This window comes from Adiantum capillus-veneris, chromosome 5 (genome assembly GCF_014529385.1).
Source record: "Adiantum capillus-veneris isolate H3 chromosome 5, ASM1452938v2, whole genome shotgun sequence".
Taxonomy (NCBI): Eukaryota; Viridiplantae; Streptophyta; class Polypodiopsida; order Polypodiales; family Pteridaceae; genus Adiantum; species Adiantum capillus-veneris.
The window spans coordinates 101,436,304-101,724,661 of record NC_140935.1 but is presented as its reverse complement, the minus strand read 5'-3'; the positions used below and the strand labels follow the sequence as shown (position 1 = coordinate 101,724,661).

General features: G+C 42.7%; 4 protein-coding genes and 3 pseudogenes across 7 annotated transcripts; 4 read left to right on the top strand and 3 right to left on the bottom strand.

Annotated features, from left to right (window-relative positions):
- Window positions 1–17,733: 17,733 nt before the first annotated feature.
- Window positions 17,734–50,115, bottom strand: LOC147457835 (uncharacterized). Of its 3 annotated transcripts, none has more exons than XM_086512617.1 (12): window positions 49,851–50,115; window positions 49,457–49,648; window positions 48,792–48,909; window positions 48,684–48,723; window positions 27,898–27,932; window positions 23,128–23,177; window positions 22,857–23,009; window positions 22,321–22,754; window positions 20,396–22,212; window positions 18,675–20,241; window positions 18,483–18,569; window positions 17,734–18,206 (listed from the first exon to the last, which is right to left on the bottom strand). In XM_086512617.1, exons 1-12 carry the CDS (start codon window positions 49,907–49,909, stop codon window positions 18,142–18,144), a joined length of 4,617 nt encoding a protein of 1,538 aa, XP_086368743.1. In that variant the 5' UTR covers window positions 49,910–50,115; the 3' UTR covers window positions 17,734–18,141. The 3 variants fall into 3 exon arrangements, with proteins under 3 accessions (XP_086368743.1, XP_086368744.1, XP_086368745.1); XM_086512618.1 differs by having other exon boundaries at window positions 48,798–48,909; XM_086512619.1 differs by lacking the exon at window positions 17,734–18,206 and having other exon boundaries at window positions 18,483–18,605.
- LOC147457836 (uncharacterized) lies at window positions 38,809–39,327 on the top strand. Its single transcript, XM_086512620.1, has one exon. The coding sequence runs from the start codon at window positions 38,809–38,811 to the stop codon at window positions 39,325–39,327; it is 519 nt and encodes a 172-aa protein (XP_086368746.1).
- Window positions 50,116–75,768: 25,653 nt separating the features above from the next.
- LOC147457834 (large ribosomal subunit protein eL43z pseudogene) lies at window positions 75,769–76,039 on the bottom strand (annotated as a pseudogene).
- A 1,761-nt stretch (window positions 76,040–77,800) lies between these two features.
- Window positions 77,801–78,387, top strand: LOC147457833 (uncharacterized; annotated as a pseudogene).
- Window positions 78,388–86,773: 8,386 nt separating this feature from the next.
- LOC147457832 (calmodulin-2 pseudogene) lies at window positions 86,774–87,073 on the top strand (annotated as a pseudogene).
- Window positions 87,074–105,985: 18,912 nt separating this feature from the next.
- LOC147457831 (putative glucomannan 4-beta-mannosyltransferase 9) lies at window positions 105,986–108,738 on the bottom strand. The gene is made up of 2 exons (XM_086511705.1): window positions 107,902–108,738; window positions 105,986–107,525 (listed from the first exon to the last, which is right to left on the bottom strand). Exons 1-2 carry the CDS (start codon window positions 108,562–108,564, stop codon window positions 106,167–106,169), a joined length of 2,022 nt encoding a protein of 673 aa, XP_086367831.1. The 5' UTR covers window positions 108,565–108,738; the 3' UTR covers window positions 105,986–106,166.
- A 55,107-nt stretch (window positions 108,739–163,845) lies between these two features.
- On the top strand, window positions 163,846–286,093 carry LOC147457830 (uncharacterized). 2 transcript variants are annotated; one of them, XM_086512615.1, is made up of 19 exons: window positions 163,846–164,393; window positions 191,387–191,473; window positions 191,620–191,745; window positions 191,829–192,182; window positions 232,581–232,670; window positions 233,572–233,628; window positions 251,919–251,990; window positions 279,785–279,868; window positions 279,938–280,060; window positions 280,157–280,303; window positions 280,407–280,487; window positions 280,567–280,657; window positions 280,736–280,821; window positions 282,889–282,944; window positions 283,044–283,139; window positions 284,577–284,661; window positions 284,798–284,920; window positions 285,009–285,169; window positions 285,252–286,093. In XM_086512615.1, the coding sequence occupies exons 1-19, from the start codon at window positions 163,977–163,979 to the stop codon at window positions 285,418–285,420; spliced, it is 2,505 nt and encodes an 834-aa protein (XP_086368741.1). In that variant the 5' UTR covers window positions 163,846–163,976; the 3' UTR covers window positions 285,421–286,093. The 2 variants fall into 2 exon arrangements, with proteins under 2 accessions (XP_086368741.1, XP_086368742.1); XM_086512616.1 differs by having other exon boundaries at window positions 163,849–164,393; window positions 280,736–280,812.
- The last annotated feature ends 2,265 nt before the right edge of the window (window positions 286,094–288,358 follow it).

Below are 288,358 nucleotides of genomic sequence, written 5' to 3'. Positions count from 1 at the left end.
CTAGTTAAATTTGTGCACAATTAAAAAGAGGACTAGTCTTATAAGACAAAAACATGAGTCATTTAAAAGAAATTTGTACATTTGCTTACTCTAATGTAGCATTGTAAGCATTGACAAGGTTCATACTATCCTTAAGCTGTATTCCTTGCATCCATCTAGCATCTTCAAAAGGATAATTTTTGAACTTAATAAGATACCGTCGGATAATCTTACCATGTTGTAGTACCTTGTCTTCATGCCGAAGGATAGCTTTGGGTTGTAGCACCTCTTCTTGGTCTTCAACTTCGGGAGGGTCTTCAATAATTGGTTCAGTTGGTGGCTCTCCTTTGTAGGGCTTAAGTAGGCTTACATAAAAAGCATTGTGTATGAGCCAATGGTTGGGCAACTTGAGTTGATAAGCCGTCTCATTGATGGGCTTCAACATTTGGAAAGGACCATAGTATCTTTTTGCTAGTTTAGCATAATACTTTTGATGGCCCGTGGGATTTTTGCCCATCATTTGCCTTAATGGAGCCTTGGGAAACTTGAGTAAGACCCGATCATTTTCTTTGAACATTAAGGCTCTTTTGTGCTTATCAGCAGCAGCAGCTTTTTGCCTTTGTTGAGAGATGGATATAGCCTCCCTAATCTTTTGAAAAGATTCTTGTAGGTCACGGCTATACTCATCGGCGGCGAAGATCTTCCCATGTACTTTGAGTAGCAAGGGACTTTTAGGCCTTCCCTCAATGATCTCAAAAGGTGCTTTTCCCGTAGAAGTATGTACAGTATTATTGTAGGCATACTCTACAAAAGGTAAGTACTTTTCCCATTGTGACCGTTGATCTACTTCGGTAACATAAGTCTTGAGTAGATCGAGTATCGTAAGATTGGCTATCTCACTTTGGCCATCCGTTTGTGGGTGATAGGCCGAAGAGAAATTCAATCTTGTTCCTAGATTTTCAAAGAGACCTTTCTAGAAATTAGTGGTCATTCTAGGATCTCTATCTCACACGATGGATGTGGGTAATCCATGGTGCTTGAAAATCTGAGAATGAAGAGAGTTGCCATTTGATGTGCCTGAATAGTCTTTTTGACAGGAATAAAATATGTAGAACAGCTAAAAGCTCTTTCTCATAAATGCCCAAGACTCATTCATCAATACTGAGCCTTCCGCTCTCATATGCTATGGCATGCCCTTCTTGAAGCAAAACTGCTCCAAGGCAATCACCACAAGCATCACATTGGACCTCAAATGGCTTTTAGAGATCCGGAAGCACAAGGACTGGTTGGGAAGTAAGCTTCTCTTTGAGCTTTTCAAAAGAATTTTGCTCCTTAGCAGTCCATACAAACTTAATGTTCTTCTTAGTTAAGTCGTGTAGTAGTCCTACTACTTGAGAGAATTTTGCTATGAAGCGTCTATAGTATGCGCACATACCAACAAAGCTTCTTAGCTCATGTAGATTTATTGGGTTAGGCCATGCTTTTATTACCTCCAACTTTGATGGATCCATTTGGACACCATCTTTAGAGATAATATGACCTAGGTATTGAATCTCTTGAAGGAAGAATTCGCTTTTCTTTTAGTTGAAAAAAAGCTTGTTCTCCCTCAATGCTTGAAAAATCACTTGGAGATGTTGCTTATGTTCCTCCAAAGACTTGGAGTAGATGATGATATCATCAAAGAACACTCCAGTGAATTTGCGTAATGGTCTAAAAATTTTCTCCATCAAACGATTGAACGTAGCTGGTGCATTAGTCAAGCCAAAAGGCATGACTAGATATTCATAAAGACCAAACGTTGTGCGAAATGCGGTCTTTAAGATATCTTCATCCACTATCCTTATTTGATGATAGCCACTCTTAAGGTCAATCCTACTGAAGTAGGTAGAGCCTTATAGCTTATCAAACAGATCTTCTACCCGAGGTACGGGAAATCTTTTTTTGATAGTGATATGGTTTAGTGCTCGATAGTCCACACACATACGGTATGTACCATCTTTCTTTTGCACTAAAAGGACTGGAGAACAAAAGGGAGAGGAGCTAGGCCTCACCATCCCTTTGTCTACCAGCTCTTGTACTTGCCTCATGATCTCCTCTTGTTGAGCTTGTGAGACTCGATAAGGAGGCTTGTTAGGTGGTGAGCTTCCAGGAAGGAGCTCAATGCGATGGTCATCATCCCCTCATTTTGGAGGTAAGTCCATAGGGATATCATCGATGAACACATCTTGGAATCCCTTTAGAAAATTAGACAAGTCTAACTCTTCTTGATTCCTACCATTTACATTTGAAGAAACATTAGTATCTTTTAGAGACTCTTTGACAAAAATCATGTACGCAGAAACTGAGCTCTTCACTGACTTATCAAAAGCAAGAGGATTTACAAGTGGAATAGTGCGACCACGCGCACTAGAATCTATATACATGTTCTTTCCCCTGTAGGTGAAGTAGATTCTCCTTTCAGGGAACTTCATGTTGGCAGCCATGCGATCAAACCATGGTGCCCCTAGGATAACATCCTCATGTTGGAGAGGAGAGATGAAGAAGTCTTCTTTGTCGACATAGCTTTGGACATGAAACCTCAACTTCCCAATCAAGGGAGTAACGGAGGCTTGTGTCCCTTGAAAGCTGCATCAACCACTACTATATCTCCCATGTCAAAAGCTTGAATGCCCAACTTGGTGGCCAACTCCGTTGATATGAAGTTGAGAGTAGAGCCAGGGTCAAACAAGATGAAGGCATCATGCTCTCTTACCTTTCCCCAAGCATAGGAAAGTGATGATCCTTTGCAATGAGCATCCTCTTTTGGAGCTTCGATGGTGGAAGCCCTAGGAGTCTCATTGCGAGTATTCTTCTTGGGGCAAGAACGATAGCCATGTCCTTGCTCCCCACACTTGAAACACTTATGGTCCTTGCAAAAAGCTTCAAGCTCTTCAGGATAGAGTTTGTTTTTACCTTTGTAGACTCCCTTCTCCTTGGACCGATTGTTGTTGTTGCTGGAAGTGACTTGGGAAGTATTTTGAACATTGGTTTTCCCCTTAGCATCATTTTTGTCTTTGTTTTCCATGGGCTTGACATTACGTCTAGCCCCTTGATGGAAATTGATGCATGAAGCAACCATGGTGTAATGGATTACTTCGCTAATAGTACCAGTCCGTTGAGAGTTGATGTATTCGGCCATCTCTTCAGGTAATCCCGCACAGAATTGATGTCTTTGCTCAGCAAAGTCTATCTTTGAAAGCAGTAGCCTTGAGATGTAAATCCCAAAACTTGTCTACGTACTTGTGGATAGACTCATGATAGAGAAGCTTCAAGCTGCGCCATTCAGTAAGCACTTTGTCTTTTGCATCGCTTGCAAGGAATTGCTTCATGATGGAAATCGTAGAGTTTTCCACGTCTTTGGGGCTTCACCATTGCCACGAAGGCTAGCCCACCATTGACGAGATGATTTTTGGAAGTGCATAGCTACATGGCGTAGCTTGGAGGACTCTGTGAAGCCCTCGTCTCCAAAGGCCGCATCAAATTGCTGGATGAAGGCCAACACTTTGTCGGTAGCACCAAAGGTGCCGTCATAGGTGAGAAAAGAGATACTCTTTCCTCCCTCCTTGAACTTCTTTAGCTTTTGTGACCTTCGCCATGCAGGAAATGATTTGCAATGTCCTCCCCTCTTGTATTCTCTAGAAGAATAGCCATAAATTTCGTCGGAAGAGGAGGAAGGTGAACAAGAAGGAGAAGAGGGTGACCTCTTCCTAGCCCTTTTCTTCATTTGTTTCCTCTCTTGCCTTTCAGAGTGATGAGGAGAAGGACTATGTGTTGATCTTTTCCTCTTGGGAGGAGTGGGCGATCGTCTAGACCGTCGTCTTCGTGGAGCCACATCTTCAGAGGAACTTAAACTTTCATTGCTTTCTTGCTCTTTGGATTCCTCCTCTCGAATGGGAGAGAGTCTTCTTTTGGGGGTCTCTTCAAGAGGCCTCCTAAGCTCTCTCTCCTCTTGGAGAGGAAGGGAAATTCCATAAGCACGAAGTTGTTGAGTAACTTCCGCTTGCAAAGCAAGGTTGCCCATAGCTTGCTGCAACCTACTGACGAGATAATTCACAAACATGGGAGCATCATCATTAGCACCTTCATGTGCAAAATCAAATCTATCAATGTTCATTCTACTCTCTTGATTATTGTCATCCATGTTAACAAAATTTATGTATGTACTTAGTGTATGCTTTGGCAATTCAAAACCTTAGTTGCCACTCCTCTTAGCCTTTGAAAATCGGCTCTTAAGTATCTACACCCACGGCTCGAAGTGGTCAATTATAGAGAGTAGAGGAGTAGGTCTAACATAGTAGAGTGCTAGCTCCTTTCGGACTTCTTATGGCTCAATAATGGTAAAGCCGTAGGCAAGTCTAAAAAGACTCCATTATTAAGTCCAAAGCTCCCGAGGTGTGCACCATCCTCCACATAGTGGGCTCAAAAAAACCGATAATAGATCCGAGTTCCACTTACCCTAATATAATTAACAACATCAACCATTTATAGGCTACTTAAGGACCTCTGTTCTTAAGCAAGAAAAGAGAAACCAAATGCTTTGATACCAATGTAATGGAATTGGCCTATTTAATTTGAGAGTAGCGAAAATTAATGAGAGTACTTTTGAGAAATGACTTTGTGAGCATAGCGGGTGAACATAATTGAAGATAGCAACATAATCATAGCAATTAGCTAACTTGGAATGAACAATACTTTTGCAAGAGAGAGAATTTAGAGAACATGACAACAGTTGAGGACCGGATTTATGTGGAGCCGATCCCCCCTCCAATAGGCATTTGTATTATGATTTCTCCCATTAAGAGGGACTTGTTACAATACAATCTTTGTGTTCCTTGTGACCTAGGTGATGCAATGAAGATGGAAAGCTTAATGCATCACAAACATAACATAAACTTGAAGAAAGCTTTAACTATCCCAAGACCTCAAACACGTTCGAAGGTGGAGAGAGCTAGCAGGGAATGAGGGTAGGGAAGAGGAAGAAGAAACATTTTGTAGGAGAAAGAATTAGTTCCTCACTTATCATAACTCTTGTTGCTAGCATACATAATAGCATAGTAATGAAGAAGAAGGAGATGGCAAGCTTAAGCATTGAAGCATGGCTCTTGGTTGGATTTGCACTCCATATCCAAGAGTGTTGGTGTAGGCTCTCAACCTCTACTTGCTTGGAGAAGGAGAGGGAGCTCTTGCACTTTGCATAGCACACAATGAGAGTGTTTGTGAGTGTGTGTGGGTGAGTATACCCCCTAAGCAACACCCTATCTTGCTTGGGTCGACCCCCCCTAGTAGCTCATGCTTGAAGCTCATTGGACCCTTCCAGGCCTAGCCAATCACAAGCAGGAGGCATTACAAGCAGCAAGGGTAGCCTTGAGACAAGTGTCCCCCTTTCCCCTTTGAGAGAGAGGTCTAGATAAATGCTAAATCATTTAATTAAATCTCCTAAATTATTATTGGACCCCTTGCGTGGCCAACCGATAGGCTTCAGGCACACCATGAGGGCAACATGAGGAGGAACTTGACAAGTGTCCCTTTTGCTTTATTTGTATCATGCATGCCTTGTGTGAGTGTGTGGGTGTTCTGTCTCATCCCCCCTCATGTAGGGCTCACCCCCTCCTTGTAGGGATTGAATCTTTGACTTTTTGACACCTCAAGCCCCTCATGCATAGGCCCAGTTCCCACCACAAGCTTGGCTCATAAGCACTTTAAGCTTGGGCTGGGTTCTCACCTCAAGTGCAACCCTAGCATCTCAAGCATGTCAAGCATCTCAATAATTAAGCACCTCAAGAATCTCAAGCACCTCAATCATCAAGCACCTCAAGCACCTTAGTCATCAAGCATGACAAGCAGGACAAGCACCTCGAGCTGGGTCGGGTTCCCGCGCCTCAAGCTCAGCCCTAGCTTACCTAAGGTCAAAGGCCTTTTACACACATTATTGAGGTCTTCAATGAAGCTAACCCTAAGGTCTTATGCTCCATTTGTTAGCCTTGCTCTTTGATAGACCATCTCTCATTTGGGCCCCTTTACCATTGGCCCCGTGTTGAGATAGATCTATAAGCACATGTCTATATCTTAACACTTGTTCCCATTTATTCTCCCACATTAAGTGATCAATTTAATATGATAAAATCATTTGGGTTGGTTAGATATTAGATATTAGATTTTATGACAAAACCCTTCCCCCTAAGCAACGACGATGTTGTCGTTGCTAGGTGGGAAACGAAGAGATGATGTGGCATGTTGAACAACAAGCTCCACCAAATTGCAAGTTGCTAGGACTGAGCAGGGGTGCCGTGTCATCCTCATTAGCTTTCGCTTCATGCCAGTGCTCATCCGAGCCTTGCATGGCCCAACGTGAGTCCTCTTCTCTCTTCCATTGCTGCTCGTCACCTTGTCGACTTCCTCCGTGATTATTTTCCCCCCCTTCCACACGCATGGTGTGTCTTGTTTTTCAAATGGGTGGCCAATAACATGGTGGGCGGGTGGCCTTTGTAGTGCACCACATTTAGTTTACATGTCCACCAAGGTAGTGCCACATGCCCTCAAGATGCAAGTATAGGTGAATGCATTTGGAGAAAGGCCTTTCCTTCGCATTCTGTAAAATTAGCTCAAAATTTCCGTGTCATAGCTATGTTGAATGTATCGCAAGAGACGACATTAAAACAATATCCACTCAAGCACTTATTGTGCTGTCTGAAGTGCATCACATTCCGCATACATATCAACTAATCCATTGCTAGACATATTATGCTCTAAAGGCGTTTTGAGTGATGACATTTTGGATGGGAATTCCATCAAGCACTTATCGTTGAGCCTAATTTTGGCAGCATACCTTGCTTTTGATGTGTTGCATGAGGTGGCATTTTGGACGAGATACTCCTTGAGCATTTTTTGCCCTATTAAGTGCAGCGCTCTGTAGAACTCGGTCAATATCCAAAAAACTCCAAGTTGGCACACTCTCTAAGGCGACCAGGCTAGTACGAAATCGACCCCCAGTGAAACTTAAATTGCTAATTTCTTGGCAACCAGAGCTTTGCTTGCCAATCTGAAAGACCAACGTGCTCCACAAGATGAGCACTTTAGGACCATGCATTCACTTCATCCTTGATCCCTCATCTCAATTGTCCAATCCGGTAGAGATCTGCAATCAATCCCAACTTCAAACTGATATAACTTCTTCACCGTAGCTCCGATTGATGAGTCGTAAAGACAGGCCCATAGAGTACCTTGAGCAATATAGTTCTAGCACATAAACTTCCAATGACCTCAAACATACCCACTTTTAGCATAAAAAACATAGGTTCCGACCCTTTAAAGCCGGATCTGGCATACATTTAACATCAAAGCTTGAATGTTATCAAGCCTTGGTCACTCCTCAATAAACATATAGTCGTTAAAGAATATTAACTTGCATTCCTGTGCTCTTTTTTCCATCATGGAAGTGGAGCGACATGACACCGTTAACCTATTTGGATCCACATTGAAAAGTATTTGCTATATGTTAATAGCTATGGGTTGAGGCTCAAGACTATGTACTACCCTCAAAGGAATGAGGGTCCAAGGATCTGCCCACTCCATTATGTGGAAATCTTCAAACTCATCCACCACACAACTAGCACAAAAGCACAATCACACACGAGTAAAGATGGTAGTGTCTCTAACACATGTGTTGCAAATGCTATGAAGCTAAAGAGCACCAATCCCAATTGGAATTGTCTATGTCCCCACTCTCCACATGCTAAAAAAATATAGTGGAACTTCCTACGCAATCACGGTTAATGCCGATCTTTATCCAAAGAATGAAACATGCAGATCTTCAAAAGGATCTGCATATGATAAGAAGCCTAACGTTGAATGATCTAATCAAAGAAGCTCTTTATCTGATGGATAACTATGAGAAATATAAAGAAAATCATTGTAAGAGTCAAGAAAACGACATGTTCTCTCAGCACAGTGATTCACAGATGAGCGAGTCCTTTGAGAAACCATCGGCACCTAATTATCAAGAGAAGTTCATCGACGAAATGGTCAAGAGGTTAGCTCCTCTTGTAAATGTTGATCCAAGGGAGCCTAAGTGGTGCGAAATCGAGAGAAATGGACAAACCATACGAGGTAAGAGTGTTACTATGGCATGGAATATGCTGGGGATAGGTATCTACAACCTATTCTAGTAGCACCTTCTCAACCTAGATACGCTATGGGGAATGGGCCAGGACCAGTAGGAGTTTCAAGCCACAGCTTTTTGTCTTAGGACAACAACCTCCACTCTCAAGTGCTAGAATGCATGTAGACATGAGCGCTGATGATGGAAGCATCTAATAAACAAGCACTAGTACCATCTACAATGTATTATAACAACCAGAGCGGTTATTGTCCTTCGATGAGAGAAATGAAATGCTACGGATTATGGTTAAAACATCATTTGTAATGAGTGTTAGTCTAGTTGGAGAAGCCAGGGTGCAATGGCACTTCCAAATTGTACATACAAAGCCATTTTACCCCTTGAACTCTATTTTAGGTTTAACCTATGGTAGCCTTAGTATATAAGGTACCTAGTTCATTTTGTAAGGAGAACTTTATCATGATCAAGTTTTAAGTTGTCATTGACTGTGTGTGAGAGAGGAAGAGAGAGAGCGAGAGCTTCATCCTGATGCTACTCCTCGCTCATTCATCACATTGGAAATTCGATTGCACCATCGCGATAGGCTCGGTGAGAGCTATGCGACAACCCCAAGCATTCCACGCGAGACAGAGCACGTGCGTTGACGTATCTATGAGCCACTTGTGGCCATAAGTGTATCAAACGATGTCTGTTTTCTGCTTGCAAGTAGTCATTAGAATCATGGCGACATGAGCTATGCATAGGTACTCATAGATTTCAGTTTTGGGCACTTTCAAAATACTGCTCTATCTTCATACGTGTTTTTGCAGATAGGTCTAGAGTGAGGGTTTTGAGTGTAGAGGCTTTGGAACAGGTGTATCCTAGTGAGGGGATAGTGTTCCTTAAATTTCATACTATTCTGGTATGATTTAGTGAGTTTCCTTCTGTTTGTGTGCATGTGGGTTGGTGGTGTAGTTGAGAGCAGTGGATTCTAAATTATCGTTTAGTTAGCCTTCCAGAGTGTACTCTAATCACTAATCAATTAACTCTTACACACACCAAGTCCACCAAAGTCCAACTTGTCAATCTTATCAAGTCATGAGAGCACAATCAAGTACACAAGCATCCATGACCAAAGCACACACTAATTGCATTGAAGTTGGTCTCCCCAATTATCACATGTCAACCAAGGTACTCTAAATGTATCACACACAAGTGGCATTAAGCTCAAGTGTCATTAAGCTCAAGGGTCTTAAACCTCCACACACATAAGCACACGATTAAGCACAAACTCTAATCACATGACCAAGAGTGCACACACACTACACAAATCACAAGAATTAGAGAAATCATCAACTAATTGAAATGCTCATAGTAGAAGAGAGTTAGATCAAAGCAAAACTACTTTATGACATTAAGGAAATGTAGAGAGAAGGCAAGATTAATGAGAAAAATAGAGATTAGATTAATCAAGAAGAGATACTCTAATTACAAAGGATTGACACTAACCTTCTAAGCATGGGCATTAAGCTCAAGGCTAGGCCATCCATAGAGTGAGCACTCAAGAATGGATACTCAAGAATGAAGCCTCTTTGCATAAAAGGGTTTCTTATAAAGGCATGGACTCCAAGCCTTTCTACTATGGTATTAAGTTGAGCCCTCTACCTTATACAATTTGGAACTCTTAAATGAGTCCAATACCTTATACAATGTGAATAGGAAATATTAGGCACATCCATAGCAAATCCCTAGCTGGGTGCTTCATAATCAGTGTAGCATGTGTCAGCCGCTGCTAACAATTTCACAAACATGCTCATCGTACCACAATCACAGATGAAATGAAAGAGCTAGTTTACACATTAAGGATGAGACATGTGTATCCCCTAACAAAAAGGATGTTTGTCGAAAGAGAATGGGGAGAAAAAGTTACATAATGCACCATGTGTACACTTCCTTGATGACCCTCAGGTAATTGATCTAGCCAAAGCCCCATTATTTTAGTACACTAAAATAAGCATGCAAAACTTAATAGTTAGCATATTGGTTGTTGTTTAATATTATGCTAATTTGCATACTGAATAAGATAGTTAAAGTCCAAAATATGTTGATTTCCTCGATAGTATATAAAATATGCGAATGAGAATATGGGTTATTCTAGCTAGCACATGTCATATATATAATGGTAGTTAGTATATTATATATGCTATTTGAAATCTTAATTATGTTAATTAGCTTATTGAGTGTGTTAGTTATCATACTAGTAATGTTGAATAGTATACATGCCATACATGGAGGCATACTTTTGAGTGCTATTAGCATACTATATGTGATAATTAGCTTATTGTATGCGCTATCTACGCTCAGAAAAGGAGACAAAAGAAATTTTTCAATAAGCATGTACGCTCAAAAGAGTTTAAAACAGGAGACTATGTCCTGGTTTGTACATTGAAACAACATGCTAAGAAACTTAAAAAGCAAGGGATGGGACCCTTGGTGATCACCAATATATCACCTAGTGGGGCCTTTAATCTTGCTATATTTGATGGTGAAGAAATGCCTAAGTGGATTAAATGGTTGTTGGCTTAAAAAGTATCATATGCCACTAAACCGAGCATGCTTCAACAAATTTTGCAAAAAAGAAACGATCGTAGGAAAATAGACGGTAGTCAAAAAAGCTCAAGAAGTATCTAGGGAGCGCATGGTAGAATGGAAGCTTTTACGAAAATAGTAGCAGTTTCAGCAAGGACCACCACTATGGATCAATGTGATCAAAGTGACAAATTTTGAAGAGGAGCATATGGTGGATCCAACCATACAAGTCAAGCTTGGAGGTAGAGCTTAGAGGTAGTTCTATGGAGGCCAGGGCAATCCTAGATCTTGGAGCTCAAGGAATTCTTGTTTCCTACAACCTATACAACCAGCTAACACTTGAGGGGCATCTTTAACCAACACAATGGTACACTCAAAGTTATTCAAAGCAGTTAATAAAGGCATTGGCTTGGACAGTGACCATGTGTAGATTAATCAATACCTCTATCCACATAAGCTTTATGTGATAGAAGATAAGTCAGTGCAGCATCCATTCTTGCTTGGTCAGCCATGGCAGGGAAACTACAACATACAGATTGATTGGAGCTCCAATATAGTCAATATTCAACATGTGCAAGAAAATAAAGTGGTTCCATTTGCAATATAACCAAAACACAAACTAGTGATAATGGACTGAGAAGTTGAGGGAAAAAAACCCTTCCCTACACCAAATCAGCAATGGATTCCAAAGAACAAAACAAAGGAGGTTACTACTATAGATCCAAGCCCTGATAGCCGTTTTTCGGCTCTCCGTAATTGCCATAGTGAGTTACGTCACCCTACCAAAATCACCTAAACATTGTGGCTGTTCTTACCTTTCATTATACATAGGTGTGCGTGAGTTAGGGGAGGGGGATTTTCCCATATCTTCTTAAAACCCTCAGTTAGCTAGTCATTGGGCTAGTTGAGCCAAAAAAATAAAAAAAATAAGATATATTATGGCCCATTTGTGTGTAAATATTTCATTGTATATAGGGCCTAAATATAAGGAATTTTCATAATTATTTTGGTATTTATTTAAATATTTCTACTTAGGTGTGTGTTATTTGCATATGTATGCTATGTACATTGACTCACCATTACCACAATTTTCTTACCATTTTGCATGCTCTTTATTCCTTATAAAAATATCTTCACACAAGCTTCTCTTTTTTTTTTGTGAATCCACTCCTAAGAAAAAACCTCAAAAATACTTTCCACCATCAGTCATTGCCTTTCACTAAATTCCTATTTCTTACAGGTATTATTTCTTACCTCTTGTAAAAAAATATACATCAATAAAACAAATGAGGGCCCTCCTCATTTGATTCTCTATATTTTCATATATTTATTTTTTATATATTTATAGCCCACACTATTCTAGATTCCATAAATTGTTTATATATACTAGCCTGTCCTTTTTCATCATATCCATGTATTATAATTTTTATATTGTGTGTGCTAGTTAAAATCTTGACTATGTTAATTAACTTAATGAGTGTGCTATTTATCATACTAGTAATGCTAATCAGTATAAAAGTCATACATGGAAGCATATTATATGTGCTAGTTAGCATACTAGTAATGCTAATCAGTATAAAATTCATACATGGAAGCATACTAGTTAGCATATTGTAAGTTATAGTTGGTATTGTATGTGCCAATCAGCATATTGTATGTGCTAGTTAGCATACTTTGTATGCACTTTTGCACTGAATCCTCATGCTACAACCAATCATGAGAATGTAGAGTTTTACTTCGTAAAGCGCATTGCAGTAAAAGAAAAGGCAAAACAGGGTTACATTTTCTAATGGAACAATGTGAGTGACAAAGTCTCTTATGTTGTGCTTTCATATCTTGTATGTGATTCCCATGGAACACATGCAAAAGAGAAGGCAAATGTACACAATCACTCAAGAAGATTATAAAGCAATCCATAACAGCATGCCCTTTGGTATTTGACATGTATCTCATGGTCTTTGTCTCTTTGACATATAGCTTGTGGCCTTTTTTTTTTTGTGGCTAATAAAGTTTCAATAAAATTTTTGTCGTAGCTAATAAAGTTCACTCAAAACGATACATGTGTTGATAAGTGCAAGTATGCATACAATATAAGATTACTAGCTTTTAGTATATGCTAATTCGCATATTGTACAAGCTACTAGTAGTTTGTATATGTTAACTAGCACAAAATATAATATAACGAGCACACAGTATATGCTTACTAACATACAATATATGCTAACTACTGCATATTATGTGCAAACTATTATATAGTCTATACTTACTAGCATACGATATATGCTTAATAGCACACAGTATATGCCTACTAGTACATTGTATATGATGCTAACTATTATATAGTGTGTACTTAGTAGCATATAAGTACACAGTATTTGATGCTAACTACTATATAGTGTGTGTTATGTAGCATATAGTGTATACTAACTAGCATATAGCATATAGTGTATAGTAACTAGCATACATTATATGCTTACTAGCACATAGTATATATTAACTACTAGACAATGTGTGCTAACTACTATATACGGTATACTAACTAACATGCATTATTAAATAAACTAGCTTTCTCTCTGCAAAGTAGTTGATTGATTAACTTTGAATAGCGTTTGAGCCACTTTTCAATCTCCAAATTTTGTCTTCTTAACTACCTAGCTTTGGCAACTCGCCATTTTTTGTATTTTTTGCCATTGCATGGCCGCATTTTTATCAAGCAAGGCAATTAATGCATGTTTCTCTTCCTCTGCAGCAAAAAAACGATACCAACTGGAGAAGTTATAAAGGAGCAACAAAATTATTGGATTATTGCTCAACATTATATTTACGCAAAAAGACGTTTATTCAAAAATCAAAAAAATTACATGCTAGCTACAAGAGGCCCTAAGCAAAATAGGTTTTCAAAATGGCATAGCCAAAATAGTGAAGGGCACAACACGTATGGGAATATTAAGTAAAGGCATAACAATTGCACAACAACACTTGCTTACTTACAGTATAGAATTTGGGCAAAATATAAAAGGTTTAACATAGTTTTTTACAAGTTCTTGAGCGGGTGGCTTTCTTTTCACCTTTGGTGCTATGGGCTTTGGCATCCATCTTCTTTGGGGAACCACAAATGTTGCTTGTAGTTTCTTCACGTATCTCTTCCAAGCGAACTTTCCTCTTTAGCTTAGCTTTTTGCAAAAAACACTCAAGTGCGCAGAAATCACTAACTTCTTGCGTGTCCTCTATGCTATCAATCTTCAATGGTTCCCTGAGGCACTAGTCACTGTCTGTTGAGGAGTTTTTACTGCTTCAATTGCAGCAGATATGGCATGCATACGTAATTATCATATCCAATAAGCTAATTAGCACACCTAATATTCTAATAAGTGGATCTAGTGCATGAACTAGCCAACCTAGTATACTAACTAGCTTACCAAATATGCTAATAAGTGGATCTAGTGCATGAACTAGCCAACCTAGTATACTAACTAGCTTACCAAATATGCTAACTTGCAGTTCGTATATACTAGCTCGCCAACCCAGTATGCTAATTGGCATACCTAGTATGTGAATTGGCATAGTCAATATGCTAGTTAGCATACCCAATATGCTAGCTTACAAACCGTATGTACTTGCTAGCAACCCAAAATGGTAGCTAGCATTCCTTGTATACTAACTAGCGCTAACTAGAAAGCATACATTCAAGTTTGACTATCTTACCAGTTTTTTATGTGATTGGATGTCCTTGCGTGCAAGGCTACACAGCCATTCAGTAGGTATGCTTTTCTTGCAGGTGGGAGCCTTACCTTAGGTCCCAAGGGAGCATGTAACAGCAAAGTAGAGAAAGTGTAGCTATGCTCACAGGGCTTGACCATTGCAAGAATTTGTTGTACTTCAAGGGGCAGACCACAACCAATACACAGTTTTGTTCTGACGTTGTCTTGTACCTCTCTATCCTTCAAAAATTGGCAAGGGCTATATTAATGAGGACAATCTAAAAAAATGATCCCTGGAGCTTGGACTTCATGTGCATCAAAAGTTCAAGTCGACTATCAGAGGTTTGCATTTTGGATTTTGCAATGTCCACCTCATCCTACAAAACAGACAAAAAGAGCAAGTACATGAGTTACTTGAACACATGTACCAAACATAAAGTGTAGATATGGAAATTACAGACACTTACTAATTAACAAGTTATGTCTATGTCACTATCAATGGCCTCGTTTTCACTAAGAGAAAACCCAAAAGCCTCTATGGTGTCTTTAATTGTGTCTATTTTGGCTTCAAGCTCTACTTTTTGTTGTGCATCCACATCATTACTCGGCAATAGAGTCTTCAAGTCCATCTCAGCAGCTTGCAGCCTTTGTCTCATGCACGTGGCAATGAAGTGACCTTTGCATTTTTTGCATTCAAAGCCCTTGCAAATTCCACGCCCTCTTGCACATTTTTTTAATTCTATGCATCACACTATACTTATGTTTTCAAATGAAGGACAAATGCCTTCATGCACTACCATTCCTCTGACCCATCAAATGAAGAAGTTTCCATATCTTGTTGACTATTTTGATAAGGCAAAGGTGTTGCCTTGGTATATTTTGTAGTATTCGTACATGCGAAGCCCATGTTCTCCTTAACAACACACATAACAATGGGTATCTACTTACATTCAAAAAGACACAGAGAAAATGGGCTCCTTTTTCCACAAGGACATGTGCATGAAGCTTCTTCTGGTACTGAAGCCGAAAAGTAGAAGTGAAACAACACAGAACACTCGCAAGGGAGAGGAGAGAGAGAGAGAGAGAGAGAGAGAGAGAGAGAGAGAGAGTACCCCCAAGTCATGCTTCTCTTTGGCTAGCTGCTTGAAATGGGACATTGGGATCCCTAAGATGAAGAGAACTCTGCACTTTTACAGGGACAAGGAAAAGCAGTATGTGATTTGGCCCTACTGCGTTTTTTTCTTAGAGGATGGTCAGGAAGCTCCTTGGAGCTCCTTTTTCTGTAGTCCGAGTTGGTGTCCTACCTATGTCCTATTGTTGACTATTGGAAGAACATAAATGCCTTCCATGCGTTGGCTTGTCTACGAGCTCCACACTCCCCCTGTCTTTTTGCTTCATCACCTTATCTCTGTTTGGAGACTTGTGCAACCACAACATCCATGCCAAATAGCCTCAAAATCTAACAAACGAACCTCGTTGTTCAATATGCCACTACATTCAATATACTAGCATGTGGGTACTCGATGCCTTCCCCCATGCGACCTCGAATGTAGAACTCTTGAGAAAACTAATACCATTTGGCATGTCACATTCGATATGCATACCAAGAAAGTGACTTAACTTCTCCCAAATGCATCATGGAAAAAGTGACTCTAACATTTGCTTTAAATGTATAATCTCATGAGAACAATTAGCATATCATCAACATATAACACAAGAAGCATAATTGATCCATCATTGAGCTTCTTTATGTATAAGTAGTGATCTTTGTGGTACCATTCATATCCATGAGATTGCATGAAAGGATAAGTTTTTATACCATTAGGTGGAACCTTGCCTTAATTCATAAAGTGCTTTTCTAAGTCTTCACACAAGCTCTTCTCTACTTAGCTTTAGCACTCTTACACCTTTCTTATATATCCCATCATTCTTGCACACATGGTAAGCACCTATTCCTCAAAATGTTAGTCATCTCTATTATCTCATGGAAAATAAAGAGGCCCTCACTATTCTCTTCCTAATGCCCGAGCAAAAGGGGAAGTAAAAGAACAAGGTCAAGGAAGAGAGTCAAGGGCGGAGAATTGTAAGGGGGAAGTGGTACGTCACAACAACGGGCTATAAGGGGCAATAGGGTACCCATGTTGGGTACATGCTGGGATAGAAGCTCACAAACCAATGGAGAAGGAAATGGGGGAAGGAAGACCAACGGAGTGAAATATAAGCTAGGAGGTTGAAGTCAAGAAGCTATGAGAGAAGGAGAGTTGAAGAGGGCTTGGAGAAGGGTCTTCATGATAGAAATTGAGGGAGGTTGCCTTAAATGAAGGGTGATTGACTTGCAACCTTGAAGAGCACGGCACTACAAATAGTTGTCTAGAAGGAGAAAGCACAAAAATGATGAGCTCGCCAGAGTTGAGAGAGAGGGAGTTGGTCAATGAAAGGAGGTGTCTCCCTCTTAAGAGAGGACTTCAAGAAGCAAGTTTTATGTTGTCCGGTGTAAAGACCCATACAAATGTCTCTATTCTCATCGATATGAGACATATTCCACAAGTTGTCATGGATTAATACATTGGCACATATTTAATTATGTGTTGCTTCACCGGTGCTAGTCACTTTCCATTTGAGAGGACCAGCTCATAAGCACTAGTTATTTGAAATGTTATATGGACATTTGCACAAGGCCGAACGACCCAAAATTTACAACCTTATGTCAGGTGATACAATTGTCTGGTTGATGCGGGGGGGGGGGGGGGGGGGGAGAGAGAGGGAGAGACTTTTTTCTTCAACGAATATATAAAATAATTTTGGTTTTTTCACAGAACTAATATTTATTTCAACGTCCTCCGGCGCAGGACCTATATATCCAAGAGAAGCACAAAGCACAAGCGCATTCACACCCCACATTTTGCAGGGAGGCTTATTGACTCGCCTTGTGAACTTTTGTTGCAGAATGAAATAACAGTGTAAAACAGATTTGGCAGAAATTTTTCTCCTCTCTCATGCTTCGACTGTCCCATTTTTTCTATTCGGGCATTGATGTCACAAATGTCCTTGTTCTTCAAAGACGTTCCCCACCTCCTGCAGCTCTAGAAAGTCTCACGACTCCTGAAGCATCTGAATCCAGGGGCTGTAGAAAGAAGACACCAACTTGCCCAAAGCTTTTATGAAAAATAGAGTATGAGAGGGGGCTAGCAGGTTTTAGTGAGCTGAACCCCAGAAAGCCATCTGCGACACTATGAAGTCCTGCCCTTAAATCATTAGTGAAACAAAATTTGTCTCCTGCAAAGAGGAGTGCATTATGTGTCACAGAATTGACTTCATTTCATCAGCTACTGCACGAACTGAGCACTCTTGGTCTTTCAAATTATTGAGCATATTTTGCGAATACACCGGGAAAAGCGTTTTACAGGCCTCAAGCAGCAGAGTTTTCATATCTCCATCTTATTGTCTAGCCATTTAGAACTTGAGGCTTTGGCAAATTGCAGCAATTTGCACAATGCATAGACTCTGGAGGAAACATGCTGTACTCCGTAATATTGCCAACTCATACCCCTGGCACAAATTTGAGCAACTTGGAACAATCAGACTGCAATTTCAAGCATAATTTGCAGATCATAAAAACGTGTTGACTTGTTGAGCATGAAAGCGTTGTTCTGCTCTCCACGTTTGAGGCACTCTGTGACCTGAGAAACATGTAGTGAACCACTGTGGCAATTGCCATAGCTGGGAGTATTACCAACCTCATCGTGACTTTCCTTCGCCACCTCTATTTCGAAAGCTAGATAACGAGAAGAAGGAACGAGAAGCTGAAATTGAGAACATGTTGAGGTTAATTGGCAAGCTTTGCAAAAAACTTTATAAAGAAGTCTTGCGCCATAATAAAAAACCAGCAGACCTGAACCTCTCAACCTATATAACAAATTAGGCATGTAACAACAATAAGAAAATTTTGAAAAACTGAGCTGATATAAAGGCCCTCCAGAAATATTACTGATTCGTATACTTCATACAGCTATAATACTAATCATGCAGAACCAAAACTCCCTGGATGATAAAAATCTCTTCACCCACAAAAATGATACCTTTCAAGGAAGAGCCTCCCAGAAAATGGTCATCCCGTAGCTTGAAATTTGATGGTGGGATTGGGATGTTACTTTGAAGTGAATGAGCTGGAGTTTACAAGAATTGAAAAGAGTCAACAATGGCTGCAAAAAGAGACCTCACATCATCAATCAATGTTTTTCATACAAACAGAAGGCTAGAATGTTCCTTACTTGTCTCCTGGTCCTGGAAACTAGAATAATCTTTAGTACTGCCCACATGCCACCCCTTCTCTTTTGATACGACTCTTTGAAAGCGTTCATTGGGTGACTGCCTCATTGGTTCTCTGATTTCTTCAGTCTCATCATCTCCCTCAGATGCTGTTGATACGGAGACACCATCTGAAGAGATAGCTTCAGACGTGCGATTCTTCCGCCCAAAGTGTAGGAGTCTTTTAAAGCCTCTTGGCGGTTCCTTACTTGATTGAGGTACATTAGAGTTCCTCTCATGTTCCGAAGGATGCTTTGCTTTTGAATAAGTCCATGAAGGACTACGTGATGGGGAATAAAGTGATTTTGACAGTTTTGGGTTGTATGGACCTCGTACAGTTCCAGAACTTTCTTCTAAAACCGGTGAGGAAACTCCATCAGAGTAAGTGGTACTAGTACATTCCTGCTGTAGTGATGGTGAACAAACGGAATCACTTTGTGAAAGTTCAATTGACTTTTCAACTGACATCCATGCGGCACCCTCCTCATAAACATTTAGTATCTGCATCCGATCTCTCTGTGAGTTGCTTTCGGTCTTTTCTTGACCCACCTGGTCAACAAATGAAACTTTATCCTTATTAGATGCTTCTTCAACCATGTGTGCAACAGATTCCCCCTTCAAGAACTCGAGGGGATTTTGAACCGAGGACGTTGATATTTCAGCATTTGGCCTGGGCTTCTCAAGGTGCATCAGAGAAGAATCCTTCACAGCATGATTTACAATGCTAGGTTCAAGGGACTTTCCAATGCCCAGATCTTCAGCTTCGCAAGAAACGAACATAGTGCCATCCTCAGCACCATCGAAACTTGAACAAGATTGTTCATTGAGGCTTGCTGAGGAATGCATATGGTCAAAAAACTCATGCTTCGTCAGCCCAGTTCCTGGTGTAGAAAAATTGTCATGACCCTGGTGCAGAACCAGCTTGCCATTCTGTGCTGGAGACAACGCTTCTTCTTCCATAAATGCAATAGCATCAGATTTTACATTTCCTTTCGAAGTTGTGATAGAAATCCTATGATGTGCTTGTCCACATAAAGGCCCTCCATCAGAAGAAAAGCTCCGGTCTTTCCCTGTATCTGAAGGCTGGCAGGGCAAACCGGCATTTGCTGTTCTGGAAAGCACATTCTCAAACAACAAGGAAACAGCACTGTCTGCAAATTGAGAGTACCCACTCGTCGTTCCATGAGGTTTGTCAGACGGTTCAACACAAACTGAGGTGGAATTTCTTGAATCCCGTGTAAGATCTACTGGTGGATTCTTACTATCTACTGCCATATTACAGCTTGAAGTTGCCCCTTTGCATTGGTTGTTGACACTCACACCTGTTGCTGATGTGCTTGTCGGCATGGTCCTTGGAAACGACACAGGCGTAGTTATCAGCAGGCTGCGAGAAGTTGATGCACTCTTCTGCAACTTTGGTGTACCTTCCCTTGCAGGTTGTACCTTGGTTTTTGACGTTGCCCGTGTGTGTGGCAATGCCAAAACCAGGTCGTCTTGTTGACCTTCTACTTCATCCTCTCCCATTTCTTTCTGACAAGTAAGACATGGAGGAGATTAAAAAGACGCCAATATATTTCCATATTGGTAAGTACCTAGTTCGAAAGGGGCCCTTCTAAACGTAATGAATATAGAGATCTCATTAATCAGCTAAAAGAAGCACACGGTTGCGTGCAAGTTCACATACCTCCTTCTGTGGAATTAACAGTGGGACTGACATTTTCACATACTGGACTACCCCCTCCTGCTCTTTGACCGAACGACTGTTTTTCATTTGTCTGAAAACACCTGCTTCCATCTCAGCCTTTCTTCTTTCAAGAATTTCCTGCATTGACTTCAACTTGGCTTCTCTCTCTGCTCTCTTTGCAGGATTTTCTCCCTTTTGTCTGGCGTTCCGAAGCTGCCGATAACGGTCATAAAATCTTCCTCTTTGATCCTTAAAAGACTCCTCGTCACCCAGTCCACTTTGATGATGTTTGTCAATTATCATAACCAAAGCTTGCATGTACAAGTCAACAGGAGTCTCATGAAGAATCAAAGAAGGTTCTTTGTCAGGTTCAGGAGTATTTTTCAACTGTAAATTACGTTCAGCTAGCCTGCTTTTGCCAATTTTATGTTTGAGGCTGTTAACTTCTAGATTTTCACCAGAAATGAGATTGACCTCAGCTTCCTTATAACTAGGGGACCTTTTTGGTGCTGTTTCATGTATACTCAAACTGCCTGGCATCTTTGGCTCTTTAGAATTCTGAGTTGGTTGGACTTCAAAGTTTGATTGTGTATCTACCACCTCTTTGCGCACAAAAGCCCTCCTTACGTCTTTGTTGCCTGTCTCAGGAACCATGGTGCTCCTACTGGTTACCTCAGAAGGTTTCAAGATGTCAGCAGGTGGTTCAGATGGGCAGGAGCAAACGGCATTTTCCCTAAGATTGTTTGAAGAACCTCTTGACACAAAAAATTTCTCTAACTCTTGGTTGGCCTGCTTTGGCAGAACCTCTGATGGTGCTTCAGATGAAATTTCCTTCTGTTGTGTGGAAGGCTTTTTCTTCAGCAATGAAGGTTCACCAGGAACTGCCTGTACGGCTGAAAGAGCAGCATGAGTTGAGCTCATGTCAATTGCTGACATAGGCATCCTGGTGGAGCTTAGGCTTTCAGCTTTCTGTGCTGCATTCTCAGTTACGGCAGCCTTTTCTAGCCAGTTCTCACCTACCTCAGTAGCAGTATCCTGCTTGCCACTGGTGCCATCACTACCTAGTCCACTCCATCTGCGCAACACCGACTTTTCGGTTGCAGAACTCCCACTTTGAAACGCTGCTTTTTGGCTGTCTTGTCTAACTAGATTTCTCGTAGGGGGCTCACCAACAGTTGCTTTCTTACCTTCAAAGAGACTTATGGCAGCTTTTACACTCAACCTTCTCGCAGAAGTGCTTGAGCGTTCCTCTTGACTTTCCCTGACTTCACTGCTCTCACCTGTTGCTGATTGTGGTTTACCTGACTTTTCCAGATTGTCACCATCTTTAGTGGCAACATGATCTACAACAGACTTGGTTTCAGAGTCTCCCACCACTTTCGGGGCCTCTTCCAACACCGACGTTCTTCCTTCGGAAAATTGTCCTGCCACCAATGTGTTCTCTTGTTTGTGCTGGCCAGCAGCAAATGCATCTGACACTACAGATAAGGGGGAATCGCCAGAAGAATCAACACCAGAAGCATTCAAAGAAGATGAATAGCCATATCCAGACAGCTGAGACCCTGATAATTCTGCACTTCGTTCTACAGAAGTAAAAGGTACACCCAGATCTTCACTCGATCGTCTTGCCTCCACTTGCAGTGCCATCTTGTGTAATCTGCTATAGAACATCCCTGCTCTGATATTACCTTCGCCTTGCTGCATTCTATTTCCTGCAGAGCTACTCATGGAAGGGACCAGACAGTCAGTCGATGATGACTTTTGGGGCTGCTCTTTTGTTGCCTGAAATTCTTCACCAGCTTCAAAAGCTGGCAGTCCTACGAAAAGAAACTCGCATATCACTCTATGTGATTCCTGAAGAATATCAAACTTATTTCCAGTAAAACAAGCATTAATCCTTCAAAAACTTAGTTTAATTTTCTCACCCCTGACGCTATCTCTGATATCATCCTGCCGATTGTAGTTTCCAAGTTGGAGTTTTGCCTCTTCCTTTTTCCTAAAAATCTCACAATCCGGCAGTTCAGGATCCACATGATTTATATGTAATCTCTCAGGAGGGCCCCACCTACTTCTGGTTCTAACAGAAGATTTGCTTCCAAGAATTTTCCTCTCTTCTTTCATTTCCAACTTTCCCGCATTATCGAGAGCACGGTTCTTTACTGTCTTTGGCCATTCTCCTTCACTGCCCACCAAACCATATTTTCCTGTGTGATCTGCTAGCAGCTCAACATCTGTGCAACTTTCCAAGGACATATCAGAATCACTAGAGGCAGCATCAACTGAAGGAAACTCTACTCCAGAAATTTCCTGAGCTATGTTTCTCCTCCGAAACAGACCAATGAACTGAATGCATGCTTCTCTGCAGTCATAAAATTGATACGCTTGCTTCAACAAAACCATAAATATTTAAAGCAAACCAAAATCGCAACATCAAAGATACAAAACACACAAAGTTCTATACCGAAGGCGCTCTGCACCAAAGTGCTCAGAAAAGTCCAGCAAATCAGCCATATTACTGCTATCAAACCCAGCAGCCATTGCTCGAGAAAAAGCATCACTCTGTTCCTGTTTTAGTGCAACCAGGCGGACATCCATAGCTCTCAGAAGGTCTATTCTGCAAAACCAACAGAAGGAACTCTGAAGTGACTCCCAGTACAAATGGAGGTGTAAAAGCAAGTAAATTAAGCTGGCTTTAGCTGCAAAGAAATAGAGGATGTTTGAACAGAACTTACTTGGAACCATCAGCTCCATTATCACCAGTGGTCATTGACAATTTTCTGTTCTGCACAAAATAGAAGAGCAAAGAGCAAGGCAAGGTTGGTATACAGCCTAGCTGGTCTCTCTAATCAGAACTTATACTTCTTCCTACACAAGGTTCAACATATTAGCATAGACTTCACTAACAAGCAGAAGTTTTTCGCTTGCCTTATGTGATCTGTCAAAACATTATCACATAGATTGGACTTTAATCACAGGCAAAACAACATGGGAACTTCCAAGGGGATAGCATATGGGACTTCCAAGGGGATCAGGTTGTATTGCAGTGCTTTTCAGGAGGCAATGTCAGAGAAAACAGGGAGGCCTAAATATGGTAAGTATATTATCTCAAAGATATAAGTTGTGCTCTTAAAGCAAAACAATATGAGTGCCAAATGACCCAAAATTAACGGCTAGCCTTCATGCCTAGCTCCAGGACTTATCATAAGAATTTTTGCTGGCAACATTCTAGAAGGGCTTGTTCATGGAGTTGTAGTGACGAAACAACTAATTAAAGTTTTATAGAAAACTTTTGGGTCTAGAAAGAAGATGAGATTTGACATTCTAAAACTACGTTAGAGAAATGACATTTTGTTTCCTTCCATATCCGCATGTGGGAGAGCTGCAATACAAAGGCATCAAGACTCATGAGAACTCTCTCTTACTAGTAGAGTAGGCTTTGTAACACACTTTTTTGTAAATCGATTTGATTTATCTATCTGTGGGAAACCTCAAAGAGAGGAAAACCCACCAAAAAGATGTACAAGAAAAGGAACACAAAAGTGTTCGGCTGTACAAAATAGCTAAAAGCATTCATAAGAAAGCTGATGTATCTCTGCCGTGATATCACCAACTTCCAAGGCGAACCGCAAACACTGCCTAAGGGAAAGCTTGAAGAAAGGCAGGGGATCTGTATGAATGCGATGGAACATATAGCCATTACGCTGTCGCCACAGGCTCCAGTACGCCCAAAACCTGACCCACATGAAGAAGGCCGCAAATCTCTGCAACGCCGGTGAGAAGATACCAAAAACCCAAAACCGCTTATGGAAGACCGTCGTGGGAAAACGTAGCCGCATACACGCAGATACCCGACGAAGGAAATCTCGAGCAACACAGCAATCCCACAAGAGGTGACAAACATCCTCCTCGGCAGATAAGCAACGGACACATGATCAAGGGTGGATACGGCACATCCTAAAAAAGGTACCCACTGGGAGCACACCAAGTAAACACCGCCAAAGAAACAAACGCTCCTTCAACAGCAAATGGCTTTCCCATAATGCAGATATAAGCCTTCGCCACCAAATATCTGATTTATGCATGTGCCAACTTTGTAACACACACACACACACACATTTAATGTTAGCAAGGACTTCTAGATTCGTGGCATCGCTCATTGTCCATACAACGGATGTTACCTACAGCTTACTATTGACCTACATGATTCAAACTCTGGCCATGCACACACGTAACTACTATCACAATACTCTGCTCTAGGCATTTCATACCCTACAACTTCATGAAACCTATTTCTTTCTTCTTGGCATCTTTGAAATCAAACGAAACAAAACATGTCGAATCAACCACACGACAAAACACACAAAGCATTGTGATTGTGCATGGATCAAATGGTATTTTTAGATCCTTCACACAAAACCCCCAAAAAACAACATTTTGAATGCAAGTTGGGAGCAGTAAGAGAGGTCGATCAGCCCGAAATGATCACAGACAAGTGTATAGTCCATCAATAGAAATTATTTGTGAGTGGAAAAAAGGAAAGAACTAAATGTTAATACAAAAACACAATTTCCCCCTCAATTTGCAACCACAAAAACAATTCATTGAGCTCAAGGGCTAACATTGAACACCTTAAGTGTTTAACTTACCAACAAGATCCCATATACTATACTCTCACGCACCTGTGGCCCATCTACCCTCTACCTCCTTCCATCTCCTCATGTGGGAGCTACAATACAAAGGCATCAAGACTCATGAGAACTATCTATTCCTAGAAGAGAAGGCTTTGTAAATACACACACACACACACATATTCAATGTTAGTGAGGACTTCTAGACTTGTGCATCACTCATTATGCATACACCGGATGTTACCTGTGGCTTACTATTGACATACATGGTTCAAACTCTCGCAGATCTTTTATGCAATGACTTTGATACTAATTTGACTAGAATATATGTAACTACTATCACAATGCCCAGCTCTAGGTATTACGTACCCTACAACTTCGAAACCTATTTCTATCGTCTCAGCATCTTTGAAATCAGACGAAACAAAACGTGTCGAAACGACAACACGAAAAAACACACAAAACATTGTGATCGTGCATGGGGCAAATGACATTTTAAGGTGCTTCACACAAAACCCCAAAAACAACATATTGGGTGTAATTTGGGAGCACTAATAACGAACGACCAGCCCTAAATGAGTATAGACAAGTGTATAGTCCATCAATAGACACACTTTGGACACCAATAGAGGCAATTGCTTGAGAGTGGCAAAAACGAATGTTATTACAAAAATAGAATTCCCCCCTCAACTTGCTAGGACGGGATGGGAGTATAGTGTTTACATCACAGAGACCCTCCCCACTGTCGAGGCATGGAACCCTATCTCCACTGTACATCGGCAAACACCACAAATATCTCCTCTTGTAACTGGCAAGCACACGACTTGTACCTAGCCTGCAGACATAGCATCCCACTTTCAACTTCACCCAGGGGTTAGCAGATATGTACAATCAGCATGTCTATGATGAATTACTCCAAATCAACCCCCCGATGCCCCTAGATTCCATTACTACTCAACTACTATTTCTACTTCATTAGTTGCCACTGGGAACTTTCCCTCGCTATGCACACAATACACAAGCAGATGTTGTTGGAGATATGTCATCATGAGATGGTGGCATCCTTCGTTGCGTGTCATGGTTTGTATGCCCAAATTGGCCTTGCATATGCATTATAATCCAATTCTGGACCCCTTATTAGTCATTTGACCCGTCTTTGGTCAGTCTGTCCCATTCTAAAATGAGGAGGCACAATTGTTAGCTTTTATGTCACTTGGCCATTATTTGATGAAGTTACAACACTATTAGCCTATGAGTTAGCCCTAAACTTGACACCCCATTTTACATGCTCCTAGGTCACTTATTTCAAGTATATAAGTGCCCCTCCCCCCCCCCCCCCCCCCCCCCCCCCCAAGTTCTCATTCATCCAACCATGAGAGCACACTCTTGAGTTATTGAGTTATTGCTATTAAATCATCCTCTCCCTCTCCCCCTCTCTCTTAATCTGAGAACTGCTTGAAGACCCTCAGCACGATTCAAAAGACTTCTACGAAAGATTTCATTGCCGTAACTTCTTTTAGTTTGCCGTATTTTTTGACTTTTGAGGAATTCTATTGCCTTGGTTTTTGCACCTATCTTCGCAAGCTACTGCAGGCAACCATGTTTTTTGCAACCTTCGTCGCAAGATCTCACCTCTATTTGCAGCCCTCTTCAACCAAGCCGCATTTTGTGGAGTTCTATCGAGTCAAATCGCGTCAAATCTGCATTTTTTTCACAGCCGCTGTGCGGCTGCTTTTTTCAGCCCAATGGATCCTTGTTTAGACGAAAACTACGCTCCCTCATTGCTGAATTTTCTGGCAGCATGCAGATCAGCCCTCCCTCTTGCAAAGCAACTCAGATCTGGAGCGTTTTCACATCTACAGAGAGGTGCCCCTGACGGTATTTCTTTGATATAGTAAAATTCAAAAGTAATACAGTGTTCTTAGAGAGAGATGTCGCCTAAAAAGTGATGAAAAGGCCCCATGCAACTAGCTTTTCAGCCCATTAAATAAGTATGTGCAAAGCTGAGATATTTGTGCCCCTTGCCTTCTCCTGCTATGCAAGCACTGCCTGCGTGCTCCTGCTATGCTAGGAGTGCCTGTGTGTGCACTTTCCATACAAGAACTGCTTGTGTGTGGGTTGCCTGGTTCCTGCAATGTTGGGATTGCACAGTCTGTGTACACTTTCCATGCATGCACGGCCTGTATCCACTTTCCATGCATGCACTGCCTCTGTGTCCTCCTACTGCTATGTTTTGATCGCCCCTTCAGCCACTTGCTATTTTTGAATCGTCCAGTCAACCACCTACCATTTTTGGCTCACATGACACACGCACACCCCATAAAACATTCATCACCATGTGTATCAGTTCAACATTCAATGACCTTTACAAGCTAGTCCAACAATTCACATTGGTCTTGATCCAACATTTCAAAATTGGATTTCACCTCCTAGCCAACATTTCACATTAGACTCATCAAGAGGTCAATCACTAGCCATCACAACATGATTTGACATTTCACAAAACTCATCCAGATGTACCGATGGACTAGTACTTGTGTATGTGCATGTATGGATTTAATCCTTAGAAAGAGTAACAGTAGGAGTTAGCTTGCAAACAGCATCAGCATTAAAGCTGAAGTGATCTTTAAAACATCGAACTAGCTTATTAGCCACAGCTGCTATTCAGTGAGCTGGGAAGCTGTTATATATAATCATGAACAACCTTTGTTGTGAAACAGAAGTGGCCATATCCCGATGCCTGGTCTTGGCACTCATACATATGCAACTTTTATGAAATGAGAAGGCGTACAAGCTAACAGCACATGGTAGTACAAAGAAATTTAATCTTATAAACATGATAACAGAAAAGAGCTTACACTAAAAGAACAATACCTTCATAGGACCATTGCCTTTCGCTTGATGGATGCCTGTCAAAAGTTATTCAAGAATGCCAGCTTTAGCATACACGATCAAGACACACAGAAGTCCAGTAAAACATAAGCTAACCTCAAAGTCATGGTTTACAAAAACAAAAAGAATAATATAAGAGTTTTAGTTCAATGTATCCTAATTATCATAAAAAGGCTAAGTGAATCTGTTAGTCATCTTTGTCAAGAAACAATGAAAATAAACTTAATACATTGCATAGATGAAAAAACGGTTTTCATGATTCTTTTGAAGGAGTATCCTTTCTCAACAAGTAAAGAAATACGACAGCAAGACTGAACAACAAAAGAAAATCTACTGGAAAAAAGACGGGAGGATAGCACAGACTCTCGGATTTCAGCCCTCAGGCTCCTTGTACGAGAAGAGTTCTAATCAATAAAGACGTACCCGAACAGGTGTCGGCTCAAGGCCACCAACTCTATAAAGAGGTGTCCCACTCCAACATCTTCTCTCTCCTCTTTCATGCTCTGTTCCAGTTCAATCGTTTCAAGTTGTTTAAGGTGAAAATGTTCCAAAGCATTGTAGATTGTAGTTGTCTCTGTGTTTCAATCCGATCCCTTGCCGAAAGTGATTACAATAATATCATAACTTGAGCTACTTCTTTGCCCTGTACAAATTAAAGCACAGTCCTAACAACATGGACGCGGGACATGGAGATTATCAAAGCAAACATGGCAAAAATCAACAGACGTTCTACCCAGAAACCTCCGGAGGAGACCCATGTTCAGTGCGTGGTGCAAAAATTGGCTTATCCGGCCGCGCAACAAAAGCAGAACCTGACGGATGATCAGATTGATTTGGAGGCTTTGCACAGTTATTTGGAATTCTCTATATCCTCTTGTACCCCTTCTATCCCTTGGCAAAATTCTCAAATTCCCTACTCTCTCCCTTGTCCCTTCTCAAAATCCCTTGGTTACCTCGTCACGACAGAGTTAGGGAGATGTTTCCTAATTTTTGGGAGGTGCTTTCAAGCGTATGGCTCCAGGAGCACATTCACATGTTACTCCCAAATTGCATCCATTGTTGCCGTTTGAACCTCCACCGCCACCTCCTTATCCTCCCACCTTCATTTTCCTTCGATGGAAAACATCATCATTATTATTATTATTTGGCACCTCCTATAGATTCCGGTCCCAAACCTTTCAAGGATAGTAGTGGTGCTACAGTCAAGTTCTTCACTTTTTCTAGTGTCCAAGATTCCCATAATGCCCTAAAATTTCATCAACAATTCAATGTTCTCTTCCGAAAAAACGAAAACTTCAAAGAGGACTCCAAATTGATTCGAGTTACCTCTTTTCTCAAAAACAGTGCAATGACATGGTGGGTGACGTGACAGCCCCAAAACTTGGCATAATTTCAAACTTGCCTTCTACCCCAAGTTTTCTTTATGAAACCTTTGAAGTGGATATAATCACAACTTGGTCTCCACCTTGAAGATGCATTCCTTCGATACCATCGAGTCATAAAACCAAAGATTCTAGGATACTTACCTACTCTATTCTTCAAGACATTACTTTCTCACACCATATTAAAAAGTACACAATGAGCTAGCCTTTCCCTTTACACGATCATGGCAAAGTGGTTTCCAATATACCTCAACTCATGTCACACGGAAGAGTGAGTTATCACATCATAAAGAGCGAGCTAGGTTTTGAAAGACATTACTACAACTTCCCTGAAAAGAATCCAAAGTTCGCAATCTCCCATTGAGCATATCTCGCAACAATGAACTAGCACATACTCAGACACTTTCTACCTGACGGCTAACTTCTGAAGAAATGGCACAGTACCGATCCAAAAGAAGGTGTTTCAATTGTGGCATTCATGACTATATTTTCATGTCTGACAACTTGTCAGGTGCAACAAAAACAAAATGGTGAAGATCTAGACTTTACACTTCCACAATCTTTACTTCTTTCCTTGCTTGATTGTGTGCTACTAGGCGCGAGAGATGGGTTCCTGAGAGAAAAGGAGAATGACACTCGATGGGGTATTAACCAACCCTCTCAAGGGCCCCCCACACAACATTGTTGATGTGGTATTTTCTTTAGATTGAAGTAAGTAAAATATACACACATGCAATACCTCGATGCAAACTCTACTGACTCGAATAGGGAATGTCGCCACGGTAACTCTTCAAAATGAAGCACCTCCGGTGTCGAGGGATAAGGGGTTCGAAAGACGAGCCGGGTCAACGTCGGGCTACTAACTGTGGGAAAAGAAAGAGTGAAAAGATGCACCACACCACACAATTGACTAGTGACCTCTTTGAAATAGAAACAAAGCACAAGAACAACTGAATTTGATAACACTGACAAGAATCGATGCACGATTGCCAACGCGGTTTCGTTAACGACACCATTAACTCAATTGATTGTAGATTAAAGATTTTAAGCTCCCTTACAAAAGCTAAGCCAAATTAAATTAGCTTGCACTGAAATAGAGCGTTCGTCGATGCTTGGCATTGATGAATGTAAAGTATCCTATAATGATGAAGAAGAAGGCGATGGCGAAGCACCGTTTGTGCTCTCCACCCGCCGCACACCTTTCTTGCTTTTCAAAAGAGCTCTCCCCGATTGAGGGTGCCCTCCTCTTTCTCCTGCTTCTTCCCTTGCTGTGAGGAAACTCCAATCAAGTCGCACAAGGAAGCTGATGGAGTGGCAAGCTACAGAATAAGTCGTTGAAGAGGATTTATATGAGGAAGTAACCTAAGATGAGCGTCCAATAGCGCATCGGTGATGATCACCACTGGGATGGAGGGACCCAGTGTAGCAGCAGGAGACAAGACATGGGGACCCCCCCTGAAGAGGAGCACTCTGACCAAGAGGAGAGGAAAACTGCCGAGGTGGAAAACCAGTAGCATATCCAAGTCAAAGAAACTCTAGCGGAAGAGGGAGGAAGAGCAGGAAGAAGAGGCTCAATAGGGAAGGCATCGTCCACCATAGTAGACAAGATGACAGGATAAGCAATACATCCCTGTGTAGAGACCGCAATATCTACAATCTTCCGAGAGAAGAGTCGTCTCAAGGGTATATAAGCTGCAATACGATCTGTCATTCCATGGCAAACACACAATATCGGACAAAAGAGTCAGAGGAGATCCTCGGGAAAGTCAACTTGTGGGAGCACATCCACCACCGGGGTCTAGACAAAATATCCAAGAGAGAGTCAGCAAGTGCAAGTCGTGAAGACACGCGACATAGGAGAACTCCCCCCCTGGGAAAGTAATGGAATGTGGTGATGTTAAGGACGGCTAAGAGGATGCATCGCAAAGAATGACCGATGTTTGTAGAAGTCATAGCCTCGGAGTAGACCAGCAAAGCAAGAATCATCCAGGAGGTCTTCACCGTGTGTAAGTAGTGCATAGGTACATCCAAACTACAAGTGGAGGAGCCACAGAACCAAGCAAAAGCAAGGAAGAAGCTCTACCAAGTAGAGGCAAGGCAAAAGAGCCACCATGGAGCAGTGTGCCGGAAGAGACCATGCAGGCATCCAGATGCCAAAGGATACTCACATCCAGGAGTACATGTCCAAAAGAAGTGTCTGACGTGCCAAGAGGCATGGGTCTATCATACAGAGAACCAATGAAGGAGGTGGATAGGGCAATCCAAATAGAGAGACAATAGTTGAGGGAGAGGGAGGTAGGGTTACTGAGGTAGAAGTAGCATTGGAAAACACAAGCCACGTCCACACAGGAATGGCACGTCATTGCACCCCATTAACCAACGAAATCACAGAGTGGCCGGCCGCCGCCAACGGGCTCCACCTTTGATTGCTCTCCTTCTTCACAAGACAACGCCAATTCTTGAAGAGGCCAAATGCTGCGTGCTTGTGCTGTAGCAAGTATACCCAAGTAAAGCGATTGAAATCATCTACCAATAACATGATATAAAGAGCCTTGTCGAGGGAAGGGGTCTGCATAGGTCCACAAAGGTCGGTGTGAACCAACTCCAAAACGGCAATGGCTCGACGTGTAGGAGGCCTTTGAATAGATTCTCGATGTTGCTTCCCACGAATGCAAGCAATGCATTTCCCATGCTTACTCCCAACATCTAATAAGCCTATAAGCATATGCTCGCGAAAAGCAAGCCTAAGAGCATCATTGTTCAAATAACCAAATTTGTAATGCCAAAGATCGCCTCGGGTCTTAGGAGAGAGTACAGTCGGCCACTCGTAATCAAGGAAGAATAGAAGTCGGTGTGCCAAGGAGGCAATTGGGCCAAAAGCTGGATGACCATGTCCTCTGAACTGGTAAGCTTTCCCATATGAAGTATCTCTTGTTGAAGCTCCTCTCTTGTTGATATGATCCCGCATGGAAGAGTGCTTTGCATCCAAGGTCCTCAACTGCACCTCGAGCGTTATATGCTTCATTGCGATCCTAAATCAACTTTGTATCTTTCATCGATCCTATGTGGCTAATAGCTGATGGTTTGAAAATAATGAAAGATCGGATTCGAGCATTGACACGCTCCCATAGCTTCGCTCCCGCACGGTCCTTTGGCTTTTGAAAGTTGCTCAAGACAAAACCTCCAAGCTCGTAAGAGTCAGAGACCGCCATCATGGTGGCTTTCCAAATGCCATAGTTGTCTCCGTTCAATTGCCGATCTGAGGGAAAGATAGGGAGTGTAGGTATCTTGATTGGTTTAGCACCTACGCCGGAATAGAAGTGGGACCAATCTCCCCATTCCTCGTTGACGATGGTTTCACCGTCGCCGGTCTCCTCATGATGTACTTCATCATCACAGGCTAAACTTGTTTCAGAATCATCACTCTTCTCCATGGTGTTGGAGAATTTAGGCATGTGATAAGGCTAGGTCGAGGTAGTAGATAAAATCTGAAAATCTTCCCACTACAGCCGAAATCAGCCCTAAGAGAGTGAAAAACGCACAAAAACGAGCCAACTGTCTCTTTTTGTGTGGGAGTTGAATACGACTTGGTGAGGACATAGGGTGAAGCCTAAAGTGGCGGAGCTTGAGGGGCTGCAGCCCTAGGTAACTCGCCTGGTAGGCCTTTAGAGAAGCAGTCGACATGTGTGTAGAAATTCTTGTTCTTTATCCAATTCAGACATATTGGTTCTTTGTTCATCATTCAATTCTTTCAAGTACATCGAGAAGTGTGTAGAAATTCTTGTTCTTTATCCAATTCAGACATATTGGTTCTTTGTTCATCATTCAATTCTTTCAAGTAGATCGAGAAAACAATGAGACTGGATTTCATTAATTTTGAAATGGCCGAATCCAATAAAATAGGGACGGACTCGCCCTTCAATTTTACATCAAGCACAATTTTCTTGCCCTTCTCATTCGTCAAAGTCACTTTCTTGGCCCGATAGTCAACCACGGCATTGTTCTTCTGGTACCAAGGGATTCCTAGGAGGACGTCACACCCTTCCAAAGGCATGATGTCAAAGTGTTCTTGCCCTAAATACCCCTGACAATGCAAACGAAGTTTGCCAATGACAAGTGTAATGGCAACATTCCGTCCGGGTGCCACTAGAACTGTCTTCGCCTATGGCCGCAACCTGTCAGGCATAATTCCAAGTCGAGCCGCCAATTCAAGTGAAATGAAGTTGCCTTGACTTCGCCATCACAGAACGTGAGGGCTTCTTGATCTCTTACTTTGCCCCATGCATGGCAAAGTTATGTGCTTTCATCCATCTGACTCGAGTCGGTCCCCATGCAATCTGGTACCAGTCCTGCTTTCATCTTCCTTTTCTGCCACGTTCTTCCGCAGCTCTTGAGCTCTATGGCCTATCTTCTGGTTGTCCTCGTTGTGCTTTTTTGGGGCACCTTGTAGAGATGTGTCCTTGTTCCCCATAATCAAAGCACTTCCCCTCTTTGAGATAATCTATCCTCTATTCTTGGGTCAATTGGGGTCGTGCATCCTTCTTTTTTTGGAACTTCCTCTTTCTTCTATTATCATTTGTTGAGTTTTGTCCGGTCCTTGGGGTCGAAACTTGATTAGTGGGGTAAGTCAAGTACCCAAATCATAGTCACAAGGGACGCATTCCGGGACGGGGGAACGGGAGACTAGGGACGGGACTGAAATGGATTTTTAGTGTAAAAAAGAGAGCGGGACGGCAAGTGGGGACGGAAAAGTGGGGACGGGAAGCCCGAAAAAGGGCGTCCCCTGTTACTATGACCCAAATGCATAGCGAAACCCCGTTTAGCATGTCCCATCAATTGTTGTATGGACTCGGACATCTGCTCAAGGAAGTAATCTTTGATCTCTTTGGAAAGTCCATAGCAAAACCGCTTGATTTGCTGCTTAAAAGTGAAAAAGAGGCCGGTAGAAAAGCATCCCAAAACCTCTCACAATAAGCATCCAAAGTGTCAGCCTTGGTCATCCGTAGATGGTTCCAAGCGGTCATCACATCTTGTTCGTACTCCTTATTAGCCAAGAAGAAATAAAGAGCCGTTCGAATTCAAACACGTGGTAGGGGCTTCTTTCCGTAAAAGAAGAGTGGACCACCATGTTCGTGCATTTCCTTTCAAAAATGATGCTGTCCTCCTCATCTTGGAGTGCTCTGAGTAGTGCCCTCCTGATAATGCTATATCAAACTGCTGAATAAAGACTAAAGCCTTGGCCCTTGGGAGCATCTCGGAATCCTAAAAAGGATTCAAAATTTACTGATTGTCCACCTTCCTTAAATTCCTTTGTCCTTTTGCCCTTGTCCTCGAGAAAATCATATTGATTGACTCCATAGAAGTGTTTCTTCTTTGCATAGAACAAGTGATCATCGGAGTCGAAACTGTTAAAGAAGAATGAATCCTCAGTAGAACTGTCAGAAACGAGTCGGGATCTGCTCTTCTTTGCCTTCTTGCTCTTTCCAAAACTTTGATTCTTGCTTCGCTTTTGCCCTTTCTGTCCTCCTCGCTCAAATCGGAAGACGAAGAGCTATAGGAACTGTCAGAAGAAGAAGAAGAAGAAGATGAACTGGGTGGTCCTTCGAAACGTACAGGCTTCTTTTGCAAAAAAAGATTGACGGCCAAAGTAACCGGGGTAGTCAGTCCCCTTGTTGCGCTTCTTCAATTTTTCTTCGATGGCTTCTTCGCTTCCAGAAGTTGATTGATTCGTTTTTTGACGTCGTCATTAAGTTGTTCTTCAGTAAACATCCTTGGGGTAGAAGGTTTCTTGAGAGCCGGTTTTATGGGTGAATAAATGGCTTTCTACCAAAGTGTATGCACTTCATCAATCGGGTGTCGGGTCAAATTTTGGCATACTATGGATCCTTTCCGAGCTGGAGCATCTGCTTTGCACACTCGTCAACCTACTGTTGACGTTGCATCTCCATAAGCTGATACTGTGTAGTCCGAGGTGGCCCGTACTCGTGATCTACTAATCACTCGAATTCTCCGTACTGCCTCCCATTCCCGAGGTGGCAGGAGGAGTCGTTTGATCCTTGCCTGAATCCATGCATGCGGCGAGAAAAGGGATCGGATTTCAGGTGCCCTTGGGTCGTCTCAGCTCACCGGCTCGTCAGCACACACTAAGCCAGAGAAGACCCAAAGGACTTATTTAAAGGCTCTAGGCTTGGAAAAGCAATTACACAAAAAGCTTTCAAACTCAAAAGCATTATGTCCCAAAAGCTGACGCTTAGCGTAAATTACAGAGATCCGTACGGCTAGCCACGTCAACAGCCCAACGCGTTTTACGAAAATTTCGTACAACTTTGACGGTCGGCCACGTCAACAGCCTCAACGCGTTTTGTGGAAAAATCCGTACAACCAACCGCTTTGGTTTTGGTTATTTTCCCTAGTGGTCCTTGAAGCCCCGTCGGCAAGATGCCCATAAAGTTGGACAACTTTATTAGTTGGTCATGCCACGTCATCAATTAGTGACATCATCACATGTCATTGTCCAATATACTATGAGATACAAGGCTACTTTCATTGTCTATTCAGAGAGGGCTTTGGACCACTGGCTAGAGTCATGAGATATCAAGATCAAAGATGCCTCGGGTTGTTTTTGTTGAGATGCACAGACACGGGGAAAGTCTCTTGAGGAGATTAGACACTGGGAGACATTCACACACAGAGATCACTGACTTTAGAGTAAAGACTCGGCAGTCAGATGAGCAAGCTTCACAATAAACTTCAGAGTCCACCTGTACTAGAGGTAAATTGAATAACAGAGTCATTGAGCTAGGGAGAGCTAGTAGACGTCCACGGCTACAAGGGCCCTCTCACATTTCATTTCATTTCGTCAGTGTGTGTGTGTGTGTGCGCGGACCAGTGTGTGTGTGTGTGTGTGTGGACCTTCAACAGATCATCATAGTTGTCAACATCAAGGTTGTACCAATACGTACGTGTGGAACCGTACTGTACGGTACGTCTGTACTGATCCATACAGTACGTGTACGGATCGTACAGTACGGTGATTTTTTTATTAAAAAAATTTAAAGCCCTTTTAGGCTACTGGACTCTGGATATCGATTTGCATGAGTTTTCGCTGCCGAGCGTTACAGAAAGGCTTTTGCAGACTGTGCAGAACCAGGTACCTACTACCCCCCCCCCCCCCCCCGACTCTCTCTCTCCCCCCCTCTCCCTCTCTCTCTCTCTCGAGTCTCTCTCTGCGAGAGAATACACCAGTCAAAGCATCCACTAAATCCTCGATTCCTCTGAGCTCTCTGAGTCTCGACTTTCGCCTGTGACCTTATTATTTACATGTTTTCAGCAGGCTGTTTTCATCATGCCGAAACCTACGAACCCTTTGTGGAAAGAGCACACCAATGTAATTGAAGTTGTGAATACTCCTAGGAAGGCTGGATCAGGTTGTCGCAAGTGGTCATGCAAGTACTGTGGTTTCACGTTGTCGAGTACAATCACTCGAGTTGTGATGCATCTAACTGGCATCAATTGCACGAAAAATTGTGGCAAGTGCAAGATGGTACCTCCAGGTGTGCGAGAAGCATTGATTGCTGAGAAATTCCATGCATTTGCAACAACAGACAAAGGAAAAGTGGCACAACAAACACAAGACCGTTTGCAAGATGCACTTCTTGGACAGCTTGGTGACTCTTCTACACAGGTGGAGGAGAGCTTAGGGTCTCAGCAAATTGCAAACAAGAAGAGGGCTCGTATCATGCAGGAAGAGGAGGATGAGGAGGTTGGTGATGTGCATGTGCGTAGGCAAACCACCTTGCCTTCACGTGTGCATTCTGTGTCTTGGATAAAAGAGCGTCAGAAAGTGGCTGAGATGGAGATTGCTCGCACTCTCATTGAGTGCAACATCAGTTTCAATGTCTTGAAGACTGAACAATGAAAGAGGATGGTGAGGTCCATTGCCCTAGTAGGTGCTGGTGCCACAGATACATGGTATGGCCTCGATTACAAAAAGATGCGCACCACAGCTCTGGAGGAGCAGAAGGCCTTGATAGATAAGGCGTTGGTGCCTGTTAAGGCTGGATGGCAGCAATTTGGATGCACCATCATCTCTGATGGATGGAGTGATGTACGCAAGCAACACATCATTAACATACTTGTGTCTTCTTGTCTTGGTACATATTTCTTGCGTGTTGTGGATGCAGGAAAGGCAGGAGATAAGATCACAGGTGAATTCATTTTTGAGCATATTTCAAGGGCCATCAATGACGTTGGTAAAGAGAATGTGGTTCAAGTTGTCACAGATAATGCAGCCAACTGCAAAGCTCTGGGAGAAATGGTAACGGCACAGTTTCCTCACATTTTTTGGACTCCATGTGCAGCCCATTGTTCAGATTTATTGATGGAGGACATAAGCAGACTGCCTTGGGTGCAGCCAACAATTTCAGAGGCTACCAGACTGACCACGTTCTTCCGAAAGAAGCATCAGACCTTAGCCATCTTTCGTAGCCATAGTACCCTTGATATGGTGCGGCCCTCCAAGACCAGGTTTGCATATATGTATTTGGTGTTGCAAAGACTCTCCAAGGTGAGGGATCCACTGTTGCAGACAGTTGTGGACCCAAAGTGGAGAAACATGGCTCGTGCAAACAGTGAGAACACCAAAGCCATTCAGAGGCATGTGTTGGATGAGTCTTTTTGGACAGAGGTCCGTACCTTGATAGTGGCTTTGCAGCCAATGTCTGTCTTGCTACGAGTCACGGACATGGAGGGCTCGACATTAGGCCTTGTCTACCATCTCTTCATGCAGACGAAGAGCCACATCACGACATGCCAAGCCTCGACTCAGGAGCGGTGAGTGTCAGATTTTTGCACGCCATTCTTTTTACATCTAGGCCATGTATCCATTGCTAATTTGAGTGTGATCATTGCTGATTTTTTTGCAGGCGAGATGATATCCTATTCTTTATAGAGAGTAGGTGGAAGTTTATGAACCGTCCTATTCATGGGATGGCTGCTTTACTCCATCCTTTTTACAAGACCCCAGAGTTGTTTCATGAGAGTGATCTCCTCACACTAAAGGACGAGATGCAGAGATGTGCAAGTACATGAACAACTTGGGGCCATCGTTTTCACGTCAGGTAGCATTGCGTCCAGAGGCAACCAGTTGTCCTCTCACTTGGTGGCAGAGTTATGGTCACCAAGGTCTTCCATGACCTGACTACTATGGCTCTACGTGTGCTCTCGCAGGTATCTTTTAAATCTCACTTTTATTTCTCTATCTTGGGTCTTGCACAATGCGTTTAAATCTTCCCAACGACACCGGCAAATGCTTTAATGCAGGATTGCTCAGCGAGTGCTTGTGAGCGCAACTGGAGCGCTTACTCTTTGATCCATACCAAGATACGGAATCGCCTTAGCACTTCTCAGTTGGAGAAGCTAGTGTATTGCAGGGCCAACATGAGGCTTGTGCGCTCTTACCACGCTTTGGGGACACCCAAGCAGGTAGTATGACGATGTAGTATGACATCCTATGTATATGTTTCTAATTTACACTATTGTTAACAAAATGTACATTGTACAACAGGTTGATCCCTCACGTATCAAGCTGGTAGTTGATCCTATTGTGGAGGAGGCGGACCAGCACATCAGAGATGAGCAGGAGGAGATAGTACGCATGCTTCATAGAGAGCTAGAGGATGTCGATCGGCGTGTGACAAGGTCTCGTGCACGTGCTTACAACATTCCATTACGCCTCCAGGATACAGGTGAGGGGAGTGCACGACGGAAGAGCATTCGCAAAGGCAAGCTACCCATACGTACTCCTCGGCGGCATGCGAATGAGGCAATCCGTCTCATTCACACTCCAGAGGGAGAGGAGGATAGTGATCCAGACCCAGTTGGTGCAGACGAGGCCACATATGCTATGGTGATAGAGCTAGAGTTTGATGACGAGGGCAATGTCGTGGTAGATGGCGACATGCTCTTTTCACCATCATCTTCTTCTTCTTGTGACGATGAGTTTCACTGGGCACTAGTGACTGGTTACTAGTCTAGAGTCTAGACATTTTCACATGTTTCAGCATGATGTTTTTTATGTACGCTCTATCAGGAGCCATTTTGGCTTGACATTTGTCATTATTTTGGTTCCATCCTTATTAGCAGTTTGTGCCATGTGGGCTACTTGAGTCTTGAAGCAATGTTTGTACAGTTCTGAGTTTATTGTCAGCAACTTACCTTTTGTTCAATTACTTCATGCTTGAAGGTTTGTCATTGTTTTCAGTTCTCTTGTCAACAGGTAGAAATGTTTTTACGTTGTTCAATGTACATTGTTTCTTGAAGGTTGGTACTTGTTTTGAAGTTAAGTGAATCTCTAGTGGATAATGTGTGTAGTAATGTGTCCCCAAGTACTTTGCATGATATAGATTGGTTAACCCTCTAACGAGGAAAATAAAATTTTCTTAAATTTCCTCTCATTTATTGTTTTTTTACAAAGGTACGTATTTTTACGTACCTAAAAAATTTATTCATACGGCACGACGTATAGTACGTACAATCACGACCCGTACAGTACGTATGGTACAACCTTGTTCTCAACATGGACGTACAACCACCCTCTGCATCATACTCAAAGTGCATCTGCTTCAAGAATTCTCGATGGATGAAGTTCTCCATAGCTCAGGGGTCAAAGAAAATAAGGGCTTTCAAGCCGTTGACTTTTCCATAAGCTCTGCATAATTCATTAAAACTCTCTAGCTGTATAATATACATATCGGGTACTAGTCCAATAGAAAGTCTAGCCTTCTTGGCCGGAGGTGGCCCCGTGGATCTGTCTGACGTGGGAGAAGAAGGTTGCACTGAAGACGTTGAGGTTCGCTCAAGACATGTATTGAACGTATGCCCTCTTTGGAAACATTCGAAGCATTGGCCTTCTTGTAACAAGGCGTCTCATTGACGTTGTGTCAGACGAGGCCTTTGAGGTTGGTTTTCACGGGATTCTCGAGAATTTTTTCGTTGTTGTCGGGAGTTCTGGTTAGTGGCCGGAGGTTCTTCTGTAGTAAACTCCAACTTTCTTTTCATGAGCTTGTAGCCGATCGTGGCTTGGTCCATAAGCTCTTGCATGGTAGAGACTTGCTTGGAGAGACAATATTCCTGCAATGGTGATGGTAGTCCCATGGTGTAGCGCTCGCACTTGTCCTCCAAGGGAATGAACTTAAAGAGGGACACCAGAAGGTACGCGTCGAGAAACCTTTGGTTATAGTCGTCCATGGTTTCAGTGGCAAGCATTTTCAAGTTGCCCCTCTCTGCCAAAATCCGGACTTCAAACATTGAAGTCACGTAACTACGTGCAAAAACTGTCTTGAAAGCTTGCCAGGTCCTTGGAACATGCGGTTGTATCGCGATTGAACTCCACCATTGCATAGCATTATCTTTAAGAAATTCCGCTGCTCGAGAAATCTTGCATTCTTCTGTATAGTTCCCCAAAGCATAGATGTTGTCGAATTGCTGTAGGAACTGCAATGCTTTCTTGCGATCTTTCACCCCGGAAAAAGTGACAAATTTGATTGTCGTGCCACCATCTTTGAAATCTTTGGGTTGGTTAGGCGCATGTCCCGGGTATGGATAATAAGGGTATCCATATGGGCTCCAAACATTGTAGCCTGGTGGCGGTGGTGGTGGAGGTGGGGGCAATGGCGGTGGCAAAGGCGGTTGCACTGGATCAGGGCCAGATGCCTGCACCATATTCCTGAAGACTCCCCGATCGGAACAGATGGCTGAGAAGGTTGCCGGTTGGAAGCTCTCGTACTTTCTCGTGCCGGAGGAGGAGGTACCACCTGGGGCATCAGTGGAGGTAACATGTAGCTCAAAAATTGTTGAAAACTTTGCAACATCGGAAGATTCTTCCGAGGATGCCGCGAAAGAATGTCGTGAAGCTCGTTGAGCAGAAACTACAAATATTATGTTGAATCCATGAATTCCAAGTCTTGGGTTCTTTATGGCTTATGCCCTGTAAGACGCAGCGCTGAAGACAGGAGCGCGCCCGATGCGCGATGAAGTAAGGGTGGGAGTGGCTATTAAGTCCATGTTGGAGGACGAAGATACCTCGAATAAAAATTATGTCTGTTTTTTGGTAGGACCAGTATGCTTTCAAAAAAGCACACGCTTGATGCTCTGTGTTAGGTGCAGCGGAATGATTGTTGGCGCTTTGCTCAAGATGAGTGCTCCGAACTGTGCTCAAGGTTCCTTTTGTTCTTATGCAAGGTAGGGCCTGATGCTCTGTGTTAGGTGCAGCGGAATGATTGTTTGCGCTTTGCTCAAGATGAGTGCTCCGAACTGTGCTCAAGGTTCCTTTTGTTCTTAATGAGAGAATGCTATGATCACAAACAAAGTGAATGGACACTGAGCGTGCAAGTGTATGAGACTGAGAGATAGAGAGAGAAGAGAGATACGACACCAGAGACGTAAAACCCTCCTCCGAAGGTCCCACTCTCGTCGGCGAGAGTGGTCTACTTATTGATTGCACAAAGTGGTACAATGACGATGCATGGAAACAGATGCAACTTGGGACTATGTCGACGACGGGGACGACGACGTCGACATAAGGGCTTGAATCTGCAATCTTTCTACTGCTGTCCAAAAACACTATGGGCTGAAATCTGCAAATCTTGTATCTGCTGAATTCTGACTCTACGTCTATGACGATGTCGATGGCGACGATGCGACGATGACGCGCTGAAAACGCAGATGCTGAAATCTGCGTTTTCCGGGCTGAAACTGTAAACCTTGCAGAAATTGACCATGCGGCGAGGAGCTACTGCGAGAATGTGAGATCTGCGAGGTTCGGGACTTGATATGCGGGTACTAACTACTGAAAACTGAAAACGCTGATGTTCCTTCACATTCCGTCACGATGATCTGCAAAAACGTTGAGGTTGTGCTGCAAATCAAAAACGCTAGGGGCTGAAATTGGTGTTTCTGTCGCCGTGGTTCTGCAAATGCAAAAACGCTAACGCTAGGCTGATCTGCTGTGGTCTTGTCGCCAGGGATCTGCAAGAGCTAAACCCAGGCTGATCTGCGGTGGTCTTGTCCAAAAACGCTAGCCAAGCTGTTGTGAAGCCAAAACGCTAGAAGTCCTTGGGTTCTGTTGAGAAGTTGCATGTTGAGCATGTGCTCCTGTTGCCTCTTCTGCCATTGAGTGCTAACTTGGGTTTACTTATATATTTTCTTACCAAAATTGCCCTACCTACTTTTGTTGGAAAGTTACTTAAATTAATAAGTGAAAAATGTCAAAAATAGGGAAAATAGACTAAATGCACTGGAAAAATCCTCTAACTGATTCTAATGGATTCTGATGGGAATACTGATGATCATGTTGTGTGCAACCAGAGGATATGCATCTATACTAAGTGAATGGGCATGCACGATCTACGAATAGACTGACAAAAGTGCCAAATCACTTCTAAATCTAGACCGGTTGGACTGACTGAACCCTGATCATGTTGTAGCTTGTCCACGGACACATAGGGTTGGATGTGTCACGTCACATCCCCTCCTTTTCAAAGTGAGATACTAGTACCGAATTGTATGACGTCGAGGGAGATCGCCAATAGTATCCGGAATCCTGGAAGGGACTCTTCGCCGGCCCACTCTGATATGTGGATCGTGCGGTACTTGAACTTCATAAAGGTCTGCAACACTTGCTTCTTTGGGCCGCGCCAAAAGCAACTAGTCCTCTGTGGCTCCTTCGATGCTTCAACTTCGTCGAGAGTCGTGCTTCTTTGATCTTCAAGAATCTCCATGGCTGAAAATTCCTGAAACCATTTCCAACACAAAACCATGAACATACCTATTCCATGTAAAGTGAGTGGAAAAAATCTTGTCTTCGCTAAAGACTGTGTATGCAATGTAGATGAACATAGAGACGGAGTGACAAACCGTTCATCAAACATACACAAACAATGAGATCGAATCTTTCTCTTATGATCTAAAGCCATCAACTGTGGCAAAACACAATGGAAATGCCCACGCTTGGTGCTCATACTTTCATGTGCTCGTTCGGAAACTATGTCATGCCAAGGAAGAGACATGGAATGTGACTTCCTTACATACATACTTTTCAACTTTTCATGTGAAATCCACATACATTCGTGCTCATCCATGAGAGAAACGTGCTGAACATACAATATGTCATGCCTAGGAAAAGGGATCACATAAAGACGCTGACTAAAATACAGGAAACGACCACGAATGAAACACTCGAACAATGCGTGCGTATCAATCATGCGAACACATAATACTTCCTGTGAGGGTTCTTTGAACCTAGGCTCGAGAGCCAAGATCGATCCTTCGTGATTGATCGAATCTGCAATGAGGTTAGCTTCGCTAGAAAAAGCATCAACTAACACACCATCCTTGTGAACAATCACAGCTTCTTCATGCAAATCATCATGCTTGTGAGAAATCACATCTTGATCATGCAAATCATCATGCTTATCTTTATCATCCAAATCATCATGCTGATCATTGTCAATCAAATCATCATGCTTTTCACAATCATGCAAATCCTGTGTGTCATGCTTTAGAGAAAAAGAGACTAAGAGAGTCTCCTTCTCCTGAATCCTTTCCATCTTGTCCTGCATATTAGCAATGAGAGATGGAGAATGAACAATGTCCTCTCCATGAATGACAATGGGAGAATCACTTTTGACATTGAGAGTGAAAGTGTTAGCCTCCCAATCAATGAGAGGGTTATTATAACGAAACCATCGAATGCCCAAAATCATATCACATCCTGAGAGAGGAGAAACAACAAATCTTCTAGTAAAGGCATCTTTTTGAATTCCAAACAACACATCAAGGCACTCCTCCTTGATGAGAGCGTCCATACCGAGGATAAAACCAGAGACCTCGATAGGAGATCTCTGACTAACTTCGAAGCGGACTCTCTCAACAAGAGAGGGACTGATCACATCATACATACTACCTGGGTCAAACAATATGACAAAACGTTGCCCCGACGTACGACCATAACATTTAATGAGAGAGTCATCAATGGAAGGGTCATGAGAAAGTTGGGGCACACTCGTGTTATCAGTAATTGCATTAACAGAGGAAGTGGGTTCTGTGGATTCTTTAGATTCATTCGATTCAAGCTTAGGACATGTTCTTTTTATGTGACCCTTAATGTGACAATGAAAACAACGACCTTCCTTAGAATAAGTGCTTTGCTCTTCCGATGTGATGTATTCTCCTACGTCTACTTCTTGATTGCACATAGTGGTACAATGACAATGCATGGAAACTGATGCAACTTGGGACTATGTCGGTGACGACGACGGGGACGACGTCGTCGACCTAAGGGCTGGAATCTGCAATCTTTCTACTGCTATCCAAAAACGCTATGGGCTAAAATCTGCAAATCTTGTATCTGCTGAATTCTGACTCTATGTCGATGACGATGTCGATGGCGACGATGCGACGATGATGCGCTGAAAACGCAGATGCTGAAATCTGCGTTTTCCGGGCTGAAACTGTAAACCTTGCGAAAACTGACCGTGTGGTGAGGAACTGTTGCAGGAATGTGAGATCTGCGAGGTTCGGGACTTGATCTGCGGTACTAACTGCTGAAAACTGAAAACGCTGATGTTCCTTGACATTCTGTCGCGATGATGTACAAAAACGCTGAGGTGGTGCTGCAAATCAAAAACGCTAGGGGCTGAAATTGGTGTTCTGTCACCGTGGTTCTGCAAATGCAAAAACGCTGGGCTGATCTGCTGTGGTCTTGTCGCCAGGGATCTGCAAGAGCAAAACGCTCGCTGATCTGCGGTGGTCTTGTCCAAAAATGCTAGCCAAGCTGTTGTGAAGCAAAAACGCTAGAAGTCCTTGGGTTCTGTTGAGAAGTTGCCTGTTGAGCATGTGCTCATGCTGCCTCTTCAACCATTGAGTGCTAACTTGGGTTTATTTATATATTTTCTTACCAAAATTGCCCTATCTACTTTTGTTGGAAAGTCACTTAAATTAATAAGTGAAAAATGTCAAAAATAGGAAAAATAGACTAAATGCACTAGAAAAATCCCCTAACTGATTCTAATGGATTCTGATGGGAATACTGATGATCCTGCTATGTGCAACCAGAGGATATGCATCTATACTAAGTGACTGGGCATGCACAGTCTACGAATAGACTCACAAAAGTGCCAGATCACTTCTAAATCTAGACTGACTGGACTGACTCAACCCTGATCATGTTGTAGCTTGTCCACGGACACAGGGCTGGATGTGTCACGTGACACTCTGATACCACTGTCACAAGACGGGCACCATGTGCCAATAAAAAAGTACAGACTGAACAAACTTTTAGCACTTCAATAACAATTGAATTGAAAGAGAGAGACGATACGCGACACAGAGTGGCCGAATTCCACCCCAGAGAGTATTGACCCCAAACCTTGGCGTCCCTCTCGGTATTTCTTTATATTGCGTCAACACGGTACAAGCCGGTACTCCAGACTCTGCACCCTCTCCAAGAAGCATGCCAAAGAATGAGCCCTAACCTCATATTTTAAAGGCCCTTTGTCTAAAAAGCAATTTACATGAAAAGCCTTCAAACTCAAAAGCTTCTAGTACAAAAAGCAATGACAAAAGCTGCCAGCGTAAATCACAGAAATCCGTACAGCCTGCCACGTCATCAGCCAACGCAAAACACGAAAATCCGTACAGCCTGCCTCGTCATCATGTCAACACAATTTCGGAATTCTGCCACGTCATCAGGTTGTTTGTGTGAGTAGGTCCTGCTTTATTTTAATCCTTTGTCACTTGGGGCCCCACTGGATGGGGTCCCCATAAGTTGGTAGGACTTCTTCTTCTGTTACTTGTTCTTCTTAGGGTTTAGGCCCTTCGGCCGACATCTGTAAGTTGGCTCCCTTCTTCAGGGCTTTGACACGTCAGCAGTTTGTGGTAGAGGGGGAGGGAAACGCATTGTAGCAATGTGGGAGGGGGAGCTACTCAGGCGAGGTATCACCTCTTGTACACAAATTGTGTCCGTGCAAGCTTGTCCCATCTCTCTTTTTTTTACAAGGAAAACTCTTCTTATCAAAATAAACATCTCAAGGGCATAGCCACAAGATACAGTTGACAAGACAAAGAACAAAGAGACCCCTGGGCCATATATAGTGAGTCAGGGCAAGGCCAAGCAAATATCTCCATCAAATACCACGACCAATCTCATCCCAAAATAATACAAGACAAAGAACAAAGAGACCCCTGGGCCATATATAGTGAGTCAGGGCAAGGCCAAGCAAATATCTCCGTCAAATACCACGACCAATCTCATCCCAAAATAATACAATGGCCAAAACAGGCCTAAGACACACAACATGCCACTGCAAACCCTCAAAGAGTGTCTGAGATCCTTGTTCGACAAGTATACGGGTGACCAACCCATAACCAATGGCCAATGCACGTGTCATGAGAAGCATATCAAAAGGAAGCAAAGCATTTGGAAGGTGAACATAATGCTCAACACCCCCCCCCCCACCCCAAGGGGCCAAATCAACAAATGTTGAAGCTACCGAGGAAATGATAAGAATCCTAACAAATCTGGAGGAGAAGAAATCCTATACAAATGAGCGTCAAGCCAACAAAACGACACCCCATATAGCACCAATGTGATGATGGCAAAGGCAAAGATGACACCAATCAAGTTGCAGAAGGAAGCTAAAGGAGTGGCCAACTATGAAACAAGTCATTGAAGAATTACATAGGAAGTTACCAAAAACGAGCATTGAATAGCTTATCAGTGACAATCACCTATCTCAATGTAGCAATAAGAGGCAAGGCAAGGAGTATAATATGGGAACCCCCCACAAAAAAAGACTTTAAGAAGATTTGTCCATTATGCCAAAACCAAAGTCTAGAATCTCGAGTCTCATGTCAAAGACGAAGCAAGGCTAGAATGCGATCAAAAAATTGTGCCGGATAAGTACCACACCTATGTTAATAGGGGGGTAGAGACCTCCGGAGTAAGAAGGGAATCCGAAAGGACATTGACGAGGTAAAGTCTTGATGATATCCACACCCAAAAACACGGCAAAAGAGGGCTTGGAAAATCTGCTGAAAACAGAAATTTCAGCAATCCATTAAGCGTCGAAGGCTTTAGAGCGTGCTGCAAAAGGTGACAGCAAAGAGAGTGGCACATGAGAGATATAGAGAGAGACAAATGAACAAAAATCTGACAAGCCCAATACTCCAAAGTCTAGATGGAAAGCTTTGCGAATGATACAAGACAAAGGACAAAGAGTCCCCTAGGCCACATGTATAGTGAGACAGGGTCAGAGAATATCTTTGTCAAATACCAAACCAAAAATAAAGCGCTCGTCCTAAAATAATAAAATGGCCAGAACCTGTCTGAGACACGCAAAGTGCCGGTGCAAACCCTAAGTGTGTCTAAGATTCCTGTCCAACAGGCATGTGTGATGAGAAGCCTGTAAGCAGGAGGAAAAGCATCTAGAAGGTGAACAAATAATGCTCTAACAATAGACACTAGACATAAAATGGGCGATCAGCTTGAAGTTCATTAAGCCACAGTACAAGCCATTATGAGTAATCTTCGGAACCTTGACAGTGCTCGTGGAAGGAGATCCATTAAAAGAGAAGCTTCGGCACAAGAATATTCCAAAGACATCTTGCCCTTTGTTGGGCAATTGAGACAACATTCACTCTCCGTGAAACTTAAGAACCTCAAACAATGAAATAGCTCCTACATAATGGCATCTAGGAACCACATCCAGCTTCCAGCCCTACTCACAAAGATTGCAGCTTGCTTAAAAAGGCCAGTTGTTAAAACCCTGGAAGAGCATGGAAATGATAATCGAGGACCAAAATCCAGCTTCTCTCTTTATCCTTTAACCATGCTTATATACTGTCATCTTCAGTTTGCGCACGCCATAAGTCAGCATGACACTTCTTGGAATCACCTTTAGCATATGCTGTGAAATTCTATAATGTCAAGGACCCTTGCACTCAATGTTCTTGTTTGAACCATCAGCTTGGCAATAGAGGGTTTTTCTAAGTGATGGAAATCAAAGCTGCAACTTCATTCACAAAAGAAAGGGTTCATCCCTTCCAGTTGCTTCTGTTAATCCAACATATTAATTTCCTGTACCTAACAATCTGATAAATACTACCTCAGCTAAAGTTGTTATAAAGACCTACCATGCAATACTAACACGCTAAGTAGCTGATTACGAATACCTACCAGTTCATGGAAAAAATATGCAGACATTTACAAAAGTATTCATAGCCTCTCAATCAATGATCCTGCCAATGGGAAAGCTCTGATATTGTTGCAAAATGAGAGTGTTAAATGTAAGACAAACTGAAAGTAACTGCCAAATAAAAACTGCGTACCTCGACAAGTGGTTTCCATGGAGTAAAATGGGTCCTCAGACTGCAGATGCAAAAAACATAACTAAAAAGATTTGGAGAAACAACCCGACAAAGGAGATAGTGTCTAACCTTTACCTGTGGGGAAGTCATAGACAGGGCAACACGAACATGCTCCAATTGGGAAAGCTCATCATCAATGTTCTTGACCCGTTCAAGTACCTCAGGTGTGCTTACAAACCGTACAAATCTTCTCAACAAGAACCAATCGTCAAACTTGCAGTTTTCAACTATCAATCTACCAAATTTTACGAAGGGCTGGAATATAGAGCATACATACTCCTATCAAAACACGATCTACAAAATTAAACACATAATGCATGCTGCAAGCAAGATCAATGAGCATTAACGCATCTATGGATGAAATAAGAACTTCACATATGCAAGAACACACACCACCCTGTTGAGCATACCACATGCCATAATTGTGACTGTACAGAGACATATAGATCAAGGTGAAAAGTATGATACCACATTTTAGCAGCCTTGTTCTAAACCCTTTTGAAAACTCATCAAAGAGGTAAATACATCCATGATCGGAGGAAAAAAAAAGTGTGGCATCAGCACGTAAGATAGATAAACTGAAAGAGAAAACTTCTTTCTTGCATATGTTCTAACCGTGTGCCTAACAAATGGCTTAGCACCATCGGTAGATATGGCACCACCAATAAGATAACCAAACAACATGCCCGTGCAAAAGAAGAAGATTAAACTCAGGATAAAGCATATGATTTTACCTCTCCAAGGTGCCTTTGGTAAACCACGTAACCTTGTTTTTCTTCAGAAAGTTTGAAGGACGCTCTAGCCTTATGACCTGGTTTCCATTAGCGACTTGTGCTTCTGCCTCTCGCAAATGTGCGACAAAAGGTTTTAGATATCCGGATGCAAGCTTCTCTTTCACACCATTGGAGTAGATGTGAAGCTCGCACCTAGAGGAGGTCAACCAGGAAATGAAACAGCTTGTCAGATAAAAGTTTACGAGAGTTTCCCGATCAAGTTATAAAGTAGAGGAGATCGGCAAAAATGGCATTTGTGTCGAAGTTTACATGTGCAGACGAGTCATTTTTGAAATGATAAGCAGTAACGTTTTTTATGAACAAGAAGGATAAGGTCAATGAAACGTGATCCAACCTGGTCCGAGAGTGCGTGAGCAAAAATTCTGCGTAATCGAGAGGCGTGTTCTTCTTCATTTTCCTTCTCTCCGCTTTAACGGAGCTGGTGGAGATCGATGAAGCTCAACATTTGCAGAAATAAAGCTTAGAGGTAGCGACAGGCAGAGAGCTTCTGATGATTCACTCCATAGAGCGAGTGCGGGGCGTTGTGTGTGTGTGTGTGTGTGTGTGTGTGTGTGTGTGTGTGTGTGAGAGAGAGAGAGAGAGAGAGAGGGGGGCGGGGGGGGGGGGGGCCGGGGCACAGGCGATGGCACAACTGGAGAGCGCAGGGAGGGGGGATTTTGTGAGGCGGGGACTGCGTGCCAGCAAAGTCCAGAAAGACGTATGAAGAATGAAAGGCATGCTAGCATGTACATTGTATGCTGGTTCACTTTCTCTGCATCCAGACAAAAATTTACTTGCTCAATGGAAAAGTGCATTGAGCACTCTAAAGTGCTCCATCATCCATGAGTCCATCCATACAATGCTGCAATGGGCCAGTCGTATTCCAAGTGTCAAATTGACCAGCTCCCAAGGACAAACCCACTAAGGGGAGCTTCCCACGTGGTGGAGTTTGCACCAAACTGCATCGCTCCTGCCGCTTAAAGCATTCACACTTAGGCAAAGGATAAACGGGGGATAAACGCAACATCCATGCTAGAAAAAACGGCAGAGGTTTTGGAAGAGATTATTAATGGAAAAAGCCTTTACAATCTAGAAGTCGAGGTTTTGAATGCGTTGTGTGTAGCTCCACTTTCTCACAAGAACAAGCAGAAATAGTCAATTGGGCAAATTTAGAGAGAATATGTGATGTTGCAATTCAGGCCAAAGCCACATGCCTCGTTTTTTCAAGCTTATTGAACTATGGCTGATGGTAGTGCACACAAAGGAGAACCAAGTAAGTTCTACTCTTTGATGTAAACGCATGGATGGAGAGGTGGTTGCACATATGATATTGCTATGTGTCCTTCTTAAGGCCTTTGACTCTCCCAATGCAGTGCAACTAACAAAAATTCTTCTAGCACATCATAGCCACATATGTCAAATGTTATGCTTCCGGTTGCTCGTTTGTGCAATGTTTCAACATACCTAGGAGGCTCATGGTAGGTCTCCCAATGTTTGGGAAAACTGTGTCACTACTTACCACTTGCTCAAAAGGCTCGCTTAAGAGAGCAAAGAGAGTCTTCACAGTAGAGTAGCATCTGAAAGACATCCACCAATATGAAGGCTTTAGACCTATGACCCGATTGGCAAGAGGTTATTGTCCTAGTAATGATAGAGTGAAATTTTTCCAATTCAATGGGAATGGAAAAAGTTCAAAGTGATGTAGCATGAATGGCATTCGAGTGATTTTCCCATCCCAAACAATTTTGAATTTTGGTTACTATTGTTGTTAAAGTTATGGCATCTCAAGTCAAATGCATGATGTGAACACGTTATTTATTTTGGCTTTTAGGTAGTTATTTTACTTATATGTCAAAGTCTAGGTACGGCAATTTACTTAGATGGGTATATATGTAACCTATTGGCCCCATTGTATAGTCATCAGTTATTCATTGCCAAGGTTGGTTGGTTCAAGAGACTCTCTCTCTCTCTCTCTCGTACATACTCTCCTTGGGTATTTATGTAACCCATTGTCCCCCATTGTATAGTCATTAGTAATTCATTGCCAAGGTTGGTTGGTTCAAGAGACTCTCTCTCTCTCTCGTAACATACTCTCCTTGGGTATTTATGTAACCTATTGCCCCCATTGTATAGTCATCAGTAATTCATTGCCAAGGTTGGTTGGTTCAAAAGACCTCTCTCTCTCTCTCTCTCTCTCTCTCTCTCTCTCTCTCTCTCTCTCTCTCTCTCTCTCTCTCTCTCTCTCTCTCTATGCTTCCACATCATTGTCTTTGACATGGTATCAGAGCCTTGGTGGAATTGAAGCCTGCGTTGAGAAGAGATCCCCCACTACCTCATCACAGGCACCATCATCCCCCCCACTCCCTTCCTTGCTGGTGGTGCCTTCTCTCCCTTCCGCCGCTTGCATTTGCTTGTGTTTTGAAACATTGGCCCTTTGGACGCTCCCTTCTCCTTTATCGCATCCTTTTTGGCGAGCAACCTTTCCTGTGTAGCATGCTTGTGGAGGGCGGCCCCCCTTCATGTCCCTGTTGGATGTGCTATCGCTAGTGTTTTGAAAGGCCAGTGTTTGTGCTAATGCTAACGGTGGCAATGCCACCTGTCAACAACGACGGTCCTCCCCCCAACCTCTGCATTTTAAAACATTGTCTTAAAATATCAATGGCACGACGCATCACACCCACCCCCCATTTGTAACACCCTACGATGCCCCTTTTTTCTCATGGTGAGCCAATGTTTTAAAACGGTGTGAGCATAGAGTGGTGGGCACACTACGGCAGCATAGCAAGCAACGGTCGACAAAGTCTTGGAAATTTTGGAACATGGGATTTTCAAGACTCTTTTGCAAAAGTTTCGAGAGCTTTTAGAGCGGCTTGGAAGAAGTGGAGATTGGAGCTCAAGAGAGGACATCAGAAGGAGTTCTTTAGTAGACGACTTGGATTGTGCAGCTTTTGGAGTGCAAGAAGGTATTATTTTCCAGATCTAGTAACTTAAACATGGCCCCCCTTCCTCTAGCACCAATCAATGACAAATTGAACGGCGACAACTACGACCATTGGGACTTAATTATGCAACTTTGGTTCACGCAAAAAGGCTTATGGGACATAGTTGCCTGCTCGAAGCCCCGTCCTATGAGGGATCTCAAATAACATGTACACCCACCTTCAAGATGGCTCATATCAAAAATCATGTGTCGATTGGGATGCGAGTAATGCGAAGGCAATGTCAGCCATTGCGGGATCTCTTACAAAGGAAGTTTCTCCATCCATTCAGACTTTGAAGACTGCCAACGGTATGTGGTTCAAGCTCATTGGAATGTTTGATCAAGATTCTACAATGCGAGCTATCACCCTTCTTGGACAGTTATTTGCCATCAGTTTTCCACCCGAAAGTTCCATGCAATCGTTTCTTATGAAGGCTAAGGTTATTCATGATCCGCTATCGACTATGAAAAGTGCACTAACTAGTACTATGTTAGCTACTTTGGGTACTCACCAAGTTGCCTGAGGTGTATGGAATGGTGTCTAGGACACTTCGGATACAAATCACCAAGGAAAATCTAGAATTTAATGATCTTAGTTCTTTTCTTATTAAGGAGGAGGCCATGTTAATAACTCAAGGAAAAAATTCAGATTTCTGAGAAAGGTGTGGAAGCACTTGCTACTTTCAATTCCAAAAACAAGACCAAGAGCTGTTGTTACAACTGTGGTCATTTGTCTAAAGATTGCAAATCCAAAGGCAAAGACAAAGGGTAAAGTCAAAGGCAAGCATCATGAGGAAAGCAGTGATAGTGACTCAGGGAAGGACAATAAGGAATTTGCTAGTGTGGTGGAGACTACACTCACAAGGACTCTCGCTTTCTAGTCAAGTGGAGACCATTGCCGCCACTAGCTTCAACAAGAGAGAGTTTTGTGAACGGCAGAGAGGGGCAAGCACGTGTTGGAGTTCAAGTTATTGGTGTTAAAACGTGTGGGTGTAGTTCAAGGCACATGCATCGGGCAGGGAACAAATCAGACGTATCAAGAACACTATGGCTGTGTGTGCCAACCCCATTCTTGTTGGCTTGATTATGGACAAGATGTATTTCAAAGTTCATTATCTTGGAGTATTTTGGACGTGATGTGTTCACAGTTCATGAATGGGGATTCTTGGACATAGTTTGGTCAACAGTTCAATTTTCTAAAAGGCAACAGATGTTGAAGATGACATTCTTCTACGAAACAAAGTTGAAGGTAGCAAATTCGAGGTGTTCCAGCATGACAATAGTTGTTGGGGTATCCATGGTAGCTTCTTCATCGACTTGATCTCACCATTTATGTCCACTATGAGCTGTAGAGAGATATGGCATCTCAAGTGAACTACCCAATGTGATGCCATTATTTATTTTGGCTTTTAGGTATTTATTTTACTCATTTGTCAAAGTTTGGGTAGGGCAATTTACTTAAATGGGTATACATGTAACCCATTGCCCCCATTGTATAGTCATCAATTATTCATTGCCAAGGTTGGTTGGTTTAGGAATCTCTCTCTCTCTCTCTCTCTCTCTCTCTCTCCCCCCCCTTGGTCTCTACAATTCCACATTGTCAATTTTGATAGTGTGATCTACATCATCCTTCACTTTTAAGATTAAACGGAAGTAAGGCATTGATGTATTCAATTTTTGAAGGCTTTTTTTGTAAAAGCTATGTGTTTCATCATACAATGTGAGTCTCAGGCAATGAAACTTGAGGCAAAATGAACCCAAAGGTGGTTTTGGATACAATGTATCCATCACGTGGAATCCATGCGATTGTGCTAGCAAATGAAACTTTGAAGCTTAAAAGAGATATTTTCATTTGCTTGCTAACATTAACCTAACCTAAGAGCTAGTGAGCCTTAAATTCCAAAAAGTGAGACCTAAGAATTGACTCAAGAGAGAGTTTGTGTCAGTATGTGTAGTCACAAGGGTTTAAGATGCGGTAATAGTAACATAGACGACTAAGGGTTTATGGAATGATAAAGCCAAATTTGTGTGCCTAGGGGTTGGCAATCCAAATTTGAATGTCCTTCAAAATTTAATATTGCTTGTCAAATCCTAATGCTCCGGTTGAATTTCATGTTAGATGGCTATTCACGATGGCAAAAACACAAGTTTTGTGGCTTATTCTAGATATATTGTTAAGAATATATTGAAAGACCTATGTTTGTTTAAGAAAACCATAGTTTACAAGAAGGGTGGATTCCATTTTGCTTTGAATAATAGTGAGGTTTTTGGTCTTCCGAAGGAAGAAGTATGTGTTTGGGTGACAATTTTTACCCCAATCGGAAGTAATAAGGAGTTTTTGATGCAAGTTTGTTCTCAACTCAAAACAATGATTAATTTCACAACAATTATATTTACGCCAATTATTCTTTCTCTTTCTTCTTGTTTCTCTAAAAGACAACATATCACTTGTCAAATCTTAACATTGTAGTTGAAGTTCACAGTAGATGGCTATTCATTAAAAAAATGGCAAAAACATGAAAATTTGTATCTTACTTTTAGATAGGTTGTTAAGAACACATTAAAAGCTCTATGTTTGTTCAAGAAAACCATAGTTTATGAAAAGGTGTATCCCATTCCATTGTCAATAACGGTGAGGTTTTTTGGCTTGCTGAAGGAAGTAGCATGTGGTTGGGTGACAACTTTTACCCCAATTAGAAGTGATAACGAGCTTTTGATGTGAGATTGTTCTCAAATCAAAACAATGATTAGTTTCACAATAATTATTTTTATATGTGCTAACTCTTTCTCTTTCTTCTTGTTTTTCTAAAAAAAAGCATGATGGGATTTCTTATGAGGTTCTTTTCTTTGGGCTTTGTACTCTTTTTATATCGGAGATTAGCTAGAGAAGCTTCGTGATCTTCACTTGCAACAGTTGTATGTGATTTGATTTACATCCTTTTTATGCGATTTGATATATTTCCTTTGCTCACTATGTATCATGCATTGTTTCGTTGCATAATTTTATTGATTAATTTAATTTACATGGACTTTATTTTATTTATTTCCTTTCACTCAACATGTATCATGCACCATTTCATTGCATAATTTTCTTGGTTGATTTATTTCAAATGGACTTGATGACAATTTGGCCTAAACTTTCACAAATATTTTAAGCTCTCTCATTTCTCACGAGGCCCTTCATCCGTGCGTGCGTGTGTGTGTGTGTGTGTGTGTGTGTGTGTGTGTGTGTGTGTGTGTGTGTGTGTGTGTGTGAGAGAGAGAGAGAGAGAGAGAGAGAGAGAGAGAGAGTTGTTGTTTTTAGACTTATACTTACACACAAAAGAACATAACGTTCAAAAGACAACTCGTTTTAAACAAAGGACAACGATTAACACAAAAACAACTCAGTCTTTGATTCATTTTTGTACATTATAGCGAGAATGAGAAATCATTCCATTTTTTCGTACATAAGATATTCAAGAAGAACTTATTTTGAAGTGAAAGAGGCGAGGTTCGACAGTGATGGACAACAGCTTAGCCAAAAAAATCCTAAGTAAAGATAGAGTCTCACTTGCATCCATATAAATAAGACAACAGATTTGTTAGCCTTGAATATGTATTACAAGCGGTAACGAACCTGTCAATTGTTATCCATGTCCTACTTAAAACCTTTTTAACTTATACCTACCATCCATGTAGTGCTAAACATCAGCAAGTATCCATTCTCAGAACAGTAAACCACAGATGAAAGTGGCATGTGTGTGTGTGTGTGTGTGTGTGTGTGTGTGTGTGAGAGAGAGAGAGAGAGAGAGAGAGAGAGAGAGAGAGAGAGACTATACATAGTGTACCCTCCTGCAATAGCAACCCTTAGCCACCGTTCCCAAAGACTCATAATCTTTTAGGCTAAGACCTTAGTTGTGAGATTAAACCTCTCTTAAAGACGAGTTCTCAAAGACATCAATGAAAAATATTTTCCTAAAAGCACCAATGTCTTACCAATAAACCAATATTTGATATCAATATATGCTCATAACAAAGGTTGAATACCATAAAACTATTTTGATTGCAGACATACTTTCAACTAAAAACTTGAAAGAGACTATACCTTTGGCCAAAAGGGATCGTGAACAATAGAAAAGCTTACCTCAAATGAGATGTCCTAATTGCGAAAATTTTATTGCTCCAACTCCTAAAACAATTCTTTCTAGTAACATGGAATGCTTACATACTAGTATAGATTAGTCATATGGAAGCAATTCTTTTTTATAACATGAAATGCGTACATACTACTGCGAATGATCAACATTTGGACTCACGTGTGACACATAAAAAAGTTTGGCACCATGTGTTTAAGTCCACAGGTACATTTACTCTCCATATGCAGAGTAAATGTACTTTTCTCTTGAAAAGAAGAAGAACCTAGTGTGGAGTGCCTATAATGAATCGAACGATAAAATTTATTTGTTTATAGCTTTGACTCCTAAAACACTTCTTTCTGATGACATGGAATGCTCACATACTAGCTCATATTAGTATCATTAGCACTTGGACTTGCTTGTGATACATTAAAAAGTTTGGCGCCCTGTGTTTAAGTCCACGGGTACATTTACTCTCCACACGTGGAGTAAATCCCAAAACTAATGTTGTTCTCCTGAAAAGAAGTAGAGCTTAGTGTGGAATGCCTCTATTGAACTGAAGGGGATTAAAAAAAATAAATGAACACAATCTAATGGATCGACATCTCTACTCTTAAACAATCAAAGCCCTTATTGTTGTACAATACTTTATATTTGAGAACAAAAAATGAGCTCTTTCATGATTAAACTAACCCAAATTGTACATTCTTAGTGTAAAACTATTGACCTACATATTGACAAAAAAGCATCTATTTTATTTGCGGCTAGTAACATCTAAGATGAATGAATTAAAGATGTTCAAAACATGGAAGGCATCATATAGTTATGAAGACTATGGTTGTTGAATTGGGCTCCAATTTTGATCCTTCTATGTGGCCTTGAGGAAAGGGTAATCTCTCTTTCTATGTGAATCGAATAAGCAACAAAAACACAAATTCTCTCTCTTAGCTCATTTGATATGAGTAGCAATGAGAGAATCCCTAGAGCCCGTTGCCCGTGTGACAAGCTCTATATCCAAGATCAAAAGTGTCTAGTGAAAATCTTTCTCATCTACACATGGCAAGGTAGTGTGTTGGATGATAGAGAGAAAAAGAGAAAGGAAGTTGTGTCGGTTGTAGAAGCCAATTTGAGCAAAGCTCCATAAGCGAAATTTGATGCCAAGCTGGGGCAATCCCTTTTAATGTTTCTCACATTGCATTTGGTCGTGGTGGTCGACTCCATCTTCTTGTGCCCACATGTGGGGACTCACGTCGGGTGAGGGTAGCCGGTACAACACCAGTGCTCAAATATGGCATCGAGGCATGTCCCATAAAGGAGCAAAGCAAGGAAGAAGAATCATATTGCTTTGATATCGCTGTAAGCTCCACAACCTAGAACTCTGGAAAAGCACACCTCACTCCATTCGACAACTTTCTCTTATAGAGTTCCTAGCCTCTACTTTAGGAAATCCCTACACATAGTGTGCCCTTCTAGAATAGAAACCCTTATCCACCATTTCCACAGAAGTATAGTCATAGTTTCTAGCCTAGAACCTTGCTCCTGACTGTGTGTGTGTGTGTGTGTGTGTGTGTGTGTGTGTGTGTGTGTGAGAGAGAGAGAGAGAGAGAGAGAGAGAGAGAGAGAGAGAGCTTAGAGATGAGTGTTTTTTATTTTTCATTTGCAATCATGTCGTGAACCGTTTGCCCCATGCAATATGGGCATTGTAAACTGTATACTTGAAAAGTAAGAGAGGTTTCCAAATTCCAAAAAATTGTGGACCCTTATAACTCTTCTGGCATTTGTGCCTTAAGTAAATCCTATTGTTTGTTCATGAGTACAATGCATTATTGAGAAAGCCATTGGTTTCGATTAGAATTATCATTATTATTGGAGTAAAGCTTAATGAATTGTCAGGAAAGCCTTTTCTTTGAATAACAAGCTAATCAAATCTTAAAATGGCCCGCCTTTTGTGTACTAGAAAATGAATGTATCGAGAGAATGAGATGTAAAAATATATAAATGTTGAAAATCATATGCTCTCTAAATATAGAGGCTAGGAGATCCATAAGAGGAAGTGGTTAGGTGGAGTGAGGTGTGCTTTTCTAGAGTTCGAGGTCACACACACACACACACACACACACACACACACACACACACACAAACGCACACACACATGCATACACAATAGGCCATGAATTAAAGACATGTCTAAAAGATCTTTAACGTCTCTTGGAATTGCTACAACTAAATAAAAGCTCTCTTCTTATTCTTCGTTGTTTCCCTTACATACACAAGTAGCAAGGCATTGTTGAAAAACTATTGAGACCTTCTTAGAGGTGTCGTGGTGGTGGCTTGAGTGGCTATGTAGCAATGCTCAGCTATGTGGCTTGTCATAGGCAAGCACTTGTAGTTGAAAGACAATGGCTTTGTATTGATTGGCATATTGTACATAATTGAGGAACGAGTACAAGTGTAGCAAGCAATATGTACACAAAGGCTCATGATGGATATAGAGATGAAAACGAGTGATATTCCTTCAACAAGCTATTAGACCAAAGGTCCTTGTTTTGCAAAAATCAACTTTTCAATAAAACATCCCTTGTTGGAGCCCAATTTTCCCTAGTAAGCTTAATTTTTTTTGGCATATTATAGTGTGTAAACCTTAGTTGTTGCTACTCAGTGGGCATGGCCTTGGGTGTAGGGTTGAGAGTCTTTGGTGGCCCATGCAAGGATTGAAAATGGAAAGCTATTAGCTATTGTGTATAACCATCTCAAAGAGGGCTCATCAAGAATCTAGGAGACATGTAGGTTGGCCTAAACTATCTCGGATGCATCACGGCAAACTTACTAAGGATAGTTCTTTAGTGTGTGTCAAAGTTAGAGTTTTGTCAAATTTAGGCATTTGTAGCTTCCAAAAATGTTCATTACATAATTGAAGCTAACAAAGTTTAAAAAGTCACCTGAAAAGTTATGTGATGCTAGTGTCACTCCATCCAAACTTTGTTGGCGTATTGAGAAGGACTAAGAGCATCTTCAATCTAAACACTTAGCTTCCTTATACAATGGGGTATTGACCTCATACATCATGTCATTGTAGGCAACCTCTCTTAGTTCATGATTGTGGAAATCATATCTTTAACTTTGACTCAAACATCTCCAAATCAGGGTGGTGTTGATCACCTTCATCACCCTCTGAGCTTGAAGGCGATTCAAACATGGGTGTCATATTCCCTATTTGGGCGAATGCCTGTGAATGTGACTTGCTGATTACAAAATCGTTGTCTGAAATTTCACTATTGGAGTCCTAAACAAATTGAAAGTATGTAAAGATTTAGTACACAAAATGCACATCGATTGCATTTATTACATGGACATGACACATTGGCCAAGAGATAGGCATCTCAATTAGACGGACCCATGTTCTCATCGCTACTCATAATGCTTGTGTGTATAAACTTAGATTCACTAAACTTGATCATGTTCACTGTCTGAGATTAGATCTACTATTGAATAAGGTTAAAGTGCTTTTTGATTTAACCAAACCATAAACTTAAACGTTTGTTAGGCTAACTTAAATTAAAACACAAACATTCAACCTAAAGCACAAATCCTAAACCTAAAATGTAAAGTTAAATCCAAACCTTAAACTTAAAATGAAAACCTAAAGTAAAACACTATACTTACATTGCAAACCTTAAACGTAAAATGCAAACCTAAACTAAAACACTATACTTACAATGCAAACCATAAACTTAAACCGCAATGTAAGCCTAACACGTAAACTTAAACTCTAAATTAAGAAGAACTATATTAAAACCTAGAACTGATATCAAAATTGAATCACATTTAAAGAAACATGAAAGCTCAAAATTAGATTAAGATTTTAAGCAAAATCTAAACTCAAACACCTAATCTCCATGACCCAAGCAACTTAGAAGCTTCCTTGATAATCATCTATGATTCTCCAATGAGCATCCAAGAGCCCAATGGCTTGCCTGATTCCTATTGGCCAGAAGACTAAGAGGTCCAATGAGAGTTTAATTGATTATTTAATTACCAAAAGCTCTCACAAAAGGGGAAAGGGGGACACTTGTCAAAAGGCTATCAATTATGCTTCTAATTTGTGATTGGCTAAGCTTTACAAGAGCCAATGGGAGGCCAGCATGAGCAAATAGCAAGAGGGGTCGACAAGATAAGAGAGAGGGCTGCATTTTACTCTAACACAATGCTACACACACACACAACTCATGTGTGCAAGAAGAACTCCATCTCCTTCTCCAAGCATTGAGAAGTACACGCCTACACCAACAACTCTTGGCTATGGAATGCAAATCCAACCAAGAGCCAAGCTTCAATGGCATGCTTATCTCCTCTACCGTGCTAATTACTAAGCTAAGCTATGCTATTAGAGTGATTATGTGAGGAGAATAGTTCTTTCTTGTAAGAAGATGTGTCTTGATGGGGTTGAACCTTAGGTCTTTTAAGCCCCATTGAAGCACATTGCTCTTTTGCAGACTGTCCCCTTTGGATCCCTGTTTTCCCTCCTTTGGATTCCTGACAGAGACTGGTCTGGCAGCCTTACCAATATTCTAGCTTTTACTCCCCTGGTACTTCCCCATATTAAATGATCCGTTTAACGTGACAAAATCATTTGGGAGTATTAGATATTAGTTTTTATGACATTACCTCTATCTTGAAATCATAGTCGTTCTCGACTATGAGGTAGAGAAGATAAAGCTTAGTCATTGGTCCATTTAGAGGATCCCTATTTTACCCTATGCCACCGTTCCAAAATGGATGACTAGTCCATTTGGTGCTTGAGAGCGTTAGTTGCCGTAAGCATGTCTGCACATTAGTCCGTATCAAAAGGCTGCTGCTGATAAGCACAGAAGATCTCTAACCTTTAAACAAAATGCTTGGGTCTTGCTTAAGTTTTCCAAGGCTTGATTAAGGCACACAACGGGCAAGAATCCTACAGGACACCAAAAGTACTATGCTAAGTTAGCAAAAGGGTACTATGGTCCCTTTTAGATTCTTAGGCCAATCAATGAGATGACCTATCAACTTAAGTTGCCCAACCATTGGCTCATACACAATGCTTTTCATGCTTGCGGCGGCAGCTAACCCTCTGAAGCACCAAAGGGACTAGTCATCCAATCTGGAACGATGTCGTAGGGTAAAATAGGGATCCTCTACCCGCTAGCAAACGAACTAATGACTAAGCTTTATCTTCTCTACCTCATAGTCAAGAACGACTATGAATTCAAGATAGAGGTAATGTCATAAAAAAATAATATCTAATACTCCCAAATGATTTTCTCATGTTAAATTGATCATTTAATATGGGGAAGTATTAGGGGAGAAAAAGCTAGAATATTGGTAAGGTTGCCAGACCGGTCTCTATCGGGGATCCAAAGGAGGGAAAATAGGGATCCAAAGGGGGACAGTTTGCAAAAGAGCAATGTGCTTCAATGGGGCTTAAAAGACCTAAGGTTCAACCCCATTAAGATACATCTTCTTATGAGAAAGAAGTATTCTCCTCACATGATCACTCTAATAGCATAGCTTAGCTTAGTAATTAGCATGGTAGAGGAGGTGAGCATGTCATTGAAGCTTGGCTCTTGGTTGGATTTTCATTCCATAGCCAAGAGTTGTTGGTGTAGGCCTCTACTTCTCAATGCTTGGAGAAGGAGATAGAGTTCTTCTTGCATAGATGAGTTGTGTGTGTGTGTAGCATTGTGTTAGACAAAAATGCAGCCCCCTCTCTCATCTTGGTTCACCCCTCTTGCTATTTGCTCATGTTGGCCTCCCGTTGGCTCCTGTAAAGCTTAGCCAATCACAAATTAGAAGCATAATTGATAGCCCTTTGACAAGCGTCCCCCTTTCCCCTTTTGTGAGAGCTTTAGGTAAGCATTTTGTTAATTGACTAGACTAACTTTACTCTAGCCTAATTCTCATTGGTCCACCTCTATGGCCATCCAATAGGATTTGAGGGGAGCTTGGGGGCAACTGGCCTAGCAGCCTGACATGTGTCCAGTATCCCCTTTGTGTAAAGGGGGAGCTTTGGAGTGTGTGTGTGTGTGTGTGTGTGTTTCTCTCTCATCCCCTACAATAAGGGCTCGCCCCCTCCTTCGATGTGAGAAGACTTTTTAGTCTTCCCATGACCATATTTCCCCTACTTTGGCCTTTGGACTATACAATTAAAATTAGGAACTTTAGCCTATGGAAGTCTTAATGGGGTTGAACCTTAGGTCTTTAAAGCCCCATTGAAGCACATTGCTCTTTTGCAGACTGTCCCCTTTGGATCCCTATTCTCCCTCCTTTGGATCCCTGACAGAGACCGGTTTGCCAACCTTACCAATATTCTAGCTTTTACTCCCCCTGGTACTTCCCCATATTAAATGATCAATTTAACATGAGAAAATCATTTGGGAGTATTAGATATTAGTTTTTAAGGCAACCTGTGTGAAGTAGCAGAGTGGTGTAAAATTAACACTTGAGAAGATCTTATCACTTTTGTTTTTGAAGACAAAAACGCTTCTCCAAGGGGGGAGCAATGTCCTGCCAAGGGTAGGACTAGGAGGGCACAACCCTAGCAAAGTGCCAGATACACTTGCAATATAGGGGTCTATATATAGCTAAGAGCCTGAGGGCCAAGGGCCTCTATATAGGATGGTGGGGTGGTTATTTGCAAGTCTGTCTCCCCTCTATCTTACACTATACATGGTGTGATTGCACCAGGATCAATGTTGAACCAACCCTCCACCCCAAAGAAGAAGACACAGAGACAAAGACTGTTGAATCTTCCAGAGTTTCAACTAGAGAAGGAGTCTATCCGAGAAGCCAATAAGTCATTTGTTGGGGATTCGTTAGAAAAGAACCATGTTGCAATCTTCCACCAAGGAATATTTTGGACTGCAGATAACTAGGTAGTAGAGCTCCAAATGATCCCAAAAGAAATCCAGAATGTGGCTCGAGCACAAGATCTATAGGAATCACACAAAAATCTTGGACTTTAAAGAATTTTACCAGATGGAGCCGTGTGAATTTGAGATCATATGAGCTACTCAACTTAATAAAGGAGGATGGCACATCCCGAATTGTAGATGCAGCTGGACATCCCACTGAGCTGAATATCTCTAAGGAGATAATAACAAAATCATTGAAGCTACCCACAGAAGGTGAGTCGATGCGCTCAAAGGAGAAGAAGAGAACATTAGTATTCACCAATAGTACTTCTACCGCCACATTCGAAGACGTGATGCAAAAATTGGCAGAGCAGCCTACTAGGCTATTTCACCAACACTTCCACTTTTCCACGAAGAGGCCACCCTGCTATACCTGCCCAAGCCATGTCGTGGCATACGCTTTTACAACTGCACTAAAGATTAGGCTACCAATGCCCATCGACCATGCATCCTATGTGTCAAATGCACTCAAAGGCACAATGAAGGCCAAAGGGATTAAATATGTTGGAGACTCGAAAGTCCTGACCATAATTTCTTATCATGCGGTGGGGATGGCAGGCAATTTTTCACCAGCTCCAAAACAAAATTTATGGTTAGTAGTAATCTTGAAAAATGAAGAAAGAGATAAGGAGGTGTGCGCATCTATCGCATGTGTCAAAGAAAGGGACTTGCCGTACACTGTGTGCGAGCCACAAATGGCTGCAAGCACACAACCAGACTAATCTAGCAAGCACAAGAGAGCAAGGGTGTGTCACTCACCGCCCTATGCTCGCTTTCGTGGAGGATTCCTCGCCGCGAAGAAGAGGGAGCTACCACCGTGCCGCGCTCAACCGCCTCGCCGCCACCTTGCCGTCACAATGCTCGATCACACACACTCTCTCTCTCTCTCTCTCTCTCTCTCTCTCTCTCTCTCTCTCTCTCTCTCTCTCTCTCTCACGCAGAGGCGCGCGCACACACACGCACACACACAAAAGGAGATGAAGAAGAAGATGGAGATGGAGCAAGAGCACTCTTCAATTGCACAAATGAGAGAATGAATGATTTTTAGGTTTAGGTGACTTTTATATGAGCTCTCCCATTCACACTTGGGCGCCCATGCTTAGGCAACTAACCATTGAATGTTTTAGTTAGAGTGCGCCTCTCATCAGCAATCACTCTTACCCTTTTCCTATTGGATCGACAAGCCCGGCCCATGACTACTAGAAGCGGACCCGATGGTTAACATGCCTTCCTTCCTGATGTAGATTCTGCCCTCGGAATATAACAATGCAACATTGGGATCTACAATAGGAGTACATGTAGCTGAAGAAAAACAACATTGTGAAAGCTCAAAGGCAGCATGTGCAGACATGCAATAAGTGAGATGCATACATGATTATCTAGGAAATGCAAAAAAGATTCATGAATTGTAACATTGCCAACTAGAACAAGCGTAGTACCCGAATGAAATACAATTGAGTTAAGGTCTATTAGATTGACTCTAAGAGACGTACATAAGAGCTAGGGCTAAAGTAAGTACTAGATTGACCAACATTAATTAAAATATGTCGACTCAAGAGTAGTTAACCCTAGGAATGCTCGTCGAGGTCTAAAGACTAGTGATCTTGTCACTTATACCACTTAAGTGTGATCAACATAAAATAAAAGGAAGTTTGTGCTATTTGCTTTCTCTTTTCTCCCTTTTTGTTGTTGTTGTTGTCATAGTTGCTACAATAACTGTGGAAAGCATAGATAAAAAGAAGTAGTACACCTGATATAATGAAGAACATCCGTTGTAACATCGAAACATCCATTGTCGTTGTCCTTCAAAGGCATCCTTATGTAGTCACAAACTGTGCAATAGTCACCACCAAACATCTACCTTCCAGGGGCACACCAGTGGGAAAAAAGAACTTTGTTAATCACTAAACTCTAAAACAGAAACACTCCTATCGCACTAATACTACCTACCCTCCATCTCTCAAGTGATGAGGATCAAAGTAAGTGGAGGTTGGAGAGCTCGGTCGGTAGCTCTAAGGCTAAACCGCCATCCTCATCATCAAGGTAGGTGTAATCCTCTTCAATAAGGCTGTGTGTCTCGTCTGTCCAATCACCATTATCGTCCTTGTCCTCTTCCATGCAGAATAGTATTAGGAATGTCACGAGGCTTGCATACTTAGCCTGGGTAAAAGGGTAAACTTGTGCAATTGGGCAAACTTCTAGGATAGAATAGGGATCCGTTGTAGTCAAGAGACGGACCAACCACTCTAACTCCTCAAGATTTCTCTCACAAGCGAGTGTTTCAATCGGATCCCATTCAGAGGAAATATGAGGATAACATAAATACATTACTTGGGACATGTAAAAAGAATACTCGCAAAAATAAGCCATATCTGTGATGAACACACATAGAGGATGGATAGGTGTTTGATGACATAGGGTTCTGTTTTAGTGTACTTGATGTGACATGTGTCCGTCTCGGTCAATGATTTTGACTAGTATTGTGCACACTCGTTTGCCAATTGCTCTTGCTCTTTACTATTTTTAAAAAAAAACTAGGGTAGTTAGTTACTATATGTCTATATATATACAATCCCTAAAATCGGACAACTCAAGGGTCAGGGAAAGAAGGGTAAGAGGGAAATAATTCAATAGGCTGACGTGAAGGAAGACTCCCCCTTCCTTGGGTAGATCATACTTTAAAAGGATGTCATCACCTTTTGGAACCAGTTAACCAGTTATTCCAATTGGTAATAGGTGAGAATTTTAGCCAATAGTTCTCTATTACCTTGGGTGCCTCATCGAGTTCTCCAATAAACAAACTTGAAGTAGTGCATCAGGTAATAGTTGAACACCTTTTGTAGCTTCATGGAGGCTGCCTATGGTAGGTGGAGGTTGTGTAGAAGCTTTACCTCTATGGATGCATTACATGAGGAGCTAGAAGCTTCATGGTAGGTGGAGGTTGTGTAGAAGCTTTACCTCTATGGATGCATTACATGAGGAGCTAGAAGCTTCATGGAACTCCCCCTTTCCTGAGCTAAGCCGAATAGATTGGTTTTGCCTTGGAACCCAAACTAGCTCTGGAATAGGTGTGTAGCATTCTGTGATCTTTCCCTTCCCATGGTCTTCCATCGGCTTTGGAATCACAAGGTTTGACTCACATGGTTTTGTAGTGGATAGGGAAGAGTACAATTTATGTTTAGGTACCCAAATTCGATCATTTCCATCATAGTGGCCTTGGGATTCTAATAGTTGTTTGGGAATTCAACATGATTTTGTTTTCACCTTCTTAACCTGAGTGGACGCCTTCCTTTGAGGTTTCCTTTGTGAATTATCTTGAACCATAGGGGGATCCAATAACGATACCTTGGGGACCCATTAATATGTACCCTTGGTCAGATCACGTGGAGCCTTTGATGTAGCACTATTTGTCGTAGCCATGGAAGTTGAAGTCTTAAAGGGTTGTGCTACTGGCAAGGATGTTGTGACTTTTTGGATTGGCAATATTTTGTTGTTTTTTGTGTTATGAATAGGTGAGATTTTAGGTGATATTCTTTGAGCCGTAGGGCCATGAGTTGGTTTCTGCGTCATGATACTCCCGGTCTCCCAATTGATATTACATTTGACTGCAGATATCCATTTGCGCCCCAGGTTTATATTACCCTCCATAGTACCAACAGGCATGACCAAAAATCTTTGAACCACGGTTCCATTGTCATAAATAACAGGAGTGTGTAGTATTCCAAAAAAAGTGGTCTTCTTCTTATTGACACCAAACTCCATAGGATAACAAATTATGTTGAGCTCCTGTATCCAATAATGCGTTATATAGTACTCTCCCATAGAGGCTATTTAGTTCAATTGGATATCATAGAAGTGGCGTAGATTCCAATGAATCATCATCAGTGTCTTCAAAAAATGCTTCCATGATTCCCAGATTAGCCTCTCGTTGGCGTCTAAGATGTTGTTGTCTTTCTCGAGCCTCAACTCTTACTTTGATCTTTTTAAGCTCTTCCCCTATATAATTAAGCCATTCTGTGGTAGACTTCTTTTCATTTATTCTAGCACGCACATTTGCTCGATATCATCGCCTCTTATATCTCTTAATCTTCTTGTTTAATTTTCGATTACGGTTGATCTCTAGTGAAGAGTCACTAGATGAATCGCTACTTGTGTCTTCTACTCCCTTGGATAGATTGTATTACCACTGGGCCCTGAATGGTTTGTCCTCACATTTGCACTAAGATTCAACTAGGATTCTTTGTCCTCGGATTCAATTTCAATTGATGGTTCTAACCCCAAATCGTGTGGGCTATAGTCTTGGCTATAGTCTTGTGAGATGCTAATGGTTCCAATGCCAGTCAAACCTTCATCTTGTAGGTTGTCAGAAGCTATATGCATTGCTTCTAGCATATTTAAGGGTACGAGTGGTGGCATTTCATCTCCCTCATGTGTTACCCAGGTCGTCCCCCTGTTTCCCCAAGCCTCTATGGTTGTTGTTAGGTGGACCCTATCCACATTGTCAGACTTAGTCATCCTAGGTAGAACATCCATATAAGAAGAATCTTCCCCAACATCAGTGTCCACTTTACATGTGTAACATTACTACAATGGGGCCGAGTGAACTGTGGTGTTAAATCTATGATCAATTAAAAACCTGTTTCCTAGAGGATATGCTTTACCAGTTGCAAGATCCACTCGAATGACAAAATCTTGGAACTGCAAGTAGAATGTTTTTTAGACCAGTCATGCACCATTTTTGCTTCCCTCATGAAAGAACTTCCTAAGATCATCTCAGATGCCATAGTGTGCTCAGAGAAATTCACAACAATGAAGGTATTTCTTATTTTATGTCCAAAGACCTTGATCTTGAGATCTTCTAGCATCCCATAGGTTTAATAATAGACCCATTGGCCATCTTTACTACTATGGTTGTGGTCCCAAGGCGAGGTCTTCCCATAGTTTCCCAAGAAATTTTTAGTCACAATGCTAACCCTAGCACCACCATCAAGGATTCCCTTCACAGTTAATCCCTTGGTAGTGATTGGTATGGTTGCATTGGATTCATCGCCCTCAAAGTATTGTCTAACTTGTTAACATGTATTTCTATAACAAGGTTCTCATCTAGGTTGGGTTGTGGATCTAAGGGTTCCTCCTCTATTGGCATCTCCCTAGCTCCATCCATCTGTGCAAATTGTGGTAGCCCGACCTTCAGTTCTCCATTGAGGAAAGCTCAAAGAGCTAAGAATAGCTCAGGGTCTCCATATAGTTTGGACATGATGGTGGTTCTAACTTCTGAAGCCATGAAATCCATCAATTTGGCAATATTTAACAACACCTTTTGGGCTTTAGTCCCTTGACGTGAGGAAGATGGGATCTCCATTTTTTCTATAGTCAACAAGAACTGAGTACGCCCACTTTCCCATGACTTTAAGTCGCTTTCTTCTTGGATGACACTAGGTATGGCTAGGGGTCTATAGACTTTGTGAGGTTGTTGTTGCATAGAGAACAATGTGTCTGTAATCTGGATCTGCCTAGGTGTTGGCTCTAAATCCCTTTGGGTATCTTCTACCAAACTCCTTAATTGCTTGACTCGCTTGATCTCCTCTGTACGGTTTGGGTAGGTTCCTATCTTCTTCTTGGGTCCTGGCCATTGTGGCTCATGACGATCTTCCTCGTTGGTTTCTTTCTTAGTGGTTGTTTTGGTCTCCATGGTTTCACCTGAATCAGAATCCTCTTCAGTGTCGTTCATATATACGGGGTCGTCACTAGTCCTTATGTTGATATTTGAACTGGGGTCTGGCTTATCTTCTTTTTGCGATCTCTTCCTTCGTGTTTTCTTCTTCTTCTAAGATTGGATAATTGATGCCGTGTCTCTTTCTTCAAGAATATAATTTTGTTTTGGAGCATCAATCGTGTGAGTACATTTACTGGTATCACAATTGTACTTTGTGATGGCTTCTCGATAACATCAATCAAGTTTAATGGCATGATCTTCGGTGCATTTGGATTATTCAGACATTGGGCAATCAAATGATCTATGCCACATCAATTACACATGAGTATTGGCATTGTAGACGTGCTCGCTTGATTGGTTTGCATTAGTGTGGCATCCTTTTGTAGCCTAATAGGACACTCGGCCACACGATGTGGACCTCCATACTCATAGCATTGAAGAGGTGGCCTCTTGGCAGTGTAATTGATATTTTGGCTTCTTGCAGCAAGAGCACCTACTTGATAGACAGGTTTGACTTGTCCCCAATAGTCCTCCATGTAGTATTGTGGACTTTCTTCGAGCGCATCAATCCCATAGGCAATATTAGGGTCTATATCTTCCTCACAACCTTCCAAACAAGTAATAGATAAATCACAACCCACTTGATTCACAGAAGTGATTCTTGGATGTGGTGGTTGCGGTCCTAACACTGAAGGTGGTAAGGGTGTTGTTTGAATAACATTTTGGGTCCTAGGGACCATGTGTTGTGACGTTTGTTCAAGAGGTGGGACCGACATCAATGCAGGCACTCGAGGTGTGTCCGTCCCTTATAAGGTTAGTCTATTGGCCATGCGCGCTTAAATATTATGCAATCCTTAGCTTGATGACCATACCTCCCACAGGCATTGCAATTCCCATTGAATTTTACTCTAAAAGTAGGGCATTCACTGGTACTATGCGGACCATAGCATATTGAGCACCATTGTTGCTCCCTTCTTGGATACATATGATTGTTTTGCGGAGCATGGTTGTCTCTAAGACTCTCTTGAATGGCCTTGGCTAATGCCCTGACGCTTGCGAGCTAGTAGATTTAGGCTCAACAGACACTCTTTTTCCTTGAATCATTAAATTATCCTCCAGTTGAATCGCATTGGTGGTGACTGCTTCCCAAGTGGTGATACCTCTAATGACTAGGCCATTGTAGATATCCTCATGTCGTAATCCCCTAGTGAATCTATCAAGCAATTGATTATTATTGAAACGCTCATTTGGATTACAACGAGAATTCAAATGCTTCAAGCGACTAATAAATTCTCTCACCGACTCTCCTTCCTCTCGTTGGGCGTTCTGGAGCTGAGATGCTAAACCCCAAAGCACTCCCTCTCGTATGTATTCTTTCAAGAACAATCTCCTAAGAGTAGGGTAAATCGTTTTTTCTTCCACCCTTAGGGTTCTATACCAATCCCCAGCCTTCCCACTTAAGGTTAGGCTTAAATCATTACTCTTTTGCAGGTCATTGTATTCTCTTAGAGAATCACATATTTGTTCAAACACTTCAATATGCTTTCTCACATCCCCGTCTCCACTAATTTTTTGTGTGAGCTTGGGCTATTTGTACTACCTTACTTCTAGACTCCCTATCAGGTGTGTTACGCATATTCTCAGCAATAGATCGACCGATGGTTTGAGCAGATGCTGTCAAATCTCGTAAATAAGCAAGTATAGTGGCCGCCGCAGGTGCAGACGCTCCTGAAACTACACGTGGGATGAGAGTTGGCCTTCGCCTTGGCATACGCGCGGCCCTCGGGTCCCATACCTCGTATGGTGTGTACCACGTGGTGGTCCAAAGTTCATATGTGTGGCCCTACGCATAGCAGACGTCGGATGTGACATGGTAATGCTAGTCGGTATGGTCCCATTGAAATAAGAGCTTGGGTGTTGTGGTTGTGGACCATAGGTTGTTGAAACGATGGGAGGGGTAGGGGCTACATGAGTACGAGGATCCATAGGTATATACGATTGGTGCACACTTGTAGGTACTGTTTTGCAGGCATTGAGCTACCATGTAGTGGTGCTTTACTTACAAATGAGGTCCATGGCGCGTTTCTTGGCATGCCCATCATTGGGGTAGGCATGGTAGCCGTGGTGTCATCAAGGGAAAGATGAGCTAGATTTGGAAAAGTAAAGCTGCTACTTGTGGGTTCAAACTGTACCGAAACTCCAGGGCGACACAATACATGAAGGGTCCATTGGACTCACTACAGGAGTTTCCATCTGTGATAGTGTCGGTTGTCTGGCCTTGCCCGTATCCAAGTATCTCATAAGGCCCATTGAAGGAATGTTAATCCCTCAATTTTGCCTCTCCAATTGGATGATGCTATGGATGACATTGCAAACCATCTGTTGCCGCTCCTCTAGACTTGTGGTGCTAGAAGTAGATTGTACAACTTCTAACCAACCTATATGGTATGTGTAACCTATGTAGAAGTCAGTCAAGGTTTCAGTTTGTAGGTCATATTCCCAATTTTTGTTGAGAAATAACCCTTCTAGGCCCGACTACTAGAGGTTTCCCTTCAGGTGGAAGCATTGTTGTTCCCCACAATTTGACCCACATTGTCTACTGACTCAGGAGCACCCAATTGCTCGATTGCTATGCCTGTTGTCCCAAGGGTCTTTCCTTTATGGCTCCGCTTTGTTCTAGGAAAGTCTCCATTTCCCTCTCCCTAGCTGCTTGCATATAGCGCTCATCTTCTTGCACCTCCGCAAGACTCCTACCATCGGGTAGTAGAACTTCAGGGCGTGATTGCTTTGCAAGGTTTTCCATGAAAGCAGGGGGCAGGATATCGACGTGAATACTCTTGGGGAGTATAGGATCTCCCTCAGATACCAAAGGCGAATCTACCTCTCCCTCACCTTTGTTAACTTCACTAGCCGCAGGTCTAGAGGGAGGAGCTCTACTAAAGCTTTCTATAAAGTGACTAAACACATTAGATCCAGGCTCTGGGACCCAGACAGGTACGTTTTTGTTTACTTGCTTCGGGTTTGGTGTAGGATGTGCTTCCATAATATCGTAGTCAAATGAAGAGTCACTAGCCGCTATGTTTGGGTCTTGGGTTGTACTACCTTGGGTCTCGATGAGGGCCCGGAACCTAAGATAGGTGGGTATTGAGAACCCGTGTAAGTCGAAGTGCTTGCTAGTTGCTCGGCCTCTAGCACATGACCAGAGTGCAGATGCATGTGCCTCTGGCACCCTGCAAGGCATCGACGAATACCCTTGAGGGTTAACCATTTGATTTTTTGGGCGTTTTGCACCCCGTTTTCACTCATTTTTTGATGTTTTTTTAAATAAAATGTCTTTTTACGATTGTTTTTGGATTAGAGCGTGTGATAGCTCGAAATGAGCATATCACTCAGGGGGTCGTGGTGTGCTTTACAGCACAGCGTTCGGTCACCCAAAGCTTTGATGGTCCTCAAAAGGGTCGATTTTTTACTTAGGCGTGATGCTAAAATAAGTAAGTACAAAGGGTGACTGAGGCCTGAGCCTGGGCTTGGGCTTGGGCTTGGGCTTGGGAAATGTTGCCGATCTCGGTTCTCCCTTTTATATATATAAATATAAATAAATAAATAAATAAATCGGATAAGATCACCGCGGCCACGCCACACGCGCACGTACACACACACCTAACCTACCTGCTTACAACTAACAGAGCTACTGCTACACACTGTTTAACACAGTACTACAACAACTAATCAACTAACATATATACTTACTGCACCTTACAAATCTAAGATTATAGATCTAATACCTTAATTTTAACACCTTATCAATAGAAAACAATACATTATTGCAACACCTTATTAACAGAAAACAATACACTGCAACTAAAACAAACTTTACAAATCCTTCTCATCAACCACACACCTTCTTTCTCTACCTTTCCTACATCTCAAATTGCACCACAAAGCAGCATAGAGTGCTATTCGAGCTTAGTACAGGGCATCTCCCCAGCAACGACACCAAAAATATGCGCATCTGTCGAACGTGTCAAAGCAAGGGACTTGCCATACACTGTGTGCGAGCCACAAATGGCTGCAAGCACACAACCAGACTAATCTAGCAAGCTCAGGAGAGCAAGGGTGTGTCACTCACCGCCCTACGCTCGCCTTTGTGGAGGGTTCCTCGCCACGAAGAAGAGGGAGCTACCGCCGTGCCGTGCTCAACCGCCTCGCCGCCATCGTGCCGTCGCAATGCTCGATCACACACACACACTCACACACACACACACACACACACACACACACACACACACACACACACACAAGGAGATGAAGAAGAAGAAGGAGATGGAGCAAGAGCACTCTTCAATTGCACAAATGAGAGAATGAATTATTTTTAGGTTTAGGTGACTTTTATACGAGCTCGCCCATTCACACTTGGGCGCCCATGCTTGGCCAACTAACCCTTGAATGTTCCAGTTAGAGTGCACCTCTCATTGGTGATCACTCTTACCCTTTTTCTATTGGACCGACAAGCTCGGTCCATGACTACTAGAAGTGGACGCTGGTGGTTAACAAGAGGAAGAAGATGAAGAGGAGCCACCTCCACTCCTTTGAAGATAAAAAAGAAAACAACCACAAACCGCTCTAGTAGAAAGCGAGGAAGAGAGCAATGAAGGGCCGATGGAGGACCCAACAAATAAAGAATTTGAAGAGAGCTAAACAAATCCACAGCTGGAGGAAGAAAAGAGTTAGAGGGCCAAAGGTAAAGAGAAAGTGGAAGAAAGACCCTCAAAGGGAGCTCGCCGGCCGACACCAGCCATTATTGAGAGAGCGGTTAGGCTAGAGCACGAAAAGAAGCTTTTGAAAGGGAACGAGGCGTGCAAAGGGAATTTCAAGGAACTTTGGCAACCTAACCCTCCCACCAAGCTCCGAACCAAGAACCCACTTTATGGAAAAGATCCCCTATTAGAGCTCAAGAAGATATATGAAGAAGAAGAGATGGCTAGAGCTCAAGTGAAAGTTGGAATCTCTGACTTTCCCACAACACAATCAAAGGATGTACCACCGTCACCAGCCACTACTCACGTGTCTACTCCACCTCCCGCTAAAGAGGTTAAAGATTAGGAGTTCAAAACTGAAGAGACTATCCAAGTGGAAACCACTGAGTTTAAAGAAGAGCAAGTGCCATCATCTGTAGGCACCAATGCACCAAAAGTTGATGAAGATGCACGCATGGATGAGCTAGAGGATTAAAAGAATGAGGGGGCCCAACCCGAGCCTACATCTCAAGAGGGCACTCAGACATATGAAAGAAAAGACGTACCTATGGAAGACACACCTGCTATTGAAGAGCCATGAGCGCCAGAAAGTGAGAAGACATTGCAAGGTACATTAGAGAAAGAGCAACCGGAAGCCACGGATATCTCACAACCATCCACATCTCAACCGCTTAACCTACAAGACGTTGAAGAATACTCTCAATTTTCTCATCATATTGTTGAGAAAATGAAGGCTACAGTATATGCCAAGAAAGAGAAAGTTAAGCAAATTGAGATAGCCAGCAAACACCTTGTGTACATATCGACATGGTAGATGCTTTTGATGAAGAGTATTGCTCCCTACACAAGCAATCCTAGGCGAAGATGACTACTCTAAAGGAGACCAACAATTTGCAACTTGAGGAATTGAGAACCATGGCCGAGCTAGTGGATCAATTGACCACTGCCAGTGAAGCTCATGAGAATAAGTTCCAAGAGGCCCAAGCCACCATACTAGATACAAACGCACATGCTTAGTGGTTGCAGACTCAACTGGAAGTCACCAATCTTCAAGCCACCCAAGACGAGGCGAGGTTGAAAGTCCATAATGAACTCTTGGAAAAACTAAAACCTAATCTGCAAGTTTTGATAGAGTTTTACCATACACTGAGCAAACTTTACCGAACGAGTGATAAAACTGAGCAAGACCCACCACAAAGAGCATCAAATTCCACCTTATGAGCCACCTTATCGGATTCCTAACTTTGTAATCATGCCTCCTAGCATAAGGTGGAATCAGATTCCTAACTTTGTGATCACGTCTCCTGAGAGAGACTCCCCATCTTTACTCTCGTGTGAAGGTTTTGGATCGCCTCGTTGCCTGCCAGTATCTCTCTCTCTCTATCAAGAAATCAGTAAGACTCCTTTTAAGGAATTTTGTGAAATTCCAAAGTTTGGGTTGTTACCTAACAATTTACTTAGAAAGGAATCTCATCATTAATAGAGACTTTTGGTAGGGAAAAACAGGAGTATTATTTCTAATTCGGTTTGAAAAAAGAATAAATGACGTCCAATCTCGAAAGATCCCTTCTCTCTCACTCTCTCTAGCACTCACGTCTTTTGCTCTCTCTCTCTCTCTCTCTCTCTCTCTCTCTCTCTCTCTCTCTCTCTCTCTCTCTCTCTCTCTCTCGCTCACAACCAAAGATGTTCAAGTGGTTTTTATATAAACAAAGTTTGTTGTGGCTGCAGTTATAATTCCAATATGCCTACATGAACTCAAATTAGCAATGCTCCCTTAATCGTCCTGATGGTACTGCACACGGTACCATTACTGGTAGTATGCATTGTATTGGAACTACCGCTTGTTGCAGTCTTGGTAGGACCAGATTCCAATGGCTTTCCTCCTCACCGAAAACTTCCCAGAAAATTCACACAAGTACTTTGCATGTTGGCTGATCTGCATCTTCTTGATTTGCTTCCTCAAACTAGCACCATAACCGGTTCCATATTTGCTAGCAATTCCTGCAATATTTGTTCTCTTCATCATGGCTGCTACATATGTGAATCACAAGTGCAACACTCCTGTCAAACTAGGAGAAGAGATCTCTCTCTCTCTCTCTCTCTCTCTCTCTCTAAATCCTTGTGAGGCCTACCAATATTTATTTCTATCACGTTCTGACGGTCCTTCAAGGTGCGGTTTAGCACTTCAGCACTCTTGACATTTGCTTCCCAACGTGCAACATGTGCAGGAGAGAGAGGAGGATTTGGTTTGAGAGAGTGGAAGAGGGAGATGCTGAGGACCAGGGTCACAAAATGCTCCCTTCCTCAGTTTTTTAGTATGGGAAAGTATTGTTTTTTTCTAAAATCTTGAGTAAGTCACCACAAGTTTGAAATTTCTTAATTTTAGTGGAATCAAAAGAGATTCTTGCTAGGATACGTGATCACAAAGTTAGGAAAGGGTGTTGGATGCATGCATGCATCTCTCTCTCTCTCTCTCTCTCACTCTCAGACTCTCTCTCTCTATGCAAGCATCATCTCTTTCAAGTCTCCTCTCCGTAGCGTGTCTTGACACCTATCCTCTATATATATATATATGTGTGTGTGTGTGTGTGTGTATATATATATATCTATATATATATACACGTATATGTGTGTGTGTGTGTGTATATATATATATATATATATATTTGTAGGCGAGCATCCCATCTTTGACCTGCCCCCGTCACCTCTCATCGCCCTCAAACTCTTATAGCCCTCTCGTCTGTCACTATTTTCCATTGCAATTGCCAAGGGTTATACCATGATCGGTCAAAAATGTAGTCAACGGTTTAACTGACAAACTAGTATAGGCAAGGCAGGCCTAATTCGAATCTCTAGGGAAATTAATGGGTTTTATATAAAGAGAAGCTAGTAAGTATGTCTACACCGTGAGTATAATGTATAAGGGTTTTTGTGATCTGAGTCTCTAGTCATCGATCTGTTTCGAGACCCTTCACAATCACTTGGTACCATTACTCGCCTACTGGTCTTCGAGTCACAAAGCCTCGAGGGCCCTTGGCCACGTGGGAAGACCCGCTAGTGGAAACAAGACTGGGAATGGACGTGGTTAATTGAGGGAGGCCAAGTGTAAAGGAGATTCGGGGCTTAAGCCTCTTAAGCCTTAAGGGGTTAAAGACCCGTCACCCGCGGGTTCGAAGATGGCGAGCAGGTTTTGCGTAGGAAAAATAGAAGCAGCAAAAATGCACACTTAGACCAGAGCACGTCAGAGAGTCATAGCCGCCCCATTTGCGGACTGTATCTGAGCATTTGAAAACTCCTCAAAACAGTCCGCGGCATCGTGGACTGTTTCTAAGAGTTTTTGGAGCTCTTCAAGACACGAGAGAGAGAAGGAGTCATCTCAAGGCCGCCCACCTTGGTTCGCGTGGAGTCCTCTTCTGTAGGAGAGATTTTCGATAGTTTGGCAATGTTCCACGTGCGGTCATTGCCTTCAGCTGGGCCAACTAGAGAGAGAGAGAGAGAGAGAGAGAGAGAGAGAGAGAGAGAGAGAGTTGTAGGCAAAGAATAATTACGCTGCACAATGCATACTTGAAAATACGATTATTTAAGCATTTCAAAACTCTTGAAAATAGTCCGCGGCGACACAAACTGTTTTTAAGAGTTTTTGGACCTCCTTATAAGGGGGGGGGGGGGGGGGGGAGAGAGAGAGAGAGAGAGAGAGAGAGAGAGAGAGAGAGAGAGAGAGAGAGAGAGAGAGAGAGAGAGCGAGAGAGAGAGAGAGAGAGAGAGAGAGAGAGAGAGAGGCGCAGCCATGGCGTTTCTTCGTATGTTCTTTGCTATTCTGCTCTTTGCGATACCTCGGTTTCAACTCCAACAGCCAAGTTGTTTGCTTGTTCAGCAACAACCCCATGGTGGATTCCTTCACAAGAGCCTCTTACCCTGCTTTGGAGCTCGCTTCATGTGCTCTGCTCCTTCCACCAAGCTCTTGTTGGAGGTTTGGCATCCAGAATGGATGAAAATGCTCTAAGGGGTGCTTTTATTGAATATGGAGAAGTGGTTGAGGTCAATGTGGTTCTTGCTCTGGATTTTGGAAGAACCAAAGGGTTTGGATTTAACAACTTTATGTGTACAAACCATGCACAAGCAGCCGAGGAGAATATGGATGGAAAATTGCTCAATGGAAGGACATTGCGAGTGAATTTTGCCATTGAGAAACAACATGGCTTTGGGAATTTTGGAGGATATGGAGGTGGGGATGTTGGAGGCAAAGACTTTGGCTCATTGTTTGAAAACTCCAGTTTTAGCAGGCAACCTCTGAGTAATAGCACCTTTGGTGAATCTACCAACCAAGGAGATGACAACTATTTTACCAACAACACATTCAACCAGGAAAGATGATTTTTTTTTTGGCGATGATGCATTTGATGAGGTTGGGATTATGTGTTTGAAAAAGGTGGTGACAAGTGCTTACATGATAGGGGATATGAAACTAGGGTTGCTCTTACAAGTTCATTTGTAAGACCTTACCAAAGAAGCTCTTTAAGAGAGAGAGAGAGAGAGAGAGAGAGAGAGAGAGAGAGAGAGAGAGAGAGAGAGAGAGAGAGAGACTGTGCACATGCAAAAACGCCATTCTGAGAAGCCATTGGAGTGATCAATTGTCGAGCAGCCTGAGAAAACATGCACATGCACATTCCTATAGGAGAGAGAAAGTTATGACGATGTGTCAATCAGTGCAGAGTGTGCATGCGAATGACACATTCTCCCACCAGTGAAATGCCTATGGATGCAATTGAGCATCAAGGCGAGGTTGGTGCAGTTTCGATGCAGACGATGAGCCAAGCTGTGGATTTTGCCAGGGGCATGAGAGGATTTTGGTGGGCCAATTGTTTTTTTTAGCTGCTCGAAGCATTTGAAGGTGCACATGTGCGCGTGCGCGCGCGCACACACACACACACACACACACACACACACACACACACACACACACACAGAGAGAGAGAGAGAGAGAGAGAGAGAGAGAGAGAGAGAGAGAGAGAGAGAGAGAGAGAGAGAGAGAGAGAGAGAGAGAGAGAAGTCAAGGATCCTAATGTTTATAAGCAATGAGAGAGACCCACTTGCCATTTTTCATCATCCTTCTTGCTGCAGATCCCCATTCTTCATTTCATCTTCTTTTGCACCCTGTTTTGTGTGTGCCTTCTTTGGCACTATGACAAAGTAATTCAACAGAGAGCAGATGTTGGAGTTTTAAAAAAGCTTTTGGTCTAGGAGATGATCAATGGAGTGGATGCATGTGACAATGGAATGATCAATTTCTCATGGGTTCTTGAATCTCATGGCTCGCAAGATGAAGTATATAGTGACTTTGAGAAGGAGTCAAAAGAAGCATTCAAGGTTTTCAATAAGAACGAGAATAGGTTTCATTTTGTTGCAGAGTTTTGCCATGTGATGACAAGTTTGGGAGAGAAGTTAAGTATAAAGAGGTTGACAAAATGATTCAAAAGGCAAACATTGATGGTGATGGACATATGAATTACAAGGAATTTGTGAGGATGATGCTCGTAAAGTAGTGCTTTTGACATGTGTAAAAGTTAAACAATACTAAATTCAAACCTCGATGTTGCGTTGGAGTGGCACTATTCTGCTCGTTGTTATAATCCACCATCATATAGAGCAGTGGTGGCTTAATTGTTTGTACCCTTCAAATATGACATTTATTCATTGTTGCATCATGCATGGTTTTATTGAGAGAGAGAGAGAGAGAGAGAGAGAGAGAGAGAGAGAGAGAGAGAGAGAGAGAGAGAGAGTTGATGCAAAGTTAAAAAGAGCTTGCATACTGGTAGAGCATCTCTAGCTTCATAAGAAGACCTATGAGGCATATATTGAAGATTGTAGTACATCTTGTTCAAGGGGAAAGGAAGAACACCCTAGAATTTAGACGTATTGGATGGGTCTAAGTAAGAACTTGAGAGAGAGAGAGAGAGAGAGAGAGAGAGAGAGAGAGAGAGAGAGAGATAGATAGATAGATAGATAGATAGATTTTATTATCGTCCTCGGAGGTCAAATATGACCTGTGGGACCAAAGTTACATGTGATGTAGTATGTGTATGGCTGATGAGTGACTCTCGATGCTCCAAAATTGTAGTGATGAGAGTCGCAATGGAGAGCCCACACTTTGGCTGGGAGAGGAAAGTGTGTAGGTCTAAGTTATGGCTTAAAATGTGAGAGAAGCAAGTTCGGATGTGATCAAAAGCTGAGCACTCTAGTACTGTGTGGTACTCAGACTCTCGAACTTGCAGTAAGCATAATGTGCACAATCGATTTGACTCTTCTCCATTGCCCCAACGCCCTATCTCGCATCGAAGGAAATGGGAGCTAAGCCGAATTGCTGCGATAGTGCGTATCGTGGACAAGGGAATAGGCTCAAGCATGTAAGTGTGAGTACGGTTTCCTCTCTCAGCGAAGAACATGGTTTTGTAGTTGGGGGCAATATAGGTGGTGTAATGTATGAAGCGTGACCCACCGGATTTCTCCCAAGCCGTAATACATTGGCGTTGTAGAAAAGCTTCATTCACTTGAGAGTCAATTGAATCATCATGTAGCAAGTGTAATGCATCCCATCTCCCAAACCACTTCTTTATGTCTTGCATCCATCCCGTGCTCAAGATCTTGCTTTTATGCGTCTTTTGAACTTTTTTGCTTGCTTCCCATGCAATTGTAGGAAGTCGATGTGAGGGGTTTTGAGGCATCTTTATCATGTACTCCACAACCCTTTCCATGCCCATAACCTCAATTGGAAGAGATCCCGACTCAAGAAGTAGGAGCATATATGGTGTTTGTGTCTTAACTTGGAGAAAGTTTGTAAGAAAACGCTTTTGGACATTCTCAAACTCTTTCCAAGTAGGCTTTGAGATGCTCCCGCCCCACACTTCAACTCCATAAAGAAGAACCGGTGTCACCAATGCATCAAAAAGATACTTCTTGAGAACCCAACACTTGATGTTTCCCGCATTACACATGTTCTCAAATGCATAATATGCTCTCTTTCTCGCTTCCAAACGACGCATAGCACATTCATGCCACTTGTGATTGGATGGAACCTCAAGGCCAAGGTACTTAAAGCTCTCAACAACTTCAAGTGTCTCGTTGTTGTACACAATGCATGGCTTCTCCTTATGGTTGGTTTTCACAAGCATAACCTTTGTTTTGGATTCATTTACAATCAGCCCACTATGCAAGCAAAAGTTCTCAAGGACAACCATAAGCTTTTGTGCATCTTCTAAAGTGTGTGCTAGAAGCACTACATCATCCGCATACAACAAAAGCATGATTACCGCATTGCAAATAGTGACCTCTTCAATGCCTTCTTCTTGCATAAAGTCAAGTACCATTTGTTCCAATTGATCGATGCATAGACGAAAGAGAGTTGGTGACAATGGACATCCTTGTTTAACCCCAATAGTGCTTACAAAAATTTCTGAAATTTCTCTTCCCATGCGCAATTGACAAATCACCTTCTCATAGATTCGAGAAACCGCAAGCATAAACCCACTTGGCACTTGGAGTTCTTCCATCCTTCTCCACAAATTGTTACGTGGAATCATATCAAAGGCTTTCTTAAAGTCCACAAAACAACAATACAATCGCTTGCCTTTCAACCGACTTTCCTCCATGAGAACACGAAGAGTGACAAGATGATCAATGGTGCTATGGCATCGACGAAAACCCGCTTGTCCCTTTGCACGCTTGTCATTCTCTTCAGCCCAATCACTCAATTTCATCTCCATTATGCACCCAAACAACTTTTCCATAAGAGACCCAATCATTATAGTCCGGTAGTTGCTTACATTCTTTACATCCCCTCCTTTATACAAAGGCTTAACCCAATTAGTACTCCAATCATAAGGCATACCATGTTGAAGTGCAAGGTTGAACATATCACACATCCACTCATGGGTAAAATCTCCCGTCCATTTGATCATCTGCGGCTTGATACCTTGAAGATCTCCCGCTTTGCGAGTGGCCAACTTTTCAAGCCCACCGCATACATCCTCAATAGTAAAAAAAGACGGCATACATGGGAGTGAACCATAAAATGGCATTTTTTCAGTATTTGCTTGCTCATATAATTGCCTACAATGTGTGTACATATCCACTAGACTCAAGTTACCAAAATTCTCAACCCGCTTGCCTCTCAAGTTTCTCCAAAATCTTCCACATGCATGTGCCTTTTCTTGGACTTGAAATTCTTGTTGCTTTACTTCCCATCTTCTTCTCTTCTTTTGAATCAATGCCTTGTATGTATGCAAATGACTTTGATAGTTGTCTTTGTCCATAGTTGCATCAAGCTTTATCAAGGACTTTCGAGCATCTTGACATTCTTTATCAAACCACCTTTTGCGTGATCTATCTTTGTTGATACCATGGAGATGCTTTATGGCAAAGCATTCTTCCGCACAAGAACAAATAGCTTTCTTGAAAGCTTCCCATTTAGTTTCCAATGGTGCATCACATTGAAGCTTTGTCATCCATAATTTTTGCTCAACCATTTCAATGTACATTGGTGCCCGTTTGAAATCCATACATAGTGATAACTTCTCTTTCCTTTGGCTGAGATTATCATGCTTAGTTGCTTCTCCACATGAAAGGTTAATACATAAGGTGCGATGGTCGGATTCCGGGGTCCATTGACCAAACATAAAACTCTTTATGCGATACATGATGGCTTCAGAGAGTAGCATATAGTCAATCACACTATCCCCATTATGTCTCCTACATGTAAATCTATTGGTTCCACTCCACAAAGATACACCATTGGCAATGAGCATACCCGTGCTATTACACATGTGTAAAAGTAACTTTCCATAGTGATCCGGCTCTTTCTCATCCATTGAAGTACGATCATACAAGTGAACTTCCTCCAACTCCCTTGAAATGTATGGCATATCAAATTGTTGAGTATCATGTTGCAATGTTTTTGTGCGAGCATTCATATCCCCAAATACAATAACATCACCTTCACCTTTGAAATAAGCAATGTCCTCTTCCAAATCAGAAAATGGTTGATCTCTATCCATGCAAGCATAAAAGGGAGAATCATGATGAGGAATGTAGCAACCCGCTACAAAAATGGGTGCTCTTTTTGGTGTCATAATTTTTAGCCATACATAACGTTTGTAGTTGTCATCTTTCACAATTGATACAAAATCTTCCAATCCTTTCTTAACCATACATGCTAACCCTCCTTGTCCTCTTCGTTGCTTTAGATTCTTTGACCACATCAATGAATGTACATTGTAATCCTCCAAGCCGTTAATCCTTTGTGTATCATGCTCCCAAGTTTCAAAGAGAAGTACAACATTGGCTTTGCTTGTTAGTTCATCAATGCCAACCCCCGCATTCCATGGGTATCCATTACAATTCCAAAAGCATATTTTCAATTGTAACTCGGTCTCATAGGTCACGCATCCCTATTTGCTTGAGAGACTTGCCTCCTCCTTGGGCACATTTTCTTCATGAGAGATCTCCTTGTTTTTATTATTCTTTTCCTCATATGCCTTGCGACGCATATTTTGTTGCTTAATAGTGCGATCTTCACATACAAAACATTTTGTATCCCTCAAATAGATCCAACTATTATCAAGGATAATCTTTCGCTTGGTCTCATCCGGCATGGTGCATACAATTGGCCGTTCTCCCGAGCAAGGAGCTCCTTGCTTCCCCACTCTATGTGCTCCATAGACCATAACTCCGGACATGCCAAAGTGGGTTTTGAAGAAATCTTCAATAACAATGGCAAGAGAAGGAGGTGTCTTTAACTTCTCTTCGGGAATTCCACGAATAACAATGTTCTTGGAACGTCGCTCCCGTTCCTTCAACTCCTCCACATCCACATTCTCAACATTCTTTGTTTGAACCATAGCTTGCATGAGTGAGGAATTAGAAACCACATTGCTACCACATACATCAGCCCAAGACTTGTTTGTGCATACATTTTTCATGTCGCATACATCCCGGCTCATAGTGTCAAATTTCTCCTCTTTCAATACATGGTCATGCTCTACTTTGCTCATCCGCTCCTTCAAAGCATTCAAGTCCACAAGAGAGCGTTTACATTCCTTGACTTCCTCTTCAAGTTGCATCAAACGTGTTGTTTGCATCTCAAGTGTCCTCTTGAGATTCTCATTCTCAACCACAAGTACCCTTAGTGTGCCATTCTCCATTGCAAGTGCTCGTAAGTCTTCGCCTTGTTTGTTTACGGTCTCTTGCAATGATACCAAGTACGCCATGATCATGGTTTCCGATGTCGTTGGTTGGGTGGTTGTGTTGCTATCTCCACACTTAGGAGATTTTGGATCATTTTCCACAATGGTTGTGGACCTTGTTGAAGAAGAAGAACCCTTGCGAGTGCCGGAAGACATTGTATGTAAAATAGGAGATGAGAATCAATTTTGTTGAACCTGTTCACTTCGGAAATGCTGCTACAGAAATTCCTTCCATAACTTTGAAAATTTCTGTCTTTACATCAATGCGTAAAGGACTTCGTGCTCTTCGATTGAGGCTATAGATCACCCAAATCGGAGAAAAAGTATGATCAAAAGAGTGGACTGTTGTCTACTAGGTCAAAAAACGGCTGCGTTTTTTGAGAGAGAGAGAGAGAGAGAGAGAGAGAGAGAGAGAGAGAGAGAGAGAGAGAGAGAGAGACCCTACATAAAGAGCCTAGCATTCTCTGAGTGGATTCAATTTATCCACCTTTGGCGTCTGTCTGTCTAAGCCATCAGTGGTCCCACTCGCATAGCTTTTAGCCTAGGCCTATCGATTTATCTCCAACAGTGGCTTGAAATCTCGAAAGCTAACCTGTTGCTATCTCTATATCTTTGTCTCTCCGTGTCCCAAGTTCTTCTCAAAATCTTGCTAAATTATGGAAAACATAGACAAAGGTAAAGCAGGCACCCGCGAAAGCTCCTTCAAATACTACCTTAGCACAAGGAATCCTGGAAAAGAGGCTATCTTAGGCAAGTGCTTCTCAAAGTATTCAGCTCAATCTCTTATTGAGAAAGGGAAAACCTCTTGATTAAACCTTCCTCAACAAAAAACCACCACTCCCCAACCATCTTCAAAATACCTTTTACCCCCGAAACTAGAAAACTTAAACCCTCCTTGGCAATTGGTAAACCTATCCATCAAGCTTGCCTAAATTCTCAAACCTCTCCCACCTAGATAAACCCATCACATGCTGGACCACATGACCCAATTTACATACACTCCTAAAAAACAAACCTTATGCACCATAATGACATTCAACCTACCCTAACTTACCCTCATTTGTCTTTACCTTACTCTCTGTGCAGGTTGATGGATCATACTACTTCGGTGCATGTTTATCACCACTTGCTCCACATCTAAGTATACCCAAACTTTGTCACTATCTATCCCGACTTTGTACCCTACTTGTAATTCAAGGGTATTTTTTGTACCCATCTTATGAGCATAACAATTTTTTGTACCCAACTTCTGAGCAAAACCATGTTTTGTACCCCACTTATGAGCTTAAGAATTCTTTTTGAACCCCACTTATGAGCAAAACCACCTTTGAACCCCACTTACAAGCAAAACCAATTTTTTGTGCCCCACATATGAACAAAATCCCTCTTGTTGTACCCCACTTATAGGCAAAACCCTTTTCTTTGCACCCCACGTACGGGCAAAACCTTTTTTGTACCCCACAAAGGGGCAAAACCTTTTTTGGTCACGACTTTAAACCTCCTCTGGCACTACTCTAAACCTCCGTTGTCAATACTTTACCATAAATCTCTACCGCTAAATAAATAAATTTATTTTTCTCCCTACCTAAACAAGTATCGCCCATATCCCTTACTGTTCTACCCAAAGCTCTATCAAACCCAAACCAATCTCTGGAATCCTTCCATAAGTATCACCTAATTTTTGGTAAGACTTTTTCGCTCTAAATTTCTGCTTAAACCCTCCCAACTCAACTAACTCACCCTAGTTGAGTCTCTTTTTCTCCCTCTTAAAACCTATGTCAAATAAGGCTCACCCTTAGCATTCGTTCTCATGTCACTTTCACACACAACTAGACTTAAGTCTTTTTGAAGTCTAATTTCAAAATTCAAAACCTACTTCTCCCTTTTTTTTTCAAACACTTCCCTCCTAAACTCACCCTACTTAAACAAACCCCTACTCCCTTCCCAAAACTTCTTTACAATCTCCAATCTCCACGGAAACACCATTGATGAGCTCTCTAAAGAGCGAAACGCGTTTGGTTTCTTCTCCCTCCAACTTTTCCCAACCCCCCCCCCCCCCCCCCCCCCCCCCCCCCCCCCCCCTGAAGCTAGAGTGTTCCGCACGCTTGGTCTTTCTTGATTTATCTATTTATGGGCCAATAGTTTTTTTTAGCTGCTCGAAGCATCTGAAGGTGCACATGTGCGCGCGCGCACACACACACACACACACACACACACACACACACACACAGAGAGAGAGAGAGAGAGAGAGAGAGAGAGAGAGAGAGAGAGAGAGAGAGAGAGAGAGAGAGAGAGAGAGAGAGAGAGAGAGAGAGAGAGAGAGAGAAGTCAAGGATCCTAATGTTTATAAGCAGTGAGAGAGACCCACTTGCCATTTTTCATCATCCTTCTTGCTGCGGATCCCCATTCTTCATTTCATCTTCTTTTGCACCCTGTTTTGTGTGTGCCTTCTTTGGAACGATGACAAAGTAATTCAACAGAGAGCAGATGTTGGAGTTTTAAAAAAGCTTTTGGTCTAGGAGATGATCAATGAAGTGGATGCAGATGAGAATGGAATGATCAATTTCTCATGGGTTCTTGAATCTCATGGCTCGCAAGATGAAGTATATAGTGACTTTGAGAAGGAGTCAAAAGAAGCATTCAAGGTTTTCAATAAGAACGAGAATAGGTTTCATTTTGCTGCAGAGCTTTGCCATGTGATGACAAGTCTGGGAGAGAAGTTAACGTATAAAGAGGTTGACAAACTGATTCAAAAGGCAAACATTGATGGTGATGGACGTATGAATTACAAGGAATTTGTGAGGACGATGCTCGTAAAGTAGTGCTTTTGACATGTGTAAAAGTTAAACAATGCTAAATTCAAACCTCGATGTTGCGTTGGAGTGGCACTATTATGCTCGTTGTTATAATCCACCATCATATAGAGCAATGATGGCTTAATTGTTTGTACCCTTCAAATATGACATTTATTCATGGTTGCATCATGCATGGTTTTATTCCGCTTGAGAGAGAGAGAGAGAGAGAGAGAGAGAGAGAGAGAGAGAGAGGGGGGGGGGGGGGGGGGCAGTTGATGCAAAGTTAAAAAGAGCTTGCATACTGGTAGAGCATCTCTAGCTTCATAAGAAGACCTATGAGGCATATATTGAAGATTGTAGTACATCTTGTTCAAGGAGAAAGGAAGAACACCCTAGAATATAGACGTATTGGATGGGTCTAAGTAAGAACTTGAGAGAGAGAGAGAGAGAGAGAGAGAGAGAGAGAGAGAGAGAGAGAGAGAGAGAGAGAGAGAGAGAGAGAGAGAGAGAGAGAGAGAGAGAGAGAGAGAGAGAGAGAGACAAACCCTACATAAAGAGGCTAGCATTCTCTGAGTGGATTCAATTTAGCCACCTTTGGCGACTGTCTGTCTAAGCCATCAGTGGTCCCACTCGGATAGCTTTTAGCCTAGGCCTATCGATTTATCTCCACCAGTGGCTTCAAATCTCGAAAGCTAACCTGTTGCTATCTCTGTATCTTTGTCTCTCTGTGTCCCAAGTTCTTCTCAAAATCTTGGTAAATTATGGAAAACATAGACAAAGGTAAAGCAGGCACCCGCGAGCCTCTGATGTTTAAGAAAGTCCATGATGCTATTAGAGGTGGCACATCTATAGAAGCTCCTTGAGCTTTAATTTGATTTGTTTGCTCGATTTTTTATTTGCTCGAAAAATCTTGCTCGCTCTTTGGAATTCATCGTTTTGACACTACAAGGGTCCAAGCTTGCCTTCCAAGAACTTCAAAGTGGAAAAAGGAATTGGAAATGGAGCTAAAGCTAGAGTAAATGTAGCGGAGAGAGTTAACTCTCTCATTCATGGCTAAGGAAGAGCAATACAAGAAGCAAATGGGTGAGCTGCAAGCAACATTGGCAGCCACTCAAGAGCATTTCAAGGGAAAGAAAAAGCTAAAAGAAGAAACCGAACTGGACATACTACCAATGGAAGTTGCTGCCCTAGACTTCTTACATCAAGAAGAAGAAACAGGTCCAGCTGCAGTGGATCCAGAATCCTCCACAGTGGAGCTAGAAGTTGAGCAAGGGCTGATAGATAATTTCATTGCTGAGGCAAAAAAAATCCCTTAAAATAAACATCGAGAGAGAGACAGAAGACATTGGAAAGAAGCCATGGCATGGGAACAGAGAGTTCTCCACTTTGCCATTGTATCAAAACTCACTTCCTAGCACATGACAGAACATGTCACGAACAATCACTCCCATTTCCACTCATCAAGTATGAAATCCTCAAGGTAAAGGAGAGACTCGTGAAAGAACAAGTTGTGGACAACACTGATCCACACCCAGCTTGGTGTATGTACTGGCTCAAATGACATCCAAGATACCTCTCCTCTACACTTAGGCACCACCTTAAATAAGAAAGGACCCTACCTTTTGGCCAGTCCCAAGAGTGCGGAGTTGGGGAAGCCATCAATTTCTCTTAAAGAAATATTCAACATGGTTGAACTACTCGTGACTTATTCCTCCCAAAGGTAGAGCTATAGAGGACTACACGATTCAAACCCTCTCTGAAGCAATTGAGATCGATATAAACAGATTCCAAATCTGGCATGTATAATGTTCATAAATATTCCCAAGATGCTTCTAACATGCATCCAAATCTTTCACCAAGCAGAGCAGACTGATGCGCCATGGATGGCTTTTTTAAAGGGCTCTACTACGATCTATGAGATTAACCACAACAGAGGAAGTAGTCTATGGATTTTATGCTAGAGCGATGTTCTTACCCTCCTACTACATACAAATGTTTGAGGAGGGATTCTACATGGGATTTTATGCTAGAGTGGTGTTCTTACCCTCCTACTACATACAAACATTTGAGGAGGCATTCTACACGTGGCTTTTCACTTTGAGATCCAAGATCTTTGGCCCCGTGGTGGAAAACCTTTGAGCTAGGTTTGTGGGCTACACGGCAATGGAGCTCAATGCTTCAATTGACTTGCAATCCTAGCCAAAGTAGACAAGAAATTCCAGATAAATTACTATGATGCTCTCAAAGCCCTCAAGAAGCAAAAGCCCGCTAGCCGGAACACTACCCAATCCCTTGAAGCTGTGTCGAGGATGACCTAGTCTAGGAGGAGGGGAAAGGTTAGCACATAGCTAACATGAGGAGCCTACATACAACCTATGATGTAATTCTTCACTTTTTGTGATCATTCTGGACATCCATAGCCCTAATATGTTGGAGTCCTTTTGATTTCGGGATTATTTTGTAACTACTATGTGATTATGAGCCAGACAGAGTGGAGCTACATGCTTCCAGATTGTATCAAACAATCCTAGGCTGTTGTCAGTTATAACTTTTTTTCATATTGAACTTTGAACCTTTGACTAAGGTATAAAAGCCATTTTTTTTTGTAAAACCTAGAGAGACTTTTTTGGATAATAAGCATTACGACGTTTTTGCATAGCATTGAATACTCTCCTGCTTTCTTCTCAAGCTCATAACTCCCTCGTGAAGTGTCCGTGCTTCGAGATTGTATCAAGCAATTGTAGGCTGTCGTGACTTAGAACTTTTTCTCATTTTGAACCTTGAACCTTTGGCTAAGGTATAAAAGCTATTTTTTGTAAAACCTAGAGAGACTTTTTTGGATAATGAGTGTTATGACATTTTTGCATAGCACTGTGTACTCTCCTCCTTTCTTCTCAAGCTCTTAACTCCCTTGTGAAGTGTCCGTGTGAAGTGTCGTCTGCTTCATTGCGTTCATAGGTGAAAGCTCTTTGCGACATTGTGCTTTTCTCGTGGTAAAACTACATTTTTCTTGTTTCTCATCTACTCCTTAATCTGCTCATAACTCAAGATTTACACAACAAAACTGCATTTTATGCATTGGAAAAGTGTAGGAACATCATTGCTAAGCTCTAGGGTGTATTCAGAGCTAAAAATAGTTAGGTCAAATCTACCATGTAGATAATAAGCATGAATTTGACAAGTGGTCAAAACGAGGATTTAAGGGTTCAAGCATGCATTCTTAGATGTTGTCTACCCGTCCTATAAGTTTTGTTTTGTTTGGAGATCGTTTGCTTGGTGAATCGACGAGATTTGCTTGTAGTGTCGTAGTTAGCATTTGCTGCCTGACATGCAATTGAGTGTAGCTCTGAGTAGATAGGGATTGAGCGTGTTTTTCAAGAGCATGACACCCTCTTGTAGCCTCCATGCACTAGTCGAGTCGACTCTGTCCCACGGTATGAAATTTTTGTTCGTGGTTCTCACTGTCACTACAGTAACATAGCGAGGCTTGGCATTCTGGGAGCCCCACACTTGGCATTGCGAGAAGCTGGCTCCTAGTCCTTCACTCCATATGTAGTGTAACATTTAATGGCCTAAAATCTTTTGTGTAGCGGAATTTAGCATGAACATAGTGGGCATTTCATTAGAGTTGATTCTTAATGAGAATTACAAGAGTGCTTGGGTGGAGAGAGCAACAAAAAGCATAACACCTAGTTAGATAGCATCGACAATACTTTCAAAAGAGAGAGCAATTAAGCTATTGACAACAGTTGAGGACCGGATTTGCATGGAGCCGGTCCCCCCTCCAAAAGGCTTTGTATTATGGTTTCTCCCATCAAGAGAGACATTGTACAATACAATTCTTTGTGTTCCTTCAAGACTAGCTAGTGCAATGAAGATGGAAGCTTCATACACCAAGCAAAACACTTAATCAAACACAACTTGAATTATCCCCGTTCTCAGACCCAAGACCTCACACACCTTCGAAGATGGTGAGAGCTAGCAGGGTATGAGAGTAGATTGAGAGGAAAAAGAAGTATCTTACGAGAAAGAAGTACATCTCCTCACATAATCACTCATATTAGCATAGCTTAGCTTAGTAATTAGCTTGGTAGAGAAGATGAGCATGCATTGAAGCTTGGCTCTTGGTTGGATTTGCATCCACATGCCAAGAGAGTGTTGATGTAGGCTTCTATCTCACAAGCTTGGAGTAGGTGATGAGCTCTCCATTAAAGCTTGGGAAGAGATAGAGTATTTTCCCTTCACACATGGTCAAGTGTGAGAGTGTGTGTGTTTCTGCCAAGCAAAAATCAGCCCCCCCCCTCCCTTGGGCGAGCCCTAGCTACTAAATTAGTCTGGCTTTTGCCTCATTGGACCTCCCCAGGTCAAGCCAATAGGGATTAAGCAGCATAAGTGATAGCCTTCTGACATGTGTCCCCCTTTCCCCTTTTGTGAGAGCTTTAGATAATTAAATAATTAAACTAAACTCTCATTGGACCCCTTTGCCTCCTGGCCAATAGGAATCAGGCAAGCCATGGGGCTCCTGAATGCTCATTGGACCCCTTGGGAGACTGCCCAATAGTCTTCTAGGACACTTAATTCTTATTGGTTTCTTTTATTAAATGTTTTTAAATTAATTAAACTAGATTTACTCTAGCCTAATTCTCATTGGTCCACTTCAAGGGTCTTCCAATAGGAATTGGGCACACCTTGTGGGCATCTGGCCTAGGGAGCTGACATGTGTCCCTCATTCCCTTTGTGTAAAGGGAGCCTGTGTGTGTGTGTGTGGCTTTCTCTCTCATCCCCTAGCTTTGGGGCTCGCCCCCTCCCATGTAGGGATGTAGAAAGACTTTTTGGGCACACACTAAGCATCCAATTTTCCCTAAGGTTGACCTTTGGACACAACCTTTGAATTTTGGAACCTTAGCATTTTGGAAGTCTTAATGGGCTGAACCTTAGGGTCTTTTTAGCCCATTGTTTCACATGGCTCTTTTGCAGATGGCCCCCCCTTTGGATCCCTATTTTCCCTCCTTTGGATCCCTACTGTGGCCGGTCTGCTAACTTAACCAATATTCTAGCTTTTTCTCCCTTGGCACTTCCCCACATTAAATGATCAGTTTAATATGAGAAAATCATTTAGGAGAATTAGATATTGATTATTATGACATTACCTCTCTCTTGAAATCATAGTCGTCCTCGACTATGGTGTAGAGAAGATAAAGCATACGCATGAGTCCTTTTCTTAGCGGGTAGAGGATCCCTATGTTACCCTACGACATCGTTCCATAATGGATGACTAGTCCATTTGGCGCTTGAGAGCCTGAGGCTGCCGCAAGCATGTCTGCACATTAGTCCTATCAGTCTTCCATAGTAGAGTGACAAGCTCTACTTGGTGTTTGGGAGACGTCGTCTCCGCAAACTTGATCTAAGCATGCATACTACTTCATTTTTGTGCACAAATAAAGAAAAAGAGAGTCTTATAAGACAAAAATTTTTGTTCATTTTTAACATTTTGTACATTTGCTTACTCTTGGGAGGCATTGTAAGCATTGACAAGGTTTAGGTTATCCTTTAATTGTATGCCTTGCATCCATCTAGCATCTTCAAAAGGATAATTCTTAAACTTAATAAGATATCGTCTGATAGTCTTACCGCCTCTTAATACCTTGTCTTCATGTCGGAGAATGGACTCGGGCTGCAGCACATCCTCGTGGTCCTCGATCTCCGGTGGGTCTTCAATAGTTGGTTCTTGAGGTGGCTCTCCTTTGTAAGGCTTTAAGAGGCTCACATGAAAAGCATTGTGTATGAGCCAATGATTGGGCAACTTAAGTTGATAGGCCATCTCATTGATTGGCCTAAGAATCTGGAAGGGACCATAGTACCTTTTTGCTAGTTTAGCATAGTACTTTTGGTGGCCCGTAGGATTCTTGCCCGTAGTGTGCCTTAATCGAGCCTTGGGAAACTTTAACAAGACCCAATCGTTTTCTTTAAAGGCTTGGGCTCTTCTGTGCTTGTCAGCAGCAGCCTTTTGCCTTTGCTGTGAGATAGAGATAGCATCCTTAATCTTTTGGAAAGATTCTTGTAGGTCTCGGCTATACTCATCTGCAGCGAAGATCTTCCCATGTACCTTAAGTAGCAAGGGACTTTTTGATCTTCCCTCAATTACCTCGAAAGGTGCTTTTCCTGTAGAAGTATGTACAGTGTTATTGTAAGCATACTCTACTAAGGGTAAGTACTTCTCCCATTGGGATCTTTGATCTACTTCCGTTACATAGGCTTTTAGTAGATCGAGAATAGTTAGGTTAGCTATTTCACTTTGGCCATCAGTTTGTGGATGATAGGCCGAAGAGAAGTTTAGCCTTGTTCCTAAATTCTCAAAGAGACCCTTCCAGAAATTACTGGTCATTCTAGGATCTCTATCCGACACTATGGACATTGGCAAGCCATGGTACTTGAAAATTTGTGAAATGAAGAGGGTTGCCATTTGATGGGCTTTGATAGTCTTTTTGACAGGTATAAAATGAGCTTGTTTACTGAACCTGTCTACTATCGTCCATATTCCCGTATTCCCATGGATAGACTTAGGCAATCCAAAGATAAAATCCATGGATATGCTCTCCCACGGTGAATTAGGGATTGGCAAGGGTTGAAGCAATCCAAGTTGCTTCCCTCTATCAAATTTTGTCTTTTGACATACCACACATTTGGAAACATACTCATGTATGTTCACTTTCATGGTAGGCCAATAGAAATATGTTTCAATTCCCTTTAGGGTAGACTGAATCCCTCTATGCCCCGCATATGGGGGAGCATGAGATTCATACATTACTTTCTCACGTAGTGAGTTAGTAACGCATAGTCTATTGCCATAGAGAAGATAACCATCTTGTAAAGTAAATGGTTCTTCTTTCTTCCCTAATGCAAGGGCTGAAATCACATCTCTAAAATCGGGATCAATAGCATACTCATCTATCATTGAAGATAGATCATTGTGAGTTGCTATGGAAACCGCATTCACTCTCGGTTGTCTTGAGAGTGCATCGGCTACTTGATTATGCTTGCCAGCAATGTGAGCAATATGAAAATGAAATTGCGAAAGGAAATTTGCCCACCTCATTTGTTTGTCGGAGAGCTTGGTCTGCGTCATGAAGTACTTAAGACTTTGGTGATCCGTTCGCAGAATGAAAGGAGTCCCCAATAAATAGTGCTTCCATGAGTCTAAGGCATGTAGAACTGCAAGGAGTTCTTTTTCGTATATGCCTAGAGCTTGCTCAACAGGGTCGAGCCTTCGACTCTCATAGCCTATGGCGTGCCCTTCTTGGAGCAGAACAGCCCCAAGGCAATCACCACAAGCATCACATTGGACCTCAAATGGTTTTGAGAGATCCGGTAGTGTAAGCACAGGTTGAGAGATAAGCTTTTCTTTAAGCTTTTCGAAAGCATTGTTCTCCTTAGCAGACCACGTATACCTAACATTTTTCTTTGTTAGGTCATGTAATGGTCCCGCAATTTGTGAGAACTTTTCTATGAAGCGTCTATAGTATGCACACATACCTATAAAGCTTCTTAGTTCATGAAGATTCCTTGGTTTAGGCCATCCTTTTATTACCTCTAACTTGGATGGATCCATTTGGATTCCATCTTGAGAGATAATGTGACCTAAATATTGAATCTCTTGCAAGAAAAATTCACTTTTCTTTCGATTAACATAAAGTTTATTCTCTCTTAAAACTTGAAATATTACCTGGAGGTGTTGCTTGTGTTCCTCTAATGAATTAGAGTAGATGATAATATCATCAAAGAACACTCCAGTGAAGGTTCGATGAGGTCTGAACAGCTTCTCCATCAAGCGGTTAAATGTGGCTGGTGCATTAGTCAAGCCAAAAGGCATGACAATGTATTCGTAAAGACCAAATGTAGTACGAAATGCGGTCTTTACAATGTCTTGATCAACTATCCTTATTTGATGATAGCCACTTTTTAGGTCAATCCTACTGAAGTAGGTCGATCCTTGTAGCTTATCAAATAGGTCTTCTACCCGTGGAACGGGAAACCTATTCTTGATAGTGATCATATTTAGTGCTCTATAGTCGACACACATACGATATGTGCCGTCTTTCTTTTGCACTAATAGCACAGGTGAGCAAAATGAAGATGAGCTAGGCCTAACCATGCCCTTCTCAATTAACTCATGCACTTGCCGCATAATCTCCTCTTGTTGAGCTTGAGAAACTCTATAAGGAGGTTTGTTAGGCGGTGAACTTCCTGGAAGAAGTTCAATTGCATGGTCGTCATTACCTCGTTTAGGAGGTAACTCACAAGGGATGTCGTCAATAAAGACATCTTGAAACCCCTTGAGAAAATTGGATAACTCTAATTCCTTTTGGTTGCTTTTATTTTCTTTTGCTAAAGCATTAGGTTCATTTTGAGAATCTTTAACAAAAATCATGTACACGGAAATAGAGCTCTTTATTGACTTGTTGAAAGCTGGTGTATGTACAATGGGGATGGTGTTACCCATCTCCCTAGCATCTATATACATGTCCTTTTCCCTGAACTTAAAGGAGATTCTCCTTTCAGGAAATTTAACATGGGCAGCAAGACGGTCAAACCATGGTGCCCCTAGGATTACATCCTCATGCTTGAGAGGAGAGATAAAGAAATCCTCTTTGTCCACATAGCCTTGGACATGAAGCCTCAATTTCCCGATTAAGGGAGTGACTGAAGCTTCTTGCCCCTTGAAGGCACTGTCTGCGGGTAGGATATCTCCCATCTCGTAGGATTGTATGCCTAGCTTGGTGGCTAACTCCATAGATATAAAATTGTGAGTAGAACCAGGGTCAAAGAGAATAAAAGCATCATGTTCTCTTACCTTTCCCCAAGCATGGCATAGAGGAGATCCTTTGTGGTGAGTTTGATGAATCTCCTCCTCTTGGATTTCAACCAAAGAAGCTCTAGGAGGATCTTGGCGGTTGTTCTTTTGGGGACAAGCGCGGTACGCATGCCCTTGTTCGCCGCACTTGAAACACCGGTTATCTTTACGATAACGCTCAAGCTCTTCAGGAGAGAGTTTATTCTTTCCTTTGTAAACTCCCTTCTCTTTAGCTTTGTTGGAATTGCCCTTAGGAGACTTTTGGACATTGTCCTTCCCCTTAGGCTCATTGGAACCTTTGTTTTCCGGGGGCTTATTATTTCTTTTACCCCCCGTTTGGAAATTGATTCGCGAGGCCACCATAGTATGGTGTATTACCGCCGATATGGTACGTGGCCTTTGGGAGTTGACATACTCTGCCATTTCTTCGGTTAAGCCCGCACAAAATTGTTGCTTTTGCTCTCCAAAATCCAACTTTTTGAAGACAGTGGCTTTGAGTTGTAGGTCCCAAAACTTGTCTACATATTTGTGGATGGATTCATTGGGAGAGAGCTTTAAGCTTCGCCATTCGGTGAGTACCTTGTCTTTGGCATCGGTGGCCAAAAACTGCTTCATAATGGAAGCTCTTAAAGCCTTCCATGTTCGTGGAGCTTCACCGTTGGCTCGTAGGCTAGACCACCATTGTCTGGCGGACTTTTGAAAGTGCATAGCTACATGGCGTAGCTTAGAGGACTCCGTGAAGCCCTCATCTCCAAACGCCGCATCGAATTGCTGGATAAAGGCCAAAACTTTGTCTGTAGCACCGAAGGTGCCATCATAGGTAAGGAAAGAGATGCTCTTCCCTCCCTCTTTGAATTTCTTTAGCTTGGACGACCTCTTCCATGCGGCATAGGATTTCCTATGGCCTCTTCTTTTTGATGGTTCAAAAGTTGCACCATCACTTTCTTCAGAAGATGAAGAATTTGAAGAAGGTGGAGAAGAGGGTGACCTCTTTCTCGCCTTTTTCTTGTCTTGATCTTTGTCGTCTTCACCATAGCTTTCATAAGAGGAAGAGGATGAAGAAGATGGAGAAGAGGGTGTCCTCTTTCTCGCCTTTTTCTTCTCTTGCTTTTTATCATCCCTCTTTGAATTATGGCGTGGAGAAGAGTGTGATGGTCTTCTCCGCTTTGGTGGTGATGGAGAGCGTTTAGCCCGCCGTCTTCGTGGAGCCATCTCCGCCGAGGTGGCGGGAGACTCGCTTCTTTCTAGTTCCTTTGGTGGAGGCTCTTGAGTTCTCCTTTGGGAAGGAGATGCATCATCAAGAAGTAAGTTCTTGAGCCCTTCATATGGATTCTCTTCTTCTTCCCGAATCGGAGAGAGACCCTTTTTGGTAGTCTCACAAGGAGGCTTCCTAGGTGTTCTCTCGTCATGGTGATGAGCTTGGAGAATCCCGTGAGCATGGAGCTGCCGTTGCACTTCACTTTGGAGAGATGGATTGCCCATGGCTTGTTGAAGCCTAGAAACAAGATAATTAACAAGCATTGAAGCATCATTAGTAGCTTGCTCATGAGCAAAATCAAAGTTATCAACATTAATTTCACTCTCTTTAATATTGTCAGCCATTCTAACAACTTTTAGGTGTAAACGTTTTAGGTGTACTTTGGCACTTCAAGCCCTAGTTGCTACTCCTCTTTACCCCTTTAGAAAAAGCACTCAAGCTACTGTACCCGCGGCTCGAATACCATTAATTGCAAGGAATAGAAGAGAGGGTCTTTCGACACCAAAACAGCACCGGCTCCTGTCAAGCTTCTAATAGCTCAATAGTGGTTAAGCTGTAGGCAAGCCCCGTAGGACTCCACTATTTAGACCATAGCTCTCGACGGTGATGCCCCGTTAACTGCACAAAGGCAGGCGCACTGCAAGGCTGAAAAATCCCTATTCTACTTACTCACAGGCAATTAATAATACCAACCATTTGTAGCTAGCTTGAGGACCTCCCTTCTTGAGCAAGAAAAGAGAAACCTTGAGCTCTGATACCAATGTAACATTTAATGGCCTAAAATCTTTTGTGTAGCGGAATTTAGCATGGACATAGTGGGCATTTCATTAGAGTTGATTCTTAATGAGAATTACAAGAGTGCTTGGGTGGAGAGAGCAACAAAAAGCATAACACCTAGTTAGATAGCATCGACAATACTTTCAAAAGAGAGAGCAATTAAGCTATTGACAACAGTTGAGGACCGGATTTGCATGGAGCCGGTCCCCCCTCCAAAAGGCTTTGTATTATGGTTTCTCCCATCAAGAGAGACATTGTACAATACAATTCTTTGTGTTCCTTCAAGACTAGCTAGTGCAATGAAGATGGAAGCTTCATACACCAAGCAAAACACTTAATCAAACACAACTTGAATTATCCCCGTTCTCAGACCCAAGACCTCACACACCTTCGAAGATGGTGAGAGCTAGCAGGGTATGAGAGTAGATTGAGAGGAAAAAGAAGTATCTTACGAGAAAGAAGTACATCTCCTCACATAATCACTCATATTAGCATAGCTTAGCTTAGTAATTAGCTTGGTAGAGAAGATGAGCATGCATTGAAGCTTGGCTCTTGGTTGGATTTGCATCCACATGCCAAGAGAGTGTTGATGTAGGCTTCTATCTCACAAGCTTGGAGTAGGTGATGAGCTCTCCATTAAAGCTTGGGAAGAGATAGAGTATTTTTTCTTCACACATGGTCAAGTGTGAGAGTGTGTGTGTTTCTGCCAAGCAAAAATCAGCCCCCCCCCTCTCTTGGGCGAGCCCTAGCTGCTAAATTAGTCAGGCTTTTGCCTCATTGGACCTCCCCAGGTCAAGCCAATAGGGATTAAGCAGCATAAGTGATAGCCTTCTGACATGTGTCCCCCTTTCCCCTTTTGTGAGAGCTTTAGATAATTAAATAATTAAACTAAACTCTCATTGGACCCCTTTGCCTCCTGGCCAATAGGAATCAGGCAAGCCATGGGGCTCCTGAATGCTCATTGGACCCCTTGGGAGACTGCCCAATAGTCTTCTAGGACACTTAATTCTTATTGGTTTCTTTTATTAAATGTTTTTAAATTAATTAAACTAGATTTACTCTAGCCTAATTCTCATTGGTCCACTTCAAGGGTCTTCCAATAGGAATTGGGCACACCTTGTGGGCATCTGGCCTAGGGAGCTGACATGTGTCCCTCATTCCCTTTGTGTAAAGGGAGCCTGTGTGTGTGTGTGTGGCTTTCTCTCTCATCCCCTAGCTTTGGGGCTCGCCCCCTCCCATGTAGGGATGTAGAAAGACTTTTTGGGCACACACTAAGCATCCAATTTTCTCTAAGGTTGACCTTTGGACACAACCTTTGAATTTTGGAACCTTAGCATTTTGGAAGTCTTAATGGGCTGAACCTTAGGGTCTTTTTAGCCCATTGTTTCACATGGCTCTTTTGCAGATGGCCCCCCCTTTGGATCCCTATTTTCCCTCCTTTGGATCCCTACTGTGGCCGGTCTGCTAACTTAACCAATATTCTAGCTTTTTCTCCCTTGGCACTTCCCCACATTAAATGATCAGTTTAATATGAGAAAATCATTTAGGAGAATTAGATATTGATTATTATGACATGTAGCTATTTCCATTGTAGATACTCTACTTTTCTAACATAGTTGGAGTGGTATATACCCTTGCATCTTGTTAACTTCACATCTTCTATGCTTAGTGGTTTCAATGTGTGTGCCTTGACTCCACTGATGGATGGTTTGAAAAGGCACATCCTTGCCATTGATTGATCTTTTTTTATCTTGCTAAATTTTGATGTTCCCACCATGGAGACCAATATCTTACGATACTACTTCAAGTGCCTGTAGAGCCACCTACCGCTCACCTGACTTCTTGATTCTTCAAGCAAACTCAATATAAAGATACAATAACTTCTCCACAATTTTGCGAAGAGCGTGCATTATACAAATGTGGACATTAACAACTAGAATTTTCAAAACTAGATGAAATTAGGATTTTTATTGTGATGAGTAGGAGTCTTTCTCCACCACTTTGGGTCCATCACCTTTGCAGGGGAAGAAGAATAAGGAAGCTTCGTGAAGTGAGTCTTTCTCCACCACTTTGGGTCCATCACTTTTGCAGGGGAAGGAGAATAAGCAAGCTTCGTGAAGTGAGATTTGGAGCAAGCTCCCCCCCCCCCTACCACACACTAACACCAAATGCCACCCATTCTTGCCTCTACCACTAGCTGCAAGTGGCATTTTTCTGAGCCACCCCAACTTCTCTTGCTCCTCCACATCGCACCATCAACTTCCAAACCCCTCCTCTCTCAACTCCCCCCGCCCCTCTCTCTCCCCCTCCCCCCCCCCCCCCTCTTTCTCTCCATCTCTCATAATTTATTTTCCTCTCTCTCTCTCTCTCTCTCTCTCTCTCTCTCTCTCTCTCTCTCTCTCTCTCTCTCTCTCTCTATATATATATATATATATATATATATATATATATATATATATATATCAAAGGGAGCATCGTCTCTTTCTATCCATTGAGTCATTCTTTCTCTTGATTTTCTTAGTAGGTAGTTTCTCTCTCTCTCTCTCTCTCTCTCTCTCTCTCTCTCTCTCTCTCTCTTCCTTCTTTTTGTATTTCTCAACCTCCAAATGTCCTCTCTCGCACTCCCTCTCCCACAACTAGTACTCCCCTCCTCCTCCTCTTATACATATATTCATCATCAAATTCTTTATGAATATCACGATAATCCTAGTGTAGGGCACCCATGCATGAAGAAAACTTATGCATGTTTACGATGACAGTTTTTTCGGCCAAGTTTGCATGTGTATGTTCGAGACTCTGTCTTGCATTGCCAAAAATGTCAAGTTAATAAAGTAGAGTGTTTGAAAGCACATGAGGTCTCTTAGATGCTTTGGAGATTCCCAATGGTAATGGGAGAGTATCTCTATCGATTTTATCAAGGGTTTACCAACCACTTTACGAATTCATGACTCAGTATGTGTGGTGGTCGATTGGTGGACTAAACTTTGCAAATTTATTCCAACTAACTCCACAATAAAAACTCCAAAATTAACAAAATTATTTGTTGACAATATGTAGAGATTCTTTAGTAATATTGTGAGTGATTGTGATTCTAAGTTTAACAAACATTTTTGGAGAGATGTGTTTAAACAACTAGATACACATCCACCTGCACATTTTTGATTGGCCTGTGCACAAAGTTATCCCCTACCATCAAGTCCTCTAAACCTGATCTTAGTATCGTGGCACACATACTATGGCACGAGATCTCGGGATGCTTTTGGGAACTACTTTTTATGGAGTTCAAACGTCAAAGGAGGGAACTACTTTTTTGGGAACTACTTTTTGTGCTATGCTTCTAGCCTCCATGAGTCCAATGTCGAGAGAGCGTGAGGGAGAGATTCCATTTGCAAGCGCTCTCTCTCTCTCTCTCTCTCTAATTATCTCACTATAATTTATAATGGGGGAAGGGATTCCGGCCCCTCCCTCCGGACATGTGTCAGAAGGAGCTTCAATCGGCAGTGTCCCCTACAACCTCACAACACACAGCAGGCAGAGAGAGAGAGAGAGAAAGAGAGAGAAAGAGAGAGAGAGAGGCGGGAGTTGAGGTCTTGTTATTTAGTCAAGCTACTGCACCAGGTGAAGCTTTGATCCACAAGTCATCTTTTCATGTTCCAAAGTCTGCACTTCATGAGTCGTTTTTTCGCTCTTACCACTGCCATCGCTCTGATCAACCTGACTGCTTCTGCTTTGCTTCTGAGAGCGTGTGCAATAGTGCAGCAAGGGTGGAGGGCCATGTGCAGGTGGGGATTAAACTCTTTTCCGCGTAGTTTGCCCATGCAGCAGCAAGCGGGGGAGAATCAAAAAGGAATACCGGAGACCTTTCAAATCCTGGTTATATTCTGTAAATCATCAAGCTAGACGGTACTTCGAATGCTTGCCGATGTGATGAGCACTCTCAAAGATCAGATATTTTGTACGATCAACCCATGGCAGAGGTCTGTTCTAGTGCTACTGGAATAGAAGTTATCAGATTTCAATCTACGATTAGTTGGCCTAATCTGAAGTTGAATCACCAAAACTCATTGCCTTCACAGGACCGTTCAATACATTTTTCTGCTGATGTTATCAGGCCGTTGGTGATGCAGATGGCAGAGGCCGATAGAATGGAAAGAGTAAACGTCAAAGTGGACATGAGGGCATAAAATTTTAGCAGGATTGATCACACAGTTTGTAAAGAGGGAAATGCCCTAACATTGGTGAATTCTGGACTGGTGGCTAGACTGGTACCGCTATTGTTACCATAATGATCCTCGAAGACACTTGCACTCGTGGATGCAAGGTTTTTGATATATCGCCTCAGGCCCTCTGTTGCAATCTTCATATAAAGCTGGGGAGTTTTACATCAAATCCACAATTGAGGGACATGTAATTCTTGCCCTTTGTTTGCATCTCCTATTATTGCACAAGCTTTTAAACTATATGCCTTCGAGATGTAAGCATAGGTGATTGCATCAGCTGAAAACCGTCCACAGCTTCTTATACAGAATGTTGACCCAGGTAATGCCAAGCACAATTCCCTTTGTCAGCAGTCCTTGACTATTCTCGTGAATTTTTTTGCCCCTATCAGCTTCTTGCGTAGTGCAACATGCCTTAAAGATGAAAGCATAGGTGATTCCATCTGGAGCGATGTCCTCGCTTTGCACCTCTTGAGAACAACCAGGTTTTCCTGGCCTACCACATTTGGCATACATGTACTGAGATCTTCCAAGTGAACCAAACCAGTGAGAGTACAAGTGCTGGTATGCATCATTGAACAACAATCTACTTCTAAATCCTCTAGCAGCATCAATTCCTCAAGCACACATCTCAGACACATCACAAACTTTCAAGCTTGTCAAGATCGGAAGGGCCTCCAACCCAAACTTGACCTCCACGATCCCTGGACAATGGCCGATGGTGAGACGTGTGAGCCTCAGAAGCTGCCCAGCAAAGACATTCACCTCTAAATCTTGTCACAACACCAAGTCTGCAAATGCTTGAGAGAGTGCCCTAAGGATGCAATTGCATCTCCAAGCTCCATGGAAAAGATGACAAAACTCAGCCTTAGCACCCGTAAGCCCCTCCAAGTTGGCTTCATTACTTCGACGTCTTTAAAAAGGCCACTTGTCACACCCATGTCCTATAGGACTGGGCATCCCATTAGTAAGTCTTTGCCCTCCACCAGCAATTGTCTAGTTGTCGCGACACCTCTCTCTCTCCAGTAGTACTCCAGACTATCAAACCACAATTTTTTCAGAGCTTGGAGAGCACCAATCCCTTCCAGGAACTGTTCCCCCACATGAAGCTCCTGCAAATGTGGCCAGGTGCAATTGTCCATGTCCTCTAAATTTCTAACACCTGTTCCCTCCAATCAAAACATCCGCAATCCTTTCATGTGTTTTGCAAGATCCAAGCTACATGCCTTCTACACAAAAGCTAGGACATAATTAAGCATCTGGATTCTGCACATGCCATGGAGCAATATATTGAAGATGGAGCTGCCCAAGTATCCAGGTACGACAGATCTGTCCTATTCCTACTGCTTATTTGTGACATTACCTACACGTTTAGGTTTCAGAATAAGCCTCTTCACATGCTACACAAAAGCATAAGGATCATTTTAGTCATAACACTCCAGTCTTGGAAACACTCGAAAGCTTGTGCTGTTCAGGATGGCAAATGAGGTTAAACCTGCCATCCGCAATGGCACCAACTATCTACAGTTTTTCATTCTTAACCACAAAATTAAGAATGCAATTATATGCTACTACAGTGGGAGGTTTTCAATGGAGGAAAAGCACTTGCTTTAAATTACTACTGAATTGCATTGTTGCTGCGTGATAAATAAAGCGTCATCTCTGCATGATATATTAAATAAAGCTGGCACAAGCCTGACACAGTAGATTTGATCAAGGGCTATTGCTGTGCCAAGTGGCTCACGCCTGTGCAGAGAAGCTCCTGGTTACATCTGCTCAAAGCAACTTAATGCTTCTTCACCATGCCCATGGAGAGCATAGAACACAACCTGTGCTTTTTCCAATGCATCGCATTTTGCATACATATCTACGAAAGCATTCCCAATTTTGATACGTTTCTGCGAAAAATGCTCTCTACAAATATAAGCATGAATTCATGGCCCTTGTCTTCCTCTAGTAAACTGCCACATGCTTTTAATAAGCATGGCCGGGTATGCCCGCCTTGAGAAGGATGAATTTGCTCTCTCTCTCTCTCTCTCTCTCTCTCTCTCTCTCTCTCTCTCTCTCTCTCTCTCTCTCTCTCTCTCTCTCTCTTTGACAAGATGGTGGAACAAGGCCTACAGCCAGATACGGTCACTTTTGCAATTGTTTTAGATTCATGTCGTCGCAGTGATCTTCTGAAACGCAGCTAGAAATAAGCAAGATTGTGTTTTTAACCCTACAGTAGATGACTACAACAATATGGTCAAACGTTTAGGGCATGCGGCCCACTAGGACAAAGGTAGCTTTGCTTAATGAGAGAATCCCACTTGCTGGCAATGCTTGTCATGAAGGGTTGATGTTGAATGTCCAAGATGGGAAGTTGCAGCTAGATGAACTTGAAGCAACGTATGGTGGTCGATTATTGAATTTTTCTTATGATGTAGCTGAGTTCCACATCAATCCTATTTCATGCTGCTATAACTATGACATGATTGACTGACATTACTGGTCCGTATTGTTTAACCTCTTCTAGCTACACATATGTCATTATGATAGCACCAGGTAATGGTGGTTGATTCCTAAAATATTGTATAGTTAATGGATGCACACAAATTCCAGGAAATTTTTGTGTATCCAAATTGGGAGAAAAGCCCTTCCCTGCTTCCCTATATGGCATTCCATGAAGCTTCATTCTTGAAGGGGAGCTCATCAAACACTATTTTTTCTTTCTCAAGTGCACCACATTTGGCATACACACTGACAGGGGTGTTGCCGACATATACATTCTTTTTTAGAAACCCACCAGTGACAATTTCTTTGTGCAATTCGCGGCATTTACACAAATCTCTATCGTTGGCACAAGCCTTCAAAGACACGATGAGGACAATTGCAGCACTAGGATCTTCATGAGGCAAGAGCATCTTCCATTTGCAAGGAAGCTTACATCTACAATCCTTTGACCTAATGGATGAAACCCAAAACGAAACCAATTTCTTGATTTTGGAAGCATTGGCATGAGCCACCAAGATGATAGGCATATATCACATCCAATACACATGAATTTGGCTCCATACAACCTGTCAAAATCATATTTGTTTAATTATTCATTGCTATAATATGATTTAGCAAGGCCCACCAAGCAAGACTAGTGGTGTAGACATATGTATATGTATATCTACACACACACGCGCGCACGTCCACACATATATGAGAGAGAGAGAGAGAGAGAGAGAGAGAGAGAGAGAGAGAGAGAGAGAGAGAGAGAGAGAGAGAGAGACCATTGTGATGGGTGTCTCAATATTAGGCTGGAATCACATCAGGCGGCGCAAGTCCTGCTGAAATGCTGCTCACGAATGAGCTTATGCCAAATGGACAAGCTTGTTCACATCAGGCGGAGGCAAGCAAACTTTTTATTGCCACCTAGTGGAAGAGATTGCTTTCCTTTCTTCCGACCCCCTCCCCCCCCCCCCTCGCCCATCCCCTCTTCCACCCTCCACATCAGCACGAAAATATCATATTCTATATCATGTGATACTTTTCAAATAAATAAAGAGTTTATGTTTGTCCTTTACTCCCTCTTCCGCCTCTCCACTATGTTCACATCAGGCGGCGGAAGAAAACTCCCATTCCCTCTTCCGCTCTTTCCTGTGTGAACAACTAGACGGTGGAAGAGTACAAAACACCTCTCCTCCACCCGGATATTGGCGTTTTACTTCCTTTCTTCCGCCTCCCCACTGTGAACCCACCCTTAGATCAATGTGCACATGTTTTTGTGTGAGTATGTGCGTTCTTAGAACCGAGAGCGATCGGGTGACACTGAAGGAATGCATACGTCAGACTTCGTTGCAAAGACAGTTCATGGAGGTTACAAGTCCAAAGTCTAAAATGGTTAGCTCTAGTTGTGTGTTTACATTGTATAATTTGGTAGTGGAATGTTGCCATCTAAATGGCTAAGTTGCAGCAATGTACAATGAAGCTGGCACTTCTTTGTGCCAGGTTTAGCCTATAAACTGCAGATGGCTTGCTCCACTTCGTTTATCGGCACCATCGCATAGGGATTCGCTTGCCAGACAAAGAAAGGTAAAGGGTAATGGACCAGAAGGCTAGTGCCCCCAAAGACAGCACCTCATAGAAAAGCACAGGCCAGTGGAATGAGGACATCGATCGTCTGGGATCGAAGAGGGGTGTCCCATCCCCATTATATGTCAAGAGGCTCTTCCGCTGTGTGGGATCTGGCGTAGTTGGCCAAAGTATGTATAATATGGGCACCAGCATGTGTGCGCATGTGGTCATCAAAAACATGGATATGCCCATCATTTGCCCAATGCTTTGGCAGTCACCTTGCTTTACTTTGTCCACAGCCATATATCCTCGGGAGCCTACTATAGCGGCGGCAAGGATGATAAAAGTGATATGGCTGCGAACATGCTTGAGCTGCTTGAGGTGCGTGAGAAGCTGGCCGCTTCTATCAGTATGTCGCACGGAGCGGTTCTCATGATCAATGGTGGAGGTTGGTATGAAGGTGAAGGTGTTTTGGTAGCTAAAAATACTATCGATCACTATTTCACAGAAATATGGTGTCATCCACCAGAATTGAGACTCCTCCCGGTTTCGGCTTTGGATCGAGTTCGGAAGCTCAAACCACAGGGAGTACCAAGCGAGCCGCCAAAGCACCATAAACACAGAGAGATAGAGCAACAACTGCTGATTGAGGTCTTGAGAGATGCCTTCTGGGGTTAGAGGCAAGCCAAGGGCAAGCACACACAACATGGTGGCAAGTAAAACTACATTAATGATGGACAAGTAGTAATATAGTGTGTGCCAAATGAAGCAAACCTTGAGTATGAAGCTAAGCCTGCTATTTGGGGCCAACATGGCTTTGTGAGTATTGGCAAACTGTTGAAAGGCGCCTCGACCCCAACGCTGTCGTTGGTTGATGTAAGCTTTTAGAGACCAAGGGGCGAGGCCAAGTTGAAGCTTTTCTGTCAAGTAAACTGATTTAAAGCCAAGGTTGAATAGAGCAAAGGAGGTGACGGTGTCCTCTGTTATGGAGTGATGCTGAAATCCCCCTATCATGTTGAGGTGGGATCTTCTAAAGATAGCCCCGGTTCCTATGCTTGCCGCCGCACCCGCGCTATCCCTATGCACCAAAACTCTCTCATAGCTGAAAACACATGCATCATTCAATGGGTCTCCTTTAGGCAAATTGTAGTGAGATTGCGGCACTTGCACGAATGACACATCATCCGTGCCTACTATGTGTGGGAGCACCTTCTTCAGGAATGATGGGTGTAGTATCATGTCTGCATCCATCATAACGACGTACTCGGCATCCGAGTGCTTGAGCCCATAGTTGAGGTTTCCACATTTAAAGTGGTGAGGCACTCCTGGTACCTGACATGTGCCATGATGATTGATATAATTATATAACACAAGAAGATTTAGAAATTTTCTCATGTAGGAAAACGCAGTCTTTCTCAGTGTTTTTCATACAATGCATGATATCATGAGCTTCTGCTCGAGAGGCACCGCATACCTAGATAGGTATGATTGCTGGCAAGGGACCACCAGCCCCCCACCGGGCAGGCGGTCCCCTGCCCCCAATCTTACCTAGGGGACCCCAATCTTACCTAGCTAGGTATGTGTTGCCTCCCTCACAGAAGCTCATGATGTTGAGGTAAGTCACGGTGTGAGAAATGTTGTGAGAATTTGTCCAAAACTTCTTGTGTAAGAACTGAGGGTAAATTCATGTTTAGTGCTTGTAAAGTACCTTCTCTCGGCGAAGATAAAGCAGCTGTTGAGAACCATTTTCCACTTGAAGAGTGTCACAGAAAGCCTTGAGCTCATTATCGCCCCCATCGTCGAGCACAAGCACTCGAAAGCACTCTTGCGGATAGTCAAGCGCTAAGGCTGCCTTGATACTGTCTTCAAGGATGTCAGTGGGTTCCTTGCAGCAAGGCAGGAAAACATTGACGCTCGGAAAGAGAGACGCGTGCTTGCCATGAATTGAAGCTGGCTTATCACCATCATCTCCGAGTGTAAGGTCTGGCCGTGAGCTGGAGGGCAGCAAGTGATCTGCGATGCCAGCCATCACGCTCCCGACAAAGTAAGCACTTTCACAAAGCAACAAGATCAAGAGCCATGGTGCTGTTGAGACCACCGTTCGAATATTCCTCGCATATAGGAGAGACTTGAAAGCCAAGTAGTTGAAGTTAGCTGCCAGAGAGGCGATGACAAAGCAGCTTGACAATATGTGCAGAAAGAGCTTGAATTTGGGGGCATGGCTTAGTTGGGGTACTACTACTGATCTGTGGCGATGTGGATGCAACAGGGAAGCAAGCTCTTCCACATCGTTAGTACTCTGCTCTTGTTGTTGCAATGGGGTTGCTTGACTATGATGAGCTACCGCAAGCTCCTGCTCTGCAACAGCCATAGCTGGAGCTCAAATCAAGTGAATGAACTCAACAGCGAGTTTGTCTGTTGCTAGTACTCACGAGGGGTATAATATGTAAGTAGCTCTTGAGGCTGAACAGTAACATTTGCGAAAGAGCATCTCTGGATAGACGCATGCGAATGCCTCTCTCTCTCTCACACACACACACACACACACACACACACACACACACACGCGCGCGCGCGCACGCACACACACACGTAACCACCCACCCAGACACAGAGCCCGCGTCGGCCGCGAGTTGACGACGAGCATGTCGCGAAGCGATAACAAGGATACCAGTAGTAACTTTGGAAGAATCACAAGGGAGCTTGGACGGACTCCAGCTTTTGTAGTCTTTTCTATCATCACTCAAACTCAGTCTCTAGTGCTCATTGTAGTAAACAAAACTTTGAGAAGTTTTTATTTTGATTGCTAAGCAGGAAGAACATGCCCACGGAGAGGCAGCTCCCTCGCGGTTTCCTTATCAGCTACAAGGTTTAGTTCTAGGCAATTGTCACACAATGCATAGTTCTCCGTTACTTTTTGATCGAATAATTGTGCCTCATGCATCGTCACATGTGCACCAATTATTCGTCTCATATGGCAATTTTGACATAGTTGCATCAGTAACATCTGATGCATGCATGACCACATCATTATTACTTACTTTTTGAGTAACTAAGCCTCGTGCATACATGGTCACATACAATGCTTAGTTGCAAAATCCACATAAAACCTATAAACAGTTACATTGCAAGCAATTATGGTGCACTTGCTGGCTTTTGGCTTTTGCTTGTGCAATTTGTAAAATTGCAAAATGTTACATAGTTATGTTAGTATAGGCCAAAAGAAAATCATCAATTTTTTGGGAAATACTTGTAAATCGAGTCAGTAGAACAATGTTTTGGATCTACTTAGGCAGTTCTTAGTTGCACCTTTGCATGTTGTTTGCAAATGTGCAATAATCACATTAGTAAGGCTTGGTTGAACGAAGCCAGTCATGTGAGCATTATCTAAGACCAATTTATTTGGTAAAAGTTAAGTCCATTGCTCAAAACAATGATGTTTTAGGCCTTTCTATTTAGGGGTAACCTCCTAATTAGACAATCGAGGTTTTCCTTAAAATCTAAGCAAGCATGATGGTCGTGATTTTTGCAAAAATCTAAGGTATTTATTAGAATTTATACTTTTATGCCCAAAATTTGAACTTAAAATTTAGAGTCCTAAACCATAATAACATGTTTTTTATTTTAATAGAGAAGTTTATACCACCAACCAGGATATGTGAGCATTAATCAAGTCCCCTTCTAAAGAGCATACAATTTACTTTGAGTGCCACGTTCTTATGCTAAAAGAAAGGGAAAATCACCAAAATAGTCATGAAATTGATAGAATTCCCAAAATACACCTCAAATTTTCAAAATAGCCTTGTATCAATTATAGATGCATCGCTTCAGCTTTTGCATAGTTTAGTCTCTTTCCTACAATAAGCTCACAAATAGAGGCATTTGTGTCTGCCAAAAATAAGCTATTTCAACTTTAGAGCCCACATTGTTAGTTCTATATTCATCTTAGGTTGAGGGAAAACTAATCTTCCTATGAAGAGTTGCAAAAAAAAAAAGAAGCATTTGGAGATGTTTGTGAGAATAACACGGTTATTTTTGGAATTTTGGAGAAATTCTTTTAGTAGTTTAAAGGGAGGGAAAGTATAGAAATGGTAGAAAAGGGCATCGTAGGTAGGTAGAGAGAGAGAGAGATTAGAGAGAAATAGCTAGGGAGAGAGAGAGAGAGAGAGAGAGAGAGAGAGTAGAGAGAGAGCGATTTAGAGAGATAGTGAACTCTGTCTATCTCTCTCTCCTCCTCTCGCTAATCCATCTATCAGTCAGAGAGAGAGAGAGAGAGAGAGAGAGAGAGAGAGAGAGAGAGAGAGAGAGAGAGAGAGAGAGTCCATCTATCAGAGAAATAGTGTGTGTGTGTGTGTGTGTGTGTGTGAGTGAGAGAGAGAGAGAGAGAGAGAGAGAGAGAGAGAGAGAGAGAGAGTAGGTAGAAAAGAGAAAGAGAGGGATTCAGAGAGAGTCCATCTATCAGAGAGAGAGGGATTCAGAGAGAGTCCATCTATCAGAGAGAGAGAGAGAGTCCATCTATCAGAGAGAGAGAGAGAGGGATTCAGAGAGAGTCCATCTATCAGAGAGAGAGAGAGAGAGAGAGAGAGAGAGAGAGAGAGAGAGCCCGGGGCGATCACTTTTTAGAATGTGTATGATATCAAGTGAGTTAACCGGAGAGGATTAATAAAAGACCAAAATGTATAAAAATGTATACATACAGAGGGGGGTGGGGGTTTTTTAAATAAGCTCACAGTGTAAGTATAGTATGTATCTTGGGGTATTATTTTTTACCTCTTGAACGCACGTGATACAGGGGTATTTTGATAAGTGACTGCCCCAGGAGAGAGAGTAGGTAGAAAAGAGAAAGAGAGAGATTCAGAGAGAGAGAGAGAGAGAGAGAGAGAGAGAGAGAGAGAGAGGGATAGTAAGGAGAAGAGAGATTGTAGATCGGGTGTATATAACTCTTTTGTTGCATATACTTATAGTACATATTTGTATATACTTCCATGTGTGAGTGTGTAGATATGTATGCTTGTATATATGTATATATCTGTGTGTATATGCATGTATGTAGGCACTAAGTAAGGGAACATAGCACTTGATGTTTGAACTCTTCCTCTCGAGTTTAGTCCCTTTGTAATCATGGCATTGTGATCCTTGATCCAACCTTGTATGGATTACCACAACGTACCACTGGTTGTACCATGACTGAGATTGTGATGATATCTAAAGAGGTTCCATTAGACTATTGGCACTAATAGCCCCTACTTAGTCTAATAGTGTATGTGTATATACATATGCAAATATGTATCTATGTGAATGTATGTATATATGTATGCTTGTATATACGTATGTATATGAGTGTGTGTGTGTGTGTGTATGTACGTAGACATATGTGTGTGTATATATGTGTATGTGATAGAGCTTCTATGTATACATGTAATCTACCTCTCTTTGTAGAATAGGTGTGGAAAGAGCGGTAGATAGGTGGATAAAAATATATCTACATCTCTCTATACACCTAGTCGACCTCTCTTTGAACGTCCTCTCTCTCTATCTTGATTATGTAGAGAATAGAGGTGTATATATTAGGTGTGAAATAGACATACAAAGAAAGGTAGAAAGATAGATATAAAAATCTCTCTACCTCTCTCTCTGCACCTAGTCTACACCTATTCTACCTCTTTTTATACGCCCTCTCTATTTACTTCGATTAGAGGTGTGTAGAAGTTAGGTAACGTTAAGGTGTAGATAGGGGCATATAGATTAGGTAAAGATTTGGTGGTGAGAGACAGAAAGAGAGGCATAGAGAGAGAAAAAGAGCATGTATGTACAAATATATGTATGCATGTATATAAATATCTATGTGAGTGTGTGCATATATGCATGTATTTAGGCACTAAGTAAGGGAGCATAGCACCCAATATTGAACGCTTTCTCTCGGATATAGTCTCCTTCTAATTGTGATGGTCCGGTCTTTGTTCCACTTAAGTATGGATTATCGTTGCGTACCCTTGGTTTTACCAAGATTGAGATTGTGATGAAATCTAAAGAGATGCCACTATACTATTGACACTGCTAGCCCCTACTTAGGTCTAATAGTATGATGATGGTCTATGTATTTAATTATGAGTGTATAGATGCTCCATATATATGTGTATATATATATGTATTTCATTATGAGTGTATAGTGCTCCATAAATATGTGTCCTTATAGGAATGTTTAGATGTGAGGCTATGTATATACATATTTATGCGTGTATGTATGCATGTATGTAGGCACTAAGTAAGGGAGCTTAGCACCAAATGGTTGAACACTTTCTCTTGGATATAGTCCCTTTTTTATCATGGCATTGGGGTTCTTGATCCACTCATGTATAGATTACCACAACGTACCCTTTGTGCTTCAAATTATGCAGGTAAGGTATGACGTGTAATTTCAAAGTTTATTATTATTATTTTTGTACATTTTCCAAATGCAACTGATATTTGATATGTTTTATGTAGGTAAAAAATAAATATGCTCATTTGGGGCACCCAAAATTGGGTGGCTCAAATGAGCATCCCCACCTCTTGGTTCATGTGGTTAAGGAAAAATTATTAAACATGGATATGGATCTATGCTCAGTGGTGGTCAACAACTTTTGCATCTCCAATGCAAAGGTAATACCCAAGTGGGCGGACTTGTGGACAATGGCAAAGGCAAGGAATTTGTAAGACAGGGAACCATGAAAGCAAGGTCGTGGAGGTATGAGGGAATCCCCGACTCCTTGACACCTTCATGTTTTCTAGATCTTATTAGTGCCGATTGGATCCATGAGAGAATGACCGAAGTAAAGGCACGCAGAGAGGACATCACCGAAAAAGAATGGGAGTATGCACAAGGTTGCATACCAAAGGTAGAGTACTCGTATGCCTAAGCCATATTGCATAGTTTTCTCTTGATTTTATCGTCCTAATTGATTGTATATTTTTTTCTATTTTATAGTGTCTTTTCTTTATTTCTATGTGGTCAAAGGGTCGACACTTTTGTACATGCCACATTGACGAGCTTTGAACCACCGTGGATTGTGGCATCATCATGGGCAACTTTGACACAAATGTTGCTGAAGCCTGGTACTGTGGGACTCTTGGAAGGATACTAAAGGTCAGTTTTAGAACCTTTTATACCTTTATGTTTGAGTGCAAGTGGTTTGCAAATGTGTCTAGGCGGCATGATAATTGAATCTATATGGTGGACTCTAATAGTGTGCATCACACAATGAGGTATCATAACTTAGTTTTTCAATGTAATTGTGCTTGGGGAGATCACTACAGTGAAAAAATGCCTATCATGTGCGTACAATAGTAGAGTTTACTTTATTCTATAGTTTCTCACATTTTCACAAACAGAAGGGTATTGAAAAAATGATCTCAAAAAAGAATTACAGATTGAATAAAAAAAGGATCCCTTTTATTGATGAAAAATTTCATAGCTAAGGGGTTTTTTAAATAGTCCTTGACTGCACACGATATATAGGTTTTACATATAGTAACCCCTCCAAGCAATTGTAAGCAGGTGAATGATTACCTTCTTTACCTTTATTTGCTTGTAACATGATACCAATGTCACTCACCTTGAACTTCTTTTCTTCAGATCATCTATGTCCCAACAATCCATCTATCATTATTTTGTACAATTATTTAAAAAAATATATCAAATGCTTTGTAATTTTAAAAAAATAGAAAGAAGTACTCAATTTTGAATATTTTGGCTCAAAGTATTGTGCGATAATGCTAGAGGTAATAATGTTGGTTATAACCTCTCCCCCTTTCTCACATCCACCTTCACAAGTTTTCTTATGTTGTTGTTCTGAAGAGTTATGGGTGCAAGTGGAGCCAACAGTTATGCGCAATGCGAGAGTGCTTCCACTTTTGAGGATTGCTTTCAAGAAGATCTCCTTTATTTTTTTCCTTGCTCAACATCTCTTCACATCAAGAGAGCTCGTCGCCACCAGTGTGCAAAGCCTTTTAGAGTATGCAATGAATGCAAGGATGCATTCGCTTAGGTGAAATGTGTGCGATGTTTGAGAGAAGAGTGCAAGCCTCTTCTGTTTTGTGTAGAGTTGTCCACATTTGACCGTAATGCGTACTTGCAGGTCATCATTAGTGAGGGAGTGGCAAGGTGCCTTGCACAACCTAACCTATCCAAAAGACCATTGTTTCACGCCTCAATACCATTTTTTTGATAAAAGTATCATGTTATTTAGATTTTTTTCACAAGCAAAATAGAAAGAAGTACCAAAATCTGAATATATCAGCGCCAAAGCGGGGTTTGGCAGTATGAGCAGTACTTCTAGTGGTCACAACTACAATAATAGCAATGATAATAGAAATGACAATAAAGACGAAAATATTTAATTTGCAAAAAAATGTCTTTCTGCCCCCCCCCTCTCTCTTCTTTGGCCACCCCATTTTGGACTCTCTCTCTACAAAACACGGTAAAGATTTGCAGTAAATGTTTTGAAAATTTTATTGTGGAATTGCCAATATGCGAGCAAAATGACAATTTTACGTGAGGAGTTTATAATACTGCAAGTCAAAAATGAAAAAGATAGAGACTCAAGTCAAAAAGTATGCAAGGTACTTCATGCCTCAAAAATACCATTATGTTGCCTTTGAAATAAAAAATTCTAAGGCAGTAAGAACATTGATGTTGAAGATTCATGTATAAATACTATCAATGTATAAGCTTATAACATATATCTAACAAACTCTTTAAGAATTACTTTTATGTGTATCTATGAGAACTAGTGGGATACAATATTTAAAGCAACATTGAAGATTTTCAAAGATACAAGACCCTATAGAACATGAGGTGAGTATATCTAGATCTACATAAGAAAATAACTGTGGAAGGAATTTTGGCAGGGAGGTGGCCACAGGGCATGCTTTCCCATGTCATCACCTTGCCAATCTAGAATTTGAAACTACCAAAAGTTTCAAAATAAAAAAAACAAGACAAAGTTATCCAAATATAAAGTGGTATAGACTTGTCGATAGGCCAATCTATAACACTAGCGCATATTTAGAGATTTCAAACATACACAACTACGTGGTGACAAATGCCCCACTTAGCCCTTCTTCTCTTCTAATCTCTAAATGAGGTCCCTCTCTAACTCTTCAAATATTTGGAAGTTCACTACCAACTTGATAATGATATTATTTCAACATCTGAGATTGAGGGAAGGTCAGCTTGAGCCTATCTATAACTATCATCCACAACTAGAGACTCCAATGTATGAGCATAATGATAGGAATCATGGCTAAAAATCTAGTGTACCATTCATGGTTCAAACCCAAATGAAAAGAGATTAGACAAGAATTAATAGAGACTCAATGCACAAGAGACTAGAACTACACAATAGCTTGATTATTTATGCATAATGTTGTATGTTCAAAGCATGCTCTTTTGTAGAGATAGAAAGAGTAATATGTGTCACAAAGTGAAAATCATAAGAAATATGGAACATATTAAGCAGGAGGGCATGCGGCCATGAAAGGTCCGTTCACCTGGCCTACAAGGGGCTCTAAGCAAGGAGGCTCACAAGAGTTGCCTATGGTAGAAGATGAGGGAAGGTCTTCGTGGTTCCCGATCTACGCGGCTTGGCGAGTGCCAGAGAGTAGAGGTCTACCCTAATGGGGGGCACCTAGTTGCCCCTCCCACATCAATCCCCTTGCATGCTCCAACCACTCAATTTGTGGCAGTGGGAGAGACCTTCCCTCTCACCTCTCCTTGGGAAGGCAACGATGGCCAGCAACAAGGTGCTAATTTGTAGCAGTTTTTTTTTCTAGGTGACTTTGTTCAGCGTAGAAGAAGGGGGTTGACCCCACTTTAGTTTGTTTCTCCTCTTGTCTATTGGCTTGTATACGTAGTCTCTGGTTTTGCTTTTGGTAGGATCATGAGGTCAGTGTTGATGGTACATGGCTCCCTAATGCAATAAATACATATTTATCCATACCTCTCTGTTAGAAAAGCAATGGTCCTAAGTTGCTAGGTTAAAAATCTACAAATCATACTTGTCAAAACAATGTTTGAAATTATGTATCAAAAATATCATCTATCGAAATTTAAAAACTCGTGCTGCCTAATGCACTTGTGCTACCTAAATCGATAGATCTGCACAAAAAACTAGTGTTTCCTAAATCGACCAATCTACACCACAATGAACATTTACACGTTGCCTAAATTGGCAAAATCTGTGTGCATATAAAAGAGAAAACATTTACTACCTATTGACACCAAGGTGCTGTAGGTTTGAAAGGGTTGTCAATCATCCCAAATCACATGAGGAGGTTAACATTAATTTCATGTAGTGCAAGTAAAATCCATGTCCTTAGGGATTTTTGATTTTATAGCTCACCGGATAATGCAAGTAAGTAAAAGTGCCATGTTTGATGGTATTCTTCTTTGTTTCAAAACTACTCGGGTGTTTCCCATTAGGTATATCTGGAAGGAGAGTAACTTACAAGAAAGTAAATCAAATGAGAGTGTTAAATTGGAGGATTTTTGTATAAGAAGATAATGTAGGTGAAGAAGGAAGTAGAATAAGCACTATGATGGTGCATTATAGATGGCATTTGGGTCTATAGAGAGGTAATTCATCAAAGAGAACTCAAATGTTTGACATTTGCTAAAAAAAAAACAAAACAAAAAGGAGGTGAGCATTTATCTGGCTTCTTCTCTTTGACAAGGTTTGTTCTTGATGGTGTCCATGTAGTAAGAGGAAAAGATGAATTATCTACAATATGTTGGCAATAGAGGTTAGTGCAAACATTAGAAGTACAAACTCAAAGTATGGGTTCCACTTTGGAAACGGTCATCATGTAGGCTCTGGAAGTTACTCGTTAGAACAAAGCTAATGATGACAACCACATTAAATATAATAAAATACTATAAAAATAATAGTAAAGAGTCACAAAGAAAAACTCCACAAATTTGCAAGGGCAACAAAATTTTCTAGCTCTTGCAATAGGGGTAGCTTCTCGCATGCCCCTTGCTGTTGGTTAGAACAAAGCTAATGATGATACCCACATTAAATATAATAAGAAACTATAAAAATAATATTAAAGAGTCACAAAGAAAAACTCCACAAATTTGTAAGTGCCACAAAATTTGCTAGCTCTTGCAATAGGGGTAGCTTCTCGCACGCTTCTTGCTTGGGACAACCTATGAAAAGGCCTAGAGTTCTCACTCACACACACATGGTGTTGGACATACTCTGCTACACTTGAAGCATATCCCTCTCCCAAGAGAAGGGCATCCACCAACCACTTTGAATTCAATACATGAAGTTGATTTATGAGGTAATCAAGCGTTATTATGCCCTATTTTCCTTGGAAAGTCTATGCAACTATGTCAAGTCTCTCTTCATGTTAGAATCTCCATACACATCTTGTTGCCTAAACAAGAGTGATCATTCTTAACATGTTTAATTGATTATGCATGACTAAGTATAATTGGGTAAGTAGGAATGATAATTATGCATAATGCATCATTAATTTATCGATTGAATAATACAATTGTATTTAAGAAAGGTATTGAAAAGGTTAATTTTGATTGATGAAATCTAGTTTAAATATAGCTTAATTAGTCAAAGTAAAGTTAAAATGATATTCTCTGGTGCATGATTTAAGAGATATGCATCATCAATTTTTGTCAAATTTTAGCCACACAATTATATTTTGGGCTATTGAAATAGAGAAAATTTATTTGTGTGAAAATTTTAATTTGAATTTCATTTCCCTCAAACCATTAAGATATAAGAAAGGTCATAGATAAATTTATGCTAATTGAATTTTCTCTTTTATTTTAGAATTCCTAAGAGATATGAATCCATATTAATTATTCGTATGACCATAAAAAACAAATCACTTATATTTAAAATTTGATTTTGACCTTAAATAAATTCTATAGTTTTTGCAAAACAAAAATAAAGATTATTTTCTATTTAATTTGGGCTATTTTTAGTTGAAATAATGCTAAAAGCTCAAAAATTAAAACTAGCTAACAAAAGTAACAATAAATTAAATTTCATAAATTTTTAGTATAATAATCTTTGATAATTAGGAGAATAATGAAACCCAAATTTTTCTAATTATTACTAGTATAAATAAGTAAATAAATAAATAAATAAATATATATATATATATATATATATATATATATTGAGTAGAGAAGTTAAAATAAAAGTTAATTAATTACAAAAGATTTATGGTAGATCACCCTTAGCTATATCTACCTATGATAATTATTAGAGAATTTACTTAAATTTTTTGAATCTATAAGTTAGACATTTATACTAAAGTTAGCCTTAAAATAAAGATAATAAATAGATTAAATTACCAAAAATCATGAGAGTATATCGGATAGCCTTAGTGCATTTTTTGGCTACTATGGAAAAAAAAAAATTTAATAAAGTAATTCAAGTGTAGTAGCTATTATTTACATACCTTTTGGCACCATGTAAGAGAGTTCAAGATCAAGCGACAAATGACCATGCGACCGGTCTCAGTAACGTGGCAGCATTAGTGGAGCATGAGGAAGCTATATCAAGTATACCCACCACAGATGATATATAGGTTTAAAAAATCATTTAAATTGATACATGACCAAAGAAAGTCAATAGGAAATCGATCTTAAGCAAAACACTTACCGAAACATAGGGGTTATTCCTAAAAACGCGGCATTTGCTTGTAAAATAGGAAAGAAAAGTTTGGGGCAAACTCGTTGACTAGAAAATTATGATTGTTAAATATAGTTTATCGTAGACTCTCTGTACTAGCATTGATATCAAGTGGCAATTGTTGTGGCGTGAGAAGATGCCCATGGTGCACCATTATCACTATGATGGGAGTATGTTTAGGTTGGCCTTGGTTTTTACATGGTGTGAAACGACATCCACATTCGCACCATTGTTGCTTTGGTGGGAGTACACCCATGTAAATTGCCAAGCAATATAGAATGTTCAAGATGGGAGGGTTTTTGGATAATATATATAGAGATCTATTTTGATTGTGCAAGTATAATTTTCTAATAGAAGTATATTTCAAGAGTGTCTTGGAGAAGAATGTTTTAACTCCTTTGTTCTCAAAAGAATGTTACTAATATGGTTTGAAATGCCATTGGAACAAAGAGGTCTCATAAACTAAAGAAATCAAATGTTTTTCACAATGTGGTAGTAATTAGAAAACAAAAGGCAAAGCGATGTGAGTACAGTGTGGAAAGTGGGAGAATGATGCCACGATAGTAACAATCTATTCCAAGGGTGTCTTGGAGAAGAATGTTCTAACTCCTTTGTTTTCAAAAAAATGTTTTTAATATGGTTAGAAAGGTTTTTGGAATGAACATGTCTCATAAACTAATTAAAGAACTAGAATGTTTTTCACAATGTGATAGTACGTAATTAGAAAAGAAAAGGGAAAACGATGTGAGTACAGTGTAGAAATTGGGAGAATGATGCCACAATAACAACACTCTATGGATGGGTCGACCCAATAATTGGGGTGGCTTATCGGGTGGACCCAATAAATTGGGTAGCTTTCCAAATTTTATTATTTTTGCTTAGCTGGCGTCATGCCTTAGGGACTAGCAAACCTTCATGGTTGTGCCTCTTAAAGTTATGGGCTAAAAAGTGCCAAGGTTAACTGCTCCAGAGTATGCACTTTCCAAGTTGACTTCTGTTTAAATGCTAGGGTGCATGATAAATTTTTTAAAAATGAAATTGTCATATAATATGTTTTTCCATATTATTAAAACATATTATATGGTGACACATCATTGTTTTGTAAAAATGTCGTTTATGTTTTTACATATTGATCGATAGCATTATCAATCAACTTTCTAATCAATCAATAAGACTATCAATCGATATAAATGACTCATAAAAACGTAGATTTTACCCAGGTTAGCTTCTCTCACCTTATAAGCTACAATGTTAACCCAAGTAGTGAAAATTTGAATTGACTTTAAGAAATCATAAATTGGCTACTTGAATGTAGCTTGAATATAGGATACATTAGTTTTTACCTTTCAGCTAATACAATATTGAAAATAGATGAGGTTTACAAAATCTTTTAGCTCCATCTCCTTTCAATTATTTGATGTCATTGGACAACCAATAGCTTTGCTATCTTTTATGTGGCATGGATAAAAGCAATAGCATCGTGTGTTAGGTGTCGAGTTTAACACATGATATAGGTTTAGGGTGATACATAATGAAGATAGTGAATTTCAGTTACCTTTGTGGACAACCAATAGCTTTGCTATCTTTTATGTGGCATGGAAAAAAGCAATAGTGTCATGTGTTAGGTGTCGATTTTAACATATGATATAGGTTTAGGGTGTTACGAAATTAAGATAGTGAATTTCACTTACCTTGTGGATTAGGGTAGAAAGTTAGTTAACCCCTTAAGAATGAATTTTGAACAACAATGTAGTAGTTGGTCTCATGGTTTTTTGAGCACTTGTTCTAAGATTGGTTTGGTGTGAGGAGTTCTTTCTCTTGGTTGTTATGAGCCCGTGTTCTTACTTTCAAGTGGACAACAAAAAAGCAATAAATAAACCTCTTGGTTGTTATGAGATGATACTCTTATCTCCAAATAGTCTCTATTTGTAGTTAGGGAATACAATAGGGCTTGTTTAGTTGATTTTGAGCTAACACTCTTTCTTTTAAGTGAGCATAGATGGTACCTTACTCCTAGTTTTTTTTGAGCCAATGGCTCTTACCTCCTAGGGGAGATAAGGTCATTGTTGAATTTGAGAAATGCTGAATTTGAGAAAAACTTAGTTGTGTAATTTGAGCTTTGTTTCTTACCTCCATGTTTACATAGAATTATGTTTTAAGTGTTTCTTGGTGTTTTGAACTTCTACTTTTAAGAACATAGATAATGGATTGTCAACTGGAGTTACTTGGTTGTTTATGAGTTAGCACTTTTTACCTCCAAGTAAACTAGTAGCCTCATATGTCAATGTTCATTGGTGAATGTTGTTTAGACTCTAAAATTCTGTATCCCTAAATTTCATTGTAGTTTTATAAAAATCACATGTACTTGGTTACCCATAGCACTTATATGGATGAAAAACTAACCTACAATCCATGAACATTGTAGGAAGTAGTAGTAATGCTCAAAAACTATGGTGCAAGGAAAGGAGTAGGGATATGTGCAAGGGCTTCACCGTGGCAAAAATGTATTCAAGCTTCAATGCAATGAGAATGCAACACCTATGCCCATGCCTTGAATGGCAATGTAACTTGCATGAGGAGCACTTGTTTGGTTTTGGTAAAAATGTCTCGGATTGTGGAGCACTACCTGCTTATATTCGGGTTCACTTTGCAAGCTAAAGGAATGCAAAGAGAAAGGATGGCTTCCTAAAAGATGCAAGGTTGGGTTAGATACAATTGGAGCCTCTATGCAAGCCTCGATGATGGAAGTATGTGAGGATGCTAAAGGTGACAACATAAGTGTGCCAAGGCTAAGAGGGCAGTGGATGGAGGTTCCTTTGCTAAGTGTCACAGGACCATCACAAGTGAGACCAAGTGCAAGGAGTGGGCGCACTACCCTGCAACATTGCAAATAGTTTTCCAAACGCGGCACATATATGTGTTGCACCTAAAGTGGACAAAGGCTTTCATGGCATGTGGGATTTCATTCAATGTCGTTAGAAATCTCCTTTTTAGGAATGCTTTGATGTCCACTAAAAAAAAAAGGATTTGTCTTATCCAATTATTAAAAAAATGGGTACAAAATATGTTGATAAGGTTAAGGGTACCACAGAGGAGATACTTAAGTGAACAATGCTTGATTTTGTACCAATGTTTTGTTGTACCATAGCACTAAATGGGTGGACCAACTACCAAAAAAACCATTGATCAACCTAATGGTGATTTTCCCCAAGGGTTCAATGTTTTTGGAGGCTATTGATACCTCTCTAAAAGAGCAGATAATTAGTTTTTAATAAATGTGTATGAGTGTGCCATCAACTACATAGCGGGGGCCAAAATGTTAAAGCAATTGCGACCAACAACACCTCCAACTAAAAGGGTGCAAGCTTGGTCATTCAAGAGAAGTACCTTGGGCTCATGTAGGTACCATGTACCGCTCATACACTAAACCTTCTCTTGAAAGACATTGGAAAAATGCCATTTGTAAAGAAATCTTTGCTAGATGCCGACCATGTGGTGAGATTTATCAGGGAGCATCAATTCACCTTGCCCTGTTTTGGGCTAAGTCACCTAGCAAGGCCCTCCAAATCTCTGTGAAACCCGCTTTGCAATTGTGTACTATACTTTGGATGAGATGCAAGCTATTAAGTTAGCATTGACAAAGAGTTTTTTTGATCAAAGATGGGAGGGATTCCTCTCAAAATATCCAGGTTATCAAGCCACTGTCCAAAGATGCACGTCTCTTGTCCAATCACTAGTTTTTTGGTGCTATATAGAGAAGGTATATGGTATTAGCAAGCTCATGTGGAGGTCCTAATGATTGTGGACACCAACAATTTTTTTATTGTCAAGGTGTACTGGTTGAAGTCCAAAGCTAACCAAAAAAACAAAAGAACCTAACCAATTTACTGCCAAAGAAAAGGCACAAGTAGTGAGGGCTAAAGAAGTGCTCGACCCAAATGCATATACAAAATTTGCATGGGACGACACTTGTTTTGGACCCTACATGGTCTGGTCTCTAACAAAGGGGTCACATGAGACTTCAAAAAGGTATGTGAATAGTTGCTCCCCTCGCGCGACGAGGGTAGGGAGGCTTTTTACCAAGATGTTGATTCTGCTAATAAAGAAGGTAGATTTGGAGACATACGGCACATTGAGGCAGTCAAGAAGCACACGACTCTAGTGTGGTGGAAACAATATGGAGGAGACAAAGTGGAACTCTAGCATGTGGCATCAAAGAACTCCAACCAAGATGAGATCAATGCTCGACGTCAAGAGTGACCTACCCTAAACTTTGTAATGGCACGAATTGTAGAAATGTTGAGCATTCTTTAATGTGTTAAATCTTTAAATTGGTAATTTACACATGTACAAATTTATAGAGCAAAAACCAAAGGACAAAGGCACGTTAAATTGATTTGTCCATTTATATATATACTTGCAATTACTGATCATGATTCATAAACATTACAACATATGGTGGTTCATATGCCTTGGTGCTCATACTCATTAGCCAATAGGTCATCAATTCCAAATAAATCATTCTCGGGGGTAAGAGGCATGTATTTTTCTATGTATCATGCCATGATGGCCTTGAGAGAAGCTACGTTTTCCTCAAGCTTTGTTATTCCTGCCTCTTTCTTTGCAAGCTTTGTTTGTAGAAAGGTTGTATTCTCCACTTAAGCCATCAATTTTGGCCCCTTGGGTGGCAAGCTCCAATATCTAATCATGCTCTTTGAAAAGAGCACAATAGGCCTCTTTCTTCATGGGGGTTTGCCTCTTCTCTTTGTTGTTGGGACCTTTCCTTGGTCCTTCCCTTAAGCCATCAATGTTATCCCTTGGGTGGCCAGCTCCAATATTTGATCATGCTCTTTGACAAGAGCACAATATGCCTCTTTCTTCATGGGGCTTTGCCTCTTCTCTTTGTTGTTGGGACCTTTTCTTGGCCCTTCCAAAGCCCACACTTACATTATGTAGGTGGTCTGCCAAGTTCACCCTTCGTCCCAAGATAGTTTAAAAACTCTTGTATGCAGTACATTGCAATCTAGTTGTTGTTTGGCATGCATGCTCTTTCAGGATGAAGTGCGCCAACAATCACCTTACCAAACCCTTATGCTACAAGTCTGAAATCTTCAATAGTGAGTTTCTCTTTGCATGTCCAGACACTCTGCAAGGAGTGCTCCTAACCCGCTCCATTGCTTGTCGTAAGAGGCTCATCCTAGAGCCCCTTTTGCTCCATGTCTTTCCCACAAATAATGATAGTCCCTCCATTCCAAACATGTAGGACTCCTCTTGCAGGATGCATTGCACTTTATCGTAATCAATCTTAGCCCCAATGACCAAGTTCGTGTTTGTGGCCATTTTTGGCAAGGAAAACCCTCAAAAAACCATACCAAACACTACGTCATTATTCAAAAACTCCAAATTTTCAAGACCAAAACAAAATCTACACCATTAACTTTAAGTACTTTATCCAATAGACAAAGATGTAGTAGACATATAAGATTAATAATGAACACAAACAACTCAAACCACTCAAGAATTGCTATAAAGAATGATGACAATTGCAAAACACGAAATAGATTTTTATTTGTTAATGATAGTGAAGATGTACAAAAATGGGGTTTTTGATGTGATGAAGCCACAATGCTTATCAATCATATGGCCATAACTCTACTGTGGGCGATAATCCACGGCCTATGTACTTTAGGCCATCCAAGACTAAAAAGAGCATGTGTGCATCTTTAAATTGTACAATAATTTTATCTAAAGCCAAGCTGAGGTGTTGCTTGTACTTAGACACCCACTAGATGTAAGTGGTGTTTTTATCCTCAAGAAGGTAATTAAGCAACTCCAATATATACTTCACAAGTACGTATACATCATGTGATTTGGTATAAAGTGATGGGTTTGTAAATATGGATTCAGGTTGAAGAGTGTGTGGTGCATGCGGAGTGATAGGGAGAAGAGGAGCGGACACACAGTGTTGGTGGAGCTCTCAGTGAGGATTGGGAATGCCTCACTAATTCTTATTGTCCTATATGATTAAAAGAATTCTACTAAGTGAGCTAAGCTTCCTTGTTGGTATCAAAAACTGCCACATACTCTGTCTATGTGGTGGAAGATGACGTATAGTTTTGGAGACATGATCTCTATGATATGGCTGATCTAGCAAATAGAAAAAAATAGTTAGATGTAAATCTTCAATTATTCATACAACTTGCATAATCTACATCCATGTAACCCACAATGGATGCATCACTATTCCCAAAGCATAAGCACTTGTTTGTCGTACCTTTTAGATATCATGCTTTATCAACATTAGGCTTGGGAGCATCATTCTTGCTAAGGTTTTCAAACGCCTATATTGAGGTACTAAATTTAGCCTTTCCCCCCTACATATTAGATGATTCCCTAAGACAACTATAGTATTCCATGTTTTCTATCCCTTACGCTTACCAAGAAAGAACTCGCATCTCCAAATCCTCCAGAACAAACTTTGTGCTAAGTGACTTCTCAAGCTGCCAGTCTTGATTTTAGACTTCTTGTCAATGATTATATCATCGACTAAAAGTATCAAGATTGTTGAGATTATGGCCTTTGTCCTAAACCTCTCAACTTGTATGGGCATGACCTCTTGTACAGTCAACAATTTAGTCACCATGTAAGCATGTGAGGGCACATGGCCTAGCACACATGGAAGATGAGTTGCACAAGAGTCCAAATGACCATCCCACTTAGCATGGCTTTTCCACATTCTTTGGAGCCACTCTTGACCTATACTCCATAACGAACTTTGTGCTAAGTGACTTCTCAAGCTGCCAATCTCGCTTTTAGACTTCTTGGCAATGATTATATCATCGATTAAAAGTATCAAGGTTGTTGGGATTATGGCCTTTGGCCTAAACCTCTCAACTTGTATGGGAATGACCTCTTGTACAATCAACAATTTAGTCACCATGTAAGCATGTGAGGGAACATGGCCTAGCACACATGACAGATGAGTTGCACAAGAGTCCAAATGACCATCCCACTTAGCATGGCTTTTCCACATTCTTTGGATCCACTCTTGACCTTTGGAGAGTTGCCCCTTGACCCTTGGGAAAGGTGCATTGGGTTATATTTTGATTCTACTCTCTCTCTCTATCTCTATCTCTCTCTCTCTCTCTCTCTCTCTCTCTCTCTCTCTCTCTCTCTCTCTCTCTCTCTCTCTCTCTCTCTCTCTAATCATTAGTGTAATTGTCTACTATTCATTATGAACGCTAGTCTTGTTGATCCACCTTAGCCCAACAAGTGGTATGAGAGCTTATGGTAGAATTAGCATTCTCCCTTATCTAATTTCATCTCTTGCTAATCGAGCCCTAACCTATCTATGTGTGGGCACGTCCTTGGTAGACCCAAGAGGCGGCTACCTCCATGGATGAGGCAAGCAGGATTAGGAAGCACCAATATTTCATTTAGGTTGCTTTTTTGTGTTGATTTTGTGCATTTTTCTCCTCTAATTACTCTTTTCTCAAATCTCCAAATTGCTCCATTATATGTGTGTGGGATTAGTGCTCAACAAGAGCTTTTCTTTGAGCCCTTAAGCATTGAATTCCGACACTAAAAAGATCCCCAAATCCCATCACCATTTCATGCCATATTTAGGTGTGTGTGTGTGTGTGTGTGTGTGTGTGTGTGTGCGTGAGGAATCTCTTGTGTGGATGAAGTGCACTCCAAGCTTTCTCCGACAAGACCAGTGAAGTGCACATAGGATTGATTAGAAAGCATTAGTTTCTTCATTAAGGTTGCTTTTTGTGTCGAATTTGTATGTTTTTCTCCTCTAATTACTCTCCGCTCGAAGCTCCAAATTTTTGCATTATATGTGTGTGGGATAAGTGTTTGACAAAAGCTTCTCGTAGAGACCTTAAGCAACAAATTTTGACACTAAAAGCTCCCCAAATACCATCACCATCAGCATTTGTTAAATATAAAACGAGGTGAAAAGAATTCTAAACTTTTGTTTGCAAAGACACAATGAACAAACACTCTGTGTCCACTGTCACTGAGAAATCAAATGCATTCTGCCAACCTCATTATTACATAGTACCTACATTCACAAATCTAATAAGTGTTTGACAAGATATCCACTTCCTCTCCCTCTAATTATGCTTCTCGCTTTCCCTCTCCCTCCATATGACTCAGCAGAAGAAGAGGCTAGAGTCAAAAAGGACGTGTACGAGGAAGTGGGTGATACAAGAGAGTTGGGTCTTTTAGAGTAGGTGAATCCTCAGCATCCGTGTTAGGTTTTAGCAATCCAAGGAGAGTTTTAGTACCAAGATAGTTCCCATAAGTAGTCAAAAGAAGCCCAGGTTTTTTTGCAGCCAATTCTTTGAGAAGAGAGAGCATAAGTGAACGAAACTGAATAAACGCCATTTGAGCTAGCACAAGTTCTTTGGCCTGTCCTCCAAGCCAAGAGCAGAATAAGGAGAGGTAGTGAGCTAAAGGAGTGTCAAGGAACATGAGATCCAAGTTGTTGAGGGCATACCATATAGCATGATCAAACCAGATAACGCTTGATTCACACGAAGCCTTAGGGTCAAGAAACCAACAAGCACATTTGACATAAGGCCTGTAAATGTTCCAAATAGACTCAGTGTAGTACTCAGAGTTACTTTTGGAGAACTCCATCAATCCCTTTGTACGTACATATAAGCCAGTATTTGAGCCACATTTCTTTGAATCAAGAAACTGCATAGTAAAGGGAGCTTTAAAAAGGTTTAATTTATAATTATATTTAAGCGTGCGAGGCACTTTGTTCTGGAGCAAAAGGAAGGGAGGAGGGGGTGGGCTATGGGATACCAAACGCGTTTCGCTCCTTTGAGGAGCTCATCAGTGGTAGTAGTAGGGAGAATTATGAATAGAGGGGAAGAGGATGCTCTTTATATAAGAGAGAGGGGGGAGGGGGGGGAAGGGGAGAGGTGTACTTTGCAGGGGCTATGAGTTTGCCTACCTGACTAGAGGTAGAGAGTGGTGTAGAGTTTTCCAAGGGTAAGAAGTAAGAGATTGAATTTTACTGGGGGGAGTTTTCATAGATTGTTTACCGAGGGGTGGTTTAAGTGAAAGAGGGTCATAAAAAGAAAAAAAAAAGGGGAGGGGGGGGGTGTCGAGTCCAAAGTAAGGGGGTTATATTTCTCAAAAAAAGGGGGGGACTAAATAGCGACAAAGGAGGGGATAGAGGGTAGGGACGGGTTTAAAAATAACACGAAGAAAAGTGATGAATTCGATTCCAAAGACCTAGTGTATAGTGTAAAAGACTGGGTGTAAGGTGCTCATTAGGGGGGGGGGTTATTTGAGAGTTTTAAAGGAGCAAGGGGGAGTAGTTTGATTCCCAAAAATGGTGTTCCAGGAGTACAATTCAAAGGGACAAAATTTGGAATGTAAGATCAAAAAAATGGGAAAGGGGTGTCTATGTTGCTGAAGGACTTTGGGCTTTGAGAATCAACCTGCAAAACGAGCGGTAAGAGTTAGGGTAGGGTATAAAGAGTATCCATTTGTAAAATTAGGTTCAAATCTTGTTTTTGGACTTAGTTAGAAGAGTGCCTAAGTTTTGGCCATTGGTCCAACATACGATGGGTTGGTCAAGAAGAGCAAGGGTGGGGGAGAGGCTGCAAGCCGTATGGATAGACTTACCAATTATTAGGGTAGGGTTTAGTCTACGAGTTTCTGGTGACAAATCAAAGGCACTGCCATGGGGTCTAATTTTGTTGTCGTTTATGCCTGCCTTTTTCTTTGTCACTTAGAGGATAGTATCAATCTTCCCTCCCATCCCTCTCTCCTCTATTTCAAAAGATACATCGACGATGCCTTTGGCATTTGGCAAGGCTCCTTTCTTGCTCTTGAAAAAATCCTGAAGCTTTACGGGTCACCACTCCAGAACCATATCAAAATTTCTCCAGTCATTTCTTCCATAGAAGCTTCCATCCTTGACATTCAATTCTTCAAAGAACCCTCCTTCTCTCATTCAAGGACTCTTGATTCTCACTGCTTTCAAAAAAGCCTTAACTCTTATAACTACCTTCCCTGGCAATCTTGGCACCCCACCCACCAGAAAGTCGCTTTTATAATCTCGGAACTGGAACGATATGTCATTAGAGAGAGCTCCTTAGATGGGTTCCTTACCATTCGTGCCCATTTTTTCCATAGACTTAGAGCAAGGGGATACCCACAAGATCTTCTCCATAACTGTTTCTCCCTTATTTCCTACAATGACAGAGACTCTCTCCTTATGAAGAAACCCACATCAAAAGACCCCCCCTTTGTGGTAAAAATTCCCTTTTCACCATTCACACGCAACCTTAATCTCTCTCGTACCTTAATCAAGCCTCTCACCGTTCAGCTTAGCACCACGCCAGAACTATCCCACCTCCCCAAACCCCTTATTTGTTGGCGCAATGCACCCAATATCGGGAAAATGCTTACCTCCAATTCTCACACACCCCCCTAGCTAAAATGTCTCCCCCCTTTCCCCCCCCCCCCATCCCTCTCCAAAAATCCAATTTTTGTGACAGTTCCAATTTTTTGCATCTTGTCCTTTTTGTGCCTCTCTATAAATTGTTTCTTCCAAAGCCTCTCTTATGTTGATGTTACCCCCCCTAATAGGTGCACATCGTACCTAAACTTGCCATTATTTACTTCTCCGTACCAAAGGATACCTGCATTTACTTTTATGTACCAATGCTTGTATCCTCCTCTTAATCCTCACCTTTTGTACCCACCTTGGGTTTGAAACCCCCAAACCCTATTTATAAGCCCCCAATCCCTGTACAAAAATTAACACTACCGATGAGCTGTAATAGCGAAACGCGTTTAGTGTTAATTTCTTGTCATTTTTTCTTCCCGTCCCATTTTCTTATCTCTTATCATCATTTCTTCCTTTTTCTGGTAAGATTCGCTCACTTTAAGTTCATATAAAAATTTAGTACCAAGATAGTTCCCATAATTAGTCAAAAGAAGCCCAGGTTTTTTTGCAGCCAATTCTTTGAGAAGAGAGAGCATAAGGGAACGGAACTGAATAAACGCCATTTGAGCTAGCACAAGCTCTTTGGCCATTCCTCCAAGCCAAGAGCAGAATAAGGAGAGGTAGTGAGCTAAAGGAGTGTCAAGGAACATGAGATCCTAGTTGTTGAGGGCATACCATATAGCATGCTCAAACCAGATAATGCTTGATTCATACGAAGCCTTAGGGTCAAGAAACCAACAAGCACATTTGGCATAAGGCCTGTAAATGTTCCAAATAGACTCAGTGTAGTACTCAGAGTTACTTTTGGAGAACTCCATCAATCCCTTTGTACGTACATATAAGCCAATATTTGAGCCACATTTCTTTGAATCAAGAAACCGCATAGTAAAGGGAGCTTTAAAAAGGTCACCTTTATCAAGAGATTGGACACCTTTTAACACTTTGAGTCGTGCTTCTTCTATTGAAGCAGCCGGAAGGTTGGCTAGAAAAAGCCAGGTCTGATAGAAATGGGAGCTAAGAACCCTTTGTTGCATCACCTTTGGGCTGGGCCCAAAGGTGATGGTCCACACCAAGAGACTCGATTTCAACTTGTTTGGAAGGCAAGAAGGAAAAAACTCCGGAAACTTTAGGTACCATTCCATTAGTGAGGTTTCCCTAAGAGAACACGTCTCTTTCTAAAAGGATTTGACAGCATCTAGGGCCAAGGGATCCCTCCAAAATAAACTGTTTGATACAGTTTGAATGAGAATAGACAGAGGTGAAACAAACCCAGGTGAAAGCCCACATAATTTGCGTAAGTAATTGGTCAATTAAGCATCTTCAGAAGATAATTTAGCTAAATCTTCTTTATGAGCAAGTGTCAGGCAAGGGATGTTCCCTATGAATTCGAAGAGATCTGCAACCCCTTCCTTAGAGTTATTCACAAGCTGTGTGAGGGTATGAACACACTTATCAAACGACATGGTTTGAACCAAGGAATTGGCTAGATCAGTAGAAGCTCCTGCTAGAAGTTCTGATACCAAAGGATCATGAATGCATATGAGTACTTGAAGCGATGCTTTAGAAAGAGGTTCAGTAGGAATCTCTAATCCTTGAGATAGTGCTAAGCTCTTCGTTGTTAAAAAAACTTGTGTTAATACTTGACACAAAAGACTAATAGTAAGAGATGGTAGCTTCTTCAACCTTCAGCCGACCAGGAGAACCTATAAGGGTCATGTGAAGAAAACCCCATCCCACAGGCATTAGTCCTAAGAACAACTTATCGAGGACGAACACCTTGGGATATAATATAGTAACTAGGTCTTTGAATAGTATCTCTACTACCCTTGGTGTTAGGTGTGTGTGTGTTCAAATAACAATATAACATAAACACTAGAAAATTCTTTCAAATTACAAAAGACACTAGAAACTATGTCAGTGAAAAGGTGGTATAATTCTCATTCATGGTACAGAACGAACTTTATACATAAGTACAATAGAATAAGAACTTGAAGATGTATTGATCCACCATCTTCACTCCAAGGAACTTTGAAAACCATAGTTGAGAAGGTAACCCTCACCTGCACCCATGGAAACAACACAACTTTCAGTTAGTATTGGCACCGTATGCAGGTGATGCATGGGTATCCCACATGTTATAGATGACGTCACCCAACTAAAAGTGTTTTCAAAGATAATTAATAAGAAATGTGAAGCTACTCTTATAATCAATGATGATTTCCTTTACAAGGAATGCCATGGTCCATAACTGTGATCCAGAACACCGATGTCCAGGTCCTCAAAAGAGACTCCATGGTCCATAACTTTGATCCAATAAACATCCATTTACAGCTTTATGAGGAGCCCATTTACAACCGTATTTACCATAATCCACAACCTTTCATAGCCATGTTCACAGCATAAATAACCATATTCGGCCAAGTTGAGCTCTTTTACAAAGGCTCAATATACTACCACTACATCGGCATAGATCATATCTGAGCCCACAATCAATCATAACCCTGTACCCATCTCCATTCATGGCTAAGAGATCAGATGGTTAGAGTTTAAATCCATAACATTAGATTAGTATAGAATGAAACCGAGTGGTAATGGTAAGCTCGATAACCAACTCAAAGGCACAACAACAGTATCATACCAGCCATGCCAGCCATAACAGAGTATACCACGTAGTATGTTAACCCCTCAATCAATCCTATCATATAGGGCCATTCACAAAAGCTTTTGTCATTATATTTTAGCAAAGAACAGTAACTCCGGGCAACATTTAGCTTGTGTTTGTAAGAGGATACCACCTTTAAAAGTATTCTAACACTATGCATATGAAAAGGCCCGTATTTATTTATTGCCCATAGACACTAACCTCAAACGGAATTTCATAGCGCAAACAAAAGGATGCTCATATATATGCCCATTATAAGTTAGCCACAAATTGAAAGCCTTTTCTAAACCCGTACTGTGCAAAAAAACACCACAAGTGAATCATATCACAACCAAATAGTTCGGACATAAGTTCATATCAATGCCATAGGTCACCTGAGATTGAGTCGGAGCAGCCAGCTCCACAATAGCGTGCTTATCTTTGCCTTTTGCTATAGAGCCGACAATTTTAACACACCACCACTTGTGGGTAACACCCTCCAACCCCAATGTGGCAGATAACAACTCTCAAATGCACAGATACACACCACAGAGGAACACAATACCAATACTAAGTGAGCATGGGACCTCACCTTTATAGTGTCTGGAGCAAGTATCCACATTCCTCCAACACAGTATGGCGGGCCCATCATCAAGAAGTACGTCGAATACAACAACGCCGTCTAGTACAGAGACATGGAAAGAGAGAGAGAGAGAGAGAGAGAGAGAGAGAGAGAGAGAGAGAGAGAGAGAGCTAAGGAGAGAGAATATAAGATAGCCCTTAAATGGTGCTATAGTGCGGATCTGTCAGGATGGAGCCACCGTGAAGTTAAGCAGAAAATGAAAGGGATTACAGAGCCAGGGAATCCGCCAAATGAACATGTGTGTGTGTTTTTAAGTATGAAAATCCCCTCATAATTGAACCATACTTAGACAATTGTATTAAATAATATATTAATTAACAATATTTTAAAACAAAATATCATAAATCTCAATTATCATTTCATATACACCAATACAGCATTCTGTATCTAATGGATAATACAATCATTTAGATCAATTTTTTTTATCTTTGATCACTACAATATAATATCTTAGTGTTGTATCTCTATGTACCCATCCTTTGGGATGAGCTTTCACTACTTCTACATGGAGCAGGATCCAGGTGGTACATTGGACGATCTTCTGTTACTGCTGCAGTTTTCGTTGTAATCCCAAGGAAAGAATCTCTTACCTGTCACCATCCAACAAAACACAAGCCTGTCAAAACTAGCATTACTTGGGAAGACAGGTGTCAACGACTCCCTCCCCTTGTTATTGGTGTCAAAAATTACAATAAAAGCTAACACCATAACATAGATCAAATATTAAGTTTAAAGAGTGAGTCCTTAATTTACGATAATGTTTTCATCTCTTAATTCTAGAAAAAATCGGACAGCATCTTCTTTGTATTTTGAACTAATTTTCAAAAGTCTAGGCCATTGCCATCTCATCCGAGACCCTCACGTGAGGATTAAGGCACTATTTAAAAACATTGGAGTATGTTCAAAGTACTCGCACTAAATTCAAAAGTTATACATCTATTCAATCAAGGAGAGAATGTTTTCAACCTATCAAGCTCAAAGGTTTACGACATACATTTGTAACAAGCCTGATTAGCTCGGAGAGACAACACATCAGTATTAACCATTAAAAAACCAAAATTTATTGAGTAGGTTTCTCGGCAACATAGCCAGATTAACCATCTAAGCTCAATCTTTTGAAACTATTTTGACTGTATATGAAGAAATGTAATATGCAATAAGTTTGTACAAATGTATCCCATCAAAAAGTCTAATGTATATTATGTCTCGTAGGGAATCAACCCCAATTTCATAGTTCCGCACACTATGTTCATTGTCATCATTCCCTATACTATGTTCTTTTTAAAATTACATAGTGTATGTCTTTTTTATTTTTGTAGGAATTTCGACAGTATTTCCTTTGTATTTGCTCAATATTTTCAACAAAAAATAAATAAAAAGAACCAGTCCCAGCCATCGTGTTGATCCGAGCCTATCACAAATTTTTGTTTATCATATTTTGTTGGTTTTCCTTGCTTCTAGAGGTTTACAATAAAAGAAAGAGTGAGAACAACCTCTTGGAAAAATTTAAAAAAAAAGATTTTTTCTTGACTAGTTCACCGGAGGTGAAAGGTAGAGGGAGAACCTAGTGGTAAAGGGAAGGGAAAATATGTAAATGTGAAAAGAAAAGATATGATGTGGTTGTGGAGCCATGCACCCATGATTCAAGGGTCATGAGTGGCTCATATCATCATGGCTTTGGAGCCATATGATGATTCAAACAAATGGGACCCAAGTGGAAGACTTGGTAAAGGAAGAAACCAGACACATGATTTTGCTGAATTTTTAAAAAATACTTCCACTCCGATCCAAGAAAAGTTGTCTTCATCAAAGTTGTAGCTGATGAGCTGGAGATTTTGGCCATATTTTTTTTATAATTTTTGCATCTACGGTCTAGGAGATATGGCCAAAATGGTGGACGCCAGTTTTTTCAACTGTGGTGGAGACCACCCCCTCTACCTTTACACACACACACCCTTCCTTTTCCACATTGAGACCTTCTCTAAAATCAGCCATTAGTCTTCTCACCCTCCTCTCCTTCCTCCTCTCTCTCAAGCTCAAAAACCCATCAAAGTTCCTCTTCTAATCACCTCTCAAGTCATGCTTAATCTTGTTGTAATTCATAAGTTCTCATTCAACCCCTTCCTATTATTACTAGATATGTATTGATTTTATGTAGATTCTTTACATTTCAAAATAAGGAAGCTCTTGGACTCAAGCTATGGAGGAAGGAGTGAAGACAACACAAGTGATGATGGAGCTAATTGGTCAACAAATCACTTGGAAGGAGCTTCTTCATTGGTTGAATGTCCCTAATCAAGCTTCATTTGTACAAATTACACTTGGATCTTAACCTCACTCCTAATCACTCTCTTTCCTATATAAAGAGGCCTTCCCCTTTGTAATTTCAAGCCTCCCTCAGCCCCATTGAGCCTTTGTATCACTCACCATGAGCCCATAAGCTCATTCATTCACTCTATTCTTGCACATCCTAGAGTGCGAATTGTTTCATGCTAGTAACCTCTCCTCCTCTTACTTATGTTAATTAAGAGAAATGTTTTATATGTGTGTGAGAGTGCTTGATGTGATCTTGGCTAATCCTTGAGTGATTGTTTGGTAATCTATATGCTATTTGTGTTGGGAGTGTTTGAAGTCATCCATTCCTTGTACACACACTACGGTTAATGCTTCATTCATAGTGATCTCTCTCTCTCTCTCTCTCTCTCTCTCTCTCTCTCTCTCTCTCTCTCTCTCTCTCTTTGTGTAGCGGTCCTAGTCCACGCTTCCAAGACTAGGTGGTGCCCTCATCTCATTTCCCTTGTGGCGCAATGGAGTTTGTTTTGGTGTAGAGGCTGCCATTCCAAATTTCCTTCGTCATAAATTGGTGCCCCCACTGAGGAGTTCTCAAGCAGTGCTCTATCAATCCTATGAAGGAAGATCCATCAAATTCTCCGAGACTTCCACTATGGTCTCCCCAAGAAGCTCGAGAAAAGAAGCGTCTTTATCGACAAACGGCACGTATGCGGGTAAAGAGAGTTAACTACACACACCCTTCTTTGCGTCAAGGAAAATCTTGTAGTCATCAAGTCCCTAGGTCAAAAAATTGTGTTGAGTGCTTTGTGGCTAGTGTGAAGACACTTCCTTTGAAGCCTCGACTTCAGGCGGTGAAAGCACTCTCAAACTCGGGTATTAACAAGTTTTTGGAGGGGGAGCTACACATCAATGGGGTGCGATATTGGCAAGAGGCTACATATAGTGATGCACTCCAACTACTACTAGCAAGAAGGCTCAAGGTGGTTGAGAGGGTAGCCATCGAACCCTATGAACTCTACAAAGCTGAAGATGGTCACACCAAAGCTAGGCTAATCACTGGTGAGCAAATTCTTCGCATCTCTCAAATGGTGGGATCCAAGAGAGCTCAACTTCAATGAAGTGCTTCATGGAAGCTTGTAATTAATGCACCAATGAATAATCCCATTTTCTACAACTTTCAATCAGTTCAGAATATTAGGGTGAATGTGCGCATTGATAGAAAGATTTTTTTCCAATAAAGATTGGTCTTCTATTTTGGAGCTGAGAGGTTGAGAGAGATATTGTTGTCCCCCAACCCTATAATATTTCCTATTTTGGAGTATAATGTATCTTTTGATGTTCACATCTTCATCTTGCTTTAAGCATACTCCATGAATCATAGGGATTTATATGGACCTTTCCAACCTCTTGCTAGACAAACTGTGCATATAATAGCTAGCACAAAGCTTAGGTTCCAAAACATCATAAGGGACTTACTAGGCCCTCGTCGTCTAGCTGAGATTAATGCATCTATCAATCCATTTATTGTACCCTTAATAAGATATGATTTGGGCCTAGACGTTTTCATCTTTGTGCTGTATTGAGAGGAAGGCAACCCACTTTTATGATGGCTTTCCCAAATTTTTTTGGGCGTAGTGGGGAAAATGCTGGGGATTTTTTTGGATAACTTGGAGATGGCTTTCCTTGTCTCCGGGAGGGATGACGAAGCATTGAAATTGAGAGCTTTTCCTTTGGTGCTCAAAGAAGAAGCTAGGGTATGGTTCCAGGCTCTAGATCCAACCCAAAGAATTGATTGGGAGGGATTGAAGGTGGTTTTCCTACGAAGATTTCAACGAGCCAATTCGGCAGAAGAACTATGGCAACGGCTTCTGTCCCTTCATCAAGTTGACCCTCATGGTTATGCAACCTATGAGGAAGGTTTTCTGAAACTTTGGGGGCAATGGTCAGACTCACTAAACCCTGGTGAGCGAGCTCCCAATTGCCTCCAAAAGGATCGATTTATCTCAGGTTTGTACCCCTTGCTAAGGGAGAAGGTAAAAAGCAAATTTCCAAATGCTTTTGAAGATGCCTTAAGAATTGCTAGGGAAAAGAATAGAAAGATTCTCTATCAAGCCCAAGCTGGCCAGCTAGCTTTGGGAGGCAATATCACAACTATGGAAGCTTCTCACATACCTCCAAATGTGCCTAATGCACCAGACCTCAATAGAGGTCAACAAGAAGATATGCTCCAACAAATAAACAATCTCACAAACCAGCTAGAGGGGTTGAGAGTAAATCTTGTGCAGGGTGCAAGAAGGCCTATTGAGGGAAATGGTGGGAATCGTCCACCAATGCGACGTCAACCAAGGGAAATGTTGTGTTACAATTGTGGGGAAATTGGCCACGGCATGTATAATTGCCCTCATCCCAGAAGATATGACTACCCTGTCAGAGGTCCTCGACAACAAGTAAGTCCACCCCGTGCTAGAGCTCAAGCACAAGAGCAACCGCAACCTCAAATTTTGCAGCCACCTCGTGCTCAAGCTCAAGCCCCTGCTACTCAACCAAATGTGAGCATCATAAGGATGGAGGAGGTCCTCAAGGGCAGAAGCAACCAGGAAGAAATAGCTAAAGGGAAGATGAAGATAGATGAAGTGGCTACAATGCCTATCAAACGTGTGCGTGTCCAAGATGAAGTAGGTAAAGAAACAAGCAAGGATGCAAGCAATGAAGCAAGTACATCTCGGGCAACTAAAGATGAAGCCAAGAAGAGAAAGACCCGTACTAGGTCTCAAATTGACATCTCTGATTTCCCTATGGGATCTCGGACACAACCTTATGACTTGACAGCTGATGTGAGTTCTCAAGGACCAAAGATTACTTGGCCACAACTACTTCATATCTCCCCAAAGCTTCGACGACAATGGTCAAAAATGGTGAGCACGAGGGCAAATCGAAGTAAGCTAGTAAGTGTAATGAAAGCATATGGTCTCAAGGATATAGTGCCTTTGGTGGAGGCTCAAATCAAGGGACAACGGATTCCAAAAACTTACATTGACAGTGGAGCAGAGGTTTGTGTCATGACAGAAAAGCTAATGCATCAATTGGGTTTAGAGGTAATGGAATCATCAAACTTTAGGGCAAAAATGGCCAATAATGTCTCTGTCACTTGTGTGGGTGTAGTGAAAGCTTTGAGAGTTTCTGTTTTTGGAATCACTACAGAGGTTGATGCTTATGTGATGCCAGTAAAGGGAGAAGGATACCCCCTTATTTTAGGACGACCTTGGCTCATGGGTATAGGAGCTAGGCAAGATTGGGCAACAGGAGACTTGGAGTTGAGGCCTCGCATGGGTGGCCATAGTCGGAAGGTGGTTTATAACCTAAAGAATGGGCGACAAGAGAACCTTGAACTAGAGACGTCAGCTGATGAGTGGAGCTCAAGTGGATTCTCCTCATCCATGGACGAGGAAGAGAGTTCAAGTGAAGAGACTGATAGCACTCTCGAAGTCATGGGCGTCACCATAAAGGAAACTACCTCATCAGAAGACAACCCAAGGATCCAAATGGAGAATGTGTGGGATGCCAGCCTAGAGGAGATGTTATCCAAGGATATAAAGGAAGAAGAAAAGGAGGGTTATGTAAATGTTCTCAAGAAGCATGCATCATTGTTTATTTCTGATTACACTCACATTACAGGTGTCACTGCAGTGAATCATCATATCCATCTAAAAGAAGGGAGCAAGCCAGTAGTACAAAAACTAAGAAGATTAGGAGTTGTGCAACAAAATGCACTGTTGTCTGAGGTGAAGAGACTCTTAGAAGCAGGATTCATATACCCAGTAGAAGATTCAGAATGGGTCTCCCCAGTAGTGGTGAGGCCAAAGAAGAATGGTAAATGGCGAGTGTGCGTGGATTACAAGCCACTAAATGCTGCAACAAAGAGGGACCACTTCCCTCTCCCATTTCAAGATGAGATTCTAAATGAAGTAGCAGGCCATGAGAGATACACAGTGTGTGATGGCTACTCTGGCTACTTTCAAATACGCATTGCAGAGGAGGACCAGAAAAAGACTACTTTCATCACACCATGGGGATGTTTTGCATTTCGAGTCATGCCTTTTGGTCTCACCAACGCTCCAGCCACCTTTCAACGATTCATGAACATGGTCTTCCAACCTTACTTTGGTAAGTCCATAAGGGTTTTTATAGATGACTTTTGTATTTACAGCTCCAAAAGTATGCATCTCGACAAGATTGATGAAGGATTTACTCGTTTAGCTAAGCTGGGTGGACAACTAAACAAGGACAAATGTCACATTGGGGAAAGCAAGGTTACACTATTAGGGCATGTAGTGTCCATTGATGGAATTGAGGTAGATCTTGAAAAGATAGAAACATTGCTAAATCTACCTTCCCCAACTTCCATCAAACAATTAATCTCCTTCTTGCAAAAGCTAAGATATTTGAGTAGATTCATACACTTACTCTCCCAAGTGATATTTCCTCTACAACAGCTGACTCGTCAAGAGACTCTTGTTTGGAGTGAAGGAAGTGAAGGGCATTTTAGAGAGATTAAAAAAATGTTAGGGTCACTCCCTGTAATCCTCCAACCTTGTTGGGAAGAAACATTCTTTGTAAACCCTAGTGTGGGAGAAGAAGCCATTGGTGCTGCCCTCCTACAAAAAGATCCAAAAACCTCCTTTATGAGGCCTGTGTATTTTGCTAGCCGCCTCATGGAAAACACAGAGAAGGCCTACACCCTGATGGAACAGCTAGTGTTAGCTCTCATGTTTGCGGTAACCAAATTTCGGCCATACTTGCTGCAGAAGAGGTTTGTAATTATCACTGTGGAGGATATGTTTCTCTATGCACTACAACATATGGAAATCTCTGACAAAATAGCAAAGTGGGTGGTGCGACTTCAAGAGTTTGATTATACAATACAGGTTGAAAGAACAACTCGAGCATGCTTAGCCGACATTTTAACAAACAAGTGCTATGAAAAAGTTTTCCATTTGAAGAGAAAGGAACTTCCACCACCTCCAGCACTAGAGGTTTTGGTCAATGCTTATAGCCTCTACTTTGATGGAGCATACAAGAGAACCAAGGATAAGGCAGCTGCAGCATCGTGGTCTTATCCCCATTGGGAGAGAGGATCCATGGTGAAGGGATCACTCTAGAAGATGTCCACTCCAACAATGAAGCAGAATATCATGCTCTAATTCATGGCCTTTGTTGGTGCCTCGATAATTCAATTAAGAGATTAAACGCTTTTGGTGACTCCATGCTTTTGGTAAGGCAAATGCAAGGTACATGGGCTTGCAAAAATGCCCGTCTCTCTACTAAAATGAGAGAAGCCAAAGCTCTTATGAGGAGATTTAGGGAGGCACAAGTACATCATGTGCCAAGAGACCAGAACAAGGATGCAGACCACCTAGCATCATCAAAGTTAAATGAGTCAATAGTGGGAGCAGTGGCCATCAAACTTCCACTTCAGCAAGGCAAGGAGGACTTGGAAGATATTATGCACATTCTAGAGCAAGGAGAGGCTCCTAAACACTTGAATGCAGGGGAAAGGCGATGGTTAGCTAGGAAGGCTACCAGGTATCGCATAGTAAATGATGACTTGTATTGTCTTGGTAAGGATGGTGTGCTTAGGAGAGTGCCTTTGAAGAGTGAAATTGAAGAGATTTTAAAAGCTTGTCACGATGATATGTGCGGAGGACACTTTGCACACGACGTCACTAGCAGAAAGGTTCTACAAGTTGGGTTTACTTGGCCAAGTCTTCATCGTGATGTCAAATACTGGTGTCAAACATGTGATGAATGTCAGAAAGCAGGACCACGACGGCTCATAGCTGAACCTCAGAACCCAATAAAGGTATATGGGCCCTTTGAGAAGTGGGGAATTGATGCCATAGGGCCTCTACCACGCACTCAGTCAGGTAAAGAGTACATCATCATGGGAGTAGACTACATGACTAGATGGGCTGAGGCTATGCCGACCAATAGAATTACTGCTAAGGATGTGAGTCAGTTCATCTTTGACCACATCTGTTGCCGGTTTGGCACCCCTCTTGAAATACTATCTGATAGAGGACCAGGGTTTAGAGCAGACTTGGTAGGAGAACTCATGAAGAAGCTAAATATTCAGCATCAACACTCTACTCCTTACTACCCTCAGTGCAATGGTTTGGTGGAAAAAGTAAATGGAATCATTTGCAAAATTCTCACCAAACAGTTACATGCCAGACGCCAAGATTGGGACAAACACCTGAATGGAGCTCTATGGGCCTATAGAACCTCCTTCAAAACCACATTAGGGTACACACCCTTTCATTTGGTTTATGGAAAGGAGGCGCTTTTGCCCATTGAAGTGAAGTTAACAAGTCTTCAAATATTGGGTAGCCAGGTAGGCTCTCAAAAGGAGAAAGTGCATCAAAGGATCATGGATTTAGAGAGGCTGCAATTGGATCGTGAAGAAGCCATCAACCACTATTCTCAAGAAGCAGAGAAGCGCAGAGAAAAGTTCAACAAAAAGCTAGCATCCAAAGACGTCAAAAAGGGATCTCTGGTGCTTCGATATGACAATCGCTACGACACTCGTAAGGATGGAAAGTTTCTTTTCCGATGGGAAGGCCCGTTCTTGGTCACCAAAAAGTTCAAAAATGGCCCTTACAGACTTCAAGACATTGATGGTAAAGTGCACAAGACCAAGACAAATGGATGGCGTCTAAAGCCTTATCACATCAGGATAAGGTCAGCTCAAGATCAAAGAAAGTAGGCTAGAGGCATAAATACCCCTAGCCAGGTTTGGGGGGGCTATGATCCGAGCCTATCACAAATTTTTGTTTATCATATTTTGTTGGTTTTCCTTGCTTCTAGAGGTTTACAATAAAAGAAAGAGTGAGAACAACCTCTTGGAAAAATTTTAAAAAAAAGATTTTTTCTTGACTAGTTCACCGGAGGTGAAAGGTAGAGGGAGAACCTAGTGGTAAAGGGAAGGGAAAATATGTAAATGTGAAAAGAAAAGATATGATGTGGTTGTGGAGTCATGCACCCATGATTCAAGGGTCATGAGTGGCTCATATCATCATGGCTTTGGAGCCATATGATGATTCAAACAAATGGGACCCAAGTGGAAGACTTGGTAAAGGAAGAAACCAGACACATGATTTTGCTGAATTTTTAAAAAATACTTCCACTCCGATCCAAGAAAAGTTGTCTTCATCAAAGTTGTAGCTGATGAGCTGGAGATTCTGGCCATATTTTTTTTATAATTTTTGCATCTACGATCTAGGAGATATGGCCAAAATGGTGGACGCCAGTTTTTTCAACTGTGGTGGAGACCACCCCCTCTACCTTTACACACACACACCCTTCCTTTTCCACATTGAGACCTTCTCTAAAATCAGCCATTAGTCTTCTCACCCTCCTCTCCTTCCTCCTCTCTCTCAAGCTCAAAAACCCATCAAAGTTCCTCTTCTAATCACCTCTCAAGTCATGCTTAATCTTGTTGTAATTCATAAGTTCTCATTCAACCCCTTCCTATTATTACTAGATATGTATTGATTTTATGTAGATTCTTTACATTTTAAAATAAGGAAGCTCTTGGACTCAAGCTATGGAGGAAGGAGTGAAGAAAACACAAGTGATGATGGAGCTAATTGGTCAACAAATCACTTGGAAGGAGCTTCTTCATTGGTTGAATGTCCTTAATCAAGCTTCATTTGTACAAATTACACTTGGATCTTAACCTCACTCCTAATCACTCTCTTTCCTATATAAAGAGGCCGTCCCCTTTGTAATTTCAAGCCTCCCTCAGCCCCATTGAGCCTTTGTATCACTCACCATGAGCCCATAAGCTCATTCATTCACTCTATTCTTGCACATCCTAGAGTGCGAATTGTTTCATGCTAGTAACCTCTCCTCCTCTTACTTATGTTAATTAAGAGAAATGTTTTATATGTGTGTGAGAGTGCTTGATGTGATCTTGGCTAATCCTTGAGTGATTGTTTGGTAATCTATATGCTATTTGTGTTGGGAGTGTTTGAAGTCATCCATTCCTTGTACACACACTACGGTTAATGCTTCATTCATAGTGATCTCTCTCTCTCTCTCTCTCTCTCTCTCTCTCTCTCTCTCTCTCTCTCTCTCTCTCTTTGTGTAGCGGTCCTAGTCCACGCTTCCAAGACTAGGTGGTGCCCTCATCTCATTTCCCTTGTGGCGCAATGGAGTTTGTTTTGGTGTAGAGGCCGCCATTCCAAATTTCCTTCGTCAGTGTATGATACCATCACATGAGGTTACTGAAAGAAAGAGTGACAAACCATTTCCAAACACCATATCCTAACTAGATCAAGTTACTTTATGTAGACTTTTTCTTTCAAGTAGGAATTTCGACAGCGTTTTCTTTGTATCTGCTCAATATTTAAAATAAAAAAAAACCAATCCCAACCATCATGTACGATACACTCACATGAAGTTACTGAAAGAAAGAGTGACAAATCATTTCCAAAAACCATATCCGACCTAGATCAAGTTACTTTATGTAGACTTTTTCCTGCAAGTCAAAACATGAGCAAACCAAAATGGTATGAGACTGTTGCGGTAGGATATGAGTGGCACGAGGGTGCAAGGGGTGGTTTGGGACAAGGAAAGATAAAACATCGTGTGTGTGTGTGTGTGTGTGTGTGTGTGTGTGTGTGTGTGTGTGCGCGCCTTAACAAAGTCAAAGAAAACACTATATCCTCATGATCAATAAACTGTTGAGATTACAACCACATAAAAGGTGTCCTGTCCTATTCCCAAAGTAACAATCCCATCTTTGCAAATTATCTTTAGATTCTATTCAGCAAATTAAGAACATCATAACCTGAAATGCTAGTAAGTTGAACTGCTAAAACACTATCAGCAGCCAAAAATCCAGCTAGTTGATATTATGCCAAGTAGAAAGCCCCAAATGGCAAGAATTTAGTTTTAAGATTCTTTATTTTTGCAAAACTTTGACATCATTTCCCCAGCTTTTCTAGTTATTTTCAATATTCCAAAGCATGTCAACTCACTAGAGCACCTCACATGAGGATTTTAGGCTTTAAACCCATGTTCGCAAAAGGATTTACATCTAAGTATGTGCAAGAGGTTCAATTAAAAGACCAAAATTTCCATTTATTAAAAAACCAGAATTTCCTGAGTAGGTGCAATTGCACCTACCTGTGTGTCGACTTCTCTTGTTTGTATGTGCGTAGCCAAGCCTGATGCAGTCAAAACTTGACCATTGGTTGCAATCTCTTGTTGTACTCCAAAATATCAAATGGGGATTGTATGTCCATATAGGATGGTCCACATCAGCTATTGCAAGGGAACTCATCTTGCTTGCCATTGGTTGCAATCTCTTGCTGTACTCCAGAATATCAAATGGGGACTGTATGTCCATATAGGATGGTCCACATCAGCTATTGCAAGGGAACCCATCTTGCCCATCTTATTGAGACACAGAAAAAGTTGAGAAGGCTGCTTCCAGGTACTGTTTTCCTACTGAATAAACGATTGCAGAAGGAACTTCGAGTATAGGAGGAGGCATAAGGATGGGGGACCACTCCAATCCCTGTGTGTGCAACCTGAGACAGGGGTCGAGCAGAAGAGATAGAAAACGAACCCATGGGTTTGCTGAACAAAGAGGGGCGAGCACAGCTCCAGCTAGCTCGTGCGTGTGTGTGTGTGTGTGTATGTGAGTGTGTGCGTACACGATAGCGAAAGAGAGAGATAGAGCCTGCGCGCTCGTGTGTGTGTGTATGAGCGCGAGAGGGATTGGTCGCTATCTGTGAGACCCAACCTGCGAGGCCCGCTGCAGATATGCACGTTCAATTGCATGTGTGTGTGTGTGTGTGTGTGTGTTGACCTACCACAGAAATTGGTTAATGTAGCTAAAGTGGTTAGAATTCAATACTATCCACTTGGTGGATGATCACTATAATGCCCAATGGGTGTTTAGTTAAAACTAGAACATGCAAACTATACCACTAGTGATAGGATGTAATCACTAATACGTCGGAGAGATTTTCCACCATTTTTGGACACGGGAGGTCAATACGGTGGGTGAGAAAATTCTAAGATTGGTGTAGCATTTAAAGTTTGTGAGATTTCCACAAAGGTAGGGCAGTTGAATAGCCACAGTTCTTTCAAGTAAGCAGATAGGTGCAGATTTGCAAAGAAGTAACAGCTTCTCGTGATATATCGTATCCCCGATCAAGGTGATTGACTAATCATATTTAACTGAGTTGCCTTTTATCAAACAAAACTAGGTGTGTTGAAGCAGGTGTGTAGTTGAGTAATTATGAGTGGCTATATATTAGCTCTCATAAATGACATCCAAGATTAGCTTCTGAGTAAATGTGTGTGCAGGTATAAGTCCGAAAGGTGCAGCTCTTTGTCCAGAACCATACCCATACTCTAAAACTCGAAAGTTATGTGTACAACAGAGGCCATTCTAAAAGATGTAGGCATGAACCCATGTCCAAGACTGACATCGGCCTAAAGCACCAAAGAGGGAAGCAGTCAGCCAAGAGTTAGCCAAAGAATTGCCAGCTAGATAAGTGTGTGTGTGTGTGTGTGTGTGTGGCCCTCCCCCATCCCAGAGGAGAGATCCACTTGGTGGAGGATGGTCCACCAAGTGGACCAATCCCCCACCAATTGTAGTAAATGTTTCCTAAAAATTTCCATGTTTATAGCTCAATCACTTGTATGGTGTTGAAAAGGTTTAGATGCGAGATTACTCCTCTCTAATGTGTTGAATAGAATTTAGATGTAAGAACACCCAATTGTTGTATGATAACGTGGTCCTCCAGGGAGGAGAGTTAGGTACCATGAAAACTACATAACTGATATCTCATGATTTTGGTTGATGTCACACCAAATTTGTGGATTATGTTGTCATGTTGGTTACTATACAATACTCCGAACCTGCAAGATAAAGATAACTTGAAATTCCACATCTCCTCGAGGGTGGTCAATGATTACAGTAAATGGATTATATGTAAACATGTAGATGCTTGACCAATTTAGGAGCTGAGAGCTCCAACCCATCCCTTTGGATTGGGTGGATCAAGCTAATAATAATGTAACTTGTATTAAAGAGTAGGCAATCCAATTCTTAGGGTATAAATACCCATATCCTCATAAAAACCGTTTGATTGAAGTTAGGATAAATTGGAGTAGCTATATTATTATCTAATATATTATCTAATTCCAATTGCTAAGTATGGCACTAGTCCGACCAAAGACTAGTAGAGAAAAGGAGTGAGTATTTAAGTATGAAAATCCCCTCATAATTGAACCATACTTAGACAATTGTATTAAATAATATATTAATTAACAATATTTTAAAACAAGATGTCATAAACCTCAATTATCATTTCATATACACCAATATAGCATTCTATATCTTAGTGCATAATACAATCATTTAAATTAAAAAAATTGATCTTTGATCACTATAATATAATATCTTAGTGTTGTATCTCTATGTACCCATCCTTTGGGATGAGCTTTCACTACTTCTACATGGAGAAGGATCCAGGTGGTACATTGGACGATCTTCTGTACTGCTGCAATTTTCGTTGTAATCCCAAGGAAAGAATCTCTTACCTATAACCATCCAAGAAACACAAGCCTGTCAGAACTGACATTACTTGGGAAGACAGGTGTCAATGACTCTCTCCCCTTGTTATTGGTGTCAAAAATTACAACAAATACTAACACCATAACATAGATCAAATATTAAGTTTAAAGAGTGAGTCCTTAATTTACGATAATGTTTTCATCTTTTAATTACAGAAAAAATCGGACAGCATCTCCTTTGTATTTTGAACTAATTTTCAAAAGTCCAGTCCACTGCCATCTCATCTGAGACCCTCACGTGAGGATTAAGGCATTATTTAAAAACATTGGAGTATGTTCAAAGTACTAACACTAAATTCAAAAGTTATACATCTATTCAATCAAGGAGAGAATGTTTTCAATCTATCAAGCTCAAAGGTTTATGACATACATTTGTAACAAGCCTGATTAGCTCGGAGAGACAACACATCAATATTAACCATTACAAAACTAGAATTTACTGAGTAGGTTTCTCGGCAACATAGCCAGATTAACGATCTAAGCTCAATCTTTTGAAACTATTTCAAATGTATATGAAGAAATGTAATATGCAATAAGCCTGTACAAATGTATCCCATCAGAAAGTCTAATGTATATTATGTCTCATAGGGAATCAACCCCAATTTCATAGTTCCCCATACTATGTTCATTGTCATCATTCCCTATACTATGTTCTTTTTAAAATTACATAGTGTATGTCTTTTTTATTTTTGTAGGAATTTCGATAGTATTTCCTTTGTGTCTGCTCAATATTTTCAACAAAAAAAAAACAGTCCCAGCCATCATGTACGATCCCTCACATGAGGTTATTGAAAGAAAGAGTGACAAATCATTTCCAAACACCATATCCGAACTAGATCAAGTTACTTTATGTAGACTTTTTCCTGCAAGTAGGCAACATTTCCTTTGTATCTGCTCAATTAAAAAAAAAAACCCAGTCCCAACCATCATGTACGATACCCTCACATGAAGTTACTAAAAGAAAGAGTGACAAATCATTTCCAAAAACCATATCCGAACTAGATTAAGTTACTTTATGTAGACTTTTTCCTGCAAGTCAAAACGTGAAGAAACCAAAATGGTATGAGACTGTTGCGGTAGGATATGAGTGGCACGAGGGTGCAAGGGGTGGTTTGGGACAAGGAAAGATAAAACATCGTGTGTGTGTGTGTGTGTGTGTGTGTGTGTGTGTGCACCTTAACATAGTCAAAGAAAAAACTATATCCTCATGATCAATAAACTGTTGAGATTACAACCACATAAAAGGTGTCCAAAGTGATTGTCCTATTCCCAAAGTAACAATCCCATCTTTACAAATTATCTTTAGATTCTATTCAGTAGATTAAGAACATCATAACCTGAAATGCTAGTAAGTTGAACTGCTAAAACACTAGCAACAGCCAAAAATCCAGCAAGTTGATATTATGCCAAGTAGAAAGCCCCAAATGGCAAGAATTTAGTTTTAAAATTCTTTATTTTTGCAAAAATTTGACATCATTTCCCCAGCTTTTCTAGTTATATTTCAGTATTCCAAAGCATGTCAACTCACTAGAGCACCTCACATGAGGATTTTAGGCTTTAAACCCACGTTCGCAAAAGGATTTACATCTAAGTATGTGCAAGAGGTTCAATTAAAAGACCAGAATTTCTAGTTATTAAAAAACCAAAATTTCCTGAGTAGAGTGTCGACTTCTCTTGTTTGTATGCGTGTAGCCAAGCCTGATTCAGTCAAAACTTTACCATTGGTTGCAATCTCTTGCTGTACTCCAGAATATCAAATGGGGACTGTATGTCCATATAGGATGGCCCACATCATCTATTGCAAGGGAGCCCATCTTGCTTGCCAATTTGATGTATGTACTGAGACACAGAAGAAGTTGAGAAGGCTGCTTCAAAGTCCTGTTTTCCTGCTCAATAACCGATTGTTGCAAAAGGAACTTCGAGTATTGGAGGAGGCATAAGGATGGGGGACCACTCCAATCCCTGTGTGTGCAACCTGAGACAGGGGTCGAGCAGAAGAGATAGAAAACGAACCCATGGGCTTGCTGAACAAAGAGGGGCCAGCACAGCTCCAGCCAGCTCATGTGTGTGTATGTGTGTGTGTGTGTGTGTGCGTACACGATAGCGAAAGAGAGAGATAGAGCTTGTGCGCTCGTGTGTGTGTGTGTGTGTATGTGTGTGTGTGCGTACACGATAGCGAAAGAGAGAGATAGAGCTTGTGCGCTCGTGTGTGTGTGTGTGTGTGTATGAGCGGGAGAGAGATTGGTCGCTATCTGTGAGACCCAACCTGCGAGGCCCGCTGCAGATATGCACGTTCGATTGCATGTGTGTGTGTGTTGACCTACCACATAAATTGGTTAATGCAGCTAAAGTGGTTAGAATTCAATACTATCCACTTGGTGGATGATCACTATAATGCCAAATGGGTTTTTAGTTAAAAATACAACATGCAAACTATACCACTAGTGATCGGATGTAATCACTAGATACGTCGGAGAGATTTTCCACCAATTTGGACACGAGAGGTCAATACAATGGGTGAGAAAATTTCTAAGATTGGTGTAGCATTGAAAGTTTGTGAGATTTCCACAAAGGTAGGACAACTAAATAGCCACAGTTCTTTCAAGTAAGCAGATAGGTGTAGATTTGCAAAGAAGTAACAGCTTCTTGTGATATACTGTATCCCCGATCACGGTGATTGTCTGATCATATTTAACTGAGTTGCCTTTTATCAAACACAACTGGGTCTGTTGAAGCAGGTGTGTAGTTGAGTAATTATGAGTGGCTATATTTTAGCTCTCATAAATGACATCTAAGATTAGCTTCTGAGTAAATGTGTGTGCATGTATAAGTCCGAAAGGTGTGACTCTTTGTCCAGAACCAGACCCATTCTCTAAACTTGGACAGTTATGTGTACAACAGAGGCCATTCTAAAAGATGTAGGCATGAACCCATGTCCAAGACTGACATCGGCCTAAAGCACCAAAGAGGGAAGCAGTCAGCCAAGGGTTAGCCAAAGAACTGTCAGCTAGATAAGTGTGTGTGTGTGTGTGTGTGTTGGCATTTAATGCGTCAATTAAGTGTCCTTTAAGACACCTCTAAATTCCCAACTACCAAATTACCTACTATATTTTACCAAGGATTCCTTAGGTTAATTAGCCCCAGTAAATAATGTTCAAGGAATTTATCAAAATATCCTTAAATTTTTGAGCCGGGCAAAAAGACAACCCAAATTTTCGCCAGTTTCAGTATACCAGTACATAAGTAGCACCAGTCCGAATATTAATGAGCACATACCATACTAGTACTGAGACCAGTGTAATACCAATACACCATAGTATCCGTACTAATATTACAAGTAGCAGTTTATCAGTCCAATAAAATATGGTACACAAACATTACCTGGTTCAAGTACCACTATATCACATACGTAGCAACAGTCATAGTACAATATCATGCCATAGCAGTACCAATACACTATAGTACTAGTTCATAATGTCTATACACTCCTTACCCTATCTTAGTCGGGTAACGGGTCAACCAGTACCGGACTGGTGTAGTAACAGTCCACAAGTAGCACCAGTACCAATATACAAGTAGCACTAGTCTAGTATATTATAGTATACAAACCTTACTGAACCAGTAAAAATTCAGTGCTCGTACACCAGAAGTACTAGTACAAGTAGCACTAGTACCAGTTCACTATAAAACCTCACCAGTTATAGTATCAGTATATCACACTAGTAGCAGTTGTACTAGTTCAGTACAATCCAATTCCAGTGTCAGTACAATATATACACACGTAGCATCAGCACCAGTCCATTGGTAACACAAGTATTAGTCTGGTATAATATAGTACTAGTATCAGTCTAGTATAAAATAGCACTAGTATCAGGACCAATCCACAAGTAGCATCAGTACTAGAACTAGCTCCAATATTAGTAGCCCCATTGTCAATATAGATAAATTAACGCACTGTCCCTAGCAAAGTGTGTGTGTGTGTGTGTGTTAATGTTTAGAACAATACAATACCAATACCAATTTTACAAGTAGCACCAGTACCAGTCCCAGTATAATACTGTACCCAAACATCACCAGTTACAGTACTAGTTACTATAAGACACCAAGTACTCCCTAGGGAAACTCGCCCCAGAAAATAATTCCCAAGGACATTTACACACTCTCCTTATACTATCCCAGCCGAGCAACAGGTCCACCCTTTTTTTACACTAGTACCAGTATCCCCAGTACCGAAGTAGCATCAGTACCAGTTGAGTATAAACCAATATCAATACCAATATCAGTACAGCACTAGTACAAAAGTGGCACCAGTAGTAGTACACAAAATAGCGTCGGTCTAGTCTTTTATAGTAAACAAACAGTCTAAGTACCATAACTTGTTCATTATCAGCACACAATTAACACCAATACCAGTCTCATAAGTAGCTCCAGTATTAGTTTAGTATACTACTGTACACAAACGGTCTAGTCCTAGGATCATTATATCACAGAAGTGGCAGCAGTATCAATTTAGTACAATAAAGTAATAGTACCAGTACGAATACCAGTACTTGTTGTGTATATTACACTATCACTACCAGTACCAGTTCATTGCTAGTATACCAGTGTCTCCAGTACCCTTACCCAAGTAGCTTCGGTCTAGTTTATCATAGAACACACACCGTATTAGTACCAGTACACAATTAGCAGAGCGTCTTTAGTGACTATTCATTTAGTTGGAGTAGCAAGTGTATAATAAACAAGGGATGCGCTACAATCGCCATATCCATAATGGAATTTGCAACCACATACTGCTATATGAACAGATCTTACCCAAATTTTCTATAATTCACAACCCATTCTGACCATAAAACAATACTCTGCCTCCGTCATCATAACCAACCAGTCATTCATTGCATTTAATCAGTTTCCTAGAGCCACAGTCACAATAGTTGAGTAATAATACTGTACAAGTACATAGTTAGCACCCGTACCAATTTACAAGCAGTCCCCCTGTCCCGTACAGTACCAGTACTCAAGTAGCACCAATATCAGTACATAGCCAGTCTAGTATAATAAGTATCGGTACCATTACTAGTACATAGGTAGCATCAGTACCAATACCAACTCTAGTACCAGTACACAAGTAGTACCAGTACCAGTATAGTGATTTTGACACTTTATCCTAGCTCTCTGTGTGTGAGTGTGTGTGTGTGTGTGTGTGTGTTGTGTGTGAAGGCCCTGTAGAAATCAATTTTTATGTACTATTTTAAGAGCCTTTAAAAAAAAAACCAATCAAGCATGTTGGTTAGCCCAAGTTAGCTTGTCTAAGCTTGGCTTGTGGTCATGAAGTTAAAATAATCTGCCTTGCGCTATGGGGATTACCACCGGATGTGACTTTTCAAGTCAAAATGACCTTATTGAGATTTTCGGGTTCGTAGGGCCAGATCTCGCGCGTTGCTCGTTGGTGCGTACGCGCCAACCAACGTTCAATATTGGCCTAAAAAACCTTTTTCGGGTCCGTAACCGGTCTTTCCCACAACGTTGTTGCCCACCTAATGCCTCTGCTCACTGCCCGATGTGCTCGCACCTACGCGACTTGCCCATATCTACTACCCATTGCCCGGCTCCATCAACCCATGATCTCGCGATCTTGTCACCATACCATAAAGCACCCACTCACTAGGGTGCATTCTTGAGAACTGAAGAGCCTCACAATTCCCACTAAGAGGTGTTTCCTACAGGGTAGCTGAAAGTCAAAGTTCAAAGGTTTCATATAGCATCAAAAGTACTTCAATCTCCGAGAGCTTCAACAAAATTAAAAGGAAACTTCAAGATGAGCTTCCAAGCAATCAAAGAAGAAATTTTTCTCGAACTGCAACTTCACAAGGCCTCAACTTTCCTTGAGCATCCAAAGAATATTTCTCTCTCACATTCTCCCTAAATTTGTTGTAATTGAAAGCTTAAACTTTGCACCCGGACACAACCACTTGAAATGTATGTAATAATATATCACCTAGGGGATATATTTCCTCAAGTGCACCTTATAAAGAGGATAGACACAGGCATTAGATCATGCTAATCGCTAAGACCCCTCTAATAGCACTAGGGGAAAAAAAGGGATCAAAACATTCAATGGGGAAGGGTTCCAAAGCTGGCAGACAAAGTTGCAAGGGTATCTCATGAGAAAGCAACTATGGTCTGTTGTTAAACCATGCACAGTTGAACCATCTATAGTTGATGGCACACTCACCACAACACAGATGGCACAAATTCAAGAAAAATATGAACAAGCTCTAGGAATAATTATCACCTCATTACATGGTAATTACATGCACTGCATTGACTATAGGAAAATTTTGGTGCAAAACAAAAAATGAGCAAAATTAGCTTTAAGAAGAGCCTTTACAAATTGACGATGAATCAAGGGGAGGAAATTTCAGGCCTTGTCAATAGGTTAATGAGCATCATCACTCAATTAGCTTATATTGAGTGTCAAATCCCAAAAGAAGATTAGGTTGTTGTGCTCGTTAGCGTTGTCTCAAAAAAAAAAAAACAACCTAGTCACAGTGCTAGAACAAAAGGAACCAACACCCACTTTGCAGAACGTCATCAATGCCTTGAATGAAAAAGAAAAGAAGTAAATAAAGAAGGCATCACCAAATGGAGGAGTTTACATTGCATCATCATCTACGACTGGATCTTCATCAACTAGGACCAATAATACGAATGTGGTAAAAGAAGGCATCACCAAATGGAGGAGTTCACATTGCATCATCATCTAGGACTGCATCTTCATGAACTAGGACCAATAATACGAATGTGGTAAATCGTGGCATTTCTCCAAGGATTGCTACAAAAACAAGTTTTATAGCAACTGTGGTGTCAAAGGATATCCACCATCAAAATGCCCAAGTAGCAGTAGCTCCAGCAGGAGAGGAAAAGTCAAAATCAACCTTGCAGAGGACGAAGACGAAGATTTAGATCAAGAGGAGAACAACTGTCTGCATCTCTGTGCACCCCCAGTCACTTTTCTGAATATACTCATGTACTATAGATATGGATGGTATTCCCCCTTATTTGTTTTAGGGGAGGATAATTTAGTCTTTGTGACACCATGTTAGATGAGGCCTACTTCTATTGTGTGACACTACAATCTATGTGACTACCCCTGTCTGTGTGACTACCCAGTTTGTGTGACTACTACCATGTGTGGGGTCTACCTTTCTTCAATATAGTCCAAAGTTCAAGGGGAGGATTGTTGTGTTTTCGGCCTTTGGCCTAGACCTCTTAACTTGTATGGGCATGACCTCTCGTACAATTACCAGTCTAGTCACCCTCTTGTTAGTATCTGAGGGCACATGGCGTTGCACACATGGCACGTGAGTTGCACAAGAGTCCAAATGACCATCCCAGCCAGCATGGATTTTCCACATTCTTTGGATCCACTCTTGACCTTTGAAGAATTTTCCCTTGACCCTTGGGAAAGGTGCAATATGACCCTTGAGAGGTGCACCTAGCCATGCTCTGCTATTACTTAATTAGCTCATTTGTACAAACCAATAAGTTAATTCATTTTTCTAATCAAGTTATATTTTGAGTCTAAACTCTCTCTCTCTCTCTCTCTCTCTCTCTCTCTACTTATTAGTATAATTATCTACTATGTCATTATGAATGCTAGTCTTGTTGATCCACCTTAGCTCAACAAGTGGTATAAGAGCTTATGGTAGGATTAGCATTCTTTTAGCTAATTGCATCTCTTACTAATTGATCCCTAACCTACCTATGTGTGGTCATGTTCTTGGCAGACCCAAGAGGCTACTACCCTCCATGTAGTAGGCAAGCTTGATTAGAAAGCATTAGTTTTTCATTTAGGTTGCTTTTTTTTGTCGATTTTGTGTGTTCCTCTCCTCTAATCACTCTCCGCTCAAAGCTCCAAATCATAGCATTGTATGTGTGTGTGATTAGTGGTCGAGAAATGCCCTTAAACATCAAATTCCGGCAGCGAAATCCCATCACCAGTTTATGTCATATTTAGCGGGGGGGGGGGGGGGGGGGGGGGGTGTTTCAATAACAATATAACATTCCACCAAAGAATCCTTTCAGATTACAAAAGACACTAGAAACTATGTAAATGAAAAGAAGGTATAATTCCCATTCATAGTACAGAACAGTCTTATACACGTGCTGAAATCAAGAGCCAGAAGACATAATAGTCCGCATCTTCATGCCAAGGAACTTAGAAAATCATAGTTGAGAAGGTAACCCTCACCTGCACCCATGGAAACAACACAACATTTAGTTAGCATTGGTATCGTATGCTGAGCTCCTTTATCTTCACATTGCTCTTAGGAAGTGCAGGACTTATGACAATGGCTTTACCCTTCTCTATTTGCAACAAACAGAAATCCTTTTTTATGTGTCCCTTCATTGAATATTCCTTGTGTCACGTCCACGACTCTTGCTATGTGGGTTGTTGCAATCCTGATAATGACTATGACTACGACTACGACCTCTCTATCTTTGATTGGGTTTTTAGTCCCATTGTAAGAGCCAAAGAGTGACTGCAAATCCAAGCGTTGGAAAGATTACATTGAAATAAAGTCACTACAAGCATAAACCAAGCAAATTCAAATAGTAAAACAATGATACTCTATGTAATCTTGCCCTTTGTAAGTACCTAAGCCACTACCAAGAGTCAATGTGGGGGTTTTTAGCCCCATTGTAAGAGCAAGGGAGTAACCCTAGATCCGAGCATGGGAAAGATTACATTGAAAGCGGGATTGAAAGCAAGCCACTAGGAGTAGCAACATCTCTTCTCTCTTTGTAATAAGAAATAAGGCTATGCTGAAGGATTTGACATACACAGAAGAGTGTAATTTGAAAGCTCACAGTATGTTGGAGCTATGCTAACCCTAAAAAACACTACATGAAGCAAGAAACACCATGGGCGAGTCAAAAAATGTACATGCTATCTATGGTCTCTTAGAGTAGCACCTCAAGTAGGATCGATGAGTAAAACAGAAGGTGCGCTATCTAATTTTTAAAAAAATTACTTTGGGAGTAAGAGACTATATCAAATTAGAACAACCCATAGTAATATCTAAACTTGAACCCCCTAAACTACCTCTACGATAGGATGCATCATATGGTGAATCAAACCTTGCATGTAGTGTCTATCTACTCTACATACCCCATATGTAAGTGAGACATGTCAAACAGGCATAAATGTACATAAAACATTAAAACTTAGAGAAAATTTATATTTTTATAATTTAAAATATAATTGATCACCTCCATGTAGCTAGAGAGAGGGAGAGAGCATGTGTGTGTAACTGCAAGCTAGAGAGGACATCCTTTGAATTTCCACTAATGTTTGACTATGGAAACATAGAAAGAATCATTGCATCTTAAGTCTGGACCTTCAACTTGAGGTACGAGAAGAATCACAAGAACTTGAACGAGTGCCTTCAACTAAACAGGCATATGAGAATCACATAAATAGCATAAATATATTTTGTCCCTGTACAACAACTTAAAGATCACAAAACATCCCTATAGTGGGTATTTTGTTGTGTCCCATCTATACCCCATTTGTATAGTACCTTTCAATTGCATTGGGCTTGCATCAACTTGGTTTATGAGGCATAACCTTGGGCTGGTCATTGGATGATTGCCTATCATCATGTTTTTCCATTGTCGATCATTAAATATGAATTCTCTCTCTCTCTCTCTCTCTCTCTCTCTCTCTCTCTCTCTCTCTCTCTCTCTCACACACACACACACACACACACACACACACACACACACACACACACACACACAACTCCATCCTCTTTTTGATAGACGGTTTTTCTTCTTACTCATGATGGGAAGGTGAAATTATGGAGCATATCATAATTTATCACTTTTCCATGGTCTAGGAATATTAATAAATGTTGGATCTAAAATTTTCTTAATTTTGTTTGAGGGGATGTTCTTTTTTATCATGATTGTAGCATCTTGATTACTTGTTGTATCATGGTTTCTTATTTGTATTATCCTTTAGTTGTGGTCACTTGAGTTTGTGCCCCTCTTTTGCCAATTTGAAAACTTTTGATTTGTAGCATATGTCCTCCCTAAGGTCACTTCTAATGTAATTGTTTATTAGACAAGATAGAGATAAATCTGTTGGTTATAGATCCATCCTATATAGTTAGGTGGCCTACCATTATAGGGCCTCTATCTCTACTCTTGTATATGTTAAGCGTAGCTCTACACACACTATAACAAGATAGTTCATCAAAGCTAGCTCCCATACTCCATCACCCTCATTATCATTGGTATCAATTTTCATCATGAGTTAGTGATTTATGTTTATCTTATGTCATCTATTTTTCTAGTATGGTATGAGAGCCAAAAATTAGTGGTTAGGGTTTCCTAATTAAGTCATTTAGCTGATTATTCTTATTCTCATTCTTCATTAGTTTAATCCTCTAATCAAAGTGATTGACATTAGTTGAATATCATTCCATTCCAATTATAACATGGCTTACTATGGTTATTCAAGTTTATCATTAACCTTAATTTCAAGCTTAATCTCTTTCTTTAACTACACCTTAATTTGCACTCTCGAATGCTATTAGGTTGCCCCGTTTTTTATTAGTTCATCCTCAACATAGCAAGCAACCTCATCATCAAGGGCCTCCTCAATTGCCAAATCCTGAAGGGTGATTTTGCGCCTGATTCGCCCTCTTAATGAATCGTTGGAAATTTAAATTGTAGCACTAGTATCAATCCAAAGATCAAGTTTGCTCCTCTTTTGGCCAATAGAAACATGCAAGTCAAGGATCACACCTAGCTTAATGGCATGAAGCAATTTGAAAAGATCATATCGCCCAATTTTTGGTACTACCAAGAAACTAGTTGTATCTAGTCTCACAGTCAAATTAGCACTCTCTACTGACTTCGATTGCTTTATGGCCACAATCAACACAAACATGTTGCCTTCAATAACTAGTGGCTCATGGCTCCCAACACTAATCTTGGTTGTAATTAGCAAGACTCAGTCAATACTCTTGAGCCAACTCTGAACTTCTATTAAGAAGTACACCCAAGATCATCATCAACAACCTTGGTGTTTTTTTGGTGAGCAGTTTTTGAGAATCGTCGAACAAATTCCAAAAAGATACTCTCTCACGTCATGTGGCATCGACATTGCCATGGAAGCTATTTTCATATCTTTCTCTTGCTTTGTCTCTCTCCTTCTCTTCCTCTCTCATTCCATGTAGAACCATCATTGCCAATGCAAGCTATCAGCCTCTTCCTCTTTTCCTCTCTCATTCCATGTAGCATCATCATTGCCCATGCAAGCTATTTCCCTCGCCTTCTCTCTCTCTCTCTCTCTCTATCTCAATCTCGATAATGGTGACAAATTAATAAAAAAAGATGCTCTCTTATGCCAGTGCAAGGTCTCTCCCTTTCCCTGTGCTTGTCTAGGCTCTATCTCCCTCTAATGGTCAATGCTTATGCATAAAAAGATAAAAAATTATCTCTTCCTCTCTCATTCTACGTGTCACCATCATTACCAATGCAAGATCTCTCTCTCTCTCTCTCTCTCTCTCACACACACACACACACACACACACACACACACACACACACACACACACACACACACACGGCACATGTCACTACAAAGTTTTGTGCACTTTCAAACAAAGCAAATTGACCGCTCCATTACAAGAACATCAACAATACTAGCAAAATATTAATACATAATAAGTACAAGAAGCACTCTCGAGGGATCAACTAGAGATCCACACACTATCTTGGTGGACTAATTTTTACAATGAGATCTTTTAGAAGCCGAATGTGGGGCTTATGAAATTTTACAATGTGAAAGCTAAGAGACTAGAAAATGCTTCCAAAGTTTGATGCTATTTATTTTCCATGAAGACGTAACAAAAGTTACAAAAAATGTAAGCAATTAAAAAAAAAAAAACGTTCACAATACTCACTCCTCTAAAGAAGCTATCCCATGTACATTCAACACCATGAATGAATGAATGAATGAATGAAAGAAGATACTAATCACTAAAATGTCATGCTCTAATGCGCCCCCCCCCCTCTCTCTCTCCACAAAGACATCTGCATTTGACCATGAGGAGGTAAAAATGATCAATATAGAAAAATCTCCATTGCATTTAAAAGCATGTATACAATGGCCTCACCAACACGAGGGACGATGTAAAAAAATGGTGGAACATTTTTGACGACATGCCATATGGTCTCCGATATAGAACAAAACCTCCCCATACATGCAAAAATGAACGGGGGAAAACCATCATTGGAGGTAGGAAGAAACCCCTAGCCATGTTGTGCTCATCCATTAGACACTTGCATGTGTTTGGTTGCTTGGCTTATGCATTGGTGCCTGAGAAACAATGCAGAATTGGATGATAAATGTATGAAATGTATCTTTGTCGATTATAGTCTTGAAAGAAAAGGTTACAATTTGTATCATCCGCAAACAAAGCATATCTTTGCTAGTCAAGATGTTGTTTTTGTGAAAGATGTAGTTCAATCCTTGTTATCATGTACCAAGGAGACATATATGAGCTCATAAAACATATATGATACATTGTTGTCGCTGTTTAGTGGTGGGAGTACAAATGTAAGTCCTAATGAGGCACTTGTGCATCCTATACATGTTTCAAATGATCTTACATGTCATCCATTTTTTGATGCAGATTTACAAGATGTAATTGATGAGAATAAAATTGAAAATTGGGTGCACCTTTATCTAGTCATACTCATTCAGGTTCTGAGCAGGCCTCTTATGCATGAGATTGTTATGTTTTGGTTGTGTTTAGTATGTATGATGAGGAAGAACATTTAAAGCAAAAAATTGGTTGGCTACAATGCAATTAGATTATGACTCTATTGTGGTGTGATTTGCCTCTCCTGGCAAAAAGGCCATTGGTACTAAGTGGGTTTTCAAGTTAAAATGTAAGCTTGATGTTAGCGTCGGTTGCTATAAGGCTACACTTGTGGCAAAAGAGTATGATAAAGAGAAGGGTATATATTTTGATAGACTTTTGCTCCCATTTGTCATACAACTACCATTTGTAGAATTTTTGCATTTACAGATCATAATGGTTGGTTCGTGCATCAGTTGGGCATAAAGATTGCATTTTGAATGGTGATTTGCATGAGTATGCATTACAATCTCGTGATTTTGTTCAAAATGGGCAAGTAAACAAGGTGTATGTGCTTAAAAAGGTTTTGTATAGTTTAAAGCAAGCTCCACATGCTTTGTATAAAAAGATTCGTGCATATTGGTTTGCAAATGGTTTTCAAAATAGTACAAGTGAAAGCATTTTGTATGCCAAGCATGCGGATTATGTATTTGTGATCATTGTGCTCTATGTTGATGACACGCTACTCAATGGACCAAATGACGAACATATTACCAATTTTAAGACCAATTTAAATGCCACTTTTGAGATGTCATTTTTAGGGCTTTTGCATCATTATTTATGCATTCAATTAAGGAGGTCGATGGAGGTATTGCTTTGTGTTAAAAATTGAGACATTGTTGCTTAGATTCAAATTTGAAGATTGCAACCCTTAGTCCTCATGATGCTAGAGATCACTTTGATGTCACTCTCAATCAATAGGTTATTGGTTGCCTAAGTTATGTATACATGATGATATCGGATGTTCAATATGCAGTCTCACAAGTAGCAGATTTATGCATAGTCTAGGGTCTACACATTAGAAGGCACTAAAGAGGAATTTTTTGCGACTTGAGTGGCAATATACATCTTGGGTTGTTTTATCCCAAGGGGAACCATTGCTACCAGATTACATGCTTTTCAAACTCAAATTGGCCTGGTTGCTAAGATAGACAAGTGTCCACTAGTGGTTTTTATTCATGCTCGACAACTCATGCATAACTTAGTTGAGTAAGAAGCAGCCTACATTGGCCACTTCTAGTTGTGAGGTTGAGTACAAGGTAGATTTAATGGCTACTGTTGAGTGCGTTTGGCTCATATGCCTTTTGATTGAGATTTTTTTTTGGTTCTATAATCTCTCATCAACACCCCTCTCTATCAAGATCGCCTGATGAGTTACATCTAATTGACCTATAAAGGTTTGCATGCTACACACACACACACACACACACACACACTTGGTCATCTTACTTGGCTGAGATTGCTTCATCCGGATACAATCTTCTATGGGTGAGTCTGTTTTTACTATGCATAATGAAGCTGATCGGTGTATTGTCTTGTGGGTGATTATCATGAGCTTTAACCCCGGGAGGTCACCTAATAAAAATGTAACCTATCACGTGAGTTCAACAGAAGGGTATTTAAAGTTCTTGAAACTTACAGAAATATATATACAAAAGGGAATTATTTTTTCAAATTTGAAAAAAACTTATAAATTTTAAAAGAAAAGGGTACATTATATTCTTAACAAAATTCACAGATAAGGGGTTTTATAAACATGTCTTGAACGCATGTGATATGGTAGTTTTACACATAGTGAACTCTCCGAGGCTTTAACTTGCAAAATATCTCCCCGAGGGGATCTTGGAGGGTAATAACTTGTTCAACACGTGGCACGGACAAACTCAATGGTATGTCATAATAATTGGACAATACTTTGCTTGATGGAGATGATGGTTATATTGTCTTGTGGGTGAATACCATGAGTCTATTCCTAGCACTTCTCTTAAAGGGTGAATATGGGCCTTTCTTGGATGCATCTAAGTATAGTCCTCCACTTAGGGGTTGGTGTCTTGGAATAGACCGTCTTCCGACTACTTTTTCCTTCGTTCTATCTCGAGTGGAATTAACCCCTTTGACACCTTTTGAAACCCCCTCTCATGGGTTGCCCTCTTCATTCCGACCCCTATTAACTTTCGTGGGTTGCCCCATGCAAATGTTACCTTGTGGTTAAGATTGCTTTCATATTGACTTCTAACCCACTTGCTTGTGAGATTCTCACTTGCTTCGAGGGATTCTTCCTTTGAATAAGTAGTGGTTGTCATATTGGATATGGATACCATTAAATTAGCCGTGGCTCTCTCTCGTCCTTTTTTACTTTTTTCTCCTTGCTTGCGTCGAATCTTATTCTGAGCTTGCATCATGCTACCTTTGCTCGATTGATGGCTCACCGTGCAAACCCTCTAGTTGTGTATTATCCCCCCCTCCCCCTGCGCCCCCCCTTTGGTTTGCTTTTCTACATCTCCACACCATACTCGGAGGTTCTAGAGGCTCTCCTCCCCCTTTGATTTACCGATGGGCATGACCACATATGATAATGTCGTGTAGGTCTTAATTACTACTTACATTGAATTTTGCGTTGTGAATTTTCAAGCCCATATCGGCATCTTGAGTACAGCTACATGCCTTGAAGATGCACACATGTGTGATTGCATTTGGAGAGAGGTCCCCGCTTGGCATTGATTAAAAACAGTCGAGAGATTTCTGGCCTTGCTCCTGTTGTGTGTATCTCGCAACCAATGCACTCCAACAGACGACATTTGGGAGAGGAAGCTCCTCAGGCACGTTTTGTGCTTTCTGAAGTGCACCACATTTAGCATACGTATCGACCAAGGCATTGCCCCCCCCAATGGTGGTGAACTTTTGGCTTTTTATGATGGGTGTTTTCTTGTTTGCCTAAGATGAACCATCTGGAATCTTCCATTTTGAAGAAAATCGTACACGTCTTGCCATTCTAGATTTGGTGCCTCTACTGCTCAATTCTAAAATAAATTGGCATCTACTGAATCGTTCCGAAGCCACACCTCTGAATATCCTTCAGTACTTCTAAAAAGGAAGTCTTCACCACAATGCATCTTGCCTGGCTTATGAAAGATCTTCAATTCAAATTCTATTAAGAGCATCATCCATCTGATCAATCTACCCGGATGATAACCTTGTTGATAAAAAATAACAGAGCTTTATGATCCACATAAACGTGAAACAATTTTCCCAGTAGATAATGCCTGAATTTGATGACGAACACCATTCTAGTGTACGTTATCTCCTAATGATAAGAATGCACAAGTAGCTTACCACGATAAGGTGCACACTATTTGTTCATGTACACTTTCGTGCCATTTGCAACTTAAAATTTGATGGAAATGAAAGCACAATAAGGTTGTTCGATTGTTTATTTTTGTAGGAGTTTTGGCCATTATGGTAAATTAAAGGACGTGGTGAAAAATTGAGGCTGTGACCTAAAATCATGCAAGTCATTGATCTCTCTCTCCCCAAATTACAAAAGCATGTTCCTCTTTGAGAAAGAAGAGTGTGTTCAACCATGTACATGGTTAGGCTATTTTAAAGGCATCTGTCCTTGATGTTTAAGAGTCTCTTTCCTCATTCAGTAGACTGAGCATGGTTGTTATCAAGCATGTTCCCTTACACACAATCTATACCATACCAACCATTTGGCTTATCTCCTACTCCCTTAAATGTGAGACCGTACATTGGCTATGTCATTGAAAGCATGGGTACCTCTTATTTCTACTCGATTCAACTTGTGAAAGAAAGAAAATCTAGGCCATCTATATTGCTATCCTACTTAATTGGGAGGCTCTTTTCCCTCAAAATTTATTTCATGCCTTACAAAAACTTGCGTGCCTTGCTAGGTTGCATCCAATTGAAAAATGGGGAGGTTTTGGGTTTGCCCTAATTTTTTTGCTTTTGTTGATGGAAGAGGCTCGTTCTCAAAGCTTTGCACTGAGGGGTAGGGACACTTGAAGGTGAGGGATCTACCCCTCACTTAGACTTGGTTTGGCTGCGTTGTTGCCTAAGAACTCGATTCCTTCATACTTCGGTGATGATGCACCATAAACAGCATCTTGCTTTACATTATTCGATCTCATTGTTAAAGTTGATTTGCTGCCTCATAATGGCTTGTTTGTTATCTTCTCTAACTGAAATGGTTGTGGTTACTAATCTTGAGAAGTTTGTGTACTGCAAAACAAGGCCTTGATTGGTCCTAATGGCTGGCTCTCACCTAATTTGGTGGTCACTAACTTCCCCACTCCAATAGTGTTTTCTTTTTTGGAGAAAGGTAGAATAATTTAAATTACTTGAAAAGAAAGGAATACAGGTACCCACGAGGGAGTGGGTAATCCCCTTTCCACTAGTGTTTTCTACTGCCAAGGACATTTGTATAATTTTGGGAAGCTTTTGTTACAGTGGGATGCTATGTATTGGTCCCCTTTATGCCGTACTAGTTGCAAGGGACTGAAGATCTAGATTCTAGTCCCAACATCGCTATTAATCAATTGGGGTTTGATGGACTCGCCTCCAAGTCCCCTCGTCTCCCGGCCAGGGGAAAAAGAAGCGCCGCCATGGCTAATACAGCCTCCTACTAAACTATGCACGGTGCACACGCGTTAACAGGTTGCTCAAGGCTAACGAGGATGCTGGGGAGGACACCTGCTTCGCCTCTTCATACTGTCTCACACAGCTGTAGCTCATGCTCCTGGTCTCAGTGCGGGGTTCTCCTCCCTTCCCATAGGAGACAATTACAGGTGTCACCCCTTCTACTACATCATTGCCAGCAACCTGTAAGAACATGGAGCCTTGCTGCCTCATTGTTGCAAGAAATTACCCCTTCAACTGCACCCATTCCCTCAAGAGAGCCCCTCAGCAAGGAGCAGTTGGCTGCTGTGGAGAGCATGGACACATGCATACGTGTGGTTGCTGGCCCTGGATCCGGCAAGACGCGAGTCTTGACACACCGTGTTGTGCACCTCATCTCCAATTGTGGTGTTCCAGCCCATGAGATTTTGGTTTGCTCTTGCTTCTCTCAAAGATTGATGATTATTCTGTCTTTTTTTCTCTTTGGGACGTTTAGTAATGCCAAAAGTGTTTGTGTTTGCATTAAACTTGCTTTATTGTAGTTCAAAGATACTTTCAAGAGCTCCCTTATAGCCATGGATCATCGCATGGCTTTCAAAAAATCCTATAGGACCTTGACTAATCTATGCACCATTCAAGTAAAAATATTGTGTCAATGCCTCTTGCAAGATAGTGTTTTGGTCCATGATATCAGGACTTTGGTAATGCTATTGGCTTTGAGGAAGAACGTCATGTACAACGCTTGTAGGGAAAATTGCTTTTTCGGGAGGTTCTAATAGAGTTCTGGTTGAAGCTTCGTCTTCAAGATGCTCGCCTCTCCTATTAGCGATCTTGCTAAAATTGAGCAAATAACCAGCTCTATACTTGGATTCCCTGAGATCAGATGCACAAAATCAACCACCTGCATCGTGTCTCACCAAGGCTCACTTTTTAGGGAAAAAGTGATGTATATCCCAGCAAGGTAGTCATGAAATAGTCCTATGGGATCACCCATGGATGGTACAAGTCAAAACCAAAAGATATTTTGTTGTCTGGATTTCCTTTTTGTTGAAGCTATAGCAAAGTACTGGGTGGACAAATTAGAGGGTGATTGGAGATGTGTCATAGAGTCCGAGCAATCTCCTCAGAGAAATAGCGAGCAAGCTGTCATTTGCAAACTCCACATCATTCTTGTAGGAGACCTGGTGGCTCTTATACCACCATGACACCTCCCCCTAAATCAGCCCCCCGTTTGGCCACGCTTTGGGAAGCAATTGCAGAGAAAATGGTATGGAGATGTGCCGAATTTGTCGTGGCATCATCCTCTTGAATCGACAAACAGAAAGCTATGTGCAAAACAAAGCATTAACCTTGTATGGTTGTTGATTTGATTAAGAAAATCGCCAACGTCACTCTACATCAAATATGTCAGAACCTGGATAGATGGAGGGGCAAAATGATGTGAAAATCAGGTTTAACAAAGTTTGCCGGTGGGAAAACAACATGCGGCGTTGAACAAGGGTTCGGGAGCTTATCCCAATGACTACGAGGATGACTTGTAGTATGAACTATGGGGGTCTCATAGCTCCATTAACCTACAAAATGTGCGAAAACCGGCTCTCATATTAACAAATATAGGGGCCTTTTAGCTGTCTCTCTACTTCTTGAATGGTGACTTGTCATGTAAGTCAGTCTCCTACTCCCATATGTCCTAGTTGTCACTTTAATAATTGTTGGGCACATGAATTTTATTGTCCAAGACAAATGCTGTTCTCTGAATAATGCATTCCTAACATATTTATAGATGGATTTGTCATAATTGTATAATTGAATTTGTCCACATTTGAAAAATTTGTTTAGCCCATAAAACTGCTATATACACGTTGGCTATGAATGCCATGGGCTCAAACACAAGCCATGTGCGTTGCCTATTGGCCCTAGCTTGCTTCATACTAGCCATGCATTGTCATGGGATCTTTGAGTCTAGTCCGTTTTCTCGTTTCAAGGCATAGAAACAAGGAGATTAGGGGTGGAACCTTAGGGACGGGGACGGTGGATGATTGTCTCCCTTTCTAGTTGGGTTGTAGCCAAATCGATGGGGCACATGAGCCGGATGAGGACAAATGCGGGGACGGGGAAACTATTTTGGTTCGTTTTTAATGGTCATATGGTGACATTTCTACATGTCCTTTGCTTTTTGGGAGGGTGTCCTCTAGGGCCTTGGGCCATTGCTATTTGAAACTTAATCCTTAAGAGGCTAAGCCACACACATTGCACAATGCACATTGAAACTCTTATGGTTGCTCAAGCCTTAAGCTCAAGGCTCATAGCCTCATTGATCCCTCTCTAATCTCTCAAGCTCCCTCCCTCACCCTCTCTAATCTCGGTAAGCGAAGACAATTCATTACCGACCCCTTCTGGAGTACACAACCTCCAAGCAAGGATTGGGATGAATGGATCTCCCAAGATTCAAATGCTTGAGCGGCAGTGGGAGCCACCTCTGTGTGTGTGTGTGTGTGTGAGAGAGAGAGAGAGAGAGAGAGAGAGAGAGAGAGAGAGAGAGAGAGAGAGAGAGAGAGAGAGAGAGAGAGAGAGAGATATGAAATGTTATATTAACGTCTTCGAAAGGCCAAAATGACCTATGAGACCAAAAGTTACAATTGGTGAATCTGATATCATGTTTGAGTATGGAAATTAAAAAGTTACAAAGAACTAACACTAAAACTAAAACACTAAGGAGAAAGGAAATAAATCTGAAGTTGATTCGGGATTGAGACGAGATAAGGGGAGGGGGGGGGAGGTTGGGGTTGGTGGGTTCAGATGAAATCTCTCATCGGTCGCTGTCGGATCTCATCAACCTCTTCCATGGTCAGTCCTTGAGACTAAGTGACACCCATATTAAATGCGGGGTGGAGTAATGGGATCAACGGTCGGGGCTGCAGGGTAGGATCTCGAAGCGCACTAAACCTGGCCAATGGGAAAAACGAGGCACGCCGTCAGAAAGGCGAGGCATATTAAACATGGCCAGCGGGAAAAACGAGGCGCGGCGGGGCGATTTGAACTCGAGACCTGGCCGTCCGGGTTTAGGGACACATAGGCTAACCACCTCACCCGCGCATGCTTTTGTGTACCCACAGCTGTTTTTACAACCTTATATTATAAGTTAACATGCATTTTCCAAGCTGTCTAGGTTTAGTGTCCATCGAGGTTTAGTTTTTGATTTGATTGTTGCGGCTACGATCTCCTCTGCTTTCGCACGTGAGCTTCTCCGTCTTTGATCCCATTGCCCCCCCACCCCCCCCTTAAATATGGGTGTTACTTAGTCCTGAGGATGGTCAGTACTCTGGTTGGGTGTCTTGCATGTCGAGCTAGAGTGATCTGTATCTTCTGTTGCAGCCTTCGTTGGTGGTGGGAGACCCCCCGAGGTTGTGGGCGTCTGGATCTACCTAGCTCAGTGGCTCGGTCAAGCAGCGTACCTCTAGTATGGGTGGGCTCTGAGATCTGCTGTAATGACTGCTCCTTTGGCTCTCCCCTGACTGGTGTAAAGAAATCTGTGATTCGTCTCTGAGATTGTCTTTCCCCTGATGTCCTCAGCAAGCTTTCCCTAAGTCTGCGTAGCTCTAGAAGGAACAATCCGAGACATCTCTGATCCTTGTATCTCATGACTCTAGAAAAAGGTCCGAAACCTTCTCTGAACAGGTAGTGGAAGCGACCGCGTATCTCATAGTACGCTGGGCAATGACGTGTAGTGCAACTCTGTCTTTGGCTCTAAGTTACATAGGTGACATATCCTGGCCCTTACTGGCACCCCTCGAAATCGTTCAGTCTTGATCTGGAGCTGATGTGAGGATGTGCGTATCTTCCCAATCGCGCATCTTATCCCATGAGATAAATGCGTATCCATCTATGCAAGCCTAGTCACAAAGCCGTCCTCCGTGAGTTGGAGAAGATGCTCTCTGTAGAAGGCCATCTTCGTGCCCAACTCTCGTGTCGGCTGTATCCTATGCTCCTAGTATCTAGCTGAATCAGATCCTGGCGTATGATTCTGGTGATCTCTGTCCGTGTGAGAGATAGGGAGGGTGCATCCAGGGAGTATTGAAACGGAGGCAATCTATCCATGCTGTCATCTGTCCATACCAACATGTTGTATCGCCTTGTAGAGCTAGTTGTCGAGATGACTCCGGGCAAGCTGAGCCAATCTGTCCCTGGGGAGATCCCATAGACCTTGCATAAAGGATAGTGATCTAGTGAATGCCTCCACCGCGGGGGGGGGGGGGGGGGGGGGGGGGGCTAGCTCGGCTCGGATAATCTCATGTGGCACTGAGGCCTTAGCCCGAATCATCCGAGCGATCATAGAGACCAGAGGCCGCTCCATACCTCTCCATCTATCCGTGTTGCCAGATCTCCCACTGTGGTCCACTGAGGGTCCCCATAATTGAACTCCATAGAGCATAGCTGGAGTCAATAGAGTGTCAAAAAGCTAGAGCTTTGTTCGCGGTTCCTGAAACTGAACCTGCGAACACGTCCTCTCCAGTCCTCCCAAAGCTGCATATGCTCTCGTTAGTCTAGTCTCTGATGCTCTGCTTAGTGAAAACACTGGTCCAGCGAAGACTACCCCAAGATATGTATATGCATCTGTGTACTCCACATTCTCCTGGCCATACGTAAATGTGGGTGTTGATCTCCTGACCCATTGTGGTGTGGTGTTGAACACCATAAACTTGGTTTTCCCTAGGTTGACAGACAATCTACTGTCACGATCAAATGTATGCAGAGCATCCGAATGACGCTGCATCCCCTTTGGAGAGTTAGAAATCAGCACAATATTATCAGCATATAGTAACAACGGAATCCATTCCTTGCTAGCTGAGCCCCCCTGTCTCCCTGATGCTCTACGTAGTCCGAAAACTCATCCACATACATCCCAAAGAGAGTCGGGGATAGGGGGCATCCTTGCTTTACTCCAATAGTGGAGTGGACCATGTCAGACATTCCCTCAGTGGTGCGTACCCACCCCATCACTGTCCTGTATAGAGCCAGAATACCCCATATCAGCTCTGTAGGCACACCCATGTCCTGTAGTATGCGTATAAGTCTGGCTCTCGGCACTGTGTCAAAAGCTTTGGGGAAATCCACAAAGCTACAATAGATCCTCTTGCCATGGTGTCTACCCTCCTCAATAATAGCTCTGAGTGTTAGAATCTGGTCAAGAGTGGAGAAACCTCTCTTGAAACCTGCTTTCCTTGGTGCTCACTGCTCTTATGCCCTCTCGCTCTGCCCATCTACTCAGCTGCTGCTCAAGAACGGATGCATACAGCCTAGCTAATGTGTGACCAACCATGATGGTGTGATAATTCCCGAGAATCATGGGATCTCCCGACTTGAAAATAGGCACAATTGTAGACATACTCCAAGTCTCATGGAAGCCTTCATACATGGCTCGATTAAACATCATAGCCAGGGCCCAGGAGCTCTGCAAGCATATCTCTGGCATGGATGAAGTGCTCTGCTACCAGACCATCATGATCATGTGCTCTCCTTGTCTTCATCCTGTCAATGGCTTTCCTTACCCTCTCAGTAGTAAAGAAAGAACGTGTCTCCGGGCATGTCTCTAGTGGGTCCGGCAGAGATGGTTGCCCTGATACTGTTGTCACAAACTGCTGACGTGTCAAAGCCCTGAAGAAGGGAACCAACTTGCAGATGCCGACCGAGGGGCCTAAACCCTAAAGAAGAACAAGTAACAGTAGAAGAAGTCCTACCAACTTATGGGGACCCCGTTCGATGGGGCCCCAAGTGACATAAAGGAGAAAAATAAAGCAGGACCCACACACACACTGAAAGTCTTGCGTAGCAGCTGTACGAAAATTCTGGAAATTGTGCTGACATGATGACGTGGCAGACTGTACGGGTTTCTGCGTTTTGTGTTGACTGTTGTACGAAATTTCGTGATTTACGCTGGCAGCTTTTTGGCATTGCTTTTGGACCAGAAGCTTTTGAGTTTGAAGGCTTTTCATGTAAATTGCTTTTCATAGGCAAGGGGCCTTTAAATATGTGCTAAGGGCTCATTCTCTAGCATGCTTCCTGGAGAAGGTGCAGAGTCTGGAGTACCGGTTTGTATTGTGTTGATGCAATATAAAGAAATACCGAAAGGGGCGCCAAGGTTTGGGGCCAATACTCTCTGGGGTGGAATTCCGCCACTCCGTGTTGCATGTCGTCTCTCTCTTTCAGTTCAGTTGTTATTGAAGTGCTAAAAGTCTGTTCAGTCTGTTCTTTTTTATTGGCACGTGGTACGCGTCTTGTGACAGTGGTATCAGAGCATCATGCGTGTGCTTTTCTGAAAGCATACTGGTCCTACCAAGTAGCAGACAGAGCAAGATTGCACTTTCAAAAGTTCATTGGAAATTTTAGCTTGGTGTTCCAACCCCGGACTTATTAGCCACTCCCACCCTTACTTCATTGCGCATCGGGCGCGCTCCCGTCTTCACCGCTCATGTCTTACAGGGCATAAGCCATAAAGATCACTTACAAGAGAAGGATCTAAGATTTGTTTCGAGCTGCTGGTTTTTCTCAGAGGCAGTGCGGGGAGATGTCACAAACTGCTGACGTGTCAAAGCCCTGAAGAAGGGAACCAACTTGCAGATGTCGGCTGAGGGGCCTAAACCCTAAGAAGAACAAGTAACAGAAGAAGAACTTATGGGGACCCCGTCTGATGGGGCCCCAAGTGACATAAAGGATTAAAATAAAGCAGGACCCACACACACACTGAAAGTCTTGCGTGGCAGCTAATGACGTGGCAGGTGTACGGAAATTCTGGAAATTGCGTTGACATGATGACGTGGCAGATTTTACGGATTTCCGCGTTTTGTGTTGACTGTTGTACGGAATTCCGTGATTTACATTGGCAGCTTTTTGGCATTGCTTTTGGACTAGAAGCTTTTTGAGTTTGAAGGCTTTTCATAGGCCAAGGGCCTTTAAATATGTGCAAAGGGCTCATTCTCTGGCATGCTTCCTGGAGAAGGTGCAGAGTCTGGAGTACCGGCTTGTACTATGTTGATGCAATATAAAGAAATACCGAAAGGGGCGCCAAGGTTTGGGGCCAATACTCTCTGGGTTGGAATTCCGCCACTCCGTGTCGTCTCTCTTTCAGTTCAGTTGTTATTGAAGTGCTAAAAGTCTGTTCAGTCTGTTCTTTTCTATTGGCACGTGGTGCGCGCCTTGTGACAGCTGTGTAGAGAGATGTGGCATATTCCCCCCATGTCTCAGTGGAGGTGACCGCTGGTGGTGGTGAATGCTCGTGGAATAGCCTCCATGCTTCGCTTGAGTCCTGACTTATAAATAGCTGATACAGATCCCGCTCTAGCTGAGATAGATAAGCCCTTTTCTTTCATCGCAATCCGTGACTGTCTATGTGTGGTAATACCCATGAGCACTTCCCTCTATAATTTGATCCTCGTCTCTCCACACCTCATCGTACCAACTATTCTGGGGCATGCTCCCAGATTGTCTTGTAAGGATTCTAGGTACTAATCCTTAATTAAGTACTTAAACTCATGATTAAGACTTAAGAAACTTGAACTGAACTCAAAAACAAGACTTAGAAGACTCTATGTTGATTGATTGAATGCTTGTTGAAAACTAAGTACAATAGGCTCCTTATATAGGAGACGAAGAGACATAAATGAAAAGACATGTCTCCTGGTGAAGAGACATGACTTTAGACGTAAAGACACATCCTTTCGGCGAAGAGCTGCAACCATTGGGCGAAGGTTGCACCCGTAGAGCGAAGGGGTGTGACCAGTCGTCGAAGGAGTGTGGCTTTTGACGAAGTGTGGTTGTAAATCTGTAAGGTATTCCATTGGTTTGTCTGGAGACTGGAACAACAAAATCCTTTTGAAGGGATGTCGGAGACTGAGACAGAGTAGTGTTTGGAGGTATATCCATCTGTAAAGGTTTATCAATAGAACAAGTTGTGTCCAAAGATTCATTTGCAGCGACTAAGGTCGTGCTGCAAGAGTGTGTATCTGCTTTATCCTTTGCACTGCTGAAGGTAAGGATTGGAGTCTTCAAGTTTAAAGAATTATCATTCACCATAGCATCTGGTATTTGTTTAGAGACAAACACCGTATTATGCAAGGGCGGGGACGAGGCAAATTTTCCTACCTGGATCATGGCCAAAGAAGGGGTTATGTGCTTGTTGGTTGTCACATAAGAGCTGGAATCTTCTGAATCTTCAGCTTTCTCAACGGGTATTAGGGCTTCCAATTGAGAAGGGGGAGGTTGAGGGAGTTGTCGCCTCTTGGACCTCTGAAGGATCCTCTTGCACAAGGAAAGGATCAATAAATCTTCGACTTTACCACCATCAGATAAGAAAGTCTTAAATGTAGTGCATGGCTCGCGAGGCGGAACTTGTCCAGCGTCGCGGCATTCACGACCAAGTACTCGACTAGGGTCGGATATATGTGCCACTAAGTAAGCCCATCTTGATATTGCTGATGATCTTTTGGAAGCTTCATATTGCTGCTTTTGTTGCTGATGATTTGAATAAGAAGTTGGTTGCTGAGAACTGTAACATTTCCAAGAATATTCATGCTGAGACTTTTGCTCCTCGCACGAAGGTACTTTGTGTCTAATTGTCTCTGAGAAACCATGCTTTGGGTGAGAAAATTTCGGTTCCGAAGGCTTATGTTTGAGTTGTTCTTTCTGGTCGACCACTGAAGCGTTGGAAGAAGATGCATGTATTGTCCGAGAAGCTGTTGGGTGACCTTGGGAAGCGTTTTGCATCTGCATCTGATCCAAGCGAATGTAAATTGATGCGAGGCTTGTTGAAAGTGCTGCCATCTGCTTTTTGAGAACTGCTATCGGGTTCTCGGGTAAAATATCGTTGTCACCTTCTCCGGACATATTGACAGCTCAGAGGGAATATCGTCCGCGTAACTCAGTTATGTGGTGAACATGAAGTCTTCGAACCCATCTGGAGAATTGGCCATGGCACATTCACAAGAGTTGAAGCTCCATTGTCGGCTGCTGAAATTCGATTGCCAAGGGAAAGGTGAAGGTATACCGAGTGTATGTGGGGACGTCTCCTAATGGAGTTGTGCTGAACTGAAACGTTAGGGTGAAAGACAAGATAGCATGATTAACTGCTACTCCAAGTGGCCTAGTGCCCACTGAAACCGGCCTGTTCAATCCAAAAAGGGCGGTAGACTTTACTTTAAACCTTGATTTAGCTTTCACCCATTATTAGTCGTCTATTTTACCTGTACTTTCAAGACACATCAAAGGGGAGAGGGATACAGGCTGCTAGATTGCACCTGTATAAGTAGACGGACACCAGATTGGCCCCTAACTTAGGCGCCCCTTTCGGTATTTCTTTATTGTTCAAAAGAGGGAATAAACGCTGTGGTTCCTACAAGCTGCCCCGCACAAACTCGGCTGAATTTCCACTGTTCCAGCCCGATTTCGGTAGCATAACTGTACTAGAACCCTTCACGGTCAGTATTCCCACGCATTGACTGACTTTCCCGACGCATACGGGCACTTTGCAAAACCTGGCGAGAATCTGCAGCACGCTGAATTCTCTGTTTTCAGCCCTGAAAATGCGCCAGATCGCCTGTACAGCGGTCCCCTTGCGTCCCCGAACCTCCTGGGGGTATTAGGGTCCGTTTAGGGCCAAAACCCTAAACCTGCAAAAATACACAGCAGGCTGTAATTCACTGTTTCGGGCTCCGTTTCGCGTGCCGGTCGCATCCCTAGCAAGTCCTCGAGCTCCCGCACCTGTAGGGCTACTTGCCCTTTGAATCGGACGAGATTTCTGGCGTGAAACCTCTCCGAATTCACCTGTACCTGCGGGGGGATTAGCCGCTAGCTAATCCAGTACCTATGCAAGAGGCTCTTGCCTCGGCAATCGCGCATGAACCCACACAACTGTACATTGGTCAAATGAAGAGCCCACTAGAGGGGCATAACATACTGCCAAAGGGGAGAGAGAGGGCAGTGCGTAGCGTGCAGGGCATCACTCCTGGCACCGCACTGTGCATAAGAGGGAAAGCAAGCACTCCATAGCTCTTAACCTGTGACAAAAGCTGCAAATGAGCCTCTCCCAGCTTAAAATTCAGCGCCAACTCTCTCTTGCATTAGAAACTGCACCAGAATGTGCCACTTGGCACATTTACAAGCATTTTCCCGTTTCGGGGTTGCCGCCTAAAAATATCCCAACCGGTTGCCCAGTTGACTTCACGGCAGAGTAAGGAAATGTTCCCTTTGTCATTCCGGAGGTAATGACGCCAACACATTTTCAGGTCCCAAAATAGCAGTTCCCTAAATTTTAGGAGATGCTGCCATTATATCTTTCTAGGTCATCCGACCCTCTTTGTACACTGCGGCCACATCCAGAACTGAAATGTAGCCTCTGTAGCAAAGGATTCCACTTTGGCTAGTCAATGACCCCACTTGGCTAACCATAGTCCTTGTCCAACCTTAGTGCTCTCTTGCCCTCAGGCCTGGACTCCCTCTGGACAGTTCCACACTAGCTATGCAATGCAGGGCAGTTAGATTTCCCGAGGGGTGTTTCCAAAAAGTGAAAGTAAATAGATAATAAGAAAGAAATCAACAAAAAGGATAGATAGTAGTCACACGCTGGTGACATACCCCCCTCCTGAAATCTCAAACGTCCTCGTTTGCATCTATGTCGTACATGCTTACTGTCAACACTGATGTATTCAACACCTGTCGACACATATACGACACATACATGCTCATTGTCAACCCTGGTGTATTCAACACCTTGTCGACTCATGTATTGCCTGCGTGTGAACCCTGTCCCAATGACATAGTGGTAGCTTCGCACTCTGCCATTGTTTTGAGTCACTAACTTTCCAATGACAAAATGGTAGCTGCACATTTTGCCACTGTCTTATAGTACACGTTGGATCCCGTAACACTTTCGAGCATACCCAAACCGACAGTTTAAGAATGCAGTTACACATGTACTCTTTAATAGAAGCAATCACTGTATCCTTGACAAACTGACAAGAAATACTCACTTCTATAGCACTAATCAAACTTTTGGACATTCCATAAGAGCAATTGCCAAACTGACAATCTGTACAGCTCTAACATTCATGTAACAGGTATTTCATTTGAGCTCACTTTAAATACCATGTACATCATTTGTTTCAGAAGCCATTGTCACACTGACAATCCATTTAGCTTTGAAACTCAAGGGGTCAAGGTAGGTTGCAAATCGAAGGCTTCCAGGTAAAGTGATAACACAGTTGGTGACTCTGCAAGTTCACCTTCTTCCATCCACTTAGCATCCATTGGTGGATAGTTTCTGAACTTTACCAAGTAACGCCTAGCAACCTTGCCTTTCACTTTCCTTTCTTTGTGTGCCAAAATCTGTTCAGGGACCAAGATCTCGTCAAGTTCCTCGACTTCCGGCTGATCTTCAGCTGGCATATCTTCTGGCACATCACCCACATAGGGTCTGAGAAGACTCACATGAAACGCATTGTGAATCTTCCAACTGTCAGGCAATTTCAGCCTATATGCAACATCACTGATTATGTCGCATACTTGAAAAGGCCCATAGTAACGCATGCTGAGCTTTGGAAAGAGTCTTTCCTTGCCCTTCATCTTCTTTAACCTTGCCTTTTCAAACCGTAGAAGCACCCAATCACCAAGTGAATATACCACTTCACGACGGTGACGATCAGCTGCTTTCTTTTGCTTTGCCTGAGTCCTTTCTAAGGCCACTTTGACCTTCTTGTACATTTCATCCATGTCCTGAACATACTTATCTGCTTCAAATATCTTGTCCTTTGTATGCAGTATGGGAGGAACTTTCTTGCCACCTTCAACTATCTCAAAAGGTGCCTTGCCAGTTGATGAATGCACTGTATTATTGTATGCATACTCCACCAATGGCAAATACTGCTCCCACTTTCCTTTATGCTCTGACACATAGCACTTCAGCAGATCTAGGACAGTAGAATTTGCCTCTTCTGACTTCCCATCTGTTTGAGGATGAAATGACGAAGAGAATTTGAGCGTGGTGCCCATATTCTCAAACAAGCCTCTCCAGAACAAACTTGTCATGCGTGGATCACGGTCGCTGACAATCGACTGTGGCATGCCATGATACTTGAAAATATTGCTCATAAACAAGCGTGCCATCTGATCTGGCTTTATCTTCTTCCTGACAGGAATAAAATGAGCCTGTTTGCTGAATCTGCAAATAATGGTCCAAATACCATCATTTCCTGTCTGCGTTCTCGGAAGATCAAAGATAAAATCCATAGCAATACTTTCCCATGGTTTATCTGGAATAGGTAGTGGTTGCAATAACCCTGGTGCCTTTTGCCTGTCAAACTTGACCTTTTGGCATATTAGGCATTCTCGCACAAAGGCATCCACATCCCTTCTCAATGTAGGCCAATAGAAGAATGTCTCTACCGCTTTAACTGTAGCATCGATACCACGATGCCCTGCATACGGTGGGACATGACTCTCTTCCATAACTTTGCGTCGCAATGGCTTTGTGACACACAATCTGCCATGCATCATCATGAACCCGTCTTTAAGAAGATAGTGTTCATGACGTTGTCCATCCATTAGTTGCTCGAAGACCCTTGCAAAATCTTCATCATTTGCATACTGTTCTCTCATATCATCAAGTTCATGATGATAAGGAATCGACACAGCTGAAATTTGTGGCTTCCTTGACAAGGCATCAGCCACAACGTTCTTCTTGCCTTCCACATGCACAATCTGAAAATGGAACATGGACAAGATATTTGCCCATCGCATATGCTTCTCAGATAACTTTGTCTGTGTCAAGAAGTATCGCAAGGTCTGATGATCCGTTTGGACAACGAAATCTGCACCTAGCAGGTAGTGTTTCCAACTTAAGAGCGCATGAATCACAGCCAGTAATTCTTTCTCATAGACCTGCATGGTCATCTCTGGCCCTTGCAAAATTCTGCTCTCATAGGCTACTACCCTGCTATCTTGCATTAGCACAGCACCAATGCTACTACCGCAGGCATCACACTGGACCACAAATGACTTCCTAAGATCTGGCAACACAATGACTGGATCTGAAGTCATCTTTTCCTTTAAGAGATTAAAAGCTGAAATCTCTTTTTGTGTCCATCTAAAAGTGACTGCCTTCTTTTGAAGAGCATGTAAAGGTGAAGCAATCTCAGCAAAATTTCGGATAAACCTTCTGTAATAGGAGCATAGTCCCAAAAAGCTTCGGACATCATGCACCGTCTTCAAATTTGGCCATGACTTGATCGCTTCGACTTTTGCAGGATCCATTCTGACACCATCCTTTGAGACAATGTGTCCCAGAAAGTGAATCTCTTCCAGAAAAAACTCACTTTTCTTTGCATTGATGAGCAACCTATGACTGCGTAGCTCTTTGAACACAATGGCCAAGTGATGCCTATGCTCCTCTTCATTCTTTGAGTAGACTATCATGTCATCAAAGAATGTACCAACAAACTGCTGGTGTGGACGGAAAATTCTGTCCATCATCCTATTGAACGTAGCAGGAGCATTTGTGAGACCAAAGGGCATCACTAAAAATTCGTAAAGGCCAAACGTCGTTCTAAAAGCAGTCTTGTGCACATCCTCTGATCTAATGCGGATCTGATGATACCCACTCTTTAGATCTATCCTGCTAAACATAGCTGCTCCTTCTAATTTGTCCATAATATCATCAATTCTAGGTATAGGAAACCTATTCTTGATGGTATTCTTGTTCAGTGCACGGTAGTCGATGCACATACGCCATGAGCCATCCTTTTTCTGCACCAACAACACTGGAGAACAGAATGGAGATGAACTGGGCTGAATCAGCCCCTTTTCTAACAGCTCCTGTACTTGGCCCATTATCTCTTTCTGCTGAGCCGCACTAACCCTGTACGGAGGCTTATTTGGTGGGCTACAGCCTGGCACCAAATCTATCGCATGGTCCTCGGGTCTCTCTGGCGGTAATTGAGACGGTAATGAATCGGAAAAACAGTCACTATACTGTTGTAAAAACATTGACCTTTCTTTATCTAGCACAGATAAATTTGATTCATCACAATCTGACACTTCACGTGCAAAAACCAAGTACGCAGAAAGATGCTTTTTCATTACAGAAGTAATAGCAGAAGCTGATACAGTAGGAATAGACTCCCCTTTAAGCTTTACATCCAGAATGTGAGTCTTTCCCCTGCTCTGTACAGTGATCTTTTTGTTGTAGGCATCCATGATTCCCTGTACACGAAACAACCAAGGAATACCTAACAACACATCACATCCGTCCAGTGGCATGATGTAAAATTCTTTAGCATCTACATAGGACTGGATATGTAGACGCAACTTTCCAATGATGGGTGTCACAGCCTCTGTATGGCCAGGACATGCCAAACCTGCCTCTGCTGTATACCCCATCTCTTCAGGTCTGATTCCCAACTTTGAAGCCAATTCTGGGGAAATGAAGTTGGCTTTGGCACCTGGATCAAAGAAGATAAGCACTGTTTGATCCCTAACCTTTCCCCATGCTCTGCAAAGCTCACTTGCATCTGAATTTGGCTTGTCGCCCACCATATCTGGCACTAGACCAGCCATGGGCTTCTTTCCTTTCTTGTCTTCCTTGTCTTCAGAATCAGCTGGCCTTTTCTTTGTAGGACAATTGTAAGCAATGTGGCCAGGCTGCTCACATATAAAGCATTTGTTCTCTGTCCTCAGGACCTTCTTTTGCTCTTCTGACTTGCGAGGAAAACGTCTTTTCCATTTCTTTGCTGGTCCTTTTTCTGATTCAGCCGTAGCTTTGTCTTTCCCTGTGTTGGCCGACTCCTGAGTCCCTTTAGGAGCCTCATTGGGAACGTGCTTCTTGGCTGAATTTTTCGTGCCTGATCCTGCCTTGACGCCAGTGTTAAATTCACAATCTTCTCCCTTGAGCAAACCATTGCCAGTGTTTGCTACCTCGATGAGCTGCGTCAAAGTAGTGACTTTGGTCTTTGTGCAGTATTTTCTCAATCCTTTGGGTAGGCCACAACAGTATTTTTCAATCTGTTCTGTCAATGGCACAAACCTATAGGAAGTTACTGGAAGTAGAGCTTTCCAAAACTTCCGATTGTAATCATCCAGATTTCTGCAAGTGGCAGCATTTAGCTGGTGCCATTCTGTCATGACATCTGCTTCAAAGTCATCAGATAACCATGCTGCTGCAAAAATCTGCTTGAAGTAAATCCATGTGGACGGAGCTTGCCCTTGAAGCAATAAAGTTGTCCACCATTGTCCCGCATTCCCTGTCAAGAAAGTGGCTGCCTTGCGGACCTTTGAAGCCTCTGTAAAGTTTCCCCCTGCATAGGCCTTGTCAAACTGCTGGAGGAATGAAAGAGCCTTCTTCCTGTCATCAAACCCTGTAAAGGTCGTGAATGACACACCTTTGCCACCTTCTTTGTACGGAGTTGGCCTCTCCAGCGGCGTTAAATTGTCATATGGAAGTGACTGAAACATGGGAACACTATTAAGGTTCATCTGTGTTCCTTGGCCGCTATTAACTTGACCTGGAAATGCCATATTTGGCTGCTGATTTGTAATTCCAGCCATACCAAAATTTGCTTGTGGCATCCCAAATTGTCCCTGAGTGCTTTGAAACCCTGGTTGCATACCCATGACACTGTACATGGGGTTAGGCATCATCGTTTGAGCACCCGCAAACACTGTTCCTGGCGTATAAAACTGATTTCCAGGTGCATGACCAGCCATGCTTTGGAATACGGATCCACCTCCAAAATAGCCAGGGTGTACTGAAGGTGGTGGGAAGACCTGTTGCATAGCCTGTAAGTTGCTTCCCTGCCCATTAGAACCAGCTATAGGCTGCTGAAAGGTGGCGGGCTGAATTGGTACAGCTTGAAAAACTGGCATCTCAGCCACCTGTTCTTGCACCTTAGGCATACGTTGTGGAGACTGCATGTTCTCCGTCAAGTGTACAGGTGTTTCCATTGACTGTGCGGTATGAATCACCTGTGCTCGAGCCTTAACAGGCTTTTGAATATGATCCAGTGACCCAACTTGCTGAGACGGAACAGGAGGTTGCAGAAAGGCTAAAAACCTCGGATTCTGCATTACTTGTGTGAACATAGCCACAGCAGTAACCAACTGGGTCCTGAATATATCATCATCAGTCTGTGGTGGTCTTGAGGACTCACCCACTTCATGTGTCTGTTGACCCTGTGAAGAGGAAACCTCTTCAGTCACATCATCTGGTCTGTCAGCCATAATTGCAATTCCCTGTGTCTGGTCTATGATCCCCTATGTCTTCAAGCCGAAAACTGCCCAAGGCTCACTTCTATGGGAAAAAGTGATTTAATCCCGTCGATGGAACCATGAAACCGGCCTGTTCAATCCAAAAAGGGCGGTAGACTTTACTTTAAACCTTGATTTAGCTTTCACCCATTATTAGTCGTCTATTTTACCTGTACTTTCAAGACACATCAAAGGGGAGAGGGATACAGGCTGCTAGATTGCACCTGTATAAGTAGACGGACACCAGATTGGCCCCTAACTTAGGCGCCCCTTTCGGTATTTCTTTATTGTTCAAAAGAGGGAATAAACGCTGTGGTTCCTACAAGCTGCCCCGCACAAACTCGGCTGAATTTCCACTGTTCCAGCCCGATTTCGGTAGCATAACTGTACTAGAACCCTTCACGGTCAGTATTCCCACGCATTGACTGACTTTCCCGACGCATACGGGCACTTTGCAAAACCTGGCGAGAATCTGCAGCACGCTGAATTCTCTGTTTTCAGCCCTGAAAATGCGCCAGATCGCCTGTACAGCGGTCCCCTTGCGTCCCCGAACCTCCTGGGGGTATTAGGGTCCGTTTAGGGCCAAAACCCTAAACCTGCAAAAATACACAGCAGGCTGTAATTCACTGTTTCGGGCTCCGTTCGCGTGCTGGTCGCATCCCTAGCAAGTCCTCGAGCTCCCGCACCTGTAGGGCTACTTGCCCTTTGAATCGGACGAGATTTCTGGCGTGAAACCTCTCCGAATTCACCTGTACCTGCGGGGGGATTAGCCGCTAGCTAATCCAGTACCTGTGCAAGAGGCTCTTGCCTCGGCAATCGCGCATGAACCCACACAACTGTACATTGGTCAAATGAAGAGCCCACTAGAGGGGCATAACATACTGCCAAAGGGGAGAGAGAGGGCAGTGCGTAGCGTGCAGGGCATCACTCCTGGCACCGCACTGTGCATAAGAGGGAAAGCAAGCACTCCATAGCTCTTAACCTGTGACAAAAGCTGCAAATGAGCCTCTCCCAGCTTAAAATTCAGCGCCAACTCTCTCTTGCATTAGAAACTGCACCAGAATGTGCCACTTGGCACATTTACAAGCATTTTCCCGTTTCGGGGTTGCCGCCTAAAAATATCCCAACCGGTTGCCCAGTTGACTTCACGGCAGAGTAAGGAAATGTTCCCTTTGTCATTCCGGAGGTAATGACGCCAACACATTTTCAGGTCCCAAAATAGCAGTTCCCTAAATTTTAGGAGATGCTGCCATTATATCTTTCTAGGTCATCCGACCCTCTTTGTACACTGCGGCCACATCCAGAACTGAAATGTAGCCTCTGTAGCAAAGGATTCCACTTTGGCTAGTCAATGACCCCACTTGGCTAACCATAGTCCTTGTCCAACCTTAGTGCTCTCTTGCCCTCAGGCCTGGACTCCCTCTGGACAGTTCCACACTAGCTATGCAATGCAGGGCAGTTAGATTTCCCGAGGGGTGTTTCCAAAAAGTGAAAGTAAATAGATAATAAGAAAGAAATCAACAAAAAGGATAGATAGTAGTCACACGCTGGTGACACCCACCATGAAATCGTGAAAGAATGGAATGAGACTTGGCTGGGCCATAACATAATCCACTGTGCTGGCACCATGTCGGTGTAGAAAGCAAGTAAAACCTCCAGCTGTCGAAAATCTTTGTAGGCCATTCAAAATGGCCAATCTATGCGCGGTTCCCATATCTATCAAGTATCTGCCATACTCAATGTATTCCTCATCTTGTGATAGTCTGGATAGACCTATCTCTGTAGCGTCCAGCTCCCTAAGCATCTCCTCGGAAGTATCATAAAATATTGTCTGGTGGTGGACAGTCCTAGCATTGAAATCCCCTAGTATGATAATGTCACCATCCTTTGAAAACTCCCATATGTCATTATCCAGAATAGCAAAGGGGGATTGTCCTCTAGGTGATGCATATACTGACGTACTAGGAGGAAATTAATAGATAGCAATGTAGAGGTATCTGCCCGTCTCTGCCCTGAGCCTCACCCACATGTACCTAGCCTGTTCATCCTTGCACGCTATATATATTAATGGCTGCAACTCCTCCGTGAATAGAACTGCCACTCCCCTGAGCCCCGTCCTCGATGCTCCAATGTGGTCTCCTGTCTGCAGGTTGTCTCCCATCTATATCCGCTCACCTGTGGCATGGATTGCCTAGGGGCTTGATGTGTCTTAGAGTAGAAAATGATCTCTCTCCCCGTGAAGCTATCCTCAAAGGCCCCTACATCAAGACGAAGTGACCCATTACAGTTCCAGGTTTTGCCATCTTTAGTGTGTTCCCATAGGTCTCGTATTGTCATGCGGGGCGTCACTCCAATATCACCACCTTTCCATCCTTGTAAAAAGCAATCTTCCCCTTTTCCCTTGCTGCTCTAATTTCCGGCATTACTTCTTGCATACGAGCAATCTGCGAGAGGGTGAGGTCATCTCCAAGAAAGATGCCAGTCTTCTTTAGAGTTGGTCTCTTCAAGAAGTCCTTCGCTTCCATGGGAGGGAAGCGGAAAATGAGTGCCCTTTTTTGAGGTTTCTCCGTTGCTCCCACTTTTCTTAGTGCCCACTCTCCAAGCCCTCGTATGCGTCTGCTCGTTGACCCCCACCAGAGTCATGAGTTCTTTCATCTCTTCATCACATTATCTTGGTCTCTGAGGCCACATATCCTTACATGTAAGGCCCGCACATGTCTCCTTTGCTCCTCTTCTAGTGTCAAGTTGGTGGGGGGGGTGGGGGTTATTTCCTTACCTTTTCCTTTCTTGACAATCTCGATCCATTTTTCGGCCTTTTCTGCTCTTTGTGATGACATCTACCCACGAGATCGTCATTTCTTTTTGTTGCTCCCCACCTTCTTTGATGGCCCGCACTTGTTCCTTAATTGTGTTAAGCTCTTCAATTAGTGAGGGTTGAAGCTCTCCCTCTTCGAGGACATTCTGCGATCGCACCTCTGCAAGCTCTTTTTTGACTAGTGCGATTTCCTCATCTTGGGCCTTCACGCGATTCTCAATTGTGTGTATCATGCTTTCCTGTGCTGCCACGCGCGCGTTGAGTACGTTAATAGTACCTAGGAGGTGGCGGTTGATCTTGCTGATGGAATTCTTCTTTGCATTTTTGGATGGCATCGTCCACCTGGTCATCCTTGCCATTCTGATTTCTCATGATTGAAAGGCCGCAACAGGAGAGGGAGAGGGGTACAAAAGTGAATAAGAGGGTTTTTTTTTTTCTCTCTCTCTCTCTCTCTCTCTCTCTCTCTCTATGTGGGCATAGACTCTCTATGCGTGCAAGGTTTTTTCCCTCTCTCTCTCTCTCTCTCTCTCTCTCTCTACACGTAGGCAGAGACTCTCTCTACCCTTTCTCTCTCTACGCTATTCATCTCTCTCTCTACTCTACTCTTTTTTTTCTTCCTCTTTCTCTCTCTACGCGATTTTCCCCCTCTTTCTCTCTCTACGCTACTTCCCTCTTTCTCTCTATACGCAGTCTTTTCCCCCTCTCTCTACGTAGTTTTTTTTTTTATAAAAAAAATTTATTTATTTTTCTCCCCTCTTTCTCTCTGTACGCAAATTTTCCCGCCCTCTTTCTCTTTCTACGCGCTAGGTTGGGGGGTTGCAGGGAGAGCGCGAGGGAGTAGCAGGGGCAATGGGAGGGAGCAGGGAGCGGGGGGGATAGGCAGGGGCACGGAGGCAAGGGTAGCGGGAACAACAGCGCGGGGGGGGGGGGGGAGCAGGGGCAGCGGGCGGGAGCAGGAGAGAGAGAGAGAGAGAGAGAGAGAGAGAGAGATGAAATGTTATAGTAAACGTATTTAAAAGGCCAAAATGACCTATGAGACGAAACTGATACAATCTTGGTGGATCTAATACAATGTCTTGGTACAAAATAAAAATGAAGTAAAGTGAAAAATAAAATCATCATCATCATCATCATCATCAATGATTGCGGATGCCCGACATCGGGCGTTGTCGAGAAAGTATTGCATCGATCGTTGAGGAGCATCGTCAATGTCCGCCTTTGTGAATAGTCGTACTAGACACCTCCCATGTCGTGCTAGAATAGTCCTGATCCTCTAATGGAGCCTCCGTCAATGTCGTGGTTGCCCTCGTAGATGTGGGCGTTTAGCTCTCCCGAGCTCAATGGCTCTGTCAACTAATATACCTCTGGTGTAGGTGGGCTCTGAAGTATGCTGTGATGCTTGCTCATCTAGCTTCCAAGTCCTTGTTCTAAAGAAGTCAGTGATCTTCCTCTGTGAGTGTCTCCCACTGCTTGATCTCCTCGAGACAAAAGAAGAAGAAGAGAATTTTAACATTGTAGAGAGAGAAAGAAAGAAAGAAAAGAAAGAAAGCTTTATTAACGTCTTCGAAAGGCCGAACTCGACCTATGAGACAATATCATATACATGTGTTGATGCTCTAGGCATCGGAAAATTAAAAAAAGGGTACAAACTGAAATGAGCCTATACTATGCAAAAGGGTGTGGTAGGGTGGTGCATGTGGTGTACAATGTATAGTGTGGGTCCTCGTGTCGAGGTGTGCTCACGCATCATCAGGCTCAACTAGGGGTTGCAAGGTGATACCACCATGAGATGATAGGGAGGGTATCTAAAAACAAGCAACATATGTAGGGTAGAGAATGTGGTACATCGGTGGTGGCCTGCTCAGGTATCTCTGGAATGCTGGATCCCCTGGTGCTGGTACATGACTCTGCTCTAGATACTGATGGTGTAAGGTTAGTATCCTCGAGATCTCCCTCTGGTGACACCCATGTGTCGTGTATCCTGGGAGCCTCGGTCTCCGACGTGCCCTCTGAGACTCTGCCTGCAGAAGGGTAAGCCCTCTACTCTGTGTAGGTAGTGTGGGGGGGTCTGGCCCTGCTCGTCGGAAAAACTATGTGATGGTAGTCTGTGTCCTGCTATCTTGACTCTGGCGTGGCTGTAACAACTGCTCTCGAACCTCTAAAGCCGCAACCAAGAACTGGCCAAACCTCCTCTGCTCTCGGCCTATCATATGCTGCTGTAATGAGTCTCCAATGCCATATCTCTCTCTCAGCTCTGTATATGCTGGGCATCTCATGACAAAATGCTCCTCACTCTCCACCTCCGTCTGGCAAATCCGGCATGTACGCTCCTCTCGTGGTATGCCTCTGGCTCTGCCACTCTCAATCTCTAGCTGATGTGATGACACTCGTAGCTGGCCAATGTTGACCCGAAGTCGGTGTGGCATGTACTCTTGCATGTATAATGGAATCTCAATGAATCCCTGCTCTGAGAACCTCAGAAAATGCTCATAGTAATATAGCATTTTAGGAGGTAGGGTGTCTGTGGGCCTGCGCCATGTCCTCTAAATATATGTATGCCATATCTCCTGTCTGATGACCCTATTCCGCTCAGAGCGTGAGAGGGTATAGGTCGGGGCCTGGGTGTCATACTGGAGTGGTGGTAGTCTATCGATATCAAAACCGTGCTGAGCTAGCCAATCTCTTGTTTGGGCATACCATGAGCTAGTGTCCCCTGCCTGTGCCATCTCTCTAGATGCAATGAAGGCTCTATGAGAGATCCTATCTGGATCCATATCTTTGAATCTGCGAAGAAGGCAAACAGTCTAAAAGAGTGCCTCTACCAACATCGGTGGTGCAGCCAGCTCAGCTCTAATAATGTCGTGTGGAACTGATGGCTTGCTGCGAATCATCCTGGAGATCATAATAATCTGTGGCCTCTCTATCTGTGTCCATACTGAGTCTGCCAGTCCCGGTCCCCAAATGGCCAAGGCATACATGAGTGCAGGTGTGACCAGTGTGTCAAAGAGCCACCCCTTCGTCCGGGGCTCCTGGAAGTGGGCCTGGTGGCACTGTCTCTCCATCAGAGCTAGTGATGCGTATCCTCTGGTAAGTCTATCTCTGGCTGCCTGTGTCATGGAGAAGGTCCCTGATGCTACGGTGAATGTAACCCCCAGATATACATATGAGCCTGTCACCTCTATATCCCCTCCAGCTACTGTAAATCTACTCTGTCGGCGAATCTGAGCCGATGTATGAAATATGAGAACCTTGGTCTTGCCAAGGTTCACCGTGAGTCCTCTCTGTGAGCAGAAATCATCCAGGGCCTGCAAATGTAGTTGTAGTCCCTCTGCCGTCTCTGACATCAGGACAATATCATCTGCATATAAGAGTATGTGTACAGTAGTCCCTGCAATATCCACACCCTCTCCACCCCTGTGCAAGATGAAGTCTACAATCTCGTCAATGTATAGACCAAAGAGTGTAGGTGATAGGGGGCAACCTTGTTTCACACCAATGGTGCTCACAAGGGTGTCAGATAATCCACCCGGGCATCTCACTCTGCCAGATATATGCTCATACAATGCATAGATCCTCCATGCCATCTCCTCTCCAATCCCAAGCGCAGCCAGACATCGAAAAAGTCTCTCTCTAGGTACTGTGTCAAATGCTTTGCGGAAGTCAACGAAGCAGCAATATAATCTCCTCTTCCTCACCCGTGTTTGGTCGATCAGACAACGAAGGGTGAAGATATGATCAATAGTAGAGAAAGCTCGGCGGAAGCCTGCCTGTCCTGGTGTCCTCATGCCCTCTCCCTCTGCTAGAGAACTGAGCTCCTCCTCTAAAACCGTGCCATATAGTTTGGCCAGTATAGGACCAATCATGATAGTGTGATATGTGCTAGGATCCATGGCATCCCAAGATTTGTGGATAGGCACGATGGTGTGCGCTGTCCACGACTCTGGGAATCCCTCTGAAAGCGCGCGGTTGAAGAGGTGGGCAATGGGTGGTGCCAATGTATCACAGCCATATATAAGATGCTCTGCCTGTAGGCCTGCCTGATCTCTAGCCCTCCCATGCTGTAGGTGGGATATAGCTTTCTTCACCATGTGGGTGGTGAAGAAAGTAGATGATGTGGGTCGGGTAGCCGATGGCGTAGGTATGGGTGGCTGTCCTGGGATCTCGTATAAGCTCTCGGCATATCTATGCCATGTCGCTGGGTCCTGAATAGGAGTGGATGGCCTGGGAGGTCTGATCCGACGCCGTGCCTCAGCACTGTTCTTGCTCATGAGTAAATGATAGATGTCCCAATACTGGTGCTCCTCCCACTCCCGTCTTTTACGACGGGTAAGTGTCTGCATCTTGCGCTGAGCCTGGCGATGTGTAATCTCCCCTCTGATCTCCAGTATATGTAGGTGTCTGTGTAGATCTCGACATTCGTCGTCGTACCACCTGTTTTGTGGCATAGTGCCAATGCGTGGAGGGTGTGTGTGTATGCGATGTGGGAAACTTTGAGTGGCTGACTCGTGTAAGATGGATGTAATGTGTGTGGTGAGTGTGTCCAGAGGTGCTGTGGGGTCTAAGTGTATAAGGTGCTCATGCAGGTGATGTATATAAACAGGAGTGAGCTCATGAGTGAAAGAAATGGTAGTGTAAGTGTGAGGGGGGGAGGCGGGGGGGTCAGCAAGCTGTGTAGCAAAAAGGGAGAATGTGAGATAAGTATGATCCGCCCCTATCGGTGTGCGTGCAACGCTGAAGGAGTGTATAAGCTCTGCTGTCTGGGTAGAGCCCAACAAATAGTCTACTGTGCTCTCTCCGCCACTGTGTGGGAAGCAAGTGAATCCCCCAGAATCTGGCCACCTCGCCATCCCGTTATAAATAACGAGATGGTGCCTGCTGCCAAGCTCAAGAAGGTGTCTGCCATATCCAGTGTTGTCCTGTCCCCCATCTGCAGACACTCTACTCACCCCCATGTCCTCTGCATCAAGTGCCCTCATGATCTCCGGCTGCTCCATATCATAGATCTCACACTGTCGGCTCTGTGTCCTCCCGTTGAAGTCCCCCATGAGGAGGACTTCCCCGAGTGATGTGTAGTGAGAAATGTCCTCCGACAGTCGAGAGTAGGGGTCCTGGATAGCATATCGTGATCCATGTGGTGAAAAGTAGCATATGGCAATGTATAGCCCTCTCTCGTGGGTGAGCTCTAGCCGTACCCACATATAGCATGCCTCCTCGTCTCTACTCATCACCTGTATCCGGTTGTGTAAGCTCTGTTTGAATAGTATGGCCACCCCTCCTGACCCCCGAGCTGTACTCTGTCTGGTGATGGTCCTGTAAGTCGACTCCCACTGGAATCCTGTGACTACAGGTAGTCCTCTCTCTGGGCTCTCATGTGTCTCCGTAAAACATACAAAGTCATGCTCACTGATGATCTCCTCTAGGCGCTCCGGATGTGTCCATATAGAACCATTGCAGTTCCAGACTGCCCCTCTGAGTGGTGTCTCCTGTGCTAGTGTATGTGTCTCATAGGTCCCGAATCCGAGAGAGAGAGAGAGGGGGGGGGGGGGGGGGGGGCTAATCAGCATTCTATAAATATCATGACTATCACCTAATAGGGTGCTAGATACAACATATGAATGTGTGTATAGAGACCCTAATGTAGGAGTGTCTAATAAATGATTATAAGGCCCCTAGGGGCCGTCAAGCAAAAGTGGGCGGTTGGCCTCCCTGGCTTGGACCAAATGCAACCTACGTGCTCATGCAATGGGTGGCGAGCCCATGAGACACATTAGCCGTACACACATGCCCTTAACCATAGTGAAGCAGTAGAGTGGTGTATACTTGGTAATACAAAGCACATCAAAGAGCTCTTGTTGCTCCATTAGACAATCTGGAAAGTGCTAGATCTCCACATGAATCTCTTGACAAGGCATGAGAAGAAGAGTCAAGAGTCTGGCTCAAGAAAAGAGAAAAGTTTCTCCCAACCGTCCAAGGCAATAAAGAGGAGAAAATTCCAGAAATCCAAATCCACTCTGTCATTGGTGAATAGAGAAGAGCCAACAATTTCTTCTCCCTCTTACTCACCTCCTGAATACTCTTACCAATATTTAGCAACATGAACCAATGCTGGAGAAGAAGACTGATCTTAAGTCTGATATGTAAGCTTCTTTTGAAATGTCAGACTCGAAACTCTTGCATCATGATTTGGATATGTAATGTGATGGAAGTATTGGTTCTATTTATGTAAAGTATGGTGAGATATTGATGCGTAGCTTCGACCTTGAGACGGCTAGCTTATTGCTACTCCTATGGAAAGAGGGTTGAAAGCTTAGTTGTGGTGATGTTGGAGACTATCATTCTCTTTGAGCAGGCTGTTTGGTCCTCTTGTATGTATGCATTACGAGGCTGGACGTTTAGTATGGTGAGATGGAGGCGTAGCTTCGACCTTGAGACGGCTAGCTTATCGCTACTCCTATGGAAAGAGGGTTGAAAGCTTAGTTGTGATGATGTTGGAGACTTATCATTCTCTTTGAGCAGGCTGTTGGTCCTCTTGTATGTATGCATTACGAGGCTGGACGTTTAGTATGGAGTCTCATGCGTGAGCAGATGTATGCATAGCCCAAGGTCTAAGGATTGGCAGGTTGTAAATGGTCTTTTGATACTTGAGTGGCTCTACACATCTTGGGATGTTTTATCCCTCAAGGGGGGATCCTTGCTGCTAGAATTGCATGCTTATTTAGACTCAGATTGAGTTGGTTGCTATGATACTTGTGTGCCCACAAGTGGTGTTTCCTTCATGCTTGGTAACACATGCATATCGTGGCTGATGAGCAAGAAGCTTGTGTGTGGTCCCTTCTAGTTGTGAAGCTGACTACGTGGCACCTTCCATAGCTGCGGTTGAGTGCGTTTGGCTCAGACACCTTATCATCGACCAGGGTGTTGGACCATAGCCTACCACTATTGTCATTGACAGTCAGAGCATATTGGCAATTGTGAGGAACTTAGTGTCTTATGCTCGCACCACGTACATTGAGGTGCATTACCAGTATGTCAATGGAGAGACTCTCTGTAGGGGAGATCACTCTAGCTCATGCGCTTACGCCGGACATAGGCTTTGTGAGAAGTTTTAAGCTTTTCACAAGGTTTTGGGCTTACTTCCCTTCGTGGATCGCTCACATTTCATAGGGCGTGGTGCTTTTTTGTACATGTGCCAACTCATGTTCACGATTTATTGCATCACTTCGAAGGGAGACGGGGTAGGTACTGGGCCTTTGAATGTGAGATGTGTTAAGCTAGATTAATTTAAGACTGAGAAATATGGTAATTAAAATATAGTGTACATTCCAACCCGAAACACCAATAATGCCAAGTGGTCAATGGAATATCATGGACAAGCATTGAAACTCGGAGTTCTTTTTGCCTTTTTGACACCGTGTACACAACGTGCACATGACAACAGCCGGGGTCCCTTTTTTCCTTCAATAGGAGGTTTTTTCCCGGGCTTGTTTATATGGCCATAGCCCTAGGGCATCACTTATTTTTGTACTTGCAGATAAAGTCAAATGACTCGTTGGTTGTGTGTCCTTTAGCTTCTCCTTCTCCAAACTTAGTGTGTGCATTCTTGCAACCCTAAATCCAACATGAGGGTGGAGGTCGTGTTGGGGAGGCAACACAAAACAGGATAAAAAACTTTTGTGGATTGAATTGTTTTCTTTTGCTCTCAAAATAAACTCATGCAAACTCTTGCCTACCTTTCCCTTGTCTTTCACTAATGTAATTGTGCAATTTATGTCAATAAGCAACCTATGTGCAACTACTAGTTATGGACTATGATAGCTATGCAGAGCTGAGAACTATGTTTTATTACTTCGAGTAGGGAAGCTTTTGATATAGCTAAAAAACATCACCTCCTTCTGCAGGAGGTAGCATGAAATGGTTAATAACATGCAAGAGCCTTGAATCAACTTGCTCTATTACCTCCTAGGGATTGTGAAAATGTATGCTTTTGATCAAATGCTTAGGTCTCAGAGTGTCTGGTAAAATCAAGACCGACTAACTGGAAACCTTGTTCTCCTTCAAGAAGAAAGTCTTTGATTTAAGATAAAGCTAGCTGTTGTTTGATTATACTCATCAAATGTTTTAAGTCAATCTAGGCATGTAAGTCCTAAAGACAAATAACACTGTGCATAACCAGCTGGGAACCAGGCTCCATCCGAGTAACTCACCTTGAGAAATCTCCTGAAGATATATATGAAACCGAAAATCTTACATGTCCTTATTTGAGCATCAGGTGCTGTTATACAATGTTTTTTTTTGAATTTACTTTAATTTGATTGTGTGCAGTTCATAACTTTCACCAACAAAGCAGCCCAAGAGATAAGAGAGAGGCTAGAGAAAATTTTTGGTTCTGAACTTGCTAGAGACATGATGGTATGCCATGTAAATCTTTATTTTGAATTCTTTATCCTCTCGAAAATTGCCTTCAATTATTTTTGATTCTGTTGGCTTACTCTCACAAACCATCACCGCTCTCACGACATGCATCTCCTTTTAATAGAAAGGACTGTTGTTCGCAGGTGGGTACATTTCACAGCTTGTGTGCCAAGATACTGAGGTGGAAATTATGCTCTGGTGCACACAATAACTTTGCAATCTACGATGAAGAAGACTCTCTAAGAGTTGTCAGGAGTATCTTAATTGCAGTAACATCTGCTTCTAGTACTGTACATACCAAGCTGTCTCCTACAGTCTACATTATTCTTATATTGTGTACATACTCATGTAGGCTCAAGATGCCTGCAGCCAGGAGGATTATGGCCTTATGACTTCTGGCAGCAAAGCAGAAGGAAACTATTCTGATCTAGTGCTGGATTTGAAGACTTTAGGCTTCTTAACAAATGGATCGTCTGAGAAACGTTTGTTGAGAAAGTGCTTAGCATCAAAAGAGAATTCGGTTCAGAGAGATAAGGGCAAGGCAGCATCGGTTCCCTCTGCTACAATCAAAAAATTGCTAGATAGTATCAGGAGATCTAGACTGCACAAGTTGACTTGTTTTCTTGCGGAGAGGAAAAACTTGAATGTACCACAGCTGCCAAAGGGGCTACAAGAAGAGGAACTTAAGTTTGCCACATTATATGAGGTATACAAACTATTCTCTCTCTCTCTCTCTCTCTCTCTCTCTCTCTCTCTCTCTACCATGGAGGAGGTTGATAAGATCCGACAGCGACCGATGAGAGATTTCAACTGAACCCATACCCCCCCCCCCCCCCCCCCCCCCCCCCCAATTTCCTTAGTGTTTTAGTGTTAGTTCTTTGTAACTTTGTAATTTCCGTACTCAAACATGGTATCAGATTCACCAATTGTAACTTTTTGGTCTCATTTTGGCCTTTTGAAGACGTTAATATAACATTTCATTTCATTTCTCTCTCTCTCTCTCTCTCTCTCTCTCTCTCTCTCTCTCTCTCTCTCTCTCTCTCATCTGGCTCTCGTCTCGCGGCACTCCTCATCATACCAGCTGTTCAGGGGCCAGAAGTTGTCTCTGCTCAGGTTGTGTGTGTGGGTATGCCTCTGCTGCTGCATCATGCAATGTCTGTGTCAGTATAGAAGTGAGCTCCTCCAGAGGTCGCCGTGGCTCCTCAATGCACAAGCGTCCGTATATCCCATCAATGTAGACAGAGTCCATCTCTCGAGTAAAGGTGTAGCGAGTGGGAGCTACTACCCGTGGCCTGTGTGTTACACTGAATTGGAAAGAGATGGTCATCGACAGAAGGGCGTGATCCACTGCTACGCCAACTGGTCTGGGTCCAATTGTAAGGTCTTGGATACTAGAGATAACTGTGCCATGACATAATCCACTGTACTGGCTCCATGTCTGTGTGGGAAGCACGTAAAACCGCCTGCAGCTGGAAACCTCTGTAGGCCATTCAAAATGGCCAATCCATGTGTAGACCCCATGTCTATCAAGTGTCGTCCATACTTAGGATGCTCCACAATCTGTGACAGTCTAGATAGGCCCATCTCTGCAATATCGAGCTCCCTCAACATCTCCTTTGAAGTATCATAAAAAATACTGTCTGCTACTGAGCAGTCCTAGCATTGAAGTCACCCAGGATGATAATGTCACCATCTCTAGAAAACTCCCATATGTCATCATCCAAAATAGCAAAGGGGGATTGTTGTCCTCTAGGTGGTGCATATAGCAATGTATAGGTATTTGCCTGTCTCAGTTCACATAGATGTACTAGGAGGAAAGTAGCATATAGCAATGTATAGGTATTTGCCTGTCTCAGCTCACAATCTCACCCACGTGTACCTAGCCTCCTCATCTCTGCGGGCAATATGTATCAATGGCTGCAACTCCTCCCTGAATAAAACTACCTCTCCCCCTGAGCCCATCCTCTGTGCTCTGATCGAGTATCCTTTCTGCAAGCTGTCTCCCATTTGTATCCGCTAACCCCTGGCATAGACTGTCCAGGGGCCTGGTGCGTCTCTGAGTAGAAGATGATGTCCCTCCCGGTGAAACTGTGCTCAAAAGCACCCACATCAAGACGTAGAGACCCCCATAGGTCTTGTGCCATCATGCGGAGCGCTTCTCCATAATGACCACTCTCCCATCTCTATAAAATGCCAGGCGGTCCTTATCTCTGAATGACTTCTTTCATATGAGCAATCTGTGAGAGTGTGAGGTCATCCCCAAGGATATCCCGTTTTCTATCGTAGGACGCCTCTTCAAGAAGTCTTTTCTTCGCTTCCATGGAGGGGAAGCGAAGGATCAATGCTCTCTCCTTTGAAGTCTCCCCATTCCCTTCTTCCCCTTATGTTTTTTCCCACTCTCCATGCCTTAGTGTGTGTGGCCTCACCACCCATCATATGTAGGAGATCTTTGATGTTGCTAATTGGACTATTTTCTTATTTTTAATGAATCATTTCTTTTTTAGGATATTTTATTATGTGCACTAAGAACTGTTAAAAGATTGTAGCTACAGGAACTGCCATCAGGAACGGACAACTCTGATGTGTCATTTGATGGGTGACGGTAAACATCGCGAAGGAGTTTCCGTACGTTCGGTGGAAAGGGCCGGGTTACGAGTGCCCCTTATGCGTCACATGATGGGTGACGGGTGCATCAACAAGGGGGCATCCCGTAGGCTAAGGAGGAAATCCGAACTAAGTAAGAAAATACGCGTAAGAACGCAAGCACAAGAATAAAGATGGGTTCAATGAAGCTTTTTACGAAAAGCAGGAACAATCGCGGGAAGGCAGACACTTTCCCGCGAGGAATCTATGTTTGCATTGCATTCGTGCATGTGGTTGCATCCAGGGACGCCTGGGAAGTGTTGTGAAATGCATTGGTTTTAACTTATAAGGTTTTATTGAGTTTTTGGGCAGGTTCAGACCAATTTTAAAATATGCCGGCCGTCCACTTAATAAGTGGGCAGCCACTTAGAAGATAAAGCAACAAAACCAACCAGTGAAATCTCTCTCCCTATTTCGGGTAGAACAGCGCCAAAAAAAAAAAAACAAAAAAAAACGGCCGCGATCTCTACGCGAGCAGCTATTCGTGCCGTGGCCAGGGAGCTATAAAAGCACCACATGCCCTCACTCAAAGGGGGTACCAACGTCAGCAAGAGAAGACTCTGCCGCCGCAAGAGATCGCGAGACTACGAAGCACGGAAGTCGCTTTTTCCCGCGCAAGAGCGACAGGTATCTATTGTGGATTCGCCATACGAATTGTTGTCGCGTGTTTGTGTGGTTTGTTTTGCAGGAATCTCCCGTCTTACGGGAAGGCCCTTAATGGGAAGTACGGCTTCACGCCTAAGTCCCTTACGGGAAAGTACGGCTTCATCCCTGAGTCCCTTATGGGAAATTACGGCGTCGCGCCTAAGTCCCTTACGGGAAGGAACGGCCTTGTGCCCAAGCCCTTTACGGGAAAGCACAACCTTCGGGTCTAAGATTACAGAACGGAGGGGTTTCCTCGGGTTCTCCTGCTTGTATAAGAATTCTCTCTGAATAAAAGAATCCTCTTAACGGGGGGGGGGGACCAGCCCATCTTCTGGTCCCCAATACTGTGTCGATCTTCTCCCTTCTCTCATGTTTTCAAAGAATTATAATTTTCAGATTTTCCAAGTGCTTGTGTACGCTCCCGTTTTGTGACAGTGGTATCAGAGCTCGGACTCCTCTCTTTCTTTGCAAAGAAGGACGGTTCCGGGAAGAACGGGAAGAACCATGTCGAGCCAAGGGAGAAGCGTTGAAGAGGAGCTTCAACAAGTACAAGCTCAGCTTGCAGAGTTGCAACAAATCTTACTGTTGCCAGACGTCTAAAAGCTTTTGGGCGGAATGAAGAAAACGAATGGAACTGATGCATCCAAGCATCCAGACAACACTGTTGGCGTGAGACCACAGGAGGCAAGAGAAGAAGAACGTGCCGAGGTGCACAAAGGATCTTCGGATCGGAATGAACGGCCTACTTCAATGAAAGGCCAGGAAAAAACGCTCTCTTTGCTAGACGAGAGCAAGGACATCTCTATCTCATCTCCATCTTACTCTCCTGATTATACTTCTACTTCTCGATCATCGCGTCAGAAGAAGGAAGCTGCTACTACTACTACCCTACATCAACCTAAAGATAAGCCTCGATTCAAGAAGCATGGTCGCAAGTCTCTGATGGGCACAGGGCATGGTTGTAGCAACCCAGGCGCGATCATACTTCACTTTTTGGCAAACCAAGCATTCCCTGACATACTTATCAATGTTTGCTTTAAGGCTAGGCCAAAAGAAATATCTTTCCATTGCTAAGGTCGTATAGAGAATACCCCGATGACCCGCATAAGGCAAAGCGTGTGCTTCATCCATGATCTTCTTTCTTAATGGTTCCGCCACACATATGGCCTGATGGTGGTAGAGATAACTGTCCCGAATGGAATAGGGAAACTCATTCTCTCCACGATGTAGCTTTTCCCAAATGGTGGAAAAGTCTGGATCATTCGGATACAAATCCGGTAGTCCTTCTAATTCTTGGTGATACACCGAAGTGATAGCGTTCACCCTTGGCCGCCTAGACAATGCGTCTGCGACCACATTCTTACTCCCAGCCGTGTGAAGGATCTGGAAGTGAAACATAGACAAAAAGTTTGCGCATCTCATCTGCTTCTCAGATAGTTTCCTTTGTGTAAGAAAATACCGCAAACTCTGGTGATCAGTCTTGATCACAAAATCCGCTCCTAGAAGATAGTGCTTCCAGTTGGATAAGGCGTGAATCATAGCCGTGAGTTCCTTTTCGTAGATTGATGCATGCAACTCTGCATCCTTAATCCGTCTGCTTTCGTAGGCCACTGCATGGCCTTCTTGGTTTAACACTGCTCCGATGCAATCTCCTGAAGCATCGCAGTGAAGCTCAAATGGTTCCTTAAGTCAGGCACTATCAAAATAGGTCCATGGCTTAGCAAGTACTTGAGCCGATCAAAAGCTCATTGTTGTCTGGATCCCCATTTGAAAGGAATCTTCTTCTTTGTCAAGGCATGAAGTGGTCCCGCTACATGAGCAAATCCTTGGATAAACCTTCGATAATATGAACATAATCCCAGAAAGCTACGTACATCATGTACCGTAGTGGGAATAGGCCAATCTTCTACCACTCGGATCTTGGCAGGATCCATACTCACTTGATTGTGGGAGACTATATGGCCGAGATAGTGTATCTCTGAGAGAAAGAACTCGCTCTTCTTTGCATTCACATGCAACTCATGCTTTCGCAATTCTTGAAACACTAAGTCCAAGTGCTTCCGATGTTCCTCTTCTGACTTAGAGAAGATGAGTATGTCGTCAAAGAATACTCCCGTAAAAGCTCGATACGGGCTGAAAATGCGGTCCATCATGCGATTGAATGTCGCAGGAGCATTGGTCAAGCCGAAAGGCATTACCAAAAATTCATATAGTCCAAAGGTCGTGCGGAAAGCAGTCTTATGGACATCCTCAGGGGCGATCCGTATCTGATGATACCCACTCTTTAAGTCTATGCGACTAAAGACACTTGCACCCTGCAACTTATCAAGTATATCATCAATCCGAGGGATCGGAAAGCGATTCTTGATCGTGATCTTGTTTAAAGACCTGTAGTCTATGCACAATTTGAAACGTGCCATCTTTCTTCTGCACAAGTAGAACTGGAGAGCAGTAGGGTGAAGCACTGGGCCGTACTAACCCTTTCTCTAGAAGCTCGTTGACTTGCTTCAAAATTTCCTCTTGTTGAGCAAGACTTACCCGATAAGGGGGTTGATTGGGAGGTGAGCTACCCGGTATGAGATCTATGCGGTGATCTTCCGGGCGTACCGGAGGGAGTTCATCAGGAAGTGTTTCCGTGAAACAATCCTTGTACTTTTCAATAAATTGAAGACGCTTGATTTCCAGACTAGAGAGAGAGTCTCTTCTAGTTTTATCCTTTGCAAAAATCAAGTAAGCAGAAACACACTTCTTCATTTCTTTCTTAATGGAGATATGGCTTACAATTGGGAGCTGCCAATCTCCTGCATCAGCTTGAATCTTTATTTTCTTATCCCCATGATCAAAAGTGAGGGTCTTTTCCACATAGTCAGGAAAAGGTGTCATGTGAAAGTGCCATGGCATACCCAAGATGATATCACATCCCTCGATGGGTGCCATCAAAAATGATTCGCGGTCCTTGTACTCGCCAATCCGAAGATTGAGCTGTCCTTGCACGGGAGTTGCATTGGTTGTCAACTCCTCGAATGCCGATCCGGATGTAACCGGTGTGCCAAGCTGAGACGGTGTGAGGCACAAACGTTCCGCAATATCCAGGGAGATGAAGTTATCCGTGGATCTTGGATCATAAAGAATCAGTACTCGCTGGTTGTTCAAAGACCCCCAGCCCTTCAGAAGTTGACGCATTCCTTTCTCCGTTTTTGTGTTTCCTTGAACATCTGGAATTGAGTTCGAGCTTGGCGGTGCGGGTTCCTTCCTTGCTTTTTTTTGCCTCGCAGAAGCTTGTTCTTGCCGTTGCTGCTTTAGAGGGCAATCCGGTTTCATATGTCCTTTCTCGCCACAGTAGAAGCATCTTCCTTCCTCTGTGAAAGTTTGGAGTTGAGTAGAAGAAAGATACTTAGTTCGCTTGCCAGTGCCCTCTGGCTTCTTAGAATGATCATCGTCCCTAGATGGAGGACGTTTTCTTCCGTGGCCCCCTTGGTCATCGTAGACCCCTCTTTGTCTTGCACGGTAAGTGCTATTCTCCATCTTTCTGGGCGTCCCAGTTGAGTGCAAATCCTCAACAATGATTGCTGACTCCATCATCCTCTGAAGAGTATCATGCAGATACACCTTCATACTCTGAAGAGTATCATGCGGATACACCTTCATACTCTTTCGAAGCTGTGGTTGGAGACCCGCTTCGAACTTTCGTTTCTTTTCCTCGTCGGCAATCTTCATGAAGGGAGTGACCTTCAGAAGAACCGACCAATACTTGTCCACATAAGTCGTTACTCTTTCATGTTCCTTCTGGGCAAGCCAGTCCCATTCCTTCCGTATGTCCTGCTCGAAGTCAGGTGGAAGAAATTGTTTATAAAATTCAGATTTGAAGCTCTCCCAAGTTCTGGCCTGAGAACCTTCCAAAATCTTGGCTAGTCACCATTACTTGCCGTTTCCTTGAGGTGCATCCCCACATGGCGTAATTTGGATCTTTCTGTGAAGTGCCCATTGGTAAAGGCGACTTCAAAGTGTCTGATGAAGGACAGTGCTTTGGAGATGTCTCTCCGTCCATTGTAGGTTTCGAACATGATGTCCTTGTCGCCCGATTTGAACACTCTCATGCGATGTTGAAACTTGCGACCATGCTTCTTGAATAGAGGCTTGTCTTTAGGTTGATGAAGAGTAGTAGTAGTAGCTGCTTCCTTCTTTTGACGAGATGATTGAGAAGTAGAAGTATAATCAGGAGAGTAAGATGGAGATGAGATAGAGATGTCCTTGCTCTCGTCTAGCAGAGAGAGCGCTTTTTCCTGGCCTTTCCTTGGAGTAGGCCATTCATTACGATCCGAAGATCCTTTGTGCACCTCGGCACGTTCTTCTTCTCTTGCCTCCTGTGGTCTCAAGCCAACAGTGTTGTCTGGATGCTTGACTGCATCAGTTCCATTTGTTTTCTTCATTCCGCCCAAAAGCTTTTGGACTTCTGGCAACAGTAAAATTTGTTGCAACTCCGTAAGCTGAGCTTGCACTTGTTGAAGCTCCTCTTCAATGCTTCTCCCTTGGCTCGACATGGTTCTTCCCGTTCTTCCCGGAATCGTCCTTCTTTGCAGAGAAAGAGAGGAGTCCGAGCTCTGATACCACTGTCACAAAACGGGACCGTACACGAGCACTTGAAAATCTGAAAATTAAAATACTTTGCAAATGTGAGAGAAGGGAGAAGATCGACATAGTATTGGGGACCAGAAGATGGGCTGGTCCCCCCCCCCCCGTTAAGAGTATTCTTTTTTCAGGGAGAATTCGTATACAAGTAGGAGAACCCGAGGAAACCCCTCCGTTCTGTAATCTTAGACCCGAAGGTCGTGCTTTCCCGTAAAGGGCTTGGGCACAAGGTCGTTCCTTCCCGTAAGGGACTTAGGCACGAAGCCGTACTTTCCCGTAAGTGACTTAGGCGTGAAGCCGTACTTCCCGTGATGGGCCTTCCCGTAAGACGGGAGATTCCTGCAAAACAAACCACACAAACACGCGACAACAATTCGTATGGCGAATCCACAATAGATAGGTGTTGCTCTTGCGCGGGAAAAAGCGACTTCCGTGCTTCGTAGTCTCGCGAGCTCTTGCGGCAGAGTCTTCTTTTGCTGACGTTGGTACCCCCCTTTGAGTGAGGGCATGTGGTGCTTTTATAGCTCCCTGGCCACGACATGAATAGCTGCTCGCGTAGAGGTCGCGGTTTTTTTTTTTTTTTTTCTGGCGCTGTTCTACCCAAAATAGGGAGAGAGAATTCGCTGGCTGGTTTTGTTGCTTTATCTTCTAAGTGGCTGCCCACTTATTAAGTGGGCGACGGCATATTTTAAAATTGGTCTGAACCTGCCCAAAAACTCAATAAAACCTTGTAAGGTAAAACCAATGCATTTCACAACACTTCCTAGGCATCCCTGGATGCAACCACATGCACGAATGAAATGCAAACATAGATTCCTCACGGGAAAGCGTCTTCCTTCCCGCGATTGTTCCTGCTTTTTCGTAAAATGCTTCATTGAACCCATCTTTATTCTTGTGCTTGCGTTCTTACGCGTATTTTCTTACTCAGTTCGGATTTCCTCCTTAGCCTACGGGATGCCCCCTTGCTGATGCACCCGTCACCCATCATGTGACGCATCATGGGCACTCGTAACCCGGCCCTTTCCACCGAACATACGGAAACTCCTTCGCGATGTTTACCGTCAGCCATCAAATGACACATCAGAGTTGTCCGTTCCTGATGGCAGTTCCTGTAGCTACAATCTTTTAACAGTTCGTAGTGCACATAATAAAATATCCTAAAAAAGAGATTTAATCATTAAAAATAAGAAAATAGTCCAATTAACAACACCCTCCGGTACGCCCGGAAGATCACCGCATAGATCTCATACCGGGTAGCTCGCCTCCCAATCAACCCCCTTATCGGGTAAGTCTTGTTCAACAAGAGAAAATTTTGAAGCAAGTCAACGAGCTTCTAGAGAAAGGGTTAGTACGGCCAAGTGCTTCACCCTACTGCTCTCTAGTTCTACTGGTGCAGAAGAAAGATGGCACGTTTCGAATGTGCATAGACTATCAGTCTTTAAACAAGATCACAATCAAGAATCGCTTTCCGATCCCTCGGATTGATGATATACTTGATAAGTTGTAGGGTGCAAGTGTCTATAGTCGCATAGACTTAAAGAGTGGGTATCATCAGATACGGATCGCCCCCGAGGATGTCCATAAGACTGCTTTCCGCATGACCTTTGGACTATATGAATTTTTGGTAATGCCTTTTTAGACACTTGCACCCTACAACTTGATAAGTTGTAGGGTGCAAGTGTCTATAGTCGCATAGACTTAAAGAGTGGGTATCATCAGATACGGATCGCCCCCGAGGATGTCCATAAGACTGCTTTCCGCATGACCTTTGGACTATATGAATTTTTGGTAATGCCTTTCGGCTTGACCAATGCTCCTGCGACATTCAATCGCATGATGGACCGCATTTTCAGCCCGTATCGAGCTTTTACGGGAGTATTCTTTGACGACATACTCATCTTCTCTAAGTCAGAAGAGGAACATCGGAAGCACTTGGACTTAGTGTTTCAAGAATTGCGAAAGCATGAGGTGCATGTGAATGCAAAGAAGAGCGAGTTCTTTCTCTCAGAGATACACTATCTCGGCCATATAGTCTGTCACAATCAAGTGAGTATGGATCCTGCCAAGATCCGAGTGATAGAAGATTGGCCTATTCCCACTACGGTACATGATGTACGTAGCTTTCTGGGATTATGTTCATATTATCGAAGGTTTGTCCGAGGATTTGCTCATGTAGCAGGACCACTTCATGATTTGACAAAGAAGAAGATTCCTTTCAGATGGGGATCGAGACAACAAGGAGCTTTTGATCGGCTCAAGTACTTGCTAAGCCATGGACCTATTTTGATAGTGCCTGACTTAAGGAAACCATTTGAGGTTCACTGCGATGCTTCAGGCGATCGCATCGGAGCAGTGTTGAACCAGGAAGGCCATGCAGTGGCCTACGAAAGCAGACGGCTTAAGGATGCAGAGTTGCATGCATCAATCTATGAAAAGGAACTCACGGCTGTGATTCACGCCTTATCCAACTGGAAGCACTATCTTCTAGGAGCGGATTTTGTGATCAAGACTGATCACCAGAGTTTGCGGTATTTTCTTACGCAAAGGAAACTATCTGAGAAGCAGATGAGGTGGGCAAACTTTTTGTCTATGTTTCACTTCCAGATCCTTCACACGGCTAGGAGTAAGAATGTAGTCGCAGACGCACTGTCTAGGCGGCCAAGGGTGAACGCTATCACTTCGGTGTATCACCAAGAATTAGAAGCACTCCCGGATTTGTATCCGAATGATCCAGGCTTCTCTAGCATTTGGGGAAAGCTACATCGTGGAGAGAATGAGTTTCCCTATTCCATTCGGGACGGTTATCTCTACCACCATCAGGCCATATGTGTGGCGGAACCATTAAGAAAGAAGATCATGGATGAATTACACGCTTCGCCTTATGCGGGTCATCGGGGTATTCTCTCTACGACCTTAGCAATGGAAAGATATTTCTTTTGGCATAGCCTTAAAGAAAACATTGATAAGTATGTCAGGGAATGCTTGGTTTGCCAAAAAGTGAAGTATGATCGCGCCTGGGTTGCTACAACCATTGCCTGTGCCTAATGAACCCTGGGAAAGTATTGCCATGGACTTCATCATGGACCTCCCTAGAACTCAGACTGGAAATGACGCGATCTGGACCATTGTGGACCGGTTTAGCAAGCAAGCACACTTCATACCAGTCAAGAAAACGATCAAAGCAGATCATATGGCTAGGGTCTTCCTGGCACAGATCTTTAAGCATCATGGAATGCCTAAGTCTATTGTGAGTGATCGAGATCCTCGCATGACAGGAAATTTTTGGCGTGCCTTGATGGATAATCTTGGTACAAAGCTGAATTTTTCATCTGCCTACCATCCTTAAACGGACGGGCAAAGTGAGATAGCCAATTCCACAATATTGGATATGTTAAAAGCTTATGTGTCAGACCGGCAATTTGACTGGGAGAAATATTTGCCTCTTGTCGAGTATGCGTATAACAATACCATACACTCATCGATGGGGAAAGCACCTTTTGAGATTCTCTATGGTAAGCCTTTGCTTCCACCCATCCTTTTAACTAAGGATAAGATCTTTGCAGCAGATGAATTTGTCCGGGATTTGGACACCGCCTACGGGCAAGTTAGGAGAGCTATTCTACGCTCTCAGGAAAAGCATAAGAAAGCTGCAGACAAGCACAGAAGGACTCTAGACTTAACAGTCGGACAGTTAGTCTTACTCAAGTTTGAGAAGGCAAGATTTAAGAAATAAGCGTCTCATAAGGGGAAAGTGGTAAAACTTTCTACCCGTTATTATGGGCCGTTTAAGATCACTGAGCGAGTGAATGATGTCGCTTTCCGATTAGAGCTACCGCCTAATTGGAAGATCCATAATGCTCTCCATGTCAGTTTACTCCGGCCGTATGTGGGACCGCCTCCAAGCTAGCCTAGTGCTGAGGAACCTCCTGAGGTTGAGGAAACAGAAGAAATACTCCAACCGGGGCAGATAGTAAGTCATCAGGAGTGGTCTCTCAAATCCGGAAAGATAACACGGAAGTATTTGGTTAAGTTTAAGAACTATTCGAATCTAGATGCTCAGTGGATGACGCAGGAGGAATTAGCAGCTTATCCCGAGATACTGGAGGTATATGTCAAGCACTACAGTTGAGGTCAACTGTTTAGAAGCCAGAGGGATGTTGCTAATTGGACTATTTTCTTATTTTTAATGATTAATTTCTTTTTTAGGATATTTTATTACGTGCACTAAGAACTGTTAAAAGATTGTACCTACAGGAACTGCCATCAGGAACGGACAACTCTGATGTGTCATTTGATGGGTGACGGTAAACATCGCGAAGGAGTTTCCGTACGTTCGGTGAAAAGGGCCGGGTTACGAGTGCCCCTGATGCGTCACATGATGGGTGACGGGTGCATCAGCAAGGGGGCATCCCATAGGCTAAGGAGGAAATCCGAACTGAGTAAGAAAATACGCGTAAGAACGCAAGCACAAGAATAAAGATGGGTTCAATGAAGCTTTTTACGAAAAGCAGGAACAATCGCGGGAAGGCAGACGCTTTCCCGCGAGGAATCTATGTTTGCATTGCATTCGTGCATGTGGTTGCATCCAGGGACGCCTGGGAAGTGTTGTGAAATGCATTGGTTTTAACTTATAAGGTTTTATTGAGTTTTTGGGCAGGTTCAGACCAATTTTAAAATATGCCGGCCGTCCACTTAATAAGTGGGCAGCCACTTAGAAGATAAAGCAACAAAACCAGCCAGCGAATTCTCTCTCCCTATTTCGGGTAGAACAGCGCCAAAAAAAAAGAAAAAAAAGAAAAAAAAGAAGAAAAAAAAAAAAACGGCCGCGATCTCTATGCGAGCAGCTATTCGTGCCGTGGCCAGGGAGCTATAAAAGCACCACATGCCTTCACTCAAAGGGGGTACCAACGTCAGCAAGAGAAGACTCTGCCGCCGCAAGAGATCGCGAGACTACGAAGCACGGAAGTCGCTTTTTCCCGCGCAAGAGCGACAGGTATCTATTGTGGATTCGCCATACGAATTGTTGTCGCGTGTTTGTGGGGTTTGTTTTGCAGGAATCTCCCGTCTTACGGGAAGGCCCTTAACGGGAAGTACGGCTTCACGCCTAAGTCCCTTACGGGAAGGAACGGCCTTGTGCCCAAGCCCTTTACGGGAAAGCACGACCTTCGGGTCTAAGATTACAGAACGGAGGGGTTTCCTCCGGTTCTCGTGCTTGTATAAGAATTCTCCCTGAATAAAAGAATACTCTTAACGGAGGGGGGACCAGCCCATCTTCTGGTCCCCAATACTGTGTCGATCTTCTCCCTTCTCTCATGTTTTCAAAGAATTATAATTTTCAGATTTTCTAAGTGCTCGTGTACGCTCCCGTGTTGTGACATTTGACCTCGCCTTCCACATTATCACGGTCTTTTAGGCCCGTCACAGGTACATGCAAAGCTCTAGTCTTCCTTCTTTGCTCTTCCTCTAGGGTCATGTTATTCTGTTGGTTGTTCCCCTTCGCTTTCTTGGCGACTTCTATCCACTTTTCGGCTTCATCTACCTTCTTTTGCCTTCCGACGCTTACTGCGGCGACAGAAGAGGGCATTTTTGGCATGATTAGAGGAGGACCCATATAAACTATTCTTGAGCCGGGACTCAGGTAGGGCATGGAGACTCTTCCACGAGCACTCCACTCCTCTTGCCATCTCTTTTACAGAGACCTGGGCCCAGTATGCATCATCCTTGTACACAGTGCCTAGACAGCCACCTTTTCTCGGACCCCTTGAGTCATGCCCCCACATATGTGCTTTATTCACGGCTGAGATGGTGAAGAAGGCCATTGATAGGATGAGGACCGGGAGAGCATATGATCATGATGGTTTGGTAGCAGAGCATTTTATACATGCGAGGGATTCGCTTGCAGAGCTTATACCGATGATGTTTAATGGTGCCATGTGTGAGGCCCTGTCTGATACTTTGAGCTTATCCACTATTGTGCCTATCTTCAAGTCAAGAGACCCTATGGAGCATGGGATCTACCGCACTATCATGATTGGACACACTCTGGCACGGTTGTACGCATCTATTCTTGAGCAGCAACTGAGTAGATGGGCAGAGCGGGAGGGTGTACGAGCCGCAGGGCCGGCATGGTTCAGGAGAGGTTTTTCTACTCTTGATCACATTCTAACACTCAAAGCCATTATTAAGGAGGGCAGGGCACATGGGAGACGGATTTATTGCAGCTTTGTGGACTTCTGCAAATCATTTGACACATTACCCAGAGCTAGATTGATGCACAAGCTGCAGGAGATGGGAGTGCCCATAGAGCTGATTTGGGGGATCATGGCACTATACAGGTCAGTAGTGGGACATGTACGCACGTAAGAGGCGCTATCTACTTTAGTTCACTCCACTATCGGGGTGAATCAGGGATGCCCACTATCTCCTACACTATTTGGTATGTATGTGGATGAGGTTTCAGACTACATTGAGAGAGATGGTGATAGAGGTGCCCAATTGGCAGGGACATGGATTCCACTATTGTTATATGCTTATGATATTGTGGAGATGCAACGTCATTTGGATGCATTGCACAAGTTTGCTCATGATAGTGGTTTTTTTGTCAACCTTGGCAAAACCAAGGTTATGGTGTTTAACACCACCCCATAGTGGATTAGGAGATCAGCACCGGCATTCACATATGATCATGATACATTGGAGTATACAGATGCTTACACTTATCTGTGGGTGATCTTTACTGGGTAAATTTTCATTTAGGAGAGTAGCAGAGACTAGATTGATCAGAGCCTATGCAACATTGGGTGGATTGGAGAGGATGTGTTACAGATCCAGTTTCAGGAGCCTCGGACAAAGCTCTAGATTTTTGACACTCTAGTGGCTTCTGCATTGTTATATGGAGTTCAGATATGGGGGCCTTCCGTGGACCACCACGGGAGGAAAGGTTGCACTGATGGATGGGGAAGTATGGAGAAGCCTCTGGTCTCTATGATTGCACGGCTTATTAGAGCCAAGGCTTCAGTACCACATGACATTATTCGAGCACAGGTTGCTCCCTCCCCATAGTGGTTGAGGCGCTTACCTAATCAGTCTCCTTTATACACCGTTTGTGGGACCTTCCCAGAGACAGATATGCCCGCTTAGCACTTGAGTCCTCTCGACAGTTAGCTTTGCAGGGAGACACGACATGTTGATATGGAGAGATGACATCATGGTTTGAGCTACATGGATTCAACATGGACAGACTACCCCCCTTCCAGTACTCATTGGATGCCCCCGCTCTGACTCTTACACAGTCTGAGATCACCAGGCTCATTCGCCAAGACATGACTCAGTTGGATATTAGGAGGACTTGGATTGAGCAGACACAAGAGTTGGGCACGAAGATGGCTTTCTAAGGGAGCATCTTCTCCAGCTCACTGAGGATGGTTTTGTGGTGAGGCCCATATACATGGACACCCACTTATCTCATGGGATACGGTGTGCTACTGGCGAGATACGCACATCTTCACACCAGCTTCGGGTGGAGTCTGGCAGATACATTGGAGTGTCAGTAGAGGCCAGGACATATCCCCTATGTCATACGGAGGGTGAAGACAGAGTTGCACTATTATGCCATCACCTTGTTTACGAGGTCGCTTCCGTTGCTTGGTCAGAGAGGGTTTTGGACCGCTTTCTAGAGTCATGGGGTATGAGGACCAGATATGTTTGGGATTGTTCTTACTGGAGCTACGAAGACAGAGAGAGAGAGCTTTAGAGGAGAGGCTAGCCAGTCTCAGAGACGGATCACAGACTTCTTCTGTAGAGCGGATATTGTGCAGCCGGAGGTGCAGCGACCACAGCAGAGCTCATACTCTCCTCACACCATAGGCATGCTGATTGACCGAGCGACCGAGCTCAAGAGACCTAGGTGCCCACGGCTGCGGAGAACTACACAGCATCGGCGGAGACTACATCGGATTCGGGTCACCCTGGCCCGATATGCACGACGCTCGGTCAGACTACTGACTATGGAGGAGATTGATGAGATCTGCCAACGATCGATGATGGACTTCTTGTGATATCTTGATGAGGATTGTATATCATGCTCACTCTTGTATCTGCCCTTGTATCACGTCTGTCTCAGCCTTTGTATCAGATATGTATGAGCCGCCCCCGCCTCCCACCCCCCACCCCACCCCACCCCACCTCCCCCCCCCCCCCCCCCCCACCACTTACCATCTAGTAGGTAGGGATTTTTGATATTTTTTTCAGCACCCCACTTATTATCTTTAGTACCCAGACATTGTACTAGATTGCACCATGTTGTAACTTTGTGGTCGCATAGGTCATTTTGGCCTTTTGAAGACGTTAAGATAGCATTTCATTTAATTTAATTTCATTTCTCAATGTTGTATTTCTGTTACTGGAAGCAAGAATAAGATAGAAGCACTCAAAAAGCAGCAGAAAGAAGAGAACCTAAGAAGGAGAAGGGAGAGAAGGTTCACGGGCGGTCGCGGGTGGAGGGAGGATGGGCCGTAAGAGTTCCCTCTAACAAGCGTTGCAGATGATGGCCACAGTAGGGAATAGAAGCACCATGGCATTGGAGCATGCTAGAACTTTGATATCCGTGAGGAGATTACACAACATTTTGTTCTTGGTTTTCCAAAGATGTTGCAAATGTCAATTGGAAAATTCATGAAGGTCATCTCATGTAAAATGTATAGGCCTATAAGATTTAACACATGAGGAATTCACATTAAAACAATATAATTAGTTTGCAAGGGTCAAGAATAAACACCCAACATGTTTCTTGTAATTAGCTCATCAGTGGTGTTTTACAAAGTGGTGCGGTTGGGTTATAAAGAGCAATGATTCTATGGCAGGGAGGGAAAGAGCGTGTGTAGCATCTAGTTTGATTTTTCCTCTATCAAGCTGCAAGGGAATTGCATTCAAATTAGAAATTGTACATGCAATGGTGTTTTTGGTGAAGGCGTTGTTTTGACGGTTTTGGGAATAAATGTTTAAAGAGGCCATAATAGGATATTAAATGCTTGACAAAGGGGTTAAATGTCACAAGGCGGGCACCACGTGCCAATAGAAAAGAACAGACTGAACAGACTTTTAGCACTTCAATAACAATTGAACTAAAAGAGAGAGATGACACGCGACACGGAGTGGCGGAATTCCACCCCAGAGAGTATTGGCCCCAAACCTTCACGCCCCTTTCGGTATTTCTTTATATTGCATCATCAAAGTACAAGCTGGTACTCCAGACTCTGCACCTTCTCCAGGAAGCATGCCAAAGAATGAGCCCTAACCTCATATTTAAAGGTCCTTGGCCTAAAAAGCAGTTTACAGTAAAAAGCCTTCAAACTTAAAAGCTTCTGGTCCAAAAGCAAAGCCAAAATGCTGCCAGCATAAATCACGGAAATCTGTACAGCTTGCCACGTCATCAGCCAGCGAAAATTTCGGAAATCAGCCTGCTGCCCTTAGGGTTAGGGTTAGGATTTCTGCAGTTTTAGGGTTAGGGTTTTCAGAATTAGGGTTTGCAGGTTTTAGGGTTAGGGTTTCCAGAATTAAGGTTTCAGCAATTAGGGTTCCAAAATTAGGGTTTCTGGCAGAAATTAGGGTTAGGTTTTCTGCTCTCGGACAACCATGTCATCACTTTGTGACACTTCTTCTGTTGCTTGTTCTTCTTACGGTTTAGGCCCCTTGGCTGGTAGCTCCGTTCTTCAGTAGGTCGACATGTGAGCAATTTGTTACATCTCCTCTTCTTGAAAGAGAGTAATCGTCCGCGATTACAGCATATCTGCAAAACAACTCAAGTTAGTTCAAAAATTTCCGAGGGTCATTCCGAGGAACATTCCGAGGGACAATCAGTTTGATATTTTTATTAAGGAGTTAGCTTCTCCTTTCTGCTCTTTTGATCAAGGAGTTAGCTTCTCCTTTCGGCTGTTTTGATCAAGGAGTTAGCTTCTCCTTTTTTCCAGATTGGAACTCTTGATATTCCGACGTAGTAAAATTAGCCATCACACCCAGACCGTACTGATCTTCCACGGATGTCTTGATGCAGTAAAATTACATACCAAGACAATCTCATCCAATTAGGAATAATCAGTCACATATGCATGTTACAAGACATAGAAACATAAAGCCGCCGATGAACACTCCTCCCGCATAACCTAACAAGGTCCGGACCGGGAGATATTCAACGACTCCCTCATCACTCCTCCCGCATAACCTAAAAAGGGCCGGGAGATATAGAGGCCTTTTACAACCAAACGCCCCCCAGACCGCAGCCTGCGTCGTTTGGAGGTGCTGAGAGTAACCACTGCTCAGACTTCTTAATACTCCTCCCGCATAACCATCCAGGTCCGGGCCGGGAGTACAACAATAATTATTTTACAAGCATACAACCAAATGCTCCCCAGGCATCGGCCTGCGTCGTTCGGAGTTTTTCAAACATACAACGAAACTGTTGCTAATTGGACTATTTTCTTATTTTTAATGATTAAATCTCTTTTTTAGGATATTTTATTATGTGCACTAAGAACTGTTAAAAAGATTGTAGCTACAGGAACTGCCATCAGGAACAGACAACTCTGATGTGTCATTTGATGGGTGACGGTAAACATCGCGAAGGAGTTTCCGTAAGTTCGGTGGAAAGGGCCGGGTTACGAGTGTCTTTGATGCGTCACATGATGGGTGACGGGTGCATCAGTAAGGGGGCATCCCGTAGGCTAAGGAGGAAATCCGAACTGAGTAAGAAAATACGCGTAAGAACGCAAGCACAAGAATAAAGATGGGTTCAATGAAGCTTTTTACGAAAAGCAGGAACAGTCGTTGGAGGACAGATGTTTTCCCGCGAGGAGTCTGTGTCTGCATTGCATCTGTGTCGTGTGCTGCACCCGGGGACGCCTGGAATGTGTTCGTATAGCATTGTTTTCACTAACTAACTGAGTTTTTAAAGTTTGAAGAGGTTCACACTTTATTTTATTAAAGTGGCCGGTCACTTTTAATTGACCAGGCTTTTATTAATAAAATAAAGCAAGTAAGGCCCTTAAAAAAAAAGCCAGCGCTAAAACCTACGCAGGGGGGCTGAATTGCGATCTCTCTCTCTCTCTCTCTCTCTCTCTCTCTCTCTCTCTCTAAAAAAACGTGATTTTCTCTCTCCTCTCTCTAGAAAACGCAATTTTCTCTCCTCTCTCTAGGAGCGCCAAGCTCTGCTTTTGGACCCCTATTCCTGCCGGGTGTTAGACCCTATAAAAAGGGTAGCCAACGTTTCAGTTTGGAGGAGCCAGAAGCAGCAGGAAGTGCAAGCGTTGGGATTCTGGAGCAGAGACCGGCGACGGAATTTGCAAGTGCTCGCGTGACGACTTAGTACGGAGGTTGATTCTCCGAGCAAGGAGCGACAGGTATAAGGTGTCGATACGCATTGAGAATTGCTGCTTTGTGTGGTTTGTTTTGCAGGAATCTCCCGTCTCACGGGAAGGCCCTTCATGGGAAGTACGGCTTCACGCCTAAGTCCCTTACCAGAAAGTACGGCTTCGCGCCTAAGTCCCTCACGGGAAGGAACGGGCTTGTGCCCAAGCCCTTTACAGGAAAGCAGGACCTTCGGGTCTAAGACTACAGAACGGAGGGGTTTCCTCGGGTTCTCGTGCTTGTATAAGAATTCTCCTTGAATAAAAGAATACTCTTAACGGGGGGGGGGACCAGCCCATCTTCTGGTCCCCAATACTGTGTCTATCTTCTCCCTTCTCTCATGTTTTCAAAGAATTATAATTTTCAGATTTTCTAAGTGCTCGTGTACACTCCCGTTTTGTGACAGTGGTATCAGAGCTCGGACTCCTCTCTTTCTCTGCAAAGAAGGACGATTATGGGAAGAACGGGAAGAACCATGTCGAGCCAAGGGAGAAGCGTTGAAGAGGAGCTTCAACAAGTGCAAGCTCAGCTTGCGGAGTTGCAACAAATCTTACTGTTGCCAGACGTCCAAAAGCTTTTGGGCGGAATGAAGAAAACGAATGGAACTGATGCAGCCAAGCATCCAGACAACACTTTTGGCGTGAGACCACAGGAGGCAAGAGAAGAAGAACGTGCCGAGGTGCACAAAGGATCTACGGATCGGAATGAACGGCCTACTTCAAGGAAAAGCCAGGAAAAAGCGCTCTCTTTGCTAGACGAGAGCAAGGACATCTCTATCTCATCTCCATCTTACTCTCCGGATTATACTTCTACTTTTCGATCATCTCGTCAGAAGAAGGAAGCCGCTACTACTGCCACTACCCTACATCAACCTAAAGATAAACCTCGATTCAAGAACCATGGTCGCAAGTCTCAACATCGCATGAGAGTCTTCAAATCGGGCGACAAGGACATCAAGTTCGAAACCTACAACGGACGGAGAGACATCTCCAAAGCACTGTCCTTCATCAGACCGTTTGAAGTCGCCTTTACCAATGGGCACTTCACAGAAAAATCCAAATTACGCCATGTGGGGATGCACCTCAAGGAAACGGCAAGTAATTGGTGGTTAGCCAAGATTCTGGAAGGTTCTCAGGCCAGAACTTGGGAGAGCTTCAAATCTCAATTTTATAAACAATTTCTTCCGCCTGACTTTGAGCAGGACATACGGAAGGAATGGGACTGGCTTGCCTAATGAACCTTGGGAAAGTATTGCCATGGACTTCATCATGGACCTCCCTAGAACTCAGACTGGAAATGACGCGATCTGGACCATTGTGGACAGGTTTAGCATGCAAGCACACTTTATACCAGTCAAGAAAACGATCAAAGCAGATCATATGGCTAGGGTCTTCCTGGCACAGATCTTTAAGCATCATGGAATGCCTAAGTCAATTGTGAGTGATCGAGATCCTCGCATGACAGGAAATTTTTGGTGTGCCTTGATGGATAATCTTGGTACAAAGCTGAATTTTTCATATGCCTACCATCCTCAAACGGACAAATAAAGAAAAAGAGAGTCTTATAAGACAAAAATTTTGTTCATTTTTAACATTTTGTACATTTGCTTACTCTTGGGAAGCATTGTAAGCATTGACAAGGTTTAGGTTATCCTTTAATTGTATACCTTGCATCATCTAGCATCTTCAAAAGGATAATTCTTAAACTTAATAAGATATCGTCGGATAGTCTTACCGCCTCTTAGTACCTTGTCTTCATGTCGGAGAATGGACTTGGGTTGCAGCACCTCTTCTTGGTCCTCGATCTCCGGTGGGTCTTCAATAGTTGGTTCTTGAGGTGGCTCTCCTTTGTAAGGCTTTAATAGGCTCACATGAAAAGCATTGTGTATGAGCCAATGATTGGGAAACTTGAGTTGATAGGCCATCTCATTGATTGGCCTAAGAATCTGAAAGGGACCATAGTACCTTTTTGCTAGTTTAGCATAGTACTTTTGGTGACCGGTAGGATTCTTGCCCGTTGTGTGCCTTAATCGAGCCTTGGGAAACTTTAACAAGACCCAATCGTTTTCTTTAAAGGCTTGGATCTTCTGTGCTTGTCAGCAGCAGCCTTTTGCCTTTGCTATGAGATAGAGATAGCATCCTTAATCTTTTGGAAAGATTCTTGTAGGTCTCGGCTATACTCATCTGCAGCGAAGATCTTCCCATGTACCTTAAGTAGCAAGGGACTTTTTGATCTTCCCTCAATTACCTCGAAAGGTGCTTTTCCCGTGGAAGTATGTACAGTGTTATTGTAAGCATACTCCACTAAGGGTAAGTACTTCTCCCATTGGGATCTTTGATCTACTTCCGTTACATAGGCTTTTAGTAGATCGAGAATGGTTAGGTTAGCTATTTCACTTTGGCCATCAGTTTGTGGATGATAGGCCGAAGAGAAGTTTAGCCTTGTTTCTAAATTCTCAAAGAGACCCTTCCAGAAATTACTGGTCATTCTAGGATCTCTATCCGACACTATGGACATTGGCAAGCCATGGTACTTGAAAATTTGTGAAATAAAGAGGGTTGCCATTTGATGGGCTTTGATAGTCTTTTTGACAGGTATAAAATGAGCTTGTTTACTAAACCTGTCTACTATCGTCCATATTCCCGTATTCCCATGGATAGACTTAGGCAATCCAAAGATAAAATCCATGGATATGCTCTCCCATGGTGAACTAGGGATTGGCAAGGGTTGAAGCAATCCAAGTTGCTTCCCTCTATCAAATTTTGTCTTTTGGCATACCACACATTTGGAAACATACTCTTGTATGTTCACTTTCATGGTAGGCCAATAGAAATATGTTTCAATCTCCTTTAAGGTAGACTGAATCCCTCTATGCCCCGCATAAGGTAGAGCATGAGATTCATACATTACTTTCTCACGTAGTGAGTTAGTAACGCATAGTCTATTGCCATAGAGAAGATAACCATCTTGTAAAATAAATGGTTCTTCTTTCTTCCCTAATGCAAGGGCTGAAATCACATCTCTAAAATCGGGATCAATAGCATACTCATCTATCATTGAAGATAGATCATTGTGAGTTGCTATGGAAACCGCATTCACTCTCGGCCGTCTTGAGAGTGCATCAGCTACTTGATTATGCTTGCCAGCAATGTGAGCAATATGAAAATGAAATTGCGAAAGGAAATTTGCCCACCTCATTTGTTTGTCAGAGAGCTTGGTCTGTGTCATGAAGTACTTAAGACTTTGGTGATCCGTTCGCAGAATGAAAGGAGTCCCCAATAAATAGTGCTTCCATGAGTCTAAGGCATGTAGAACTGCAAGGAGTTCTTTTTCGTATATGCCTAGAGCTTGCTCAACAGGGTCGAGCCTTCGACTCTCATAGCCTATGGCGTGCTCTTCTTGGAGCAAAACAGCTCCAAGGCAATCACCACAAGCATCGCATTGGACCTCAAATGGTTTTGAGAGATCCGGTAGTGTAAGCATAGGTTGAGAGATAAGCTTTTCTTTAAGCTTTTCGAAAGCATTGTTCTCCTTAGGAGACCATGTATACCTAACGCTTTTCTTTGTTAGGTCATGTAATGGTCCCGCAATTTGTGAGAACTTTTCTATGAAGCGTCTATAGTATGCACACATACCTATGAAGCTTCTTAGTTCATGCAGATTCCTTGGTTTAGGCCATCCTTTTATTACCTCTAACTTGGATGGATCCATTTGGATGCCATCTTGAGAGATAATGTGACCTAAATACTGAATCTCTTGCAAGAAAAATTCACTTTTCTTTCGATTAACATAAAGTTTATTCTCTCTTAAAACTTGAAATATTACCTGGAGGTGTTGCTTGTGTTCCTCCAATGAATTAGAGTAGATGATAATATCATCAAAGAACAGAGGCCTGAACAGCTTCTCCATCAAGCGGTTGAATGTGGCTGGTGCATTGGTCAAGCCAAAAGGCATAACAATGTATTCGTAAAGAACAAATGTAGTACGAAATGCTGTCTTTACAATGTCTTGATCAACTATACTTATTTGATGATAGCCACTTTTTAGGTCAACCCTACTGAAGTAGGTCGATCTTTGTAGCTTATCAAATAGGTCTTCTACCCGTGGAACGGGAAACCTATTCTTGATAGTGATCCTATTTAGTGCTCTATAGTAGACACACATACGATATGTGCTGTCTTTCTTTTGCACTAATAGCACAGGTGAGCAAAATGGAGATGAGCTTGGCCTAACCATACCCTTCTCAAGTAACTCATGCACTTGCCGCATAATCTCCTCTTGTTGAGCTTGAGAAACTCTATAAGGAGGTTTATTAGGCGGTGAACTTCCTGGAAGAAGTTCAATTGCATGGTCATCATTACCTCGTTTAGGAGGTAGCTCACAAGGGATGTCGTCAATAAAAACATCTTGAAACCCCTTGAGAAAATTGGATAACTCTAATTCCTTTTGGTTGCTTTTATTTTCTTTTGCTAAAGCATTAGGTTCATTTTGAGAGTCTTTAACAAAAATCATGTACCCGGAAATAGAGCTCTTTATTGACTTGTTGAAAGCTGGAGTATGTACAATGGGGATGGTGTTACCCATTTCCTTAGCATCTATATACATGTCTTTTTCCCTGAACTTAAAGGAGATTCTCCTTTCGGGAAATTTAACATCGGCAGCCAGGCGGTCAAACCATGGTGTCCCTAGGATTACATCCTCATGCTTGAGAGGAGAGATAAAGAAGTCCTCTTTGTTCACATAGCCTTGGACATGAAGCCTCAATTTCCCGATTAAGGGAGTGATTGAAGCTTCTTGCCCCTTGAAGGCACTGTCTGCGGGTAGGACATCTCTCATCTCGTAGGATTGTATTCCTAGCTTGATGGCCAACTCTATAGATATAAAATTGTGAGTAGAACCAGGGTCAAAGAGAATAAAAGCATCATGTTCTCTTACCTTTCCCCAAGCATGGCATAGAGGAGATCCTTTGTGGTGAGTTTGGTGAGTCTCCTCCTCTTGGATTTCAACCAAGGAAGCTCTAGGAGGATCTTGGCGGTTGTTCTTTTGGGGACAAGCGCGGTACGCATGCCCTTGCTCAAGCTCTTCAGGAGAAAGTTTATTCTTTCCTTTGTAAACTCCCTTCTCTTTAGCTTTGTTGGAGTTGCCCTTAGGAGACTTTTGGACATTGTCCTTCCCCTTAGGCTCATTGGAACCCTTGTTTTCCGGTGGCTTATTATTTCTTTTTGCCCCCGTTTGGAAATTGATTCGAGAGGCGACCAAGGTGTGGTGTATTACCGCCGATATGGTACGTGGTCTTTGGGAGTTAACATACTCCGCCATTTCTTCGGTTAAGCCCGCACAAAATTGTTGCTTTTGCTCTCCAAAATCCAACTTTTTGAAGACAGTGGCTTTGAGTTGTAGGTCCCAAAACTTGTCTACATATTTGTGGATAGATTCATTGGGAGAGAGCTTTAAGCTTCGCCATTCGGTGAGTACTTTGTCTTTGGCATCGGTGGCCAAAAACTGCTTCATAATGGAAGCTCTTAAAGCTTTCCATGTTCGTGGAGCTTCACCGTTGGCTTGTAGGCTAGACCACCATTGTCTGGCGGACTTTTGAAAGTGCATAGCTACATGGCGTAGCTTAGAGGAGTCCGTGAAGCCCTCATCTCCAAACGCTGCATCGAATTGTTGGATAAAGGCCAAGACTTTGTCCGTAGCACCAAAGGTACCATCATAGGTAAGGAAAGAGATGCTCTTCCCTCCTTCTTTGAATTTCTTCAACTTGGACGACCTCTTCCATGCGGCATAGGATTTCCTATGACCTCTTCTTTTTGATGGTTCAAAGGTTGCACCATCACTTTCTTCAGAAGGTGAAGAATTTGAAGAAGGTGGAGAAGAGGGTGACCTCTTTCTCGCCTTTTTCTTGTCTTGATCTTTGTCGTCTTCACCATAGCTTTCATAAGAGGAAGAGGATGAAGAAGATGGAGAAGAGGGTGTCCTCTTTCTCGCCTTTTTCTTCTCTTGCTTTTTATCATCCCTCTTTGAATTATGGCGTGGAGAAGAGTGTGATGGTCTTCTCCGCTTTGGTGGTGATGGAGAGCGTTTAGCCCGCCGTCTTCGTGGAGCCATCTCCGCCGAGGTGGCGGGAGACTCGCTTCTTTCTCGTTCCTTCAGTGGAGGCTCTTGAGTTCTCCTTTGGGAAGGAGATGCATCATCAAGAAGTAAATTCTTGAGCCCTTCATATGGATTCTCTTCTTCTTCCCGAATCGGCTCCTTTGGGAAGGAGATGCATCATCAAGAAGTAAATTCTTGAGCCTTTCATATGGATTCTCTTCTTCTTCCCGAATCGGAGAGAGACCTCTTTTGGTAGTCTCACAAGGAGGCTTCCTAGGTGTTCTCTCGTCATGGTGATGAGCTTGGAGAATCCCGTGAGCACGGAGCTGCCGTTGCACTTCACTTTGGAGAGATGGATTGCCCATGGCTTGTTGAAGCCTAGAAACAAGATAGTTAACAAGCATTGAAGCATCATTAGTAGCTTGCTCATGAGCAAAATCAAAGTTATCAACATTAATTTCACTCTCTTTACTATTGTCAGCCATTCTAACAACTTTTAGGTGTAAACTTTTTAGGTGTACTTTGACACTTCAAGCCCTAGTTGCTACTTGTCACCAGCGTGTGACTACTATCTATCCTTTTTGTTGATTTCTTTCTTATTATCTATTTACTTTCACTTTTTGGAAACACCCCTCGGGAAATCTAACTGCCCTGCATTGCATAGCTAGTGTGGAACTGTCCAGAGGGAGTCCAGGCCCGAGGGCAAGAGAGCACTAAGGTTGGACAAGGACTATGGTTAGCCAAGTGGGGTCATTGACTAGCCAAAGTGGAATCCTTTGCTACAGAGGCTACATTTCAGTTCTGGATGTGGCCGCAGTGTACAAAGAGGGTCGGATGACCTAGAAAGATACAATGGCAGCATCTCCTACAATTTAGGGAACTGCTATTTTGGGACCTGAAAATGTCTTCACGTCATTACGTGCAGTTTGACATGGGGATCATTTTGTTACTCTGTGGCCAAGTCAACAGAGGCTGCAGGTGAGATATTTTTAGACCCGAGGGTCTAAAGCGGGAAAATGCACAAATGAGTGACACTTGGCACTCTGAGGCCAGTTTACTACTTATAGAGAAGGCAAAAACGTGATTTATAGCTGGGAGGCTCATTTTGCAAGTCTCTGTCACAGGTTAAGAGCTATGGAGTGCTTGCTTTCCCTCTTATGCACAGTGCGGTGCCAGGAGTGATGCCCTGCACGCTACGCACTGCCCTCTCTCTCCCCTTTGGCAGTATGTTATGCCCCTCTAGTGGGCTTTTCATTTGACCAATGTACAGTTGTGTGGGTTCATGCGCGATTGCCGAGGCAAGAGCCTCTTGCACAGGTACTGGATTAGCTAGCGGCTAATCCCCCCGCAGGTACAGGTGAATTCGGAGAGGTTTCACGCCAGAAATCTCGTCCGATTCAAAGGGCAAGTAGCCCTACAGGTGCGGGAGCTCGAGGACTTGCTAGGGATGCGACCGGCACGCGAAACGGAGCCCGAAACAGTGAATTACAGCCTGCTGTGTATTTTTGCAGGTTTAGGGTTTTGGCCCTAAACGGACCCTAATACCCCCAGGAGGTTCGGGGACGCAAGGGGACCGCTGTACAGGCGATCTGGCGCATTTTCAGGGCTGAAAACAGAGAATTCAGCGTGCTGCAGATTCTCGCCAGGTTTTGCAAAGTGCCCGTATGCGTCGGGAAAGTCAGTCAATGCGTGGGAATACTGACCGTGAAGGGTTCTAGTACAGTTATGCTGCCGAAATCAGGCTGGAACAGTGGAAATTCAGCCGAGTTTGTGCGGGGCAGCTTGTAGGGAACCACAGCGTTTATTCCCTCTTTTGAACAATAAAGAAATACCGAAAGGGGCGCCTAAGTTAGGGGCCAATCTGGTGTCCGTCTACTCATACAGGTGCAATCTAGCAGCCTGTATCCCTCTCCCCTTTGTTGTGTCTTGAAAGTACAGGTAAAATAGACGACTAATAATGGGTGAAAGCTAAATCAAGGTTTAAAGTAAAGTCTACCGCCCTTTTTGGATTGAACAGGCCGGTTTCATGGTTCCATCGACGGGATAAAATCACTTTTTCCCATAGAAGTGAGCCTTGGTCAGTTTTGGACTTGAACACACAGGGGATCATAGACCAGACACAGGGAATTGCAACAATGGCTTCTGAAACAAATGATGTACATGGTATTTAAAGTGAGCTCAAATGAAATACCTGTTACATGAATGTTAGAGCTGTACAGATTGTCAGTTTGGCAATTGCTCTTATGAAATGTCCAAAAGTTTGGTTAGTGCTATAGAAGTGAGTATTTCTTGTCAGTTTGTCAAGGATACAGTGATTGCTTCTGTTGAAGAGTACATGTGTAACTGCATTCTTAAACTGTCGGTTTGGGTATGCTCGAAAGTGTTACGGGATCCAACGTGTACTATAAGACAGTGGCAAAATGTGCAGCTACCATTTTGTCATTGGAAAGTTAGTGACTCACACGCAGGCAATACATGAGTCGACGAGGTGTTGAATACACCAGGGTTGACAATGAGCATGTATGTGTCGTATATGTGTCGACAGGTGTTGAATACATCAGTGTTGACAGTAAGCATGTACGACATAGATGCAAACGAGGACGTTTGAGATTTCAAGAGGGGGGTATGTCACCAGCGTGTGACTACTATCTATCCTTTTTGTTGATTTCTTTCTTATTATCTATTTACTTTCACTTTTTGGAAACACCCCTCGGGAAATCTAACTGCCCTGCATTGCATAGCTAGTGTGGAACTGTCCAGAGGGAGTCCAGGCCCGAGGGCAAGAGAGCACTAAGGTTGGACAAGGACTATGGTTAGCCAAGTGGGGTCATTGACTAGCCAAAGTGGAATCCTTTGCTACAGAGGCTACATTTCAGTTCTGGATGTGGCCGCAGTGTACAAAGAGGGTCGGATGACCTAGAAAGATACAATGGCAGCATCTCCTACAATTTAGGGAACTGCTATTTTGGGACCTGAAAATGTCTTCACGTCATTACGTGCAGTTTGACATGGGGATCATTTTGTTACTCTGTGGCCAAGTCAACAGAGGCTGCAGGTGAGATATTTTTAGACCCGAGGGTCTAAAGCGGGAAAATGCACAAATGAGTGACACTTGGCACTCTGAGGCCAGTTTACTACTTATAGAGAAGGCAAAAACGTGATTTATAGCTGGGAGGCTCATTTTGCAAGTCTCTGTCACAGGTTAAGAGCTATGGAGTGCTTGCTTTCCCTCTTATGCACAGTGCGGTGCCAGGAGTGATGCCCTGCACGCTACGCACTGCCCTCTCTCTCCCCTTTGGCAGTATGTTATGCCCCTCTAGTGGGCTTTTCATTTGACCAATGTACAGTTGTGTGGGTTCATGCGCGATTGCCGAGGCAAGAGCCTCTTGCACAGGTACTGGATTAGCTAGCGGCTAATCCCCCCGCAGGTACAGGTGAATTCGGAGAGGTTTCACGCCAGAAATCTCGTCCGATTCAAAGGGCAAGTAGCCCTACAGGTGCGGGAGCTCGAGGACTTGCTAGGGATGCGACCGGCACGCGAAACGGAGCCCGAAACAGTGAATTACAGCCTGCTGTGTATTTTTGCAGGTTTAGGGTTTTGGCCCTAAACGGACCCTAATACCCCCAGGAGGTTCGGGGACGCAAGGGGACCGCTGTACAGGCGATCTGGCGCATTTTCAGGGCTGAAAACAGAGAATTCAGCGTGCTGCAGATTCTCGCCAGGTTTTGCAAAGTGCCCGTATGCGTCGGGAAAGTCAGTCAATGCGTGGGAATACTGACCGTGAAGGGTTCTAGTACAGTTATGCTGCCGAAATCAGGCTGGAACAGTGGAAATTCAGCCGAGTTTGTGCGGGGCAGCTTGTAGGGAACCACAGCGTTTATTCCCTCTTTTGAACAATAAAGAAATACCGAAAGGGGCGCCTAAGTTAGGGGCCAATCTGGTGTCCGTCTACTCATACAGGTGCAATCTAGCAGCCTGTATCCCTCTCCCCTTTGTTGTGTCTTGAAAGTACAGGTAAAATAGACGACTAATAATGGGTGAAAGCTAAATCAAGGTTTAAAGTAAAGTCTACCGCCCTTTTTGGATTGAACAGGCCGGTTTCACTACTCCTCTTTACCCCTTTAGAAAAAGCACTCAAGCTACTGTACCCGCGGCTCGAATACCATTAATTGCAAGGAATAGAAGAGAGGGTCTTTCGACACCAAAACAACACCGGCTCCTGTCAAGCTTCTAATAGCTCAATAGTGGTTAAACCGTAGGCAAGCCCCGTAGGACTCCACTATTAAGACCATAGCTCTCGACGGTGATGCCCCGTTAACCTGCACGAAGGCAGGCGCACTGCAAGGCTGAAAAATCCCTATTCTACTTACTCACAGGCAATTAATAATACCAACCATTTGTAGCTAGCTTGAGGACCTCCCTTCTTGAGCAAGAAAAGAGAAACCTTGAGCTCTGATACCAATGTAACATTTAATGGCCTAATAACTTATGTGTAGCGGAAATTAGCATGAACATAGTGGGCATTTCATTAGAATAGATTCCTAATGAGAATTACAAGAGTGCTTGGGTGGAGAGAGCAACAAAAAGCATAACACCTAGTTAGATAGCATCGACAATACTTTCAAAAGAGAGAGCAATTAAGCTATTGACAACAGTTGAGGACCGAATTTTCATGGAGCCGGTCCCCCCTCCAAAGGCTTTGTATTATGGTTTCTCTCATCAAGAGAGACATTGTATAATACAATTCTTTGTGTTCCTTCAAGACTAGCTAGTGCAATGAAGATGGAAACTTCATGCACTAAGCAAAACACTTAACAAACACAACTTGAATTATCCCCGTCTCAGACCCAAGACCTCACACACCTTCGAAGATGGTGAGAGCTAGCAGGGTATGAGAGTAGATTGAGAGGAAGAAGGAGTATCTTACGAGAAAGATGTACATCTCCTCACATAATCACTCATATGTAGCATAGCTTAGCTTAGTAATTAGCTTGGTAGAGGAGATGAGCATGCATTGAAGCTTGGCTCTTGGTTGGATTTGCATCCACATGCCAAGAGAGTGTTGATGTAGGCTTCTATCTCACAAAGGTGATGAGTTCTCCATTAAAGCTTGGGAAGAGATAGTCTTCTCTTTCTTCACACATGAGCTTGTGTGAGTCTGTGTGTGATAATGCCTTGCAAAAATCAGCCCCCTCTCTCTCTTGGGCGAGCCCTCTTGCTAAATGCTCTTCCTGAAGCCTCATTGGCCCTCCCCAGGTCAAGCCAATTACAATTACGCAGCATAAGTGATAGCCTTCTGACATGTGTCCCCCTTTCCCCTTTTGTGAGAGCTTTAGGTAATTAAATAATTAAACTAAACTCTCATTGGACCCCTTTGCCTCCTGGCCAATAGGAATCAGGCAAGCCATGGGGCTCCTGAATGCTCATTGGACCCCTTGGGAGACTGCCCAATAGTCTTTTAGGAGACTTAATTCTCATTGGTTTCTTTTATTAAATGTTTTTAAATTAATTAAACTAGATTTACTCTAGCTTAATTCTCTTTGGTCCACTTCAAGGGTCTTCCAATAGGAATTGGGCACACCTTGTGGGCATCTGGCCTAGGGAGCTGACATGTGTCCCTCATTCCCTTTGTGTAAAGGGAGCCTGTGTGTGCGTGTGTGTGGCTTTCTCTCTCATCCCCTACCTTTAGGGCTCGCCCCCTCCCATGTAGGGATGTGCAAAGACTTTTAGGGCACACACAAAGCATCCAATTTTCCCTAGGGTTGACCTTTGGACACAACCTTTGAATTTTGGAACCTTAGCATTTTGGAAGTCTTAATGGGCTGAACCTTAGGGTCTTTTTAGCCCATTGTTGCACATGGCTCTTTTGCAGATGGCCCCCCCTTTGGATCCCTATTTTCTCTCCTTTGGATCCCTACTGTGGCCGGTCTGCTAGCTTAACCAATATTCTAGCTTTTTCTCCCCTGGCCTTCCCCACATTAAATGATCAGTTTAATATGAGAAAATCATTTAGGAGAATTAGATATTGATTATTATGACACGTCACATGATGGGTGACGGGTGCATCGGTAAGGGGGCATCCCGTAGGCTAAGGAGGAAATCCGAACTGAGTAAGAAAATACGCGTAAGAACGCAAGCACAAGTATAAAGATGGGTTCAATGAAGCTTTTTATGAAAAGGAGGAACAGTCGCGGGAGGACAGATGTTTTCCCGCGAGGAGTCTGTGTTTGCATTGCATCTGTGTCGTGTCCTGCACCCGGGGACGCCTGGAATGTGTTCGTATAGCATTGTTTTCACTAACTAAGTGAGTTTTTAAAGTTTGAACAGGTTCACACTTTATTTTATTAAAGTGGCCGGTCACTTTTAAGTGACCAGGCTTTTATTAATAAAATAAAGCAAGCAAGGCCCTTAAAAAAAAAGCCAGCGCTAAAACCTACGCAAGGGGGCTGAATTGCGATCTCTCTCTCTCCTCTCTCTAAAAAAACGCGATTTTCTCTCGCCTCTCTCTAGGAGCGCCAAGCTCTGCTTTTGGACCCCTATTCTTGCCTGGTGTTAGACCCTATAAAAAGGGTAGCCAGCGTTTCAGTTTGGAGGAGTCGAAAGCAGCAGGAAGTCGAAGCGCTGGGATTCTGGAGCAGAAACTGGCGACGGAATTTGCAAGTGCTCGTGTGACGACTGAGTACGGAGGTTGGTTCTCCGAGCAAGGAGCAACAGGTATAAGGTGTTGATACGCATTGAGAATTGCTGCTTTGTGTGGTTTGTTTTGCAGGAATCTCCCGTCTCACGGGAAGGCCCTTCACGGGAAGTACGGCTTCACGCCTAAGTCCCTTACGGGAAAGTATTGCTTCGCGCCTAAGTCCCTCACGGGAAGGAACGGCCTTGTGCCCAAGCCTTTTACGGGAAAGCACGACCTTCGGGTCTAAGACTACAGAACGGAGGGGTTTCCTCGGGTTCTCGTGCTTGTATAAGAATTCTCCCTGAATAAAAGAATACTCTTATTGGGGGGGGGGACCAACCCATCTTCTGGTCCCCAATACTGTGTGGATATTCTCCGTTCTCTCATGTTTTCAAAGAATTATAATTTTGAGATTTTCTAAGTGCTCGTGTACGCTCCCGTTTTGTGACAGAAACGCTCCCCAAGCATCGACCTGCGTCGTTCCGAGGTTCAAACAATACCAAAACAATATTTCTCACTTCTCCACCCGGGAGTAAAATCACCAGTCATTGAAACCAGTATCAAACTAGAGTCAAACAATTCAAATCGGCACCAAAAACAGGTTCAAAACAAATACCATCCATTTGAAACGAGTTCCAAAGAGGATCACCAAACAAGATCAAACAGAACTTAAACTTAAAAAGCAATCTCGACATTAGTCGAGCTCGAAAAGTCGACTGACTTTCCATCTTGAAACCTGCACCAAAAATTAGGGTTAGGTTTCTTCCATAAGGTCGTAACCGAGGATAGCATGGTCTATCAGCTCTTGGACAAACAGTGTTTCTTTGGCGGTGATGGTAGTCCCAAGATAGCAATCGCACTGAACCTCCAAGGTTATCTGATGGTGAAGAGACATCTACTGAGGGATGTCGAGGAATTTCAAGTTATAATCTGCTAGGGTTTCCATGGCAAGCATTTCAGGATAACCCACTCTGCCAGAAGTTGCACTCCGAAGGAAGATGTCAGAAACCATATAACTTCGGGCAAAAATTTTCTTGAAAGCTTGCCAAGTACTTGGAGTATGCTGCTTGGTAGCTGTAGACATCAACATCTGCATGGCACTGCTTCTGAGAAAAAAACAGTGACTTGAAACAAATTTGGATCCTTCTCTTGCAAGTGATCTTAATTGGCTTATGCCCTGCAAGACACTGCGGTGAAGACGGGAGCGCGCCCGATGCGCAATGAAGTAAGGGTGGGAGTGGCTAATAAGTCGGGGTTGTAGGGCGAAGATACTTCAAATACAATAAATTTCCAAAAGCTTTGTCTGCTCTTTCGTGGGACCGGTATGCTTTCAGAAAAGCACACGTCTGATGCTCTGATACCACTGTCACAAGGCGGGCACCACGTGCCAATAGAAAAGAACAGACTGAATAGACTTTTAGCACTTCAATGACAACTGAACTGAAAGAGAGAGATGACATGCGACATGGAGTGGTGGAATACCACCTCAGAGAGTATTGGCCCCAAACCTTGGCGCCCCTTTCGGTATTTCTTTATATTGCATCATCAAAGTACAAGCCGGTACTCCAGACTCTGCACCTTCTCCAGGAAGCATGCCAGAGAATGAGCCTAGCCTCATATTTAAAGGCCCTTGGCCTAAAAAGCAGTTTAGAATAAAAAGCCTTCAAACTTAAAAGCTTCTGGTCCCAAAGCAAAGCCAAAAAGCTGCCAGCATAAATCACGGAAATTCGTACAGCTTGCCACGTCATCAGCCAGCGCAAATTTCGGAAATCTGCCTGCTGCCCTTAGGGTTAGGGTTTCCAGAATTAGGGTTTGCAGGTTTTAGGGTTAGGGTTTCCAAAAGCAGGGTTTCAGCAATTAGGGTTCCAAAATTAGGGTTTCAGCAATTAGGGTTTTTGGCAGAAATTAGGGTTAGGGTTTTCTGCTCTCGGACAACAACGTCATCACTTTGTGACACTTCTTCTGTTGCTTGTTCTTCTTAGGGTTTAGGCCCCTCGGCCGGTAGCTCCGTTCGTCAGTAGGTCGACACGTCAGCAGTTTGTTACATTAAAGGAGGAATTTTGTGTAAAGCTAGTATAGTATCCTCAAACAAAGTGCCTGTCAGTCAATTCTTATAGCCAATTGTTGCATGTTCTAAAAGCTCTTGCATAGCTGTGATCCTTTTTGCTCTGCAAGTGTGCAACCATGCATTGATCTACTCGAGACGACCCCCAAGGTTCACTTGTAAAGGCCCTTGGCCGAAAAGCAGCAGATACAAAAATTGGTGCCAAGTCCAAAAGAAACTGCTATCAATAACTTGTGCCCAAAAGCATTTGCTAAAAACTCAGTTTTGACGTAATGGTTGCCACGTCAGCACCCAAAAATCCTGCCATGATTTATGGTGTTTAGTTGGTGGTTAAGAGTGCTATGTCGCCACTCTTGTGACAAATTTACTGTTTACTATTACATCATATCACGAGCTTTGAGGATCAAAGTTGTCTTGGGCTCTTTTACTTGAGTTTAGAACACCATATATGTCACGTGCGCATTGCACTTGCGCCATGTGGACAAGCTACTGCTACAGTCTAGCGTCAGTCATAGTTTAGCTTAGGACCTAGCCTGGCACTTTGTGAGCCTCTAGCAGGACGTGCATGTTCAGGCAGGTCATGGTTGCATACCCTCTCTTGCACATTACAATCATTTCAGCACATAGGCATGTGAGCGTGTGAGTCGCCTCTTAAGCATTACTAATAAGTGACTTTTTAAGCCATTTATTCTCAAGGATTGGAGACTCTGTATAAGACTGCTCGACCCAACGTTTTCAGCCTATATAAGCAACCCATGGGACGCTTATCAGGGTAAGAAGAAGCAGAAGAACTAGAATGGCAGCAGCCAATACCAGCAGTATCAGTACCCAGTGTCTCCAACTTCAGACCATCGCCAATTCAGCCAGCATTCTAGCGTTTCCAGCCATCAGTCCTCAGCGTTTTCAGTACCATTCAGCCAACGTTTTCCAGAAGAGGCATCGACACAATTCAGCACCAATATTAGCGTCTTCAGCAGCCCTTCATCGCCAGCAAGTCAAGCCAAGTCCCCTAGTGAGATTGAGACAGCGAGCATCTCACACTCCCAAAGAGCAGCGGATTTGTAGAGTTTGCACAGCAGGGGTAGAGAGCGAGTAGCACTATGTTTGTAGCTGTTGAGCTTACCATGACATACGGAGTCGCTAGACCGCCTTATTACAGGACAACCCACATTGAGAGTGCTCATTGATCCCAAAGAGCAGCGGATCTGTAGAGTTTGCACAGCAGGGGTAGAGAGCGAGTAGCACTATGTTTGTAGCTGTTGAGCTTACCATGACATACGGAGTCGCTAGACCGCCTTATTACAGGACAACCCACATTGAGAGTGCTCATTGATTGTAGAGATCAGAAACAATTGGGGCGCTTCCTCCTTTAGATTCAGAGACATAGAGATATGCTACAGTCGCACGGTGAAGGTAGAGAGTCTCAGCTTACAGACTTTTCCCATTCAGCGACTCCAGTACCACCTGTCATTATCACACCGAGGGGAGTCACTCTATAGCAGGCAGATGAGGTCCGATCCAAGAGACGGCCTAGAGTGGTGGGATATCGTGCTTGACAAGCACAACAGAGAGAGATTCAGGGGCTTTTCTTGCCTTATCCACCTATGCATGATATCCTACACCCCCAGTTTGGTATCGGATGAAGCTAGTTTTGCATATTATGGTTGTACTCCCTGAGCATATAGTTTCATATCCTCTAGAGATAGAACTTCATCCCCTCCTTATACATGCACATGTACTCACCCCTCATTTCTAAGATTATTGTAGCACCTCCAAGAGCTTTTATCTTTTTTTATTCTCAGCACTTTTATCCTTTTTTGGTTATCCTAAGGATACACACATGTATATGGTTTTGTCTCATAGAGCGACTTCTGCCACTAGAAGACGTTAATTAAGCTCTCTCTCTCTCTCTCTCTCTCTCTCTCTCTCTCTCTCTCTCTCTCTCTCTGTCTCTTGTGATGCTGGATTTCTTGTGACTTGTGATTTAGCTATCCCAGTTAGCTGCTTAGTTCACACCTACCAGTTTAGGATCCCATAGTACTTTTATTTTATCATTTTGTCATTTCATTTCTGACTTTGTATCAGATTCACCACATTGTAACGCTTTGGTCTCATAGGTCATTTTGGCCTTTTGAAGACGTTAATATAACATTTCGTTTCTCTCTCTCTCTCTCTACCTTGTATTGGACACCCATGGATCAACAGTTTCCTATCAGTAGCACTGTTACGTTTTATTTTGTACCTTTTCCCTTTTGCCGATACATAGATGATACCACATCATGTACATTGTTTTGTCTCATAGGCCGATTTCAGCCTCAGATAGACGTTAAAAACCTCTCTCTCTCCCCCCCCCCCCCCCCCCCCCCCCCCGCCCCCAACCCCCACACTAGATCACTACAAGGAACATCAATATGGATCTCATATGAACTGACACTCCTACAACTTAAGAACAGGGCCAAAGGTTGGCTAAAGTCAGAGAAGCAAGGAAACAAGGAAATTGGACAGTCTATAGAGGAGGAAAAGCTGTGATCAGAGATTTCAAGAGTGCACCACTTGTCTCAAAGACATGGACTTAGGTCTTTTACTCATGTAGACACATTTATGTACATGGCGATTTTTCTACCATTGTAACGTTAAGCTCTTACGAGTCATCAGAGCCTTGAGGATATAATTTTAAACTTGCACCTCTCCCCTTTTTTATGATGCCCGTAGTGGAACGTAACCAATGATATGTCTTTTTGGTCCTATAGGTCAAGTTTGGCCTCCAAGGGACTCCAAGCGACATCGTTATATACGGTTCCTGGACAAGAACCCCTTCCAGACCCTATAGAGCCATGCCCAGCTACGAGCACCTTCTTTACCACTGGGATGGTACAGAGGGCCATTGACAGGATGAGGACCGGGAGGGCATATGATCACGACGGTCTAGTAGCGGAGCACTTTATACATGCTAGGGATATGCTGATGGAAGTTCTTGCATTGTTGTTCAATCGTGCCATGTGTGAGGGGTTACGTGAGACTTGGAGGTTGTCTAGTATTGTGCCTATCTTCAAGGCAGGGGATCCTACAGAGCCTGGGAACTACCGCACTATTATGGTTGGACACACATTGGCACGGTTGTATGCATCCATTCTTGAGCAGCGCTTGATATTTGGGCAGAGGATGAGGGGGTACGGGCAAAGGGTCAGGCCGGTTTCAGGAGGGGTTTCTCCACTCTTGATCATATTTTGACACTCTGAGCCATCATTGAGGAGGGCAGGTCACATGGGAGACGGATTTATTGTAGCTTTGTGGATTTCCGCAAAGCTTTGACATGGTACCGAGAGCTCGATTGATGCGCAGACTACAGGAGATGGGGGTGCCCATAGAGTTGATCTGGGGGATTATGGCTTTGTACAGATCAATGATGGGACATGTACGCACTCCGGAAGGGGTATTTGATTTAGTTCATGCTACTATTGGGGTGAAACAGGGCTACCCATTGTCTCCTACTCTATTTGGTATGTATGTTGATGAGGTGTCTGATTACATTGATAGAGAGGGTGACAGAGGTGCCCGGCTGGCAGGGACGTGGATCCCATTGTTGTTATATGCTGATGATATTGTGTTGATATTTGACTCACCAGAGGGTATGCAGCGACATTTGGATGCACTACGCAGTTTTGCAGAGGATAGTGGATTCTGTGTAAACCTAGGTAAAACCAAGGTGATGGTGTTTAACACCACACCGCAATGGGTCAGAAGATCAGTACCTACTTTCAAATATGGTCAGGAGATTGTGGAGTATACAGATGCATACACTTACCTGGGGGTAGTCTTTACTGGGCCGATATTTTCTTTGAGAAGAGCAGCAGAGACTAGACTAACTAGAGCTGGTAGAGACTAGACTAACTAGAGCTGGTGCGGCTCTAGGAGGAATGGAGAGGATGTGTTCGCAGGTTCAGTTCCAGGAACCTAGAACAAAGTTATGGCTCTTTGATACTTTGGTTGCCTCTACTATGTTATATGGGGTGCAGATTTGGGGACGTTCTGGAGGCTAGGATGGTTGGAGACGTATGGAGAGGCCCTTGGTATCAATGATCTCTCAGGCTGATTAGAGCCAAGGCATCCGTACCACATGATACCATTCAAGCGGAGTTAGCTGCCCCCCCTATGGAGATTGAGGCGCTTATCAGATCAGTCTCCTTTGTACACAGCCTATGAGATACTACTAGAGACAGATATGCCAGGCTGGCCCTAGAGTCTTCCAGACAGCTAGCTCTACAGGGGGATACATCATACTGGTATGCACAGATGACATCATGGTTTCAGACACATGGCTTCACCATGGATAGGCTGCATGTAACTAAGTCAAACTTTGTAAATAATAAATTTATTTACGAGAAAAGAATTATCTAATTAGTTCTGTGCACATGAGAATAGATTTAGCAGTTCTGGGGCCTCAGGTACGCCCAAGTTTGGGCTAGTGCACCTCAGGGAGACCCTAGCAAAAAATACCCTGAAGCCCTAGGGATTGGGAAATCGGGTCTTCAATGAAGGGGTAGATAGTAGCCTCAGATTTCAGGCTCAGAAAATTACACGCGCTAGTGCAAGCACAGGAATGAGATGGGGTCCTTAGAATAATAACCCTAAGGCCTGATTATTTTACGGCCTTAGGATAAGTTAGTTAAAGTATTCTTAAATGATTTGTGCTTGACCAAATGGCCGGACAAGTGCGAACAGGTAATGCCAGAGCAGTGTCGGTACGGCATTGCGCTGGGGAGCAGCTAACAATTTAATTGGTTGCATCTATGTGTGCAGTTGTGCATTTAATTGCACATTTCATTAACTAGCATAGGATTTTTAAAGTCAAAAGTTGAATGGTTTTTAAATTTTAAAGTAAGTGTGCCACAGTGGCACACTTTCCCATGCAATCTCTCTCTCTCTCTCTCTCTCTCTCTCTCTCTCTCTCTCTCTCTCTCTTCATGCTAGCGCCCCCTCTTCTGGGAGGCTATAAGAGAGCAGTCCCTCCCCCTCTTGCCAGGTTGGCAGTGCACTACCCCCCCTAAGTTGAACGTCCTCTACGCAGTGAAGCTCTCCATTGAAGCTTGAGAGCAGCACCTTGTGGTGTATGTGGAGCCTCTGTGCACCCATCACCTAGAACAAGGCCTCTCATGGTCATAGGCAGCTATGGGAGAAGTTTCATCGCGTAAAGTAGTAGAAAACTCTTTTTCTCTCTCTACTAGCTGCTGCAAATTCTCTGTTTTCAGCCCCTAATCACGTGTATTAGGGTGAATTTCAGCAAAGCTTTAGTAGGAAACTATTCCTCTCTACCTACTATAAACACACACAAAAGTTTGGAGCGTTTCCGTCGTGAAAAGGACCTCCGTTTCGGCATTGGAACGTGCTCAGGTAACAATTTCTGGTTATGTGCAGAAAATTACAGCAAGCGTGTGTGCGTGTGTTTTGCATGTTTCCTTCGTGGGTTGATTGCAGGAATGATTTTGTCCGAAGAGACATAATTAGCGGAAGATAGACTCTCGTTTTTGAGAGCTTCCGATGAGTTTTGTGGAAAATAGACTCTCATCTACGAGAGCTTCCCAAAATCTCACAGAAGAGGAAAGATCCTCTTAGTAGTCAGGAGAGCAGTTCTTCTACTCTCTCAGTCAGAAGAAGAAGAAGGACAAGAAAGAATAGAGGACGGGCTTTCGTCCCGTTCGTGTGCTTGTAAAGAATTCTCCCTTAGTAATAAAGCTATTCTCTTTATGGGGGGGGGACCAGCCCATCTTCTGGTCCCCAATGATGTGTCAAGCTTTCTCTCTTTCTCTCCAAAGTCTCTTGAGTATATAAATTGCATTTAATAGTCAGTTTTCGCTTCCGTATTTTTGTGACACTGCCTCCTTTTCAGTTTTCTCTACAGGCACCCTTGATGTCTCTGACACGGGTGGAGATTACTAGAGTCATTCGTCAGGATCTGATCCAGCTGGACACGAGGAGGACATGGATAGAGTCGGTACAGGAGTTGGGCACGAAGATGGCTTTCTATAGAGAGCATCTTCTCACCTCACAGGGGATGGGTTTGTGATTTGACCTAGCTATATGGACACACATCTTTCTCATGGCTTGTGTTGTGCCATTGGCCAGATATGCACATCCTCACATCAGCTCGAGATTGAGACTGGCAGATTCAGAGGGATACTAGTAGATAGCTATGTCATCTAGAGCCAGAGACAGAGTTACATTACATATGTCATTGCACAGTGTACTATGAGATACGAGGCTGTTTTCATTGTCTATTCAGAGAGGGTTTTGGGCCTCTATATAGGGTCATGAGCTATGAGGATCAGAGATGTCTTGGACTGTATCTACTTGAGTTACACAGGCACAAAGACACTTTACTGAGGAGAGCTGGAGAGGGACGGTCCCAGAGACCGATTACAGATTTCTTTACACTAGATATTGTATCCCTAGAGGAGCAGCCGGAGGAGCAGACACCATTGCAGAGCTCTGCCCGCACTCATACTACCGCTACCGGCATTCTCATAGACCGAGCATTGGAGCTAGGGAGATCTAGACGCCCGCGATTGAGGAGAGGAGCTACACAACATCGACGGAGACTACAGCAGAGGATTCGAGCCATACTCTCTTGACGTTCACAGTGCAGATGAGGATGGATCTCCACCATATCTTCCCCCTTCCCCCCTTCTTTCATTGTAGTACACATTGTATTTTGTTTCAGTTATATTTGATTCCGGACATGGTATCAGATTCACTATGTTGTAACGGCTTGGTCTCATAGGTCATTTTGGCCTTTTGAAGACGTTAATATATCATTTCTCATTTTATCATCTCTCTCTCTCTCTCTCTCTCTCTCTCTCTCTCTCTCTCTCTCTCTCTCTCTGACAAGCATGCAAGCACACATGCACGTCATCATGCTTGCATAATGTAATGGATGCCTTCTTATATTTTGCAGAATGCTCTACGGAGAAACAATGCGTTGGATTTTGATGATCTCATCCAGCTTGTGGTTCAGCTGCTGCACAATAATGGTTATGTCAGAGAGGTAATGGATGGTGCAAGTTGTAAATTTCCAGATATTTAAAGAATTTTTTCCATAAAACGTCAACATATCTGTCAAGATTGTCATTTTTTCGTGAGTTTAGCCAGGTTCTTCAATTCCCATAGTGAAGGTTAAATTTTGGACAGAGATCCTTCATAAAACTTTGCTGTCTTTTTAATTTAATATTTGGGGGGGGGGGGGGGGGGGGGGGGGGGGGGGGGTAAAGAGACTAGGGGAGGTGCAGATGAGTATTTTGCTTTGTTCCTAACTGCTTATTTTCTAGATATCGTCATGATAGAAAGCCTGCAAAGTTTTTGTCAGGAAATAAATAAAGTGGTTAGGACGTGTTGGGCATGTCCAAACAAGCTCTAAGCAGGGCAGCAAGATATCAGCCTGGATGCTTCAGGAAAATGTACAAAGCTGAGTCACTGTGAAATGTCAAAAAAATCAGAAAATGCAGCACACTTGAATGTGGAAAAATCACTAAATGCTTCAGGAAAATGTACAAAGCCGAGTCACTGTGAAATGTCAAAATCAGAAAATGCAGCACTCTTGAATGTGGAAAAATCACTAAATGCTTCAACACCAAACACGAAGCTATGCACCAGTCTAGAAGGGTTGGGAATAGGTGTGCCTGCCATGTGTAGGGTAGAGAATTACCTTGGGTTTATGATTGAACTTCTCGTAATGAGAAAAAATATTGTAGGAACAGATAGTCAGTGCAAAGTTTGATCAGATAAAGCAAATTCTTTTATGACCTCAGAGATTTCTCACTTTCTTCTGAACTGTTTTTAAATGCAACCTTGAGTCAACAGCTTTCATTACTGAAGTTTGTTCCCACTAGTGCTTTGAATCAAAAAGTTGATTTTAGCTGACTTACTGTTTGGCTTTTGGAAGCGCTCAGTTGTGCCAAAAGCGTTGGAAGTACATACTTGTCGACGAGTTTCAGGACACTGACATGGTATGTAGTGATGGCTGGTTTTTTCCAAGTTGTTTGAAGAAGAGTGCAAAACAATCATTTTTGTTTGTATGTGAGAACAGACTTATTGTATTGATATATTTATTTTTAAGCATACTCTGCGAATAAAGTTTGCAAAATTGATGTAGTCTCTGCAAAGCATGTTGAATTTACACACCTATATACCTCTTTGTCGAAGAAATCAAAGTAGGGGCGGTTTCGTTTTCAATATGGTTGGAAGTACATACTTGTGGACGAGTTTCAGGACACTGGCATGGTATGTAGTGACGGCTGGTTTTTTCCACGTTGTTTGAAGAAGAGTGCGAAACAATCAGTTTTGTTTGTATGTGAGAAACAGACTTATCGTATTGATATATTTATTTTTATGCATACTCTGTGAATAAAATTTGCAAAATTGATTTAGTCTCTGCAAAGCATGTTGAATTTCACACACCTATATACCTCTTTGTCGAAGAAATCAAATTAGGGGTGGTTTTGTTTTCAATATGCAGCTGAGGTCACTCAATGGGCAATCTTCTATCATGAGATGTAAGGAAACATCATGGTATCCCGTAACAATCATTGACTCTTAACTCATTTAGAACTCTGTCATGTGTGAGATGAGGAACAATGTTCCTATATTGCAGATTGTTCCCTCCCTTATAAATTCCACACGTTGTAGCACCTTGATGTGTTCATCTCTGTGTTTTGGCAGACAACCAGGTGTATAAATTTGGAATGAAACTTATTTTTTCTTTAATAAAGAAATTTTTTTCTTGTGCTAAAATGGGAGATTTTGGTGTTTTTAAGCATATGGTTGAAGCAAGCTAAGAAGTCGGAGTGGGTGTAGGGTATGCTCGTCCCTGGTCATTCATTAAATAAGGATCTCTGCAATGGCTGGTCCATTTGTAGGAATTTTTTGTTGCATGTGGGCCTATTGAACAGGTTTCCAGAGACCGAGACAATACGTGGTAACTGTGTTAGAGTTCAGACTCCTGTCCGCTGTTTGCTCCAGGATCTCCAGGAGCAGATTAAGGAGTGAGGGTTGTTTTGTGGTTGTGCCCGGCTGTATCTGAGGTGGATGTACCTTTTCTTAGTGATGCACTCGACGGTGTTGCCCACCCGGTAGGCTGGCATGAGGCGGAACCTACGTTCCTAGGGTTTCGTGAGGTCGGAGTCTCGAGTCTTCTGCATTTCTGCTACTAAATATGTGTGTCAAGTCACTTTTAGTGAGTTTACATATTTATTAGCATGTTAGGCCATTAATCAGGATTGTGGGGTTCTCTGGTAGGTAGGGCAATTCTGGGAATTACCTATATATCCCCCGCCCCCCCCCCTGGCCTCCTTTTTTATGTCCTGCTTTACAGGAGAGGGGATCTTGCTAAGACACTGTCGGGATGGGCGTCTGGTGTTCGGGCGAACGTAGTGTGAACCCGGCCACTTTTATAAAAGGGAGGCCAAGGTCTCATTTGTAGTTATCGACCCCACTGGCAGAGTGCCAGTGGTTAGTCAGTGATGCTAGGAGTGTGCGAGGTCACCTCGAGGAGGTGAGGTTGAGTGGTATGGGATGCTCGGTCTTACAAGTGCACGCCTATGTCTTTGGACGTTGCCCCAGCATAGGGGTGTTGCCAGACGGTGTCTATGGTCGGGCGGTTTGTTCGACGCATGTCTATAGCGGTTTGTGTAGCCGGGAGATCCTCTCCGCATGTTCGTTTCATGGTATCAGAGCCGCTTGGCTGTTGAAACTTGAAAGGACCATGTGCACACCTATGGATCGGTCCGAGTCGGATAACCTCAATTTAGCGTAATTTGTTAATGACTAATTGCTGAAATTATCTGTTTTTCTTCTTGTGAGTATGTGTGCAAGTGAAAACTAATGCTCTTTTTTACTGATTTTTGATAAATAAATTCAGCGATTTGCTGCTCTGAATCCAGGAAGAGCGTGTAGAGGTGATGAAGCGCGGAGGAACAATGTAGAGCAGCCCACGGAGCTTGTGTGCGTCCCTACGGGGAGTTGATGCACTCAAACGAGCGTATAACCGGCTATCCACACAAATTTCAGCATTCCGACCACGTCCAAAAGTAGAATTCAGCCAAGAAGAACTCGTGCGAGTACTCCCTACTTGAGCAGATAACAACAGAAGCATTTCAAGCCTTGAAACCTCAATCTGAAACATAATTAGCCATTCACAACTCAGGTATGAAATTTATGGGCCTATGAGTTTATGCATTCTTATGCAACAGAATGGTATCTGGGAAACGAGCAGCTGCTGTTTCGGATTCATGTGCTTGTAATTGTTCATAAATATAAGAAATCTCCTTCCGGGGGGGGGGGGGAACAACCGATCTTCTGGTCCCTAGTGTTGTGTCGGTCCTTTGTATCATATCCTCTTTTTTCTTTATGTGTGGAATCTCATATGAAAAAGCTTGATTGAATTGAAAGTATTAAGTGCACGCTTTCGTTTCTGTGACATTCAGATTAGGGCGGAGATCCATATGGACGACGATCGACTACAGGTTACACCTTTTCTTTTGGCTCGGGAGCAATTTCATGGAGCAGCAAGAAACAGCCAACTGTTGCGTTATTCTCCACAGTGGCAGAGTAAAGTGTTGTTTGCATTGCTACATGTGAGTTTGTGTGGTTATCAAGTTTCTTTTTCCGGATATGGGATTTCCCTAGTAGACGAACATGATGTACTCTGACAACCAAAGTTGTATAGCCATTCCAAGGAATCCGATGTTCCATGCTCGGACCAAGCATAAAGAGATACGATACCATTTTGTTCGTGAGAAGACCAAGGATGGCTCTATCGACTAGAGTACATTCCAACGTTAGATAACCTTGCTGACATCTTCACCAAACCTCTTCTAAAGGCGACATTATCCTCTCATGCCAGCTCCTGCTCCCTTGGACTTGTTTCTCATCAAGGAGCTGAGAGGGGGTGCTAAGAGTTCAGATTCCCGTCCGTTGGTGGTGGCTTCAACATCTCCGAGGAGCAGATTAGGGAGTCAGGGATGTTTTGTGGCTGTGCCCGGTTGTATATGAGGCAAACGTACCTATTCTCGGCGATGCACTCCACAGTGTTGCCCACCAGGAAGACTGGCATGAGGCGGGGCCTCCGTTCTTAGGGTTTCCTGGGGTCAAAGTTTTGAGTCTTTTGCAGTTTCGCTACTCGCTTTTAGCGAGTTTACATATTTATTAGCATTTTAGGCCATTTATTAGGATCGTGGGGTTTTTTGGTAGGCATGTTGTTAGTGTAGAGATCCAGTGTTTGGGCACACTCGCGTTCTCTCTCTTGCTAGGGTTTTGCTACGTGCGGCCACTTTCTCTCTCTATCGTTTTTCTTCTCTCTCTCTCTCTTTCCTTTGAACCCACCAACCCCCCACCCCATTTCCTTTCTCCTTGGCACAAATAGTCCATTGCTATACAAGGGAATTGGAACAACAAACAGCAACCATGCCAACTTGTCTCAACAAACAACTTGCTTGGCTGATATCCTTTACAATTATACTGCCAACTTGGGTTGCAAAGCTTCAGTTAATCCAGCCTTTCATTGCATCTCAATTTGCCAATTAACAGCCTCGTAAAGTTTTCTTGTACATGAAATAGCATGAAACTGGTTTTCTATCAAATTAGATAAGATACAACTTTTTACTTAGTATAGAACAAGAACAAGTAAAAGCAAACAAACAAAGCTCCAAATTAAACCTTGAATCCGAGGCATTACATATTAACGAGTAACTGTCGAGAAACTTTTAGGATCATTGGGAGCGTCCTAAGTTTCCATTGAACCTCTACAAATAGTTCAATGAAGAATTTCAAAACAGTTTTTGTTGCATAGCTAATATTTATGTACATACCCTTTGTTACAGCAGAAGTGACAGATGTTAAAATCTTAGACTATTGTGGATACAAATTTCAAGCGACAGCAATGTTGTAAAGATCTAAGTGGCAAAATGCTACTCCCAATGCAGTGTATAATACAAATACGGTTTACTGACCTTGAGCCTTCCTAGATGTTACAAATTTCTCTCATGAGGTTCAAGCCAAGGGAAACCCAGAAAATCAAAGACTTCCCTTTCTGTCTTACACGCGACTGAGGGGCCCTTCCTCTTTCCCTACCAAAGAAAAACCTCTCTCTCTCTCTCTCTCTCTCTCTCTCTCTCTCTCTCTCTGTCTCTGTCTCTGTGTGTGTGTGTGTGTGTGAAAAGATCTAATAATACATCAAACGTCTAGAGGGCAGTCCCCAAGATAAACTGTACAAAATATACCAATGACCAGAGAGATTTGATCCTCAAATTCATAAAATACACCACTTATCCAAATCAATCCTATTTTAAGGAGATTGATGCTATGTTGTAGGGACCTATGCGAGTGTGCCCACGGGATAACTGATTCCTTTTCTCCCATCATTAACTCTTCCCCATTCTCGGATCTCCATTACTGCTATTTGTATCACCGAGGTTGTATCCTAATTACCCATCAGCTTTGCTGCCTTGATAAGCATAGTCTAGGAATTTTCGTTCTTATGGTTTTCTCAGACAATTGTCTCACATCTGATATGGTTGTAGATTGGTCTTATAGGCCATTTTGGCCTTGTGCAAAAATTAATATAGCAATTCAATTCGATTCTCTCTTGAATAACAGGTTTTGAGTTCAACTCCTCGTCGGCTAGATCTTTAAGGTCTCTTGGGATAGTTTCCTACGACGTTAAAACTCTCTTCTTCTCTCTCTCTCTCTCTCTCTCTCTCTCTCTCTCTCTCTCTCTCTCTCTCTCTCTCTCTCTCTCTCTCTCTCTCTCTCTCTCTCTCGTGTGGTGATGCTCACGCTGCCCTGTTGCTCGCGCACGCGTTGCCCTCATGCTGCTGCTCGCGCTGCCTCTGCCGGCTCCTGCTCGCGCTGCCCTAAGACCTGCACGCGCTGCAGTCCCACGTGCAGTCCTGCGCGTAGCAAGTCCTAGCCTACACGCCCCGGCCCCCCCCCCCCCCCCCCCCCCCCCCCCCCCCCCCCCCCCCCCTTCATCTACGCGTAGGAAGTCAAAGCTCTTACGTTCAAGTTTAAAGAGATTTTTAAGCCTTAAGGTAAATTTTAAGTTTGCCCTATTCTCAGTCCCTTACCTTAGTACCCTAGTACCCTACCCCACATTTGTGGCTCGGGTTCGATGGATCCGCCTACCGAAGGGGAAGGGCCGGGTGTAGATAGCTACACCACCCCAAAAAAAACAACAACTACATTTAAACGGAGAAACAAAGATACTGTACTATCACCAAGATCCTTACGAGTGGGGAAAACCTCCTGGATACATGATGAACTAATGATGGAGAAGGTCCTGGTGATGCTCAAATCAGAGCTAAACTATATGAGAGATGACATCAGGAAGGAAATGCACGCGAGCGCTGAGAGCTACAAGAACTCCATGTATGGAGACATGATGAGAGAACTAAGGAGAGAGATCCGGGGGATACAGAATGAGGAGATTCAGATCTTGAAAACGGAATTACGAAACCTAATCAAGGCCGAAGTAAATGTAACAGAATGCGTTATGCAAAAGAAACTCGATGAGGCAGTAGCAAGTTTTGAAGCATGGAGAACAAATATGGAAAAGCACATGGGGGAAAAAGATGCAATAATCGAGGAGCTAAAAGGAGAACTTGCGGCTTGCAAATCTGCAACTAAGGAGAAGGGAGACGACCAACCTTCGGTGTTGAAGGAGCTCGAGGACATGAAGGATCAGATGAAAGCTCTACGGGAAGGAGATGAACAGAAATCGAAAACGGCATCTTCATGGGCGGAACGTCTTTTGAAGACACAAGAAAAGGTTGATGAAGGAGAGAAATGGATTGAGGATGCGAAGAAAGGGAAGGCCCAAATGCCCGAGACCACACCTACCTCCACCATTATTAATATGACCATTGAGGAAGAGCAGAAAAGGAAGAATCGGGCTCTGCATGTGCGGGTCACAGGAGTCAAAGACAAAGAGAATGTAGATGAAGAAGTGAAGGAACTGCTACAACGCATGGGCATCACAGAGCCTACTCACACAAGTGCATGGAGAGTGGGCAAGAAAGGAATTGAAGAGAAGAGAAACGTAAAGGATAGGGCACTTATTCTCCGCTTCCCGAATATAGAAATAAGGAAAGAATTTCTAAAGGAGAGGCCAACTCTTAAGGAAACTGGTATTTTCCTGGGAGATGACCTTACATTGGCACAACTTGCACACATGCAAGAGTTGATGCCAGAGATTAGGGCAGCAAGAGAAAAGGGGAAAATCGCCTTTTATAGAGGAAGGGAAGTAGTGGTTCTGGAAAAGCGCTCATCATGACGGTGCGAGACCTATGGGGCGACGCTCCGAATAGCGGCGTGGAATTGTAATGGATCATATAGGCTAGATGTAGGTGCCTTTGAAGACAGCTTTAGGGACAGAGACATGGTTTTCTACTCAGAGACACACCAGATACTGGGACAACTTATGCCGCATGTGAAGGGAGAAACAGCTGGTCGACCAGACAAAAGATCTCTACGGGGTAGCCGGGGTTCAGGAGGAGTAGCAGTCTTATTTAAAGAGGAGCTGAAACCACTACTACAGATTATCAGGAAAGATGAGCAAGCAAGGTATATGTGGGTGAGAATGAGAGCCGAGACAGGTAGATTTCTATATATCGCTATATGCTACTTCCCTCCAAGTACATCAGTCTACTCCTCACCTAAAGGACAGTCCCCTTTCTCCATATTGAATAATGACATATGGGAGTTCTCTAGAGATGGAGACATCGTTCTCTTAGGAGACTTTTAACGCCAGAACGGCCAACTCTCAAGCAGTATTCTATGATACTTCTGAGGAAATGCTTAGAGAAGTGGATTTATCACAGAGGGGGCTTACTATAAACTCACAGGATAAAGAACACATCGAATATGCGAGACATCTCATGGAGATGGCAACTATACATGGTTTGGCCATACTTAATGGTCTAGAGAATTTCCCTTTATCTGGGGGATTAACATGCTTCCCGCACAGGCATGGGGCCAGTACAGTGGATTATGTCATGACTTCACCAAGCTTTATTTCTAGTATCGAGGACTTTAAGGTGGGACCCAGACCGGTTGGGATTGCAGTGGATCATGCTCTCTTGACCTTATCAATCTCCTTCCAATACAATGCCTCTCAAGTACAAAGGAAGAAGACACACACAAGATATACTTTCACACCAGAGACTGATTCAGTCTATGTGGAAAAGATCTATAATAGGATGTGGGCAGCCGAGCCAGTATATACTGTAGAGGAGATTACTTCTCAGTTAACAGAGATACTACATCGAGCAGCACAAGAGGCATACCCACATACTCAACCTGATCAGAAGAGGATCTGGGAACATGCCTCAAAACAGTTGGTATGACGAGGAATGCAGAGAGACGAGAACCCAGGTCCAGAAAGAGCTTACACTTGGGATCATCACATATAAGCAGTCTCGGATTGCTCTTCGGCGTATAGTACGTCGCAAGAAAAGGGCATTTTTAGCCAAACTGGAGAAGGATTTATATCAGCTCTTCCTGAGTCAGGACTCACATGAGGCCTGGCGTTTATTTCACGAGCACTCACCGCCTCCGACGATTACTTCTCCTGAGATTTGGGGTCAATATGTAACATCATTATATATGGTATCTGGACAGCCTCCATTACCAGATCCGCTTGAGCCATGCCCTGCTACTAGTACTTTCTTTACTTCGGAAATGGTGAAAAAAGCCATTGATAAGATGAAGACAAGAAGAGCATATGATCATGATGGTTTAGTAGCAGAACATCTGATCCATGCTAGGGATCTACTTTCAGAAGTCCTTGCTCGTCTGTTTAATCAGGTCATGTGTGAAGGATTACCTGAATCTTTGAAATTATCTACTATCGTACCTATTTTCAAGTCAGGGGATCCTATGATACCCGGGAACTACCGTACCATTATGGTAGGTCACACATTGACCCGACTGTACGCATCCATTCTTGAACAAAAATTGAGTAGATGGGCAGAGAATGAGGGCATAAGGGCAACAGGACAAGCTGGATTCAGGAGGGGTTATTCCACTTTAGATCATATTCTTACGCTCAGAGCCATTATTGAGGAAGGAAGAGCAAGTGGGAGAAGGATGTATTGTTGCTTTGTGGATTTTCCGAAAGCTTTTGATACAGTACCAAGGGCCAGATTGATGCGCAGGATGCAAGAGTTAGGGGTCCCCAAAGAGATTATTTGGGGGATCATGGCCTTATACGGGTCAGTAACTGGTTATGTACGTACTCCAGAAGGGGATTCCGACATTGTTCATTCCACCGTTGGAGTAAAGCAGGGATGCCCACTGTCCCCTACTTTATTTGGTATGTACATAGATGAGGTATCAGATTACATTGATAGAGAGGGTGACAGAGGTGCTCAACTTGCAGGGTCATGGATCCCTTTGTTGTTGTATGCAGATGATATTGTATTGATAGCAGAATCACCAGATGGAATGCAGAGGCAGCTAGATGCATTACATAAATTTGCGGAGGACAGTGGACTGTCAGTAAACTTGGGTAAAACCAAAGTTATGGTGTTTAACACCTCACCGCAGTGGGTTAGGAGATCGACACCTACATTTGCATATGGCCAGGATACAGTAGAGTACACAGATGCATACACATACCTTGGTGTGGTATTTGCAGGACCAAAGTTTACTCTTAAGAAAGCAGCGGATGCTAGATTGTCCATAGCCTTTGCGGCCTTGGGAGGGTTGGAGAGGATGTGTTCACAAGTGCAGTTTCAGGAACCACAAACAAAACTTTGGCTCTTTGATACTGTGGTGGCTTCGGCTATGCTTTATGGGGTCCAGATTTGGGGACCATCTGTGGATCGGGATAATTGGAAGTCAATGGAGAGACCTTTGGTATCTATGATTTCCCGAATGATTATAGCCAAGGCCTCCGTACCACACGCGATTACCCGAGCGGAACTAGCTGCCCCTCCGATAGAAATTGAAGCTCTTACCAGATCAGTGTCCTTTATACATGGTTTGTGGGATACAAATAATTGCCGATATACTAGACTGGCCCTCGAATCCTCTCGACAATTAGCAATGAAAGGAGATACATCATGCTGGTATGCGCAACTGTCCTCATGGTTTCAAAGACACGTGTTCAGTATGGAAAGATTACCCCCCTTCCAATACTCTCTTGAGGCTCCATCACTGGCAATTACACGAACGGAGATTAAAAAAATCATCCGTTAGGATCTTATACAGTTGGATACTAAGAGGACATGGGTAGACCCTACACAAGAATTGGGCACGAAGATGGCCGACTACAAAGAAAACTTCCTACAGCTATCTGAAGATGGATTTGTGATTCGCCCGAGCCACATGGATACCCACCTGTCTCATGGTTTGAGATGTGCTATTGGTCAGATTCGTACATCCTTAGACCAGCTGGAAATTGAATTTGGCAGATTTAGGGGAATCCCACCTGAGAGCAGAATTTGCAAGTTATGCGGAATGGAGCCGGAGACAGAATTACACTACATATGCCATTGCACCGTATACTATGAGATACGTGGGCGTTTCCATTGCCTATTTAAAGAAGGCTTTGGACCTCTAGATAGATTTATGCAATACCAAGATCAAAGATGCTTAGGCTTGTACCTACTGGAACTACATCGGCACAGGGATAATCTAATGTTAAGACAAAGAGCACTACAGCCTCAGAGGCAGATCACAGATTTCTTCGGATCGAGAGAAGCAGGAGTGGAAGGAGAAGCAAGAGGCCAGCAGCCAGCACAAAGGAGTACCCACATTCATACCAAAGGCACCCTCATTGACAGGGCGATTGAGCTTAGGGAATCGAGACGACCACGACCGAGATGCAGAAGCACACTTCACCGGAGGAGACTACAACAAAGGATTAGAAGCATTCTAGCCAGACACCCAGAATGCTCCTAAGAAGTTTATTTAATACTTTGTATTTAGTTTTTCACATTTATTTTCACACTTTCACACTTTTCACACTTTTCACACTTAGTACTTTAGTACTAAGGTACCCAGACATTGTAACAGATTCACCACTTTTGTATCAGTTTGGTCTCATAGGTCATTCTGGCCTTTTGAAGACGTTAATATAACATTTCATTTCATCTCTCTCTCTCTCTCTCTCTCTCTCTCTCTCTCTCTCTCTCTCTCTCTCTCTCTCTCTCTCTCTCTCTCTCTCTCTCTCTCTCTCTCTCCTCCAACGATATCATTTCCCTCTGCTCTGCGTGTAGATACCCTACAAGCGGTGTTTGTTCTTGCAGGTGTTTGTGGTGCCCGTATGGAGGGAGGTTCGCGCTAGAGCTTGTGTACGAGGAGATCATCGCAATAGATCCGAGATCCGTTGGCTGCCCGGTCTCGAGAGGAAGTTTTGTCGTGGTTGCAGAGGAGATCATCACACGATTCACCCTTTCCCGTTGCACCTTTGACAAATTGTTGGGTTTACTCTAATCCTCTTCTACTGACCACATTTTTAATACATACACTAATGTAGGTGCATTCTTTTGGTTACCTTTTGTGTTGATGCTCTTACATGATCTAGTTCTTCTAGTATCAATGCATCCAACCATTGGGAATGCTTTACTTGGCTTTTGCACTCAATACCCAGTTTGATGATAAAAGTCCTGCTTTGGTGCTTTTGTCACATGCTCAATTGTGTTGTCTGCTGCGATATATCTGTAATCCTTGTACTGTCTATTCAAACTCTGTCTGCACCTCTTGGGATCACGCTCCTATACCGGACAACATATAGTCCTCTAAGGAGGTAGTCCTTTTTCTTAAGGAGTGAATGTTGTCATAGTCTTTGAGAAGCAATTTTAGTAGACAGGTTCTCTATATTTGTCCTCCACTAGTGCTTGGCTGTTAACCAATTGGGTGGAAATGCTCTTGAGCCTATTCACCAAACTAGAGAGGTTTTTTGTGACGGGTTTTAGGTTGGGGTTTCTACAGCTAGACAACCGATCACTGCGTACTTTCAATCAATCACTGACTCTCTCGCCCTAAAAAGGCCCATGCCACTCTTTGAGTCATAGGAAGAATCTTCCTAGTGGCGCATAGTCTCAGTTTTTTTCCACATTCTTACTTCTCTGTCTGAAGGGTGCTGATTTTCTTTGTAAAGCATAAATCTTACTGTTTTCTCTCTCTAGACCAATTTTCTCTCAAATTTACGGTTCTCTCTCTCAAGATTTAGCAATGATGTTCAATCAAGCCATGTATGAGGGTCTCCCTGATATTTGGAGTAGGTCCACTATTGTGCCTATCCTCAAGGCAGGAGATCCTATTGAGCCTAGGAACTATCCACTATCATGATTGGACACACATTGGCTAGGTTGTATGCATCCATCTTGGGCAACAATTGAGTAGATGGGCAGAGAGAGAGAGAGAGAGAGAGAGAGAGAGAGAGAGAGAGAGAGAGAGAGAGAGAAAGAAAGAAAGATTTTTAACGTCTATGTCAGGCCGAAATCGGCCTATGAGACAAAACAGATGTACATGGTGTGTATGTCATCCGTCTATCGGAAAGACAAATGAAACAAAACTGATACAAAGAGAAAGAGAGAGAGAGAGAGAGAGAGAGAGAGAGAGAGAGAGAGAGAGAGAGAGGACATACGAGCACAAGGAGAAGTAGGTTTTAGGCGGAGGTTTTCTACCCTGGACCATATATTGACACTCAAAGCTATTATTGAGGAGGGTAGGTCACATGAGAGGAGATTTTATTGTAGCTTTGTGGATTTTCGCAAAGCTTTTGATACAAGTTCGAGAGTCAAATTGATGCGTAGACTATGGAGATGGGGATGCCCACCGAGCTGATTTGGGGGGTCATGGCTTTATACAGGATAGTAATGGGGCAGGTTCACACTCCCGAGGGGACATCTGAATTGGTTCACTCGACTATTGGGGTGAAACAAGGTTGCCCACTCTCCCCTACACTTTTTGGTATGTACGTGGATGAGGTTTCAAATTACATAGAGAGGGAGGGTGACATAGGAGCACAGCTGACAGGGACGTGGATTCCATTGTTGCTATATGGTGCTGATTTTTGACTCCTCAAAGGGAGTGCATGTCACTTGGATACCGTACACATTTTTGCTCAAGACAGTGGCTTGTTTGTGAACCTTGGCAAGACCAAGATCATGGTGTTTAACACCACACCATAGTGGATTGGGAGGTCAGCACCCACCTTTACCTATGGTCAAAAGACAGTGGAGTATACAAATGCATACACTTACCTTCGGGTGGTATTTAGTGGCCTGATGTTTTCTGAGGAGAGCAGCAAAGACTAGACTAACTAGAACGTATGCAGTCTGGGGAGACTAGAGAGGATGTGTTCGTAGGTTCAATTCGAGGATTTCGAACGAAGGTTTGATTTTTTGATACTACGGTGACTTCATCTATGCTTTATCGAGTGCAGATATTGGGTTTCTCTGTATCCCGATTGAGGGATGGAGACACATGGAAAGGCGGCCACATCGATGGAGATTACATGTAAGGTGCAGCGGAAGTGAATGTTGAACTTTGCTCAAGATGAGTGCTGTGAACTGTGCTCAAGGTTCCTTTTGCTTACGGAAGGGAGAGCCTTCTGTTCTTTAATGGGAGAGTGCAAGTGATCACAAACAAAGTGGTGAACACTGTGAATGAAGGTGCTGACACTGAGAGATATAGAGAGAGAATATGACACCAGAGCGTTGTCAAACCCTCCTCCGAAGGCCCCACTCTCTATGGCGAGAGCGGTCTACTTATGATTGCACAAATCTCTACAATGCTTGGACTTGCCGATGATGTCGACGACGAGACGGGCTGAAATCTGGAAATGCTAAGGCTGAAAACTGCAAATCTTTATCTGTTGAATTCTGACTCTATGTAGGTGACGATGCGACGAGGACGGCGCGCTGAAAACGTAGATGCTGAAATCTGCGATGATCTGCTGCGGGAAGGTGAGATCTTCTAGGTTTGCGGGAACTGACTGCTGAAAACTGAAAACCCTGAGTCTAGGGTTGATTCCGTCGCGAAGATCTGCAAAAACACTGAGGTTGATCTGCAAACCAAAAACGCTAGGGGCTGATCTGCTCTTTGCTGTGGAAAATCTGCTAGCATTGGGGCTTCTGCTGTGTCTTGCTGTGGATCTGCTGTTTTACAATGCAAAACGCCAAGGCTGAATTTTGATCTCCTTGCAAAAAACGCTAGGTCAACTGCTTGGGAGGGGGGTCTTGCTGAGAAGGTGCCTGTTGAACCGAAGCTCCTACTGCCTCTTCTGCCAGAAAGTGCTAGCGCTAGGTTTTCTTATATACAAACTTATGAAATTTGCCCTACCTAGTTCCCAACATAAGTTACTGAAAAATAATAAGTGAAAAATGTCAAAAATAGGGAATAATAGGTCTATGCACTGTAAAAATGCTCCTGATGGGTTCTGATTGTAATTTGATGATCATGTTGTGTGCAACCAGAGGATATGCATCTAATCTAAGTGCCTGGACATGCACGGTCTGCGAACAGACTCACAAGAGTGCCTGATCACTTCCTATTCTAGACTGATTGAACTCAACTGAACCCTTGTCATGAAGTAGCTTGTCCACATACACATAGAGTTAGATGTGCACGTGACATCCCCTCCTTTTTAAAGTGAGGTACTGGTACTGAATTGTGTGGCGTCGAGGGAGATCGCCAACAGGGTCAAGAATCGTGGAAAGGACTCTTCGTCGGCCCACTCTGATGCATGGGTCATGCGATACTTGAACTTCATAAAGGTCTACAACGCTTGTTTCTTTGGGCCGCGCCGAAAGCGACACAAAGTCATCTGTGGCTCCTTCAATGCTTCAACTTCGTCTATAGTCATGCGTCTACCTTCTTCAAGAATCTCCGAGGCTGAAAATTCTTGAAACCACTTCCAATACAAAAATTTGAATATACCCATGACTGGAAAAATTCTAGTCTTCCTTAAAGACTGTGCATGCAATGTAGATGAACATATAGACGGAGTGCCAAATTGTTCAGCAAACACACGCAAACAATGGATTTGAAACTTGTCTTTCTGATCTAAGTCAATCAACTATGGCAAATCACAATGGAAATGCCCATGCTTGATGCTCAATCCTTCTTGTGCTCTTTCTGATCCTGTGTCATGCCAAGGAAGAGACATGGAATGTGAATTCCTTGAATGCAAACATTTCATCTTTTCATTAGTAATTCGCATACATCGGTGCTCATTCATGAGTGAATTGTGTTCAACGTACAGTGAAAAGGGATCACATAAGGACAGTGACAAAAATACAGGAAAGCATCACGAATGACACACTCGAACAATGCGTGTTGACTAATCATTCGTACACATAATACTTCCTGGCGCTGACGCTGGCAGCCCTAGCCTCTAGCTTTTGGGGACGAAGTGCTTTTGAGTTGAAGCTTTTCATGTAATTGATTTTGAGAGCCCTCAGGGCGTTTAAATAAGACCCCAGGGCCACTCTCAAGCTCAGACTGTTGACGAGCTTTCGAGCTCAAGCATTAATTTAAAAATAAATACCGAAAGGGGTGCCTGTCTTTGGGGCCAATCTCTATGGGCACGGAACTATGCCGGGCCGTGTTAAGTGACTCTCTCATGTGTCGTGCCAGATTCTCAACTTGGGGTGCCCAAGTCTGTTATAGAGTCACTCCACTCCTTTGTCACAGGTTACCTCGATGGGAATAAAGTCACCGATTTTTTTTGAGATTTCAGGGATACTGACAATCTGACTGTATTCTATTGAATGACTTTATGTAAAGAAGATGCACATTTGAAATGGAATTTCTAAAATGAATATGTACATGTGCTCTCTCGTGTGTATTGTTTGAGTACGTGTCAGAAAGATGAAATGATCAGTGCGGTTTGGATGTGATTGCTAAATAATTTACAATGATCATTCTTCTCTTCTAAGATCTCGGATGGGGATAATGATGTGATTGCTAAATAATTTACAATGATTATTCTTCTCTTCTAAGATCTCGAATGGGGATAATGATGTGATTGCGATGTGAAATGTTCAGTGACTGTCGTCTTTGTGTAAATGCTGGATAAGTGTGGTCTAGTACGTTGATACTTAAGAGTCAGTGTCTACTAAGCTAGTTTTTGTGCAATGGCTGTTTTGCAGGTGTAATCGAGAGCGATTACAATTCTTTCAAGGGGAGGGTATGTCACAAACTGATGACATGGCATGCCCTCACGTGGGTTCTGGTAAGTTGGTAGGGTTAGTTTTTAACCTAACCCCCTTTGGGCCACTCAATCATAATCTGCAATAAAAACCTAATCCCCAAGTGTCCTCTCAGTCAACATCAGCAAGTTTGGGCATGCCATGACATCAGTTTTTTATTGCAGATTATGACTAAGTGGCCCAAAGGGGGTTAGGTTAAAAACTAACCCTACCAACTTACCGGGATCCACGTGAGGGGCGCAAAGTCTTAAAATTAAAGCAGCAGGACCAAAATTGCATAGAGATGATGACGTGGCGACGTTGTATGGATTGGTCTACAAATCGCGGAAGGTCCTGACGTGGTAGTACAGACATCTTGCGTTTTACGGAAAGGCCTAGAGGGTGGATATTTTGGGTTTGGAGCTTTTGGGCATTAGTGCTTTGCTTTTGGACAGGCCAGGGGTGCTAGGGCCTCTCTTCTTAGTAGGTAAGCTTGGGAGCGTTGCGAGAGAGAGGTCCTGGAGCTAGTCTACTCTTGCAAATTAATAATAAAGAAATACCGGAAGGGTCGGTCTTTGGGGCCAAGGCATCTTGGCTTGGAACTCCGCCGTGCCGTGTCAACTCTCTCTCTCTTAGGATGGTTTCCTACGACGTTAAAACTCCCTTCTTCTTCTTCTTCTTCTCTGTGTGTGTGTCTCTCTCTCTCTCTCTCTCTCTCTCTCTCTCTCTCTATTCAAGTTAATTTAATTGTTTGCAGTTTTCTCATGTGTGTTGCTGTGGATCTTTGGCTTGGAGTGTGTAAGTCTATGTCTATTACAAGTAGGTTGTGTCGAAGATCTCCTACGTGCAGTGTAGTAAAATCCACTTGGAGGGACTCCATGAAGCAACGGGCCCTACATCGAGTTGTGTCTGTTGGTCTTTGAGGAGGTGCAGAAGTTACTCAACCTGGGGCTTCCCGATACAGGCTACTGGGTGGGTTTTTTCATTTTTTGCTTTTTGTTCTTGCTGTGTGTGGGTGGCAGTCCATGTTGTGCATTGCTGGTCTGGTGCGACTAACTGGTACGATGATGTAAGTTGGGATGCTATTCGGAAGTGAATGGAAAGAGATTAGATGGTCCAAAGTAGGCTTTCAAAGACTCCTTGAGGCACCTCATCAAAGAAAACGCACAACTCGTTTGTACTGTTCAAATATCTCGTCACACCATTCACTACACCCCAATGCTTCTGGCCAAGAGTTGCCATGAATCTACTAACAATCCCCACTAAAAGCACAATGTCAAAACGAGTCCTTGTATTTATTTCAAAGAACCAATAGGAGATGCTTTAGAAACTTTGGCCATTATAGCCTTTCCTCATTCAATTCGAGACAATTCTCTTGGTTAAATTTGTCGTATGGAGGCAGTGGAATACTAATTGGTTTCCCCCTCTCCTTATTGAAATGCTTTAGTACCAACAAATGCACTCTTTTTGAGACAAGTAAGAAATCTTCAATTCACCCTTGAGGCTGTCTCTTTTTCAAAAGTGTGCATCCAAAAATATGATTCAATTCACCCTTGAGGCTGTCCCTTTTTGAAAAGTGTGCTTATCACGTTATTTAATGGAGGGGATTTTGTTAATCAGTCAAATGTATACTTTATATTAAGATAAGAGGTGGGTGGGTGTGATTAACTCTTGCGAGTGGAGGGAAGAAAACTTGGTGAAGGAGGAGCAAGTTTCGTGAAGGAGGTCAAAATCAAAGGCAGCTGGTTTATACAGAGTTATGAATAAGAAGTGCATTCTTATGGTAAGAGCAACCCCTTCTCAAAGACCAGAGTCCCAGGGAATGACCATTTTCCGAGTCCTTGTTCTCCATTCCCATTTTTCATTTGTGTACAATTGTGAGTATGCAGTCATAGGGAATGGTAGTTCATGCACATTGCCATTCTCCGCTCCCTGCATTCGATTTCGCGTTCTAGGTGACTGTTGCAAAAACTGTTTTGAGATCAAACCATTTCACCACTATGGAGAAACCAATGATCTAGTCTTAAAGGTGCCATCACCAAGGTAGAGGTGAGAGGGAGCACAAGGGCAACGAGGACAACCACAACAACGGATACAAAGGCAAAGGCAAGGATAGAGTAAACTATGTTCATGAATAGCTTAGCTCAAGAATGTAATGGAGACATTTTTAAAGTCCTCCTTTTACTCTTTTTTGTTTTGTAACACCCTGTTTTTTATAAGAGTTTTACAAATGGGCATGACATAATAGTGTGTGGGCTTTTGTTTTGTGGTTTTAAGCTTGCTTTATAACAAACACATGTACAGACATGGCCGGTTGCTTGTATAGGGCCAGCTAGTGGGGTACTTTGTTGTGCCCTTATGTGTACTGGCTTGTGGTGCTAGTTGAAAATAAGTCAATTTATGCTACTTTTCAACCAAAGTTCCAATCTTTGGTCTGCACTTGCATCGTGCTCTCTATACATAGGCATGCCCCTCTATTCGTGCCAATTCGGCGCACAGTTGTTTACAGGAAGAGTTCAGGTTGTAGTTGCGTGCAGGATTAATTCAGATCATCATCAGCACTCTCATCTGTTGTCTTTCACGGTTTTTATCAAGCTATTCTCTATCGTGTTGTCTCTATGGAGGTGTGGTCTCACTTGCATCTAGACAGATGTGGTCGTGGTGTATTTATATAGTAAGGAAGAAGTGCTGAAATTGTTTCTTTTTTATGTCGAACTGTGGAAAAGGAAATGCTCCTGTCAAGATGCACCGGTTGGCTTCCACTGTAGTCCAGGCTATAATGGTTATGCCCTCTTCTTGCTATGGTCGTTTGGGTTGGTATCAGCTTGTAAATTTCCAAGGGTTCTACAAGAGATAAATAGACCAAATTTCAAGACTACAATGGCTGCTGATAGCTTGAGGATCACCCTTGAACAACCTATGTAACTGGCTTTGCATCCATTGTAATCGATGAAGATGTGTGTTGGTATAATTGTATGAAGCATCGACTTGCACGTTAACTCGACAGATAATAGTATTTGTACTTGGTACACAATTTGTATTTTGTGCACAATGCTCTTTGCAGCAATTGACTTATTCTTACTTTTTTCCTGTTTTAGGTGCAGTATGAATTAATTCGTCTGCTTGCATCAGAAAATCAAAATTTGTTCATTGTTGGTGATATTGATCAGGTATTTTGAGCTCCTCTTACGTTGCATGTGTAAGTATGTTGTACATTCTGCCAAGTTCTGCTTTTTTGTTTCCACAATGCAGGTGCACTGTGATCAGTTAATTTTTCTTTCCAAAATCAAATTTTGTAAACTGCAGGAGACTTGAATCTGTTCTAGTGGAGATTGCTTTGTGTTGCAAATGCATTAAGAACGCTATGATAAATTGTTTCTCTTTTTTTATTGCTTTAAACGAAGCACCTGTAAGTGACCTTTGTGTTTTCATTTTTTACTGAAATGCACAGGTGTTTTTTTTTTTTTTTTTGACGAGGGTTGGGGGGGGGCGGGGGGGCGGCTATTTGTGTGGTCCACCTCAGCAAGGAGCATATGTTTTGGAGTGCTCCCCAATGTAGTTAGCTGTGCTGCTCTAGGTTGTAGGGTGCACCCCTGCAGTTGAAGGGCTATCACCCCTTCCATGCTTGGGGGCATTCTTTATGCTTGGCGACCTTTATCCCCATGACATGAGGATGGCACATTACCAAAGTCAATTTGTTGAGCTTTTCACAGATGGATTTTTGGTTGTAAAAGGCCTCTTATCTTTTGGCGCGGACCTCGTTAGGTCATTTGCGAGAGGAGGGATGAGGGAGTCGTTGAATAGCTCATGACCTGGACCTGGATGGGGGGAGTTTTCATCGGCGACTTTATGTTTTTGTGTCTTGTAACATGCATATGTAAGCATCCGTGTTGCATCGTGATGTGCCAGCCTACTTGAGTGAGATTGCGTGGGTATGTAACTTTAGTGCATCTAGACATCCGTTACAGATCAACGCGGTCTAGGTATGTAACTTTAGTGCATCGAGACATCCGTTATAGATCAACACGGTCTGGGTGTGATGGCTAAATTTCTACGCCAAAATATCAAGGCTCCGATTTTGAATGAGAAAACTGAATGACCCTCTGATATTTTTGAGCTAACTTAGTTGTTTTGCAGATATATCGCGGACGATTACTCTTCTTTCAAGAAGGGCGATGTCATAAATTGCTGACGTGTCAAGCCACCAAAGACCCAGAGGGTTAGGACTCCCTAGCTCTAACCCTAGCCAACTTGCAGATCCCAGCCGAGGGGCCTAAACCCTAGCAGAAGCAATAGAAGATAAAGTCCTCACGAACTTACAGATCCCCGTTGAGTGGCCTATCAAAATCCTATTGGAAATAGGGTTGCAGAGAAACACACACAGCTTGGAGAAGATGAAGAAGCTCAAGGCACACAAAAGAGAGTAGTATTACTTAGTGTGCAATGGAAAGATAAGATAGCCCTAGAGTGATGGGCGTATATACAATGCGCGAGGGAAAAAACCTCCTAGTGAGGGAAAAAATGCCCGGGTGGTCCTAACTTGCAGGGTAGTTTTCATTCGACGTACGGAACGTCTAGTACCGTTCGGTCTGACCCGTTCCGTTCAGTTCATTTAGTACGTTCCGTTCGGTCGAAAATTGTAGCCGTTTATGACCGTTGGTGGTAATTTTTGAATGTTGATAGTGAACGTTAGTAGTCGTTTAGGGAGCCGTTTTGGAGCATGTTTGCAACCATGTGGCATGTACCAATGCCCATTGCCATGCTCTCCCTCTCACATGCATAATGCCCCATGCTCTCCCTCTCCCCTGCTCTTCCTCTTCCTATAATCTATTTAAGCAACTTCTCCACCTTGTTCTCCAACACAACTTACAAGCTACAAGCCCTAGCCTCTCAATGTTCTCATCATCCATGTGCTCCCATTGAAGCTCTCAAGTGACAAGGCTCAAGCTCTCCATCTTCTCTCCCTTGGGTCTCCCTCTTAAGCTCCCATTGAAGCTCTCGAGTCTCAAGTGACAAGCTCTCCATCTTCTCTCCCTTGGGTCTCTCCTTCTCAAGCCTTAGACTTAAGAATTATTTGTTTTTTCTTATTTTGAATGTACATAACGTCATCATACATCATAAATTTTTAAAGTTAGTTTAGTACCGCACATCGTCGTATGTGTACAAAACGTACGGGACCGTACGAGACCACTATGGTCCTAAGTGTGTTCACACACATCACTACCACATGTATATGGTAACAAATCCCCCTTGGGGTGATGCGGTGATCAAGAGCTGGCACATAATGTATAGGGAAGTGCCATGCTCCGAGTGCATGATCAATCCACAAAGAGGAGTAAGCCCAAAGCTTGCAGAAAGCTTCGAACTTCTCACGAGGCAATGTCTTTATAAACAGATCTGCAAGGTTGTCCCGTGCTGGCACATAAGCCAAGCTGATCTCTCGTGCTGAGAGTCTCTCCTTGACATAGTGATAATGCACCTAAATGTGCTTTGTGCGAGCATGAAAAACTAGGTTCCTCGCAACTGCCAATGTGCTCTGAAGACTGACTATAACCGGCCTCTACAACGTAGAGGGCGGTACTACAATTACCTGTTAATTTTACACAGAGCATTGAGAAGGGAAGAGAACACAGTTGCGTCCAGTGACTAGAATGTCATTGCCCACACGAGACCGACACCCTGTAGGCCCCAAAGACTGGCGCCCCTTTCGGTATTTCTTTATTCAAATTAAGGTAGACGATCCGACCACTTAGCACAAGCTTTCACAAAGCTGTCCAAACCTGGCGAGGGCTGAAAACGCAGGTTTTCGACCTGATTTTGGCAGCATAACGGCGCAAAAACCCCTGTAGGTCTAAAGCACCTGTCTAGGATGGATTCCCTCGCTATCTGGAAGCTTTCTGGTGAGCTGTCACAGAAATTCAGCGGGCTGTAATTCCCTGTTTTTCACTACCGGGTGCCCAAAAGCCTGTACACGCATCCCAAGGCTCTCACGAGGCTCCCTCGGTGTTCCCTTGCAGTTTAGGTGCGAAACCCTAAACCTGCAGAAAAACACAGCAGGCTGTAATTCGCTGTTTCGGATCGTTTTTAGCAAAGCAAACACGCCTACGCGTGTCCCAAGGGCTCCCGCACGCAATGGAACAGTTCCCCTGTGAATTGGACGAGTTTTCACGCGAGAAAACTCTCCGAACTCGCAATCTTTCGCGATGGAACTGTGCGTACTTGTGGGGGATTAGCAATTAGCTAATCCGGTTCCTGTTCATAAGGCTCTTGCCTTGGCAAACGCACATAAACCCCCAGAACTGTACATGTTCATCTGAGTAGCCCAACTAGTGGGGCATTACCATATGTGCCAAAGGGGAGAGAGAGATGCACGAGAGCAAGTCATCGCGCTACATGAGACAGAGCAGAAGGCAAGCTTTCCATTAAAGTTGTAGACTTGCACCCACTACTCACACACACACTGTAGGTCACTTGCATGAGCAAAAATCAGCCCCAGCCTCAAATGGGCACCCCCTCCAGCTGAGGTGTCCTGCAAATGGCTCTACAACTGCCAAGTGTCCAGTTTGCCCCTTTGAGTTAATTCCCTAGTTCCCACTCACTTATAAAGTTGTAAGTGACTTTCCGAGTGGCCCAGATTTCATTTGGCGGGCACAGGCTTCCATACTCATCAGAATTCAGTGCTAATTGGCCCGACCAGTCCCCGACCGACCGACCCAGACTCCCGATGTGAGAAACCTATTCGGTCGCAGTCGTTTCACACTGGGCATGCAATGTCCACTTGCACTTTTTCAAGGGTCCCAGGGAAACAAGTAAAAATAAAAATAAATAAAAATATCTAGTACTTATTTATTGAAGGCAACAGGAAAAAATACACCTCTTGGTGACACACCCCACGCTTGAAATACTCAAGCGACCTCGCTTGCATGCCAATAATACATGCGGTATCTTCTGATATCACATATATTCTATGATGGGAGTCCAAGATATACATGCTTCCGGAAATGTAGTGTTGGACGATTAAACAATCCCACCAACCTGGCTACGATACATATATCAAGCATAGAAGTCTTCTAGTGTACTCTCAAGAACAAACTTCTCTAGCTAAATTCTGTATGGAAAGAGTAGATACAATCGCTTAACTACTCTCTTGAGCATCATGAACCATGCTCTTGCCTTGCTCCAGAAAAGGCTACATCAAGTCACTGTGGGTTCCATTTGAAAGGCTTCAAGATACAATTGCAATAGCTGAGGTGAATCAACCAATTCAGACTCTTCCATCCATTTGGCATCCAACGATGGATAGTTCTTGAACTTCACCAAATAGCGTCTTGCAACCTTTCCTCTAACCTTTCTTTCTTTATGTGCCAATATTTGTTCAGGAACAAGGATTTCATCCAATTCTTCCACTTCGGGTTGTTCCTCATCAAGCATATTCTCTGGCACATCACCAACAAAGGGTCTTAGAAGGCTGACATGAAAAGCATTATGTATTTTCCAGCCTTCTGGTAGCTTTAACCTGTAAGCTACATCGTTGATCTTTTCTGAAATCTGAAAAGGACCATAGTATCGCATACTGAGCTTCGGAAACAAGCGTTCCTTGCCTTTCCTTTTCCTTAACCTGGCCTTTTCAAAGCGCAAAAGCGCCCAATCACCAAGTGAAAATACAAGTTCACGACGGTGACGATTAGGAGCTTTCTTTTGCTTAGCCTGAGTCTTCTCAAGAGCAATCTTTATCTTCCTGTATGTTCATCCATATCTTGCACATACTTGTCTGCCTCAAATATCTTGTCCTTAGTCTGCAAAATGGGCGGGACTTTCTTCCCTCCTTTCACTATCTCAAATGGTGCCTTACCTGTTGACGTATGCACAGTGTTATTGTAAGCATATTCCACCAATGGAAGATGGTGTTCCCAAGTTGCCTTGTGCTCTGACACATAACATTTGAGCAGGTCCAGGACAGTAGAATTTGCCTCTTCTGACTGTCCATCAGTTTGTGGATGAAATGAAGAAGAGAACTTTAGCGTAGTGACCATGTTCTCAAACAATGCCTTCCAGAAAAGACTCGTCATACGTGGATCCCTGTCACTGACAATTGACTGAGGCATCCCGTGATATTTAAAGATATTGCTGATGAATATCTTGACCATGTGTTCTAGCTTTATCTTCTTCCTCACAAGAATGAAATGGGCCTGCTTACTGAAGCTACAAATGATAGTCCAAATCCCATCATTGCCTGTTTGCGTTCTTGGAAGATCAAAGATAAAGTCCATTGCTATGCTTTCCCATGGCGTATCAGGGATCGGCAATGGCTGCAACAATCCCGGTTGCTTTTGTCTGTCAAATTTGACTTTTTGGCATACTAAGCATGATCTTACAAATGTGTCAACATCTTGACGTAAAGTTGGCCAATAGAAGAATGCCTCAACCCCTTTCACTGTCGTATCAATTCCACGATGCCCAACATAAGGTGGAGCGTGACTTTCCATCAAAATCTTTGGCCGTAACTGTTTAGGAACGCATAACTTTCCATGCAGCATGAGAAAGTCATTCTCAAGCATATTGTTGCCAAATTGGCTTTATCTGATAGAAAAATAATTCTAAATGAATTATTGGATTTATAAGTGAGAGGGTTTTCTCGCTTGGAACACCAAGGAAAAATAATTCTAAATGAATTATTGGAATTTTAAGTGAGAGGGTTTTTCTCACTGGAGACATCCGAGTACAGAATATTCCTAGTGCGTCCTTCAGAGTAATGATGTGAGCACTATGAAAGGGAATATCTGTAAGGCCACCAGGAACGGGTACTTCTGATGCGTCACATCGGATGGGTGACAGGGAGCATCGGAAAGAAGTATCTGACCATCCGGGAACGGACATCTCTGATGTGTTATAGGATGGGTGACATAGAGCATCGTGAAGGAGATTTTACCGTAAGTTCGGTAGGAAAGTACTAGGTGATGGGTATTCCTGATGCGTCACAAGGTGGGTGACGGGTGCATCGGAAAGGGAATATCCATAGTCGGGAGGAAATTCCGAACTGTGTTAGAATTGTGCACAAGGAAAAGCAAGCACTTGAATGAAGATGGGAAAAAACAGATGCTTTCTGAGAAAGCAGGATTGCTTTTCGGGAAAGCAGATGCTTTCCCGTGAGGAAGTCTATGTTTGCATTGCAATTGTGCATGTGATTGCATCCAGGGACGCCTGGGAAGTGCTGTGAGAGCATTGTTTTTAACTTATAAGGTTTTATTGAGTTTTTGGGCAGGTTCAAACTATTTTTAAAATACGCCGGCCGCCCACTTAATAAGTGGGCAGCCATCTGATAAATAAGGCAACAGATCAGCCAGCGTTTTCTCTCTCTCTTTTTCTGGCAGAATGGGAAAAAAAAATGATAAAAAAAAACGGCCGCGATCTCTACGCGAGTAGCTATTCGTGCCCGTGGCTAGGAGCTATAAAAGCATCACATGCCCTCACTCAGAGAGGAGGACCAATCTTTGCAAGGAGGAGATGCTACTGCAGATTTCAGTCGTAAAGAGGTGATGCCCATGGCTGCCCCAAGTGTACCAGATGTCGCCAAGACCCAGTGCGCGAGTTCCCTCGCGAAGAAGTGCCTACGAAGCGTGTTTCCATCGCGACAAGTTGCTGTTTTTCTCTGTTTTTAGCCCATAAACGTCGTAGACGGGGCTGATGTACGAGAAGGAACCCGAGAACACACCTCTTTTGTGTGTAGGATTGGAAGAGAGGATTTTCTATGGAGAGATCTGTTCCGAGGAATTGCCTTTCGAGAATTAAGTTGCGTTTCGAGCGTTGAGACTTAGAAGGTAACGATTTTCATGTTCTGATCTTTGAGTATTTGATTGCAGGTGTACTTCCTCTTCGTGAGGGAGTAGGAGCAGAGGAAGGCATGAGCCTCTGCAGGAGAAAAGCGCTCTGAGGAACTAGAGCCAGATCAGCCCAAGGGTTTCGTACCCGAGTTTGGGAAGTAGATCCATGGATCGGAGAGAGGTAGTCTCTCAAGTTGTGATATGGAAGTTGGGATTCCCAAGTAAGGACTTCGTGTCCGGGAAAGCAGAGTTTTTCTGCGGGAAGAGGACTCTGGAAAGAGAGTTGCAGGGATGCCATGCTCAGGCCTGAGTCTGGAAGGTGAGATCCAGAGGCGAGAACCTTGATTCTCGAGGAATTGGAATAAGGAACGGAAGTTTCTTGGAATAGGGTTTTGCCCTAGGAATCGGAAGCTGAGGCTTCCGGGAACCATCAAGTCTTATTCTAGAACGAACGTGGTAATACGTTCGGTTCAAGTGCTTGTATAGACTTCTCCTCAGTAATAAAGATAGTATTACGGGGGGGGACCAGCCCATCTTGTGGTCCCCTGTACTGTGTCGATCTTCTCACTCTCTATCTCTCTCTCTATATCCTCTGGCTTCAGTAATAAGTGATAAATCCTATTTATCCGAATGTATTTTATATTGTTATGCGCTCCCGTTTGTGACACATATAGTGCTCATGATGTTGCCTATCAACAAGCTGGTCATAGATCCTTGCAAAGTCTGAATCTTCAGCATATTGTGTCTTTATTTCGTCTAGTTCACAATGGTACGGAATTGACACTGCTGAAATTTGGGGCTTTTGTGACAACGCATTAGCCACCACGTTCTTTTTCCCTTGCACATGCACAATTTGAAAATGGAACATTGACAAGATGTTTGCCCATCGCATGTGCTTCTCAGACAACTTCGTCTGTGTAAGAAAATATCGCAATGTTTGATGATCTGTTTGGACAACAAAATCAGCCCCTAGCAAATAGTGTTTCCAACTAGTGAGAGCATGAATTACTGCCAACAATTCTTTCTCATAGACTTGCAAGTTCCTTTTAGTCTTCAAAAGAGTTCTGCTCTCATATGCGACTACTTGGCCATTTTCCATTAGAACTGCACCAAGACTATGGCCACACGCATGACACTGAACCACAAAAGGTTTGGAAAGATCTGGCAAAATGATTACCGGATCTGAAGTTAGCTTCTCTTTCAAGTGTTTGAACGCTAAAATTTTCTTGGATGTCCACTTGAAAGTAACTCCTTTCCCTTGCAATGCATGGAGTGGAGAAGCAATCTCAACAAAATTTCGGATGAACCTCTTGTAGTAGGAACATAAGCCTAGAAAGCTTCGAATGTCATGTACGGACTTCAAGTCTGGCCATGACCTAATTGCTTCCACTTTAGCGGGATCCATGCGTACCAGCGTAACCGCGAAACGTTTCAGACCTGAAACGTTTCACCCCGAAACGTGGCGTTTCACCCCGAAATGTTTCACTCTAGGCTAAGACCTCACTGAAACGTCTGACCGAAACGCCAATTTTGTGTGTATATAGAGTTATGTATAGACAAAATAGGTGTTCACATTGTAGTGAGTAGAGATACATGCTATGTTAACCTTGAAATAGTATATACATATAAATAAATAACTTTTTTTTTACTAAATTCTCTTAAGGGATTTTTTTCTTTTCAGGCGTTTCACTTCAGGCGTTTCACCTTGCAGGTGAAACGTTTCGGCCGTTTCACCCGTTTCACGTTTCAGGCGTGCGTGTAACGCGTTTCACGGTTACGCTGATGCGTACCCCATCCTTTGAAACAATGTGCCCAAGGAAGTGAATCTCTTGCAAAAAGAATTCACTCTTCTTCGCATTAATGAGTAGCCTGTTCTTTTGTAACTCATTGAAAACTGCAGTCAAGTGATCCCTATGCTCTTCTTCGGACTTCGAATAGACAATCATGTCATCAAAGAAGGTACCCACGAAGTTTCTATGTGGTCTAAAAATTCTGTCCATCATTCTATTAAACGTGGCAGGAGCATTTGTGAGACCAAATGGCATGACAAGAAACTCATAGAGACCAAATGTTGTCCTGAACGCAGTCTTATGGACATCTTCTGGCCTAATGCGTATCTGATGGTAGCCACTCTGTAGGTCTATCCTTGTAAACAATGACGCTCCCTCAAGCCGATCAAGAATGTCATCTATCCTCGGTATGGGGAACCTGTTCTTGATGGTATTATTATTCAAGGCGCGATAGTCAATGCACATGCGCCATGAACCATCCTTCTTTTGCACTAAGAGTACAGGCAAACAAAAATGGGATGAACTGGGCTGAATCAGCTCCTTCTCTAAAAGCTCGTTGACCTGACTCATAATCTCTTTCTGCTGGGCTGCACTAACCCTGTATGGTGGTCTATTCGGTGGACTAGAACCTGGCACAAGATCTATAGTATGATCCTCAAGTCTCTCAGGAGGTAACTCCCCTGGCAAAGAGTCCGAAGAACAATCACTGAAACCACTCAAAAAAGTTGACCTGTCTTTATCTAAGGTAGACAAATTAGATACCAACTTGAGGTACTTCTTTTGCAAAGATCAAGTACGCAGAAAGATGATTCTTTATTACAGATGAAATAGCAGAAGCAAAAACAACTGGAACAGACTCGCCTTTAAGCTTTACATCAAGGACATGAGTCTTTTCTCTATGTACAAGGGTAATATTTTTGTTGTAAGTATCCACCATAGCATGCAACCTGTAACACCATGGGATACCCAATAACACATTAGAGCCCTCAAGTGGCATAATATGAAATTCTTCCGCATCCACATAGCTTTGAATGTGCAGACGAAGCTTTCCCAAAATGGGAGTAACAGGCTCTGAATGACCTGGGCATGCCAAACCTGCTTCCCCTGTCATACCCATCTCCTCTGCACGAATGCCCAACTTTGATGCCAATTCTGGTGATATGAAATTTGCACGGGCTCCTGGAACAAAGAAAACCAGCAGTGTCTGGTCTCTAACTTTGCCCCAAGCTCTGCACAGCTCCGTGGCATCTGTGTTTGGCTGGTCTCCAACCAAATCTGGAACAAGTCCTGCACTTGGCTTTGGCTTCTTCCCTTTATGGTCTGACTTGTCATCCTTATCCTGTGACTTCTTCTGTGGGCATTCATTTGCAAAATGTCCTTCCTATTCACAAATGTAGCATTTCTTGGCCTCCCTAAGAGCTTTCCTTTCTTCAAAAGTTTTGCCAGAAAAATGCCTTTTTTGTCCTAGTCCTCGTCCCGAAGAAGACTTAGATTGCTTCTTGGACGTATCACCTTCTTCAGTGGAGGGCTTCTTTGTGGGAGGCTTAGAAGGCTTTGCTGCAACGTTGCCCTTGGTTGAAAACTGTTTGCCCTGGGACCCTTTCTTGTGGCTATTAAATCCATCGGAATCTCCCTTCGACAGATTGCTGGCCACTCTTGCATTCTCTATCAACTGAAACATATTCATGACAGTAGTCTTTGTGCAGTAGTCCCTGATTTTCTTGGGCAATCCGCAACAGTACTTCTCAATCTGTTCTGACAATGGCACAAACCTGTAAGAGGTGACTGGCAACAGTGCGGCCCAAAACTGTTTATTGTACTCTTCCAGATTCGCACACTGTTTAGCATTCAACTCGTGCCATTTTGTCATCACATCCACTTCAAAAGTGTTTGTCAACCATGCAGACGCAAAAAGCTGTTTGAATTGGATCCACGTTGTTGGGGCTTGACCCTGGTTCAACAATGCGGTCCACCATTGAAGCGCATTCCCTTTCAAGAAAGTGGCAGCCTTGCGTATCTTTGAAGATTCCGTGAAGTTTCCTCCAGCATAAGCTGCATCGAACTGCTGTATGAAGGTCAAAGCCTACAATTGATTCTCAGTTCCTCTGAAAGTTTCAAACTTCACTCCCTGCCCACCTTCCTTGTAATCCTTGGGCTGACTCAAAGGAGCCACATTATTATAAATAGGTGCCTGTTACACTGGTGCTCCATGAGTGTTCATTCCAGCACTCGCATCAACTGTTTTCCCTGTCATATCTGCATTTTGTACGTATGGCTGCGAAAAACCAGCCATACCAAATTGTGTTCCAGGCACTCAAAACTGGCCACAGGCACCCTGAAAACCTGGTTGGACACCCATGTTCGCGTACATAGGGTTACCCATGCCTGTTTGCATTGCCCCGAATACATTCCCTGGCATATAACCTATGGAAGGTCCAGCCATAGCTTGAAACACTGAACCACCTCCAAAATAACTAGGATAAGTATTAGGTAATGGAAGGGTTGGATGCATAGCGTGCTCATTACTCCCTTGACCATTCACAAACGGTTCTTGTCCAGCTAAAGCAAGTTGCTTTGGATCATTGGACACCGCTAGTTGCTCAACCACATGGGCTTTCCCTCGAGCATCATGAGTCCTCTGCGCATTGGAAATCTCCTTTTCCTGCAACGGCTCAGTCATGCTCTGTGTAGGAGGCTGAAAACCGTGTGTCGAAGCCTGTAAGAACTCCCTTATCCTTGGGTTGTTAGCCAACTGCTGAAACATGTCCATGCAGCAACGCAGTTGAGTTCTAGACAACCTGTCCTCTTCTTGAAGAGTTGAAGAAACTTTCTCCGTGCCATGTGAGGAAGATCCCTCTTCAGGTACTTGGTCTCTCTTCTCTGCCATAACGACAAGCTCTGTGTTGCTTTCACCCACAACAATCCACGCTGCACTTTTTGAAGAAAAAGTGACTATCCCGTCGATGGAACCATATAACCGGCCTGTACAACGTAGAGGGCGGTACTACTACAATTACCCGTTAATTTTACACAGAGCATTGAGAAGGGAAGAGAACACAGTTGCGTCTAGCGACTAGAATGTCACTGTGCACACGAGACCGACACCCTGTAGGCCCTAAAGATTGGCGCCCCTTTCGGTATTTCTTTATTCAAATTAAGGTAGACGATGCGACCACTTAGCACAAGCTTTCACAAAGCTGCCCAAACCTGGCGAGGGATGAAAACGCAGGTTTTCGACCTGATTTTGGCAGCATAACGGCGCAAAAACCCCTGTAGGTCAAAAGCACCTGTCTAGGACGGATTCCCTCGCTATCTGGAAGCTTTCTGGTGAGCTGTCACAGAAATTCAACGGGCTGTAATTCCTTGTTTTTCACTGCCGGGTGCCCAAAAGCTTGTACACGCATCCCAAGGCTCTCACGAGGCTTGTACACGTTTTTAGCGGAGCGAGCACGCCTACGCGTGCCCCAAGGACTCCCACACACAATGGAACAGCTCCCCTGTGAATTGGACGAGTTTTCACGCGAGTAAACTCTCCGAACGCGCAATCTTTCGCGATGGAACTGTGCGTACCTATGGGGGATTAGCAATTAGCTAATCCGGTTCCTATTCAGAAGGCTCTTGCCTTGGCAAACGCGCATAAACCCCCAGAACTGTACATGTTCATTTGAGTAGCCCAACTAGTGGGGCATTACCATATGTGCCAAAGGGGGGAGAGAGATGCACGAGAGCAAGTCATTGCGCTACATGAGACAGAGGAGAAGGCAAGCTTTCCATTATGTTGAGCGCGCGGCGGTGTGTGCAAGTGAAAGAGCACGCGAGGAAGTGCAGTGTGTATGCACAGAGGCGTGGCGAAAGCCAGCAGGAGAGGAAGCGTTAGTAGAACGAAGAGGGAGAGAGAGAGAGCTCACGTTTTTGGGAAAAACTCAATAAGTGAGTTTTGGGTTTTCCCACTTTTATTATAAGTGACCTTTAAAAAATGTGTCCAGGTTCAATATGAACCTGGACAAAGTATAAAAATGTACAAAAAGGGGTTATTTAGGCCTTTAACCCAACAACCTCCCACTTAAAGGCATAAATGATGCCTTTAAGTTAACCAACTCCCACCAGTTGTATGCAATGCTCATGTTGAGCCTTAGCAAGATTCTTGGTGAGAACATCTGCAGGGTTATCCTGTGTGTGAATCTTAGTTAAGGTGACTAGACCATCCTCCAATACCTCTCGTATGAAGTGGTATCGCACATCAATGTGCTTTGTCCGTGCATGAAACATGGCATTCTTGGCCAAATAGACAACACTTTGGCTATCACATTCCAAGATAGGAGTACTAGCAGGCATACCAAGCTCTTTGACAAGTCTGCCCAACCATATGGCCTCTTTAGAAGCCTCAGTGGCTGAAATATATTCAGCCTCAGTAGTACTCAATGCCACACTTTTCTGCAGTCGTGAACACCAAGAGACAGCACCACCAGTAGTAGCGAACACATAGCCACTAGTGGACTTCCTGGTATCCAAGTCACCTGCCATATCTGCATCACAATAGCCCTGCAACTTCAAGTCACTTTTGCCATAACAGATACACTTTGATTGTGTACCTTTCAAATATCTCAGAATGCATTTGATAGCTTCCCTATGCGCTTTGCCAGGATTCGACATGTATCGACTAACAACTCCCACCGCATGGGCAATGTCAGGACGAGTGGCAACCATAGCATACATAAGAGAACCACAAGCTGATGCATAAGGGATTCCCTTCATTGCTTTCAATGTTACCTCATCCTTTGGGCAATCTGCTTTGCTAAGCTTAGTGTATGGAGGTAAAGGTACTCCAAGAGGCTTAGCATCAGCCATATTAAACCTGTCAAGTACTTTAGCAATGTACTTCTCTTGAGATAAGAACAACAATTTCATCTTTCTATCTCTTTTAATACGCATGCCCAAAATATGCTCTGCATCACCCAAATCCTTCACAACAAATGTTGAATTTAGCTTACGTTTCAGAGCATCAAGACCAGTCTTATGTTTCCCGGCAAGCAGCATGTCATCAACATAGAGAAAAAGTATGATGGGACTACCATCTTCATCCCTTTTCGTATACAAACAATGATCTGCATGGTTGCGTTTAAAGCCTTGAGACAGCATAAAAGTGTCAAACTTCTTATACCACTGCCGTGATGATTGTCTCAAACCATACAAAGCCCTTTTCAGTTTGCATACAAGTTCCTCACGTGTAGGAACTACAAAACCTTCATGTTGTTTCATGTATATGTCCTCTTCAATGTCACCGTGCAAAAACGCTGTCTTTACATCCATTTGATTCAATTCCAAATCAAGCACCGCAACGAGAGCAAAAAGGACACGTAAAGTTGTAAGCTTTACAACGGGAGAAAAGATTTCTCGAAAATCAATTCCTTCTTTCTGTGCATATCCTTTTGCAACCAATCTTGCCTTGTACTTTGGTTTTTCATCCACAATCTTAATCTTGTATACCCATTTGTTAGGAAGAGCCTTTCTCCCTTTAGGCAATGGCACAAGATCCCAAGTATCATTTGGATACAAAGATTTCATTTCCTCTTGCATTGCAAGCTCCCACTTACTGCTGAACTCACATGATTTTGCCTCTTTATATGTAAGAGGCTCTCCCTCATCTGTCAACATAACATGATGCAAAGAGGGGTCAAAGCGCTGTATCAACCTTCTGACACGAGTAGACCTGTGTACCCAATGATCTACATTCTCAGGCACAGGTTCTACATCAGGAGGCAACTCATTTTCAGTATGCTCATGCTGCTGAAAATCATTTTCAGCCATGACAGGTGGTTGTTCATCCTCATTTGGAGCATCTAAATCATGTCCTACCTCTTCTGGCTCAAGGTTAATCTGCTGATTATCAATTTCAGCTTGCGGCAATGCATCCCGAGGCTCTTTTTCAACATCAATAGGTGGCAAGAGAGGTTGAAATTTGACCGATTTCTTGTCAATTTCATAAGATGTAGCATTTTTCAGCAATTTAGCCGCATTGAACACTACATCTCGGCTGCGTACAACCCTCTTAAACTGAGGCAACCATATCCTGTAGCCCATTTCACCCTCTTCCCCATAACCTAGGAAGAGTGCTTGGATTGACTTGGCATCTAGCTTTGTCCTCAAGTCATTACGAACATGGACAAAAGCCTCGCAGCCAAACACTCTCAAATGATCATAAGAGGCAGGTTTGCCAGACCAAACCTCCTCTGGAATGTCATTTTTTAGCATACTGTTAGGAGAGCGATTGCATACATGAACTGCAGTTTTCAAAGCCTCTACCCAAAACCCATGAGGGAGATTAGCCGTGGACAACATGCAACACACTCTCTCACATAAAGTACGGTTATACCTCTCAGCCACACCATTTGAAGATGGATTGTAAGGGGCTGTCAACTCCCTTTTAATCCCATATTCTTCGCAATAACGCTGAAATTCAGCAGACGTGTACTCCCCCCCATTGTCAGATCTGAGACATTTAAGCTTACTACTCTTTTGCGTGCTCACAAAAGCATGAAACCTCTTAAATGCATTAAATGTCTCACTCTTATTCTTTAACAAATATGCCCAGCCTTTTGTAGTGCAATCATCAATGAATGTAACAAAGTATAATGCACCACCAAAAGACTTAACAGGCATTGAACATACATCGGAGTGAATTAAATCAAGAGCATTAGCTTTGCGCGAGACACCAGAATAATACGAAGACTTCTTTTGTTTACCATACAAACAGTCATTACAAAATCTAACTTGGTGCCCTTTACATCTACCCTCTTCAAAGAGGAGAGACATCAAGTCCCTTCTGGCTCATATGGCCAAGTCTTTTGTGCCACAACTCCAAATGAGAAGCAACTTCGGCCACTGCAAGAAACTTGCCAGGCAAAGCTTTGCCATGTAAATAGTACAATGTACCACTCTTGTATCCCTTGACAATGAGCATTGATCCCTTAAGCAACTTCCATGAACCCCCAGCAAAAATGGTTGTATAACCCTGTGCATCCATCTGGCCAACAGACAATAGACTCTTCTTGATGCCTGGTACATACCTTACATCTTTAAGCATAAACTCTTGGCCATTGTTTAATGCTAAGCGCACAGTGCCCATTCCTTCAATGTCTCAAGCATGGTTATTTCCAAGGTAAACCTTGCCATACTTGCCTGCATGATAAGAAGCAAAACACTCCACAGATGGAGTCACATGAAATGAGGCACCCGAGTCTACTATCCAAGACTGTGTAAGGCCATCATTTGTACTTAGCAATGCATCAATGACATCTCTACGTGAGATAAGCATGTCTTCTGCATTTGCTACAACAAAATCTGAGGGGCATGAAGCTGCAACCAAGATCTCCTCATTGTCGGATAATTGTGTGATAACCACACTAGAGGATACATTGACAGTCTCCGAATCCTTGGAGGAGGTACCTGCTGATTTTTCCCCTTTCTTATCCTCTGTCTTCTTCTTCTCCTGTGATTCCTTCTTTCTTTCCTGCTCTTTCTTGAAATACCTGCAATCTGGCTTCTTATGGCCTTTACTGCCACACTGGTAACAAGTCACATCCTTATCCCTAGACTTGCTTTTGCTCCTGTTTTGAGTCTCGGTACCTGTATTTTGCTTCTAATTTCTGCCTCTCGCTTTGTAAGCAGAATTGCCACCTTCCCCACCACTAGAATTGCGTCTAATTTCCTCATTTAAGATGGAGCCTCGCACTCCATTATATGTGAGGTTGAGGCTATTACTCAAAGAAACCACAAGCGTTTCCCAAGAGTCTGGCAAAGTCATCAACAAAAATATGGCTTTCAACTTGTCATCAAAAGGTTGACGCCTAGTATTCTGTAGCTGACTCATAACACTGGTGAAAGCACTTAAGTGCTCAGAAGCCGACTTGGCTTCGTCAAGCATCATGTTCACCAGTTTGCGCATCAAATGCACGTGATTCACAGGGGTGGCATTCTCATAAGTGGCCTTCAACTTATGCCAAATTGCATGTGCAATGTCCAAGCCCTTTATGTCCACCAGAATGTCATCGGTCACAGCCATTTTGATATAGGCCTTTGCCCTCTTGTTGAGCTTGGCCCAATCCTCATCCGGCATATCCACAGGCTTTACAGCCAAAAGGGCGTCCTCACAATCCTTGAGGAACAAAATCCCCTGCATCCTGTCCTTGCCATAGGTCGAAACCTGTACCATCAAATCGCTTGATTTCTATCAAGCTCTTAGCATCAGACGACGAGAAAGTAGAGGCCATTTGCACAGATAAAAATGCAGCAGAAAGTGTCTACACAAAATCTGAAAATTCTCAGTGATCACAATGTACCGCACGTTGCATACAATGTGCTGAAAATTTCAACAATTAACAAGTATCCCCAATGCGTACTTGCATAAACCCACAAAAGGCGTACATAAACCTCAATTTGTGTACATAAAAACAGTCCAATTCTGAATTTTCTGCAAATTTACTGTTTTGGCGTATCAATTTGCATCAAATGGACATGTTTTGAGTGGGAAAAGCAAGGGACATTCACGGGAATCGATTTAGAACATCTGCGTTTTGCTGTTTTGACCTGCAATTTTCTGGTTTTTCCCTGTTTTGACCTAATTTCAGTCTGTTTTAGGCTGTTTTGGAAACCCTAATCACCCTAGGTGACACCGGAAGCAAGGGGCTTTGCGATGAAAGCGGAAATTTGATGCGAGAGAAGCCTTTCACCTGCTGTCCAGCCACCTGCGCAAAGCTTCTGAAACCCTAATCTGGCTCTGATACGAGTTGTTGAGCGTGCGGCGGTGTGTACAAGTGAAAGAGCACGCGAGGAAATGCAATGTGTGTGCAGAGAGGGGTGGCGAAAGCCAGCAGGAGAGGAAGCGCTAGCAGAACGAAGAGGGAGAGAGAGAGAGCTCACGTTTTTGGGAAAAACTCAATAAGTAAGTTTTGGGTTTTCCCACTTTTATTATAAGTGACCTTTAAAAAATGTGTCCAGGTTCATATTGAACCTGGACAAAGTATAAAAATGTACAAAAAGGGGTTATTTAGGCCTTTAATTGAACACATTAAAGCTGTAGACCTGCACCCACTACTTACACACACACTGTAGGTCACTTGCATGAGCAAAAATCAGCCCCAGCCTCAAATGGGCGCCCCCTCCAACTGAGGTGTCCTGCAAATGGCTCTACAACTGCCAAGTGTCCAGTTTGCCCCTTTGAGTTAATTCCCTAGTTTCCACTCACTTATAAAGTTGTAAGTGACTTTCCGAGTGGCCCAGATTTCATTTGGCGGGCATAGGCTTCCATACTCATCAGAATTCAGTGCTAACTGGCCCGACCAGTCCCCTACTGACCGACCCAGACTCCCGATGTGAGAAACCTATTCGGCCGCAGCCGTTTCACACTGGCCATGCAATGTCCACTTGCACCTTTTCAAGGGTCCCGAGGAAACAAGTAAAAACAAAAATAATTAAAAATATCTAGTACTTGTTTATTGAAGGCAACAGGAAAAAATACACCTCCTGGTGACACTGACTGTCAGTGTAGATGATGTTGAGAGTGTCTTGGCCAACACCCAAATCAGCCATAAGGCGTCTGAGCGATACACACTCAACCGTAGATATGAAGACTGCTGTACTCAACCTCACAACTGGAAGTGGCCACAGTAGGTTGCTTCTTGCTCAACCATGATATGCATGAACTGCCGAGCATGAAACAAAAAGCACTTGTGGACACTCGCATGTCAAAACAACCAACCCAAACTCAGTCCGAAAAAGCATGTAAATTTGGTGGCAATGATCCCACCTTCGGTTAGAACAAGCCAAGATGGAAAGTGCAACTCAAGTAGCAAAAAATCCTCTTGACAGCTTGCCAATGCTTAGACCCTAGGCTATGCATAAATCTGCTAACGTGTGAGACTGCAAACCGAATATCAGGCCTCGTGTTGCATACATAAATAAGGCAGCCAATTGCAGTTTGGTAAAGAGTGATATCCGCTGGATCACTAGCATCATGAAGACTCAATTTCAAACCTGTTTCCATGGGAGTAGCAATAGGTTTGTTGTCCTCAAGTCCAATCTTACATAGCAATGTCTTTATGTAACTTGTTTGACACAAGGCAATACCACCATCAAACTGCTTAGACTGTATGCCCAAGTAATGTTGTAACAGTCCCAAATCTTTCATCTTGAAAGTAGCATTCAGATCAGCCTTAAATTCAGCAATATGTGTCTCATTGGGTCCAGTGATCAACAAATCATCAACATAAAGAACGAAGATGAGAATTACATCATCCTCACGCTTTACATACAAAGTGCTTTCTGTTGGACTGCTACAAAAGCCTCGTTTAACCAAATGTGTCAGCTTTCTCATACCAAACACGAGGAGTTTGCTTCAACTCATACAAAGCTTTCTTACATTTGCACACTTTATCTTCCTGCCCTTTGATGACAAAACTGCGAGGCTGCTTTACGTAAACTTCCTCAAATATATCACAGCAGCAACAATATCTGATTGATGTACATCCTATCCAAAATGAGCTGCCAATGCACATAGAAAACACACAATAGTCATACGACAAGTGGGAGCAAAAGTCTCTTCATAATCTATGCTTTTCTGATGTGCATAGCCTTTTGCAACAAGTGGAGCCTTGTAGCGATCAATCTCACCATCTGGCTTATATTTCAACTTGTAAACCCACTTCGTACCAATGGACTTTTTGCTAGGAAGAAAATCACATAAAGTCCTTGTGTCATTTTCTATAAGTGCATCATATTTTGATTGCATGGAAGCCATCCAATTTTTTGAATTCTGTGCTTCATCAAAGACAAAGATTCCTCAACATCACATAAGCTATAAACAGCTAGAGCATTACAATCTGATGCATAAGATGCATGGCGAGAACCTGAACAAGTACGACTAGACAACGTGCATCCAATTTAGTGTCACGCAAAGTATGCCCCAGCCAAACGTGCATCCAATTTACACTTTCAGCTTGCATGGCTGACTCCACTATCGCTTCAAAGTATCTTACCGTTTGCGAAGTTCGGATAAAAGTCCTTCGTGAAGCTTCTTCATCGTTTGTTCCTCAGAGACGTTCAAGAATGGAGCCACCTTGTAAAAGAGTGAACCGATACATGTCCACGTAATTGCTCCTATTGGGCAAATCGATTCCAATGTTCTCCGATATCTTTCTCAAGGTGTAGACGAAAAACATTTGTCGGAAAATTCAGCCTTGAGTTGAATCCAAGTCGTGTTTTCCATTCCTTGCAGAGCTTTGGTATACCACCAAGTACTTGCAATTCACTTGAGGTGTTTGGTCATATGCCTCTCCTTCGATGCTTATGAGAAATTGCCGTTGGCAAAGGCAACTTCAAACCGTCGAATGAAAGCAGTGGCTTTCGGGACATCTTCCCTTCCGTCAAAAGTATCAAACTTGACTGGAATGTTCTGATGTCTAGACTCTAGAGACCTTCTTCATATCCTTCCCGAAATGATGGGATTTGTTTGTTATGGTTCTGGATTGATATTCATGGATATTTTCCGTGTTTTGAAGGACCTTGAGCATTCCGCTCCTCGGGTTCTCTAGGTTCTTGAGCATCATGCTCTTGACACCTTCTCAGAGAGTCCCAAGTCTTGTCGACTTCTTGCAGAGAGAAAAATTTTCCCAACTCTGCGAGCTTTTCCTGCAGGGCTTAGGGTTCCGCCTGCTTACTTCTCTCTTGGCTTGTCATGGCTTCTTCCGGTATCTTCCCAGGGTCTTCCTCCTTTACAGAGAAAGAGAGGAGACCATGCTTTGATACCAATGTCACAAACGGGAGCGCATAACAATATAAAATATAGTTGAATAATAAGAATTTGTCATTTAGTACTGAAGCTAGAGGATATAGAGAGAAATAGAGAGTGAGAAGATCGACACAATACTGGGGACCAGAAGATGGGCTGGTCCCCCCCCCCCCCCGCCCCGTAATAGTACTTTTATTATTGAGGAGAAGTCTATACAAGCACTTGAACCGAATGTATTACCACGTTCGTTCTAGAATAAGACTTGATGGTTCTTGGAAGCCTCAACTTCCTATTCCTAGGGCAGAACCCCATTCCAAGGAACATCCGTTCCTTATTCCGAATCCTCGAGAACCAAGGTTCTCACCTTCCAGACTCAGGGCATGGTATCCCTGCAACTCTTTTTCGACTCTGTTCCCAGAGTCCTCTTTCTGCAGAATAACTCTGCTTTCCCGGACGCAAAGTCCTTTCTTGAGAATCTCAACTTCCGGATCACAACTCGAGAGTCTATCACTCTCAGATCCGTGGATCTACTCCCAAATTCCGGGTATGAAACCCTCTAGCTGATCTGGCTTAGTTCCTCAGGTGCTTTTCTCCTTTAGAGGCTCGTGCCTTCCTTTGTTCCTAGTCCCTCATGAAGAGGAAGTACACCTGCAGACGAATACTCATAGATCATAAACATGAAAAACGTTACCTAAAAGTCTCGACGCTCAAAACGCAACTTGGTTCTCGAACAGAAATTCCCCGAAAGAGATCTCGTCGTAGAGAATCCTCTTTTCCAATCCTACACACAGAAGAGGTGTGCTCTCGAGTTCCCTCTCGTAAATCAGCCGTGTCTACAATGTTCGTGGGCTGAAAACAGAGAAAAACAGCAGCTTGTCGCGATGGAAACCCTCTCCGTAGGTACTTCTTCGGGATGGAACGCACCCACTGGGTCTTGCCGACATCTGTACACTTGGGGCAGCCATGTGCATCACTGGTAGTGGCACCTTCATGGCTGAAATTCGCAGCAGCAACTCCCCCTTGCTAGCGCTGGCTTTTCTGTTCCCCTGAGAGTGTGTACCCTCACTCAGCTTATGGAAGTTGCCAACATTGGTCTTGCCTTGTTGAAGGGAGAGGATAGTGGGTTTCAGGGCAACGCGAAAGGGAGTCAGCAAAAGAGAAATTCAGCAAAGAAGCCCGCCGTGAAAGTGACTCTTGAAGCGTCCACGGGTCAGAATAGGCAAACAAAGGCAAGGACTGAGTCGAGACGTTTGAAGGTCAGGCTAAGAAAAAGAAAAGGAAGCCTCTTGTGCGCAAGTCGTTTGAGGAAAAGAAGGCATTAATGGTTGAGAACAAATGTTTCATATGCGAGCAACGTGGTCACTTTGCTACAGATTGTCTGCAAAGAAGGCCTGCTAACTCAGAGCACAGGAAGGGCAAGAAGCCCAAACCCACGGCAGGTCTAGTGCGAGATACGGTGGGTGATAGGCCAAGTTCAGATGCCAGTGATTTATACAGAGCGTTGAGTAAAGCCGGGGATAGACAACACTTTCCTTCTTTGATCGAGGTGCTAAAGCAACCTTTATCTCACCAGAATTGGCCATCAAATTGGGCATCAAAGCTAAAGAGATGGAATACATAGCAGAGGCAGGGTTGGCATGTCCACTCGGAGTGTGTTACTCATATCGTTGGAAAGCTGCGTCTGCATATCCTATCATATGTGGACACAGAGGAGTTTTACATCATACCACTGGAAGGGTGTGATGCGCTGTTGGGAATCCCGTGGATGTTCCGTATATATGGAATGCTGAATGTTTTTAATAAAAGATCACCCTTCACAATAGGGGGAAAACTCACATCCTGGATGTAAAGCTTAAAGGGGAGTTTGTCCCTATTGTATCTGCCTCGGCTATCACTTCTGTAATCAAGAATCATCTTTCTGCGTGCTTGATTTTTGCACGTGATATTTCAGATAATTGTCAGTCAAATTTATATGTGTTAGATAAAGAAAGGTCAGCATTTTTGCGAGAGTTTAGTGACCTTTTTTCTAATTCATTACTGTCTCAGTTGCCACCGAAGAGGCCTGAGGATCACGCGATAGATTTGGTGCCAGGTTGTAGCCCACCAAATAGGCCTCCGTACATGGTTAGTGCGGCTGAACACAGAGGTTATGGGCCAAGTAGAGGAGCTGCCAGAGAATGGGCTGATTTAACCTAGTTCTTCACCCTTTTGCTCCCCAATGCTTCTAGTGCAGAAGAAGGATGGCTCTTGGCGCATATGTATTTACTACCGTGCACTGAATACGAATATCATCAAGAACAGGTTTCCTTTCCCAAGGATTGATGATATTCTTGACTGACTAGAGGGTACTGCAATTTTAAGCAGGATAGACCTTAAGAGTGGGTACCATCAAATTCGTATCAGGCCAGAGGATGTGCACAAGACTGTGTTAGGAGGACATTTGGTCTATATGAGTTCTTAGTGATGCCGTTCGGCCTTACAAATGCTCCTGCTACGTTCAATAGGATGATGGATCGGATCTTCCGCCCACATCAAAAGTTTGTTGGCACATTCTCTGACGACATGATGATAGTCAACTCAAAGAATGAAGAGGAGCATAGGCGTCACTTGACCATTGTCTTCAAAGAGCTACACAGTCACATGTTTCTTATTGGTCCTAGGAAAAGTGACTTCTTCTTGGAAGAGATTCACTCTCATGGCCACATAGTGTCAAAGGATGGTGTGCAAATGGATCTTGCCAAGGTTGAAGCAATCAGGACATGGCCAGATTTGAAGATTGTGCATGATGTCGTTAGCTTCTTGGGCTTATACTCTTACTACAGAAGGTTTATCAGGAACTTTACCGAGATTGCTTCACCCCTTCATGCTCTACAAAAGAAAGAGGTCACGTTCAAGGGGACACAAAAAGAGATATTAGCTTTTAATCTCTTAAAGGAAAAGATGACTTCGATCAAGTAATTGTCTTACCAGACCTCAGGAAGTCATTTGTGGTCCGGGGTGTGATGCGTGTGGCAATAGTATTGGTGCAGTGTTAATGCAAGATGATCGGGTAGTAGCTTATGAGAGCAGAATCTTGCAAGGCACTACCTGTTAGGTGCTGATTTTGTTGTCCAGACAGATTATTAGACCTTGCGATACTTCTTGACGCAGTCAAAGTTATCCGAAAAGCACATGCAATGGGAAAACACTCTCTATGTTTCACTTTCAGATCCTGCATGTGGAAGGCAAGAAGAATGTTGTGACTGATGCAGTATCAAGAAAGCCACAAATTTCCCCTGTGTCAATTTCTTATCATCATGAGCTTGATGACATGTAGGAACAATATGCTATTGATGAAGATTCTGCAAGGATCTTTGAACAGTTGCAAGATGGGTAACGCCATGAGCACTACCTCCTCAAGGATGGTTTTATGATGATGCATGGTAGACTATGTGTCACTAGGCCATTGCGACATAAAGTTATGGTAGAAAGCCATGTCCCACCGTATGCAGGGCATCGTGGTATAGATGCGACAGTGAAAGCGGTCGAGACATTCTTTTTTTGGCCTACTTTGAGGAGAGATGTGGATGTCTTTGTGCGAGCATGCGTGATTTGCCAAAAGGTCAAGTTTGACAAGCAAAAGGCATCAGGGTTATTACAGCCACTGCCTATTCCAGATAAGCCATGGGAAAGCATTGCTATGGATTTTATCTTTGATCCCAAGACCCCGGCATGCGAAACGGAGCCCAACCTACTGTATTTTTGCAGGTTTAGGGTTTTGACCCTAATTGATCCGTAATACCCCGAGGAGCTTCCGGGAAGCGATGGGATCGTTGTACGGGTGATCTGGTGCATTTTCAGAGCAAAAAACAGAGAATTCAGTATGCTGCAGATTCTCGCCAGGTTTGGGAAAGTGCCTGTATGTGCCGGGGAAGTCACCTTTTGCATGGGGATTTTATTTGTGAAGCCTCCTACTGTGGTTATGCTCTCAAAATTGGGCTAGAGTAGGCCATTTTCAGCCCGGTAAGAGCGGGACAGCTCGTAGGAGCTTGCAGGTTTATCTCAAGTTTTATAAGAATAAAGAAATACCGAAAGGGCGCCGGTCTTTGGGGCCTACAAGGTGTCACCGTTTGCTTGGTAGCACTCTAACTGCCAAGCCGTGGTTTGTGTGAAGTGTTAATTTGAGTCACAAGTTTAGTCGTGAAGTTTTCCTTTGTGTTGCTAAGTCTAGTAAAGATTCGGGTGAAAGCTAAAGTCTACTGCCCTATGGGCCGGTTTCATCAAAGATGTCCGTTCTAGGATGGTTGAATACTTCTTCCCGATGCTCCCTATCACCCATCTGATGTGACGCATCAGAGGTACTTGTTCTTGGTGACCTTACAGGTATTCCCATTCATAGTGCTCCCGTCAATACTCTGAATGACGCACTGGAAATATCTGTACTCCGATGTCTCGAGTGAGAAAAACCCTCTCACTTATATTTCCAATAATTCACTTAGAATTATTTTTCTGGTGTCCAAAGTTAGAAAAACCCTCACTTAAAAATCCAATAATTTGTTTAAAATTATTTTTCTGTCGGATAAAGCCAATTTAGCAACATCCCTCTCACTTATAAGCAGTTGTCCTCAACTGTAGAGGTCCAATTAAACTACCCGAGGAGAAACCGGGAAAATTCCAAATCTTGCTCAATGGTGAGTTGAGCTGGTGCTTTCTCAAAAGAGCCTTAAAAATTCAATAATTTAATACTTACCTTATCTAGTACCTCGAGGATATTCTTCACCAATCATCAATCTTACGACTCACATAGGAACTCGTCATTCGTGTCTTTCCAACAGATCGGAAGATTCCTAATCCGAGAATCTGTAAACTCAATTCTTCCTTCTCAACCTCGAGAAGAATAATCAATCTAGGTATCTTTACTTGCGCGTAATCGTGCATTGTTAGTCTTGCGGATATTAAACCTTTTGTATTCCTCTGGTGTAGGGAAATGTCCAAAACATAGAGCACGAATGTCAGGTGGGGATGTCTTCATTTAGCAAATAGAGTCTGCCACCTCACTAGAGAAAGTTCTTCAAGGTAGGCCGACTATTCCGATCTGAAGATCCCTTGTGCATGGCGGCACTTCTTTGCGCATTTTCCTCCTGCGGGTGTTACCATTGTCACAAACTGATGACATGGGTTGACCGGTGGACATTAAAATAAAGATTTCCCAATCATAAGTTGTTTCAACTTATGGACAATTGCCGACGGGGCCAAAAGGGACATAACGACATTTAAAAATTGCGATGGAGAGACGTGCTTCTGGGAGCCATTTTTCACAGACAATCACCGATAGCCTTCCTGCGCCTAGTGCGACGGAAGAAGACGACTTAACTTGCTCTGTTAGAGGAGGAGTTGTACCAGCTATTCTTGAGCCAGATATCATGCGAGGCATGGAGATTTTTTCATGAGCATTCTCCTCCACCGGCTATCACATCAATCGAGATTTGGGGCGCATATGCAACATCTCTTTACATAGTTCTAGGGCAGCAGTCTCTACCCGACCTTCTGGAGCCATGCCCACAGACATGCACTTTCTTTACCGCTGAGATGGTAAAGGAAGCCATTGACAAGATGAGGACGAGGAGAGCATATGATCATGATGGATTGATGAGGATGAGGATTGATGCTAGAGCTCTTTATACATGCTAGAGATTTCCTTGCAGAGCTTCTTGCAGCAATGTTCAAACCGAGCCATGTTTGAGGGTTTTTCGGATACTTGGAACATGTCTACTATCATGCCTATCTTCAAGGCAAGAGACCCCATCATACTGTTGAGGTGGTAAAGAAAGCCATTGACAAGATGAGGACGAGGAGAGCATATGATCATGATGGATTGATGAGGATGAGGATTGATGCTGGAGCTCTTTATACATGCTAGAGATTTCCTTGCAGAGCTTCTTGCAACAATGCTCAAACCGAGCCATGTGTGTGGGTTTTTCGGATACTTGGAACATGTCTACTATCGTGCCTATCTTCAAGGCAGGAGACCCCATCATATTGGAGAATTATTGTACTATCAGGATTGGGCACACATTAGCTAGGTTGTATGCATCCATTCTTGAGCAGCAATTGAGTAGATGGGCAGAGAGAGCAGGCATTTGGGCAAGCCAGGCAGGTTTCAGGAGGCGTTTTCCTACGCTTGATCATATATTGACACTCAGAGCTCTAATTGAGGAAAACAGATCACATGGTAGGAGGATCTACTGTACCTTTGTGGATTTTCGCAAAGCATTTGATACGGTTCCTAGAGCTTGACTACTGCAAAGACGGGTGTGTCACAAACTGATGACGTGGCATGACCAACTAATAACTTGTTCCAACTTATGGGCAATTGTCGACTGTCCCAAAGGAACACTAAGACATTAAAAAAAAACGCCCATGAATTGCGTTGCTCATATGGCATGGTGTACGGAATTCCGCAAATTGCGCTAGCTGTCTTGGGCGCTAGCTTAACTGCTTTTCCAAGGTCAAGGGCCTTTAAATAAGACCCTAGGGCTCTCTCTGGCTCATGCAGAGCTGATGAGCTGGTGAGTAGAGGAGAGCCCAGGGCACCTGTACTTGCTCAATTGTTAATACAAAAAGAAATACCGAAAGGGGCACCAGTCTTTGGGGCCAATCTCTCTGGGCACGGAACTATGCCGGGCCGTATCGACTCAATTGAATTGTGATTGAATTTTGTGAGGTGTTTTAAGTAAATCTCTCTCGTGTCACGACAGATTCCAGACTTGGGGTGTCCAAGTTTTGGAAGACCATATCATACCATATCTTAAGGGTATTTGCCAGCATGAAAGGTAAGGTGACTCGAGCAAATTGCATAAAGGTAACATATGTTATCCTGTGCTATCTATACCTTTGGGATAGGATCAGAGTTGGGCTTTTCATATGACCTTTTGAAAAGCCCTTTCTAGTCCTTGCCTTTCACGTGTTGACAATCCTCTAAACCATCTGAACACTGATCAGGACTCGGAGTGTCTATGGATGTAGGACATCTGATACACTGTTTCCAATCTGCATCTTTGTTTAAGCAGCCTTCTGATATGACAAGATGGGAGAGAATCTCTCTTTTGTACAAATTTCTTGTCTTTTATGCTACTGCGGATTTCCCTTTAATTTTACTTCATATGGCCCGAATATGCACATTAACTCGCTCATTCTTCAGTCTGTAACAAAAGCACTTGCACAGCTTCTCAATGACAGCATAGTGGTGAAACATAGAAATTCTTTTGCAACGAGTGCAATTAATCATGTAAATGTGCTTAGCATTACAAGAGATCGATACAGTACATTTTCAAAGTTTGTTCATTCCTCGATCTGTAATGAAAGCACTTGCCAAGCCATCCTCTGGAACGCAGTAATTCTCTAACTTTTGCGGAGAGTGCAGCTAAATACCTATACGTACTTAGCATTCAAAGAGGTCGATACAATTTCATTTCCTCTGCTCCAGATATGAGGTGGTGCTCCTGTCCATGGCAGAGAAGAGCCAGTCTGAAGTTTGAACATCGCTAAGATTCCAGAAATGATAGGATGTTTCTTTCTGGCTTTTGTAGGCAATCTATGGTTGGAGAGGAGCGGAGATCAAGCATATGCAGAAGTCCTTGGAGGAGGACTTTCCCGCTATTCGAACCTTCCAGGTTAAGATAGAACCCTCTCAAAATGTGCCATTTCGGGATTTTTTTTCATAACGCGTGTATTTTTTGCAGTTAGGGGAAAACTATAGGTCGTCTTCTTATATTGTCAAAGCTGCCTCAGTTGTATTAAGTTTCAGTCGGTATGACCGTCGCATTGGATCATTGCGAAGCCTTAGTCTTGTTCCAGCAGTAAAGGTGGCTAGCGGTCCATATTTGCAACCTTGTTTTACTCAAACCAATGCTTACTAATCTAATCACTTTCTTAAGTTTTCAGTTTATTGGGTTTTCCAGGAAAGGAAAGCCGCACCTATTGGCATAGGTGAGTTCAATGATCAGACATCTGAAGCCAATTTTGTTGTTTCTGAAATCTTGAACCTTGTAAGTAAAAGAAAAGCTAATTGGGGAAGCTTTGCTCTGCTTTATCGCACACGAGTCCAGGTAGTAAATTATAAGAGACTGCCCCAAATGGGAATGTGACCTTTCACTGATTAGTTTCTCAACCACATCTTTTTGATGTACTAGTTTCTTGTCATGTGAGCAGGCACTTCAACTTGGACCTGCACTCTCTAGAGCTAAAATCCCTTACAGTATCGTTGGAATAACACCCTTTTATGCTGACAAGGTAACTCTGATTTTAAAGCTGAAACTCATTTTTTTTTTCTTTCTTCACCGTATAGAATCTTATGAGTTAATAATTTCAGGAAGTGAAAACATTGTTGGCATATCTGCAATATGTTTCCAATCCTGATAATGCTTTTGCTCTTGACTATTGCCTGAACAAGCCTTCACGTGGTAAGGTTACGGGCTGCTCGAACTGATACCTTTTATTTTGTCTTAGTTAGTAACTTGATGTTTGCTCTGTATGGGTAGGTATTGGGAACAAAACCATCGAAAAAGTCAAAGGATGGGCAGGAAACAACAAATTATCCTTTCCTCAGGCTTTGGAGGTATTTGTGGTAGACGTTTTCTCCTTAAATTATGTTTTCGTTTCACCAGAAGAATGTGTGGTTAAGTTCATGTTAAAGATATCAGTGTAAACTTGAGACTCTGCTCATTACGATTATACTGTTCACATCTACACATAATTTTTCTCACCATGCCTAATGGTGGAGTTTAAGCTGGCATGGAGAGGGAAGTGATCTGTAGGCTTAAATTGTTTACCACATGCTTCTTTTGGTTCATGGAGACTTACCAAGTAGTCTTCACTTATTTAATAATAGGTGTTGTTCCTGCATTGCTTAGATCTGTGCATCTCTTTTGAGATATCGAACAAAATTATTTTGTAGGCACTAGCGTATGGAGAAAAGTATACATTGGTGATACACAATTTTTATTTCTACCAATCAAAAAGTGGGGGCTGGAAAACATTAAATGTTATCTGACCTTTTTAACTCAGATGTTATCGGACCTTTCTGTTTTTAGGTTCTTCTTTCGAAGATCTGTCTCTTGATATATAATTTGATAAGACTTGTGTAAATGGTACCTTAAAGATTTCTCAAAGCTACTGTCAAAGACATCCTTTTTGTACCACCAATGTGTGCTTTTATCCATGTGTAAATTCAAACCTTGTGCAAACTCTAAATTATTCATGAAGATGAGTCTATTAAGAATAGTGTGTGTAAGACAACAGTTGAAGGCCCTTGAACACCTTAAAAAGCATGGTTCTTTCCTTAAACAGCATAGTTTTTTCCTGATTGCAAAGTAGTTTATTGTTGTTTCCAATGTTTGTCGCAGTGATAGTTATGTCTAATGCTTTTTTAAATTTGGTATGCTGCCATAACTCCAGATCTGCTTATGCTGCTCTATTATATTTACTATCACAGGAAAACTGACTTTTGCCATGCATGATAAGACCTGGTCTTTTATTTTTAGTGTGTTTTTGAGTTGCGGGAAAATTCCCTTTTTGAGCACACTGACAGGAGGCTTTTTTCAGGCTTCTGGCTTTTTTCTAGAAGAATACATCTGTCACTGAATCTTATATTGCAGCAGCACTCAAGTACAGAAACAATCGAACATAGTTGAAAGTTTAGAAATAGGAGCCACCCTAGTCAGGAAGATTTGTATCTAGGGTGGTCATATTTCATCTTTCAGAATGTCAGATGTGCCAAGCAAGTTCCTAGTAAATGACTCCCATATTTATAGGTACAAAACACATGTAGCACTTCACCAGAAGTTATGGTACCAACTGGCACCTTCAGATAATTTTTAAATACGGTGTTCTTTGGACCAGTGAAAGGAAAACATCTTTGACAACAAAGGTAAATGGATTGTCAAGCCCACGTTCCAATTTCAAATTGCCAAAATTCTTGTCCCAAAAACCACTCAAGCCCATGATGTATACTGATCTTACCAAATTTGATTTTACATGTATTATTACGGCATTTCGTATGAGAAATATCTCATGCCTTGGCATTTGTGTTAGAAGCTCTTTTTCCCCCCACTCTATGCATGCTTGCCAACGAGCTGTTTAAGCCATTGTCATTGCATAGGCACAAAAGGATTCTTAACATTTGTTACAGATATTTATGTGTATTATTTGAGAGCTTGTTCCTTCTCTTATTGGAGGACAACTGAAGTTTTCTTGATTTCTGGAGTCTTACCTCTTAGGACTGGGTATGTGAATCAGTCAAGACGGTTTTGAACACTTAATTTACAACAATCTCCTCTTAATACATGTGTAGTCTAGACAATAGAAGGAAGAAAGGCATCAGCCCATGATACCATATTAACCAGCTTTCTTTGTAAGCTAAGCCTGTCCACCCGCCTTAGTGCTTCCTTGAGTGCTACTTTACCTCAGTGCTTCTCGTACCCACAATCTGTAAACCCTTCAGGTATGGAAACTCAACCCCTTGTGGTTTAGCTACATACAGAAAAGCTGATTTCACATCCATTAGAAAAATTGCTATTTGATGAAATTAGTTAATGTTTGTTTATTTCTCGTTCCTTCCAATTTTGACTCTGCTTCTAATATGTTTGTTGGTGAGGGTGCGCACAATTTTTATTTCCGATGTTTCTTGTTCTAGAAAATATTTGTGGAGTCTATGACCTTCAAGCAATTGGGAATAAGATCAAATGGAAGGTAATTATTTTGATGGAAGTACTGCACCTTCAATCATTTCCACATCTGGAGATGCTTTTCAGCTAATTAAGTAATTTCTTCTCTGCATTTATTTTGCAGAGATGGAATAATGAACTTTATGGAATTGATTCGGGACTTGCGAGAATTGAGTTCCAAAATTTCCATTGCCCAACTGACAAGGACACTTATTTATAAGTGAGCCTCTGAACAAGATCTTTTTCTAGCATCATGGATAGTACAGGCTGGTTTTACAATGCACTGCTCCTTTTTAGCTAGCATATGCAAAGTTCTGTTTGGCTGCTTTCCTATGCGTTTTCTATGTCATGTCCTCTGTTTGCCTCACGTTGTGGTCTCCAAAATTTTCGAAGTCCTTTCACCCTCACTTGCCATACAACCTGCCTAGCCATCCCCCATGCTGGCCCTTCTTGAAGAGAATGACATTTGTTACATGAAGTGCTCCTCATGCTTAACCTCATGTTGGTCTGGTCTGCAGATGTTCTTGTTGTGTGGTTGCCCAAGAGCTTCCCTGCCTGCAAGTTGCATCTGCACGATAAGCAAGAAAAAGTAGGGAATGGATTAGGCTTTTGATCATCATTCTTGACAAAGGATAAATTGAATTGCGTCAGGTAGATAAAGGTAGTAAGGTGCTTTGCAAAACCAGTCCTCACAGTTTCCTCCCACAAATTCGAAAAGGGGGCAAGTGGTGAATTGCTTTATTCCAAGTAAGACATAGATAAAGCTGGAAGAAAAGACCTAAGATTGGGGCCCGATGCTATTAGGCAATTGATGCCCTGAGGGTTTGATGAGTCTAAGGTGACAAGAGGGCACCACAGCTGCTGCTCCTACACTATCTGTTCTTGTTCTTTGGTTTTACACGGAATTAGTTTCATTCATAGTAACATGGAAACTCCGTTTCGGGGCCTATTGGATCGGAATCTCCGTTTCCAAAGTAACCCTTTTCTCGTTTCCTTCGTGCTGCTTCTTAATAAATCTATGTAGGTTACATACAAAGTAAAATTATAAGAAGCTGTTTCTCATCCATTCCATTGCAAGGAGCAAGCTGTTCCGGTCTTAAATGGCCTTGACAATCTCGTGTCATTTCATGTTCCTTGTAAACTATGGCTCCATTGTATGGGATGTCTGAAGTAGACTCCTTGCGAAGCATTAGACTGCTTCCCAAGATAAAAAATACAGCTTCAAAGGACATTCTATGGGTAGAGCAGAAGTAACTCTGTACCTGGATTACCTTTTAAGAATTATCAGGCCAGAATCGGTTCTGGTTACAAACTTTCATTGTAATCATTTGTGTTTGTCATCGATAACAAACGTAAGTATGGGCAAAGGATGGGTTTGTACCAGCCTGTGCTTGTGCATCTCCTAGTAAGTCGTTTTCTGGCTCACAACCCTGTAAATCATTTCTTAACAAGGTGAAGACCCTTGAATAACAAGAGAAGCTTTCAATGCTTCACATGAGGCCATGAAGGACTACAAACTATTCTGTCTTCCTTCCCCTCTAAGCCTCGTCATAGCAAAAACCAAAAAGGTGGTTTTGTGTTTGTGTAGAACATGTCTTGCTAAAGTGACGCTACCTTTTTAAGGATAGCCTCTTACATTTTGTCTGATTTGTGTTAGATTAAACTTTGAAGATCACCTTCTGAAAGTTACAAAAGATGAAGAGGAATTCAGAAGGCACATGGAGCGGCTTCAACAGCTTTCGGTGAATTGAGAAAATGCTTGATCATTTTGGGCTCTTGCCCGAGCTAATTCATTTCAGAATTTTGTATAAAAACTTCATCTACTTCCAGCTACGTCTCTACCATGTTTAGCTTTAACGTCAATGTCGAATTACGTAGGTTGCTGCAGAGAATGCGCAAGCTCTCTATGGAGTTGGTGATAAGGCATTATGCAGCTTTCTTGAAGATATAACCTTAGTAGCAAGCAATGAGGAAACACCAGGCGGTGATACAGCAGGCGTGGTATGCTTTCCGACGTGTGGCAATCAATCATTCTCTTAGTGTGCTGGTGTGATTGACTTCCCGGATGGTTTTTTGAGTTGTTTACCAGAATGAAGTCAAGCTACTTACTCTGCATGCTTCAAAAGGCTTGGAATTCGATGTTGTGTTTCTGGTTGGGGCAAGAGATGACTTGCTACCTTTAGAGGATGCAGATGATGAAGAAGAAAGGCGGCTTTTCTATGTGGGAATAACCCGGGCACGAAAGCGGCTGTGAGTAACGCAGTTTGCACTATTTGGCAAGGCTCTTTTCATGATCAAACATTTGATGACTTTTTTGGGCATGGATTTGTAGGTACTTGACATTCAATCATAGCCGTTCACCATGGGTAGATTCTAACCCACAGATGTCAAGGTTTGTCCGAGAACTTGCCAGTTCACTACCTCCTAAATACATTAAAGAGCTATCCAACCCAGAGTTCTCTGAGGGTACCCTTCCCTACGATATTGAAAGCTACTTTTAGCAGGATAAAAATGTCCCAAAGTAAAGGGAAAAAAAGGGGTCCTCTAGATCTTGGAGCAAACTGCAGCAAAATGCGACGTTTCTTGTCGCGAAATGCAGCGGATCCACTCTGCTTGAAGTGGCAAAATGCGAGTTCATGCTGGCTTTTGCACAGAAACCTGAAGGTGTAATGTACCAAGCTATGGAGCCAGTTGGAAGAGATGGGGTTGAGCCAGAAATTGAGTATTGAATCACCAATCACATTGCCCCACCTCAGCTAAACCGTCCCAGCTCTCATGTTCATTGCTTCACAATGGGGTGACACACACGCGCACACAAATTTGAAGGCCTAGTGTACCAACCTAACGGGCCAGTTGGAAAAGATGGGGTTGAGCCAGAAATTGAGTATTGAATTACCAATACATTGCACCACCTCAGCTAAACCGCCCCAGCTCTCATTTTCATTGCTTTACAATGGGGCCCCTCACATGCATTCGCATGCGCATATATACATGCACATGTGCAAAATAGAACATTCACACAACCAACTAACAGGCTTAACAAGCTGTACTCAAGCTGTCTCATAGACAACAATTTATTCTATTCATAATATACCAAATAATAATGGAAGCCATATAATTCCGTGCCCTTTGAAATCTACATATATGAAAATGCGTAATTGTTTGTTGGCCCAATAGCTATGCCTTGTTGTTTGAAGTTGCATTGAGGCTACGTATGGCATCTCTGTATCACCTTAGATAAGTTGTATAAAGCTGGTGGCAAAATTTTGTGGTTCCTAAACAATTTTTTGTGATAAGCTTTGGGCTAAATGGTGTTGATGTCTAAAAAATCCAATTCATGTTGACCATGTAGCCAATGTAATCAATGAGAAACTTGCCTAATGTACGTTTCCTTGGTTGGCCATTACATCTTTGATGCTGCCTGGTCATTTGTGAAGATTGATTTCCTATTTCTTGTGTTTTCTTGCTTGAATGATTGTTTGATCATATCAATTCAAACATTCTTTACTTGTGATTCATGTACATTGCTGGCTTGTGAAAGCTCTCTCAAGACATATGCTGTCCGTATAGTATGTCACATTGGAAGAGCTTACTCCTTGCGAATGGGTTGTCCTATCTACCAACAAAGAGATCCACCATAGTAGGAAGTCATGAATGTGCATGATGTCTTCTCGCTCGCTTGAGGATAAAAAAGAATGGTAATGTGCATGGACCAAACAATCGAATCGAAAGAAAGTAACTGTATGATCATTTATCCCACAATTGTCGCATCAAAAATAGCCTGTCAAATTTTATTTGCTAGTAAAAAAGATGTTGAACATTTTAGTGCAAGTCTGTCATTTAATCCTACCATGATTGAGCATAATGCATATCCCTATGTTTCAAACAATGTCTATACTCAGACATGGAGGTACACCCATTCTTTTGAAGTAGCACCTTGTCTCTAGAGATTCTATAAAATTGGTTTGTTGAAGTAAAGGAAAAGGTACATAAAGAAGTTTGTGAGCGAGATGAAAAGGCAAAGAAAAATAACCTTGTCATTACAGTGACTATATCACTAGCATAAGCAATTTAGTAACCTTATGGTGTAAGACTTGATAAGATAAGGATGACAACAAAGAAGATAGCATGGTGAGTTCAATGACAACTATTTCCAACCATGTTTATTCAAGAGTTGATTTTTTCGAAAATGTTATCTGAAGGCCCCTGCAACAAAGGACGATGGTTCTATATGATGCTTTTGTCCTTTGTAATATATAAAAATATAGACTAAATTATCAAGCACTTTTAGAGCGATTAGTTGTTTTCTTGTAGTGCGTATGTTTAAGAACCTCTCTGCTCAATAGACTATCCAAAGACCATAAAGCGTGAGGAACTAGAAAATTAGAAAGGGGCATACCCAAAGTTGTTCCAACAAAGGAAATAACCACTCTTTCATAGCTTCACATGTATGTATAATTGGAGTTTATCTAAACAAAGAAGGTGATACTTTGGTTCTTTTGTATTTTAAAAAAATGGATTATCAAGGTGGAGTAAACCATCTTTTAGAGGGACTAAAATGGTAGAATTAAGGCTATAAAAAAATGTTGAAGTTTTCAAACCCTAAATCTAAGCTGGTACGCATTTCTTAGATTTAGGGGCTTTACTCTTAGTACTTAATGGCTCTATTCTTGAAAAATGTAATTAATTTGCTACATGATTCCCTTCACCCAATGACTCATATTAAGTCACATCTAAGGAATGTGAATGTGTATGTGTGTGTGTGTGTGTGTGTGTGTGTGTGTGTGTGAGAGAGAGAGAGAGAGAGAGAGAGAGAGAGAGAGAGAGAGATGCTAGTGAAAAGGTTGTATGACATGCAAGGTTTGTCTTTTATAGGCAATGGAGAGTTCATCTCCTCTCCTCCTCTACACTTTTCATATACTTCAACAATTTTTCATTTTTCACCTCCTTTACACTTGACTTTCCCTATCCTTTATACTCGACCTTCTTCATCTTTGAGTCTAGCCATTTTCCTTACAAGACCACAACTTTGAAAGTATTTTTCTTCTAAGGTTTGAAACCTTTTGTCATTCACCTCTAAAGAATTCTTCAACTAAAAAGAATTGGGGGCACTTGCTTGATTTGTGTGCTCACAATTTACGTTGTCAACTTTTGACACTTCATAAAGTTTTTTTTTTGTGTCGTATATCTCCTTTACAAATTTTTTGCACTTTAGGGAGACTTTAGATGTTCTTTTGATTAGGTTTTGATATGTAGATATTTTATATCAAGTTGTGTAAAGCTGGATTTTAGAGTCGTTTCAATGGTTCTTCTCACATATAGACTAAGGAATGCAATACAAATCGTATGAGGTGTCTATGTCTTCCTCTATAGATGATGCTTCTATAACATGTTTTATGGCCACTTAGTTTCTTTTGAAACTATTGATACAAACTATTG

Excerpts from the sequence above, each read along its gene's own strand:
- LOC147457835 (XM_086512617.1), bottom strand. The coding sequence starts at position 49,909 with ATGAAGAAGAACACGCCTCTCGATTACGCAGAATTTTTGCTCACGCAC. Across the intron at positions 27,933-48,683 it reads CATGGAAACCACTTGTCGAG|GCATCCATCAAGCGAAAGGC; the intron begins GTACGCAGTTTT and ends AACTTTTGACAG. Across the intron at positions 22,213-22,320 it reads TATCAGAGATAGCGTCAGGG|GACTGCCAGCTTTTGAAGCT; the intron begins GTGAGAAAATTA and ends TTCTTTTCGTAG.
- LOC147457831 (XM_086511705.1), bottom strand. The coding sequence starts at position 108,564 with ATGGCTGTTGCAGAGCAGGAGCTTGCGGTAGCTCATCATAGTCAAGCA. Across the intron at positions 107,526-107,901 it reads TTTATCTTCGCCGAGAGAAG|GTACCAGGAGTGCCTCACCA; the intron begins GTACTTTACAAG and ends GGCACATGTCAG.
- LOC147457830 (XM_086512615.1), top strand. The coding sequence starts at position 163,977 with ATGCACGGTGCACACGCGTTAACAGGTTGCTCAAGGCTAACGAGGATG. Across the intron at positions 280,658-280,735 it reads CCTGAACAAGCCTTCACGTG|GTATTGGGAACAAAACCATC; the intron begins GTAAGGTTACGG and ends CTGTATGGGTAG. Across the intron at positions 284,662-284,797 it reads AGCGGCTTCAACAGCTTTCG|GTTGCTGCAGAGAATGCGCA; the intron begins GTGAATTGAGAA and ends CGAATTACGTAG.
- LOC147457836 (XM_086512620.1), top strand. The coding sequence starts at position 38,809 with ATGTATATGTTTCTAATTTACACTATTGTTAACAAAATGTACATTGTA.